This window comes from Equus caballus, chromosome X (genome assembly GCF_041296265.1).
Source record: "Equus caballus isolate H_3958 breed thoroughbred chromosome X, TB-T2T, whole genome shotgun sequence".
Classification (NCBI taxonomy): Eukaryota; Metazoa; Chordata; class Mammalia; order Perissodactyla; family Equidae; genus Equus; species Equus caballus.
In genome coordinates, this window is record NC_091715.1 from 104,415,098 (window position 1) to 104,703,455 (window position 288,358).

At 36.8% G+C, this 288,358-nt stretch overlaps 3 protein-coding genes and 1 pseudogene across 25 annotated transcripts; 2 read left to right on the forward strand and 2 right to left on the reverse strand.

The window, feature by feature from the left end:
• Nucleotides 1–7,185: 7,185 nt before the first annotated feature.
• Nucleotides 7,186–130,915, forward strand: NRK (Nik related kinase). Of its 7 annotated transcripts, none has more exons than XM_070258393.1 (29): nucleotides 7,186–7,712; nucleotides 15,281–15,346; nucleotides 66,862–66,918; nucleotides 68,265–68,336; nucleotides 74,517–74,642; nucleotides 77,738–77,848; nucleotides 79,351–79,441; nucleotides 82,079–82,209; nucleotides 84,043–84,097; nucleotides 88,309–88,387; nucleotides 89,440–89,615; nucleotides 91,208–91,271; nucleotides 91,692–92,859; nucleotides 95,196–95,303; nucleotides 98,338–98,405; nucleotides 100,236–100,330; nucleotides 102,803–102,900; nucleotides 103,926–104,290; nucleotides 105,858–106,194; nucleotides 108,878–109,064; nucleotides 109,540–109,680; nucleotides 111,485–111,628; nucleotides 113,775–113,933; nucleotides 117,112–117,210; nucleotides 118,817–118,962; nucleotides 119,241–119,390; nucleotides 122,207–122,366; nucleotides 125,931–126,070; nucleotides 127,780–130,915. In XM_070258393.1, the coding sequence occupies exons 1-29, from the start codon at nucleotides 7,656–7,658 to the stop codon at nucleotides 127,855–127,857; spliced, it is 4,728 nt and encodes a 1,575-aa protein (XP_070114494.1). In that variant the 5' UTR covers nucleotides 7,186–7,655; the 3' UTR covers nucleotides 127,858–130,915. The 7 variants fall into 7 exon arrangements, with proteins under 7 accessions (XP_070114494.1, XP_070114495.1, XP_070114496.1 ...); XM_070258394.1 differs by having other exon boundaries at nucleotides 122,231–122,366; XM_070258395.1 differs by having other exon boundaries at nucleotides 104,052–104,290.
• Nucleotides 130,916–177,702: 46,787 nt separating this feature from the next.
• LOC100054910 (importin subunit alpha-1 pseudogene) lies at nucleotides 177,703–179,643 on the reverse strand (annotated as a pseudogene).
• Nucleotides 179,644–190,933: 11,290 nt separating this feature from the next.
• SERPINA7 (serpin family A member 7) lies at nucleotides 190,934–196,255 on the reverse strand. Its single transcript, XM_023633762.2, has 5 exons — nucleotides 196,187–196,255; nucleotides 193,972–194,607; nucleotides 192,634–192,907; nucleotides 191,751–191,898; nucleotides 190,934–191,212 (listed from the first exon to the last, which is right to left on the reverse strand). Exons 1-5 carry the CDS (start codon nucleotides 196,236–196,238, stop codon nucleotides 191,009–191,011), a joined length of 1,314 nt encoding a protein of 437 aa, XP_023489530.2. The 5' UTR covers nucleotides 196,239–196,255; the 3' UTR covers nucleotides 190,934–191,008.
• A 49,906-nt stretch (nucleotides 196,256–246,161) lies between these two features.
• On the forward strand, nucleotides 246,162–273,331 carry PWWP3B (PWWP domain containing 3B). Of its 17 annotated transcripts, none has more exons than XM_005614359.4 (7): nucleotides 246,162–246,270; nucleotides 248,903–249,087; nucleotides 252,970–253,104; nucleotides 255,284–255,469; nucleotides 265,674–265,808; nucleotides 268,022–268,096; nucleotides 269,391–273,331. In XM_005614359.4, exon 7 carries the CDS (start codon nucleotides 269,613–269,615, stop codon nucleotides 271,695–271,697), a length of 2,085 nt encoding a protein of 694 aa, XP_005614416.2. In that variant the 5' UTR covers nucleotides 246,162–246,270; nucleotides 248,903–249,087; nucleotides 252,970–253,104; nucleotides 255,284–255,469; nucleotides 265,674–265,808; nucleotides 268,022–268,096; nucleotides 269,391–269,612; the 3' UTR covers nucleotides 271,698–273,331. The 17 variants fall into 17 exon arrangements, with proteins under 17 accessions (XP_005614416.2, XP_070112747.1, XP_070112741.1 ...); XM_070256646.1 differs by having other exon boundaries at nucleotides 265,703–265,808; XM_070256640.1 differs by having other exon boundaries at nucleotides 252,976–253,104.
• The last annotated feature ends 15,027 nt before the right edge of the window (nucleotides 273,332–288,358 follow it).

Sequence of the window (288,358 nt, forward strand, 5' to 3'; positions counted from 1 at the left end):
TAAATCATAGAGAGTTTCACTGTTCCATAGAGTGGCCACTAGCCACGTGTATATATAAATTTAAATTTATCTTAAATAAAATTAAAAATTCAATTCCTAAGTTGTAGTAACCACGTTTCAACTACTCAGCCACATGTTTCTAGTGGCTATCATATTGGACAGTGCAGATACAGAACATTTTCACCACCAAAGAAAGTTCTACTGGACAACACTACTCCAGAGTGTGTATTTGATTATGCTCAGCATAACCTTACATCAATACTGCAAGTTCTCTTCAATTTACTATTGATTCATTAGTCAACTGTTTTGTTCAACTAGTCATGAATATGTCTGCCTGTGCTTTATCTAGCCCATGTTTGTCTATCTTGTCTAAGAGGATATTATAAGATTCTTTGCTGAAATAAAAACACATTGACTATAGTAGTATTCTGGTCTACTTGATAAGCAACTCATTTGATTAGTTATTTATTGCTTTGCAACAATCCATCCCAAAATTTAGTGGCTTAAAACAATAATCTTCTTATCTCTCATCTTTTCTGTGGGTTGGGAATTTGGGGTGGTTTAGATCAGGGTTTGCCAAGAAGTTGCAATCAGATGTTGCCTGTCATCTTAAGGCTTGAATGGGGCTGGAAAATCCATTTCCAAAGTGACTTATCACATGATTGGCAAGATGATATTGGCTGTTGGCCACGGACCTTAGCTCTTCTCCATGTATGTCTCGCCACGTGGCTGCTTCAATGTCCTCCAAGCTTGGCAAATGGCTTCCCCCAGATCAAGCAGTCTGAGAGACCTAGCTAGAAGATTCAATGTCCTTTATGACACTGCTTTATAAGTCTTACATTATCACTTCCTCCGTATTCTATTGGCCACACAGGATCAGTCCTGATTTACTGTGGGAGAAGATCACACAAGGCCATGTCATGAATAAAAAGATGCCTAGTTCATTGGAGGGCACCTTGAAGACTTAAAATGACGCTATTCAAAATAGAATATGAGCTGGCTTGTTATGGCTCATTATTAGCGTATACCTGTTTGCTCCTGGGAAGCATCTCCTAGGAGCCATCTGTATAATAATCTGTAAAAGTTCTGTTAGGATCAACATCAAGTTTACTGGCCCATAGTTTCTGGAATCTTTTTGCTCTGTTTTGAAAACTGGAATTTTGCCTATTTTCGAACATGTGGCACTTTCACTATATTCCAAAGATCACCACAATCATATCTGCAGGGTTTTGTTAATTTTAAGTCTGTCATTTTTCTGAGACTGGAGATTTGCCCCTAAGCACAACAGCTTGGAACTCTATCAATTTTCTCTCCTCTCCAAATTTTGTGTACTGTATCACAATAATTTTTTTGTTAAGCTACTTTCTCTCAGGACATTCTTGATTCTGTGTTTATGTGTGTGTATATGTGTATGTACACGTGTTTTGTTCTCTACAAACCAGAACCATAAATAAGAATCATACTTCTGGGGCTGGCCTGGTGGTGCAGCGGTTAAGTGTGCATGTTCTGCTTTTGCGGCCCAGGGTTAGCTGCTTCAGATCCCGGGTGCGGACATGGCACCACTTAGCAAGTTGTGCTGTGGTAGGCGACCCACATATAAAGTAAAGGAAGATTGGCAGCAGATGTTAGCTCAGGGCTAATCTTCCTCAAAAAAAAAAAAAAAAGAATCATACTTCTTGATCATATATCTATATCTCCTGTAATTTCCAGATCACCAACGAGCTTTTCCTCATAACTCAGAATTAAATCAAGAGTAGTAGCTTTTCTCATTGTTTCTTTTATCTTCTAATGAATTAAATTGTCAGCATGGCAATTCAAGAACTTATCAGATTCTGTTTCTTCTTTTAGAATGCATCTAAGGGAATAATTCTAGAACAAATTATATCTATATGTTTCCCTGGAAAGATATCATTGATACATGTTGTTATGTTGCAAGGTAGTACATATGCTGTGGTCCCATTTTTGTTAAAAAATAAAAGAGAACAAAAGAATAAGGAGAGAGAACTCTGTGTGTGTGTGTGTGTGTGTGTGTGTGTGTGTGTCCATAACGTTTATGATCATGGAGAATGGTATAGAAGGATATACACCAAATTGTTAACAGCTTGGGTGAGGGAGTGGTGGTGATGGTGGTGTATGATTGGATGGAGAAGGTAGAGACTGTTACCTTTTTCCACATTCACCTTTGAATTTTTTTACGTAATATGATGAATCCATATCAATTTTGTAAATTTTTTCTGTTGCAATAAGACATTAAAAATATGCTCTCTGTAATTATTACTTCCTCCCCCAGTGGCAGTGTTGTGACCTACATTTAGGAGAGTAATCCTCATGTAGTTCCTGTCATCAGTCTGTAGTATATTCCCGTAATGATATCACTTCTGTTTCCTCTTTCATTTTTATCCTCAATAAAGAGGATCTCTATCCTGCTTATGTATGTATTCCTTTCTACATAGATGGATAATTTCTTAAAGTTCAGTGCTATTCTTCTTTTCCTTCTTTGAGTTTTCTCTCTTTTCAAAATACACAGTCTCTAGTCGTGGATTGCTAGTTGCAACTCTTATTTTGTTAAGCCTCACAGATGTTATGGAGATTACACACACACACACAAGCACATATTTCAACTTTACTATATTCTCTAGACATTATGCATTCAGGACCAAATCCAAGTATCTTGGATCTGAAGTTTTTATATTTGGGGGAGTATTCATCAAAAAGAAATATAAAATTTTCAATGCAGAATTACTAGGGTCACTCTCTAGTAAAGTGCAAGTGAGGCATCTTGAAGCATAAGCTTCATTCGCATCAAGGTAAATGTGTTCCCATGTGCATTTGCGCTGGGTGAAGAAGGATGGCTAGCCTGAAGTTTCCGGGTTGGGAATTCCTGAACTAGGATGGTATGGCCTCCAAAGAGGGAAAAGACTGATGAAAAAAGGTAGCCCCACGACCAACTTCAGAAATTCATCTGACTTTTGGTTTTATTTTCTCTGTTTTAGTTCTTTTTATAAAACAATTGTCTTTTTTTAGAGTAGCATTTCAGTTTTCAATAGCAGCGAGACCCATGTTCAGCTAGGATCAGATTTCCAGGGCCCCATTTAGAAACAAACATAGCTCAAATCATGTTGAGCTTAAGAGCATTCCATGACAAGTGACAGAAGCTTTGCAAACTATGGTCAGAAGGCACATTTCATGACCTTTAGCCTTCAGAAACATCAGGTGGCTTGTTGCTTTGTCCCCAGAGGAGTGGCACAAAGGAAAAATCAAAAGTGGTGCCACTGAGTGGTGGCAACAGTGTTGGGAACCATTGCAAAGGTTTCTCCATAGAGAAGAAAGAAAACCTTAAGGTTTTTTAGGCCAGTGGTTCCCAAAGGAGGTTTCTCCCTCAACAAGACTTCTTGAGACTCTTTCAGATAGGCTGCCCCAGCCCCTGACAGGTATACTGGGAGATACTGGACATGAGTGTTTGCAATCACAAATGTGTGAAAGTATATTTTCAAGAAGATTGCTATATAACTTTATTTAACTATTCCTACTCAGGACCAGAAATATAGACAGGAAACTTGTCTTAACAGAAGTTTGCAAGATACTAATCTTCATATGTGAGGGGTCAGAGTAGAAGAAACACAATAAACGACAGGTCTTTTTCTGCATTTAAATGCTTAATAAATGTTTAATAGAGCATTTTATGAGATTAATGTTTTAAAAATTGTCTATTAAGATATATATCGCCAATCATAAATGTATAAATGAAAAAGCTGCCTAGAATCTTTTGAATCTATATTTTCCATAACACACATGTGCTCTTGCAGTATAATTTCTCTAGGTTACAGTGATTGGCAATCTATATGAAAAAAATGAATATGCAGTTCTTTGTATACAAAGATGAAAGTACTAATTTTGGAGTTATTTTTCCAGAAAAGCATTACTGACTGGCCAGAAGGGAGAGGTTATTAAGGGCTAAAGAGTGGAGAGATGCACATTGGCCCTCTGGGAGATCAAACCCATACCGTTGGCACCATATCTGCAGTACTCTTACCAACTGAGCTAATGGCTGTTACCTTGCCATTTAGCATCTCAGGTCTGCTAAGCACGATTGCTCACAAACACAGCCTCCTTCAAGTCTTCACTGAATAGGGTTTATTCTCAGCCAAGAAACTCTCTGGAAGGAATAGAAATGGATTTTAATATTTTTTAAGTATTGAAAATTGCTGATTTTTTTTCTTTGGAAGTTTCTTGAGCTTGAAATCCATGATTTTTCCCTGTGAGGTGATCCACTTGGTAATCTTTGCTCAGGCAGGTCACTGGCTACTCTTAAGCTATGTCTGGGTTCCATTTCTTTTTATAAAGCCCTTGTTATTTCTGTTAGGAGGGCTTGAAGGCTGAAGCGGGGAAAGGGGAACTGGATAGCTCAGGGGCCTAGCTAACGTTATCTGATCTCTCTTACCCTGAGGCATTTTTGAATTTGGCTCCTCTTCACACAGTCTCAAAATATGCACCGGCCCTTCAACAGTCATTGACAAGTGGGCTCTGGAGTCAGACTGCCTGAGTTGGAAGTCCGGCTCCTCCAAGTACTAGCTGTGAGGCGTTAGGAAAGTTACTTCATCTCTCTGTGTCTCAATTTCCTTGCCTATGAAATGCAGAAGATTCAAAAACTGAAAGAATTTTTGACGAAATTAAATGAGATAATATATACAAAACTCTTGGTCCAGAACATATAGCAAGAACTCAATAAATTTAAGCTATTAAAAAAATACCAACAATCAAAAGTTACAAAGGCTCAGGGGCTTAAGATAACAGAATAGACTGGCAAAGAGAGGACTGAATAAATATGAGCCATATAGTGCTGGCAGAGAAATTATTTCTGCGTAAAATACAACCTGACAAGTTCCTAGATCCTGGATGGACTAGGGTTATTTTTATGCAGTTTCAGGTCAGGAAAGAAAGAGAGGAAAAAGAACACTTTGGAAGGAAAGAGGGGAAGTAATGGTTGTGGGGTGGGGGAAAAGTCGCGAAAATGGAAAACAAGTGCCCTATTTCAAGGTTTCTCTCAGGGCTGAACCTCATGCTGGTGGGTTATCTATTTGTCTTCTGGTCTGCTAGGCGGGCTGACCTTCCCCAAGCCGGCCACAAAAATCCCCATAATGCCAGCTTACAAGGCAAAGTTTCCATGCCCTTCCACGCCTCCTTTTTCCTTGAAAATAATAACTTCAAAAATGTGTAGCTTCTCTGTCAAGTTCTGGTCAAACACCTAGCCTCCCCTCCCCCCGCTGCCCCCCCACACACGGGGGTCCCAACGGGCAATGTGGCTAATCCCCATGGAGTCATGAAGCCGCTAGCCTCCCACGGAGGCTTGCAACTAGAGAGCCCAGTGATCTAGCCTAGATTCTTTTGCCTGGTCTGGACTTGTCCCCTTAGACAGGCTAAAACAGTCTCTGCCATCGGGGCCACGGGGCATTTCCCCACACCCTACCTTCAGCAAACCGCATTGTCAAAAAAAAGAAAAAAGTCAACTTATGAACACTTCTTCCCTTTAGCAAAGATTCTCTTCAGAGTTCTTTTACATGTTGTAAATGTTGTATTTCTTGACTCCGTGTCTTGATTTTTAAAAAATAGATATGTATATAAAAGTGTAACTTTCTATTAAGTAGCTCATCTGCCCATCTCTAGTTATTAAATGTTGTTTTCAGACTCATATTTAGCAGGATCCAGAAGAGTTTTCCTCATCATCCAGGAATTCTTAAACTGTGTTTTAAAAGGGCAAGATTTTGTGCGGTATTGTCAAGATTTGAATTATTGGAAACTGTAGTTTCTTTACGGTTTACATTATATTTGAATTAACACGAAAATTCGATCCAGAACACCCAGGTTTCTTTTTGGGAGGAGGTAGTAGTTGGTTTTCTCCGCACCCGTTAACAGAGAATTTTCTTTATTTAGCGAGACGGGGTTCCTCAGACAGGCTTTGGCCATTACAGAGCTCACTGAGGCTCCGAGGTTAAGGAATGTAAAGAGGTCAAACTTGGAAGTTGAAACAGACACGAAATAAACAAAATCCACCAATATATAAAGAGATTACAAGAGTAAGAAGCGTGGGTCAGAAATTGTGACCTCCAAGTCGGTGGGAAGAATTATTCGTCTTCGAGGAGGTAAAAATTTCTTAATTAAAAAAGAAAGAAACAGGAAACGAGCCCCCTCCCCCCCCACACACATCGCGTTCGGACCCCAGAGTGCGGGCGCGCTAACGCAGTGTATGAGCTCCAGGGAAAGTAAGCAGCTTCGGGACATTTTCTAAAGTGCTCTTTGCAGCGCGAGAGCTGAGAATGAGGTTAGTTTTACACATCGACTCCCTTACCCATAAACTCTTCAAGAGGCGCCTTACCTCTCGTGGCTAAATCGCGTTTGTCAGATCTTTTAAACCATGTGTCAGAACCCCCGAGCTTTATGGGGAAACGGAGGCGAACAGCCTGGGCGCCTGGAAACGTTTGCAAAGAACCAGCGAATGAATGAAACCTGGCCTGAGCGCTGGAGACTGGGAAGGACGCAGGAACTTTCTCTGTGCATTGCGAACTGCAAACTTAGGACTGGGGTATCTGGGAATTCAGAGACTCATTCAGTCTCTCTTAACTCCCAGCACCTGTGAACAGGTGCGGTTCCGATTGAGCGACCTGGGCCTGGTACCAACTAACCCAAGGATCGAAGAGATGCCGCCGGCTTCCAGGGGACTTCGCAGCGGCCCTGTCCACGCTGCGCTGCCCTCGGCTAGTGGCTTCGAAGGCTGAGCTGTGGTAGCCCTGCGGCGCAGTTGGTGCTCTCTCGTGGCCCTCACAGGGGCTCTCCTAGGTCTGATCCCTACCACAGTGGCAAGTCATTTCCTTACCTAACTTGATGGGTGTTTGCAATAAATGGAGCAATAAAGTCAGAGGAGCAGAAAGAGAAAATAGACAACTAGAAAAGTCACAAGTGTTTCGTGGGGAGATTAGGGTGCGGGTTGTTTGGACTGTGGCAGAGCTGTGGGGCCCAGACTGGGAGCGGCGCGGAGCGGGACCGGTTTTCCGGGGCTGGCAGCTGCCTCGAAAAAGTTTCCTGTGGAACACTCGCCAGCGGGGGCGGGGGCGGCGGGCGCGGCGGTGAACGTGGGAGGGGGCGGGAGCGCGGGGGGAGGCCTTGAGGGGCCGGCTTGCAAACCGTTATAGTCCTTCAGCACCTCCCTTGGCCAGTGGCCCCCCTAGCCCGCCTCCCCGCGGCGCCGCTGCCCACCTGGCGACGTGACGCCGCACCAATCCCCTTCGAGCTGCTCCCGGGGGCACCCCCCCCTCCTTGGACCGCCCCCCTCCCCACCCTGAAAGAGGCGCACCCTGCCGGGGCAGACGCTGCGCTCTCGCCCGCGGAGCACCCCTCTAGCTTCTTGGTCTCTGGGACGGACGCTCAGGCTCTTCTCTTGCTTTAGCCAAACTTGCTTTCCCGCCTCTGAAACTGGCTTCCCTCCACTCCTAGCTCTTTCCCTCCACTTCCCCTCCTCTATCTTCCACGCCACAAACCCCGTCCCCCATTTCTTTCCCTGGCTTTCTCCCTTCTCCTCTCCCCTCTTCAACTTCTTGCCCACTTCCACCTCAGACTCCCTGAGCGTGCCTCAGTCGCCAGCTCCTATTCGGCTCGAAGCCATGGCAGGACCTGGGGGTTGGAGGGACAAGGAGGTCACGGATCTGGGCCACTTGCCGGTGAGTAGAGGACCCCCGTTGCCCCTGAAGTGCTCTCTTCTGCAGGTTCTGAGTACCGAGGGAGGGGAGGAACCTCCGCAAGCTGGCTAGGCCAGGACTTCGACGGGATTGCGGGTGCAGGAGGGGACCCCAGGAACGGGCTTTCAGAAAAGGCACCCCTGGGCACCGGGACATGCCAAACGCACGGAAAGGCAAAGGGCCAAGGATGGGGGAGGGTGGAGAGGGGGGAGAATTGGGTAGCATTGGGATGGAACGGGCCCTAAACAGCGGGACCTTTTCTAAATGTGGCCCGTTTCCTTTAGCTGCGCTCTGCTACCTGTCCTAGCGGGGCTCCAGGAGAGGCCAAAGAGCGCCACGACGCGTGGCTTCCTGAGAGCACTCCTCCCGGTCTCCCTGCCGCCCCGTCGTCGTTTGTTTCTTTTGCCAGCGGAGATGCCCACTTGCGGAGTGACCTTTACTTCTAGGTGACAACGGGCTAGAAAATTAAAGCGTTGGAGTCTCACTTTTCTCACTTTCTAACAGCACTTTGTAAAACCTTATTCTGCCAGCGCACTGTTCCCGATTTAGTAATGCGGGAGTAAAAGAACTCGACGCCAGTTGGGGAAGAAGTAAATTCTGCACCCCCCAATTAAAAGAAAAAAATATTGCGTTCACTACCTAACCAGATTTAGCTTTTCCTCGTGGTTTTCGTTTGTGGATTCTCCTTTTTTTCCGAATGCCCATCTTTCCTCCAGAGTTGTAATTGATTGGTGAGCTATTATCGCCATCGTTATTAGTAGACTTATTATTTTAGTAGTGCCGTTTATTTCATTGGCATCTGGTTTCTGACAGATATTGGATCCCACCCAAATCCGTTTTTCAAGTTCCCTTTTTAGATTGGCATTTCACTCGCACCCTCTCTTGAATGCAAAGGGCCCCTGGACTCTCTGAAGGGGAATAAGCATGCACCACGCTGGAATGATCGCCAGGCAACTGTAGTTCAGGGCAGTGGCCTGCTTGCTTTGGGAAAAGCTAAATATTTACCTTGAGGTTATAGAACCATTCAAAGTCTCATGCCTTAATTTTATACATATTGAGCATTTAAAGGTTGTCTTCTTGATAATGGCAGACACCTGTCCCTCTCAAAATGGAGCATTCCCCAAGCATCACCCACATAATTTTACACTAGAATGGCGTGAAGAAGGTGATGCAAGTAGGTAACATTTTAACAAACTGTTCTCAATCTTTAAAAAAGGAACCTCAATATAAACGTGTTGAGTAACAAATATTAGCATTGTGGTTATTGATGCAGCTTCTTGAAATAAACTCATAGAATTTTTAAAAGTTAAATCTTTTTCCACCCTGCGTGCACCCGGCACACACATGAGATTTCTGGAATATGGAGGCTTCAATTGGTGGTTTCCTTTCTGAACAGAGCTTTCATATTCCAAGTAGATTTGCTCCCAAGTAAAAGTGTAAAACCAGTGAATGAAATGTTACCCTCCTCCAGCATTCTCTGTCTGTAGTGGGAAAAGAGAGAAAAAGCAAACTCGGGCAAATATGTGAAACCACACATGGGCTAACTGAAATAAACTCTTTTCTAAAATTGACTAAAGAGAGGAATGGGAAAGACCTCATAGAAATGATAGGGCAGGGAATTCCAAAACCAAGGAGAAAAAGAAGGAAAGGTTTTATTGCCACAAAAAATGGGGGGAAATGGCCCAGACTAAGTGACCCGGTCATGGCCCTGGGACATAAGAACTTGATGAGAGCAGAGGAGATAAGGGGAAAGGCTGCAATCTTTACATTGCAGTTCAGTGGAATATTAGTTTTCTGGGGGTTGATGGGGGTGTGGAGGGGAGAAAGATGAGATTGGTTTTTAATGTAGGAGTAGGGAGAAGACAAAAAACCTCAGGACATTGATTCTTGGCCTCATTGTACAGACTTCCTGAAAGTCTCACAAAGTCCTCAGCTTTTAATAATTTCTAAATTTCTATTATACAGGAGCCATTTTATCTCATTGTAGAAGTCTTCTCCTTCTGAGCAAATTATGCATAATTCTCCCCTCTTCCCAAACATCCAGGTCTAAATCCTAAGAAATCTGGCAGAAGAGTAGCACCCCTTTTGGAATTTCCTTAATGTCAAATTTTTAGAGATATAAAAAAGTCACTGTTTCTCTGGTCACTGAGGTGTATTTTAGTGATTTGGGATTTCTTTGCACTTGACTTATTTCCTGAGTCTCTGAAAAAGTAAAAGTAAATTAAGAGGTCAAGAGACATCTAAGTTAGCTGTTTGGAAGTTTGCATTTTGACCCAAAGTAGAGATGATAAAGCAAGCAAAGAAACCTACATATCATGGGATCCCTTGAGATAATTGTCCTCAATAGGATATATATGAAGGTCAGAGAGTTGGCACCTGTCAATACCAAGTATGCCAATTTGGCAACAGCCAGATAACAAGGGGAGATTCAAACCCCAGAGTTTCACATTGAGCAAAAAAGAATCTTGCAGATTATAAATATGGGACTAATTTAAGATTGATACGTTATGTCCTTTGTAGGACTGGCCAGCTGAATGACCACCAGCCAAGGACCCTTGAGAGAGGTTAGGCTTGCTGTGCAAATTGGGATTTAAAGAAAGTGGCAGAAGATTATTTAGCGTTTTTTTTTATTAGATAGGTATTATTTTTTAAACCTAAAAGCAAGCAAGTGAAAGCTGGGGAAGCAGGAGGTGAGAGGGAATTATATAACATTTTTTTGCATAATGCCCTAAAGTTAAAGGCATGTAATAAGAGAGCCAGTATAATAACCAGAGAATGATAGGTCAACTACATTTTGTTTGTTAATTAATGGGTGGCTGTTATTCTTCCTGATTTACTATTGAATAAATATTTCCTGTAGGTGGCAAAACAAGAAAGAAAGTACAGAAATTTGTGGTTTGTGCTTCCTTTTTAAAAGAGAATTGCAAAGCTTTATACGTATCTGTGTATGTGTGTGTGTCTGTTTTCACCTCGCCTGCCAGCAATACCTGGGCTCACTGTGCTCTCAATCTCTCTCTGTCTCTGTCTCTCTCTCTATATATGTATATTTTTTTTTCTTTTTTTTTCTTTTTACCTAGTATGCCTATGTCACCCAATCCTTGGGACTGGAAACTATTTCTTCATCTCCAAATCTGGCATGTCTTTCACTATGATAGTCCCCTTTGCATTCTGTGCCCAGTATGGTAATGACATTCCTCACGGCTGTGGCCTTGGTATTTGACACTGCCATGTGTAGTCCTAATCTATATTGGGGTCAGGATTAGACAAGCCTGGAGGACAGTAGTAGCAGAGGTGATCTGAAATAGCACATGATCCAAAAACTATATTTGAATTACATTAGGCTTATATTTAAATATAACTTCCAGCTCTCCTAGTCTTCTACCACCCAGACCAAGCGTGCTTTCCACACTCACTCATGAGGACCTCCCCACTTTGCCAAGTCCCTTAGCTCCCTGTCTTAAAGCAGTTTTATCTTCTAGTCCACAGGGTCGAAACATCCAACATATCCTCCATTGTGTATTCTAGAGCATCACCTCCGCATAACATTGTACTTCAACCTATTTTGTCAGTCTTTCCTGCCCAGTTTCTAGAGCAGCAGGTTTTATGTTAGTGCACAAGAATAATCTGGGGATCTCGGGAACGATCCCCAGAGATTCTGATTTCATAATTCCGTGGCAGGGACAACGAATCTGTATTTCTAACAAGATTCCCTAGATGATTCTCAGGTAGGAAGAGTCTATGCAGTCCACAGTTTGAGAAACACACGGCCAGAGGAAGAAGTTTTCCTTTCTAAATTTTCCACTTGAATTGTGAAACCCATTCCTCCAACTCTCTCGGAAACTCACTCTGGCATTTATCGTGTTATATCCACCATTTTCAGGTTCTCTCTCCATAAACATTTTTCATAAAATTGCTATTTCAAATATTTAAACAAAGGAAGAAACGCTTCTGCCATTCTTTCTATGTACCGTGCACTTTCTTTCCTTTGGCTGTCTGACTACTTGGATGTATTCCCTAGTTCTCCTTCTTTACTACCCTAAATGTGAAATTTATTGCTACTCATATTGCCCATTTATTGGTTCCCCTTTGTTCTTAATTTCTGCTATATTTGGTTCTATTGATCAACCTCTGCTATTGAGTCTCTTCCACGACCAGTAAATACTGCCTTCTAGTGGTTCTTTTTCTTCCTGTTACCCGCCCCCCCCACCCCCTGCCCTTATTAAAATTATCCATCAAGTGTTCATTCTTTCCCCATCTCTTTGACTTCGGAAGAAGAAACAATTCCTCAAAATTCTGGGTTTCAAGGAGCAACCTGGCTGGGACTTTTAAATTACAGGAGATAATTTAGATAGTAGAAAAATATCACAGAAGTATAAAGTATTTGCCCAACATTTTATGGTTCAAAAAATGTTTTAAGGGGCCAGCCCTGTGGCCAAGTGGTTAAGTTTGCGTGCTCCACTTTGGCAGCCCAGGGTTTTGCCGGTTCCAATCCTGGGCACAGACATGACACCGCTCATCAGGCCACATTGAGGTGTCGTCCCACATAGCACAGCCAGAAGGACCTACAACTAGACTATACAACTATGTACTGGGGGGCTTTGGTCTCTGGAGAAGAAGAAGAAAAAAAGAAGATTGGCAACAGATGTTAGCTCAGGTGTCAATCTTAAAAATAGATAAAAATAAATGTTTTAAGACTTAGAATTTTAGTAATTTCTTTTTAGAAAAGCTTTTACAAATTAGGGTTTATTGTTTACTGATCATTTGTTTTTTACCCAAATGGAACACCTAAGCATACCAAACTACCAAACAATCTCCAAATTGATACAGCAGTCATAGATATAAAGACCTTTCCTCCTCTGGTTTTCTTATCTCAGAGTGGCAGGGCAGAGGAGAAGACTAACTAATTATGGTGACCTCTCTAATGTGAACCTTTTAATTTCACAGTGACCAAAAAAAAGGTTCTTTTTCAATTCTTCCTTCCTTGGGAGCCCAGAATAAACTTTCTCTGACTATAATTCAGTGGAAAATCTTATATAAGAAATTGAGTAATATTACCCTAGTAATTAGCATAGTTTCTCTTCTCTTTTTCCCAGTTTGACAATCATTTAGCCTTGAAAGATGTTAGTGTGGAGATGCAGAATGAAAAACGTTGCATAAAACTAATGAAAAAAATACTCTTAGAATAGATGAGTACTAAGTTGAGCTGCCTTTAAAAATGGAAGAACAATTTCTAAAATTTTCTTTTATTAAATGTGAGCATGAGGAGAATTAAGATGTTTTGGTCATTTGTGAGCAGGAAAAATTTTCCAAATAACATTAATATAAATAAAATAAGGCCTCCAATAATTCCAAAGGCACTTTTTTGTCCCCATCCATTTCCTTGATGTCTCTTTTGAGTAATTAGATACCTAAGTTCAAATATGATTAAGGTACTTACGTTACTGAGAGCTAGAAAAAGGATTAAAGAAATTTAAGACTGTCTTTGCTGAAAGAATCAGAAATAAAGTTGTTCAGATAATACAGTCATTCTCTAATATAGAATATCTTTTTCAGTTAAAATGTAGCCTTATAACAAAGAATGGTTTACCAATAGGAATCAGCGAACATATTTGATTCTTTTGACTGATGGCCAAGAGCCTGTTTCTCCAGAATTAATAATGTCTAATATAAATCCCTCAATGATATTCTTCAAAGAAATATACGAAAACGATAAAGTCTTCAAGCTGAACCTTAGCGGCTTCTTTGTTGGATAATTTTTTCCCATGCATTTTTCAAAGAATTGTAACAAAAATGATATGCTTAATATCAAGGCCGCTATAACAATCTATTTTTGCTTCTCTTGAATCCTCAAAATTATCATTTTAAATAACTTTTATATTTTCATTGGGAGAATGTTACTCGAACTATTTCTTATAATGATACTGTGCATATAGTGACATTGATTTTGCTGATTTTAAGAAAATAGGCTGCTGTTTTCTCTAATAATGGTCATATCAATTCAGTGGAAACCTCTAGATTTTAGAATATTGGACTCTGACTTTTTCCTGTAGAATTTTAGAGCTAAGAAATCACCTAACACAGTACCTTCATTTTATATATGTGAAAACTGAGTGCCAGAGGGAGTAAATAACTTACCCAGAGTCATATAGTTAATTAATGGCAGAGATGGGGCTCTAACTCCACTCTCCTGACTCTGTCCAGTTGAATACTTGTTGACTGAAGTAATCCTAGAGCTGTGTCATGTTCCTATGACAGTTTTGCTAGATTATACAAATATCACGCCAGTTTTAATGAGTCTATAATTTCAGTCATATACACTGCATACGCTCAAAACTTTTTCTGTTTCACTCACATTTGTTACAGTGATAAAAATGTTTTCAAACAAGGTTAAACAAAGTTTGTGTAAATAAAATATGCTTTCTGTAAAGAATATGAATTTCCAAGAATTGGCCAACGTTCCTACCGCGTTGTGTATAAACTGACATCTACTCATACCTCATATGAGTTTTGCTAAAAGAGCAAATAAGAAGCTAGACTAAAAGTTCAAATAACGATAAAACTCAATAAACAATTTTTTGTGGTGTACAAGAAAGGAATATTCATATTCTAAGGTAAGGAAACAATGTTTAAGAATGAATATGGAAGCCTTAGGAATCTGTCCACAAACGTTATATTTTGTCTCCTGTGATGCCATATTTAGGCTTAAGACGCAGAAACTACCATCAGTGAATTTGTACCATGAAAAGATATTCAGCGAGTATAAAGATTAACTTAAAAACAAACAAAAACAACTGTCTAGTTTTTTTTTTTATAAACAGTGCTCTTTTAATGCCATGATCTTGCCTTTTCTTTTTGTTTTTTTTCTTCTCCCCAAAGCCCCCCAGTACATAGTTGTATATTCTAGTCATAGGTCCGTCTGGTTGTGCTATGTGGGACACTGCCTCAGCATGGCTTGATGAGCGGTACCATGTTGGCACCTGGGATCAGAACTAATGAAACCCAGGGCCGCCAAAGCAGAGTGTGTGAACTTAACCACTTGGCCACGGGGCCGGCCCCTCACTCTGTTATTCATATTTAGAGGCGATACTCTTTCTTAAAAATTACTATTATATAAATAATCTATCTGGACTTTGTATCCAATACCTACCCATCATTGCTGTATGCTAAACTTTCTACTTGTCTGGTTAACATTCAAAAGATGGATAGTAAAAGAGTATTTCAGTTGCAAGTAAATGAACTTATTTCTATTTTAATAATCTTTCTAATTACATTATGAATATGCCTCAACTAGACATAATTTTATGTATTTTATGGTTTTATGATAATTAATTATACAACTACTTAATGTTCATATCATTGTTTTGTTTTTACAAATGACTACACTCAGTCCAGGGAGATTCTGACATCTCTATTCTTTTGGTAAATGACACTTAGATTCTTCCCATGGAAATTCTAAGGGAACAAAAGAGATTGGAAATACAATTCTGGATAGTTGAATGCTTGCCTATTTTCCCAAGAAGACTGACAATTTTTGTTTTACATTTTTGCAGGATCCAACTGGAATATTCTCACTGGATAAAACCATCGGCCTTGGTACTTATGGCAGAATCTATCTGGTAAGTGGAGTTAGATTATGTATTCATTCCTTATTTTCTAATAACTGCAATGATTGCAAGTCAAAACCCTACACTGCAAATCAAATAATGCGAAAACACATTTTACTTCGAGAGATGAATCAAATTAAGATAACTTAGTGACATCTGTGAGAATTATTATAAAAGGGATGGATTTGAAATCTATAGTGAACTAACCAACAAACATAACATTTAAAAATTATTAGCAGAAAATTAATAAAATCATCAATGGAAAAGGGAACTAATTCAAATAAGATGTACCCAAATAAAAATATCACTTGTTTTATATTATACGTCCATACCTTTCTAGTTACTCACATTAAACTTTTAAACTGAATGTTACAAAAAGGAAAGTTTCCATAACATTCTATATCAAACTGTGCACATGAGTGTGTACATGTGTGTGATAGAGTTTGCCAAATAATATATAAGAAAAACTCTGCATTTATTTCATGATTATTTGTTAAACACAAAATATGTGCCAGGCACTGTTATAGTCTCTGGGGATAAAGCGATGAACTAGCCAGACGGTCCCTGCTCTTACAGGGCTTGTGATCTAAAAATTTGTAAGTGGTTAAATGTGTGTATGTGTGCGGGGTGGGAGAGTTGGGGAGGCATGTGTATAAGTGAGCACACAAATAAGTGTATAATTGCAATTGTAATATACTCTTTGTACAAAAATTCCTAGTGATATAAAAGCACAGAACAGGGGGGCTTAATTTAGACTGAAGGGTCAGCATTGGCCTCCCTGGGGAAGTGACTGGTAAACTGATACTAGGAGGATTAATATGAGGTATCCAAGCAAAGGTGTGGCTGTGGAGAGTGATGCAGATGCATTCTAGGTAGAGGCAGGGGCAGTGTTAAGGGCTGGCTTGGAGATGGCGTGCTTTACTAGCCCTATCACCTTGATCAGGCACCCTACCCCCACTCTCTAATATAGGAAATAGACATTTCCTCAATCTTCTATAAGGTTCTGAACAAATGCAGTGTTCTTTCTCGGGTCTGTCCCTCAGAAACCAGATCACTGTTCCTAAGCCGATACTGTAGACTGACCACAGGTCCTCTACATATGGGTTGTGTAGAGGTGTCTTGATGTAGGTCCAGAGGAAGGGGCTTCTAAGTTCAGACACATGTGCCCTCTGCTTGCCAAGCCTTGCATCTTTAGGGCTGCATCTGCCCAGAGTAGGGGCTTCTTCTTCTTCTTTTTTTTTTTTTTGCAGGGAAAGATTTTCCCTAAGCTAACATCTATTGCCAACCTTTCTCTTTTTTTTTTCCCTCTCCAAAGCCCCAGTGCATGGTTGTATATCTTAGTTATAAGTCCTTCTAGTTCTTCTACATGAGCCACCACCACAGCATGGGAACTGACAGACAGGTAGTGTGGTTCCATGACCAGGAAATGAACCTGGGCCACCAAAGTGATGAGCGCACCCACCTTTAACCACTAGGCCATCAGGGCTGGCTCCAGAAGGGGTTTCTTTTTTAATTCACTAGCCAGGTTGGGATAGGACAGAGATTTAAAATTTGCACAAAAGTGCCTGTAGCATAGAGGTTGAATACTAGAAATAGCATTGTGGAAGGATCCTAAAAGCAGAAAGAACCTTGGTGAGTATAAGGAACAGAAAGTATGCCAATATTCATGACAAAAGTTTTTTTCAAATCATTTAACAGAACCAATATACTATAGACAGTGATGTGATACAGACACAAATGTAGTGTTTATATTACCTCAATTGCAACCCAGACTGAATGATTAGTTAACATTTGTTTTATCTAGGTGAATTTTGCCACCTTATGAATAGATACCCACACCTTATACATAGAAGTTCCTTTTCTTTGTGGCACATTTGCAATCTCCATGGCTCTATACACATTTTAACTCGTGAGGGGTGTGTGTCTGTGTATGTATACTTGTTTTGATTTGAAAGCATAGAGCTCTCTCCACCACCAGATCTTAGTAATAAAAACCTCAGAATCAATTAAGGTAAAAAGCAAAGGTAAGAGTAGATAACACAAAAAGATGGTTTCTAGTCATCAGTCATCAGAACTGTGATGCCATAAAAAGAAGAAAAGTCAAGAAATAAAAAGGTGAGTTGTACACGATAATTCTCTTTTTTTTAAACTAGAGTTTATTGAGATAGTTTATATTCTATAAAATTTGCCCTTTTAAATGTACAATTTTCTGAGTTTGGACAAACACAGTCATGTAACTACCACAGAATCAAGATTTTTCAATGTACCTCTTAAATTACACAGTCTACCTTTAAGTAAAACTCTACTATTTCACTGTCTGGTGTCCCAGCTTGTGTTTTTTGGTTATGGTTGTTATACATTTTGCTTTTACAAAAAAATATGACATAAGCCCACAATATTGTTACTTTGTTCCTTATACTCACTGTTACTACTTTTTATTTAGTTGATCATCTTTTAAAGCAATTAAAAAGAAGAAAAGCATTATATTCATGAGCCATTTCTGGAATCTTCATTACTTTGGATAAATCCACGTTTCTATTTAACATGATACTCCTTAAGCCTGAAGAACTTCCTCTAATGTTTCTTATAGCGTAGGGCTTCTGATAATGAATTCTCTGCCTTTGTTTGTGTGAAAAGTCCTTATTTCTTATTCATTTTTGAAAGATATTTACACTGGATATAGAAATTAGGTTTGACAGGGTTTTTTTCTTTTTTTTTTTTTTTTTTTAGCACTTTAAAGATATCACTCTACTGTCTTCTGGCTTGCATAGTTTCTGGAATCTGCTATCTCTCCTATCTTTGCTCTTTTGTATTTTTCTTCTGGCTGCCTTTAAGATTTTTCTCTTTATATTTATTTTCCAGCCTTTTAAATGTCAAATGTCTAGGGTTTTTGGTTTTTGTTTTTGTTCTGTGTGTGTGTGTGTGTGTGTGTGCACGTGTGTGTTTGGGGAGTATTTATCATCCTTGGGGTTCTCTGAGCTTCTTAGATGTGTGATTTAACATATTTTATTATTTGGGGGAAATTCTTGACCTTTATCTCTGCAAATATTTCTTCTGCCTTCTTCTCATTCTTCTCCTTGTGGGAATCTAATTTCATATGTATTAGACTATTTGATGTTAACCCACAGCTCTTGAATCCTCTGGGTGTTTTTTGTTTGTGTGTGTGTGTGTATGTGTTTATTTGTTTCTATTCTTTCTCTTTGTATTTCAGTTTGGATTGATCTTTTCCCTATTTTTAGTTTCACCTATTCCTTTCCCAGCTATTTTGAGTCTACTGATGACACCACCAAAGGCAGTCTTTACCTCTTTTACTGTTTTCATTTCTAACATTTCTACTTGATTTTTTTTATAGTTAACATCTTTGTTGAAATCTCCATTTGTTCATGCATGTTTTTCATGTTTCACTAAAGCCTTTCGCGTATTCATCATAGTTATGTTAAATTTCCTGTCTCATAGTTTGAATATCTAAATCATCCTTGAAGCTGGTTATATTGATTGCTTTGTCTCTTGAGAGTGGAGGTTTTTTTTCTTGCTTTTTGGTTTCTCAAATTTTTTGTTTGAAGGCCATAGTACATAGAACAGTAGAAATTGAAGTAAATAGCATTTATGCTTAGAAACGGGCACACTTTTCTGTTAAGTTATTAATATCAAAGGTTGAGTCAATCTAATGGGATGAGCCATGTTTGAGTTATGCTGTTGCTATGGTTACCCTCAGTTCACCACCACCAGCTTCAGATTCCTCTCTTACCTTGTGCTTAGTGTGGGGGTTGGTTTGCTGAATGTTTTTTTCTCAATATTTCTGCTCTACCCTCAGCGTTAGACCTTCCCTGTGCATCTGTGTCTCAAAGAGATTCTCCGTGCCTCGCCTAGTGGTATACTGCTATTGCTTCTTACTAAGTACTTGTTAGCCTGGTGGTGTAGGGCAGGGAGGATTTCTCTGGTTTTGTGATTCAACCTCAGTCTTGGCCAGATCCTGTGCCTCTGGGTCATGGGGGTGTGAGTTTCTTAGTTATCCTGCTCCTCTACTAGTGGTAGGACACTTTTAAATGGTTTGGGCCAAGGACTCATTCCTGCCTTTCTCCCAGAAGTAGAGAACTTTATTTTTTTTTGCATTTTCCCAAGCTGCAGTAGGTCTTCATTTGCACCCTGGGGGAACAGGGTTTTCTGCCCTTTCCCTAGGGCTTAGAACTTTTATTCCTTAGGGGGAAAGGAATTGGACATGGTTTCATGCTTTTCCTACTGCAATTGCTTCTCCTCTCCACCAGGTCAGTACCATAAATCTGTGGAGAAATGCCTGTAAGTGTGTATAAATTCCTCTTGTATCTGTGGCTACCGAGGGTACTGTACACTCATGCTAGCCCATACTTTGCCTTTAGCAGTTTATTCAAAATTTAGCTGAATTCCTTATACCAGCTTGTACGGTGACCCTGTCTTCCCCCTGTAGCAGCAGGTGAGCTGGTGCATATCCCATCTCTCCTTGTAGGTGCTTGTCTTTCTTTAGAAGTCAGACTGGTTGGTTGCCTTGAGACTTCTCTCTGGGTTCAAGAAAGGTTAAGATTTTGTAGATTGTTCAGCTTTTTCTCATGGTTAGGGTGAAGATGATGTTCTTTCCAGCTTTCCACATCTTCATTAGGAGCCAGAAGTCCGTGGCAATATTCCTTTTAACCGAATCTTTATGAAGCATTTACCATATTCTAGGTCCTGTACACATTTATAATTCCTAAGGATTTTATATGTACCTATTCAGATTCAGAGATAGAGAACAATTTCTACCATCAGATCTTCAAAGTAGAAACCTCTTTGTTACAGAAGGTTGATGATTACGGATCCTTTATTTTCATTAGACAGCTTTTCCTTTGTCACTCTTTGATGTGACCTCTTTTTTTCTGCCTAAAATTAATTTCTTTCTGTAAAACACTTTGAGATAGTGTCACTGTACATCAATACCTCCTTCATGAAAAACAATCTTGAGTATGTAGTGAAAGCTTTCAAAATGTTCATACCCTTTAAACCAATAATCCCACTTTTGGAAATCTATGATAAACAACAAAAATACAGAAAAAGCATAAACACATTCATTTTACCAGAAAGGTAGTATATTACGGTGAAACGAGGGCCTGCTTTGGAACCAGGCAAATCTGATTCAGTGCCTACTTGGCCATTAATTAGCTATGACCTTGTGCAAGTCACTTAACCTCTGAGTATGATTTTTTTAATTTATAAAATGGAGCTAACAATACCTACCTTGCAAGGTTTTATAAAATTTAGAAATAATGAATATAAAATGCTTGACACATAGTAGATATCTTTTAAAGGTAGCCATTGATATCATTATTAGTGTTGGTGTTATTTGTAAAAAGGCAAATTCAGCAACATCCTAAATAGTAGAAAATAAAATGAAGTTACCTTACACCAAGTCAATGTATCATTGCTCTGAAAAGCAATGTTTATGAAGTTATCTAGCAACATAGAACTATGTTTAAGATGTTAAGTAAAATATTCCATATTATATATACAGTCTGCTTACAACTATGTTAAAACATGCACATGAAAAATGATGACTTAAATGATTAGAATAGTGAGATATGGGGTGTAATTTTCTATTCTATATTTTTTCTATTCTATATTTCCAGTGTTTGTAATGTTATATTATTTAGGTAAAGAACATACATATGTGGCTGTATATATTAAATATATTTTTATATTTATATTAGACAGTACCAAATACTATATAAATACCCTGTACAACAAAATGGAAGCATGATACCATTCAAAATTAATGTCAGAGTGACTCATAGAGTCCTTTGCTTTTTCAGTGCTGCCAACCACATCCCCTGCTGGTGTTTGTTTTGGTTAAAGTCTCTCCAATGTCTTCCAGCTTGTTTCCAAGGCTTCGCTCTCTGGCAGGTTTCCAGCTGTCTGCTGAGGTCTGTGCACGTTGAAATGAAGACTGAGTTGCACACTCCACGTCGTAACCCTTTTCCTTTCCTTCTTTTTCTTCTAATTAGATGCCCATCTTTCTACCCTCTCCCACCTCCTGCCAGTACAAACCTCAATGAAAATTATGGGTTTTATTTTTCTCTCCATTTTTTAGGAGAAAGTACTGGTCTTCCTTTTATTTTCCCCTAGTAGAGTTATAAAACATGATTTTCTCTTCACCTTTAGCTGCTAGTCTCATAGCTTAAAAGTTATCCTTTAAATTGGAGGAATATTTAGATTTTGCCCATGTGAAACCATATTAGCAAAAGAAAATAGGTGGGAACTTGTTTTTAATGGTACTATTAAAAAATAAATAATTTCCCAAAGAGCAATGTACACAGAGAAACTAACAGTTACTTTATGAAATATTAAGAAAAAGACCAAGACCCTTTAGGGTGGCACAGTGGGTGGCAACTTGACTCTCCTGCTAACTGACACTATACATGTAACTTGACTTTTCTGGTCTCATTTCCTCAAGTAGAAAATAAATGTGTTAGACTAGACCAGAGTTTCTTCGGGCTCTTCCATAATACACCTAGCATAGAGCCTGGAACCCAATAGAATGTAAACTATTATTATTCTTACTGTAATCAGCATAATAATTATTATCTTATATTCTCTTCATCACCTTGCAAACTAGAAGTTCATTATTGGCTGTTAGTTGGAGTGGCTCCTCATTTCACCAAATAAAATTATTTTCATCCTGTTTTTCTGTTCTTTCCTCTACTTTGCCACCTGATGGCTAGACCTGATATTTAGCTCAGTACTTACTATGATACTCAATGTAAAGGTAAAAGTGGGTAGCAAGTATACTGGGAATGCAGCATGCTTCATTATATGTTACTGTTATTTAGCACCATTTTGTTAAGCAGAATACTAGTGGGGTAAGACAATGAACTGAATCTCCAGAATGAAGCAGTTCGCCTTCACCTTCACGAAGTCTTGACTGTACACGTAACCTCAATTACCTGTTCCCACATTGCCATTTGCAGGTGGTAAGGGAAGAAAAAGGAGTGGAAAAAGGTTCCATACAACCATTTCAAGCAAAGGAAAAATTCACCTGAAATAGAGTAGACCTCTACAATTGGGTCAAGAGCTTTATTGTCATGTGTATCTGATGCCTAGTTGGAACTCAGTTAATGTTGGTGGAAAGAAGGGACTGCCCCCCGAATCTTATTGTTCTAAAACCTGAAAACATACTCTTGGCATACGGAAGCAGCTGTCCTTGAGAGATATTTGAGCAGTCATCCTTGGTAGTCAGTAGATTGTCATATATATGAAGGTGTGGCATTACAATCACGAGTTACAAATTCCTGGATTGCTTGCACTCTGTAAGTGCACTGTTGAATATGGAAATTTCTTTTCAAAACACTGTTCTGTGCATCACCCTTAATTTTGATTTTTTTAAAATCACGCATTGCTTTTACTTGGACGGGTGAGATTTAGGTTTATTAGTTACATTTTCTGGATTTGAAGTTGGGGCAGGGAATGGGAAGAGAAAGGCAGGAAAGAAATATCCTCAAAGTGGATGACATACAATTTATGATATTTTAAATTAAGTTTCAGAAACATGGTGCTGACATTAGGGTTGCCTAGCCACTAGGCCTGTTGGATAAGGGTTTTGAGTATTTTTCCTTTTGGGCTGAAATTATACTGTTTATTTGCCTACCAAATGTCTAGCACTGTGAATGCTTTCTTTTTAGGTAGAAAAGTTTCCTCACATCCTTGCCATTTTGCAAATATAGCTCAATTAAGTCAGCCAACAAATATTGCTTGAGTGCCCATAAAGTGCATAACACTGTGCATTTCATTATACATCACAAGCCTCAGAAGCAGGAACTGAAGCTGAAGCTGAAGCTGAGTTGAGGCCACAGGCTTACTAGGCTGTTGTGCCTTTCTAGTGTAGTACCATAAGTCCAGAGCACTCTCTTGGTTCCACCTTCTTCCTGTGACATCACCCCCCTGTGATAATGTGTCTCAGAGCTGGGGATTGGTCTTTCTTAACTAACTTTTAGCCTGCTCTAGCACAGGAAAGGTTAAATTTATGCATTAAATACAAACATTTCTTTGAATGTTTAAAATTTCCAAAATAAAAAAATAATATTTATCAAATTCCCACTATGTCCCAAGCACTGTGTTAGGCACTAGGTGCTAGTTAGAAAGATCAGAAAACATTTTTAGGGGAGGTGGCCATTTTTGTTTAGTTTTAGTAGACATAAGGAAGGAAGTTATTTTACCTATGATTGTGACCTCTACATTTGAGGGAGGGAGTAATGGGTATTAGGAAGGAAAGAGAGAGTTAGGGTGAGATTGGGCAAAAGGAGGGAGGAAACAGGGATATCTTTTTTTTCCTGGATACAGAATGTCTAATGAAGCTTCTAACTGAGGCTCCAGGAACGAGTTTTTCCTCAACAAGAGAACCAAGGTTGAATATTTGCAATGGGGGTGAAAAGAACCAACATAGGCTAAATAAATTGAGACTCAGGGGACTAAATTAGTGGAAAGTGCTGAGGCTTACGGGCCTTGGAGAAAATGGAATATTTCAATCTTGCGCATGACGTCTCTCCAACTGTGGAATATAACCCAGGCTCTGAGTTGTAGGCTTGTATTTTTCTTTTTGTGTTATACCAAAATTTACTTCTGCCTCCTGATAAATCTTGAGGGAGGAAGAAGCAGTAGCATGATAGGAATGAAAGGAGAAAGTAAGTCATATGTGGGATTTGTGCTCTTAAGAGGCCACAATTAAAATTTTTAACAGTTACTCTAATCTGTTTAATAATTTCACAGGTATTCATGGAGAGAAATTCAAATTCTATATTTGGTGTATTGGGGTAATGCAAAAATCATAACCTCAGATTTTCAGATACTTAATCCAGTTGATTTTATAAAGTTGTTCAAGGGGAAGAAAAGACAAATTTAGATAAATGGAGAGAAATACACATTTCTACACAAAAGCCAAGACTAATAAACTATAGCATGGTGGCTTTGGTCAATCAGATAAAAATGTCCCAATTATATTTTTTCAATAAAATATAAATATAAATCTCTGTGTGTCGGGGAATAATACAGTTACTTAAAAATAGATATGCAAAATTGCCTAATTAATGCTTAACTTATACACTTAAAGCTCTTTTTTTATTGAGCTCATAATAGTTTACATCATTGTGAAATTTCAGTTGTATGTTATTTCTTGTCTGTCACCACACGAGTGTTAAAGCTGTTTTTAATATATCAGTCTTACGAAAATTTAGGTGGACAAGCTTTTATAAACCACTTTAAAGAGCGGTGAGAGTGAGTGGAAGCAGGGCTAGAAACATTAATGTACTCTTTGTCTAATATATTGAAAATCAAGTTTTGTTTTATTTTGCATATACATATGCATATATATTTATATATACTATATGCGTATGTATATGTACAGGTATGTCCATATATACATATATCTTTGTATATAAGTATATACACAGAATACTTGTATATGTATATATCTACTATATATACTTATATATATATACTATACTATTTATAATATGAATGTTATATATATATATATGTATATATGAATGATTGTGGTCAGATTCTCAGTAAATTCAATGAATGTGGGTGAAGTATCAAGAATTCTTGCTTTCCTTGATCCGTTAGTAGTTGACCACTAAAAAATGGTTGGGTCCTCACCACATTTCATGAAACAGACACTTTGGAAAATAGCGTTTAGGCAGTTCAAACTCTTGAAATAAGAATGAGTCCTAACTGGGTTTTAGGACTTTCCAATATTCTACCATATTTGTGTATCTGTGTCTAAGGTAGTTTTGTGGGTAATGCCAAAATTGGGTTTAGAAATTAATGTGCTACTGTAGCTCTCTAGAGGCATCAAAGGAAAAGTGGAAGCTCTTACACTTTTGTATTGCTGGGGCTACACTGAAGGCAAGCTCTTACGAAGAAGCCTATGAGTAAAGTTATGCTGAAATATCAAAGAATATCAGACTATATAAGCAGTTTTTTAACCTGAAGTTCCCTACTCAGCTACACCCAGGTTATAACAAATTCCTCCTCTACCAGAGCATGAAGAAAGAGAAGAACAGTGAAGTATAAACGATGTGTCATTTCAATTGGAGAAATAATGATATGGAGGTGGTTTATGTGTAATTTGTGTTGGAAAAATAAGAAAGCTCCTTTTAGGTATTTCATTTATAGGTAGAGTCCCTTTATGACTGGGAAAAGGAGGTTGGCTTTTTCTATTCCCTGAGGGAAAAGAAGAGTGATTATATTCTAAGCACTGCCAGTAACATTTTGTATAAATCATTAACTCTGAAGAGAAACAAAACAAAATAAAACAAAAACACCACTATGATCAAAAAGGACAAGTCTAAGAGTCCTCAGGAAAGTACAGGTTTTCTTGACTCTGAAAAAAAGAATTAAAATTAAATAAAATTATTTGGTATACAAATTGGGTGAGAAAAAAAATGGAGAATGAAATGTTAGTCACTTTAGAGATAGTGATCTCAATGTCCTAAAAATGGGTAATATTTACTGAGTGCTTACATTGTGCCTAGCCCTTAATTTGCATTATATCATTTATATATCATGCATTTTATCATTTATATCTCATAAGAGTGTTACGAAGTGGGTACCATTATTACCACCATCCTCTCATTTCATAAATGAGGAAACTGAGGATCCAAGAACTTGGGTTACTGAACATGTTCACAATGCCAGTAAGTTATAAAGTCAGGAGTCAAACCAAATTTGCCTGGCCCCTAGGTCTGTGCTCTTAACTCTACTATATTATATTCAGTTCAACATGTACAAACCAGAGTCAAAAGGCATTCAACTAGATCAGTCAGTTGAAAAAAATGTCTGCCCAAATACAAAAGTTTAGGGGAAACTGGTGAGCAGAGGTCAGTGATGATCCTTTATGATGAGTCCCTCCAGCATATTTGTTTCCTTCATGACAGGCACTACGGCACACTCTAGTCTGAGGGGCTTCTTCTGGGACTTAGCAGAATTTCAGAAGTGCACAGGGACAAGCACATGGGCTTTATAAGACACATGATGCTCATGACTAAATTCCTACTCAGTCTCCTGAAAGCCCTGGGAAAGCAGAGAAGTGCTTGCTGTTACTCCTTTACTTTCTTCTAGTGAGCCTGTTTCCAGGGCCATTTTACCTCAGTGACTGCTCCTACTGGGAGCCCCAGGGAAGAGAGAGGCAACAAAGGATCATTGAAAAGTATTGCCTCTCAAAGATGAAACAGAACCTCAGCGTTTCCTTTGTGGATGATTGGTTTCTGAGTGGCAGGGATTTTAAAAATTAACAAATTAATAAAATAATTTGTGTATTTTCTAATAGAGGCATTTCTAAGAACATGGATGAGAATTATATATTTATATATGTATATGTGTATATAAAATTTAGGGTATCTTTATTTTTTCCCTGCCTAAGAATAGAACTTTTCCCACAGTCTAGGCTGGAATAAGATACATGTAAGGGCTAAGTGGCTATAGCTTAAAAGGTTAGAGGCTGGCAGAAGAAGAGAGTTGAGCAGGTGGATGGTGGCAGGTTTGGCATTGGGATGAGGGGGTGTATACCAGGTTTGCTACTTAAGTAAAATTCTCCTTATATTGTCCCATTATATGGGGATGCAGGTTTAAACAGAACATACAGCTTGAGGCTTTCCTGGTGGTTAACCTCTACAAGCATTTTGCAAGCAGCCAAATTCCTCCCACCTTGTCACAGAATAAAGTGTTGCAATGACAGTAGAAAACCAGCTACAAGGCTTGGAGAGACTGCTGAAGAATTTATTAATGTTTAAAACCAGTTCTCAAATTTCTTCAGGAGTAGGGACCAGGACTTTTTTACTTTGGCTATACCTCCAGAGCACCTAGTAAAGTGCTTTGCACATAGTAGGCACAAGGGCATCAGGGACATATGACAAACGGAAATTTCAATGTAGATGTCTTAGTGTGTTTTCTATTGCCTACACTCATTTTCTCTTTTTATTATCAGTGTTGTCATTCTACAAGTAGCTATTATGAAAAAATTAGATGTATCCAGAAAATCTATCTTAGTCTCCTTTGTAATCTCTTTGGGACTAGCAGAATACCTTATACATATGGGTGCTTAGCACAATTTCTTGTGGGACTGAAAAGATGTGTGCAAAAGTGACCCCTACCAAATGACATATTTTAACAGGGACTCTCTGCAGATATGCTTGATGGGAAGGGTTTACTAATGACACCCTGTTAAACCAATGCTGAAGACAGATTAGCCTTTCAAAATTATACCACCTAAGTTACTTTCTACTCTGACTATAAAAAAAGGTGGCACTGTGTAGAGATAAATATTTCCAAAGGATGGAAATATTAGCCTTACTCTTTTTTTTTTTTATTGCTTTCTGCTGAATGAGTCCTTTAGGAAGCTTGAAAGAGTATATTTTTTCTTGGGGTACCATAGTTTGCTGTAGTGTTGTTGGCATGGCCAAGGGTAAAGATGGTTTCAAGAGAGCCTCATACCTTCAGGAAGATGTCTAGAACATGTGTAAATATTTCCTGAGTTGGAAGATTGGCAGCCGTTAGAAAGAAAAACACATAAATAAGAGCCTGCAAATGTCCTTGCTTCTCTTAGCCTTCTATCCACGCTTGCCAGTTGCTGTAATGGGGTTTTTAACTACTTTAAATTTTAGTGATATTCAAAGAATTAAATGCTCAAAAATGTTAAACTCTAAAAGTTTTAGTAATATGGATTTTGCAGGTCTGACATGTATGACAGTGTAGGACCTGCAAAATCCATATTACTAAACATTTTAGAGTATATATATATATTTACTTATATATAGAGAGAGATGTACATTTATTTATATGTACTTTGACCAACTTTCCTTGATTTGTTGGGTACTTTTCTGGTCCCATGTCCTGGGAAACTTCCATCAGTCCAGGACACCATATATATATGGTCGATTTATGCCTTTTCATACTTGAGCAACATGTTGTACTTACTAAAAGGTAGTTGTATCCTTTCCTCAACTGCACTTAGGGCAGAACTAACAGATGTGAATAGAAAGTGCAAACTAGTTTAAAAGAAGTGGAAAACAGAGTGGTGATATTTGTAGGGAGCACAGTCTGTGTTTATCCCAGCCAGTGCAATGTGAAAATTGGCTGACTGATTTCTTCACCACCACCACCCCTCCAAAAATATACAGACAGAATTAATTGACTGGTTATTTGACAGAAATTGCCAAAATGTTTGTTGGCATCTAGTATACGTAGCCTTACTAAAATGGAAAATGGATGTTTTACATTGCATCCAAAATGCTTTTTAGAAGGGACTTCTCAAGATCTTAATGCTTGGACTTCAAGGGAGGGAAATTAGAGAATCATAGCTCACTGTCAGCCTGCCTCTCTGAGGCCCTTCAGATGGGATGCTCTGGTATGAGGCCAGAACGTTCCAGGTCAACTTCCCCTTTTTCCCTTCACCTTTTTTGGATCTGGCAGCGGCATGAGTGATAGGTGAGTTAGGAGTGGGTTTACAGAAACTAATTAGAATATGATCAATTAATTTATGCAAAATAATTTATTTAAAGAAATAAATAGCAAAGTAACTATTTCCATGATTCCATTGAGGCTGAGTTGTAAAGCCTTCCTCACTCGCTGCAAATCAGGAGTGTTCATATTTTTCTTTAAATAGGCAAAGGATCTGCGTCTGTACAGCAACTGGTAAACATAGTAATGTGCTCTCAACTCCTTTATAAATGCTTATTTCTTTTGACTTCTCTTGGTGCTGTGAATTATCTTGCCATTTACTCGCGTATTATATATCATTATGCACTTGGTAGAGAATTACAATGCAGTTTGAATGAGTTACAGTAACAGGGATTTTGTGCCTGAGGATGTGTCTCAGGTATACATAGAAGCAAAAGCCACTTGAGTCTTTAAGTATGCAACTTGCCCTCTAATTGCATTAAAATCTGCAGAATGAGATGTGGACCCAAGCATCTTCACTTGGCCCCAATCAAACTTTTCATTCTAAAAATGCCATAAGGGCAGAGACTAGATAATGTATGTTGCTCCTTTAATATTCCCTTTAGTAGCACTGTGCTGAATCAAATTTTGTTGTTTAATTCTATATTTTGTGGTTTTCTTTATTCAAATCTTATATTCCAGGGCCCTGATGATCAGGTAGGGGAGTGGGAGAAATGGAGAGAATAAAAGGAGAGAAATAGAGGGGTAAAGGGGTAAGAGAGACCTTAAAACTAGGGTTGCCAGATTTGACAAATAAAGATACAGGATGCCCAGTTAAATTTGAATTCTGATAAAAAACAAATATATATATATATATATATATATATATATATATATATATATATACATGTATTTTAGGGTTAGTGTATCCCAATAGTATATATTTATACTAAAAAAATTATTTGTTTCTTTGAAATTTGAATTAACTGGGCTTGTTCTGTACTTTATCTACGAAGCTTATCCAGAACTGACTTTTACCTGGGTCACAGATTTGCCACTTGCCAACCCTATATTAGGAAATAAGAGGGAGATTATCTCTCCACCTGCTGTGCTATGGTAGAGAATGCCAATTCAGCCTGTCTAAGAAGCTGCCAAAGGGTGGGGAGGAGGTGGTCTTCTGGTCCTAGAACAGCTGCTACTCCTCCCTGCTTCTTCTAGCAAATGTTGTTTGGTGCTGCTTTCAGAGCTCCATAGCAAAGCTGCTTTGCTGTTAACTGTAGGGGCCACTGAGTCCAAGTGAGTAATTCTCTCCCTACTTGAGAGGCTTAGTAGAGGAAAGAAGGAGAGTTCTTTTCTTTGACATGCCAAGGAGAGCATTTAGCCTCCTCAGTCCCCTGGGCTGGAGGAGAGAATCAAGATCACTTTTTTTTCTTATTCCAAAAGTGGAAGGGCTCTGGGCTGCTGACTTGATTAGTCGCTCTCCAGTTTTCTTGTGCCTAATACGGGTCCAAGTACTTAGTGTGATTGTAATCAATATCAATAAGTTACAGTTTTTTGTTTTGTTTTGTTGGATTTTTTTTTTTGGTGAAAGACCTTATGTTCTTCTGTTTTGCAGGCCAGGGTATCACTGGCATCAATCTACAGATTGCTCGCAGAAAAAACATTTGTGTTGTTTAGAGCTCCATTGCATGTGGACCATTTCCTTTGTGACTTGTGAGTTAAGTCACTCATTTTGCCTGTAGTGCTGAGAGGTTTACCTTAAGGAAGGATACGTAGGACTGATTTACAGTGAAAAGTAGAGGCAGACTGCCAGCAGAACTGTTTAAATCCAATCATCATATCATGCTGCTCAGAATTCCCGCAGTATGGCCCGCAGAATGTGCTATCTATTCTCTCTCCTTCGTAAATAATGTTTCCCCATTGATAATCAGTTTCCCCACTGATAATCTGCAAAGGAAGAATGCTTCTGTAGATTTTAAGAAGATTCCAAAAGGGGCAGCAATATACTGGAGGTTGTCAGTTGGTGTGGCGTTGTTAGTTATGCCCTCTCTGGATTTGCTGAGAATCCTAGAAGAGAGAGAAATAGAGCCTGAAACAATATCACTGTCTACCGGTTCTCTCAGGGACTTCATTTGCTGGAACTTCTGCCATCGTCAACTCTTTCCAGTGCTTCAGGAAACAGTAGTTCCTAAATAATAAGTGGGGTAGGCCATGCACTGTAATGTATAGATACACAAGAAATCGGTCTTGAATTCTAGCCAACAACCATTGAAGTTGCCATTAAGTGCTTACTATAAACCAGGCACTATTTTATATACATTATAGGCATTAACTCATTCAATCCTCATAGAAATCTCATGAGGTACCTTTATAAATGTTATTCTCATTTTGTATATGAAGCCGAGACATATAGAAGTTAAATAACTTGCCTAAAGTCATGCTGTAAGTGGTTAAGCCAGGTTTGAAACTAGATCTCTCTGGCCTGCAAAGCCCTCACTTTTAACTATGCCATATAAAACTACAATAGGATTGTTAGGTACAAAAAGGAACACCTTTCTACATGATATAGTTGGCTCAATGAGAACCTGGAGGAACCAAGGAGTGTTCATGATGAGGCTCCAGTGTATACAACTCTCCCAGTTTCAGTAGCATTATTGTTTTCCTTCAGTCAATCTCAGAGAGCCTTTCTGATGAAGACAGAGAGAATAAGAGAATTATCTTTTTAGTCAATTGGTAAAACCAAATTACATGGTACAATTTATGGGGAACATTAGAAGCTACATGGGAAATTAATTAGCCTTTCATAAAGTGCCTGTTCTGAATAGTAAACATTTAAGAAGGATTCAATTAAATTTTCTCACTGACAGCTAGCTTTTGCTTTTATTTTATTATTTTATTGAGTCATATTGGCTTATAACGTTGTGTAAATTTCAGGTGTACATTATTATATTTCAGTTTCTGTATAGACTGCATCGTGTTCACCACCAATAGTCTAGTTTTTATCCATCTCCATAAATATGTGCCCCTTTACCCCTTTTGCACATGTAACAACTAATCTGTTCTCCTTGTCCAGATAAACACATAGCTTTTATTCTTAAAGAATAAATTTTATGTGAAACGTTTCAAAAGCAAAGTGTCTGCACGCAATATAGGTTTTGGAACCATCCAGAACAGAAATAAATTAGACATGCTATCGATATTGTGCTATACAATTTCAAGAGGGAAAGCTCTTCTCTCAAAAACTAGACAGTAGACACATACTATTTAACAAACTAATCCCTTAGATCAGAGCCCTGGCCAGGAAGGTATCAGTTTAGGTTCATGGAATAGCGTCTAAGTAGTCAGATAAAAATTCATGTAGAGACTTATTTTGACCCAAGTTTGAAGTATGCAGCTTCCATCCTTGTATAATCAAGTCCGCCTAGTCCCCTGCCACACCACAGTAGGAGCACGTGTTTTGGTGCTACACAGATCGGAATTTAATTCCGTGGGGTGAGTAACCAGGAGATGGGTCACTTAAAATCTCTAAGCCTCAGTTTCACAAAAATAACTGGGACAATAAAACGTATTATGCAGTGTAGCTGTTATTATCCCCATGAGAGAACAGGCAAAAAGCCTTTCATCAATACTGAAAACATTATAAAAATGTTATTACCACTGAGAGTGGGGGACTTGGTGGAGGAATACCTTTCTTTAATAGAAAGTTTATTTTAATATTCACTACTCAGAAAGCTGAGGCAAATGAAGAAGAATCAAACTCTATGGCAGGACAGAGCTGGATGGAAGCCCTAGAGAGCAAATAATTTACAGATGACAAAACTCAAGCCCTGAGAGGGCAAGTGACTTGCTTAAGGTCAAATAACTAAAGATGTAAAGCCTCACTTTGTTACAGGAACACCAAGTTCGTATCCCTTGCTAGCTCACACTCAATCATTCAAGGCTTCCCAGATGTTAATTAACTACTCTAATTTCCAGGCAGTCATTTCCTAAGTATCCTACTTCTTCCTGGGGAGCTGAAGGTGAAATGTCTCATTTTCCCCTCTCATCCCAGATTATGAATAATCAAAGTGGTGATAATTCAAGTTTATAGTAATAACTATTGTCTTATTATACCAGTGAAACGATAATGTTTTGGAAATCCGAAATGACAATTCAAATGTACCTCCAGACTCTTATGAGTAACAGCTATGAGCAAAGGATATTATTTAATTTACATTAAGGAGGATTATTGGTGTTCATCAAATTGCAAGGAGAAATATGTTTCATAAATCGGGCTTTAGTTACTCCAGAGTCTGAAAAATGAATCTTTAGCTCACGTCGGCCCCACTTCATATCCCTTTCTCTTTACAAGTTTTCTCTTTTTGTATTTTACATCCCCCCTCCTTATTTTTTTTCTTTAGATACTAATAGTTCTAAGGTTGTAAATGACTTGGCCTGCCATGGGTGTCTTTGACTTTTTTGGACAGAATCTGGGAAAATGTAAAAGAAACTTACTAGTTGACTTTCCAGAATCACTTTCTACCTTGCTTATTTCCATATGTTATGTATTATTACATAAAATTTTGAGTAATTTTCCCAGGTATATTAGATGGCAATGAACATTTGAAAGCACTGAAATCAAGTGAAGACTGGGCCTGCCTCACCTTAAAATGTCTCTCTGTATTGTTCCTTATATGGCCCTGTAGCAGGTCAAATAAATGCTGATAATTGATTTGCAAGAGGGGAGAGGGAATGAGAGAGAGAATCAGTGAAAGAATATATACTCATGGATCTCAATGTTGCATTCTTTCCTGAGCAATTCATAATTTGACATGAATTGAGAAACTGTATTTAAGCAACATTGTGAGCAGAGGCAATATCAGGCCTGGACTTGCTGCCTTCTGATGGAGCAGAATGCCCTTATTTCTGTATTTCCATGGTTCTCAAGCAGGAGTGCATATCAAAATCCTCTGGAGGAATCATTTGAAAATGCGAATACTGAAGACCCACTCTGAGAGATTCTGATTGGAATCACTGCTTAGCTGAACTTGAGATTCTATGTGCAAGCTAGAAATCTCAGAGAGGGTTTATTACTTTTTTCAGAAGTGGAAAAAATTAAGCATATGTGCTGGAAGGGCAGAGATTTGAGTCACTATGGTGTGATTTAAAAGAGAGATATCCCAGACTGAAAATATGTCCTACAGACAAACCTGCCACATTCCTTGAAATCCCCATTATTAGAGAGTCATTCCTTTAGACTTATTACCAAAAATCACCTGTTCACGTGCATATCATAAAATAAGTAATGCATTAAACCACTTATTAACACTTTAGCACAGATGAGATTAGTTCACACCTTAATCCCAAGGGAAATGAGGCACAAGACAGGTAAATTATTTTTGATGGCTGTGAGAAAGGGCAGAGGGAGAGTTTTATAACATGGGGAGTGGTTCCCAAGGAAAGCAAGCCAGATTTAGCACCTCTGTAAGGGGAGAGAGCCTTAAGGGCGACATGGGAGGGGGGCAGGGGAGGAAGGCAAAATACACTTTGCCAGAGGTTATCCAATCGCCCTTAATGGAGGGAGCATGCTTCTCTCACTCCTACAGGCTCAAGTCTCTCTGACTTAGACTGACCCTCCGCTGACCCTGGTTCATTTAAATGCAAAAAAAAAAAAAAAAAAAAAAAGGAGAAAAGCTGGAGGGACTTAATTCTACCATTTAGGCTACACAGTGTTAAACAGCTGATTGATTTAGTGTATTCAGTGAAGAGAAAACACACACACATATATTCAAAGCAACTGTTAAGTTTATTTGTCAATTCAGGGAAAACAAACTATGTTAGACCAGTGGAGAAACAACTTTCTCAATCTTTTTGCAAATGCCACTTTCTGTTTGCTCACCTGAACCTCAGCCAGAGTTGTGGGTCCTACTAAGTCCGCTGGCGGATAGGGGAACTGACTCTTGGGTGAAAGAAAAAATATTGTCAGAACCTTTAAATATGCTGAAAATGCAAGCACAGGGATCCAGGCCGAAGGCGGGATAGAGGGGACACGGGAAATGGTCATGTAGATCCCGCAGTTTTAGGTTAACTGAAAAATGGTGAAATGGTGAAAGAAGTTGCAAAAGAACCTTTGGGATGTTGGTAACCATGAATTCTACTACGACTTTTGTTCTCTTTCCAGATATCAGTAAAGCCCATTTGTCCAGATATCCTGAGCAGCATGTAGTTAAAAGACTATTTTCCCTTAAAAAGTATGGTTTTGATTCATCTGCTCTTGGATCATCCAGTTGCTCTTCGGTCAGACGACTTGAGTCTTGGACTTTTTATTAGTTTTCTCTTTTTTATATTTGGCCATGTAAAAGAAGGATTAAAGCACATATCAAATCTAAGCAGCAGGATTTAAACCAAGCCAAACGCATGAACTCTCTTTCTTACACCGCCCCCCACCCCCCGCCAAGTTAACATCTCTTCCCTAAAGCAGGACCAATGTTTTCAATTAAGGAAGCCAGCTGAAGTGGCATGAGTGGGGACCACTTTCTAGAGGGAAGCCCAGAAGCCAAGACTGAAGTCTTGGCAGATAATATAGTGGAATTAAAATCTAGTCAATATGGATTTACTGAAATATGCTCAAACTTCGCCAAACCCCCAAGACCTTAACAGTCTTGGTGGCAAAGGAAGGTAGGATGTAGTGATTTAAAAAAGAGGTTTTTTGAATACCCTATTGCGCCCTCATGAACTTCAAATCTGTCAACCAAGTAATGAAATTCTTTTTTTTCCCCTCTTCTAGCTTACCAGTGTCTTCTTGTAAAGTTCAATGCTGTGTCACAGTTGTCCTTGGAATGACTCTCTAGTCTTTATTTTATGATCTTTTGGAGTGGTTGATTCACAGATTCTACTTTCACATGTTAATACTCTTAGTACAGTGGTTCTCAAAGTTCGGCCTCTAGACCAGCAGCATCAGTTTCACTTAGGAACTTGTTAGAAGTACAAATTCTTGGTTGTCACCCCAGAAGTACTAAATCAGAAACTCAAACTCTGGGGCAAGGAGTACTGATTGTGGGGGGCAGGCAGCCTGTGTTTTAACAGATTAGATAATTCTGATACATGCATCAAGCTGGAGAGCCACTGCCTTAGTACATTGCTTGGTTATATCCCATCTTTGAATGTGCTCTGTTGTCCTTCTATTGCACATACTACATGTTCCCATGTCATGCATATACATTTATATAGACTATCCTCCAGATTAAGTTCTTAGAGAATATAGACTTGAGGAAGGTATTTAAGACTCTCTTCCACAATAAAACTAAACTATAAACTCTGAAAGTATGTCCTTGGGCATTGATAAAAGCAAATCTCCTGACTCCTCTATTCCCATACCACAAATCCCCAAAAGTTTAGAAATACATGCAGCCCTGGTTTTGATTATAGAATTAGTTACTTTTCCTTGCTTTGCATGTGTATCCTGTTAGTGAGTTAGAAACTTCAGCAATTTGTTCCTTACATCTTAATACACAGTCGAGTAGCATTTTGGAGCTGTCTTCACAAAGTTCTTTCTTGGCAAGTTAGTGGTGGCAGCTTAGTGCCATGGTTTGGAGTACTGTAACAGCATTCTGCAGTAAATTTTCCCGTGATGATGGCTCAGAATTCACTAATTGTTTCTGCAGAACTTTCAGATCTGGAAACCTGGGCAAGATTTCTCAGAAAGGGCAGAAGTTGAGGATGGTAATGGAGAGAGCTTTATGATCCCCTCTTCTGGTACGATTTACAGAGTGAGATACTTTGCACATGATTTGAAGACTTTTGTTGTTTTGCTGCCAAACAGATTGGTGTATTCCAGTCAATTTGATCAATCAATTTAATAATAAAGAAAGAAACTTTGTCAAACCAGTCGTTTGACTAAATTAACTCTTGATTAACTATGTGGCTGGTTATTTCATTCAAGACACATAGCCTCAAGACACAGCCGAAGTTTGATATATTCCTAGGAAGAAACTGAGGAAACACCAACATCAGCAAGCTCCATGAATGTAATTTTATATTTGGTCAATGGGCTTCAGATGAAACTTAATCACTTGAGTCACAGGAAGCACCAAACTGTTTTAGTCTAGTACACTTCACCTACGTTTCTTTTAACCTGCACCGAAGTTGACTAAGCCCAGGTTCACTATGGTCTGGTACATAACATAATCAGTGCATATGTCTGATGATAAATGTTCTTCTGCTTTCTCTGAGGTTGAATTTCAGTATTTATAAGAGAATCCAGTTCTATTATCTCTCTCTATTCTTATTTTAAATAAATAAAACCTGGATTGCCTTCGGGAGCTGCATAGTGCATTGCAGAAATCATAAGCTTTAGAGTCCCTCCGACCTGGGTTTTAACCCTAACTCTGCAACTTACTATGTGACCTTAGGCAAATTGGTTAACCTATCTGAGCCTCAGGTTTCCTCATCTGTAAAATTAAGGAGGATAATACTTACTCCACAGGATACAGTGCCTGGTACTTAAGAAGTGCTCAGTAAATGTTAGTTACCTCCTTTCAGGACAAAGGAATCTACACTTGAGAATCTAATCTTAATTGAGAGGCATGAACACTGAGTTGTCCTAGTGACCTAGAGGGAGTATACTGTTTGTCTTCCTGAGAGAATCAGTCAGAAACTGTGCATATGGTAATATATAAGCTGTTGAACACAGGGGAAGAGAAGGGGAAAGGGCCTGAGGTTGGCATTTCTGTGCTCTGATTTAACAACAAGGATAAAAAGAATTTTGATTCAATGGAGGAAACAATACCAAATGGTAAAATAGAATTACAGAATTTTGAGGGAAAAGTAAAAACTAGAATTGGGAAGAGGAGGGGAAATGTATCTTCATAATTGGACTAGTAGGGAATTCAGAAACCATTGTAATATAGTGTATATTGTAATAAGTACTATAAAAGAGCTATGAATGACAATGGGTGTTTGTGAGAGAGACATATTGAAATTATTCTGATTGAGAAGATTGGAGGTAAGAGAGTTCTAGAAGCTTTCTCCTCACACCCTCTGACTCCTCTAGCTGGGAGATAAGTCTGCATTTGCAGGATGCATAATTGACTGTCTCCTCAGGTGACTTTCTCCTGAATGATGATGTTTATCTAGCTTATAAAACAAAAGAATGAAGGAAAATTATTGGCAGTAAGGACCTGTAGATATTCATGCCTCACCTTTTTTTGAGACAATAATATTTTTTAATTGTGCTCTGACTCTGACAGAAACACGATAACATGAAATCCACTTAAACCACTGCAGGGGCTATATTTTTTGTGGAAAATAAAATATGTAATTAAGGTACCAACTCGTGCCTCACTGATTTTTCATGCCTCACTTTTTAATACCACTCTGGTGTACCTAACATTAAGAGAACAACAAATTTAATAAATGATCTAAGGATCATTCGGATGAACAGTCACTCTACAGCTATTAGTCAATCAAAAATACTTATAGTTTTTCTGTGAGCCATTTGATCCATGAAAATAATTTTCACCTAATTTTTACCATTTTTTACAAGTTTTACCTGTATCAACCACACTCAAAAGGAAAATTTGGCGTAGTAACATTTCTGTTGCTTCTACTGATCGATTTCCTATAATCCTTCCTTCTTTAGTTAAAAGAAAATCATTTTGGACAGTTTGTGGAAGCCTTGAATTGATACTTTGTGAAAATACGCCTAAATATGTTATTTAGTTACTTTAATAGTTGCCTACAACAAATTTAACACCAAGAAATTTATGAGAAAGCTCTGCTGAGGAAGTACCTAGGTATCTAACAACTCTCACTAGAATTCTTGTTCTTAGGGGAATTCAAAATTCTGGGACTATGTTTACTCTTCACTTTTGCCACTTGATCTTCAATGCTATGTAAACAGTCTGTAATAAAGTCACACAAATGCCCTGAAATGCCGTGAAAAATCTCATTTTAGTCCATTATGTCATAGGGTTAGTGCTCATTTACATAGGATGCTAAACATCTGGTTGTTTGACAACATTTGAATGTTACAGTATCACATCATTATTGCCAATGTGCATGCCCATTATTTAAGAATCTTCATGGCTGGATCAGCAGTAGAGAACAACATCAATATTTATTACGCTTGTTAGGCCATTCCAATTTCGGTAAAGTAGAAAAGAATAATATACCATGCTAAGTCCTACAGGAACACTGACTATTTAGGGACAGAATTAGGGGCCTCAGGTAAAAGAGATAAAGGGCCTGATTTTTTTAGGTTGAGCAATATCTGAACTTAATTATCCATCTATATTAGGCTGTTACAAGTAGATGCTAAGTCGTATAGGTTTGATCAATAAGTGAGTTGTTAGGGTTGATTTAGAAAATTATTTGACTCAACAAATAGTGAAAGACAGTATTATATAATCATTAAAAACATACAATTTGGATTTTCTGGATTTGTATCCTGGCTCTGTCACTTAAATACCTATGTGATCTTGGCCTTGTGACCTCTCAATTTTCTTATCTGCACAGTGGGTATAACAATACTATGCACTCCATAGGGTAGTAATGAGGATTAACTGAGATTATTTATGTATCAATTCTTAGAACAGAAACTGGTACATAAAAGCCATTTAAAAATTATTTTTATCGTCATTATTAGTTATTTGAGTCTAATGGCTCTTTGCCCTGGAGTAATTGTGAGACAATGCCCAGCATATTGAAGAAATTGAGACTAGTTCATTTTCTTTTTTAAGCAATCGTTTTTATTGCTCTAATATGCTATTAAGAAAATAGTATTGCTCTATAATCTTTGATTAGAATCACACACCTCTTAAAATATGGGCTATCAGTTAAGAAACAAAAGGTTGGTATAGATCCCTGTCCCATGTTACTCTATTTAGCCAGTTACCAAGCAACCAGATGTTAATAATTTATAAATTAAAACTCGCCTTTTTTCAGAGGATCTCGAGGTAATTTATAATGTTAATATGCATTGTTAGGGTCAAGGTGAGAGATCAGAAACCATTTAGGAGAAGAAAAAATATAATTATCCCAATGATCTAAGATAAAATGAATTCAATTGATCTGGATTCCCTGGTATCTGAGGCCAAAAAATAGAAAAAACCAAAACCTTCCAAACTGTAGTGGCATTTATATCAACTTGTAGAGAATTATATTTTTTAAAATAAAAAAATTGTTTTTTTGCAATCATATCTTGATTCGTTATGCCTAACCAAAAGGAGCCATAAGTTACTGGTGGGTTTGTTACAGAAATAGCTTGTAGGACAATGAGGAAAATAACAAAGCCAACTTCAAAAACTATTTGCAGGCATTTGCTGGCAGATGGGCACACATTCAGCAGGTTTTCACAAATCTTCTGTCTATATCAACCTTCAAGATTGCTTCTCTGTAAAATATATGAATAAGCAAAGTTTTCTTTGCCAACTCCCCTCCCTCTTTTGTTGCTCCTTCCTTCCTTCATGCCTTCTTTTCTTTGATTTGGTGGAACCGCTCCCAGGCTCGTACCCTGAGGAACCCTACCTGATGAAGTAAACTGGCCTACGTCTCCTGCTTTTCACTTCTCTACTTAATAAGGCAGCGCATGGACTCGAGCATTTTAGAAAGCTTTTCGGCAAAAGTGGTGCAAAAAGTATTTTTTGGTTACCGTACAGTTAAGCTAAACATTTAGTCAAACAGAGCTTTCCATAAACTGGGAATTCCATTACCAACACTGTCAATATAGTAAGAATAAAGTGCCACCCAAGGAGATATTCTGGGGATAATGAGAATATTCTGCATCTCGATTATGATGGTTACATGGCTGCATGTGTTTGCCAAAACTCATAGAAATATAAACTAAAAACAGGTTAATTTTACCAATGTAAATTATACTTCAATAAACCTGACCCCCCAAAACCGTGTGTCATCTCCATTATTTTTTCTTTTTGGTATTAGAAAGGGAAGGATTCGGAAGATATGTGGATGGATAGATATCCAAAATGCTATGGAGATAAAATTATGTAGTTATAGAAAAGCATTGAGACTGAGACCTCAGAGGCGTAATTTCAGGCTCAGCCACATCACTGGCTACACTTCTCCTCCAAGTGACACCAGTAAGGTTACTTTCCCTTTCTGAAGATTGTTTATGCCTCTATAAACTTAAGGGGTTGGAGTAAAATCTCATTAAGCTAAAGCAATTCTCTGTTGAGGTAACCTGATTTGGGGGGAGGGTGGGAGGAGCAGTTAAGGAGATTTGTTTAAGTGTCAGAAAGTAAATCATCTGTCACAAAAACAGGTGGAATGGATAATGTCATGTGTAATTTGAGAAACATCTGTTCGCCTATAGCAGTGTCTGGGTCAAGATGGAGCCACCTGGGTTGAAGTGATGTATCAGGTTGCTGAAATCAGAATCTAGTTGACCCAAGACATTTTGACCAGTGTAAAAAAAGGCTATTATCAGTTTTATAGTTTTTATGATTGTTTTCACTTTCTCTAATTTCTGGGAATTTTCTTTTTTGAGCTAGTGAGGGAAGAAGAAAAATGAATTAATGAACAGTTATTTTCTGAGTTAGAGGATTATACTCATTCTAAAAGAGTAAAGATTGCCTCTAGTGTGAATAGATATTATTTTATGAATATTTTACTGTCTTGCTTTCCTGTAATAGCTTGCTCAAATAGTTCTCTTTCAATTAGAGAAATGAGAAAAATCTGTATCGTGATTGCATCAGTATAGAATGTGAGAGTAATTCATTGAGCAATATGTGCTATAATAAAAAAATAGGAGTCAAGGCAAACTATGTTTTCTAGTTGAACTTGGTTGTCTTCAATGTATAAAGAGCGTCTATAAATGAAACCTACCAGATAAGATTCTCCAGTGATAAATTAGAGTATTTTTATGTCAATGACTCATCAAATAATTGTATATAGACGGTATCAGCATGATTTTAGTGACTCATAACCCAACGAAGGTGTGGTGAAGATAAAATGTGGCTTAAACCTAGAGAACAGCAGCAACTGAGAAGTCTGCATGTATCTCAGAAACACACTGCAATGTGTTCCTCGAAAGAGTGCATGGAAGCCTCTACAAGGCTTTACAAACTTTTACAAGCCTTCTATTGTAAAATACTTTTGAGAAATATATTACAGATATCCTCAGTGAGAGATAATCACTTTATAGTGTTCACTTCACTGTGACATGCATAAGTAGAATTCTTTGCGCTACTTTATTTGATGTTTCCATAATCATATGTGTAACAGTGAGGGCTGTGAGGGTGCAGAAAACTTCTGAGGGGGCAAATGGGTAGTTGGGGATCCCTTGCCACACAGAAAGCTTGGAAAGAATGATAAAACTGGTTGGTAATTGTTAATAGCCTAGTCCACGATGAACCTCTTGAAGGTGAAGTCCTTGACTTAATTTGTTTTTGAAGCTCAAGCCCAGCGCCTTGCATTGGATGAATTAGTTCTGTTTGGTTTTAGATGTGTTTTTTTTTCAATGTTTACTATGTATCAGGCATTGTGCTACTCCTTTTTATGTACATTATTTCTTTTAATTTCCAAAACATACCTGTGAGAAAGGTATCAGCATTTCTATTTTACAGATGAGGAAACTGAGACTCACAGTGGTCAAGTAACTTGCCTAATAGTTGGTCATGTGTTAGGTAATGGTAAACAGCTGAAATCAAAATACCAAAGTTCTCTTTCTACCATACCAGAGCTTGCTTCACTGTCCAAAGAGATTAACCATATATTAATGTGCCCCTCTAATATATTAGTAATTATTATCAAGCTGTTTCTTTTGTTAAATTATTCTGTTAAGAGGAGAGAAAATTCATACTTAACATTCCCACAATTGTTATTTAACTTATTTTCATTTTAAATAACAGCTTTATTGAGATAAAATTAACAAAACCTTCACCCTTTAAAAGTACATAATTCAGTGGTTTTTAGTATATTCACAAATTGGTGCAACCATGACCACTATTTGATTCCAGAACGTAGTCATCACCCACCAAAGAAACCATGTACCCATTGCCAATCATTGCCCATTCCCTCTCTTCCCAGCCACTGGCAGCCACTAATGTACTGTCTTAGAATGTTTGCATATTCTGTAAATTTCACGTAAATGGAATCATACAATATGTGACCTTTTGTGACTAGCAACTTTCACTTAGCATACTGTTTTCAAGGTTCATCATGTTGTAGTATGAATCAACACATCATTTTTTATTGCCGAATAATATTCCACTGTATGGATATACCACATTTTTTGATCCATTCATCAGTTTTGATGGACATTTGGGTTGTTTCAATTTTTCTGGCTATTATGAATAATGTTGCTATAATTATTCATGTATAAGATTTTTCATGGATGTATGTCCCCAATCCTATTGAGTATACACCTTGAGATGGAATTGCTGGGTCATATGGTAACTGTATGTGACTTTTTCAGAAACTGCAAGACTATTTTCCACAGTGGCTGTACCTTTTTACATTCTCATTAACAGTGTATGAAATTTATGATTTCTTTCCTTCCTTGCCAAAACTCTTTTCCATTTAAAAAAAATTATTATAGCCATCTTTGTGGATATGGTGTAGTATCTCATTGTGGTTTTGATTTGCATTTCCCTAGTGAATAATGGTGTTAAGTATATTCTCATGTATTTATTGATCACTTGTGTGTCTCCTTTGGGTAAATGTCTATTCAAATCCTTTGCTGTTACAAGTCCCCGATCAGATATATGATTTGCAAATATTTTCTCCCATTCTGTGTTTTCTTTTTGTTTAATTTTGATGAAGTCCAATTTATTTATATTTTCTTAGTTGCTCTAAGAAAGCATTACTTAATCCAATGTCACAAAGATTTACTCATATCCTTTCTTCTAAGAGTTCTATAGTTTTAGCACTTAAATTTAGATAACTGATCCATTTCAAGTTACTTCTCGTATATGGTATGAGGGAGGGGTACAACTTCATTCTTTTTTTTTTTTTTGAGGAAGATTAGCCCTGAGCTAACATCTGCTGCTAATCCTCCTCCTTTTTTGCTGAGGAAGATTGGCCCTGAGCCAACATCCATGCCCATGTTCCTCTACCTTATATGCGGACGCCTGCCACAGCGTGGCTTGACAAGTGGTGTGTAGGTCCACACCCAGGATTCAAACTGGTGAGCCCCAGGCTGCCAAAGTGGAATGTGCACACTTAACCACTGTGCCACTGGGCCAGCCCCACAACTTCATTCTTTTGTAGGTTGTCCCAACACCATTTGCTAAAAAGATTTATTCCTTCTCCAGAATTATATTAACACTCATGTCGGCAATCACTTGATCGTAAATATAAATGTAAGAGTATATTTAAATTATTTTCGTCTAATTATCAAAGCTTTTTATGATGCCTGCCACGAATTTGATTTAGATATTTGAGCTGCACACAAAATGAGACAGTGACAAGATATGAACTGTGCTTACTTGCTATAAAACAGTTATTGAAACAATTTTGTCATTAAGGAAGCAAAATTGAGTGTTTTCTAACCTTGAAAATAATTATCCTTGGGTCTTTGTTACAGTAAATCATTCTCTACTATAGTTTAATCTTAACTGTGAAATGGATTACCCAAGAGCTAGTTTTGAATAAAGTAATATATAAATGTCATCATTGACTACCTTCTATTAAATGCAAAAAGAATTTCTTACTGGTTAGCTACTAAAATTACAAAGGAGAAAAGAAAAACCAGACAGATAATTATCCTATACAAATTAAATCTAATCATATGATATTTAAAAAAATAAGAATAAAAGGAAAGTTGTCAAGCATCTTCAAAATGAAGAAGAAATACATTTTCTGGTTCTCTGAACTTCTTTCCTCCTTGTGATTTTCGTTTGGCTGAGATTATCCAGAGATTTGTTTCAAAGAATAGCAATGGGTGACAGGATATTTTGGTACTGTGATATGGATCGTTTGAAGTACAAACAAACTATACAGAGAACAAGTTGATTTTAAAATGGATGTGTTTGTGGCTTTAACTTTCTTAAGTCAACATTTACGATGGAGACAATTAGTGGCAGATGTTAAAACCAGGGTGGAGGGCCTAGTGCTTTTTGTAGTCTTAATGCAGCTCAGCAAGTTGGTTCAATTTGTTTCCAGTGGGCGATACATATGTGTCAGAAAGGCCCTGTGTAATACATAGCAAATTCATACTTTGTACTTTAAATCTTCGAATGGTGAGTGGCTGGTTTGAGAATTAGGATTTTAGTCATTAAAAAGTTAGAAAGTAGCAGGAAAGATTATATTCTATTTATTCTGCAGGATAGGCCTGGGAAAAACAAAACCAATATTGTATAAACAATGGACAAAGAATAATAGTTAAGCTACATGATGGTCTGATATATAATTTTTATGAAACCTTAGCCCAGGCTTTTGTGCTGCATTGATTGCATTTCCTGCAAGGCAAGAAGGAAAATCACTATGAAAACACTAGGGATGATTCTAAGAATACTGAAGTCATAAAACATAAAAAGGTAGTTGTATTATTGAATACTGCTACCATCAGGGAATAGCGAGTTTTGTTCCAACACCTCTTTTTAGACTAGCCGAACTTCAAACTTTCAGGTTAGATGGTTACACACACATACAAATTTGTAAAACTCTATGAAAAGAAAGTAACCCGTTTGCATGTTATCATTCTAATTGTCAAAGAATTCTTGCTGATGCTGACTGAAAATCTTTTCTTCTTGAATTACAGCCTGTTTCCTTTTTATCAGTTTCCTATAGTCATGCAGCATCCATGATCTTCTGTATTTGCGAAGACAATCTTCCAGGTTACTATTGAATCTTCTCTCAGCTTAATAACTCTAATATCTCTAAACTTTCCTAGAAAGATTTGCTTGCTATCACTTCAATCATTTGTTATTCTTTATAAAAGAGTATTCCTCTCTTTAAAAAATAATGCTCAAATTAGCATAAGTAGATTGTCTTCAGGAGAGTCAGCGCTTTTTGTACTTTTTCAGGTGAAAGAAGGAGCCTAACAATCTCAAAATTTGTCTGGGAGCTTTCCATTCCTCACCTTGACATTTCTCTGACTGCTTTTTCTCATCATATGTGGTTATATTTGAAAATTATATGCGCAAAGCTTACGCCAAAGCATTTCTCAAAGGCTTTTGCCTTTGGAGTAAATTTGCTCAATAACCCAGGAGAACAACTTGTTTAACCAAAGAGAATCACTTTTTGCAAGAGGATAATCTTCCAAACTTTCTTTTATCCATGGCCATTCAATGTCATGCATAAGAATATAAAGTTGGAACTCAGATGGAAACTCAAAAGTTGGACTAAAAAGATTTTTTTTCTCTATTGCTATAACTTTATTTAGAATGTATCCTGCAGGGATATGCTGAGCTTAATTTACACGTCTGAAGGGTCAGAGCATAGAATTATAAATCCCTGTATAAAGAATCCCAGTTCTTGGTGCTGCTTAATATCAAAAATCTAAATGGGACACAGACAAAACACAGATATTTAATCTGCAATGCTGTGTAGTACATCTAGTTATCTTGTAAACATAAGGGAGATCTTAAAGCATCTATGGACCACTACCCAGTTATAATTGGCCAATTCTGCAAATTTACTCACCCTATTTGTCAGAAAAATCTCCCCTTATTGTTTGAGCTGGAAGTTTCTAAATTATTTCAAATTAAAAGGAATAAAATATGTACTAGTGGAAAAACCCTGAAACAATCAAATATACTAAGTAGAGGAAGAAATCAGATCTTTATAGAAAATCACCATTTATTTTAACTGGTGGCAAAGATGTGTCAAACTGTCCAAAGTTTAATGAATATATACCTGTTAAGTGAAACACACACATGAACATTTGTATATGATTCTCAATACTTGAATAATCGTATCGATGTAATTTGGTAGTCAAACTTGTAGGGGTAGAAAACCTAGTTTTCATTTGGATTTCTGTAAGGCAAGACTTGGTGAGGTCAGAGTTAATTTGGGAGAATAAAACTAGGTTATTTAGGGTGTCTGAATTTTGCTGAGAGACTAGGAAACTTCACAGATGCCAGGCTAAAAGGTCTAGTAAGATGAATTGCTTTGACAGCACACTTTGCCCACTCTCTAAAGAGGGTAAATCTTTCTCCTTCCCTCCCCTTCCCCTTCCCCTCTTCTTCCCCTTCCTCCTGTTTGTCTTCCTCCTCCCCCTTCCTCTTCCTCCTCCTGCTCCTCCTTCTTCTTTTCTCTTTCTCTCTCGTTCCCCCTTCACTCCCTCACTCCTTCTCTCACTCAATTTGGGCAGGAAGGTAGTCCATAGCTAATCATCCCATCAGACTCCCACTATCACCTAGTCAAAGTGGATGGGTCTACTTCTCTGATCTACATAGCTCCCCTTCAGGATCCTCTTGGGAGATTTTTTCCCCTTCAAGATTTCCTTTGATGTTTATTTTAATCTGTGAATCTACCCTGCCTTTAAATGTTTTTTGCATTCCTTACCAGCTGCTGAAATGTATTATAGGGGATTCATTTCAGCAAGACAATTATAAAATAATTATCACTATCTCTAAGCCCACACGTAGAGTGATAGGTTGGGGAGAATGGGAGGGGAGGTAGTGGAGGGTAGCAGTGTATTCCTTAGAGGGAAGGCTTACTTTTCACAGGTACAGTATGCTCCATAAGGAAGCCTTTGAGCTCACACTCTTTCAGCTACTGCCCCGTAAAAATATAGGAATTTTATGACTTCACATAGTTTACAATGGAATAAAGGTATAATGTATGAAAAGGAAGAGCAACTTCTAAATGTCCTTACTGACAGTAACACTTAACCATAACACCAGTGAAGACCCTTAGAACCAGAGTTCTTTGGTTTTGTGAAATCCCAGGTTTTGTGAAATCCCAGGTGTGGGCTTAGAGAGACAGTGGAATCTTTTTTTTTGTAATTGTTGTGCTGAAGTGGAAACCCTGCCATATGTTTCAGCAACTGTTAAGGGGTACAACAAACATTTAAACCCACACAAGTGTCAATGTCTGCTGAGCTACTATTCATGTAAATATTGTAATCTGGGCTTGAAAGAAATTGGATTTTGTGCATTAATAAATAAAATAGGAATAAAGAAAAAAATTAACCACCTTCCTTTGCTGCCTTTCTTTGCAGGCCTCTAGCTCTATTTCCATATCTGCCAAAGTCTTATTAAGGAAAAAGATATGGGTCATACATCCTTGTAGGCATTGCTATGGCAAAATAATCTTTTCCCTATTTTGTTTTTGCCAACCCAGCCATTAGTTGGTCAATTCAGGGAAAAACTAGTTTAGTCAGTTATTTTGTTTTTGAAGTTTGGCTCAAGGAATCCCGCTTAGCCTGGGGAGTACTTTAGGTGGCATAGCTCTCAGAAAATGTAAGTCAGGCAGTTAAAACAAAACAAAACAAAAGTAAGCAATAAACGTCAGTGGATTTCTTCATGATAGATTTTAATTTGTGCTATGAAGTCCCAAATGAATATTTTTTCTTGGCTTAAATATAACTTTATTAGTGATAAAATTAGCTTATTGCATAATGATGAAATTAAAAATCTACTGGTAAAATACTAAAATATCAGAATTTCTAGGCATATGCACCTAAAAATATACCCTAAAAGTAATTGAAGCTAAATTGATAGAATTACAAGGAAATGTTGATCCATCCACAATCACAATCTAAGACTTTGCACCTGTCTCAGAATTTTACAAATCAAGTTGACAAAAAATTAATAAAAATACAATTAGCAAGCTTGATTTCTCAGAAATATGTAGAATTATGCAAGCAACAATTAGAATAAGCATTCCTCCCCAGCCCAAAAGAGACATTTTGAAAAACTGATTATATGTTTGCCTATAAAGAAAATTTTAAGTACTATAGAATCTGTATCCTACAGAACACACTCTCCAACCAAAATTCAATATGATTTCGAAAGCAACAACAAAATGATAACATAAATCCTCATCTACTTAGAAATTGAATACATGCATATGCAAATAAGTCATAGAGAAATTAATATTTTAAAATATACTCAAAAATATTTATTCAATCAGATGTTTATCCAATTCAATAATACTTTCAATTACATAGGAAAAGAGTGAACATCCCATGCATATCAAATAATAGTAGTAAACCCAATACTTGTTGGTTGATTGGAAAAATGTATAAGTAAATTCACATAATAGACAATTGTAAGGAGATTATTTAGGATAATGATGTTTTTAAGTCCTTTGGCAGCACTAGATATTCTGTCACACACTTCCTAACATAATGCTTTCAGGCATTCAATTAATTTTTGTTGGATTGTATGCAGTAGAAAATAGTGAAACACTATCCCTAAGTATAGTCTTGATGAGTTAATTGAAAATCATTCTTACACGATCATTAAAGTAGAGTCCCTAAGGTTGTCTGTTAGGCAACCTGAATCAATATACTGAAGTTACTTCAATTTAGATTTTGGAGTAATTCAGATTGGCTTTCCTGAACATTCTGCTAAATTAATGAAGCATTCTACAGTTGTTTAATCTTTTTGAAAAGGCAGAGTGACTCAAAGCTCTGTCTTGCAGGTGCTCTCTTGCCCAAGTCAGGTATGGGTCAAGTGTCCTCTCTGGAGTCCATACTCTGATCCTAAGCCAGATGTGGATACGTCGTTTTTGAAAGGTCTGGTGATTAACCAAGCTGAGCTTGCTAAGTGTATAGATAGGTCACCTAAACCTAGTGGCCTAATTCCAGACTAAGAATTAGCCCCCAGTGCCTGACATATATAAGCCTACCATGAAAATAAATCTCATCAAACATATTTCTATTATTTAATAAGTCCCAGCATAGTCAGAGAAACAATGAACGGGTTAAGCTAATATTTAAAAAGCACATTTGTGCCTGCATTTGAATTCACAGAGATTTTTACAGATGAAACTCTTTCTTCCATTATAAATAGAAATTCAAACATAAAAAATTTGATCAGCCTGTTACACCCTCCCTTATATCCTCCGAATAGTAGCAGTTTGCTCCATTGAATTTAATCAAGGATCCATCCTGAAGCTTATGATTATAACAGTAATATGTGGCATTGCAATCAATATGAGACCATATACAACCTACGACGTAACAAAATGTAGCTGTTATGTATGAATTCAAATATATACTTGGAATTTGAAAATAGTCAGATATATAGAATGTCACTGATTTGTGGGAATGCCAGTCTGGATTTGTGAAATGTTTTCAATAGGAAAATCTTAAATATAATTCTAAATATTTCAAGGACGTTGTAACTTCATCTGCATGCTTATTATGAAAATTACCACACTGTCTCCGAAATTATGGCAGTTTGTATACCTTTATTACTATATTAAATGTTCCTTGAAAGTAGAAACTGTAACTAATTTGTATAATGTCTTGCCTGGTATCTGGCACAGGAGTGGGATTTAATAAATACTTCTTTAAATATGGAGGTTGTGTGAAGGAGTGAAAAGAGCACCAGAGTGGGAGGAGAGTCTTGGGCTTAATTGTGGCTGTGCTACTAATTGGGGGGACTAGTAGTGGATAATACGGCAGGGGAAAATGGCAAAACTATTTGAAGGAGGAAAGAAAAAATTCAAACTTATGAAGGCAACGTTGATCTCTACATGCTCCCATGATTCTTTAGATCTCTTTTGTTCCTCTCCTGCCAAGCTGGGAATCGTCATTGCTACACACTCACACTGATCCCCACTAACACTCCTCCCATGTGTGTGTGTGCGTGCGCACAGGCACAGACACAGATTTTATTGAAATAACCAGATATTTGATGCAAATGTGTGTTTTCAGCCTTATTATTTTCAGCCTTATTATTTAGCCTTATTATTGCTGTAGTCTCCCTGTCTTCCATATTACCTTGCTAGATTTGATTTGCCTCAATGACTTTCCTCTTTTGGGTAGCATTAACTAAGATCTCCCTGTACTTGGATTTTATTTTCTCGTGCACTAGCATCATTTTCCTTTTATCATGTTATAGTTCTCAGCTTGACATTCTCTGAGTAGCTATATCCCACTATACTTCCCCCCCGACCACCTCTGTCTGCCACACAACTGTGAGGGATACACTGAGGGGTTTAACTTTGAGCCTTTAGTTGATTTCACACTCTTCAGATTTCCTTTCTGTAGGCTTGATGTAAACAGCCTTTTACTGTCAAATCCAGCACTATAATAGTCAAAATATGCTGAAATTCCTACCATCTAGATAATTCCTTAGAGTTAAAAAGGCCCTCCAAAAAGCAGACAGCTCTAGTTAAAATGCACATGTACTAACTTGGTGAGAAGAGAAATCACTAGACAAGACCTTCCGAGTATATCAGTAAGGGAAGGTTAGCTAATGCTTTGACTTTGAAAAGGTCAAAGCAGGATTCTGAAAGAATGGGGGCAGCAGAGTGGAGTGTTAAGGGAGTAAACATCTGGGGCAAGGCGCATTACCCACAAAGGTCAATTCAAAGTCAATTCAAGAAGAAGTAGCTTTACGTCAACTTAGGGCTTAGAATGAGGACTCGAAAACTTTTTTTCTTTTTGGTGAGGAAGATTGGCACTGAGCTAACATCCGTGCCAATCTTCCTCTATTTTGTATGTGGGACACCTCCACAGCATGGCTTGATGAGCAGTGTGTAGGTCCACACCTGGGATTCAAACCCGTGAATCCTGGGCCACTGAAGTTGAGTGTGAACTTAACCACTATGCCACAAGGTCAGCCCCTCGCAAGCTTTTGAAACTGGCAGGGCCTAGGAGTTACTGGTAAATTACAAAATTGATATTGATGGAAGATGTCTTTTACTTTCTTTGGATCTATGCTTTAAAGCACTGGCTAGACCCTAAGGGCTGTTAGTGTTTCTGGACCTATCTTCAATGGAAGTCATTTTTTTCTCCTCATCTCCTTTCTCAATCTTTATTACTCCCTGCCTCTTCTCTGACTTCCCCATTATACCTTCCTTTGCCATTTCCCCTCCTCTTTGGCTTTGCCTAACTCTCAGTGTCCATCATAATCAAATTTAGGCGCTCCTAAGGTACCTTTGAGAACTACTAATCACTGCTATAGATTGTGGAGACAATTCAGTTTATAAGGCATATAACTTTTTTCTTTAAGCCATCAATATCCTCGCCACCTTAGCTACATGCTAAGGGCTGATGTGTGTGTACCTCTGTGAACAGACCTGCAAGAGCTGAGAATCCTGTTTTGATTGAGAAGATTTTGAGGCACAACTGCTTTGGGTCGAATCCCTCTCCTTACCCATCACCCATCTGTCTCAGTGGTTTTCTTTCAACTATTTGTGCTGTTTGATAGAATTGGAAACACTGCAGCTTACATCTGTCTGAGCAGATGGAATGCATTTTGTATGAGTGTTAACTGATTCATGCATTGCATAAAGAAAGCAATCTGTGTTAAAACATTGTGACATTGCAATGAAGTATTATCTGTTGTGTGCTGAAACCTGTTTGCTTATAGAGGGTTTGCTTCTTTGCCCTTGCCCATGCCCCCACTCACTACCCCATGGTCAAGCCCAGGCAAACCTTAAAGAAAAGAACTATATTATCTATGAAAATGGGAGAAAATAGGAACTGAGAGAAAAAAATCTGAATGCAACAGTGGCTTCTGGCAGCTGAGTTCCCTTTTATTTTATAGTGTATGATCCTTCAGAGGGAAAAACATATATGATTGTGGGGCAGCTTTACACGTGGAGAACCAAACCCTTATCTCTTGCTTGATCATGATTTCACTCTACTTTATAGATAAAGCTGCTTGTAAGTGTTTTCAGAGCATTTGACATAGTATGGGCCCTAGTTCTACAGAGTTCCTATATAGTTTCCTCAACATGAGCATAGTTACAGACTGTGACTTTAAACTTGAATTTATGACCAGAATTGAAGGTTTTATGATGTCACCCATTTGTAGCACAACCCTCAATGGCTGTGCACTTTTGTCCCTTGTAGATGGTGATATGATTGTCACATAGCAGTGCATTGAGGTCTTCCCTTAGTTGCCGACTAGAAGCTATTCATTTATTTCCAGCAAATATTGTCCGTATCCTGCAGCCAAGAACATTGAACTTTACAGTCCATTTTGTGCAATTTGCTGTTTGAATGCTGTAGCCAAATAGAGAGCAGCTCCATTTGCAAATGATGTTACTACATATTTTGACCTATTTTTCCCTGCAGGAGTAACAACAAGGGTAATAAAACTCGGTTGAAGCTGCTGTATAAGCACACATAACTGCCTCAAATTACAGGGCAGTTTCTAAGCTACAAAGCCACTGAAACCACGAAGGCCCTCTTCCGATTCGTTTCACAGGTCTAATAAGCATGACCAACACTGTCCCAAATTTCTGGATGAGGGAAAACATTGTTCTGTTGGATTATGCTGGTGGTTCAGTAGCTTTTTAGCTACAAAATTTCTGTTTCAGTACATATGCTTTAGCTCCATTTAACCAGGGTTTGGGTAATTTGGGGGTTTTCTAAGAAAAAAAAGATGAGGAACTTGGAACTCTTACCATCTCATTCACTCATAGTTGATATAACCACAAGGGGTATAAACAGCAGATTTTGGGTGAAGAAGTTTTGGGAGTAGTAGCCATGGGTTAGGGGAAGTATGGATAAGAGTTAAGTAATGTCACCTGACAAAGCAAACTTGTACCAATTTGCCAAGAGCCGTGGCACTTTGATTACTTTTATAGGCTCATGCCCTCAGACCTTGGTTAGCTCATATCTTCTCCCTTGAAGCTCTCTGAATGAAGAGAGTTGTGAGGAACTTTGAGTGGCTTCGCTGTGGAACCACAAAGATGACTATAGGGTAAAAAGGGGGAATTCACCTATGGACAAATAATGGCCTTTGAGTGCCTGGAGTACTTTGCTGGACAGCAGCATTTCACAGTTTTTGTCAGGAAACCCCAGTGTGTCATGGGACACACTGTACTATGAGCTCCCTCTAACTCGTCTCCCACATAACTTGGCATAAAAATTATCTTTCTGCCACCCATCGTCACGCACACATATACATACACATCTTTGCCCATGCATCTCCTCACCTATTTTGAGCTTCATATGGAGGTTGACTTTATTTAGTTCAACACATATTTGCTGAGTGCTGGTGATGTGTCAGCCATTGTACTAGACTCTAAAGATATAGAGAGAGTAAATTTGCCCTTAGAGAGCTGTCAGTCTAAGTAGTAGAGATAGATAGATAAATAGACTAAGTAAAAGGAACTTATGAGGCCTCAGGAATATAAAGAACCAACTTATATAAACATAAGTTTCATTTATGTTGCTGAAACAACTTGAATGCAAATTTACTCTCATTAATTATTTATAAGGATAAGATACTTCTTCATAGTGACCTAAAACTGACAACCGTGTTATAAATAATATTTATAAAGTCCAGCAACAAGCTCTTTGTTACTAGTTTTGAAGGAGGAACCACTCCATTCCCCCTCTGAATTGCAGTGCTTCCCCTGAAAGTTGTAGCAGCTTGATTATAGAAGCCTTCAATCCTAAGGTGTCAAGGTTAAAATAGTATTTATTCAACTCCAGGCTCCATCTGCTCAAAGCCAGAAATATCTGCTCCTGCTTATTCTGAAATCTCTCCAAAAGGGGAGGATCACACCCAAAAAGAATTTTCCAACTTTGATACACTTGGCTGTATCAAAACCTTTGTGATGATGGGGTGCTCATGCAAATATCAAATCAGAGGCTCTCTTTAGTGCCATTTGGCAGCTAAATGACTTTTGCCCCTTAATAAAATGCATTGAGCAGTTTTTGTGGCCTAGCTCTGCATTAGGCTTTGTGGGACTTATAAAAAAAGTCTTAATAATCTTGTTAATTATCAAACAGCACTTATCAAACATCTACACATCTGTGTATTTCTTTAAACTTTTTAAAGCAAATATAAGGTTAAAGAAGTCTGTAGAATTTCTTTAAGGAGCTCCCCAAACCAGCTGCATTTCTTCCTTTGGCAATCTTTGGAAATAAGTAAACGTTCCTGATGGATAAGGTGTGAGGTGGAGGGTGATTGACATGTTCCCTTATATGTTTCCAACACTACCCACCCACTACTACTACCAGTCTGTGCTAGATTCTGTCCAGTCTTGGCCAAACTTCCAACCTCTGACTGATCTGAATCCAGCTGTCCCTTTGGGGTTGTTGAGCTTGTCGATGGTGATGAAGACTAACAAGGGAAAAAAATGAAAAGACTCCCAAATAAGAACCAAACCATCTTTACTTCTCATCTCAAGCAGTGGTTAAGGAAAGGCCCTGCTTGGAGGCAAAGATATGGACATACTAACCTTTGAAAGTTGTCTCCAACCCCGTGTCTTCGTTTCTCTGCATAGACACAGTGGTGACAAAAGCTACCCTGTGAGCCATGCTGTCTCATCCTTCCACAGGATAGCACAAAGTATTCCTGGATGCTGTTTATGGCTGCACCCTTGGTGGCCTTGAAGCATCACTTGGCTTATTTGCCAAGAGAAAGCTGGCACCCAAACAAATAACCAGAAGAACAAAACTGTGTAAATGAAAAACAATGTTACTGAGTGGACATAAGTGTAGAGAGTGCCTTGTGGCCTTCCACCACCACAAAACCAATTGAAAAGAAAGAAAGAATTCCCTGGGGATTATGTGGTTTAGATTTGCCAACAGAAGGCAAAGCAAATAACTAGAAGGACTATGTAACAACTGCTGAACAGTCGGCAGTCTTTCCACAACAGTTTCCTTAATGGCATGATTAAAAATAAAGTTTTTAGCCTAATCAAAATTACAAGGCCATCAAAGATTGTCTTGTATTCTTTCTGGGGAAAAACGTGGTAATTGACTGCTGCAGAATGATGGATTTTTCCAACACAGCTGTCACAACTGCTATTTTAAATCATTTGTTATGGTTTAAAATGTGTAATCCCCAAGAAATTGATCATTACTGCAATTCAGTGCTGGTTTTTCAGTGCCTTAACCACACTGAGCTTTGCATCAGAGCATTAACTAATAAAAGCCAGTCATAAAGTACTAAACTACTAATGGCTAATTTCTCAATGATGCCTTCTGTCTTCTTTTAAACAAGATTTTATTTAAAAAATTTTTACACTGAAATTTCTGGCACGGCAAAAACAGGTGCACTCTCATGTTCTCTCCTTTTCATCTCTCTTCTCTTTATGGCCGATCGTACTTTTTCCTTTTCTTTTCTTCTTCAGTGGCTGTGCCTTAATACACAGCATTATCTCATAACCTTTGTGCGTGGTGTGTCACTCACTGGGTCCACCCTGCCCTTCAGAATCCATTCAAATGCTGTGTCATCTTTGTGGTCCAATTGACATTCTACCTCTTCCAGGAAGCCTTCTCAGTTATTCTATTCCTCGTTCTCTCAACTAGTATTCATCAGAAAGGTCTTATGTACTAGTACAATGGCTAGTAGCTACGCACTAGAGATACCAAAATTAAATAAATATGTTTCCAGACTTCAAGAACTTTTATGTTCCACCTGATTTTATTGATGGAGTGACTAAATCCTTGATATAACAATGTGCTTAATAACTAGACTTTCTTGCCTTAATGTATTTTTCCATTATAATTGTGTATAATTAATTTACCCATGTATCTTGCTTATCACTGTCAATGTAGTTCTGTATTTACAAAGGATTTGAGAAGACTGGGCCTAACGTAGGGCCATAACCTGTTTCCTGCTCAACCACTACCCCTCTCCCTACTCTCCCTTTCACATCTACATCTATCTCCTAGATTTGCTAGCAGAAATCATAATGAATAACTGGAACAGCCACTTATCTCCATCTTAATATATCCAAAGGCAGAAGACAGACCTATAAAACAAAAGTGGATAACTTGAGATGCTCTATGCCAAAAAGAAGTATAGTGGACTTGTTGGTCAGTTAGAAGTCAGCAAGTCTAAGTCTCAAGGGACCAGGATAAGGACAATTCATAATTTTTTCTGCAATCATTAGGTAACCTATAGTTTGATTCTGGATCCCCAATGTGTAAGTTGACCTGTGTTTATTAATTTTGAGATATTCCCCCAAATTGGGAATAATCTGAAATGTGGTAATTTGACTTTCCAAAAATAATTCTGAGAGATTGATGTCAGCAACATGATGAAGTCAGCTGTTCCCTTTGTCTCACCTGCTCTGAATTACAACTAAAAAACATTCATTGACCAGCAGAGGATAACCACACAGCACAACAGGACTCCTGACAGACCCAGCTATACATCTGAAGGTGGATATACTGGGTCCCCAGGAAGTAGTGGAGATAGGTGAGCACTCCCCTACCCCTGCCCAGCAGGAGCAAGCCAGGTTGAGGGTCCTCTCACAACAGCTGGTGCTACTCTAAGAGGAGGTGGAACAGCACAGAATGTGGGTGAATGCCAGCCCAGCCTACAGAAGTGCACGCCATGCTGTGGTAGCCCCACCAGTGGGATCATGCCCCATTGCAACTGTAAGAAGAGCTGGGGGCAGCCCTGGGTGAAAATGTGAATGCTATCCCAGCCTTCAGGAGCACCCACTTTGCTGACGTGGCCCTGCTAGTGGGAATGCGCCTTGGTGCAACTGTAAGAAGAGGTGGTGGCAGCCTTGTGCATGTGCATGAATGCTTTCCCAGCCTGCAGAAGCACACACTGTGTTGCTGTGGCCCTGCCAGTGGGAACATGCCCTGGTGTGATTGTAAACGGAGGTTGTGGCAGTCCTGTACACACCATGCCATTGTGACCCCAGTGAGTGGCCCCAGCTTGGATCCTGCCAAGAAGCCCTGCCCACCAAGCACAGGGGAACACATGACCATAAGTGGAGGTGAAGGCAGCCTGGCACATGCATGAATGCCATCCCAGCCTGCAAGAGCACTAGCCACACCTGCACAACTTCCAGCAGGTGGGGTGGGATCAGAAACACAGCTTCTGCTTCCCCGCAGCAGTAGCAGGTGGAATCTGCGACCTGATACTGCCACAAATGTGATGGCAAAGGATTCATTCATCAAACACCATGAAAAACTACAGTAACAATTCATAGGAGAAAGAAAATGACAGGTCTCCAGTAATCAACTCTGAAGTCACAGAAATTTACAATCTAAATGACAGAGAATTCAAAATAGCTGTTATAAAGAAACTCAACAAGGTGCAAGAAAACTCAGAAAGACAGTTCAATGAGCTCAGGAATACAGTTAATGAGCAGAAGAAATACTTCAGCAAGGAGATTTAAATTTTTAAAAAAAATCCATACAGAAATTCTGGATATGAAGTACACAATTAAGGAGATAAAAAAATCTAGAATCCTTTAAAAATAGAGCTGACATTATGGAGGACAGAATTGGTGATTTAGAGGAAAGAAATAGAGAAATGTTGCACGTGGAGGAGGAGAGAGAACTAAGATTTTTAAAAAATGAAGGAATTCTTTGAGAAATATCTGACAATTAGGAAAAGCAACATAAGGATTATAGGTATTCCAGAGGGAGAAGAGGGGGAGAAAAGAGCAGAGAGCTTGTTCAAAAAAATAATAGCTGAGAACTTCCCAAACCTGGGGAAGAAATCGAATTTACAAATACATGAAGCTAATAGTACACCTAATTATCCTAATTACATTAATGCAAAAATACCTTCTTCAAGGCATATAATAGTAAAACTGGGAAAAGTCAACAGCAAAGAAAAAATATTAAGGGCAGCAAGGCAGAAGAAAGTAATCTACACAGGAACCCCTATCAGACTTTCAGCAGATTTCTTGGCAGAAACCTTACAGGCTAGGAGAGAGTGGAATGATATATTCAAAATACTGAAAGACAAACACTTTCAGTCAAAAATACTCTATCCAGCAAAACCATCCTTCAGATACCATAGATAAATGAAAGCTTTCCCAGATAAAGAAAAGCTGAGGGAGTTCATCACCACTAGACCTCCCTTACAAGAAATGATAAAGGAAGCCCTCATACCTGAAACAAAAAAGCAAAGGTCTACAAAGCATTGAGCAAGGAGATAAATAGACAGACAAAATCAGAAAACTGCAGCTCTCTATAACAACAGGTTAGCAAACAATTTATAGCATAAAAGATAAAGGGAAGGAAAGCATCAAAAATAACTGTAAATACTTCAATTTAGTCACAATCACAAAACAAAACAGAACAGAATAATTTGTGACAACAATAACAAAGAAGGGAAAGAGGAAATGGATGGAAATTGCTTAGGCTAATGGAGATAGGAGGCTATCAGAAAATGGACTATCTCATCCATGAGATCTTTTATACAAACCTCACAGTAACCACTAGACAAAAATCAGAGTAGAGCCACAATTTGTAAATACCATGTCTATTCAGACAAGGGAAACAAAAGAAAAAATTATCAAATGGGACTACATCAGACTAAAAAGCTTATGCCAGGCAAAGGAAGCCATGAACAAAATGAAAAGACAACCCACTTGGCGGCCAGCCCAGTGGCACAGTGGTGAAGTGCGCACGTTCTGCTTCGGTGGCCTGGGGTTCGCTGGTTCGGATCCTGGGTGCAGACTTGGCACTGCCTGGCAAGCCATGCTGTGGTAGGCGTCCCACATATAGAGTGGAGGAAGATGGGCACGGATGTTAGCTCAGGGCCAGTCTTGCTCAGGAAAAAGAGGAGGATTGACAGATGTTAGCTCAGGGCTAATCTTCCTCGGGAAAAAAAAAAAGACAACCCACAAACTTGGAGAAAATATTTGCAAATCGTATATCTGACCAGGGGTTAATTTCCAAAATATATAAAGAACTCATACAACTCAACCACGAAAAACCAAACATCCTGATCATAAAATGAGCAGAGGATATGAACAGACATTTTCCCAAAGAAAATATACAGATGTCCAACAGGCACATGAAAAGATGTTCAGAATCACTAATTATTAGGGAAATGCAAATCAAAACTATAGTGAGATATCACCTCACACCCTCACACCTCACACTCACAATTATAGCAGGATGGCTATAATTAACAAGACAAGAAATAACAAGTGTTGGAGAGGATGTGGAGAAAAGGGAACCCTCATACACTGCTGGTGGGAATGCAAACCAGTGCAGCCACTATGGAAAATGGTATGGAGATATCTCAAAAAATGAAAGAAAGAAATACCATACAATCCAGCTATCCCACTACTGGGTATTTATCCAAAGAACTTGCAGTCAACAATTCAAAGAGATTTATGCACCCCTATGTTCATCACTGCATTATTCACAATAGCCAAGAGGTGGAAGCAACCCAAATGCCCTTCAACTAATGAATGGATAAAGGAGATGTGGTATGTATACAATGGAATACTACTTGGCCATGAAAAAGACAAAATCATCCCATTGCAACAACATGGATAGATCTTGAGGGTATGATGTTGAGAGAAATTAACCAAACCAGAGAAAGACAAACACAGCATGATTCCACTCATATGTGGAAGATAAACAAACACTTGGATAAAGAGAACAGATTAGAGGTTACCAGAGGGGAAGGGGGTTGGGAGGTGGGCAAAAGGGGTAAAGGGGAACATATGTGTGGTGATGGATAAAAATTAGCCCAGTGGTGGTGAGCACAATGCAGTCTATACAGAAAGTGATAATAACGTATACCTGAAATTACACAATGTTATAAACCATTATGACCTCAATAAAATAATTGGAAAAAATTGAAAAAATTAATTAATTAATTTGAGGAGTTTGGTGTTTGACGAAAGCTAGTACAAGTCCATTTGTAAACTAGAGAGTTCTTTTATGACCGTCTCTTCATTTTGTTGTTACGTATATCAAGGTTTTCCGTCAGTGATTTTTGTTTAAAGCAAGCACATATACCTTTTGACAATGTTTTATATGTGACTGGTATCCTAAATTCAGGGACATGCCATATTTTCTGTTCAAAAGACAGATTCAGAATGCTAATATTCAGCTTGAGGCTATTGAAGAGCAATAACACAGTAATAAACCCTATTTTTCCTTTGGGAAACAGACTAAACAACGCTGCTTATTTGATTATCTAAATTAATTAAGAACGAAAATCCTTGGCAAATTGAAATCAACACATTAAGGAATTTATCTGCTCTCCTGGATAATTACAAATGGTCCTGGAAAAAGAATACACTTTTCATTCTATTTACTATATTTTAGAGTACAACCCTAGAAAATAGTTATGAGAGTTTAAATTAGGATAGTTTTTTAGGACCTTATTTAAGACCTTCCCATGGCTTTATATATTCATTCTCTTTAAACATTTAAACAGTATTTAGACTGTATCTGAGACCTGAACATTCATATTGTTAACTAGTCTTTGCATTTGGTTTACTTCGCTAATTGTTTCAGGTGTATACTTCTTAAAAACTGTAAATTCCTTCAATAAAATTGTGACGGCGCATTTTGTCTTTTCACATCTCTATCTCCCCTTATTTTTTTACTCCCTTTGAATATTCAGAATCCCTTCTCACTCACTTTTACCTTGCTCCCCATTCCAGGCACTTGCTACCTTCATTATGGCTGAGGAGCACCCTCTCCTGGAACTCCTTAGACTTTTGCCCTTTCATTCCTCCACCTTGTGCTTCCATCAAGACTTAACTATTCCATGCCATTCTTGCAGTAATCTACTCTGATCATCTAGCTCATGCTAAAGTGTTAATGACAAATAATAACTCAATGTGTCTTTCTCTTAGCTAACATTTGCATAATCAGGGAGTTTCATTACTTTAATAAAATTGAGGACATAATGATATATGATTTTTTAAAAAATATTTGCACCTGAGCTCACATCTGTTGCCAATCGTATCTTCTTCTTCTTCTTCTTCCCCCCAAAGCCCCCCAGTACATAGTTGTATATTCTAATTGTAGGTCATTCTAGTTGTCGCATGTGGGATGCTGCCTCAGCATGGCCTGATGAGCAGTACCATGTCCGCACCCAGGATCTGAACTGGCGAAACCCTGGGCCACCAAAGTGGAGCACTCATACTTAAGAACTTAGCCACTAGCCAGCCCCGAATGAATCATTTTTATACTTTGTAGCAGGTTTTAGGGTGGAGGTGGATATTTTTTGAGTAGTTGACCTTCTGTTGCCACTAATATCATATCATATTAGCTGGATCTGTTAATAATTAAACTTGAATAAGTTGAATGAGCTTGATGACAAGACAAAGAGTTGCCTGAAGTGAAGGTATAGATTACTTGATTCCAAATGTCAGTAGGCTTGAGCCTAGAGTGAGGAATGGCTAAAAAGCATTGTTAATACATATCATCTTCTGTTACTCAAATAAGAGAGAGCTGTGAACTTATACAAAACATTTAAGCAGTGGTTTCTTTTCTTATGATAGGAAAGAGAGCTAGGAGCATTTTCTTATCCTTGTTCTGTGATGCTTGAGCATTAAAAGGTCATACTTTGCGTGCAAACTCTATTTAAGAGAACATTGTTAATCCAGTGCAGCTAGTGGCTCCTGTATGATATTAGTAGTATTATTGATGGTAGGAAAAACAGACCAAAAAACCCACATTTCTAGTTTAAGGCTTTCCTTGTGATTTTCCCGTGTAAGATTCACGAAGACCAGTGGGAACTGTGAGACTATTAAACACTCAATCTAGAATCCAAAGCCAAACTTCTTTCTTAGCATTCTCTATGTGTGTTTTCAACAAATGGAGCTTTAAAATAATTTGTCATATTGTAATGGAAAAAAGACACATCTTAGAAATTGGATTCGCTGGTCTTGGTTCAACATCTCATTTCGGGAGACAATCTGTTTATGACAACATGGTCTTCAGCTAACATTACAAAAACAGTTTCTATATAGTCAGTGAACCACAAGATGGCACCACTGAACAATTAGTTTATCTCAAGATGACTTCTAGGTTCTCTAGATAAATGCTCAAGAAGAGTGTTATCCCTCTTCAAAACCAATGTCAGTCACTTCTAATGAATAGAATATGAAAGGGAAAAATAGTAACTTTACAGTGAAGAAACATGGTCGACATCACTTTAACAAAGTGATCAAAGGTAACATCACCAATGATCAGTCATGGTGATATGGTGTACCCCTGACATGATGTGATAAGAAGGGCACTTCACCTCTGTGGTTTCTTTCTGTCAGACAAACCCAAAGTGAGGGACATTCTACAGAATACTCCACCAGTACTCTTTAAAAGCATCAAGGTCATGAAAAACAGGAAAGAAGACTAAAGAACTGTCACAGATTGGAAGACCCTGAGGAGACATGACAGCTAAATGAAATGTGGGGTCCTAGTTTGGGTCCTACAAAAAGGACATTAGTGAAAAAATTGGAGAAATCTGAATAAAGGCTATAATGTAGTTAAAAGAATATTGTACCAATGTTAATTTCTTAGGTTTGACGGTTAGGCCATGGTCATATAAGATGTTAACATTAGAACAAGCTGAGTGAAGGATGTAAAGTAATACTCTGTACTATCTGTGAAACTACTCTCTAAGTCTAAAATTATTTCAAAATAAAAATACAGTCAAGATACAGAGGGAACTCTCTGGAATATTAGGTTAACAGGCAGCAATTTTCCATTTGTTTATTATCTGGATATATAAGAATTCTATGGAAGCTTGCATAATGGTTAGGCATATTAATCCAGTACATGGTTCCGAGATCTGAGGTTAATTCCTCTATAGACACAGTGAGCATGTTTTCCAAACCCCACATTAGGATACCTTGTCTGACAAAATAATTTTGTGCAATTTTCAAGTGAGAGAATAAATCACAGATAATGAGAGTAGAACCAAGTTGATTTTCTCTGTTTTGTGGTCATTGGTGGCACCTTTTAAAGACATTCAGTTATCTTACTAATGTGTGTCATGAGTATGATTGCTGTGTACTCCAGACTTTTAAAAATTCTGTGGCTTAGTAACCGCCAATCAAATAAGACAATGCACGGCCAATATCTTTGCTAACATGCCAAATATCTGTGTTGCACAGAATAGTAGTTAGGCCCATAAATAACCTCTTAGAATCAAGGAAGGAAACATTTTAACTCCTTTAGAGTGTGTGTGAGAATCAGTTTCCAACATTGATGTATTTGGGCATACAGATGTGAGAAAAATTTGACCAGAAAGTGTTTATATGAATAATTAGGAAAACAACACTTTCTAAGTCATGATAAGGGCTAAATGAATAAAAATATTAATATATATTTTCTCCCAGAAATGTAAATAAATGTAGGAGTCTCCAACGTATTCACATATCCAGCTTCAACAGAATGAAATTGGACCTCTATCTTACACTACTCACAAAAATTAACTCAAAATGGATTAAAAACTTAACCTGAAAGTATAAAATTCCTAGAAGGGAACATAGAAAAAACTTCTTGACATTGGTCTTGGCAGTGATATTTTGGATATGACACCAAAAGCATAAGCAACAAAAGCAAAAATAAATAAATGGGACTACATCAAATCATAATCTTCTACACGGTAAAAGAAACCATCAGCAAAATCAAAAGGCAACTTATGGAATGGGAGAAAATATTTGCAAGCCATTTATCTGATTAGGGGTTAATATCCAAAATATTAACTATTTTTCTCTGATTAGTCAATAACCTACACGTTTTTCTTTCCTTTAAAAATTCTAGTCTTTGGTAGCAGTCGTGCTCCACCCAAAACTCCTCATCTGATTCTAGACATCTCCTTGTACCTTGAACAGTAGTTTCTGAACCCTATCCCAAGTCCGGTCCATCCCCTTGCTGAATTTCTATCCTTCTAGCTTTGTGTAGTTGTTTCCTGGGGCCGCCTTAACAAATTACCACAAACTGGATGGCTTAAAAGAAAAGAAACTGATTCCCTCACAATTCTGGAAGCTAGAATTCCGAAATCAAGGTTTCTGCAGAGTCATTCTCCCTCTCAAGGCTCTAGGGCAGAAGCCTTTCTTGCCTCTTCTAGCTTTGAGTGATTGCTGGCAATCCTTGTTGTTCCTTGACTTGTAGAAAGATCAGTCCAATCTCTGCCTCTGTCATCACATAGCCTTCTCCCTGGATATCTGTGTCTAAATTTCTCTCTTCTTACCGGGACACTAGTCATTGGTTTTAGGGCCACCGTAATCCACTATGACTTCATCTTATCTTTATTACATTTGCAAATACTCTGTTTCCAAAAAAGGTCACATTCACAGGTACTAGTTGTTAGAACTTCAGCATATCTATTTGAAGGACACAATCCAACACAAACTACCTTAAGTTGACTCAGGCCAGACTCCATAAACTGAAACCAGCAATCCATGCCACCTCCCATCAGTGCTACAACCATCTAACCAGTATAGTTGTTTAATGCTTAATTTTTAAGCAAGAACTGGAGTTAATTCAAGTTGCCAATGTTTCTAGAGTTGCTGTATTTCCTGGAAAGCCTTCTGATCCATTTCTGACTCATGGCCCCATTTACAAAGAGTGGCTTGCTCAATTGGATTGAAGTAACCTTAAATGTGTGGGATTAAATCCCGTCAGTTTTATCAATGGGGAAAAAATGGAGAAGTGTTGACACTTATATGTAGCATGTAACATTGATGGTAATGGTAGAGTGGGCTTCTTTTCCTTTTGAGTTTTTCTGTTGAGTTGGCTTTATTTTGATGAGAAAACTTCTAGGAATCATCTAAATACAGTATTCATTACTTCAAAGTGTATAATTTATAAAAGAGATTTGACAATAGACAAGCAATGTATTTAAGGATCACTTTCCTGAAATCAAGAAATCTCAATCTTTTGCATATTTACTCACCAGATAGGTTACCTGAGATATTAACAACACTATCCAGACACACCTCGCCTCATTTGATCATTCTATAAGCAAAAAAAAATGTTGCTGTCTTTCACATGAGAACTGTGATTAGTGACAGTCCTTTGGTTTGAATGCCCCTATATTCATTTCCTACTGCTGCGGTAACAAATCCAGAAATTAGGTGGCTTAAAACAACAGAAATTTATTCTCTCACAGTTCTCAAGGCTAGAAGTCTACAGGGCCATTCTTCCTCAGAATACCCTAGGGAAGAATTCTTCCCTCTTCTTAGTTTCTAGTGGCTGCCAGCAATCCTTAGCATCCCTCAGCCAGTAGCTGCATCACTCAGATTTCTTCCTGTTTTCACGCGTCCCATCTTCCCTTTGTGTACCTGTGTCTCTGTGTCCAAATCTCCCCTTTCTCTTATAAAGACACCAACTGTTGGCCACCATAATGCAGTATGACTTCATTTAACTTGATTACATCTGCAAAGACCTTATTTTCAAAGAAGGTCACATTCTGAGGTTATGGGTGAACCTGGATTTTGGGGAGTTACTATCTGACCCAGTACAGCCCAAGAATCAAATCTTCTTCCAGAGAACTGTCAGATGAGGCATTCTGTTTTAAGTTGAAGGCTTACATGTATCAATACCAGACTGAAATTTTTCTGTGACTGCAGCTTGAAATATTTTAAAAAGCACCAGCCACAAAATCAGAACTCTGATTCCAAACCTCTAGGTTCATTTTTGAAAATTATAAATCTGTAAGTCATACTTGAATTTAAGATAAGACTAAGTTCTTAGAACTCATAAAATTTTAATAAGAAAGAATCTTTCAGAATTTCTTCCTTTCATAAATATCCTTGGTTCGTATGATTGAGGGTATACTAAATGGTTTAAAGGCCATTGAATTAATTATGTATCAATCTTACCTGTGATCATTATGGAAAAAGTTGTTTAGTGCATGAAGAGGAGTCTAATTGAAAGATATGCCTGCATAGTACCACATAATCAGTTGAAAAAATGTTCGGTAGAACATCTCCTTTATCCCCATCTCCAATCTGAAATATTTACTTTTCATCTGGATACTTTGGTGCCATATAAACCTAGACTAAAGATACTAAGAAAGCAGTGCCTTCAAATGACCAATCATGTCCACTATTTAATTCAAACATAAAAAGCAAAACTACTCCCATAAACTTACTTGATTTTTCAAGTGAGATGCTTGGGGTTTCTTTAAAATGTTCATAATTGAATATTTCTGTTCTCTATGTAATACCTTTTATTTCATCTCTATATAATATTTCATATTTCATAATAGACTACATTGTTTGACCTCATTTAATTTTAATATTTTTTAGTTTGTTTGCCTCTTGATTGCAGGATTATATAGCCAGTATTTGATGTTTATTACTATCTTGTGTTTCAGGGACTCCATGAAAAGACTGGTGCATTTACAGCTGTTAAAGTGATGAATGCTCGTAAGGTAATATTATATCCTGTCCATATTCTACTCCCTTAATGGATCATGGCCTTGGGATAAACAGCTCAAAAAATATTGTATTCGTTTTCTAAAGTCGTTATTGTATATAATCTAATTATGTTAATCTGTACTTATATTTATCATTTACTATTTCCATCCATTAGTATATTATGTTTATTATTCATTTATTATATTTACATATAAAAATGCTTCACTCACAGCAAAAGTTCTACATATTTTGGTATTCTATAAGAAAGAAGAAAATATCTATATTCCTGCCTATTTCTAGTTGATTATGTGTTTCCAGGGATAGCAAAGAGGAGATTTCCTCTAATATTGTGTTAATCCTTCTGTGTTCCATCATATTCTTTTCCCTCTCTGACCATTCCTTTTGAGAATTTAGGTCAGTAGATTGTCAATGACAGGTAGAAGGAAAGAACTTGTCAGAGATGCACATTTTTCATATATTTTCTGACAGAAATATCTGAGCAAGAGAGACAGCTTAATTGGCACTGTCCCTGCTAACATTCATATAATTGTGTCACAGTTCATAATATATTGTCATAGAATTTGCTAAGCACTGATTTCTGTCCTCTTTCTTTAAGCATGAGTGTCTCACTTTCTCAAGATAATACTAGCGTGAACATAGCAAAGTTCAAAAAATTGTCACCACTATACCCTAAAGGAAAGTTCTCAAATATTACATTTGAAAAGCTATACGTGTTCACTGAACTGTTGTCAATGGCATAAACTGTTCTTCTCCAATTTGTGCTGGGAATGAATTGCTGAGACTATTTAAAGAGTTGCAAGGTTTTCTTTTTTTTTTACCAGTAAATGTCAAATGTTGCAAACCAACTTGAGTTTGAAGGGATTTTGAGGTTTAGTGGATTTATTTTGCCCTACAAACCATGGCTTCCAAATAATCAACCTAGTACTTTTTGAGTGATACTCTCTAAAATACTTATTTCCCTGTTTTAACTTGAGAGACTTTGACCCACATTTGGGTCTAGGATCTACATTTTAGATACTCTAACTTTTGAAATATTAAAATATTCAGTCCATAGATAGTTAGTGTCAATCACCTTGTTTTGTAAGGGGAAGTAGCAATTTACTAACATCAGATTGTAATTTTCCTATTAATATGGCAGTTAAATCTGTTACTATGAATTTGGTGCCAAGTTTCTGTATACATAAGAATCTTATTTTTAATTAAAACTATTAGTTAAAATTGAGAGAGTAGTATTTTGTTATTCTTCTATTTAGTGTTTAAAGAGCACAAAGTACTTAAAAATAAATCATTTTTAGAGTGAATCAGTGATTCTAATAACATTTTGTTCTTGGTTTTGCAGACTCCTTTACCTGAAATAGGAAGGCGAGTGAGAGTGAATAAATATCAAAAGTCGGTCGGTTGGAGATATAGTGTGAGTACCCAAAGTCCTCATTACTTCCAGGTAGCCTTTCCTTTAATTTTCAACTTTAAACTAATTCCTTTGTGTTGTATTGTTATCATTAGAAGGCCACCACTAAAATCTTCCTGCCTGGACGTGATAACATATTTGTATTTTTTAACATATTCACATAGATTCAATCATCATATTTGGACACTAGCATCTGACAGAAAGCACTAGAAGAAATGATTCCCTGAACAGCTAAGTGTTGACAGCAGGTTAAGGATTGAGTAAATCCAAAGAGCATAGGGCCTTTGAGTAGCAACAAGAGATGATGGGACCAAGAGCAAATTTTGCCTAAAATTGGCTTTGGAAAGGTCCTTTTTATACCTTTTACATGGTATTCTGGAGTGACTGACTTTTCCCCCATTATGATTCTAAGAAACATTGCCATTGTACATGAGCCAAATCAGGACTATCATTTTTTATTGTAAGAACAATAGTGGACAGAAAACCAGCAGGCTACTCAGCTTAAAAGTCTTCAGACATCTTGTACAGTACTTGAATGCACGAAGGAGCGTGAAGATGCCTTATACTTGAAACCTTTTAACTGCCTTACAAAGCAATCTCTATGACACCAATAATTTGCTGGCTCTAGAACAAGATCTGACAGAAGAAATTCTTTAACAGTAGATGTTGATGACCTAGATGTTGGTGATCTATCAAAGTATTCTGTGGGCCTAAAAGCAAAATTCCTACTCTTATCAATATAATTTATTGATATCTTTTTTTCTTACTTTTTTCCCTCGCAGTCAACTATCTGGTATTCAGATATTTTCAACCTTTTGTGTCTTAATAAATATACTGTCAGGCAGATTAAAAATAACCTTTTCCATTAACACAATCATATTCAGAAAGACTTTCTAGTTATATTAGAAAGGTATTGGTAAACAGCTTCATTATTCGTCTAGTAGGTACTAGACTCCTTTTTTGTTTACAATGTATCTCAGGAGACAAAGCATATCTAAATGAAACAGATAGTACTGATTAATAACATGCCTTGGTAGATGAAGAAGCTGTAAAAGGTAAAGGTATGAAAAATATAATTGTTTGACCAATTCTAGTTTCATCAAACATTTGTCTTAAGAAACCCCTTTAAAGATCTGTCCCAAACCCTCTCTGGTATTCTTTCCGTGGGGAAAAAGATTTTGATTCTAGAATTGGGTGATATTACAAAGGAAGTTTAAGCATCCTTGAGCTGCCTCTTCTTGACAAAAAGCAGGATATTCAGGCCACTCTGGGATCAACTGGCCCTGAGCCAGGAAATGCTATAGCATCATATTACTAGGATATGTGTGAGAGTTTTAAATTACCCACTTGGCCTGATGGATGTAATGTACTTATGTGTTTCTCACAAGCTCAACTTCCTGTTAATTGAGAATGGCAAACACACTAATGCTTTCCAAACATATCTGATTTTGGTTTATTGGTTTTGGGGGAGTTTACATTTATGTGGGAAACCCACTCTTAAAAATGTTTCTGGTTGGGAACTTCACATTCTCTGATTATATTTTTTAGTAAGAAAGGTAAGTGCTAGCTGATCAGCCAGTTAACATCTCTAAATCATCTTGAATCCTTTGGGATAAGATACTTGTGACTTGCATGCACATCTCTTTGAGTTAGGGGTTTATGGAAATAGCAACAATGTGGAAGTTCAGAAACATGAGTTTAAGTCCCAAGTCTACCACTAAATAGCCAAGAAGTACTTGGGAAAGGCGCCTTGTTTCTCTAGGCCTCAGGTTCCTCACAGGCAAAATGGCACCAGAATATTTGGCCTACCACTAAACAGGGTTAAAAGTATGGTCAAATGCAACTACACAGCTGCCTGGAGGCCAGAGGTTCTCCTATTCTTGCTTGGGAACATGAGCTTTCCAACCCAGAAAGAAAAGGAAGCTCCTTGATATTAAATTACCAAACAAGTTAAAGGACTCAGTCTGGCCTCTGCTTTTCTTTAACCTGTTCCTTGTGTTCTTATTCTCACATCATCATCTCATTCCTATTTACTGCACTCTTTATGAGTTTGTATTTCTCTCAGCAAAGCCTGGGTACCCTACTAGGAACTAAAAGTGTCCATGTACATATAGAATTGCTAGTTCCTGAGGTTTATTTCTATGTGATGGGGGATATTGTTACTATTTCAAAGGAGAGTCACATAACAGGGGAAGCATAAAGTTTAAGGGTCCTACATGGCAAGAATGAAAGGCTTCAAGGATCAACTTTTAGCTGTGTAGAAAACGGGTTAAGGAAATTCAAAGAGAACTTACTAACTGAACTTCCTTGGGAGGCTGGGATGAGACCAGAACCTGAACTGCCATGTAATTCTCATGCTACAAGTTGATTGTTTTATTAATTCATGTCTTTATTACACAATGAATACAAAGAGAGAACCTGTCACTGGGGTTTCCAACTAGAGAAATCAGGCTCTATGCCCTTCCCCCAAAGACAAATAGGTGTCTAGATTTATTTGCTAGTAGTTGAATGTTTATGGGTAAATCCACTGGAAAATCCTAGGAAAATGCTAAAGAATTTTTTGCAGCTGCCAGCCATTTCTCTGAGATTTCAAACTTTATTTTACAAGATATACTGTGGATATTTGGGGACTTTACAGAACCTAGTACATTGACTTATTTATTTCATAACTATTTTAAAGCCCAGACACAATATATCTAAATATAAAAAGTAATTGCCCATCTTTTCTACTGGGTCTTAGAGAATAAGCTAGAAGGAAAATGATAACTGACCAGATATATTCAGTTACTGATTCATTTCAGCTAGAAGGTATATTTTCTGCTACCCCTAGGTCATCAAGTCAAGATAATTGAAGGAAATGCTGGGGAGGACTAAAGATAATTAGAGGGTAACTCCTTAATTGCTTTTCATGCCAGTTGGCCCTTTTCTAATTTATTTCCCAAAACAAGTCAAAGGCATCCTTTTTCACCGAATTTCAGAACAGGAGTTTAGCTGTATCTTTAATTAAAAAGTCTTCTTTCCTCTACATATCACAAATATATTTCACTTTGTACAATAACAGTATTCCTGAAAAGGTTATATAAATTGATCTTTTATAGATGCAATAAGAGAGCTTTTTTATTTACAATCAAGTGAAATTTAGAGCTAGCAGGAATTTAAAGGACCCTGGTGGTGAATCCATTTGTCAAGTGCAGGATCAATTCCCAAGTCATTTCACATTACTCTCAACTTCATTATGCACTATCTTGTATTTATCAACAGTTATGTCATTCATGTGTGTGAATCTTATTTCCCTGTATGTAGGTTCCTTTAAGTTAAGACTATAATACCTAATGCATAAACCAATGATATATTCATTGGAAATTCCTCACAATTTAAGCTATCTTTTTGTAAGTTAATATTTTAAGATATTTTTCTCCAGTGCATTGCACCTATGTAGACAAAAAGTGTGATGATTTTCAAATTATTAAGAACTGAAGAGCTTTTTTTTTGATGGTTAGGAAGAGTTACAGAGGGATTTTGGAAACTACTTGGTTGTCATGGTACAAGCAGATATAGCTGAATCTTAGGGAGAGAGAATTGCTTTCCAATTCACTCCACTATAACAAATGTGCTAGAAATAAAGTTTGCTGATGTTTGTAGATTAGAATAAAAAGTAGAGAGAAGTATATAGCTCTGATAACACTCTAATTCAAATGAGAAGTTCAAGTAATGAAATACTGTATGATAATACCTTGCATGTGTAGCATTGTTCATCAAAGGATTTCAGAGAACTTTAAGTATATTAGTTGTTTGATTCCACTAATGTTCCATGGAGATAGGTAGTGGCTGCCATCTTCCATCAGATTTCTGAGGATAAATTGAGCCTTGGGAAGATGAAGTGAATTCCACCTCTTGGTTATCAGTGCTAAAACCCAGGTGTCCTAATTCCCAGTGTAGATGCTCTTTTCTGATGACAGCATACTGTCTTCTGCTAGAAATATCTCTTGAAATTATGTACTTTACCATGGTGATCCCATCCAAAAAGATGGCTTCAATTATTACTATATAAATAATCATCAAAAGCCATATCTCTATCCCTGACCTGTCTCCTGAGTGGCAGCCCCATATTTCCATTCTTTGAAATTCTGTGCATCCATAAAAAGGAAGTGCATTTATGTTTATCGATGCTCTTCAGATAGCAAATAAAACTTGCAAGTGACAGAAGAATGAGAACACTATGAGCTTGCTTATATTAAAAAATAAATACCTAATATATATATACACATATATATAATCTGTTGATCATATCTCTACCAATTTATCTCTGTCATCTTTAGCTACTACATTAGCATAGAAAAATATCTGGAGAAATATATACTCAACTGTTACCATTGATAGGAGGAAATGTTCAGTGAGAATAGACCACTTTCATATTTGACTTCATATACATTTTACACATATGTACCACTGTAGTGATTAGGAAAATAAATGACTTTAAGCATATCTTTTAAAAACATCAGCACAGATTAAACCAGTATCTTAAAAATGCAATGAGTCACAAATTAATCAAGGCAGGGTGGTACAGGCATAAGGATAAACATATAGATCAGGGGAATAGAACTATTTTCATATACCTATGGTCAACTGATTTTTGACAAGGGTGCAAAAACAATTCATGGAGAAAGAATAGTCTTTCCAACAAACACTGCTGAGGCAACTGGATGTCCACATGTAAAAGAATGAAGTTGGACCCCTACTTTATATGAAAATTAACTCAAAATGGATCAAAGACCTAAATGTAAGAGGTAAAAATATAAAATGCTTAGAAGAAAACATTGGGGTAACTTTTCCTGACCTTGGATATGGATCCTTAGATATAACACCAAAAGTACAAATAACAAAACAAAAAATTGATAAATAGGACTTCATCAAAATCAAAAATTTTGTGCCTTGAAGGATACTACTAAGAAAGTGAAAAGACAACCCAGAGAATGGCAGAAAATACTTGCAAATCATATACCTTATAAAGTACTGGTATCTAGAATATGTAAATCTTACAATTCGATAATAAAAAGACAAATAATCAAGGTAAAAAACTGGGGCAAAGATTTTTGATTAGACATTTCTCTGAAGATCATATACAAAGGGCCAATAAACACGTGAAAAGAGTCTTCACATAATCAGTCATGAGGGAATTGCAAATCAAAACCACAATGAGATACCACTTTGTACCCACTAAGATGGTTATAATAAGAAAACAGAAAATAAGTGTTGATGAGCATATGAAGAAATTGGAACCATAATTGCTGTTGGGAATGTAAAACGGTACAGCCACTGTGGAAAACAGTTTGGTATTTTTATCAAAATGTTAAACATAGAGATACCATTTGACCTAACAATTTCACTTCTGGGTATATAGCAGAGAGAAATGAGAATATATACCCACACAAAAACTTGATATGAATGCTCATAGCAGCATTATTCATAATAGCCAAAAGATGGAAATAACTCAAATGTCCATCAATTGATGAAAGGTAAATGGAAAGGAATGTAATACTGATATTGGCTGCAACACGGATGAACCTTAGGAAAAAAGCTAGTCACAAAAGTGCACATACTATATTATTTTCATTTACATAAAATGTCCAGGGTAGAAAAATCTATAGAGATCGAAGATATATTAATGATTGCTTAGAGCTGGAATGTGTGTGTGGCAGAATTTGGGAGTGAAGGCTAAAGAGAATGGGGTTTCCTTTTGGGGTGATAAAAATGTTCTAAAATTGATTGTGGTGACGGTTGCATAACTCTGTAAATATACTAAAAACTATTGAATTTTACACTTTAAATGGGTGAATTGTATGGTATGTAAATTATATGTCAATAAAACTGTTACAAAACGAACAATAATGTAGTGATTCCATTCAATGAAAACTTTATCCGGTGGCCATTGCTGCAAGTCCGGGGATCATACCTTGGGAACCACTAAATTAAAAGATCTTCAATTAACCTTTATTATCTCCTAAATTCCCAGGTAACCAGAGATCTCCATTGTCTCACACTTCTAGTTGTAATTATTATAAATTGCTGTAGGATGTAATAGGTTGCTATGGGATTCTCCTTCTTTGATTTACTATAGTTTGGGGTCCCAGAGTCATTGAATGACATAGCTTAGGAGCTTTACTATCTGTTCTTATTCTACAGGATGAGGAAGAGGATCTCAGGACTGAACTCAACCTTTTGAAGAAGTACTCTTTTCACAAAAACATTGTGTCCTTCTATGGTGCATTTTTCAAGCTGAGCCCCCCTGGCCAGAGGCACCAACTTTGGGTCTGTATTTAATTACCTTCTTATTCCTTAAAACTAAATCTCACTTGAGGACATACACTTTCATAAGCTGAGATGTCACTTCTGTGTACCTACAGGAAAACTTAAGCACTCAACTGCTCAAAACAGTATGATAAAATGTGCTCTGATTCCTGGAGATGAGAGTGATAAAATATGGAAAAATAACTTATGTGCCTGGCAAGGGTCTTGGGGGTATGATGGGGGAGGACTCAAATGAGCACTGAAAATACCTAACGTATTCGTTTTCAAATATAGTTTTTCTGCTTTTAACATTATGTAATTACTACATTTGCTGGTACTTAGAGGTATGGCAAGGAGACCACCTGATGGATAAGTATCAGTTCTAATTAGCTTTTGACATGATCATTTGGGTGCATTTTAAGTGTTTGCTAAGTATATGCACATATGTTTAAACATAAATCTTAGAAACTCTTTTCTAAATGATTAGTTTCCTTATCCTTTTCTTAGTCTTCATGCCTATAATATGACAAATTATAGATTAATGAGATGTAAATTTTAGAGGCTAACTGAAACCCATGATACAGTTACCAGAATTGTTGCTGCCTTCCACTATAGGAGACATAGTCAAATCACAAAAAATGAGTTTTGGTCAACAATATCTTTATTTAAAAAGGAATATTTAGAACATAAACTGAGGTTAGTGTGCAGTTACTACATTTCCATTTCTAGTCCAAGTCAAGAATAGTATTTTTTTCAAAATAATGATTGAGACTTTTCAGGATCTCCAAGTGCCAAGGAAAGATTCTGTTACATTTTATATAATGGATTTTAGGAAGCAAGACAGTGGACACTAGTGGAAGGTTTTCAACAAGGGATTCAATTGAAACAGTGGTCCTCAAACTTTAGCATGCATCAGAATCTCCCGGAGAGCCTGATCAAAAACACAGATTACTGAGCCCCACCCACAGAGTTACTGATTCAATTGGTCTGGAGTCTAGGTCCATGAATTTGCACTTTCTAACAAGTTCATAGATGATGTTGATGCTACTGGTCTGGGTGCCATACTTTGAGAACCACCAAATTTAGAGATCTTCAATTTAACTCTATTTTCTCCCAAATGACTAGTTAACTAAATCTCCTCTTCTCTGACAATTCCAGTTGAGATTTTATTAACTATTGTTGCACAGCTTTAGTGGCTACTGGTTTTTTGTTTATTTTTTCGGTATACAATATTTGTCTTTACTATATTTTTACCTACAAGTTTTTTCCTCTTGACAGTATGGCAGTCTCCTAATTGGATATATTTATTAGTACTAAATTTGTTCAGTCACTCAACATATATTCATTCATCTGTTTTCCAGGCCTTCTGCTTAATGCTGGGGGTACAATGATAAGCTGAATAGATATGGACCTAGCCCATTGGAGCTTACAGTCTATATTCAAAGACCAATATCAATCATATAATCACACAAATGAATGTATAATTACTCAGAAGGGAAATGACATGCTTTCGTATGGGCAAACAACAAAGGAAGCTAAATTAAATTGGGGAATGAGAAACTATTCTTGAGAAGCTTTTCTTTGAACTGAGATCTGAAGGATGAATAGGCACCTCATGCATAAATTATTTGTGGAGGTAAGAGTTTTCGTGGGACCAGTCACACTTCCTTGCCCATGAAGACCAGAATAGGAAGTAAGTAAATGACTAAATAATTACCATTTATAAAGTGTACGTGCCAGGTACTGTGTTTACAAAGAAATGATTGAGAAAATGATTGAGAGTGCCTTACATTCCTTTCACAGTAGAGCTCTTCTGACTCAAGTCATATTAACAAGATTTTCCAGGGTGCATCTTAGGGAATGGTTTTAATTGATGCTTGTCGTGGTTCAAATTGTGCCCTTTTTCTTCCATTACCACAGTGTACATGTTGTGCCCATTCAATATAGTGAACATGAAAATTAACCTTTTGTGGTTTATCTGTATTATTGGTTTTGATAGGCTATTTCTTCTCTTCTTTTTCATGAGGGTGTAGTCAAGTGAAAGACATGCACTAATATCAGTTGTGAACAAATATAAATTAAGGGAGTAATTTTCTGAAAAGGAAATTTTAGTATTCCAAAGGAAATAAGGTAGACTTTTTGAATATTCATGATTTGGGGTTTATCATTTTGCTTCCCTTCATCTATGGCAATAATTAACTACCCTACCGTTAAAAAAAAAGACGTTTTGTTCTTTTGATAAAGCAGTTTGGACATGAACACTAATGCGTGAACCTGTGCTTAATGAAAGTTTGCTAGGTTGATTATAATAGATATATACTCCTTCACATTGGTCACTCCTCTAGTTAGCTAATATATGAAAGGAAATTTATTAGTTGGAGACCTGATTCATTGGTGACAAAAATAAATTTTCTAAGAAATTGACTTTATTAATAAAGCAAAGTCTGAATGAGATACTATCAAATATACTAATCTTCAAATAGACTTTCCTTAGAAGTAAAATTATTTGGAAAAGAAAAGTGCCCCACAGGATTGCAAGTGATGCTTTCCCTTTTGGAGTTGTAGTTTGCCAGTGTCTTGGGGAAAAAATAATCTAGAATTTGAAAATAAAAACAAAACAACAATAAAAAAGCAAATCTAGCCTTAATGGTGAAGTGTAAATTCTTTTGAGATCCTTCATATCCTGCTTCTCCACCTGCAATCAAATTGTTCCTTCGACTGTTTTTTCTGTTCTACTCCAGTGGTCACTCGGGCTTGTCCCCCACACAGGCTTCTTTTTAAAGGCATGTACTCATTCCGTTTTCAACAAACTGTTCTTCCTTCTCAACATATCCAAATACTACCTATCCCCCAAGGCTTAGCTCAAGTCTCACCTCCTGGTTAAATATCCCTGGTGTGGTACCTACCTTCCCTCCCTCCATGGATCTTTGAATTTTTTTCCAACTCTTTCCAGTTCCACTAGCCTTTGGAGTCTTCCATCAGACAATTGAGCCTGTTTTGACAGTGTGTTAATCTCTAAACAGTGCATGTAAATATAAGCCATATGAACTAAAACTCTCCAGATATGTTCAGAGAATTACTTTCTGATTCTTCATACTTTGATGGCTTTCCTGCAGATGGTGATGGAGTTATGTGCAGCAGGCTCAGTCACTGATGTAGTGAGAATGACCAGAAACCAGAGTTTGAAAGAAGATTGGATTGCTTATATCTGCCGAGAAATCCTTCAGGTGAGTCTTCATTTAGTCATTCTCCCCTGGCCTTGAAAAAACCTGAGAGTAATATATACAGTGTACCTTATCCCTGCTGGTATAAGCTGGTTTAAGACTTCTAAACATAACCCCTGGATCGGGACACTGAAAAAGGACCAAAAGGCTTTTGGGAAAGCAAATTTGCAGGTGATGTCCTTAAACTTTAAGATAGTCTGCAAGATGTGTAGCCAAGTCTTTCCAAATCATGACCTTTAATAGCTCTGTCAAGGTCAGACTATTGTGTTCAATAGATCATCAAATAACCACTTGGAATATTTATTATGTTATTATGATTTTTAGAGTTCTTTTTTTTAAAAAAAAGCATAGCACTGTCATTAGAGATTAAGATAAAAGTGAGGCAGTAGTCAGTGTTTTACAGAATGGCCCCAAACCATCCACAACCATTTTACAGACAGATATCCTCTTTGAATAATGCCCTATTTTTAAAACTTTCTTTATTTCGAACATCAAATTTGATGAGCGACAATCTTGTGGATCTACCAAACTCAAATTTTTCTTTGTGTCTTAAGTGCTTAGGGTCACCCAAGAAGGATATTAACAGAACTGAACAGCACCACTGATACAATGTTGGAATGTCCTTCCCATCTTAATTGGATTCACATGTGGTAATAGTGTAACTAGTTAAGAGTTCAAACTCTGGGCTGAGTTTAAATTCTGGTTCATCATGTATTATCTGTGTGCTCTTGAGTCAGTTACTTAGTTTCTCCAAATGTCACTTTCCTCATCTGTAATATAGGGTGATTTTAGCACCCTCCTCAAAGGGTTGCTTTGAGAATTTAATAATTTACTCCATATAAGGCACTTAGCACAGTCCTTGGCAAAGAAAAAAGACTCAATAAATATTAGCTGTTTTTACTGTTACTTCCATTATTAATCCCCAGTTAGTATCTGGAGTAATCTCACTGAAGCCAGGTCACGGGTTAGCCAGGTCACGGGTTAGTTTTAGTGGTGAATGGGCTGGAGCCAGCATGGTAAGCCAATACAAATTGCAAATGCTTTAAAATGAATTTCCATATTCCCCCAAATTCTCAGCCTACAAGGTTGACTAGAAAATATTTTGGAATAAACAAATGGTTGGATGAGGAATAGAGCAAACCAGTGGCTGAGCTATGATATTTAAGATGTCCAGGTTTTTACTCTTATGATTAGTTGGAAATATGGAGGCTAAAAAGGAAGGTAAATGGCCCAATGTATACAAACATTACTTTTTGGTGTTCTTTTTCTTTCATGAGTGTCCTGATTTATTTTCCTTTCCTTATAGCCAAAAATAGTATTTCTGGGAACTGGTTGTAGTAATTCCAGCCTAAAGAAAGAATTTTGTCTGAAAAATGCAAATCTGGGTTATTTTTCTTACCAAAAGTTTTTCCAAAAATACTAAGAAAAGTACCAGAAAAAGAGGAAAAATATATACTGATGTGGCTTTTTAAAAATAATAAATAAATATGTATATATGTATGCAGGGCTTAGCTCATCTTCATGCACACCGTGTAATTCATCGGGACATCAAAGGTCAGAATGTGCTACTGACTCATAATGCTGAAGTGAAACTAGGTAAGTTTATTCTTACAATACTTTAAATGAGACCCAAAATATCTTAATGGAGAAAAATCCCTCAGGATAACTGTGTTTTCTTTCATGTCACTAATAATATCCTCTACTTATTTAGGCTGTGTCTTCCCTGCCTGAAAAACCAGTCAAAATTTGAAAATTTGTTTGGGATGGGAAGTGGAGCAAGAGAAAGATGCACATAACTGCTTCTCTGAAATCATGTAGATAAAAGCAACTTTTCAATTATAGTGAGAAGTTTACATTGGTCACTGCTTTATCCTCTATTAAATACAGCTATTACATTTATTTCAACAATTGAATTGAGTATTTACCATGTGCAGGTTTCTGTTCCATGGAAAGGGATTAAACATGAAGATGATTCTTCCACATCACAGAGCCATATTTTCGAAAGAATATCAAGGAACTTTTAAATCACTTACGGACAAATTGCTTCTCTTGAATTTTCCCTCAAATATTTAAAGAACTGATATCAATAAGAAATGATGCTCCAGTAATATCTAAGTCAAATTCAGAATTGGAAATCAGAAGATCAGAAAGTCCCTCGCTTTCTATTCCAGGGTGCAGAATGGCATAATTTATTTGAAACTAACCATACATATTGTTTCACAGGTACACAGGGAACAATATGTTGCATCCTTTAATGTTTAAAATAATATTGTCAGTTGGTTTTTAAATAATACCATATGAATAATGTCAGTACTATGTAACAGCAGATGACCTCATTGATATAGAACGTAAATTACTGGTATCAAATTCTGTATCAATTTTTAATTATATTTATTCTTGCCTACCATGTCCCTAGCATGACCTTAAGATAGTCCCACTTTTCCTGCTAAACAAATACAACCAGAGTAAAGATTTTTTTTCATTTATTGAGAATGCTTTTCACTGAATATTTGTGGAAGAAGCATGAGGTAATAGTTGTTCTTGAAATAAGTGAAAATTAACTTCAAGAAAGCATCTTTTGTGTCAAAAAGCCATAAAGATAGAAATACAATTTTAAGACACTGTGTTAAAATACATGAAGGACATTTAGATCTCACATTCAAATGTGCAGAATAGTCTGTCACAAGACTACACACTATGTTTACAAATGGCAGCAGCATGCCCATATAGTTGGGTCAAGTTTCTGGTCAACCCTCCTGTCTGCAGCCCAGAGGAGAAATTGTAAGTAACTGAAAAGCCACTGAAAAATCTGTCACAAAGTCCATGCCCTAAAATTCATGTACTTTACTCTGTGGGAGAGACCTTTTAGCAGTGGATTAGAATCTAATCAGGCTTATTTTGCACATAACCCTTATACATTTGGTTTTAGATTTCTCAGATACAAGTATATTTTTACGCAACAAATTATAAGGAGAAGGTTGTAGAAGGCAAACCCAATAGCAGCCAAAAGGAGTGACAGAATGGAAAGAGACTGGGAAATGATTGTACTGCACTTCAATTGATCAATAATCCTTATATTCTGATTCCTAGTCACCAAAGAAAAAGTTAATTTATGCCACTGTTGAGGTCCCTACTTTTATCTTAATTTCAGCTTTTCTTTTTTTTTTTTTTTCTTCCATTCATCACTTCCTTCTACTCTTTTCTCCTTTCATTTTCTTCCCTGAGGGTCATGTGTCAGCTTATGGCCTTCATAGGTGTTATTTTGGCCCTTAAAGTTGGCTCTCAGGGATATCAAGAATGCTCAGCTCTGATTTAACCTATTCTCAAAAAAAAAAAAAATCTACATAATGAGATTGTTCACACCCAATGATGATTTTCTCATATTATGGACATTTTGTTGTTGTTGATCTTGTTAGAGCCTTCTTTAAAGACGGCCCTAAACTTTTAACTTTTTTATTTTTCTTTTCTTCTCTTAAGTTCTTCAAACTACTTTTCAGTCAATGTTGTTCTCCGTCCTCCAGATTCCTGGAAACCATTCTAAATTAGAAAATCTACTTCATTTTTCATCCCTGTCTTATTTTTTCTGGACTAAATAACCCCAGTCTACTTTAGCCTTTTTTCTGTCTGTTTCTGAGGATACCATACTAAATATTTTCATATAATGTATCCCACAGATGAATAGGAGACAGAACTTTTATAGTCTAAGCTAAGATATAGATACCACAGAAAATATTTGCATCTGATTCAAAAGATCTGTAGAAGAAGTTAAACTAAATTCTAGCAGAAAGCTCATTTTTCTTTATCAAAGTGATGGAACCCCCCAACACCATGAGTGAGGCTTCCTAATAAACTACTAATAGGTTTTAGATTTCTTAGATGTTGCTTACAATGCTGGTCTTCCTCCAGTCTGGTGGCAGGTCCAAACACTACATATGTTATCACTTCAGAAGTTCGGGGTATAGTGATGGAACTTTATTTTTAATATTCATGGTAAACATTCAGCCAAACCTACTGTAGATTTATAATACCAGTGCTGAGTTGCTTTCCAATATAAATAGCAGCAAAAGCCTACTTCCCAGTATTCCTGGAGTAGACTTCATGGTAAAGTTTGCTGGGTTGGAATGAAAATCTGTTAACCATTGTGGCTTTTGTATTGGCTTTCCAAGTTAAAGCAATAACTTATTGAGCTTTTTGTTACTGATTAATTATTTTGACATATGGTGAATTTTGCAGTGGATTTTGGAGTGAGTGCCCAGGTGAGCAGAACTAATGGGAGGAGAAATAGCTTCATTGGGACACCGTACTGGATGGCACCTGAGGTGATTGACTGTGATGAAGACCCAAGACGCTCCTATGATTACAGAGTAAGTGTGAAAATTCCGATAGTGGGAATTAAAGTTTGGAAAGTTGTGACTAATGTTTGTTTTTAAATCATAAAATGAAAGAATAAAAAGCAGACTGCTCCTCCTTTCATGTTAAACTCTAATAGGAAATACTAGCTGCTATTCTTATGTGTGGTTTGATTATATGCAGAAAAATAATATTTTCTAAAAATGTAGACAAAGTACACCATTGGGAGTTATCCATATTTGAGGAAGAATGTCTAGTTCATGTTGCTTGCAACTTCTTGGTAAAAATATTATATTATGTGGCTTTATATGGAAATTTAACTTCCAGGAGCAGAGGGCTTTGTAAACTTTAAAATGAGTAAATGTAAAGCCAATTACTAATCCCCACAGTAAGTTAGCTCCAAAAAGAAAAAAATAATTTGATTACTCAGGGTAATGGAGAAAATCTTTGGCATGGTTCACGTCCAAACCACAGAAAATCAATGGAATAGACAAATTAAGTAACAATTCATGCTATTTATTAAAATTTCCACTGAAGCTGCAATTTGGACAATATACATCTATGTACACATTTCAAAAAGCTGATGTGGAAAGAAAACTCTCCATTTGCTATAGACTGGAAAAACCACACTCCCTCTCCACATCATAAGTCATCCAAACAATTCATTGTGGTTTCGTTGTGTGGAACCTAGGACTCAATAGTTGAAGTTGATTAATACAAGTTTCATCTCTTTTCCCTTTCCCTTAAATGCCCTCTCCTTGATCTGCAAGCAGATCTATTGAGAGCTTATTACAATCCAGTGCTATTAGGAGCTGTGAAGACTATAGAAGCATAATATCTTTTAGTGGCTTGCTGAAAAAATAATGTTTTATATCTGTACAATTTTTGCAGTCTTTCGAAGACTTTCACCCATATTAATTATTTGTTTTTAATTTTTAGCCCCATGTAACTGAAAGAAAGCTTAAACTTAGACCATCGCAACAACACTTTGAAGCTAAGAGATCTGTAAACTGGGGTTCTAAGAATTCCATTAACTTGTTTACTAGTTTTCCAACCAGTCAGTGTGCCTCTAGCCTTGTGCCATTTCTACATTCTAAAAAACAAGGTACAGTTAACGGTAGTGAGGATAATTTCCTAGAGCCTCTTAGAATACAATTTCCTAGAATTACAATAATTCTATCCTCAATTTACTATATTCAAGGAACTGCTGGAAGTGCTTTTATTTATAATATTTCATTTAATGCTCATACCAGTCCTATGAGGTGGATACCATTATTATCTCCATTTTACATCGGGTGAAATTGAGGTACAGAGAGTTAAATAATTTGCCTAAGATTGCACAGCTAGTAGGCTTATGTAATAAGACTTCTTTACAGCATGTTCCTTTTGATATTTCAATTAAGGTAACAATGGCAATAGAGTCATGTGCCACATAATGATGTTTTGGTCAGTGATGGACTGCATATACAACGGTGGTCCCATAAGATTAGTACCATATAACTTATGTGTGTAGTAGACTATATCATCTAGGTCTGTGTAAATATACTCTATGATGTTTGCACAACAAAGAAATCGCCTAACGGCATGTTTCTCAAAACGTGTCCCCGTCATTAAGCGATGCGTGACTGTACATCCAAGATGAATTTTCCTTACACTGAACCCCATCCCATATCAACCAGATAACATATTCCTATAATGTCTGTCTATAGTGAAGCTTTATCATAGAAAGTCCATAAAATGACTCTGGCATTGACACTCCCCTCAGCGAAAGATTGTTTTGAAATTCTGATTACTATCAGTTTCCCATTTTTAAGTGACATTATTTTTTATCATCTTTTCCTTTGCAGAGTGATGTGTGGTCCGTGGGAATCACTGCTATTGAAATGGCTGAAGGGGCTCCTCGTGAGTAAAAATGTTTGATATTTGTTAAAATCTAGGGAAATATGCTGTACAAATCTGCCACTTGTAGCAGTCAGCTTGTACTCGCCTCACAGGTGCCACACTATGTGCCAAACTATAAACGGTGGCCTTTTCAATGATCACCAGATGCTCCAGTCAGAATGGCCAGATAGGTCTAGAAAAAAAGTTGGTGCTTTTCTCTCCTCTGATATCTTATTTTAGGTTGATTGAGTGTTGTTTCAATTTAACCTCAGTGGTATTTTGTCCTGACAGTCCTAATCAACCAGAATGTAAAGCATTCTGGTAAATATCGACTGATGGAATATTTAGATTCTAGAATATTTATAGTCACACACTACTACTACTTTAGACTGTGACAGTTGAGAAAATCCTCCAGTGGTTTATTGAAATTGAGCCAATCCTCAACAATATTGGAAAGTAAGCTTTTTTTTCCTTTGGAGTCAGTCTAGCTCACCTTTGGTGACTTCTTTGTTCCTTTTAGCCACTCCAGTGCCCTTTATTGCTCAGAGGGCTCCATTTCCTCTTGTTTCTCCTTCCTCATCATCATTTAAATGACTTGTTCTTTCAGGATACTGCTTTCTGGTAGGAAAGTAAAAATAGAATGTTAACTTAGGTATAAGTGATTGATCACCATCTAATGTATGACCCCATAAGCAGAGCATATTTGCTATCCTTAATACCTAAATCCAAAGATAGAAATGATTAACACATTCCTGGTATTGTTGAATGAGAAGTGAGAAAAATGCTTGGAGTATGTGTGGGGAGGGGAGTCTAATTGGTTTGCTTCCTTCTCTCCAAGCAGATCCTATAGGTTCCCATATTCCCGCATGCTCTGTTTGGCAATGTCCACCCACCAAGCTTTACAAGCTTGGACTATCTTAGCACTATTTTTCAAGGCCAATGGGAGTAATTTCAAGGAGTAGAAATAGTGGTAACATAATTGTTAAGAACTCCTGGTGTCCCTTGGAATATCCCAGAAGAGGCTTGGGTTAAAGCTGGGACAGATGTGGAGATCAGGTTGCTGCTGCATCTCTTCTACCACCCAAAAAACTGCAAAGTACCTATGTTGAGGGAGTAAAAATAAATGATGGAAGAAAATTATATATGCCACATATATAAAATTGAAACAAGACTAGGAAGATGAATCTTATTCCTCATTAACTCCTGATAATTTCCCTTTGTGAAACATGCTTAGATTATGTTAGATTGAGTAGCAGCAGCTGCTGCTTCTCTCTTGCTCTCTCTCTTGTTTTCTTTAAATACAAGATACAGTATTTCATATGCATATTGATGTGTATATTTGGTTAGAATGCACGACTGCATCAAGTAGAATGTTTTTTCTTTTGTTTTTGAGTGTTCCTCGCCATTTCTTTCAAAAAACTACCTTTCTACGTTTTGCAGATTTGTACTTCTTGGTTCACCTTTTTTGTTTCATGTTTTCACTCTAAAATATTAAATCTTGGGAGGAAAAAAGGGGTAGTGAGAAAACTCACAGAAAAAGTGCAGAGAAGGAGTTTTTAACAGAGTACACAAATGGCAAACTTCTTGCAAAAGACAGGTGAGGATGAGGATATTCTTAACTTACAACAATAGAAAATAAAACAATCATGCCTGGGTAAGTAATTGGAATGGTGCAACTTTGGTCATGAGCAACTTGAAACAGCTACACTGCTAAAATATTTGTCTTTAATCAGCCTCCTTTATTGCCTGGAGTATTAATTTTGGATGGAAATGATTGTCATGAATTTAACTGCAAAAATCCTCCAGGTCATGAAAATTATAAGCTCAGAGAGGATAGCCTTCCAAAGTGACAGTTATGTGATAATTGCTTCTGAGGTCCAGATAACAAAATTCCATTCTTTCTTTGGTAAGTCTCTCCCAGAGAAGTAAAAAGAGAGGGAGAATTTCTCACTGGAAGGGTGCTGTAAGGGATCTCACACGAGAGAAGATCTGAACCGTTGCACACCACGAGCTTCTTAAGTCTTTGGGTTCTGGATAAGAATTCAAACTTAATGTGGAGACCTTTACACCAAGGCCAGACTACTCCTAGTAGTTATTCAAACATCAGAATATCATAGGCCGGATAATATTGAATAGGTGTGGTTCTTTGTTTCCCTACTCTATGGCAAAGTGAATTGTTGGCCTGGTGGAGAAGCAGGATAAGGTTGACAGTTTACTCCTACTCTCCCTCCTTGTCAAGGATCTACACCAGCCAATTTACCTTAATCTGAACCATATCCTTCTCTATTTTATCATTCTCTTTGGCCTTGTAGAGATTATTTTTAACATTTTCAGCCATGATTGTTTATAGTCCTTCTTCTATTCCTTGTAGTGTCTCTCCCTTACACCTCCAGCTCGATCTTTACCTGAGTGTCTCGTGACTCAGATTTACCTGTCTCATCAGGAGACCCATTCCTTCAGTACTGAGAAGATTCCTTCAGATCTAAACATATTGTAGGAGTAAACCACATTATTTAAACTAATTCAAACTACCCCCAGTTTAATGTTTCCTACCCATCAAAAGATGTGTTTTCAAAGGAGGTTTGCTATTTCAAAGGAGTGAACTTCTAATGGTGGAAGTTTGGGCAATGTTGGAGATATGGAGTGAAGGGGGATTTCCTAGCATTCTTAAAATTAGACCATATAGGAAACCTCCACAACTGCTGTTTGACATAGCTGTTGTGCCCATCCTATCCTCCATTCCTTTGTGGATTTCTCCTTTCCATTAATGAAAACTTACCTAATCAATGCCCTACCTCTGGACCTCTGAAGATGTTGTTTGTTGACTGAATGATGCTCAGATGTTGTTAGATGACAACCGCTTAATATTGTACAAACTCACAATATGTTTAAAGGACAGAATCTGGTGACTGATTTGACATAATAAAGGAATGAAGTGAGTCAAATATGATCCTGATCTTTTGAGTTTGGGGCTAATTCTGCCCTCAAGTATCAATTTGCACCTTCTATTAATTTATACCCATGTAATTGAAACAAAAGCTTGACCTTTGAACACTTGCCTTTATATCACTCTAATGAAATTACCCTGGGAGTTTTTTCCTACTACTATGAGAGGCCAGTTTGGCATTGTAGTTTTTCTGGAGATGTATCATGGGAGAAGAATGATGGCCCTAAAGAGTCATTAATATCAAATTTTCCTCACATGAATGACACACTTATAGTGTTAGATGAAATTTACACTATGGCTCTCCTTCAGAGATTTTTTGTGCTGCCAGTTTTCTTTAATCAAAACACCAGAGGAAGTAAGTGAAGTGAGACACATATTTAAACCTTTATAGAAAAGCCCAGAATTCCCAAACCAGTGAGGTAATGAATTTATATAGCACATATTGGAATAGGCTTTTCTTTGTATGGTTGTGTGTCTGAAAAAGAGAATGACAGTCCAGTAACTTGGCACAGACTTGAAGCGCCAGATAGTTAAAATCTTTATTATAATATCAGTAGCTAATATTTACTAAGTGTCTACTGTATGCCAGACACTTTTCTATGTAGGTTGCCATTTAATCCTCACAGAAACCCTTTTAAGGGATTCTTGATATATTTTCTGTTTTTCAGATGAAGAAACTGAGGCACAGATAGGTTAAGTAGTTCTCCCAAAGTCGCAAAGAAAAACCTAGCATTTGGACCCAGGTGATCTTACACTAGAGAGTGTGTTCTTAACAATTAATTACACGATATCTACCTCTTTTCCTAGGACTGTGAGCTTTCAAAATAGATTCTTCTCATGTTTTTAGACTACTAAGTCATTCTTTATATATTATTGTGCTTAGCTACTAGTCTGGTTGACTTTTTTAGCCTATAATTACATATTCCAATTTTACGACTGTAGATGCCTACAATACAAAAACTCAGAAGAGGGCTTGTCACCACTTTTAGTTTACTTCTCTAGCTATATATCATCAATCACACATTTCAAAATTTTTATCTAGTATAATTTATTATTGATTTGTCACACCTGGCAGTAGCAAGGCTTTAGGATCTTACATAATAGACCGCTTGCATTAAAATGAGCTTTTCCTTTAACTACATTCTTTTGTATCTATTTATTCTTTAGTGTCTATTCAACATGATATGTGAAAGAACACTGAGAATTCCTTCTGGAATGAAGAGTGTGCTCAGTAGTTACCCTTCTTATTCATTCTAATTCTAAAATTATCTGTTTTGCTTTGCAGCCCTGTGTAATCTTCAGCCCTTGGAAGCCCTCTTCGTTATTTTGCGGGAGTCTGCTCCCAAAGTCAAATCCAGTGGATGGTAAAGATGAATGACTTAATATCCTAAACACATTAATTTGAAACTTTTATGTAGCAAAGTAGTTTTAATTCATTTGGTCAGTCCTGCTTCAATATCCTTATTGGACAATATTTCCTAAAAACCGTTACCTTAAGTGGGGGGTCTAAATGCCTAGTTTTAATTAAGAGCTAGCTAGCTAACTAGAAACAAGTAATGCCCTCCATAGCATATAATGGTTACATTACTGTCCTGGCATTAAAGGCATATTCAGTTGTTTCTCCAGTAATGGACAGACCAATTGAAACCAAGTGTGAAGTTTCTCATTGTGCTAGATCAGCAGTCAATGATTGTGACATACAGCCCAGTTATTTGACCCATTAAACTAAACATCCACATACCTAGAGAAGAGGACTTGTTCACCTAAGGGTGCTACAAGCCAACTAAACTTGGGACCCTTCTGGCTGAAGCTTTTTGATCTAGTACCTGAAGCCCTTGCTTATTGTTAGTATATGTTTCTTGCCCTGGTAGAAATGGTGACTATGATTTGATTGCTGACATTATTCCTATGATTCATTTTAGCCCTTCCCATAGATTCAGGCTTTCTGGCCACATCTGTTTTGATGGGCTATTTAATTAGTTTTGTCCCGGTGCTATTAGCACCCTTTTTTAGATCATTACATCCACATCTCTGTAGCTCACAGTGCATATAGTCAAGTGAAACATTCAGGCTTTAAAGCATGACTGCTGTAGGTTGACCAGTCTGTGCTCATGGTCTACGTATATCCATCCCACTACCTGACTTTTTACCATGTACATACTTCTGAATTCATTGAAGTTTCTACTATTACTTGGGTAAAAAATGCCGTTGACGCTGGCCTCTTCTGAGGTTTGAATGGCATTACTGTGTAATGGATTTTGTCAAGCTATAGAACATTTGCCAATTGAAAAGGCAATTACAGCTAGAGACAACTCTCTCTAAAAATATGACCCTCAGAGTGGCATGTGGGTAGGGGCAGGAGGAGGTGTGGCAGGCATGAGAATGTTCTTTCGTCTCTTTGACTCATTTGTTTTAGGTCCCGCAAGTTCCACAATTTCATGGAAAAGTGCATGATAAAAAATTTCCTATTTCGTCCTACTTCTGCAAACATGCTTCATCACCCATTTGTTTGGAATATAAAAAATGAAGGACATGTTGTTGAGTCATTAAAGAAGCATCTTACTGGTATCATTAAAAAGAGACAGAAAAAAGGTAAAATATATGAACTTTCACTTACTGGAATGAATAGTCAGATGAGAGCAGAATTTATTCATTTATTTTTTTCAGAAAAAATAATATTTGTTTTAAGAATTAGGTTGAAAGTGAAATTCTGAGGCCTTTGATATTTAGTTTTCCCATTAATATGCCATGTGCACTTAATTTATTATCTCTTGTGTGATCATCTACATACATAAGATTATAAATCATTGCCAGTTACAACTGGAAAGTTTTCATATTTACAAAGACCTTGAAAGCCTCAAGAAGAATTTTGTGATGTACCAAATTTATTTTAAGAAAACTCCTAACTGAAGCAATAAAATAAATAAAAAGATAAAATTTATATCCTTACTGTTCTTTTCTGGCTAATATTTTGATTAACTCCAATGAGATAAACAGATTTGTAATTAACCATTTATTGACTGTTAATTTTAAAGTAATGTCTGTGCACATACAAAGTTTGTTTTATGACTAATCTCCAACTGTAAGATGTGATTAAAGGAACTAATTTATACAAGTAAAATTAAGCTTCTATATATTAATGCCAAAAATGGCAGGATGGATTTTCATCAAATCCAGAGAAAATGACTTAGGAAGTTCTAACTTTATAGGTTATATGGCATATTCCACATTTAATTTGGGGCACCGTAGGCACGGTTGAGAGTAGCAATGAAATGGAAAAGGGGGAACCTGAAAAAGATACCAGGCATTCTCAGATTAGCTACAGGACTGATTGCAGTGGAGCTTCTTCCATCTGCGTAACTATGTATATCCTATTTTGGAGTGAGAAGCAGCAGGAATTAATTTATTTAACCATGATGGAGAATTCATTGGACCAATATCGCAGAAGCCAGCCAGCCTCAAATGGGCACAGCAAGACCTCACATCTACTTGAGAATTTGCTAATTTCCAGAGTTGCAAGATTTACAGAATGTTACCTGCGAGAAAAGTCACATTTATATGGAGATTACATGGAAGATGTAAATACAGTTGCCCTAAACACTTTAATATAGAAAACTCTAAAGGAAACTTCTGTTTGTAAGCTTCTATATTTCAGTACAGCACAGCTGACAGGAAAGCTGAACATTTTCAACGTGTTAAGTGCAAAGCCCAGAATTTAAATTTTTACCTTTTAATTGAAAAGACGAAAGATCCTGATCCTTATTTCCAAAGACCTTCATTGAAAGGACCAAACATAGGTGTGGGCCCAAGCCATGAAGTTCCTACGTCTAGACCACACACCTATAAGCCATGTTCACCAACTATCTAGAGTTTCTCTTGTCCCTTTCTCCCTTTGCCTTTCTCAATTCTTTCTCTGTAGAATTGCAGCAATCAGATTGCTAAATTTTCTTTCCTATGCCCAGAGTAATTAGTCTCTATGGATTAGTTTCACCATGCCGCAAAAGTGGGCCTAGGAACTAGGATATTGTCTACATCACTAACCAGGTGTGATTTGAAGGGTTGTCACCTTTTTGTCCTTGTAAATTCACTCGACATCCTGAACGTTAGAGGGTGCAAATTGACTAAGGTGGATTACATGAATCTTGGCTGATTGTTATGTGTTATTTTTTCTCTTTCATAAAAAGGAATACCTCTGATCTTTGAAAGAGAAGAAGCTATTAAGGAACAGTACACCATAAGAAGATTCAGGTGTGTGAAACGAATTACATATACAATTTGATGTTAGCAATTCATGTAAGACAGTTGATTCAATATTGTTGCACTTGACTCAGAAAAACTGAATCCTTTCTGATACAACAAATAACAGGTCTCTATTTTCAAGAGAAATCTGAGTGGAGATGTTGAAGAAAAATTTTTCTTACTACTCAAAGATTCCTTAAGTTCTGAGAATAGAATGATCAAGTAGATTATCAGACCATTAAGGTTGAGTATATTAGTAATACAAAGAATATTTTAGACATTACAGGAATGATTCAAGAAAGATTTACTGAAAATATCTTTATTGCAGAAAATGTTCATAAATAAAATAAATAAAAGCATTTCCCCTGAATAACTTCACTCCACTGACAACTCTAATTGTGTGGCAATCATCTGTATGTTTATTTCTAGAGGACCTTCTTGTACTCATGAGCTTCTGAGACTGCCAACCAGCAGTAGATGCAGACCACTTAGAGTCCTACATGGAGAACCTTCTCAGCCAAGGTGGTTACCTGATCGAGAAGAGCCACAGGTCCAGGCACTTCAGCATCTACAGGGAGCAGCCAGGGTGTTCATGCCACTACAGGCTCAGGACAATGCACCTAGGCCTCTACAGGGGCAAGCCCAGGCACCTCAGCGACTACAAGGGGCAGCTCAGGTGTTCATGCCACTACAGGCTCAGGTTAAGGCTAAAGCGTCTAGGCCCCTACAGGTGCAGATTAAGGCACCTCCACGACTAAGAAGGGCAGCCTGGATGCTCATGCCACTACAGGCTCAGGTTAAGGCACCTAGGCCTCTACAGGTACAGGCACAGGTACCCAATGAACAACAGGCTCAGACCCAGCCCCAGGCATCAGAAGAGCCCCAGGATCTGGACCAGGTACCAGAAGAATTTCAGGGGCAAGGCCAGGTACCTGAACAACAACAAAGGCAGGGCCAGGCTCCTGAACAACAGCAGAGGCAAAACCAGGTACCTGAACAGCAGCTGGAACAGAACCGGGCACCTGAACAGCCAGAGGTACAGGAACAGGCTACTGAGCCCACACAGGCAGAGACTGAGGCAGGGGAACCTGAGGCCTTACGAGTACATGCCCAGGTGTTTCTGCCCTTACTGTCACAGAACCACCACGTGCTGTTGCCACTACATTTGGATACTCAGGTGCTCATTCCAGTAGAGGGGCAAATGGAAGGGTCACCTCAGGCACAGGCCTGGGCACTAGAACCCCTGCAGGCAATTGGCTCAGTTCAAGCACTGATAGAGGGACTATCAAAAGACTTACTTCGAGCACCAAACTCACATAACTCAAAGCCACTTGGTCCACTGCAAACCCTGATGGAAAACCTGTCATCAAACATGTTTTACTCTCAACCAGAACAGGCACGAAAGAAAAAATCAAAGGTTTCTAGTCTAAGGCAGGCACTGGCAAAAAGACTATCACCAAAGAGGTTCCGGGCAAAGTTATCACAGAGAACTGAAGAGTTTGAGCTCTCAGATTTAGAAGCCCGCAGGCAAAGGCGCCAACGCAGATGGGAGGATATCTTTAACCAGCACGAGGAAGAGTTGAGACAAGTTGCAAATGTAAGAGTTTCTGATATTTTTACTGAGTCAAATACGCAAAGAAAATATGCTAGTTCATACTCACGTGTTTTCTCTCTGTGAAACCAAATGAAATAAATATTTCTTGTGTCCCAGAGAAGATTAACTAATTTGTGCTTCAAATAAATTATCCTGAAATTTGCAGATAATTGTGACTAAATTTGAGAAAGAAAAATTGTCTTGAATGATCCAAGTAATTGCTCGAAATCTATAGAGATATAGCTTTAATTATTAGTTTTCTACCTATTGCTCCCTTAACCAGTAAAGGGACATCATATGTACATTTAAAATTACTATTCTGGATCTTTAAAAATTACTTTCTTAGTTCAAAATGTCAATTATAACTCATTAAAAATAAACAGGAAAACAAATTTGGTTTTGTTCCTCTAACTTCTAAGTTAGTTTACTTACTCTTTCTTCCCATAGAATGCTGAAATGTACTAAGTGAATTGCACTGATTTTTGTACTTCAGAATGTTTAAATCAAGGTTAAAATGAGAAGGAAAAACAGTCTCCAAAATATTTTGTATATAGTTACCATACGTATGACATGTCTTACTAATTTTCCACCTATTTTACATAATTAATCAATGAAGTGGGTATATAGAACATGACACAAGTTACAAGTTCGTCCCTGCACTCCTTTGAACTGTGGTATGCAGTATGTTGATCTCTCTGATTGAATAGAGAATAAAACAGTTTTTCAAAATTCTCTACTATAAGTGGATATAATTTGGCTGGAGTTGATGAATTCATTCTGACAAATCTAATCTGACAATGAAGAGTTTGTGAGCTTCATAAATAAGTTAATGAGGTCAACAAAATTAGGAGAGTAGTTGTTTTCTAATACTCCACAGCATCCATTTATATTAAAGAAATCATTGTGAGGATCCTAAATAATCCCTGGTATCACCATCCATTTATCTAATAATAATGAATGTAGTAATTACAAATGAACCTTGTCTGAATGTCTGGATAAGGGAATCTTTTGGTTTGTGTCCATTGAGACAATTGAACAAATGCTATTTCCCTGACATGTTTAACATTAGAAAAGGCAAAAACAACAAGAGAAGAAAGGCTCAAAAGGGTAAATGGATGTCTAGCCCCCCCGAAAAGCTGGAAGATACGAAGAAAAAGAATCCAGGTAGAGAAAGGGAGAGGTATGAGTCTAGAATAGTGATATTTGCCTGAAATTAGGGCATCTAAAATGTTGATGACTATTCTCAATGAGCCCTAGTAAGAATCGGATCTAATGGATTTTGCATTTATGAAAGACTTACGCATCCCACAAGACTCAGTATTAGTAGCATGGCACACACTTATTGTCTTTCAGTATTATAGATATACTTGTGAGAAGCGATTCTAAAATGGAAGAAAAAGTCAATAAATAATAGTAATCAATCCCATGACCCTGACATCTTGTATAGGCGTTCATATCTTTATGTGTGACTCTTAAAGAAAACCTGAACGAGTAGAAAATTATTGATCCTGTAGTCAAAGTCATAGGTCTTTTGAAATACCTGAAAATTTATTAAAGTTTAGAGACATTTGAGAGTGCTTCAACTCACCAGAGGGAAAGGAAACACATTTTCTTTTCTTTCTTGAGGAAGATTAGCCCTGAGCTAGCTACTGCCAATCCTCCTCTTTTTGCTGAGGAAGCCTGGCCCTAAGTTAACATCCATGCCCATCTTCCTCTACTTTTATACGTGGGACGCCTACCACAGCATGGCTTGCCAAGCGGTGCCATGTCCACACCCAGGATCCGACCCAGCGATCCCCAGGCCGCCGAGAAGTGGAACGTGCATGCTTAACCACTGCACCACCAGGCCAGCCCCAGAAAACACATTTTCAATACTCTCTTTGAGTTGAAGAAATAATATTGATTGGCTTAAATAGAAAAACAGGAACTTTTCTAAACTCCTAGGGCTCAATTAGAGCTAAATATTTGCACCACTGTATTAGGGATCTTCCATTCCACAGGAGGACCAAATTTTGTACTTATAACTGCTTACTAAATATGACAGTTTGGGGTTATGAATTAAGCTTTAGGCCAGAGATTCTTAACCTGGGTCTAATAGATGAACTACAGGTGGTCAATGCAGACACGTATGTCTATATACAGTTTTCTACAGAGAATCTGTAGCACTCCTCGGGTTCTGAAAGGGATTCAGAACCAAAAATTATTAGAAACCACTGATTTAAATCAATTTTAATATTTGAAAATTATTCTTTTAAATTGTGCATTAGGATGATAGAGTTGCTCCTATCATTTGCATTTTAACAACAATTGAAATATTTATTTTCCTTTTTCTTTCAAAGGACAAAGAAGATGAATCATCAGACAATGACGAAGTATTTCATTCAGTTCAGGCTGAAGTCCAAATAGAACCATTGCAGCCATACATTCCAGATCCTAAAGGAAACGAGGTAAGTTTCTCAACATGAGTTACTGTGACATTAAGTGCCTAGAACAGTGTTTCTTAAAGTCCTTGGTCTCAGGATTTCTTTACGGTCTTAAACATTGAAGACCTCAAAATCTTTTGTTTATGTGGATTGTGTCATTCGATATTTAATGTATTAGAAATTGAAACCAAAAAAATTAAAATTAAATTTAAATTAATTTAAAAAGTAATAAGACGATTACATGTTAACATAAGAAACAAATTTATCAATTTGTTAATGAAGAATAACTATTTTGCATCTCGCTTAGTGGAAAACGGCTGGGTTCTCATGTCTGCTTCTGCATTCAATTTCTTGCCATATGTTGTTTAGGTTGAAGTATATGAGTGAAAGATGGCTTCTCACATATAGGTAGTTGGAAGGGGAGAATTTTCATAGCTTTTTCAGATAATGGTGGATATTCTTTGATAATGCACCAAAACTAAAGAGGTGGCATCTACAACCATGTCAGTGAAATTTTGTATACTTAGTAATGTTAAAATCCATTGGGCTATTGTGTGCTATGAATAGTTTTTCTCCTGCAAGATTTTGTATCTTCATGAATTGGTTAGTTGGAAAATATTGGTTTACTGTGTATGTAGATCTTTCCAAATATTTATGCATTTCATTATACAACATCAAGAAACAGCATTTGTTAATATCACCATCAATTTCATCATAACAATTATTGAATATTTATAAACTGTGAAGTGCATGGTGACAGATAAGAATTTAAAATTTTAACTTTAAATTTTCACTTGAAAGCTCAATTTTATCATTGCTAACAAATAACGTCAGTTTTCTCCTTAAATTTACAGGCTTATGGCACTGATTTTAAATAAAATGCCTGACAAATAACCAAGTTGAATAATTGAAGTTTGTCTTGTCAGTCATCCTTTTAAGTAACAATATTGCCCATGAGAAATTTGGGTAGTTCAGCTTGTAACACAATCACACATACCTTTTGCCTTGATTCTATCTGTTCTGAGATGTAGTTTATGACAGGGTCCCGGTCATTTAACTTGTGGTTTATTTTCTTACACTGATGGGAATAATCAGGTCAGTCCTGGTGTCCAGGTGGTCTTTTGTTTTCATGACTATATTAATAGCTAGTTAGCACATGATATTGGTGAGGCCCAAGTTGCAGTTTTAATTCCTGTGTGGACACAGTAGTATCATCAAAGCCAGCATTCCTAACAGCTAACCATCTAAAAATTTCCTGGTCCCTAAGGGCAACTAGGTGGATGGGTGAAGAACTCAAAACTTCTTGCCTTACTGATAGTGGATCAGGAGTCTCATTGTTGTTCTTAATCAGCACAACAGCCCCAGATCTCTATATGTCTTCTTTCAAGATGCTTCACAGTAGTCTGCTATGATGTCTTTCATGGTCAATTACCCTTTTTATATATGTTCCTTCTGATACTAACAGTCCTCTGAAGTGAATAACAGGATATTGCTTTATAAATACTAGCCACTGGCAGAAGGAACATAACCTGGATTATATTATTTAATTACAAGAGGCAGTACATCTCCCTCTGTGCTTTATTAAATGATGACTTTTCACTTACTCTCAGATAATAATTGTTACTTTAAGCATGACACTTTAAGCGGGAAATATAATGAGCTGTATCTGATTGGTTTGGGATACATCATTTGCTTTAGTATATGCTATTCTTACTAATCATTCTCTGCTCCCCAATTTTCAGACCAAATACGGTCAATTCATATTAGGCATTAGCCTTTCTTATTTTTGGCCCTTACCTCTTCTGAGTAATTTTGGCCTCTGGTTTACTAGTGTCAATAAACTTTGTGAGATCAGCTTCATGAACCAAGAGGCCTAGACTGGGTCGACATGATGCCACTTACTTGAATCAAAAGTCGAAGAAGTCAGTCAGATGTCCTGCCTACTGCCAAACAGCTGGTTGTATTCGGAAACACTCACTAGCAAAACGTGAATGATTGACAACACTTTTCATTTCTTAACTATCTGTTTTTTGGAGTACAAAGACAACCTTGATAATTTACTACATAGAGAAAAAAATAGTGTAGTAAGGTTAGTATAGTTTCTAGAAACTATAGAGTGATTTGATCAGCATGAAAATGCTACAGTTTTTTAAAAAGTATAACACATTGAATTTCCCTTTCTAAAGAATCTGGTGTGACAGCCTCATTGAATAGTCAGAATGACCTATTTTTGGGGTAGCTAAAAACTATTTTGAGTAGAAACCTAGTGATATAAAACTAAATGAGGCAAGGCCACACTGCATGGCCCTATCTGCTAATGTTAGCAGAAAGGAAATCTGCCCCACTGATGGCAACTGGCTCATTATATACTCTCTTTCTTGAGTATTTTGCTGTATTAGATGAATGAATAATTGATAAAATCCAAATTAATTCATTTAGAATTGAAAAAATATTTGGAGCACTGATTATGACATTATAGTCAAATTGTAAAGTGAAAAGACATACCTTCTAAAAGATGAGACACTTTTGACCGTTTAGAGATTTTAATGATGTGTATGTGTCTGTGTTACAAATTGAAAATCTAGGGTTAACTTTAAAGGGTGAGTGTGTGAGAAGTTTGTACTTAAATTTTGAGTGAGAAGTTTGGACTTGATATAAAAAGTAATATGAAAACATAGAAAGAATATTAAATTAGCAGTTGGAAAACACATTCTGATTATAGATATTCTTTGACTTGATGTAAAATTCTCAGAAAACTCATTTTCCCTCTCTGGGCTACAGATTCCTGAATAATAAAACGAAGGTATTTGATCATATGGTCTCCAGAATCTGATATTATACTAAAATTCAAGGATACCATCAGAAATTATGGTTAAGTAGTTCTAATGTTATACTAGAAGTAATTATGAAAATATGATCTATTTATGAAAATCAGATTTTGTAAGTTGTATTTTTAGGAAAATATCTCTATACGAAGAAAGGCATCTTCCTATAAATTAATAACTCAAAATAACTTATGATCAAGAATTCTACTGAAGTATTGCATTGTTTCTTTAAGGTCCAAGAGAGATCTAATTCTGTGCCTTACAACCAGGCTCGTGCACATCGTGTCAAGTTCTCTTCAAGGTATACAGCTCTGATTTCTTTATTCAAATTATTCACAACTTACTATCACATGGAAAATTAAAGCTTATTTGTTTAACAATAAGTTCTATATGAAGTCAAAACTAAAATATTATTGATAACATCATCATCATCAACAATGTTGGCCCATATTTAAAATCTTAACTGCAATGACCCATTAACTGGATCTTTCACATTTGGACATACTGCAATCTCAGTGTCATTTAGTTTGATACTTAGCTGGTAAAATCCACAATTTAATAGAAGAAACAACAATTGAATTCTTTGACCGCTTTCAATGAGTAATTTACAATAAAAAGATGTGAAATTTCATGTGCATCATGCACTTCAATTACACGTTTCATCATGTAATACATTATGAATATCGTGTACTACGTGATAAAACACACACACAAACCATTCCTAACCTCAGAAGCTAATGCCATAGAATGGGCAAACCGGAAATGACCTATAGAAAAAATCAAATCTAAAACTCAATATTATATCAATGATATTTTATACTAGTCACTGTATTTTTTATTTCTGTAATATTGATGATCTTCAGGAATTTTCAAAGATCATGTTTCAGATTTTAGATGTAGTGTGCAATGTGTTATATTTGAAAGCTAAATTTTAATGTAGGTTTTCTTTGAAAATCATACCCTCTCTAATCCTAACTCATAATGGAGGGAACTTAGGCTATATTTATTTACTCAGTCATTCAGGAAATATTTATTGGGCACTTACTACATTCAAGATACTGGACAGTATGGTAAAATGGCATAGAGTTGATACTATCTAGTATGTATACTCCTACATCATAATTTTTTAAATCTCCAGATATTTATGTTCTTGGATTTAACTGGTGTGTAGAAATCTTGGAAAATTGGAAAGCAAGACTGGGAACTTTCTGTTTCTCTACCTTCAGTGAATGAGTTGTCACGGTCTTTCTGACCACAAAGGGAGTAAACAGTTTGGTTTCGTATATCTGTTTTTGATATCATGGGGTATATGACTTTAATAAAATCCAATATATAAAAAAAATAAATAAATCCAATATATAAAAATCAATATTGCTGTTAAACTGGAATTGGTTGTTCACATTACAAAAGGATTTTTGAATTTATGAATATCAAATGTATTAACTTTAAATATAGTTAAATTTATAAATTAATTTAAATGAAACTTGAGTCTTTCCTGCATTTGGGGGTCATATCTGTTCCAAGTCTAAATCAATAACCAAAGTCCTTCTTATGTAGAAATGCTAAGGCAACTATAAAATTTAGCAGCATTGGTCCAAAGAAACTTTCTAAATAATTCCTGAATTTGAATAATAAAAGTTGAAGTGTTCTATCTATCTGTCTATCCATCTATCTATCTAAATCAGAACAGGACATTAAAAAACACAAATTTCAGGCATTTGAAATCAAGATGATAATGGTAGAATATTTGAAATAACAATAACTTAGCTTTTTTATCATGTCAAAATCCTCACATACACTATAAAGTTATGTTTATTGCTGTTACCCAGAAAATAATATCTGAATATTAGCTTAAAGAAAGTTTATAGGAATTTTTAGAAATAAATATGATGTGTGAAGGAAACATATACTATATGGAAACACTTTTTGTATTTTGGAAATTGTTTCTCTGTTCTAGATAGAATAGCAGGTTTGGGGAAAATGGAAATTGGAAAATATTACTTCAGCTCTACTCCTTTTCATTTTGATATATGCCCGTATACTTAAAACTTTTTGTTGATCTTGATGTTGACTTGTACCTTCCCTTTATGAATGTTCAGATATGGCACATGCTTTTCTGTCTTTTCATTAGTGTTCCTCAGCAGCCTCTTTCGGAACAAGCTCAGAAGCCCATTGATGTCAGACAAAGGAGTTCGCAAAATCCTCAAAATTGCCCAGCAGCATCAGGTGATTCAAACCAAAATTTAAACAGTCAAAACACAAGCTAATGTTTAACAGTTTATATTGCAGAAATCAAGGAAGAATTTCAAAGAGAAATAAATCAAAAGTGTTAAAGAGGCCAAGGAGGATTAAGACCAGGAGGCCACTGGATTTGGCAGTTGGGTGGTTAGTGATGACCTTTGAGAAATGGAAAGTAATTTTTCTGAAGTTTATTCTTCCAGTTGGGTAGTAGTTATGAATGTGTTTAGCAAGGCGGAGGATGTCAACTTTAGTTTCTATACCATGTGTGAAAAATATGGGAAAGGAACTTGGGAGAGGCCTCTCCAATGGGCTAAAATTTATGGACAACCCTTTGAATATTGAAATATTAGGGTAGATGTAAGCGTGTGTTTTATTTATCAGTTTGTTATTTCACCTCCCCAAAGTAAGATATATACAGTATCTCATAAACATCCTTAATGTTACAAATTGATGTTTTTACTCAAAATACATGAAAAATTAATCAAGAGAACCATGAAAATAACTTCACAAATTGTGATATGAATTTAAAACAAGTGATTTATGATGTGCTTTTGAGAGAGCTTAAATGAATTATAGATTTGTGAAATATCACAATAAACAAAGTCAAAAGTTGTACCTTAGATCATAAAATATGGGATTATCTACTTTTATGCAATTCAAGTAAGTTAAGCAAGGACAAAATGCCTCACTGAGCCCACATGTCATCTGTGAAAATATAGCATACAGATTTTATTGAAATGTTAATAATAGAAAGGATATATAGGTGTACTGTATTAAAATAAGATATTCAAAGACCTGAACTTAAAACACCCATTTTTCTTCATAGAAGACTCAGATAATGGCAGAATTCTTTTAAATATTATCTTGTGAGAAATAAGATAAGCCCGCATGAAGAGTAACTTTAGAAATTTTTTTTCCTAGAATCTTTTTGGTTTGACTAGGGCTAATTTTGCAAATACTGGGCAAACAACTGAAAATGTAAGGTTTATTCATGTTGCCTTTTTTGAAATAAGGAAATCCTGGATTAGATCTCAAAGCAGTTATGAACAGTGGTGGCAGGGAGAAGGGGATAGCGTCTGTGTATATAACAGCTAATGTTCTTTTCAGCTCTAAAATTTCCATTATTTTATTGTGTGTGCTACACAGCCCATTTGAAGTTCCCATGAGATTGCATACTTCATCATGCAGGAAATCAGAGTACCTTACTACAAATTTGCCTCAAAATATCAAACACTCACCCAAACTTCTTTTTTATCCTAATAACACACGAAGAGACTTGAGAGAAAATGGTTTCCTGCAGAAAGATAATAAATTTCAAAAGCGCAACAGTGCCAGAAGATGTGGACGCAAATTGTGGGATGTACTCGGTATATTCTCAAAAGATAGCAGTGTTTGAAAGTACATGCTTCTTGGAATTGTAGTTTCTATACATAAGGCTTCAAGTAAAAGAAGGATTGTACTACTTATCTTTAAAATTCAACCATGCAAAAACAATAAACAGAGACCTGAGCATCCCCTTAGTGAAGCTTTTTCTAAGTACACTCACCTAGATCTACTGATTTTTGAGCCTAAATATTCTCAATGGATTTTAAGCACAGGTGGTTTTACTGTACCACTATTTAAATCTTAATATAAAAAATCCAGACAAATTTGCATTTTAAATGGAAATATTTACTCTATAGAATTGAGCTGTGCATTGTGATAACAACTAGCCTCATGTGGCTATTAAAATTAAAGCTAAAATGAAAATGAAATAAAATTTAAAAGTCAATCCCTCAGGGACACTGGCCAAATTTCAAATGCTAGATAGCCACTTGTAGCTAGTGGCTGCTATTTTGGACAGTACAGATACAGAACATTTCTATTACTGCAGGAAGTTTTATTGCACAGCGCCAGTATAGGATTCCCAGCTTTATTAAAAGGGTTAAGTTTTGTCTCTTTTCAGTTGTTCTCTTCTCAACTATATTGAAATACTTGAGGATATATCATTGATGGGAAATGGTGGGATTAAGATTGCAGAGTCAACTCTCTCCTCTTGAGAGTTTTGTCTAATCTGTTATCTTCTAAAACACTGTTGGGCTTTTTTTCTACTGGTTAGTATGGGAGACCAGTGGTACCACCCAGCCCTTCCTATTCTTGATACATTCTTTTTTTTTATAATGGAACTGTCTACCAGTCTTACTGTGTATCTTCTTACACAGAAATATTTAGCAAGTGTACACTTAATATTGAAAACAGAAAAGCCACGTAGGTCCACGGAGAGAACAAATCTTGAGCCTGTCACTACCCCTGAAAACAGAACCTAGGACCCTGACCCCATGAGAATTTATCAAATTATGTTTCCTGAATTGAAAGAGACTTCAAGAAAAATACCAAGGGATTCAACTGGTACACTATAAAAATGAAGGCAGTAGCTGTGATCACCACTGTTACTAATGTCATTTTGACATTCCACAGAATCTTCTTCTGAGGAAGAAATTCCCGTGACCGGGAGGAGGTCCCAGTCATCACCTCCTTATTCTACTATTGATCAGAAGTTGCTGGTTGACATCCATGTAGGTTTTCACCTTAATTATTAACACATTTGTTTCTGTTCATTTCGATTTCCAATTTCTTTTAACTTACTTTTGTCTTCACTTGAAGGGAAGGTTAAAGTGTTTGTTTTTTTAGGTACTTTTTCAAAGATAGATTCCCATTGCTATATGAGTACGCAGGATATGAAATCTAGAGATTGAATTTGAAGTGGAAAAACGTTTAATTGGTCAAAAAATATTTTATTTTCACATTCTTGTTCCAGAACACATTCGAGAAAGGAGTGATCAAAAGCTATTTGTAGAAGTTAATCTCAAACTAAGGAGTAGAGGCTAGATACTCAATTTTTGTCTAATATTGTTCCTTGTCTGATAAGGCAATGCATAAAAAATAAAATATTTAGTGAAAAATGCTGTCTGATTGCATAAATAAAAACAGTCTTCCAATTCTTTTTGCAGCGTGCTTTTAGATCATTTCACTTTGCTTTTGTAATTACCCCTACCCTACCACACACACATCCCTTTCAGGTTGCTCAAAGGTTGCTTATAAGACACATACCATACTTAAAGGTGGATTTATATTAATTTGCTTCTTACAAGTGTTTCAATTACACTAAGACAAACTATGTTGTGTAAAAATAGAGCTTGGAAATTAAAATATCAATTTTAAGTGCTATGTGTTAATCTCAATATCAGAGGATAAAACAAAAGGAAAAAGTGACTGTATCTTCTATAGAGCGTCAAATCATCTATTCTACTTTCCAGTACCAAAACCAAATGTCTACTCCTCAGCAGACAAGTAGGGGTAATAAAAAACAAAGTAAATAAATTTTGCCCTGTGTGATTCGGAAAGGCCATTAATGATCACAGGTTGAGGTTTGGGTTTTGGCATCTCATCTTCACAAAAATGTTGGCTCTATCTAGTGAGTAAATATCATCATTTCAATTGAAAATATATTTTAAAATATTGTCAGCTTGGAAACTTTCCAACCTAGAAGAAGAAAATGAAAGGCTACTAAAGACTACATTAACCTTTCTTGTGCACACAGGTTCCAGATGGATTTAAAGTAGGAAAAATATCACCCCCCGTTTACTTGACAAATGAATGGGTAGGCTATAATGCACTCTCTGAAATCTTCCGGAATGATTGGTTAACTCCTGCACCTGTCATTCAGCCGCCTGAAGAAGATGGTGATTATGTTGAACTCTATGATGCCGGTGCTGATACTGATGGTGATGATGATGATTCTAATGATGCTTATGAAGATACCTATGACCATGAAAATGGTAATGATGACTTGGATAATCAGGTTGATCCGGCTAATGATGTCAGTGAACGCCATGATGATGATGACAATGATGCAGCTGTTGATGACAAAGAAAATAATCATGATGATACCCCTAGTTGGCCAAGGTTAGTTTTCCTGGATTACTTGCACTATCCATGTTGTATAATTTCAGAACTATTTGCATCCTTGGTTTACTTTCAAAATTTATTACCAAGAGGGTAAATGAATTGCACTTTCATGTTGGTAAGTGGTTGATCTTCAATAAGAGATTTTAAATTATTTTACTGCAAAACACTTAATTTTGCATTTTTGTATATTGTATTTTATTACCATTCAAGTATTTATTAGGTTCTTTATAACTGGAATTGTCTGGGTGTTTCTGTTAAAATTAATGCTGCTGATTCATCCTATCCTGTAAAACCACAATGAGTGTGAGAAATGGGGTGATAAATTAAGTAGTGTGCACTTAATAACTGTAAGATGAAACCCTGATACTTGCAAACAAAATCTCTAAATTTGCCCAGAAAATGAATTGCAAACTTGACTCTTACTTGATATTTTTAGGCTGAAAATTACTAGCTTAGCATTATTCTCAGAATTTTGAAAACTGCCGTAACTAAATTCAGTACTCATTCAATTTTATCTTCTTATAGAATAGCTGCCCAAAGTGACAATATTTAGTTAAGTAATGTTTTTGGCATGCCACCAGTTGTTTGCTGTATTTAGTTCCTTGCTCGTGCTCTAGACAGGCAGTATGTTCTTATTTACATTTGTTCATGGTATGTATTTAAACTGCTCTCAAAGAAGATTGGTTAATATAGTATATCTTTAAATTTTTAGAGAAAAATCAACCATGGGAGAATTGTTTGCTTTATAATATTGAAATCCATGGGGGTTTTTTGTTAATTTTCAAATGTGATTTGGGGAATATACATGATGGAAAAGACTATAGATCATTCAACATTTTTTCTTTTTTGCCAACTAAAAAATTCTACCAAGAATTCCATTGTCAAATAAATTAGCTTTTAGAATTATCATAGGTACATGTTTATGTTGTCTCTTATGCGAAAGATCATGGAGACATTTTGTTAAGCTTGGTGTTCTTAGTAACTAGTTAAACAACTATCTCAGCTTAATGAGATCTATATTACTGAACTTACCGGTGGTAGTAGTAGAATAATAAATGGGATTCTGTAGCAAAACAGTCAATACTCGTTATAAAATCAAGGCACATGTCAAAATAAACATGAATTAGACATATTATAAGAAGAATTATTCAAATTCAAATATGTTGTGGTTGAGCCAAAGATATGGACTTGATTATTCATGGGGCTGTGAAGCTGCTAATGCATGAAGCAGTCTATTATTTAAGAAAAAAATACATATTCTTGCTACTAACCTAACACGTGTTACTAATAAAAGATGCAAGTTCTCTTCCATCTGCCATCCAAATGCAGGCAGGGAATTGATGATGGCTGTGATGTTAATTCAATACTTAAAATTGACAGGACATAAGGACATTTTTCCTGTCTATATCATGCCAGTGGTGTTCACATAGAGAAAAAGCATGCCTGGAGATGGTACATATGTATGACACATGTTTAAAACACATCCTAATTCTGTTTCATTTGCTGAATTTCAAATGTGTTTTTGTTGGGTGGCTCTCTTTTATTGACTGGATCTTGTTATCAGGCCAAGTTATGTCAGAGATGGAAGCTGCAAGCAAGATGATAGAGATGGAAGTGATGGAGGAGAAGGAACCTGCAGCAGCTATGGAATCCAGAGAGCCAGTAGAAGCCATGGAGGAAGTGCAGCCAGTTGGTGCAGTGCAGCCACTGGGGACCGTGAAGGACATGGAGCCAATATAGACAGTGGAAGAAGAGGCAAGGAGGGAAGTGGAGGTGAGGGAGCCAGTGGAACCAATGAAGAGAGTGGAGCCCTTGAACTCAATGGAGAAGAAAATTGCTCAGAGACAGATGGTCCAGGATTGGAGAGACCAGCATCCCAGGACTTTGAACATCAACAGGAGGTAATGCACTATTTGAAAAGAATGAGTTCCTCTCCTTGTGATTGTGTTTCTTCATGTGATATGTCACATTTCCAGCCATTCCAAATATATTTTAAACTTCTATCCAAAAGCCTTAAATATTTTTAATTATAGCTGTAGATAGATCTTTACTTCTTCTAATTTGGATGGTTCCTATTTACTTCCAGGGACAAAAGTATCTTCTTTGTTTGTTTACCTTTATTACTCAGATCACATGTTTGGGATAGTGTCTCTTAACACATACATTTTTTTTTTCTGGTAAGTTTTTACTGTGGTAAAATAGACATATAATTTTATATTTTAATCACTTTCAAGTGTACAATTCAGTGGCATAAAGGACATTCACAATTTTGTACACCCATTACCACTATTCATTTCTAGAACTTTTTCAACATCTCAAATAATTAACTCCCCATTATCCTCCCTCCAGCCCCCGGTAACCTCTATTCTACTTTCTGTCTAGATACCTTATATAAGCAGAATCATACAATATTTTTACTCTTTTATCTAACTTGTTTCCCTTAGCATAATATGTTTTAGGGTTTATCCATGTTGTAGTATGTATCAGAATTTCCATAATTTTTAAGGCTGAATAATATTCCATCATATGACTATATCACATTTTGTTTATCCATTCATCTGTTGATGGACATTTGGGTTGTTTTCACCTTTTAGCTATCACGAATAATACTGCTGTGAACATTGATGTACAGGTATCTGTTGGAGTCCCTGTTTTCATTTCTTTGGGCCATATACCTAAGAGTGGAATTGCTAGATTCTATTCTAACTTTTTGAGAAACTGTTAACACATACAGTTTAAACAGAAGTAATGTACTATGTTTAGATGATGATTTTGTCATTCACAAAACATTTACTGACTTTATAAATAGGTTTAAAATACTCAAATAGTTTCGCAGATGCTAGATCAATAGGGATTATCACAGAGAAGATTTCAAGGAGCACCTGGTATTTGAACTAATTCTTGACAGATGAGGAGTATTTGGATATCTGAAAGCACAGATGAGATTCAAGACAGAGGAAATATCATGCTAGTTTACTTTCCCAGCCTATTGTTCTATCACACGAACTAGCTTAGAAGATGTCATGCTCTTTCATGAATTAATGCCCTTGTATAAGCTGTTCCGTCTGTCTCGAAGGCTGCCCCCTCACCTCTTCTCTGCTTGGTGAATTAGTTATCCTTCACCATTCAGCTCATTTATCATCTTTGACTTCCCAAGACAGAATTATACATCCCTTCCTCTGTGCTTGCAAGCATTTTGCCCATAGTTTCATTTTAGTACTTATGACATTGTAATTTAGTTATTTGTTTACTTGTTTTTCTCTCACACTAGATTGTGAACTCTTAAAGGACAGGAACTATGTTTAATTCATCTTTGATTACTTTTCTTTACCCACTCACCCAATCCCAGGGCCCAGTCGAGGTCTTGGTCTATGATAGGCACACAATAATTGTGGGAGAAAGCACTGAAGGAAGGAAACAAAGAAAAAAGAGAAGAAGGAAACTCCTTAGATGATTTTTAATTGGAAAGCAGCATCAATGGGAAAGTATCTATGTCCATTTGTCTATCTATCTATTGGTCTGTCTCTCTATCTACCTACCTACCTACCTACCTACCTACCTAATTATCTTAATCAAAGACATTAAAACAGGATGTCCCACCATAGTTTTCATAGCATCCCTAGGTGTTTCCAGTTATCTCAAGGATGTTTTTTGACATTTACAGAGTGAATGGATCCTCCTTTCATTTTAATTTAAAAAGGACATGTTGCCATATGACACTTTCATGGTTGGAAAGGTCATAACAACAAGTCTTTGACAGGGCTGCACAACTCTCTCAATGCCAAGAATCACTGTTTAGACACAAAGAAATGGTTATCAACAGACAGGCTTACCAAAAACAGACAGTATGTGTTTCTACAGGATATGGTATCCCACATAAATTCTGTCACATTTTGTGGCTTTATCCTTGAGTTTTTTCTCTGTAAGTTAATGGAAGCCAGCTAGATTTTCAGTGAAACATGTTCACACTCTTGTATTTGTGTTGGTTGATTTTCCATCATTAGCTTTGTCGTTTGACAAAGTGGAACACATACTTTCACTGGCGCTTTTTGTTTTTTCAAGTGGCTGTTTGGCATAGCATAGCTGAATGTAAGCTTTGGAATCAAACAGACTTTGGCTTCAAACTCTGGTCCCCCTACTTATCTCTATAAGCTTGAATAAATTATTTAACTTTACCAAGCTTTAGTCTCCTTATAAGTAAAATGGTGATAATTATACTTACTTTTTGGATTGTTATAAGGATTCACAGCAATATGTAAATAAGATGCCTAGCAGATTACCTAGTAGATAGAAAAAGTTCCACAAATATTAGGTCCCCAAATTGTACAGCTAGGAACTTCAAGCTGCTTGAATTTCTCCTCTGACATCAATTGTCTTAACATAGATTAGTTCTCTGTTACGTTCTTCTGGTAAATGTGGATTTTATAAGTGTGCAGAATTATAGATGCTACAAATTTTGCACTCTCTTTTTCAAATGACCCTTAGGCTTTTTGTTATATTTCAAATGACCCCTAGGCAAAATATTATATTTCTCTTGTTGTTAATCTCCTAATAAGTCAAAATCAATTTTCAATCTTCTTTTAGGAGCCAGGCAGTAGAAGTGAGGCCTCAATCGCCGTTGCCTCAGGCGCCGCACCCACAGCACCTGATGGTGAGAATGACAGTATGGACATATCAGAAGCATCAACAGAATCAGGTTTTCCTGTCAGCCACTCATCTCCTTCCGACGGTTCTGGGAGTGCTGCAAATGCTGACTTTGCCTGTGCCATCTGTAAGTGTGTTTAATATAGTCTCCAAATGCTACAGTCTGTTCACATATTAAATAGTGTTTGACCACTGGTTCATGATCTGGAAAGAATCAAGTCATTCTTATATTCAGTTGATGTAAATTCAGATGGATATATGCTTTAAAAACATGTTTTCACTGAATCTTTATGGCACCTAAAATTGAACTACAATTGAGAAATTGAGTCCCTCATCTGGATTTTTTTCTTTTGCAGTCTGATCACAGTAACTTAAAATACTTTTCTATTCAGAAATGTATGTTAGTCATCATGATTTATGCTATCTGATTGTTTAAGAGTTAAAGAAATGAAACTTCCAGTAAAAAATAAAATACAATGAAGGAAAAGGAACTTTTCTAAACTACGTCTCACTTATTGAAATATTCAAGCTCATATGGTTTATACATTAATAATTTTTCTCAATATCTTCCCCTTACTTCTTCACACTATATGCTGGATTAGTGGAAGTACCTGAGAAATCACCTAAGCGACCCTCTGGAGTCAATGTTAACCCACTATATGTCTCTCCTGCATTTAAAAAACCACTAATCCACATGTATGAAAAGGAATTCACTTCTGAGATCTGCTGTGGTTCTTTGTGGGGTGAGTTTGTTTTCTTAAAACTCATTTGTTTTGTTAAAGAATATACTTTTATCTACATAGCAAACTTGCGAGAAATCATAGATGGAAAACATTTGTTTGCTATTACCAAACCATCACCAACCAAATAAAAATGTATATATTTATAGTAGTTAATTTGCTCATTTATTTATTTTTTGCTGATTTATTTTCACTCAGTGCAGTTTGATGTTTGAATTGGCACTCCTTCCCCTTTTTATTCTTTTTCTTTTTAACCTGAATTAACTTGGCTAACATATAAAATTGGATTAGGTTATAATTGCTTGAAAACTTGAGCTTAGTATTTTCAACTTAAGGTGGTGTGCAGCATATAATACCTAATGAGATATTATAAGAAACATTGCTGCTGCCTCGTGTTTTTAAATAATCTTGAGGATTTATAGAGACAGTTCCTTCTGCGTCTTTACTTTGATAGACTTTCTCAATCCCTTGTTCCAGAAGAATTATACCTGCACTGGTAGTGCTGAGATAATATTTTAACTCAAGCCAATCTATATCATAATTGAAACAGAATAAATGAATGCAAGGAGAGTAGAAATCCAAAGTAAATGCCAACCTCCAACTTGCAATTTCATGGATTTTGCTTAATGTTTGATTGAACAGGGGACATAATTTTAAATTAAAAATAGAGCAGTGTAGTAAACATTATAGTTACATAGATTGAACAACTTAGAAAAAAACATGCCATCCTCAAAGTTTTGCTAATATAATGTGTCAGATAACAAGAAAGCAAAGTTTACTTCATTATCATTTCAATCATGCAACTACCCAGAAATGCAGTTAGTGTCGAGTAACTCATCTTTATAACTTGTGGTTTTATATTTTGAAAAGTAAAAGATTACAGTCAAAATTGACTATACTTCCCCCTCCCTCTGTGATTCCCCTGTGGGAATCAGGTACAGTTCCAAAACCTGCTATTGGCCATTACTTAGAGAACTGGTAAAGTACATAGTGGGAAAATGAAGGCCGAGACACTTGTCTTTTCTCCTTATACCCTTGGAGCACAAATATTCTCCAAATAGAAGGAAGACACTGGTACTCTCCCTTACATTACATTGCTGATTTTCTCCTGTGTCTCAGGTTATCAGAGAAAACTCCTACAATGGTTTGAAGTGTATTCTAACTTTAGTTCAATCTTCTCTTTCAGTCCTCTCATTTGGTTTTTAAACGGTGCTTATGCTTGAATGAATAGAGCCAGCAGACAAATAACAGAGTATAGGAATTTAGAGACGTGAAAGTAGGAACTAATTTCATAGGCACTTAGCAATGTAAGTTTTTTTCATATAAACATGAACACAGAATCGCTCATATTAAAAACAACTTACATATAATTATTTTGAAAGTATTAAAACCCTTAGTTATAGTTAGCAATGAGAAATCAACTGAACTGAAGCCTGTGTAGGTGCTAGACATCCTTAATGTTTAATGGTAACTTTTGTTCAAAAGAGTTGATTGGCTTTTATAAAGTTTGGGGCACTACTAAAGGATGCTGAGATATACATGAAGTTCTGTATATAAGACGGCACACCAGACGTCAACTGGTAGACTATTACCAGAGGATATTTCCTATATTTTAATATATTTCAATGAAATTTTTTCTGTTGGTAAGAGTTCATTGTTATACAGAATGAGGTTAGCATTAGCCTAAAATGATGAAACTCACCTTTACATAGATCACTCCACTGGAGTAGGAAAAATGCTCCTGTAAATTCAATTATAAAAATGTAATTTGAGCTAATATAGCACTTTTCTTTTTATATACTAACAGGAGTGAATTTGCTGTTGGGAACCCGATCTAATCTGTATCTGATGGACAGAAGTGGAAAGGCAGACGTTACTAAACTGATAAAGCGAAGACCATTCCGTCAGATTCAAGTTGTAGAGCCGCTCAATTTGCTGATTACCATCTCCGGTTTGTTTCAGAACTAAAATTAGCTGAGTAATTATGCAGATTAATTAGGTTGCAAACTAGGCTAAATACTTTCTCAGGTGAAAGTGTTCACAGGAAAGCATTTTATATATAACCTTTAATTGGGACACCAGACTTTCTTTGCTGTATTTCCTTTGTTTTTTTAGATTTTTTATTTTTCCTTTTTCTCCCCAAAGCCCCCTGGTACATAGTTGTATATTTTAGTCGTGGGTCCTTCTAGTTGTGGCATGTGGGATGCCGCCTCAGCGTGGCCTGATGAGCGGTGCAGTGTCGGCGCCCAGGATCTGAACCGGTGAAACCCTGGGCCGCCAAAGCGGAGCGCGAGAACTTAAACACTCAGTCACGGGGTCGGCCCCTGTATTTCCTTTTATATTTACAATTTAAACTAACTTCTGATTCTCCTTTGGAGTCTGGTTATTGGATTGTAATGCACCTAACCTAGGTCAATGTTAAGAAAAACCATGCCATTTGCATCTTTTCGGGTCTTTTCTGAGTAGCCACCTGCAACTTCACAACTCAAAACCTCACCCATCCATGCACACACAATCACACTAACAGCCACCATATGCCTTTCTTGTGATGTGTTAGAAGCAACAAAGAACAAAGTGGGCAATCATTGGATGCACAGCCTTGTCATAAGGGCCTGCAGATAGGGTTAGTAACAAGAATGGATCCCCTAAGACCTCTACACTGTTCCCACATAGTATTTGAACTTTAGTTTTGGTCAGTCAGAGCCTGAACCTTTGAATATGAGAGAGCAAGTAAATGGATGTTAATAGTGATTGTGCTTACTACACATTACTCGGTATCAGGAAAGCACTAGCATTAAAGCTAACTGTAGGCAAAAGATAACTGACAAAAGGATAGGAAAAGTAAAAAGAAAAGAAAGGTTTGACTACAGAATAAAGTGATGTTAATCAGTCATTTATGTGTGTTTACATACTTCCTATCTATACATAGTAGCCATATTGCACATTAATTGACGATTATATAAATTCCTAAATATGATTAACATTGCTTTAAATTTTTGTTAGAGGAGAAAATCCTCTCTATATATGCTAAAGCTTCATGATATTTTTGATCATGTTTCATGGTCATTCATTTATAATTCCTTGAGGTACACAGAAGGCACATGTAGTTTTTGAAAACATCTAGGTGGCTTAGAGACTGCACATCTGGATAACAGATTTCTTTACTTTTTATCCAACTTTTTCTAACCCAAATATGCCCTTTTAATACATACGTTTCTCTGAAATGTAGATTATTTTTCATCAAATAGTACTGAGAACATCAGTGTGGAAAGATACCTAATAGTTCAGAGCACAAATTTATTTTACCATTTAGGAATAGAATGGCAATAGACATGCATGTGTGAATTCTAACATTGCTTTAAAAATGTCATGTAAAAACACATTTAAGATTAATTACATAAGTAAGAATCCTATTGTTGGGCCTAGAAATCTTATAATCACAAACCCTAAAAATGAATATAAAGTTACTATATATGAAAAGAAATGTGTAATTTTAATGGCCAGTTCTTCCTGAAGGAATTGTAAGAAGTTGATGGGATTTATAATTAGAAAATTAATGTCAAGGGCAAATTGGGTTGAGAAACAACTAATAAATCTGTTCAATTATTTTGTAAGAGTGCAGGAATGAAAGAGCACAAAGACACCCATCCCATTGGCTATGAATGCCTAACAGTCAATAAAGACGTCAGACATCCCACTCATACATACCCACTACCAGAGACAGCTTCTGGGTCTCTGAATCCCAGAAGGGTCATGACTTATATAAAAACCAAGGTACAAATGAACGGATGGCGATTCTGTTGCCAGTGCAGTAGTAAGTCTTAACCTATCCCAAAGAAGTAGTTTAAATTCACTTCAGACAGGCACATAGGTAGCTAGTAGACACTTTGACTATCTCTTAGAAGTGAGAGACTAAGAGAGACTTTGCTATCCTATTTCCAAACGCTAAAGAGAAGACTCTGATGCAGTGTAGGTTTTTAAAAGTTTTTTTACTTTAGTGAAAACATTTGGTTAAAAAGGCAAAATAACTTTATATTTTTGTACTTCTAATATATGAAAAAATAGACTGAAATGAAACAGCTTTTCTTATCTATCAGGCCGTAAGAACAGACTTCGGGTGTATCATTTGACCTGGCTGCGGAACAAGATTTTGAATGATGATCCAGAAAGTAAAAGAAGACAAGAGGAAATGCTAAAGACAGAGGAAGCCTGCAAAGCTATCGATAAGTTGACAGGCTGTGAACACTTCAGTGTCCGTGAGTCCCATTTCATGTTTACTACAGCTATAGAAATTTTTGCTTTCCTTCATTTGGTTAAATATGTTGTTGCAAAAGGCAAAGTAGAGAAAGGAAAGAATTTGCAACTTCATATACAAAAATGAGAGAATTTAATTGAGACATCTTCCTGGTCTTCTTTTTAAATTGGAAAATCTCTTTTAATACTAACCAGGAAACTTTACGATGAGTCAAAAAGAAAATTCTTCTGTGATCTGCTGGCTCTTGCTCCCACTGTTGACATTCATGAGTATAATTTCTAAATATTTCCTGTCTTATTAGAGTGTTTTCATATCCCTTGTCTCTTCACAACCATCCACTGTGAAGTGGAGTAACAAATAGAACATTCTGTTCTATTTCTGAAGCAAATCCCCCTACTCTCAACCTTCATTTTCTTCTTTCCTCTTCACTAATTGTGCCTTCAGGCAGAACTAGTGGCATAAGTAAGAGACAGCTGGAATCACATAATATGAGTTGCAGCAGGGTATTTCCATCCTAACTGACCATTTCTGTTCTGCATATAAAGAAGCTGTCCCAGGATAGGTTTTCATATGTGTGTACATATGTATACATACACCATTAAAGGGAGAAATGGGTACCCAGACAAATTAGGCATTAAACAAATACACTACTTTCTTCTAGTTTTATGTATCACTACTTTCCTCCAAATCATATTCTTTAAATTTGGTAGCCTGAGGTGAAAGATATCCCCAGATGTTAAACCAGGAGTTTATATAGCATAAATGCCTTCTACTAACTTGATAATTTTTTAGTTCAATAAGAGAGAGTTTACAAAGATAGTCACCTTTCAAATTTGTGCTCTTGGTAAGTGGATGGTAAGTCTAGTTGTCCTGGCTGGCCGCATTCCAACCCATCTCAGCTCTTATAACAACCAAAAACATTTGTCCTACTGACAGGTGGAATAGTAGCATCTTCACACAGGAGAACAAGCAACATGTTCATACTTGCATGGTATTTTCATAGCCTTCCAAGATCCACAAAATAATGGGCCAGGACCAATTGCTGCCATGTATTAAAATTATAGGAAGTGTTTGCTTAACAGAGAATTCCCTTGTTTTGGGGGCTTTATTAATCATGCCTCTTTGGCCTACTTGGGAACAGTGCAAAAGAAAAAGAAAGAGTAAACTAGACTCACAGACAGAGAGAAAAAAGCTTTATATATTGGTCTCAGATGAAATCAGGTTAGAGAGGACAGAAACAATGTCTCTGCCAAGAAAGAGGGATTTTAGCACAAAGTATAAATCCATCAGGTGGAACAACATATTCCACAAGAACCAGAAGGTCCAGTTGACAGCAAGCATATACTTTTTTATACATTTTTTCTCTTTTTTAAAAAATCAGCTCTATTGAAATAACTTACATACTATAAAATGCACCCATTTGAAGTATACGATCCAATGATTTTTAGAATGTTTATAGGGTTGTGTAACCATCACCATAATCTAATTTTTATCATCCCACAAAGAAACCCCATAGCCATTAGCAATCATTCCACATTCTATCCCTCTTACATTCACCTTATTCCCCTCACAGTCCTAGGTAACCACTGATCTACTTTCTTTTGCTGTAGATTTGTCTCTTCTGGACAAATCATTTAAATGAAATCATACATTATGTGGTCTTTCCTATCACTTAGCATAATGTTTTCAAGGTTCATCTATGCTGTAGTCTGTACAACATGTATCAAGTACTTCCTTTTTATTGCTGAATAGTATTGCATAGTATATATATATCACCTTTAGTTTATCCAATTTTTTACACATTCCTTTTTTATACAGTTGCACTCTTTCCACTTTTGGCTATTAGGAACAATGCTGCTATGAACATTTCATACACATCTTTGTACATTGGAATGCATGTTTTCTTTTCTCTTGGATGCTACTGCCAGACTGTCAATGTGGTTGCACCATTTTACATTGCCACAAATATGAAGGCTCCATTTTTTCTTCATCCTTGCCAACACTTGTAACTGTCTGTCTTTTGATTCTAGCCATCCATGTGGGTGTAAAGTGGCATCTCATTGTAGTTTCATTTGCATTTCCCTGGTGACTAATGCTGTTGAGCATCTTTTCAAGTGTTTACTGGCCATTTGTATGTCTTCTCTGGATTGTCTTTTTGTTGTTGAATTGTAAGCATTCTTTATATATTCTGGATACTAGGCTCTTATCAGATATATGATTTGCAAGTATTTTCTCCCATTCCATAGCTTGTCTTTTCACCTTTTTGATAGTGTCCTTTGATGTACAGAAATTTTAGTTTTAATGAAACCAAATTTATCTATTTTTTTCTTTTGTTGCTTATGCTCTTGGTGTCAAATATAAGAATTCATTGCCATGAAGATGTATTCTTATATTCCTTTTAAGTGTTTTATAGTTTTAGCTCTTATGTTTAGGTCTTCAATCCATTTTGAGTTCATTTTTCTGTATGGTGTGAGGTAAGGGGTCTAACTTCATTCTTTCATATATAGATTTTCAGTTGTCCCAGTACCATTTGTTGAAGAGACTATTCTTTCCCTATTGAATGGTCTTGGCACCATTTACCGTAGATATATGGGTTTATTTGTAGACTTACAATTCTCCATTCATCTATATGCCTATCCTTATATCAATACTACACTGTTTTGATTACTGTAGCTTATAGTATATTTTGAAATTGGGAAGTGTGAGTCTTCCAACTTTGTTATTCTTTTTCAAGTTTGTTTTGGCTATCTGGGGCCTCTTCTAATCCCACATGAATTTAGGATCACTGTTTCCATTTCTGCATAAAAGGCCATTGGGATTTTAACAGAAATTGCTTTGAATCTCTAGATGACTTTGGATAGTATTGCCCTCTTAACAATGTTTAGTCTACCCATCCATTAACATCTATTTCAGTTGTCTTTAATTTCTTTCAGCAATGTTTTGTAGTTTTCAGTGTACAATTTAGAGTGTTCTTGAAGGCTAATGCATACACTCCATAAAACTATATAGTAATTTTGTTGCCTTTTTTGGGACATCAAATTGTAACCAAATAGCTTTTCTAAAAATGAATGATCTGTGCTGTTACACTGTGGTTATGACATTTTCGATGACAAATGCAAATACTTGCATGTTCTTGTAAACTTTGTGGCATTGTTACTTTTTTGTATTTTATCATGTAGTCCAACATGAAGAAACAACATATATTGCAATTGCTTTGAAATCATCAATTCACCTTTATGCATGGGCACCAAAGTCCTTCGATGAAAGCACTGCTATTAAAGTGAGTGGTCTCCTTTTCCTTTGGATCATATGGTTTTTCTTTTGAGAAATTGTAAACAGAGCAATTGGAATACAGTAGCATAAATATATACCATTCTTCTACAGTTAATGTATTTGAATATATCATGTCAATAATTATTGTTTAACCCTTTTTTAGACAATTCACAGGCACCACAACAAGGGAGAGTGTGAGGGAAATCCCTGACCCCTCCTCTTAGAGGATCTCCCCACCAGCTCCTCACTCCCAATTCCTGTAGTCAACATGAAGACCTTCTCTTTTGGAGCCCAAACACGGGCTTTGGTTGCCACTCCAACGACTTGAAGCTGAGAAAGTCTTTGTTTTCTTTTAGTGGGGCGGGTGGAGAGCAGAGAGTAGGTAAGGAAAGGTGTAGCAATGATAGATGGGGAACCCCACTGAAAAAGGAATGAGGGAAAAGAAAGCTTTTGCTCTAATTACCAAGGCTACAATAGATGGAGGTAAGGAAGAAAGGGTGGGTCTATATTCCTCCCAAACTGGAACTGTAAATGCATTTCTCTCTAGAACTATTGCAAGGAATTGTAGTTAGGCTAATTTGGATTACCAGCATTATTTCCACTTTTCTTATGGTTTGACTGAATGTCTATGGATCAGCCTTTTAAGGTAACCATATAGTGTCCCAGCCAATTAAGTTGCTGATGATTTTTTAAATCACATCTCATTAACTGAGGACTCTGTTTATTTTTTTATAATGCTCCAGAATTCCACATAAATAGGATTATTTTGTGTTTATTCCACCATAGTAATGAGGACTGATTAATGAACTGGCAGCATTATATAGAGTCCAGTAACTCCTAATCTGGGATCTATACCAGAATCATCTGGGACATTAATTAAAAGTTTAGATCTCAGACTCAACCCCAGGCTGAATAAGTAGGTCTGGAGTGGGGCCTAGGAATCTATATTTTTAGCAAATGTTCCAGGTGATTTTGAACTAGTTGGTCCACGGACAAGTTTTTATGAAGCATGGATAAGGACACATCATGATAGACCCGTGCATGTATTCATGAAATACTTTTGTATCTTAGGTCAGGATCTGTTTTCATGGTATATTTTGTAGACCAAAACATCACATGTATACAGTAAAGATGGACTAACTTTTACGACTGCCCTTCACTCTCTATTTGCACCATAAATATGTTCTTTTATAAATAGCACAGACTACTATACAGACAGTCTGGGTCTGCCCTGACACAAATCACATAACTGATCTGATCTCCCTAAATTGGGCCTTGGGTCAGCGGTCAGTATTTGGATATGGGTTTGTTCTTGGGTGTCTGCTGATTGGTCAGAGCTGCCTGGTATGGAGCTGGAAAGCAAAGAAGATAAGTACCAGCAGTCTGTCTAGCCTGATACACAGCTCCTGGTCAAAGTCCTCACTCCAGTTCTTGAATCCCACCTCATGACTACAGTATGGTGAATCCTGTGCTGCTCAGTCTTCTGCTGTGACCTGAACTTGGCAATGACTCCTGTTTGGCTTTTTGTTTCCTTGGACTAGGAACCATAGGTGCCTAGAATACATCCAGTCTATGGTAGGTTAACATGTCTGGCCTTTTTCATTCCCTACCAAGTATGCATTGATCAATCAGCAGACTCCAAAGGAGACTACATGTCCTATGAAGCCTATATACGAATACTGGCAAAAATACAGGCAGCTGATCCAGCGAACCGGTTTAAGAGACCAGATGAGCTCCTTCATTTGCTGAAGCTCAAGGCAAGAAATTTAAAGACAGCAAACAGAGTGCAGGGCTCTTATGATTATTGGAGATTTGGCTTTCGAAGGGAAGCTCAATATTTAGAACCTGAATATAATTATATTCTTGGTATAGTAACAGACCTAAGATAATGTGTAAGACATAGGTCTCTAAATACATTACATAATTTAAAATCAACCTTAGTTTTATAAACCTATTAAGTAAAAGTGGGTGGGATTGTTGCCTTGTCGGAGTGTCATTTTTGGCCTTTTGGCCATATTTGGTTTTATATCTACAGGTATTTCCAACACTTGGTCATAAGCCAGTGACAGTTGACCTGGCTATTGGTTCTGAAAAAAGACTAAAGATTTTCTTCAGCTCAGCAGATGGATATCACATCATTGATGCAGAATCTGAGATTATGTCTGATGTGACCCTGCCAAATAACGTAAGATCCCTAGAAATTATTGTTTACCACAATTTGAGTTATCCCAACTGTCAAAACTCCTAAAGATTTAAAAACATGATTGTCAATATCTATACTGGAACTGAGACCTAATAAGTTAGTACAGAGTGCCAGAAAGCAGTAATAGATAAACAAAAATCACTGATGGTTTCTTAATCCAGACAGCTGAGTCTATTCATAGATAGATTTTGTTTCTCTGGCACAGTGTTTTTTCTTTGTTTTTTAAATGAATAGAGTTGACACTTAAAAATCTAGATTTCTATTGATAAACCAAAAGATCTGACAACATCAAGCCCATATTACTATCTAGCCATTATGAACTGGAAGAGATTTGTGCCTGTCCCCATTTAGATGGAGTATATTCTTTATCCATCCACCTTTATGTATTATAATAACTGGCCCTAGTTGGCATATGAGATTGCAATCCTTGCTTTAGTCTTTCTGCACTCTATAAAGCATTAACAGATTCTTTAAAAATACGACACCAGTATTGAAGCATTATTATGTGTATGCTCCTTCTTTATCCAGATTGTAGTCCTTCAACTGTGATATATAGCAAATTATCATAAAGTGTTCTCTTATAGTATCAATTATAGTTTAGAATGTCTCATAAAAGGATTCAGCATTTCAAAAGCTAGTGCACCTCAACTCTTAACTCTTAAATAATTATAAATAATGAAAACATGGCACAACATCTAAAATATGGATAGTTGTAAAAACACTATTCACATCATTTCTATAAAGAGCTCAAACATAATAGAATTCCTTTCCCACACACATCCCATACAAAATATAATTCTATTGTGTTTTAAATTTGATGGTGGCAATGATGTTTGTCCTATTGAAACTTATATTTAAAAGGAATGGCTGAACCAACAAATCTCTACTTCACCCTTTTTCAATTCCCCAGTTTGTTGACAAGTAAAATTTTAGCAGTTTAGCATTACGCAGAAGTCCAGGAGAAAACTTTTATAGACTTTTTAAAATCACTCCAGTAATGTGTATAGCGCAGCTTTCAGAATTATCTTATACATCTCTTACAAATTACATGGAGCAATTGTCAGATCATTAGTGGAGACATTAAAAAAAATGTTGTGGTCATATTAACAATCTAATCAGCTGATCACTCAGTTGTCACCTATGATTATATAGAAATCACCCTGTTTGTAATGTAGAAAATATTGAACCAAACCCAGCCAAAGTCATTTAGATACAAGTTCAGGTTAATGTTTATATAAATATTCTTCAGTTGAAGTGTCTTCCATAAATTCTTGCATCTTATTTTTATGTCATGTCAGTTAGCCTTTATTTTGAAGCTAATGCTGTATTGAACATTGCAGTATTGGTCCAAGCTTATACTTATTTGAAAAGTCATTCAAGAAGATGTGAACACTGTGTTCCATTTGGCTACTGAGAAAAGAGAATTATTGCCTTTTGAAGCAATCAGTTAATTATTGTGGCAGCAAAAATGAGAGAAGATGAGTTTTCAAAAATCATTTTCTGACCTAATTAGGATACCTTGAGTATATTCAAAAATAGTATTTTTAGCTAAATTCCCTAGTGTCTCGACCCATTAAAACAGAAAGGACTGTAATATAAGGGACAAGAGAGCGTCTTCTGAAACAGAATGTACTAAAAATAATATTTTTCAAGAGTGCTAGATTGCAAAAGCCGTCATGCTACAAGGGAGCCATGTGTGCTAAGGACTATCTGGTTACTTCGGGAATCATCTGAGAAGGAAGAGAATTACCTCTGAGGCTTTCTGGATTTACGGCTGTCCAGCTTTATTCTAAACAGATTTTTTTGAGACAAGCTTCTTTCTTGCAATTTCTTTTTCTCTCTTCATCTCTTTCTGATTCAATTGCTCATGCGAGTGCCCAGGGAACGCATTAAAATTGCTTTTCGTCTCTGGATCCCCATTTTAGTTTTAAGGATTGTTGTTGCTGAGACACGGCCTCAAGCACATGGCCTGAGTACACTGAGTTTGGCAAGTATAGTTTCTGACTTTTTTTTTCCTGTAACTTGCTAATTTGGAGAAATAATAGAGGCATGTAATTGTTCATTTCTCATGGAAATACTATTAATGTGACAATGCAGTTTAAGCAAATTTTGTCACATTGTTTTATACATCATGAAATTTAGAAAATCTTAGATATTTCTTAGTATGTCATATTATGTCACCTAATATATCTCCGAATTTGTGTACTGAAGGTATTTTAAGGTTATATAAGTTGAATAAGAAATTCTACATTTTTTGTGAAGGGAGGATGACTATTAAAGTTCAAGCAGCAAAGAATATTATAAAGCTGCTCCTTGTAAACATTTTAAGCTGAAGCTATTTTTAACTTAATTTTCTATTTCTGACTTGAATGAATTGGCTGATTACCAGTGATTGTGTATTTGTTACTTGGTTTACACATTCATTACTAAAGTATTCATTAATGTGCTGAAATGAATCTGAAATCCAATTCTGTATTAATTATTGTTTCTTTTATCATTATACATAATACTTGATGAAATTTCAATGAATTTCCCTGTCTTGGAAATATATCTCTGCTTTTTGCAAACAAGATTTTCTCCTAAATAAAAGGAGAATATTAAACAGTGACTACTTTATGACATAGGGAAGGCTCTTTTCAAGTATTGGGTAGCATGCTGTTTAATACTGAAACAGAAGTTTCTCTTCCTCTCTGCACTTTGAATCCCTTTTTGGTCTTTATTGCTCAGCCAAACTGCTTCAATTAAAGTAGTAGTGATAAAATGTTGGACATGTAAATCCTTATGAAACGTAATTCCAGACCCTGGAAATCATTATACTGCAGAATATCATCATTTTACCTGATTCCTTGGGAATTGGCATGATGCTCACCTTCAATGCTGAAGCCCTTTCTATGGAAGCAAATGAACAACTCTTCAAGAAGATCCTCGAAGTGTGGAGAGACATACCATCTTCAGTAGGTATGTATAAAAATTTTCCTGTGGCCGATGATGATAGAGAAGTTTCTATCTCCTGAAGTATCACATTTTTCTTAAGGCATATAGTGTTAATTTGGAATACTGCGTGCTTATTCCCTCAGGACGGTGATGTGTGTGTTTGTCGTATGCTTAATGATTTCACGAGGCTACCACAAAGAGACTGATTTTGGCTGTCTTCGTTGTTCATTTGCAATAATCATATAATTAAAATAGGAGAGGAATCCCTTTCCACAATAATCTGTGATTTTATTTTAACTCCTTTTGCTGGCAGATTTTACACAGATGTTGAAAATACTTCATTCCATCATGTTGATTTGGGGGATTTACCTTTATCTTAGGAGACTGCCAAGTAGTCATAAAAGAAGAGCAAACTGTTTCTATTTCATACAGTCAGTAGTGTTCTGTTTAGTGAGTAATATTCTTGTGAGGAATCAAATACAAACTGAATATGTGACATATTCGTTGTCACTAAGATTTCATCATCCTTCACTTACAGAAGAGGTAAATATGACTGACTGGGATGCCTATTAGGTACCGCCCAGATGGAAACATAAAGAAAACTGTCTCTTCATCTTCATCAGGCCAGGACATTTTTTTCTTCCTGACCAGTGCAGAATTGCTTATCTTGGAAATCTGAATAACTTGAGACTCTTGTGTATGTTTCTGAGACTTGATGACTACAGAGATGATTCTAGATAGGGAAGGGAATGCATGTGAACAGTAAACTATTAGAGAGCATAGAGTGATTTGATGGAGGATAAATGTACTTGGAAGGAGGACTTTAATGAAGCAAATAAAGGAGAAAGAGGAGGGAGAGAGAGAGAGAGAGAGAAAGGTAGTTTGTCAGTAGAGATGCCAGAAGCTTCCGAAATCTCTATAAAATGGCTAAATGCGATCCTTGTGGGGCTTTAAGGACCAGTTTGAAAGAACTGCTTTTTAATGGACATTTTTTATTATGGGATGATGACACTTTGCATCGCATCTGCAGAATCCTTTCTTTTTGTGTACATAGTGTTTAGGATTGTCCTGAAAACCTGCTTCAACTTTTTCAAAGAGGTAAGAACTCACAGAGGGTTTCAAACCATTTTAAGTGACAGAAGGTAAATGATTACAATATGATAGATCTGGGGCAAAAGAAACTGAAAATAATGACTCTTGTTCTAACCTTTACAGTGGTACTTTTGTGATCAATATGTTAATCAGAATTTGGAATAGAGAAATTCAGTTCGAATGGGAAAGTGGGAGCAAAACCCCATATTTATGCCACTAGACAGTCATAAGAATCCAAGAGGTCTTAAAAGGTCATCTGATACCACTCTTGTCCTTAGGCAGGACAACTTCTGACCTAAAGCAAAAAGCTATTTTGAGTTGCTAGAGTTCGAAAAATCTCTATGTGTAAAATAAATTATAGCACTATTAGAACATGATATTTTGGTTTATGTATTAAGGGTATTTTGAGAGTATACTAAATACTACACTGATATTAAGAAAATGAATTACTCCCCTTTTCTGTCTGAAAACAAGTGCTTTGTTATTTAAAACTAACCTAGATCCAGATTTCCCCAATCTAAATTTTACATTTCCTTGAGATATAATAAATGTAGATAATAATAAGATCATAATAACTCTGGATTTTCAAACAAATATATAGAGGCTTAACAATCACAGAAACTATCACTTCCCACCAAAAATCATTGGATTCCATCTCATAAGCAAGCTAGCTCAGTAGCTAGGTTAAGTGGGAGCTTAGTGTGTTTCAGAATTAAGGTGGAAATTATGTAATGCCACATGCACAGTGTACTTAGAGCCTGTGTGTTAAGTTTAGAAACTTCACTCTGTATAGTTATTGACAATTCATTTTTAATGAAGTATTCACATAGGCTAAAAAATTCAAATCCAGATGAATTAAATCTATTACTTATTCCCATCACTCAGGCCATGGATTCCCTTTACTTCTCTTAAATCTGGAGTGATTTTAATCCTAGTCTGAAATGAGACTTATAAAGTCTTCTTCCAAGAGAGCCATTTGTCTGAATAAAAATATGATTGTAATTTAATTACAATTTTAATGTCAATTTTAGACATACAAATATTTTTAATTGTAGTGTAAAAGGAAGCAAGAGATAATAAATGCTTGGTAAGTTTTAGTTGAGGGATTCAAAATAGCTCACACTCTGCCTATGAAAAGTCACTTTTATAAAACTTTAATAATTCCTTCATGAGTCCTTTAGTGCATATTTAATGTATATGTGTATATAGGCCAGGTTTAAACAAAGTCATCCTAGAACCTTCGAGAAAGATAAGGAAGTGTTTTAAAACCTATATTGTAGTTATATCAATGCAGAGTTTATTGCCTTTATAATAGAAGAAAATGGAAAGTCTAATGAATTAAATTCTGATTTTAGTTGTGTTAATATGACAATGAAGGTGCCTTGTTTTGGTGTTTTCTAGACTATTTTAGCTTGATTCAAAATCTTGATATTATTTTAATTGCAGGATTGTATTTATTTATGGAAATTTGCTTCCCCATAAAGTACACAAAAAGTATCACTTGAAAGTTAAACATTTAACAATAATACTGCTCCTTGTGTCAGAAAATACGTTACAGCACCAGCTGACTGTATGGCTATTTACATAATTAGGTATTCTTCTTTAAAGCAATTGTCGTAATCTTTGTCACCAAGTAATATAAGACAGTGTCCAAAAGTTAAATTCTTTTTCATTTATTTATTTAATTTTTTTTGAGGAAGGTTAGCCCTGAGCTAACTGCTGCCAATCCTCCTCTTTTTTTCTGAGGAAGACTGGCCCTGAGCTAACATCCATGCCCATCTTCCTCTACTTTATATGTGGGATGCCTGCCACAGCATGGCTTGCCAAGTGGTGCCATGTCCGCACTCAGGATCCAAACTGGCGAACCCCAGGGCGCCAAATTGGAACGTGTGCACTTAACCGCCTTGCCACCAGGCCGACCCCCAAAAGTTAAATTCTTAATAAAAATTTTCTGAGCAAGAGAGAGCCTTAACAGTATCAAATTAGCTTTAGTTATGTTTATAACATGGTAATTCATTGAATTGCATTAGAGTTGCTAAAGTCATTATTTGAGCAAGTCATTTTTTAATGGTTTAAATTTTGAAGAGTTAGATTTCCATGTAGATCGCTTGAGCACAAATACAAACCCTTATGGAATGTTTTACTTCAGCTAGACTGTAAAATATAGAATGGCAGTGGGCCAATTTGACTTTCTACAAATAGGGTAGAATTAACCCTTAGCTTTTTCTGCAGTATTAGAGGATATGAAAACAAAAATTAATTGAGATCTAGTTATTCAGCATTGGTTGCAATGGTGACAGTAGATAGCTGGTTTGAACACCACTGCTGAGCAGCATAATGGCCAAATGACTGACTATAGAAGGAGGAAAAAAAAGAACGTGTTTATTTGAACTGTAATAATGAATCTCTTCATAATCAAATGTTGACTGTGGGTATAATTTTCTATCACTGATAGAAAGATTTTGTGTTTTTCTGATTTTTATATTTTTATCGTAGCTTATGAATGTACACAGCGAACCACAGGATGGGGCCAAAAGGCCATTGAAGTCCGCTCTTTGCAATCAAGTGTTCTGGAAAGTGAACTGAAGCGCAGGTCAATTAAGAAGCTGAGATTTCTGTGTACCCGAGGTGACAAGGTATAGCTTACATCCTCCAGTTAAAGCAGAAATAAAACAAACAATGAAAATTAACTAGGGAAATTTCTATCTTTTTCTGTCTGGCCAAAAACATATTTATACCATATTTCCCAAATTGGCATACTACTGATAAAAAAATTATATTTTGCAGTAGAAGCATTGATTTGGTAAATGATAAAATTTGATTTCAAGAAGAAACCATTTTCAAATAAAGTAAAAATTCTAATTATGTCCTAAGCAAAGCTTAGACGTTACTTTGTTTGGTTAAAATCCATTATTGTCTTTGATGCACAGTTCTTTTCATGTTCATATTAATATGATATTTGGAAACAGAATGCTTGAGTATATCTGCGTTTTGTAGTTTTCTACATAATCCAATAACAGATGAAGGAAAAAGTACATATGTTTGCTGAACACCTAATTATGTGGTAGAATTTGTGCTAAATACTTTAAAAGCTATCACATTTAATCTTCATAAGTGGATATTATTATGTCCATTATACAGGAAAGAAAAATAAAATCAAGATTTGGAAATTATTTGTGTATTTTGAGCAATTTTAACAACCAATTCAGATAGTTTAGATGGAAAAATGCACTGCATAAAATCATTACAGTCCCTAAATATTGTGAGAAATAATAGGGTGAAGAATAATCTTAATAGGACTAGGAAGCACTCACTTTTAGAAGAGATTGCCTAGGATTCAAATTAGTATCAGAACAAACAGGGTGAAGCACTGTGCATCAAGGAAAGCTACTGGTTTGAAGTATAAAGGGATATAATGGCAAGAGCCAATGTTTGAGGTCGGATAGACCTAGGATGCAGTCCTGGCTCTGACACCTAACTAGGTGTAAGAACCCGAAAGTTTGATTAATTGTTCTGAGCCTTAGTTTCTTCATCTCCAAAATGGGAATATTAATAACTGCTTTGGGAAAAATTATGAAATTAGTGATAATGTGTATATAGTAAGCATCTCATAGATTGCCTTGCACATAAAATGTGTTATATCAAGGGTAGCTAGTGTTATCTTATTATTATCATCATCATTATTATGTCACAAACCCTCCAAAGTATATCCATTGTGGATGTCAAAAGCCTTAGTCCTAACAAGAAGGCCTCTGTTTACTATTTATGTGCATGTTCTGTTTTAATTTTCTTTATGGCACAGACCATATTTACACATGTTCCTCTCTAAGCCAATCGGTTTAGCTTGTAATGTCAGTCTATTGATGTCAGTCCATTTCACGAAAATAGAAAATTACAGCAAGCAGAACATTTCAGTGGCCAGTTAAACACCAGCAACAATGGTGAACAACATCCAAATAATTTGACTGTTTCCTTATATTAAAAGAAAGAAGGAAAGTCAACTTGAGTAAAAGTAGATTATTTTAAAAAACAAAGAGGAATTGTTAACCAAAACCAATCAAGAACTTTAGCAGATGAATGCCACCTACAAAAACTTAATTTTATTTAAACCATATGAAGTACAATTATACAGAACATGGTAAAAGGGTATTTTTAATATATAATTTAGACACCATACTAATTTAAATTCTTATTCTTTAATTTGAGGAAATCCTGTTCTAAAAAACAGTATGGCTTAGTATTTTAATTGGCTGATGTAGATAAATTGAAATTATAGTTGTATCTATCAAATGTCAGTTATAATTTATTAAATATTTACTAATGTTGTCTCTCTCTCTCTTTAAAGCTGTTCTTTACCTCTACCCTGCGCAATCGCCACAGCCGGGTTTACTTTATGACCCTTGGAATACTTGAAGAGCTCTAAAGCAACTATGATGTTTAAAAGGTTCCAATGATTTATTACATTTACAAACGACATAAATACGCAATGTTCATCTTTAAATTTCTGAGATTAAATGAGCATTCAGTTTTATTATAAGGGAAAAAATAAATCAGATACTTTACTTTTAATGTAGCACAGAATAGTTTTAATGAGAAATGCAGCTTTATATATAAAATTAACTATAGCAAGCTCTATGTACTCCAATGGTGTACAATGTCTTTTGCACAAACTTTGTAACTTTTGTTACTGTGAATTCAAACATTACTCTTTGGACAGTTCGGACAGTATCTATATTCATATTTTACAACATGGAGTAAAGAAACCTGTAATGAGTTAGATTACAAACAGCTTTAAAAAGAATTGGCCCCGTATGAGGCTTTTCAGAAAAAATAAAAGTAGCAACAAATCATATGTGAATTTGCAAAGTCATATAAAGAACCAAAGGTTAGATTATTAAATGAAAATGATAAGGACTATGCTATAAATCAGAGTAAGGCCGAACAACCTGCATGCCTGGAGAACACTACAGTGATAAGGGGGGAAGGGCCACCCATTTCCTCCTTGCTCCATGACACTTAAGCCCGCAGTCAGAGACCAGTTGTGTTCTTTTCATCCCATGTTAAGCTGGTTTTCTCCCGAAAAGAAGAAAGGAAGAAAGCCTCAGATGCTTGATTTTCCTCAGAACCCCAAAAATGTGCAATAGCTGTTTTTAAAAACCACCAAATAATACACTTGTAAGCCTGAATACAGGACTGAAAACTCCTATACACATGTACTGTAGACTGAATTTTTTTTCCTAATACTTTAAAGTAGGCGTCAAATTCTACCCCCTAAGACAGATGGGTTGATTTCTCAAAATTCTTATCTGGCTAGCAGTGTGACCATCAGAGAGCAGTAAATATTTTCCCAATCCCGTATGAAACTATATAAAAATTTCCCTCCAGTTATTAAACAAAAACTACAAAACATAACAACAAAAAACTTTGGCTGCTAATACTTGTGTTTTTCGTCTTTCTATTTCTGTAAAATCAGAAATTAATTTGAAAGTGATAAGTCCACATGTTAGGGACTTAATGTTATAGGTAAAAAGAAAGAAAAGATTTTGCAAAAATACAACTTTCATCAGATACCCAAATCTACAAAAAGTAGTGAGAATCATACTAGTCCGTCCTCCTAATATGTTAGAGACGCCATAGATAGGTAGTGTTTGGTCACCTATGGTAACTGCTACCTGGTGAAAAGCATAATTTCTGCATATCGATCCTCAATACCATGGTTAGTTCTGGGGCAATAGAGAAGCAACAGAACTACCACAAAGTATACCTCAGTATAATTCCTCTAGTTCTGCTTCTAAAATCTGAAGACAGTGCTAGTGGAATAATAATTTTCAAACTACCTGGTTAACCAAAATACATAAGCAGCTGACTATGTGTGATTTCATGATAGCACATTATTTCTTGGCACCTTGGTGCCGGGAATGACGATTTGGATTTTCCTAACAACTTATAGCAAGAGTGTAGTAGCTCAATAATGAGAATTTAGGAGAACCTAAATCCATGCATTAAAGAAATAAATGTGATTCATATTTCTGTTACTGTGACACAATAATGTGATCCTAAAACTGGCTTATCCTTGAGTGTTTACAACTCGAATGACTTTTTAAATGCAGTAGTTTAAAGAGAAAACAAACTTTTATGTCAAATTATTTCCTTAGACGTAGTTTTCATTATTATAAATTTGTACACCAAAAAGGCCTTGGGGAACTTTGTGCAAGGACCTCATCGCTGAGCAAATGGAGCTTGCTATGTTTGAATTTCAGAAAATTTTCTCATTTAAGTAGCATGTAGAATCAAATCTTTTAAGAATTCATTTTTTCCTTCATAATATTTACTCAAAGTTAAGGTTCAAAAATAAGTTTTATCTTAAAATCATATTTTTAGGACAGTAAGACATTAAACTATTTTAGGAAGTCAACTCCCATTGTGCTCTGTGGCTGTCATTCTAGTAAACATAAACAGTAGTGAGCTACATCTACAGAAATGCCTCAAAGTAAACAAGCAAGAGAGACTGTAAATGTGTAACTGAGCTTTAAAGGATAAGGTATTAATGAAGAAAGGAAACCGGGTACTAATTAAGAAGGGAGATTGAAATGTTGGGTAGCTGAATAGGAAGGACTGAAAATATTTGAAGTTGTTCATAGGTAATAAATACTTCTGATTTTGATGAAAATCTATTTGGAATTTTTACATCCTTTGCTAGCTGAAACAAGAAAAGGACAATTAAATTTCATAGTCAGTGCACAATAATAGGCAGAATAAATTGTACCTACACCTCGCCTTGTAGCAGAAGCACCTGGAAGCTCCAGCTCATCACAGGAGCATGGAGGGGGACTCCTGACAAGCCAATGTCCCTAGCCTGTGATTTGAAGCATGAAAGTTCTGGCAGGTTGTGAGTAGCATTGGGACAGAGTACAGCTTTACTTTAGTGTACTTTAGTTTTTTTGCCAAAGCCCTTGTCCAAAATAAAAGGCATTATTGAAAATATGTGAAAACTAGAATACGATGTGTGAAAAGGGCTGACAAGAAAAGCTTTGAGTGATTAGGTCTGTTGAAGTAAGGTAAGATCATCAGAGGAAACAGTAAGAAAGGATAATCATTAAGATAGTAAAGTAGGCAAAGCAGAAATCACACATGCACACACACATAAACCATTAGAATGCATTAATTTTAATATTTTTAGTGCTATCAGTTTCTAGATAAATTAATCGCTAAGTGTTTTCTGCAGGATTCATTTAACTGAGACAGTATCCATAAAACCAGGAATAATGCCATATGTATTCAATGGGATCTTTTAAGTACTCTTCAATTCTTTTAAAAAAAAGTGCCTATTTAAATCAATTTCCTGTTTAAATCAATTTGTATTCAATCTGTGCTCTAACTTTAAAAATTATTGAAATAATTTTCGAGACTGCTAATTGTTTCGTCAGAAAATCTACAATGAATCATTGTTCAACCTCTAAAAATAAAGATTTTAAAAATTATTGGTTGATGTCATTATTTGAAATATACTTTCTAATACTTCAGAACTAGGACTCATTAAAGGAATATTCATTTCTTTAAAGTATGTAATAATGCGCTGATTGGAAAGTGTTAGGGGTTCTGTCTGTTGTTCCATTAGGAATTCAGGCCAAGGAGGGCTATATTAATCTGAATAAAATCGTTCTGGGTACAGTGGTGGAATTACAAACATTAATTTTCCTCTAAATATGTAGGACTTTACACAGACTCAAAGACTCACATGGATTGGGTAAAACCCAAGAAAGTTTCAATGCTGACTTCCTTCCCATTCCACCCGTGTCCTGAAGGCCAGAGGAGAAGAAAGAGGAGCAACCTTATCCAAAGAGAGGAGTAAAGATTTATAGTTTTTAGCATTCAAGAAAGGGTTTAGTGCATGCTGATGGTGGAAAATGGAAGATGGAGTAATCATGGCAGGTTGCTAGGAAGCTGAGTCCTTCAACTGGGGCCAGAAGAGGAATAGCACTTCTCTCAGCAGATCAGAGAAGCATTAGAAGCATGGTCCCATGAGTATCCTATTGTCCCAAAACATTCTGAAGAGATGTTCATCAAGCTTTCCCCTTAAGGCCAGTGGGACGTGGTCCTAATTTGTCAAATGTGGCCAGGCATTCAGGAGTTAGGTTACCTGGGCATGAAAAACTTGTCTGGGCTTTTAGAAGCTAAATTCAAAGTGATTCATTGCAATAAAATTGACTCATTCAACTTGACATATAGGACCCACAGACTTCAGCTACTTTAAGGGACAGTGTTAGAAGCCAAGGAACAAAAGTATCATCACAGATTAGAATTAGAATGGGCAGGGTGATAACCCAAGGTTGAGAGAGGACGTTGTCCTAGGGACCCTTTACCAAAGCATGAGTACAGGGTAGGTCAAGAGCAGAGGTCACTATTAGTAACTTTATCACTCTCAAAGGGAGCAGTGTGTTTATAGACTCCAATACTGCAAGTCTTTTGATTGAATCTTTTTCCAACACTGTGATTTCCAATATAATAGCACTTTTTTATGTATAGGGCCTTTGGCCCTCACTTAAGGTTCCTAAAGATAATAAAGGCATTGAGTGTGTCTACTCTTTAATTCCAAAAATTGAGTGGAGGCAGCTAATAAGTTAAAGGCCAAACATGTTTCAGAAAATATTGTCACATGTCACATTTTATGTTTTTCACAACCATATCAACTGATTCAAAAAGAACAGTTTCTGAGGGAGTAAAATTGAGTCTATATGGATTTATATTTTCAGAAGCTAGTCCACAGCCTACTTTGTAGGTGAATAGGAAATCAGGTTTGGGATTAACTTTTTCTTATAGCTTTGCCACTCCATCTGTCAAAGTGCCTCATTTGGTGCTTAACATACAGCAAAGGCTCAATAAAAACATGAGTTGAAATGGAGAAATCAGTCTTTTTTGCCTTGATTGTCCTTAGTGCTGTTTTATTTAAACAACTTAGAGTTAAAATTCACAAATCCATTTGTTTCATCAAAGTACTGTCTGTGTTCTGGTGACCAAAAGGTAATGACCTATTTTGGTTAATTTCAAATTATTTTGACCTACAAACCTGAGATGAAGCAAAGGATAGGTAAAAATAAAATTAAAATTAGGGCCAAGCCCAGTGGCCCAGTGGTTAAGCTCAGCACACTCTGCTTTTGTGACCCGGGTTCAGTTCCCAGGTGCAAACCTGCACCACTTGTTTGTCAGTGGCCATGCTGTGGTGGCAGCTCACATACAAAAAGAGGAAGACTAGCAGCGGGTGTTAGCTCAGGGCAAATCTTTCTCAGCAAAAAAACCAAAACAACACAGGGCAGAAGGCTGTGTTAAGTGATGTCTAGGGCCTTTTCCAACAGTGACTCTTTGGGAGTCTCTGAATGTTAAAAAAAAAAAATAGTGTCTTTTTAAGTTTTGTTTATCTTGAAAAGTAGCTGATAAGGGACCTCTATGCCCATTTAGTAATTAGCCAAGGAGCATGAGTAATGACAAAGTTTGTTTAATAACAGCTCAAAAACAAGCCATCCAACTGGCTGTTTTCTACAAACATTTGGCCTGAATGTGATTCTTTTTCACAAGAGTGACTCTATGTTGTGGCATCTTGAGTCATATTTAAGGGTCATAAAATCTTGTCAATATATATTTTGATCGAAAAATTTTAAATTATGTTCCCATAAACAGATACATCAAATTCCAGGCATTTTCTGAAGGTACTTTTTTAGCAGATGAAAGAATGTGTCTGACTTGCAGGTGGACAGGTAGTCATTTAAGTGCATACAAAATGGGACCATCTTTCCAAAAGTCTAAAGGCAAACGTACAACACCAAGAAGTTGAATCTCACAAGTCAAGATAGTCAGAAATGAATATAATGAAGTTCAAAGCAAATTGGACTACAAAAAAAATGAAATCTTATTTCTACAAGTAAAAGAAATATTATATGACAGGCTGAGAAAATAGGCATTTAATCTGGCAATGTAAAGTCTTTATGAATTTTACTCCACAAACCTGAATGTGCAAAAACCAAACCAAACCAGGACCGACCCAGTGGTGCAGCGATTAAGTGTGCACGTTCTGCTTCTCGGCGGCCTGGGGTTCCCCAGTTCAAATCCTAGGTGTGGACATGGCACTGCTTGGCATGCCATGCTGTGGTAGGCGTCCCACATATAAAGTAGAGGAAGATGGGCAAGGATGTTAGCTCAGGGCCAGTCTTCCTCAACAAAAAAAAAAAAAAAAAAGAGGAGGATTGGCAGTAGTTAGCTCAGGGCTAATCTTCCTCAAAAAAAAAAAAAACAAAGAAAAAAAGAGTTATTTGAATTCCAGCTCTTATCCCACAATTCTGAGAAGAAATTTAATTCCAATCATTATTTGGCCTTCCCTCATTTATCCATTAGGGTTGTATGAAGGTGTGAGGGATCAGAAAATTCAGGGGTCTATAGTGTACACTTGTCAACATTGATACTCTCATTGCTCTCTTAGTCTCTTGCGGTGACTCTGAGACTTCTGTGTCATGTGTGGTCATGGAAATCTTTGCCAAAGCAAAGAGCCCAGGTACCTAGGGTCATACCCACTGTGGTATCGCTACCTCCTTGGGTGCTGGGTAGGCAGGGATCCCTGCTGCTTTAGTAATCACAGTTCCTCATGTTTTTTCCTATTCCTGGTGAATCGCTCTCTTTGCTCCAAGCTTTTGTTCTTCTGTTTCCCTCTCGTCCAAAGTAAAATGTAATTACCTCTTCCCCTTCCCTTTATGAGAATGACAACATACTTGTGTCAAAGAGTTTAGGCTTGAAAATTTTAAGCAAGAGATTTTGAGACAATTTTTGCTTTAAGTTCCACTATATAACTTCTGTACCTGCCCAAGAAAAAAGAACCCTCCATACACTTGGAGAGAGGAAATTCAGTGAGAACAAATTAAGACCACAATCAGTTATCCTGTCACCTACATTTAAAAAAATTCAGTTTAATGTAATCAAAGAAATGAAAATTTTTAAAAAATGAGACACTATTATTGCTATGTGAGAGTCCAGGAATTCCCAATCATCTCTCGTTACCCTCTCTTTAATCCTCTCACTATACCATGATCCTTTGCTTTGTACCCTGTTACACCTTGTTGCAGCTTCCAAACAATTGTCCCCACATCATTGCCCCTCCTTTCTCCTTGATAGTCCCCACCTTTGAATCTACCCATTACCCATCCTTGTTGCAGTCATATATAGACCCCCACATCTTTCCTCCTCTTTCTTTAAAAATTTTAGCACTGGCTGACTGTTATTTCCTCCAACACTACTTCTAATTCTCGATGAAGTTAATATCTACTTAGATGTTTCTGTCAATATCCTTTCTCCTGTAATCCATAACTTCCTATCCAAATAAACTTGATCACATTATCTCAGCCACCCACTTCCACAGAAATACACTCTTGACCATATCATTATCTATAACTATACTTCTTTCATAAGCTCAGTTTCATTTGCCCCACTCTCAGACCAACACTTTCATTTTTCCAGCCAACTCCCTCTATCACTGGACTCCAAAAATTCTTTAACCTCATATGGACCCACAATCTATTGATCAGAACACCTTTTTACTGCCCTTCACCCTCATGCGAAGAAGTTCTCAATCCCTTACTTACTTAGCTAAGATTTCATGGTGTATCAACATAATCAATCCTTTGCATGGATCCTTAACTCCACTGCCTTTCTTTAGCTTGGCAACATCACAAATTTCCTTGAATAGGACTCTTTGTCTCCTCCACAGCTGCATCGGTACAGCTGATTGTGGCTATAGAAAGTACACAGGGGCTAGCCCGGTGGTGTAGTGGTTAAGTTTGCCCACTCTGCTTTCGTAGCCCAGGGTTCGCAGGTCCGTATCCAGGGTTCAGACCCAGCACCACTTGTCAAACCACGCTGTGGTGGCATCCCACATAAAATAGAGGAAGATTGGCACAGATGTTAGCTCAGCAACAATCTTCCTCAAGCAAAAAGAGGAAGATTGGCAAGAGATGTTAGCCCAGAGCCAATCTTCCTCACAAAAAAACCTCACACACGCATAACTCTGCTAACTGGTCTCATTTTTAATTTATGACTGAGAGCCACCAGTGGGCTGGCAATGCCACCCAGTAATTTATACTACATTTCTATATTCCACTCACTCTCCCCACTCACAAGTAGGAAGATGAAAAATTCATATTTTCTCTTCTATCCTCAATCCTCTAAAATCTCCCACCTCATGCTCATTCTCACCTAATGACCTACACTCCTACTTCACTGAGAAAGTAAAAACAACCAGTAGTTCCCATCATCTTATCCACCCATGTATCAAATTGATTCTCTGCAATTCTTGTTCCCCAAATTACTTTTATATTAATTCCAATCAGACTTTCATCCCAACCATTCCACAGAAAGAGCTAAAAAGTTCTTGTCAAGGTCATCAATGACCTCTACGTTGTTAAATACAATGCCAATTCTTCCTAGTCCTCTTTTATTTAACATATCAGCAATGTTTGGCAAAATAGATCACTCCCTCCTTCTTGAAACAATTTCTTCTCTTCGCTCCTGGAATACCACTCTCTCCTACATCGCTAGTGCAGTTGAGTGTAGCTGTAGAATAATATACAACTCTGCTAACTGGGCTCAATTTTTCCTGTCTCTTCTGGTTTCTTTTCATCTCTCTGATCTCTAAATGTTATAGTGCCTCAGGGCTAGTTCTGGTACCTTACATCTCTTCTATCTACAATTCCTCCTTAGGTGATAACATCTATTCTCATACATTTTAATGTAGTCTATACACTGACAACACCCAAATAATTATCTCCAGTCTGAATCACTCTTCTGAGCTCCAGAAGCATATAATCTACTGCTTACATGATATATTCGTTTTTTAAAAACAGGTTTATTGATATATAATTTGCACACCATAAAGTTAAAGTGTACAATTCAATGACTTTTAATATATTTACATATTGTGCAAGCATAATCATAAATAAATTTTAGAATATTTCATCACCTCAAAAAGAAACCTCATACTCATTTGTAATCACTCACCATTACTCCTACACCCTTTCTCAATCCTAGGCAACCATTAGTATGCTATCTGTCTCTATAAATTTGCCAATTCTGGACAGTACATATAAAAGGAATTACACAATATGTGGTCTTTTGTGATTAACTCTTTTTGGTTAACAAAATGTTTTTGAGGTTAATCTATGTTGTAGCATGTATCAGTACATTATTCCTTTTATTGCTGAGTAATATTCCATGGTATGGATATACTATGTTTTATTTATCCATTCACCAATTGATAGACATTTGCGTTGTTTCCATTTGGGGCTATTATGAATGAAGCTGCTATGAAAAATCATGTGTACATCTTTGTACCTTTGGGTATGTATCTAGGAGTGGCATTGCTGGAGCATATGGAAAGCCTTTGCTTAATATTTTAGGATTTGCCAAACTGTTTTCTAAAGCTGCTGCACCATTTTACGTTTCCACCAAGAATATATGACGGTTTCGATTTCTCCACATCATGGAAAGCACTTGTTATTGCCCTATCTTTTAATTACCACAGCCATCCTAGTACATGTGAAGAAGTATCTCATTATAGTTTTGATTTGCATTTCCTTAATGACTAGTAGTGTTGAGCATCTTTGCATGTGTTCACTAGCCATTTGTATACCTTCTTTGGAGAAAAATATATTCATATACTTCACCCATTTTTAATTGGGTTATTTGTCTTTGTGTTGTTGTCGAGTTGTAAGAATCCCTTAATGTATTCTGGATCCAAGCCATTTAACAGATATGTGAGTTGCAAACATTTTCTACCATTCCATGGGTAATCTTTTCATTTTATTAGTGGTATCATTTGTACCACAGAAGTGTTTAATTTTAATGACTCCAATTTACATCTTTTTCTTTGGTTACTATGCTTTTGGTGTTATATCCAGAAAATAATTGCCAAATCCAATGTCATGAGGATTTCCCCCTATGTTTTCTTTTGAGACTTTGATAATTTTAGCTCTTACGTTTAGGTCTTTGATCCATTTGAGTTATTTTTTGTGTATGTGTGAGATGATAGGAATTTAATTCATTTTTATTTCTTTACATGTGGATATTCAATCGTTCCAAAACCATTTGTTGAACATACTTTTTCCCAATTGAATCATATTTTCCATGTTGAACTGATCATAGATGTATGTTTCTTTTCTGAACTCTTAATTCCATGTCATTGATCTATCTATTTTTATGCCAGTACCACACTGTTCTAATTACTGTATATTTGTAGTAAGTCTTGAACTTGGGAGTGTGAGTTCTCTAATGTTGTTATTCTTTTTCAAGATTCTTTTGGATCCCTTGCAGTTCAGGATGCATTTTGGGATCACCTTGTCAATTTCTGCAAAAATGGGAGCCAGGAGTTTGACAGGGATTGTGTCAAATGTGTAGCTCAACTTGGGGGGTATTACTACCTTAACAATATTAAGTCTACCAATACATAATACACTTAGGTCTTCTTTAATTTTATTCAATGACGTATTGTAGTTTGGAGTGTACAAGTCTTGCACTTCTTTTGTTACATATATTCCTAAGTATTTCATTCTTTTGATGCCATTGTAAATGAAGTTATTTCCTTAATTTCCTTTTTATATGTTACCTGAAATTCTAGGTTTTTAATTTCTCAGTGAGCAAATCCCAAAGTCCTACACATAAGTTTTTATTGTTACCTAGAACAATATTAATTGCATAACCATTTAACAACTATTGTCTAGGAACCCACTACATAACAGGCATTTAATGCAAAGAATAAAAAGTTAAATATTTCACATCCATAATACCGAGAGAGAGAGAAATATAATCCAAAAGACATTTTAAAAGGTTACAATTATTTGCACTCTCTAATATTCAAAACTGCTAACTGGTAACATTTCAAAAGATGTAGGGGCCGGCCCCGTGGCGGAGTGGTTAAGTTTGCGCACTCCGCCTCGGCAGCCCAGGGTTTCACCAGTTCGAATCCTAAATGCAGACATAGCACCGCTCATCAAGCCAGGCTCAGGCGGCATCCCACATGTCAGAACCAGAAGGACCCACGACTAAAAAGATGCAGACTATGTGCTGGAGGGCTTTGGGGAGAAAAAGAAAAAAATTTAAAAATATTTAAAAATTTTTTAAAAAGATATAAATTTAGCTCAACCCAAATATTTCAAAATAAATTCAGAGAAAACAATAAATATATTTTAAATGTGTGGAGAAGTAAAAGATTCACCAGAAGATAACTAATCATATCTGGCAAAAGGATAACACAAAAATTTATCTTTTATAGTACAAGTTCATCTACTAATTTAATTTTTTGAAGTTTTCATAAATGGTATTATTTTAAATTTTGATTTCCAATTGTTTCTTGCTAGTGTATAGAAATATAATTGAACTTGTTTATTGACTTTGTGGCCTATCACCTTGCTAAATTAACTTGTTAGTTTTAGGAGATTTTTGTAGATTTCTTAATATTTACTATGTACACAATTATTTCTTAATAAAGATAGTTATATTTTTAAAACTTTCTTTTTTATATTGTTGATTGCTAGTGTATGTAAATATAACTGATTTTCATGTGTTTTTCTTATATGTTGCAACTTTGCTGAATTTGTTTATTGGCAGTAATAGTTTCTGTGGAATATTTATGATTTTCTATGTATAAGATCATGCCATCTGTGCAGAGAGATGATTTTACTTCTTACTGTGCAATTTAGATGGCTTTTATTTCCTTTTCTTGCTTAATTGCCTTAACTATAGCTTCCAATATAATAATGAATAGAAGTGGTGATAGTGAACACCCTTCTCTTGTTCTTGGTAATAGTGAACACGTTAAGATGTTAGCTGTGGGTTTTTCATAAATGGTCTTTATCATGTTGAGTATGTTCTCTTCTATTCCTAGTTTGTTGATTGTTTATATCATGAAAGTGTGTAAGATTTTGTCAAGTGCTTTTTTTTGCATCAATTAACTTGTTGATATGGTAGAATACGTTGATTGGTTTTTAAATGTTGAACTAACCTTGGGTGCCTGGAAAAAATTCCCCTTGGTGCTAGCACATAATTCTTTTTATATTCTTTTTATATACTGTTGGATTCAGTTACCAAATATTTTGTTGAGTTGCATTTAAATTGATGAGAAATATTCATTTGTAGTTTTCATTTGGGGATTATGTTTGTCTGGCTTTGGTATCACAATAATATTGACTTCATAAAATTATTTCCCCCTCTTCTATTTTCTGGAAGAGAATTTGCAAAACTGGTGTGAATTCTTCCTCTAATGTTTGGTAGAATTCTCCAACAAAACCATCTGAGCCTAAAGATTTCTTTTGGGGGGGGGATTTGAAATTATGAATTAAAGTTCTTCAATGGTTGTAGGACCATTCAAATAGTTTAATTTGTCATGGCTAAGTTTTAGTAGTTTATTGTTTTTGAGGAGTGTCCAATTCTTGTAACTTTTTCATAGTATTCCCTCATCAATTTAATGGCTGCAAGATCTTTAGTAATATCCCCTGCCTCAATCTTGCTAGTGGTGATTTGTGTCTTGTATCTCCTTATTTGTGTATGTCTGATTAGAGGTTTATCAATTTTATTGATTTTTTGAAAACCGTGTTTTTGTTTTATTGATGTTCCGTATAGTTTTCCAATTTACACTTTCATCAATTCTTGCTCTTATCTTTATTCTCTTCCGGACACTTGCTATGGATTTATTTTGCTCATCTTTTTCTAGTTCCCTGAGGTGGGAACTTAGATTATTGATTTGAGACCATTCCTTCTTTCTAATGTAAACATCTAGTGCTATAGATATGTTAGAGCTTAATTCTGTCATTTTATTATTTTTCTGTTTCCTCTAGTTCTCTTTCTTCTGTTTCTCTCTTCTTGTTTTCCTGTGGGTTGCTTGAATATTATTAGGATTCTGTTTTTTATTTATTTATAATGGTTTTTAGTGTATTGCTTTGCACAATTTTTGGAGTGGTTACACTCGGTATTAAAATACACTTATGTGATTTTTTACAATCCACTGATATCAACATTTGACCACTTGAAGTAAAATGTGAAAACTTAACTTTAGGCCCCTTTACCTTCCCCATTGTAAAATATCTTTGACTTGAGTATCAAATGATGTCATAACCTTTTCAGTTATCATTTATATATGATGATATATAAATCATTTATCATTCCATATAACGATGTGTAAATATCATTGTAATTGACACCACTCATGAAAGAAGGGATAGCCTATTGTATTATCATATTTCTGATCTTTCCTTTTTTTCTTTTCTTTCCTGAGTCTCCAGATTTCTCCTTGTATCATTTCCTTTCCATTTGAAGAATTCCCCTTCACCAATCTTTAAGTGTAGGTCTTCTAGAGACCAATTTTTTTTTCTTTGATCCTAGAACGAATCTATTTCTACTTTCATTCTTGAAGAATATTTTTACAGGATATGGAATCCAAAGTTGACAGTTCTCTTCTTTCAGCGCTTAAAAAATGTGCCACTCCTTTTGGGCTCGATGATGTTAGATGAAAAATCTGCTCTCATTCCACTTGATGCACTTCTATAGGTAATGTTTTGTTTCTCTCTGGCTACTTTCAAAATTTTTCTTTTGTCTTTTGTTTTCAGAACATTAATTATGGCCTGTCTTGGATTTGATATCTTTAGATTTATTATTTTTGAGTTTCATCAGATTCTTGAATTTTTAGGCTTATGTCCTTCACCATATTTGGGACGTTTTCAGTCATTATTTCTTTGTATTCTTTTCCATACCACTCTCTCTCTCCTCTCCTTCTGGGACCCTATTGGTACAAATGTGAGCTCTTCATTATTTTCACACAGGTCTTCGAGACTTTTTAGTTTTTCTTTTTTAGTCCATTTGCTCTCTATTGTTCAGATAGGGTAAATTCTATTGACCTGTACTCAAACTCACTGATACTATCCCTGTCGTCTCCACTCTACCCTTGAGCCGATCCAGAATGCTTTTTTTAATCCTATGATTCTATTTTTTACAGTTATATAATTTCTATTTGACTATTTTTATAACTTTTATCTCTTTTCTGAGATTTTCTGTTTTCATTTATTTCAAGGAAATTTGTAATTGATTGTTGAAACATTTTATGACTGCTTTAAAATCCTTGTTAGATGATTCCAACATTTTTGGTAAGTTTTATGAAACCTAACTAAATACAGATCAATACTTCCAATGAAAATTTGGTATCCAAATTGAGACATACTGTAACTTTAAAATATGCACTGGATTTCAAAGATTAATATAAAAGAAAAAATTAAGATATTCTATTAGTAAATGTTTTATATTGATCACAGATTGCAGTGCTAATATATTGGACAAGTAGGTTTAATAAAAAATGTTATTAAAATTAATTTCACGTACTTGTACTTTTTTAAAATAAAATTTTTATTTTAGAATACTTTTAGATTTACAGAAAACTTGTAAAGTTGGTATGGAGAGGTCCCATATGCCCTACACCCAGTTTCTCCTATTATTAACATCTTAATATTACTATAACATATTTGTCACAATTAATGAGCCAGTATTAATACATTATTATTGACTAAAGTCCGTACTTTATTCAGATTTCCTTAGTTTTTACCTAATGCCCTTTTACTCTTCCAGGATGCCAACAAGGATATGGCATTACACTTAATTACTGTGTCTATTCAGGCTCTCCTTGGCTGTGGCAGTTTCTCACACTTTCCTTGTTTTTGATGACCTTGACAGTTTTTTTTTCCAGCTTTATTGACATATAGCATTGTGTAAGTTTAAGGTGTACAATGTGTTGATTAGATACACTTATGCATTGCAATACAATTACCATCGTAGTGATAGCTGTCACCTCCATCAAGTCACATAATTACCATTTCTTTTTTATGGGGAAAACATTTAAGATTTACTCTCTTGGTGACTTTCAAGTATATAATACATTATTGTTAACTGTAACTGCAATGATATTCATTAGATTTCCAGAATTTATTCATCTTCTAATTGGAATTTCATACTCTTTGACCAAAATATCCACATTTACTTCACCCCCAGCCTCTGGTAACCTCCATTCTACTCTCCGTTTCTACAAGTTCAGCTGTTTTAGATTCCACCTAAAAGTGATATCATATAATATTTGTCTTTCTCTGTCTGACTAATTTCACTTAGCACAATGCCCTCAAGTTCTATGTGTGTTGCTGCAAGTGGCAGGATTTCCTTCTTTCTCATGGCTAAATAATATTTCATTGTGTACATATACCACATCTTCTTTATTCATTCCTCCATCAGTGAACATTTAGGTTGTGTCCACCTCTTGTCTATTGTTAATAATGCTGCAATAAAGATGGGAGTGCAGATGTCTCTTCAATATCCTGATTTCATTTCCTTTGCATATATATCCAGAAGTGACATTGCTGGATCATATGGTTGTTCTATTTTTAATTTTTTGAGGAACCTCCATACTGTTTTCCACAGTGACTGCACCAATTTACATTCTCATGAAGAGTGCACAAGTGTTCTCATTTCTTCCCATACTCAACAACACTTGTTATCTCTTATTTCTTTTTTATGATAGCCATTCTAAAAGGTGTGAGGTGATATCTCATTGCAGCTTTGATTTGCATTTCCCTGATTTAATTAATGGTGTTGAGCATCTTTTCATATACCTCTTGGCCATTTAAATGTCTTTAGAAAAATGTCTATTCAGTTACTCTGCCAATTTTTTAATCAGATTGTTTTTTTTTTTATGTTATTGAGTTATTTGAGTTCCTTACATATTTTGGATATTAACCCCTTATCAGATAGGTGGTTTGCAAATATTTTCTCCCATTCCAGAAGCTGCCTTTTCATTTTCTTGATTATTCCTTTTGCTGTGTAAAAGCTTATTAGTTTGATATAGTCCCACTTATTTGCTTTTAGCTTAATTGCTTGTGCTTTTGGTGTCATATCCAAAATGTCGTGGCCAAGACCACATCAAGGAGCTTTTTCCCTATGTTTTCTTCTAAGACTTTTACAGTTTCAAGTCTTACATTATAGTCTTTAGCCTATTTTGACTTAATTTTTGGGGGCGATGTAAGATAAGGGCCCAAATTTATTTTTCCTCATGTGCTTATCTAGGTGTCCTAGCACCATTTATTGAGGAGAGTATCTTCTCTTTTGAGTGTTCTGGGCTCCCTTGTTAGATATTAGTTAACCGTTTAAGCAGGGTCTTATTTCTGGGCTCTCATTTCTGTTCCATTTTTCTGTGTGTCTGTTTTTATGTCAGTACCATACTGTTTTGATTACGATAGCTTTATAGCATAGTTTGAAATCAGGAAGTGTGATGCCTCCAGTTTTGTACTTCTTTCTCAGGATTGCTTTGGCTATTTGGGGTCTTTTGTGGTTCCATACAAATTTTAGGATAGTTTTTTCTATTTATGTAAAAAATGCCATTGCAAATCTGATAGGGATTGCATTGAATTTGTGTATGTCAAACCACCCTTGCATGCCATGGATAAATTCCACTTGATCATGTTGTATGATCTTTTTAACGTGCTGTTGAATTTGGTTTGCTAGATTGTGTTAAGAATTTTTGTGCCTATGTTCATCAGGGATATTGGTCTGTAGTTTTCTTGCAGTGTCCTTATCTGGCTTTGATATCAGGATAATGCTGGCCTCGTAAAATGAGTTTGGGAGTATTCCTTCCTCTTCATTTGTTGGAAGTTTTTGAGAAAGAGTCACATTAATTCTTCTCTAAATGTTGGTAGAATTCAGTAGTGAAACCATCTGGTCCTGGGCTTTTCTTTGTTGGGAGGTTTTTGATTACAGATTCAATCTCTTTACCTACTATTTGTCTGTTCATATTTTCTATTTATTCGTGATTCAGTCTTGGTAAGTTGTATGGTTCTATGAGTTTATCCATTTCTTCTAGGTTATCCAATGTTTTGGCATATAATTGTCCATAGTAGTCTCTTATGTTCTTATGTATTTCTGTGGAATCAGTTGTAATGTCTCCTTTTGCATTTCTGATTTTATTTATTTGAGTCTTCTCTTATTTTTCTTAGTCTTGCTAAAAGTTTATAAATTTTGTTTATCTTTTCAAGAAAAAACTTCTAGTTTCATTGATATTTTCTATTATTTTTCTTGTCTCTATTTTATTTATTTCTGCTGTGATCTTTGTTATTTCCTTCCTTCTGCTAACTTTGAGCTTAGTTTGTTCCTCTTTTTCTAGTTCCTTGAGGTATAAAATTTGGTTGTTTATTTGAGATCTTTCTTTTTTCTTAACATAGGCATCTGTCACTTTAACCTGGCTCTTAGAACTGCTTTTACAGCATCCCATATGTTTTCGTATGTTGTCTTCCTATTTTCATTTGTTTTGAGACTTTTGAATTTGTCTTTTGATTTCTTCTTTGACCCATTGGTTGTTCAGGATTATGTTGCTTAATTTCCACATATTTGTAAATTTTCCAGTTTCTTGTTTTTGATTACTAGATTCATACAATTGTGGTTGGAAATGGTATAATTTCAGTCTTCCTAAATTTGCTAAGACTTGTTTTGTGCCCTATAATATGATCTACCCTGGAGAATGTTCTGTGCTTTCTTGATAAGAAAGTGTATTCTGCTGTTGTTGGTAGAATGTCCTGTATATGTCTTCCACATCCATTTGTTCTAAAGTATGGTTGAAGACCAATGTTTCCTTGTTGATTTTTTTGTGTGGAGAATCTATTCATTGCTGGAAATGGGGTATTGAAGTTCCCTACTATTATTGTATTTTTGTCTAGTTTTCTCTTCAGTTCTGTTAATGTTTGCTTAATACATTTAGATGCTCTGATGCTGGGTGTGTGTATATTTACAATTGTTATATCTTGTTGAGTTGACTCCTTTATTATATAGTGACCTTTTTCTCTTCTTATCATTTTTGGCTTAAAGTTTATTTTGTCTGATATTGCTGTAGCTACCCCTGCTCTCTTTTGGTTTCCACTTGCAAGGAATATCTTTTTTCCTTCTCTTCATGTTGAGTCTAGGTGTGTCCTTAAAGTTAAAGAGAGTCTCTTGTAGGCAGTATATAATTGGATCTTATTTTTTTTTAATCCATCGAGCCATTCTGTGCCTTTCGGATGGAGAATTCAAGCCATTTAAATTTAGAGTAATTATTGATATATATGGATTTATTAATATCATCCTAGTAACTGATTTCTAGCTGATTTCTAGTTCCCTTGTTCCTTACTTTCACTCTTGCTGCCTTCTTTTCTTTTTTTTTTTTTTTTTGAGGAAGATTAGCACTGAACTAACATTCACTGCCAATCCTCCTCTTTTTGATGAGGAAGAGTGGCCCTGAGCCAACATCTGTTACCAATCTTCCTCTACTTTATATGTGCGACGCCTGCCACAGCATGGCTTGCCAAGCGGTGTGAAGGTTGGCACCTGGGATCCAAATTGGTGAAGCCCGGACCACTAAAGTGGAGCATGTGAACTTAATCACTACACCACCAGACCAGCCCTACTGCCTTCTTTTTTGAATTGGTGATTTTCCATTGTGGTATGGTCTGTTTCCCTTCTCTTTATCTTTTGTGAACTGACTATAGTTTTTTTCTTTGTGATTACCATGAGACTTACATAGAATATCTATAGTAATAGTCTGTTATGCTGGTAACAACTTAACTTCAATCACATACAAAAACTCTACTCTTTTACTCTCCTCTGGTTGTTCCAATGTCAAAATGTACCTCTTTTTATACTGTGTATTCACTAATGGATTATAGTAGCTATAGTTATTGTTGATACTTTTGTCCTTTAACATTTACATTTAGTTAAGCGGTTTACACAGCATTATATTACAGAATTAGAGTTTTCTAAATCTGACTCTATCTTTACCATTATTAGTGTGTTGTATATTTTTACATGTTTTCGTGTTACTAATTAGTGTCCTTTCATTTTGGCTTGAAGAACCCCTTGCAGTATTTCTTATAAGGCATGTCTAGTGGTGATGAATTCCCTCAGCTTTTGTTTGTCTGGAAAAGTCTTTATTTATCCTTCTTTTTTGAAGAATGCCTTTGCCAGATAGAGTATTCTTGATTGGCAATTTTCTTTTCTTTTAGCACTTTCAATATATCATCCCATTTTCTCTTGGCCTATAAGGTTTCTGCTGAGAAATCCACTGATAGCCTAATGGGCGTTCCTTTGTAGGTTACAATCTTTTTCTCACTTGCTTCCTTTAGATTTCTCTCTTTGTCTTTGATTTTTGACAGTGCTATTATAGTGTGCCTTGGAGAAAATCATCTTGGATTAAAATAGTGGGGAGATCTATTAGCTTCATGAATTTTGATGTCCAAATCTCTCCCCAGTATTGGGAAGTTCTCAGGCATTATTTATTCAAATAAACTTTCTGACCCCTTCTCCCTCTCTTTGACTCCTGGAACTCCAATGATTTATATATTGGTTTTTTGATGGTCTACAATAAATCACATAGGCGTTTTTCACTCTTTTTTTCTTTGTTCTCCTCTGAATGCGTTATTTCAAAGTTCCTATCCTCTATCTCACTCATTCTTTTGTTTAATGTATTCTGCTATTCATGTTCTCTATTGTATTTTTCATTTAATTCATTGAATTCTTCAGCTCCAGAATGTCTTTTTTTAATTATTTCTATCTCATTGTTAAATTTCTCATTTGGTTGTGTATTGCTTTCCTGATTTCAATGAATTGTCTTTCTGTGTTTTTTGTAGCTCATAGAATTCGCTTAAAACAGCTATTTTGAATTCTCTATTGGATAAATTGTAGATCTCTGTATCTTTGTGTTTGGTTACTGGAAGATTCTTGTGATCTTTTCCTGATGTCACATTTCCTTGATTTTTTTATGTTCTTTTGAGTTTTTATTCCTTTTTTCACATTTGAAATAATAGTCACCTCCTCCACACCTTTAATTAGTCCTGCTGTAAATTCTGAGGCTCTCTCAGACCTTGTATGCATACTCCTGTTCCCTGGTTCTTGTTTTCTCTTGTGGCAGAATTCTTAATCTTGTATGTCTTCTCTCAATCCTACAACGCAGCAGGCCAGCTGCTGATAGCCTCCTTTTTGTTTTCTTAAAGGTGGCACTACAGCTCAATTTTGTGCTTTCTCCCTTGCCTACAGACCATGTCCTGCTTTTTGCACATATTCCCTAGTCTTCTTCTAAATCTCACTCTCATCACCACAGGGAGCCAGCTGCAGAGTTGGGGGAGGTGTGGGTTTGGTACAAAATATCCTGGGTGTACCCATGGACCATTTGGGGAATCTGCAGGGAAAAATTTTCCCACAGCTTGTGGGCAGGCTTCTTGATGGAGTCCAGAATGCAGTCAGCTAGAACCGTGTCCTGTTAATACCCTTCAGGAATCCTATATGCTGCTCCCCTGATCTGTTCTTTCTCTCCAGTTATGGAGCTCCTGAGTTAATACTCTGGATGCTCTGAGAGAGAAATGAGTCTTTTTGGCAGTGTCCCACACAGCTGGGGAAGCCAGGTGTTCACTCACCCCCTCTCCGTTTCTCCCATGGGAGAAATCACGAGTCAATTTGTTTAGCCCCAAGCTGTGCAGCATCAGCAGAGAGGTGATGCTGGCAAAGTCAAGTTTTTTCTATTACCTATTCCAATGTGTTCAAACTTGTCTTTTTTTTTTTTCCTTCAAGCAAGTGCTTGAATTTCTTCTCTCAAAATCCGGACTTTCACAAAGACTCTCTCATTTGTAGCTGTCTGCTCAAGTGTGGATTCTGCAGGTGACCCTGGACCACAGACAAGTGAACTGGAACAAGTTCATGTTCTTCCGCCATTTTCACAACCAGTACCAAGGTCTGTCTGCCTGTTACTCAATGCACAAGTGGCCAAGACTCCTCCCAGGTCCCTTAATGTTTGGTACTGGATCCCACAACCCCCACAAAGGCAATTTTGTTCATGGATGGATACTGAAGTTCTGTTGTTGAAGGCAGGATGAATACAAGGGAAGTCTTAAGCTGCCATGATGCTGATGTCCAGAAGATTCCAAAATTTGATTCACCTTACTATTGGTATCTGTTGATTATCTTTTCTTATTCAAGTTGTAATTTCCCTGGTTCTTGGTATGATAGATTTATATGGTTTCACACATTTTACTGGTTATGTTAGGAGACTCTTACTTAAATATTTTGTCTGAGCAGGTAACCACCCTGCCTAGGTTTAGCACCCAGGTCCTGGTCTACTTTTGTGATCTGTGGTTAAAATGACAGTTTGTTTATTCTGAGAGGCTTTCCAGTATTATTTTGGTCTGCTTGGTTTATCTGGTACTGCTATATCTGCCGCTGGCACTTGCCAGTGGAGTGGAAAATGTTTCTCTAGGTGGGGACGCCTGATGTCTCTGGGTGGAGGAGGAGAGTCTCAAGCCATGGGGGCAAAGAGGCTTCCCTGGGAGTGAGGTTGTTGTGTTATGCTTTCCTCTGTCTGTGGATGATGGAGACTACTTCCCTGGCTGAACACTTCTTGTAGAAACTAATCTACTAGTGCCCTAGTGTCTCTAGGTGGGGAAGAGGTATCTCATGCCAGTGAAGACAAAGAAGCTTTATAGGCTAGGCTGACTGTTGTGGTGGAACTGCTCTCGCTGGTGCTGCCAGGCTGCTCTAGTGTCTTCCACTGTGGGATTGAACTCTCTGGTCCAGCAAGGAAGGAGAGTGGCTCCTTTGGCCACTTATTCCTCATGAGATTTCTCATAAATCTCCTTTTGTAATGATATTTGGCTTACCTAATGTTATCAGAGGGACTCTCATTAGATCTGAGGGAGGAATGAACCTATCTGGGCTACCTTCTGTTACTCACTTGGAGGTTGGGAAAACTTAACACAAATTGCCACGGTGTTGTTTCTCATCTTTGGAGTCCCAAACCACCTTGCCTTCCTCTTACTACCTTTCAGAGTCCTCCTTTGGTTGCCAAATGCATTATAAATCCAGAGTTTATAGTTGTACCCTGTGGGAAGGAGTAGGGAGAAATGACTCTGCTCTATCTTGTTCCCAAAACTTGTGATGACGTAAATAATGCATCCATACATCCTTCCATTGCCCTGTCTTTCTCTCTGTCTCACTCTACCAACTCTCCAACTCCTGCTTTCTGAGATCATCTCTCAAATAAACTATGTGAACCTAAGTCTTTGTACCAAGTTCTGCTTTCAGCGGAAGTCAAACTAAGACAAATTCAATAGGCAAAGATAGGCTAAAGACATGAACAATATGATCATCAAAAGAAATATGAATAACTTATAAACTTATTAAAATATATTTATCCCACTCATGATGGAAGAAATAGAAATGAAAACAAAGATACAATCTTTATCTGTCAGGTTGGCAAAGATTAAAGATTTTGATATTATGTCATTTGTATGTGCTATTGCTGTAACCTCTTTACAAGGCAATTTGACAATAACTTTTAGCACACACATTCCTTTTCATCCAGCCATTTTACTTCTAGACATATATATTACAGTTGTACTCACACATGTGCACAGGTATATACACAAGGATATTTGTTTCAGGATTGCTTGTAATAAAGCACTGGACAGAGGGTGAAAACATTGAATTTTCATCAATAGATGATTGGTTTAAAAGTATGGAAAGGAGATGTCATCATCATTGCGGCATGAAAGGATGCCTTTGTCTCTCCCTGTCAATATACAGCAAGTGAAACATCCATAACCCGACAAAGCCTACATTGCCTAACACACCAGGATACTGGAGAGATCAACACATCAATACATATGAAGGTGAGTAGATTGGAGCACATAGAGGAGTCTAAATGGGGGAACAGCAAAGGCAGTGCCCAAGACACTGGATCCCCAGCTGCAGCAGCTGATCCAGCTGCTCCAGTCCCAGAGAACCTGGTAGGCAGCAGTGGAGGCATGCAACTCTAGCCAGCCAGCCACAGTGGCACCTGGGGCCACAGGGAGTGGAGTAGCAGCAGAGGTGGAACTTCATGATCTTGGGCCCCCATCCACAGCTCAGAGCCTGGTAGCAGCAATGGAGATGCATACACATCTCTGACATCCTAATCACAATGACGCCTGTGACCACAAGGTAATGGGCAACAGCAGAAGTGGTGCCCCACAAACCTGGCTCCATCCCCACTCTCACCCGTCCCCTGCCATGGTGGTGGAGTTTCTGACACAGGTAATCCAGAATGTGGAAAATACGTCAGCCATCTCTGTAACCCTGGTAGTGAAGCCAGTGACCACAGCAACATCAGCAATAGCAAAGTATCAGAGACCCTCAAAGGAGCAGGTGGCAACAACAACAGCACTGGCAGCACCCAAATAGAGGTGGTGGAGAGTGAAATCTGCAGATCCTCAAATATAACCAGAGGCAGCTCGGGTAAGAGAAACCAGAAGCCAGAACTCTAGCACCACCTACTGAGGAACAAAATAAAGACCCACAATCTCCAAGTGGTAGAAAAGTTTGAATCAAAGCAAACAAAGCTATACTTAAGTAAGAAAATGTGTTTGCAATGACAAATGCACAGGCAGAGGAATAACTCAGCAAGCACCAACAAAGGCCATGGTAGCACAGCATCAAAAAAAGAAAATAACAATTCTCCAGGAACCAAAGATAAAGTCATCGAAGACTGTGAACTAGCTGATAAAGAATTCAAAATAGCTGTCATGAAGAAAGTCAACAGGCTACAAGAAAAATTAGAAAGGCAATTCAAAAAGTTCAGGAATAAAATCAGTGAGCAGAAGGAATACTTAACCAAAGAGATAAAAACTCTTCAAAAAACACAGCAACAACAAATAGAAATTCTGGAGCCGAAAACCTCAATAAATGAGATAAAGAATGCATTAGAAAGCATTGAAAATAGAGTAGACCATATGGAGGAGCGAAGATGCATATAAAAGACGAGTAAGAAGAAGATTTTTTAAAAATGTAGAAATTCTACAAGAATTATCTGATTTCATTAGAACAGGTGACATAAGAATAATAAGTATCCCAGAAGGAGAAGACAGCAGAGAGCTTATTTAAAGAAATAATAGTTAAGAATTTCGCAAACCTGGGGGAGGAATTAGATATAAAAATCCATGAAGCTAAGAGAAAATGGAATTATCTCAACACAAAAGATCTTATCTAAGCACATGATAATAAAACAGTCAAAAGTCAATGACAAAGAAAGAATATTAAAGGCAACCAGGAAAAAAAAAACCCAAGAAGGTACAAGGGAAAGCCCATTAGGCCATTAGCAGATTTCTCAGCAAAAACTGTACAGGCCAGGAGGGAATGGGATGATATATTCAAAATATTGAAAGATAAAAACTGTCAGCCAAGAGTACTCAATCCAGCAAGGTTATCTTTCAGATATAAAGAAGAAATAAAGACTTTCCCAGACAAACAAAAGCTGAGGGAGTTCATCACCACTGGACTTGTCTTAGAAGAAATGTTGAAAGGAGCTCTCCTGCCTAAAATGAAAAGGCAAAGGTCTACAAAGCTTTGAGCAAGGTGATAAATAGACAGAGAGGATCAGAAAATTGCAACTTTATATCAGAATGTTAGTAAACAATTATAACATTAAAGTTAAAAGGAAACGATTAAAAATAACTATAACCATTTCAATTAGGTAAAAAACTCACAATACAAAATGGGATAATGAGTGACAACAAAAACCTAGAAGAGGAAGAGTAAAAGGATCCAACCTGCATAGGCAAATGGAAATAAGATGACATCAGCAGGAAAAGGACTATCTTATCTATGAGACCTTTTATACAAATCTCATGGTAACCACAAAACGAACATTTAGAGCAGAATCACAAAATATAGAAAAAAGGAAACTGAAAATCACATAAGAGAAAACATCAAACTGAAATGGCAGACAGAAACACAGATAAAAAGAAACAGTGGAAATATAGAGCAACCAGAAAACAAAAGATAAAATGGAAGTAGTAAGTCCTCATATATCAATAATCCCACTAAATGTAAATGGATTGAATTCACCAACGAAAGGACACAGAGTGGCTGGATGGATTAAAAAATGACCCAGAAATACACTGTCTCCAGGGTCTCCATCTCAGCTCTAAAAACAAACATAGGCTCAAAGGGAATGGATGGAAGATGATACTCCAAGCAAATGGCAACCAAAAGAAAGTGGACATAGCCATACTTCTATGAGACAAAATAGACTTCAAGCCAAAATGATAACAGGAGACAAAGATGGACATTATATAATGATGAAGGTGGCAATCCATCGAGAAGACATAACATTTATTAATATATATTCACCTAACATAGGAACACCAAAGTTTATATAGCAATTATTAACAGACCTAAAGTGAGAAACTGACAGCAACACAATAACAGTATGGGACTTTAATACCCCACTTATATCAATGGATAGATTATCCAGATGGAAAGTCAGCAAGGAAACAATGGCCTTAAGTGAAAATTTAGGCCAGATGGACTTATTAGATATATATAGAACATTCTATCCAAAAGCAGCAGAGTATACATTCTTCTCAAGTGCACATGGAACATTCTCAAAGATAGACCATATGTTGGTAAACAAAGAAAATTTCAATAAATGTAAGAAGACTGTAATATTATTAAACATCTTTTCTGACCACACTTGTATGAAGCAAGAAACCAAATACAAGAGGAAAGCTGGAAAAGTCACAAATAAGTGAGACTAAACAACATGCTACTGAACAACTATATGATCAATGAAGACATTGAAGACAAAAATCAAAAAGTACCTGGAAACAAATGAAAATGAAAACACAACATATCAAAATCTATGGGATGTAGCAAAGCCGTACTAGAGGGAACTTTATCCCAATACAGTTCTACTCAAAAGATAAGAAAAATCTCAAATGAGCTATCTAACATTACACCTAAAGGAACTACAAAAAAGAGAAAATGAAGCTCAAAATCAGTAGAATGAGGAAAATAATGAAAATCAGAATGGAAATAAATGAAACAGAGACTAAAAAGACAATAAAAATGATCAATGAAACTAAGAGCAGTTTTTTTAAAAGATAACAAAATTGAAAAAAATTAGAATCAATAAGAAAAAAGAGACAAAAGTCAAATAAATAAAATCAGAAATGAAAAAGAAGAAATTACAACAGATACCACAGAAATGCAAAGGATTATAAGAGAATACTATGAAAAGCCTTATGCCAATAAATTGAATAATGTAGAAGAAATGGATACATTTCTAGAATCATACATTCCAAAAATGAATCAAGAAGAAATAGAGAATCTGGAGAGATCAATCACAAGTAAAGAGATTGAAACAGTAAGCAAAAACCTCCCAAAAAACAGAAGTCCAGAACCAGATGGGTTCTCCAGTGAATTCTACCTAACATTCAAATAAGACTTAATACCTATCCTTCTCAAACTCTTCCAAAAAAATTGAAAAGAAAAGGATGCTTCTTAACTCATTTTTGAGGCCAACGTTAACCTGATACCAAAACCAGACAAGGGCAATAGAAAAATGGAAAATTACAGGACAATATTGCTGATGAACAATGATACAAAAATCCACAACAAGATATTAGCAAATTGAATACACCAATACATTAAAAGGATTATACACTACCATCAAGAGGGTTTTATTCCAGAGGTGCAAGGATGGTTCAACATCTGCAAATCACCACATTAACAAAATGAAGAATAAAAAATCACATGATCATCTCAATAGATGCAGAAAAAGCATTTTACAAGAGCCAACATCCATTTATGATAAAAACTCTCAATAAAATGGGTATAGAAGGAAAATATCTCAACATAATAAAGGTCATATATGATAAACTCACAGCTAACGTTATTCTCAATTGTGGAAAACTGAAAGCTGTCTGTCTAAGAACAGGAAGAAGACAAGGATGCCCACTCTCACCATACTAATATACTACCATACTAGTATTTCCAATACTATTGAAGATAGTATTGGAAAACCTAGCCAGAGCAATTAGGTAAGGAAAAGAAATAAAAGGTATCCAAGGAAGGAAAGGAAGAAATAAAACCGTCACTATTTGGAGACAACATGATTTCATCTATAGAAAACCCTAAAGAATTCACCAAAAAACTATTAGAAATAATAAACAAATACAATAAAGCTTCAGGGTACAAAAAACATGCAAAAATCAGTCGCATTTCTGTACACTAACATTGAACTAGCAGAAAGAGAAATCAAGAATACAATCCCATTTACAACAGCAACAACAACAACAACAACATACTTAGAATGAAATTTAACCAAGGATGTGAAAAATCTGTACACTGAAAACTATAAGACTTTGTTTATAGAAATCAAAGAAGATACAAAGAAATGGAAAGATATTTCAAGCTTATGGATTGGAAGAATTAACATAATTAAAATGTCCAAAATTCCCTAAAGCAATCTGCAGATTCAATGCATTCCCTATCAAAATCCAATGACATTTTTCACAGAAATAGAACAAAGAATCTTAAAATTTACATGGAGCAACAAAGGACCCTGAATAGATAAAAGAATTCTGAGAAAAAAGAACAAAGCTGGAGGTATCACACTCCCTAATTTCAAAGTATACTACAAAACTATAGTAGTCAAAACAGCATGGTATGGACAGAAAAACAGACACACAGATCAATGGAACAGAAATGAAAGCCCAGAGATAAACCCAGACATTTACAGACAGCTAATTTTTGACAAAGGAGTCAAGAACATAAAATAGAGAAAGTCTCTTCAATAAATGATATTGGGAAAACTGGACAGCCACATGCAAAAGAATCAAAGTAGACAACTATTTTACACCATACACAAAAATTGACTCAAAGTGGATTAAAGACTTAAATATGAGACCTCAAGTAGAGAACTCCTAGAAGAAAACATAGGCAGTACACTCTCTGACATCAGTCTTAGCAGTATCTTTTTGAATATCATGTCTCCTCAGACAAGGGAAATAAAAGAAAAACCAAACAAATGGAACTACACCAAGCTAAAAAGCTTGTGAACAGCAAAGAAAACCATCAACAAAATATAAAGACAGCACACCAACTGGGAGAAGATATTTGCAAATCATACATCCAATTAGGCATTAATACCTAAAATATGTAAAGAGCTCACACAACACAATAAGAAATAAACCAAACAGCCCAATTGAAAAATGGGCAGAGGGATCTGGCCTGGTAGCCTAGTGGTTAAGTTCAGTGCACTCCGCTTCAGTGGCCTGGGTTCGACTCCCAAGTGCAAACCTACACCACTCATCAGCGTCCATTATGTGGTGGCAGCTAACATAGAAAATAGAGGAAAATTGGCACAGATATTAGCTCAGGGCAAATCTTACTCAGTAAAAAAAAACAAAAAAAGGGTGGAGCATCTGAACAAACATTTTTCCAAAGAAGATATACAGATGACCAACAGGCACATAAAAAGGTGTTCAATATCATTAATCATTAGGAAAATGCAATTCAAGATCACAATGAAATATCACCTCACCCCTATCAGAATGAGTATTACTAAAATGACAAGAAATAACAAGTGTTAGAAAGGATGTGGAGAAAGGAGAACACTCGTACACTGCCAGTGAAAATGTAAATTGGCGTGGCCACTATGGAAAACTATGGAGATTCCTCAAAAAGTTAAAAATAGAACTACTGTATGATCCAGCTATTTTGCTTCCAGGTATTTATCCAAAGAACACAAAAACACTGATTCGAAAAGATATATGCACCCTTATGTTCATTGCAGCATTAATTACAATAGCCAAGATTTGGAAACAACCTAAGTGGTTATGGATCGATGAATGAATAAAGAAGATGTGTCATATATATATAATGGAATACTATGTAGCCACAAAAGTGTGAAATCTCACCATTTACAACAGCATGGATGGAACATGAGGGTATTATCCTAAGCAAAATAAGCCAGATGGAGAAAGACAAATATCATATAATTTCACTTATATGTGTAAGATAAACAAGAAAACAAACGCATAGATACAGAGAACAGATTGGTGCTTATTGGAGGAGAAGGGGCAGGGGGAAGGGTGAAAGGGATAAAGGGGGACATGTGTATGGTGATGGATGGCAACTAGACTTTTGATGGTAAACACGATGTAGTCTATACAGAAGTTGAAATGTAATGATGTACATCTGAAATTTATATACTGTCCTAGAGCAATGTTACCTCAATAATAAAGAATATAAATATTTTTACAAGTATGATAAATCAATACAGCAAAAAATATGCCAATAACAAAACTAGAGCATATGTATGTGGGCCAATACGGAAAAATCTCTCAGATTCATTAGGATGCAAAAATGTACATAGTATAATTATGAATTATGTTATTTCTATTATTTATTATATTACATAACTTTTAACATTAACAGATATCGCCTCTGAGAAAGGAAAAATAGTGTCTGAGTGAGTCAAATATCTATTTTTCACTTTCTGTCATTTTTCACTCTTAGAATTTTTGGTCATGTCTATATATTACTTTTTCAATTTTAAAAAATTCACCAAATAAATAGTAGATGCTGTGTTCCTCAATTTTTATTGAAATTAATCTTCAGTTTAATATTTTGTACTTGTTTCAGAGAGAAAAGTGATTTGTTCTACAGAGCTTGTACAAGGAAAACAAAAGCACCAAAATGTTAAAAGTAAGTATCTACATAGAGGTTGGACTATATTATATTATTTATTCTTCATAATTTTGTGAATTCATTGTAATGTGCATGTATTACTTTATTAATAAAATAATAATAAAGGCCTCCTCCCCTCAAACATCATTTTATTAACTGCCTGGCATGTCTAGGTGTCATCATCACCCTCTTTACTGCAAAGCTCCTTTATCCTATTACTAGCTACTCTTTTTCCCTTGACTCCTCTCCCTTGGTCTAATTGCTGCTTTTGGAGCAGAATCAGGCAATACAGAGAGAAAAGGAGTCCCCTCACCTGGACACTTGGGCTTAGGCCTCTAATGCAATATCTATCAAGGGGGAATATGATTTTTCCCTGAGATTAGATGAAAGTACAACCATTTGATATTTGGATCATAGGTCTGCTGCACTTGATTATTTCAAGCAAGTGTTGTAACAAAATCAGAAGATCGAGATAGCATCAATTTTTCTGCTAGACTCCGGAAGAAACCTGCTCTTAAACTTGTTTTTCCTATGAACCATACCAGCCACTAAGTGGAGCTATAGGCTCAAGTATGAAAAATGTGAGGCATCAGTTCATCTATTTTATGAAAATAGATATAATGATGTTCTCGTAGTTCTCCAAGAATAATGACAAAAAATCAGGCTTATTTTCCTTCTAAAGTTTCACTCCCTTGCTCAAAAGGAGAATTCACAAGCCGGAATGTTGAAAGGCTGGATGAGGTCACTTAGAGGGTCTAAAGATGGGATAAATAGGTGACATTCAGTTTCATTATTCCACTTCATATCAGATTATGTAGAACAATTACAATATTATAGAATGTACAATAATTTCACGATTATAGAATATGGTATTTTTTACTTAAAATTCAAGCTTCCTACATTTATCATTACCATTACACTATGCATCTATGATTACTGAAAGACTCATATAACTTTACACACCAGGAGATTAGAAGGGAAAAATGCCTTAAGTTTACGGCATATTTAATGCAATTTATATTAAATGGTTTACATTCTAAATTTATAACTCTATTATTTAGTTTTTCACTATTTTATTGCTAGAGTAGTGATTCTCAATTAGGGGTAATTTTTTCCCCCCAGGGGATATTTGGCAACGTCTGGACACAATTTTCATTGTCAGAAGTGAATGAGGTGAGTGCTATACTAGCATATGGTACGGAAGAAGTACATTGTACTTTGTCTAATGCATTCCCATTACCTCTCATGATCCTTGATACCACACTACAAAGAAACAGAGAGAGAGAGAGAGAGAGGGAGAGAGAGAAAGAGAGAAAGAAAGAAAGAAAGGGAAAGAAAAAATAGTAAGTGAAATGCCCGAGGCCATCTGAGTTAAATTCAGCTCTTCTGACTTTAAGGCCCTTTCAGAAAGCCACACTATCTCTTTCAAAATTGACACACAATGCTACAACAATTTTGAAACTATTGTTAGAACAGCTTTCATATGGATATTGGGTAAGTTTTTATGTGAATAATCATGTGTACGTATAAATAATAAAATAATAATAGAAACTTATATTTATCAAACTTACTATGTGTCAAATACTGTGCTTAAGAAATTTATATATATTATTGATGAATTATGGTCACCCCAAGAGTTGGTGTTATTTCTGCTTTGCGGATGCAAAATTGAGGTTCAAGGAGGTGAAATAACTTGGCAAGGTCTTAGAGCTTATAAGTGGAAGGATTGAAGTTTAAATCTAAGGTCTCCTAACCCACTTTTGTGTTGTTTTCCATTTTTAATACGCTTTATTTATTTACTTTTGAGGAAGATTATCTGTGAGCCAACTACTGCCAATCCTCCTCTTTTTGCTGAGGAAGACTGGCCCTGAGCTAACATCCGTGTCCATCTTCCTCTACTTTATACATGGGATGCCTACCACAGCATGGCTTTTGCCAAGCGGTGCCATGTCCGCACCTGTGATCTGAACCCACGAACCCTGGGCCACCGAAGCAGAACGTGCACACTTAACCCCTGAGCAACCCAGCTAGCCCCAATAATATGCTTTATTTTTTAAAGCAGTTTTAGGTTCATAGAAAAATTGAGTGGAATCAAGTCCACGTTTTTAATCTATCTCATCTCATACCACCTGTCCCATAAAGGCTACTGCTACACACATGGACGGGCACACACACACACATACCTATAGATGCTAATTATGCTACACATATATGTAACTGAAAGGTAGCTTAATTGAGAAGGATGGTAGCAGAGACTGCTCCTAATATCTATTCTTCTCAAGGCTGACATAGGCCCTTAGATTCAATCATCCAGGTAATAGTAATTTCATCTGGAAATGTACCTGCCTAAAATAAAGAATAAATTTCTAGCCTCCCTATTTAGGACATGTGATTAAGTTCTGGCCAATGAGATGAAAGTAGAAGTGTCATGTGACAGCTTCCAACTACCTTCTTTATAAAAGAGCTGAAGTTTGCACTTTGTGCCTTATTCTCCATCCTTTCCTCTGTCCTGCTGCCTGGAATGCAATTGATGCTTCAGACCTAAGGATGAGGGCCATACTCAACAAGGTGGAGAATGCACTGGGGGAGCTTAATTTTTTTAGGATTTTGTTGATCAGAGCTGCCACATTACCCCTCAAATGTGAAACTCCAGACTTTTTCATGAGAGAAATACATATTTAAAGTATTGAAGCAATTGCAATTTTGAATTTTTTACTCACTGACAGCAGATCCTAGTAACTATCATAAGGATAAAGCATTTTTCAAATGGAGAACTAAAGGTCAGGAATGCAGTTAGGCCTTAGACCTTAATTATTATACCAGAACACTGCTTTCCTAGACAGGGCCACCTAGTCTTCAAGTCTATACTATCTTTTCTCTAATTATATTTCCCTAGATATAGCTGAAGAGATACACAGGGGTTCATTTTTCATTTGATACAGCTGGAAAACAATCTTCCTTAGGTAAAAGCAACCTGACTCCATGAAACTAAATATGCTTTCACTTTGTCATTCAAACACCTTCCTAGACACATCTGACAGATAGGTGGAGGAGATTGAGTCTATGTTGACTAGACGTTGGCAGTGCTATCCTTGACGAAGTCCCTTATTACGTGCAATTCATCTCCTAGGAAAGAATTTGACTTTGTACACTAAAGGTGTACATGTTCTGCGTAGAAACACATCTGACAAACGGTATGGGGAGGGCGTGACAGAAGAGACTGGAGGGCCTTGCAAATGAATCCAACATGGCAGAATGTAGAGTCTAACAACATGAGTTAATCATGTAATAGAGACTGAAGTTACAGAGCACTAAGTATTGGTACGGTATGTGGCATTCTGACAACATTAAGGTGTACTCAGTCCAAAATGATTGAATCCATCTTGATCCCACTCCCAAGAAGCACCTTTGTGTCCTAGGAGAGGAAATAGCTGTGAGCATAAACTTAATGTGTTCTAGCACAAGAGTTCCTTGAGTATTTACTAGTGTATCTTTCTAAATCAGCACAAAGATGTGATAAAAAGACATTTCCTTATAGTTCCAAGAAGCTTAAGCCCAAGAGATGATTATAACAAATGATTATATCAAAAATGCACTGTGATGGTACAAATAATGACTCAGGCAAGCTCTAAGTTGTGTTCTGGAGTACTGAGATTGCATAAATGACCAGTGGAATTTGAACAGACAGGAGATCCATGATGGTTTGTCTGTTGTGTTGTGCTTTATTTGTTTGTTTGTTTGTTTGTTTGGGGGTGGATCAGTAAATTGGTTTCAAATGGTAAATTTGAGATTTCTTTACACATCCAAGAGGAGATGTCACGTAGGCAGTTGAAGAGTTGTATGGATGGTAATACAGCCATGAGATGAGATGAAATCACATAGGAAGTGACTGTAGTCTGAGAAGAGAAATGGTTGAAGAATTGAACCCTGGGGGTCTATAATCTTTAGAGCATCAAAAGAGTAGGAGAAGCAAAAGATAAATCTAAAAAGAAGTGACCGTGATGTAGGTGAAGAACCAAGAATGTCTAGTGTCCTGAAAGTCAAGTGAAAAAGTATTTCTAGGAGGAGAGAGTGAGCAATTATGTCAAATACGAATAAGTCAAGTAAGATAAAGGCTGGGAATTAGCCATTGAATTTAGTAAGATAAAGGTCCTTAGTAACATTGACAAGAGTGTTTTCAGTGAAATTATGAGGATAAAAATCTGATTGGAGCTGATTCAAGAAGGAATGGGAGGAAAGGAATTGGAAACAGTGAATAAATATAGAGAACTCTTTTGAACAATTTGAATGCTGAATAAGTACAGCAGGGTTTGTATATTGGGAGATGGAGAGAAACAGAATGGAGAGATGCCCTTGCTCCCACACCTGCTATATCTACAGCCCGATTTGAGGAACTCGGTCCTAGAGGATGAATTGGACAAGCATACAACTTCCTTGGAAATCTGGAGGAGGAAAATGTACACATTTTGAGGGAGGAGGAGCATGTATGAATTTGACGATTGTTGAAAAACTTGGGAGTCAAGGCTTAAAGATGCCCATATTTCCTTCTCAAACAGATAGCAAACAACTTTTGTGAGAGGCAGAGTGCTTGGCAGCTAATGCTGAGTACAGGAAAAAGTTTAGATCAAGATGCAGACCATATGGGAGACCACTCTTAGGAATTCCCAAGGAGATACTTGTGAGAGGAAAGACCCTAGAAACAGCAGCCTATAGGTAGACCCACCCTGCACTATGTTAGTGTTAGAAGTGATAAATTCATTGCTAACAGGACAAGAAGGATGTAAGTGACACCATGCAGTTCAGATTTGAGCTCTTGGAGGGAAACACCCTTCAGGACTGGATATGCCATCAAGAAATACAGTGATACTTTTATAATCTTCACTTTTTTCAACAAATATTTTTGAACTCATAGTATTGTCTGGCACTGTTATAGGCACTTGGGATACATCAGGAACAAAACAGAAAAGGATTCATGCTGTCATGAAAATTATATTCTAGTAGGGACAGAAAATAATAAATGTAATAAATACGTAAATTATATAGAATGTTAGATTGTGATAAGTTCTATGGGAAGAAAAAAGACACAGAGTAGGATTAAGGTAGACTCAAAACACCAGGAGGAAATAATAGAAGGAGATCCTGTGTATATTCTACCCTGTTTCCTCCAGTGGTAACACCTTGTGATATCTTACAACATCACAAACAGAATAATGACAGTGGTACAGCCAAGATACAGGACAGTTCCGCCAACGCAAAGGTCTCTCCTATTGCTTTTTCATAGTCACACTCTCCTCCATCCTTTCCCTCCCCTCACTTAGGTATCCTTGAGGTGATGGAACTGTTCTGTATCTTGACTGTGTCAATGCTAATATTCTGGTTGTGATGTTGTGCTATAGTTTTGCAAGGTATTACTATTATGAGAAACTTGGTAAAGGTTACATGGAATCTGTCTGTATTATTATAATTGCATGTCAATCTAGAATGACCTGAAGACACACATTGTTTTAAAATCTTTTCATATAGTTTAAGTAGATCCAATTTATTTTACATGTTATACCTCAATAAAGTTTGATTTTTAAAAATAAACTTTATTTTTTATAGTAGTTTTAGATTTACAGAGAAATAGATAAGGTAGTATAAGAGCTTCCGTATATACACATCTGATGGCTCTTATCACTAACATCTTATATTAGTATGATACATTTAATGAAACAATATTGATACATTATTATTAACAAAAGTTCACAGTTTATCCAGATTTCCTTAGCTATTACTCAATGTTCTTTTTCTGTTCCAGAATCCCATGTGGGATATCACATTGTGTTTACTTGCCATGTCTCCTTAGGCTCCCCGTATCTGTGAGTTTCTCAGATTTCCTTGTTTTGGTGACTTAGCTTTCAGGAGTACTGGTCAGGTATTTTTTAGACTGTCTTTCAATTGAGATTTTTCTTAGGCTATTCTCATGATTAGATTGGTATTATGGGCTTTGTGAGGAGGACAACAGAGGTAAAGTGCCATTTTTATCATATCACATCAAAGTTTGATACGGTCAACGTGACATCACTGTTGATGCTTACCTTGATCACCTGAGTAAAGCAATGTTTGCCATGTTAAAATTATTTTCTTTCCTTTTTCCATCCAGTATTCTCTGAAAGGGATTCACTACACTATACTACACTACACTACACTAAAGTACACTACAATAAAGTGTACAGCTCACACTTAAGGAGGGGAACTTATGCTCCACTTTCTTGAGGGTAGAGTATCTACACAGATTATTCAGAATTCTCCTGCATAGGCTGTCTATTCTCCCCCTATGTATTTATTTACTAAGTCATTTATCTATATCAGTATGGACTCATGGTTATTAATTTTATACTTTAAGTTATAATCAATTATTACTTTACTTATTTTCTTGCTCAAATTTTTCCAGCATTGGTCAATGAAAGATCTTTCATTTGACTCCTATGTATCTTTGACCTACCCACAACATTGTGCTTGTTTTGAGCACTTCTTTACTTTCTGGCATTATAAGAGGCTTAAGGCTCATCTTGTATATTTCCCACTCCGTTCCTAGAATCTTCCATTGCTTCAAGAAGCTCTTAAACCATTTTTGGGGAACAGTAACAGAAACCAAGATACGGGCACTAAGTGTGTTCATTGCTACTGAAGCATCATTGCTTCTAGGCCCTCTCAGCCGACAGAGCAAGAAGATATGTGTGTATATACTAACCAGCGTATGTACATATATCTATAAAGATTTCCATATGTAACCATCTGTATCAATACTGAGCTAAACGTGAGTTTGTATTAATCTCTCCAACTCTAGTCCTTTACTACATTGTTCATTCTAGCCTCCTCTCCTTGCTTATCTCTAACCTCTCACTCCGATGGCAATAAACCTGGTTCCTAGCACCCTCTATTCATTTACCTACTTGTTCAATTCCAGTATATAGATATATATAATGGTTTCAGAATTGTTAAACCATTCCACAATGGGAAAAAAACTTTATCACTTAGAGTACAGTGCCAATATGAAGTTCATTTCAGCTTTCATCTTACAGATCTGTCTTTTCCAAAGTTACTTAGGTAAGCATCTTTCCCACTCAACTCTCTAAAGTGAAGTTGTTTCAAACACTTGTAATACCGTTATATTCTCTTTTCACAGTCTGCATTAGTTCACAGGGTCCTCTGGCTTTGTAAGTGATTTAAAAAATTTGTATACATTGATTCACTCTTTGTGCTGTAAGTTTCTATAGATTTTGAAAAATGCAGATTGTCATATATCCAATATCACAGTGTCATACAGGATAGTTTCACTGCCCTAAAATTATCTTATTCTATATCTGTTCAATTCCCCTTCTTCCTGAACCTCTGATAACTACTGACATTTTTACTGTTTCTAGAGTTTTGCCTTTTCCAGAATGTCATGTACCTGGAATCACACACTATGTAGCCTTTTCATACTGGCTTCTTTCACCTAACAATATGCATTTAAAATTCAACCATGTTTTTTCATGGCTTGATAGTTCTTTTTTTTATCACTCATCTATATACCATTGTGTGGCTGTACCACAGTTTATTTATCCATTCACCTATATGAAGGCATCTTGGTTGATTTCAATTTGGGGCAATTACGAATACAACTGCTTTAAATACTTACATGCAAGTTTTTGTGTGAACCTAAGTTTTTAAATTAGGTAAGCAAATATCCAGGAGATCAATTGCTACATCGTATGATAAGACTGTGTTTACCTTTGTAAGAAATTGCCAAAATGTCTTTCAAATTGCCTGTGATAATATGCATTCACAATATAAATGATTGAGAGTTCTTGTTACTTGACAACTTCACCGGCATTTGATAGTGTGACTGTTTTGGATTTTAGCCATTCTAATACGTTTGCACTGATGTCACGTTATTTTAATTTTCAATTCCTTGATGCCATATGATGTTGAGCATCTTTTCACATGCTTATTTGTCGTCTGTATATTTTCTTTGGTGAGGTATCTGTTCAAATCTTTGCCCACTTTTCAGTTGGGTTGTTTGTTTATTGCTGAATTTTAGGTGCTCTTTGTATATTTGGATACAAGTGCTTTATCAGGCATGATTGTGCAAATATTTTCCCCAGGCTGTTACTTGCATTTTCATTCTCTTAACAGTATATTTTGAGGAGCAGAAGTTTTTAAATTATAGAAGTCCAACTCATCAATTTATTTTTACATGGGTTGTGCTTTTGGTTCTGAGTCTAAAAACTCATCATCAAATCCAAGGTCTCCCAGATTTTTCCAATATTTTCTTATAAAAGTCTACGGTTTTGTGATTTATATTTAGGCCTGTGATCCATTTTGAGTCCATTTATGTGAAAGGTGCAAGGTCAGTGTCCAGGTTCATTTTTTTGTATATAGACATCCAATTGTTCCAGTACCATTTGCTGAAAGACAGGCCATGCTCCATACAATTATCTTTGTTCTTTTGTCAAAGGTCAATTGACTATATTTGTGTGGGTCTATTTCTGGCCTCTCTATTCTGTTCCATTGATCCATGTGTCTATTCTCTTGCCAATACCATATTGTCTTGTTTACTGTAGCTTTATAGTAAGTCTTGAAATTGAAAAGTCTGTGTCCTTCAACTTTGTTCCTATTCTTCAGTATTATGTTTGTTATTCCATGTCTTTTACATTTCCAAATAAACTTTCGAATCACTTTGTTGATATTTACAAAATAACTGGTTGAGATTTTGATTGGAATTGCATCTAATCTATAGATCATGTTGGGATGAATTGACATCTTAGTAATATTGAGTCTTCTAATCCATGAACACAGAATATCTCTCCACTTATTTAAATATACTTTTTGGTTTCTTTCATCAGTGTTTTGTAGGTTTCCACATATACAGCCCACACTTTTTTTTAGATTTATACCTAAATATTTAATCCTATTTGGTGCTACTGTAAATGATATTGTTTAAATTTCATTTCAGGTATTTAGGAAAGCAATTGATTTTTTGTACATTAAATTTGAAGTTTGTGACCTTGCCATACCAACATTATTTCCAGTTTTTCTTTGTAAATTCCATGGAATTTTCTACATAGATAATAATGTCCTTTAAAAGAGTATTTTATTTCTTCCTTTCCAATCTATGTACTTCTCATTTCTTTTTCTTGTCTTATTGCACCACTAGGACTTCCAGCATGATGTCGAATACAAGTAGTGAGACAGGACATCATTGTCTTTTTCCTGATATTAGGGCAAAAGGGTGCAGTTTGTCAACATTAAGTATGATGTTAGCTGTAGGTTTTTAGTAGATGTTCTTTATGAAGTTGAGGAAGTTCCTCTCTATTCCTATTTTGCTGAGATTTTTTATCTTGAATTGGTGTTAGATTTTGTCAAAAGTTTTTTCTGCATCAATTGATATAATCATATGATTTTTCTTCTTTAGGCTGTTGATCTGGTGGAGTACATTGATTGATGTTTGATTGTTGAACCAGACGTGCATACCTGTAACAAATCTCACTTAGCAGTGGTGTATAATTCTATTTATATATTGTTAAATTGAATTTGCTAATATTTTGTTGAAGATTTTTGCATCTATATTCGTAATAGATATTGGTCTTTAGTTTTCCTTTCTTGTAGTGCCTTTACCTCATTTTGGTATTAGGGCAACACTGGCCTCATAGAATGAGTTAGGGAGAATTCTCTCTGCTTCTATTTTCTGGAAGAGATTGTGGAGGAATGGGATCATTTCTTCCTTAAATGTTTGGTAGAATCCACCAGGGAAACCATCTGGGCTTGGTGATTTCCTTTTTGAAAAGCTATTAATTATTGTTTCAATCTCTTCAATAGGTATAGGCCTATTCATATATGTATTAATCCTTGTGTGAGCTTTTTTAGTTTGTGTTTTTCAAGGAATTGGCCTATTTCCTCTGAGTTATCAAATTTGTGGGCATAGAGTTCTTGCTAGTATTCCTTTGTTATCTTTAAATGTCCATGGGATCAGTAGTAATGACCTTTTTCATTTCAGATATTGGTTCTTTGTGTCTTCTCTCTTTTTTATGGTTAGCCTAGCTAGACATGTATCAATTTTATACCTCTTTTCTAAGAACCAGCTTTTGGTTTCGAAGATTTTTCTCTATTGTTTCCCTCTTTCTAATTTTTTTCATTTCTGCTCAGGAGTTTATTATTTATTTTCTTCTGCTTGCTGTAGACTTAACTTGCACTTCTTTTTCAGATTCCTAAGGCAGGAGCTTAGATTACTGATATTAGATCTATCTTCTTTTGTAATGTATGCGTTTAATGCTATAAAATTCTCCATACTTACTCCTTCTGTGGTATGCCAAAGTTTTGATAATTTTCATTTTCACTTAGTTAAAAATATTTTAAAATTTCCCTTGAGACTTCTTCTTTGACTCATGTGTTACTTATAAATGTGTTGTTTAATCTCCAAATATTTGGAGATTTCCCAGCTTTCTTTCTGTTATTCATTTCCAGTTTAATTCCATTGTATCCTGAAAATGTGCTTTATACGACTTGTATTCTTTTAAATTTGTTAAGATGTATTTTATGGGCCAGACTACGTTCTACGACAGTGAATACTCTGTGGGAGCTTGAGAATAATCTGTATTCTATAGTCATTGGAAGTAGTTTATTCATGTGAATTCAATCAAATTGACTGTGCTATTCAGGTCTACTATATTCTTACTGATTTTCTGCATGCTTTATCTATCAACGATTGACCGAGTTTTCGAAGTCTAAATATAACGGTGGACTTGTCTATTTCCATTTTCAGTTCTATGAGTTTTTGCCTCACATATTTTTGATGCTTTGTTGTTAAGTGCAGACATAGTAAGGATTGTTATGTCTTCCTGGACAATTGACTCTTTTATCATATGTAATGACCCTCCTAATCCCATATCATTTCCCTTGTTCTGAAGTGTGCTCTGTTGAAATTAATTGCTAGCCTAGTTTTCTTTTCATTAGTGTATATCTTTCTCTGTCTCTTAACTTTTAACCTATCTGAGTCCTTAAAGTGCATTTCTTGTAGGTAATATTTAGTCAAGTCTTGTTCTTTTAATCTACTCTGACCATTTACATATTTTAATTGGTATATTTAAACTCTGCACATTTATAGTAATTATTGAAATAGATTACTATCTACCTTGTTTATAACTATTTTCTACTCATTGCACTTGTTCTTTGTTTCTTTTTTCCCACACTTTTTCGGCCTTTTGATGCTTACTCTTTCTCTTAGTACTGTGCCATTTCTTTTTAGCATGATGTAATTTTTTTTTAATACAAAGACAGGCATGATGTATCAGATAGTAGGATCTGGGATAAATAGGCCTTCAGTGTAAGTTTGTATGTTAATCTGGTTAAGAGTTTGTCTGTGTTTAGTATTTGTGGTATCTGTAGATGTAAGAAGCTTCAAATTCTTCCAGTGTCCTTGTTTTGGTATCTCCTCTTGTCTTTGGGCTTTCCTAAGGTGCAGGAGAACAGAAGAGCTCTATAATCTTATGATTAAATGTTAATGCTTTAGTGGGATTATGTTCTGGACTGTGACCTTTTCAAGCGTTTATAGCTTTCTCCCCCTTAGATAAGACAGACAATCTGGAGGGAGCTAAAGTAGGGAAATGCTCTTCCATCAAGTGGGATAAAGCTCTGGTAAAGTTTCTTCCCCTGGAAACGAGGTCTTGAATTTGATTACTTTTCCCCTCCCGCTGCTGGAGTCAAAATTGAGTCTTTTTTGGCTCTTCACCACGAAAAGTGGATCATGAGAGAGGCAAAATCTTTGAAAGTATAGGACACCTCTAAAACTGTTAACCCCTGAAGTTTCTCACTCTCATGCTATTCCATAGTCAAAATTACCATTTATATGTTCCTATCAGTTTACGGTTCTAGTGGCTTCTGTTCCAGGTAAGAAGAACTTGGCTGCGACTCTCCGGATTCTCTTATCTCTACAGATTTCAGGGTAGCGTTTGCAAATGCAGGTCTCTGATAGGTCCAAAAAAAGTTTAAGAAAAGTTTTTAGTTTGTCCAACTTTCTTCTTTTTGTTAGTATGAGAATAATGACTTCCAAGCTCTTCACATGTCACAGCTCAAACCAGGAGTCAAAGTTGATTTTTTAAAATTTGTTAGATTTTATTTTACTTTTTAATTCACTTCTTTTTTTCTTTCTTTATTTTGATAAAACATACAACATGAAATTTGCCATCTTATGTGTACAGTACACAGTAACTATATGCATATTGTTCTGCAACAGATCTCTAAACATTTTCATCTTACAAAACGGAAACTCTATAGCCATTGAACAACTCTCCTTTTCCCTCTCCTTCCAGCCCCTGGCAGCCACCATTCTACTTTCTGTTTCTAAGAGTTTGGCTGGGTGTATGTGTATGGTAATGGATGGTAATTAGTCTTTGGGAGGTGAACATGATGTAGTCTATGCAGAAATAAAAATATAATGATGTACACCAGAAATTTATGTAAAATTATAAACCAATGTTACCTCAATAAAAGTAAGTAAATACATAAGTAAAGAGTTTGACTACTTTAGGGGCTGGCCTGCTGTCGCAGCGGTTAAGTGCGCACATTCCGCTTCTCAGTGGCTCAGGGTTTGCCGGTCTGGATCCCGGGTGCGGACATGGTACTGCTTGGCACACCATGCTGTGGTAGGCATCCCACATATAAAGTAGAGGAAGACGGGCACGATGTTAGCTCAGAGCCAGGCTTCCTCAGCAAAAAGAGGAGGACTGGCAGTAGTTAGCTCAGGGCTAAACTTCCTTGGAAAAAAAATTAAAAAAAAAAGAGTTTGGCTACTTTAGATACATCATATAACTGGAATCATGCAGTATTTGTGTTTTTGTGACTGACATTTCACTTAGCATAATGGGTTCTGGAGGTTTCAAGAGAGAGAAGAAGCTGTGAAAGAGTCACCTGGGTGGATGGGAGATTTAATAGATTTGAAACAAATAAAAGATATTTGCTACCATTAAAAATATAACTTAAGTGTGTATTCATTAATTTATTATTGCGCATTGTTTTACGCCAGTCATGGTCAGCTTCTTAGGTGCAAGCATGGAAAAAAGTTGGGTTTAATCAAGGGTGCAGTTTCCCAAGTAAATATGCCAAAAGGAAAGAAAGATAAGAGAGTCAAGGGCTTATGCAAAGAAAGTGATTATCATGATTGACCATGGAATTTGAGCTGGATAAAATACCTAGAAATAGAGACTATTATAATAGACTTCTTAAGAAAATGGCTTCATAAAGAAGGATCTATAGCTATAAAAAATGTATAATTGTAAAAGCATTGCATGCTCCTTGTTTTTTAAAAACGAAATGTACAAAATTAAAATTAAAATACCCAACATCTATACCTCCACCTCCAACTACTCAGGGCCAACTGCTCTCAAATGCTTTGTATGTATGACTGCACGTCAAAAATTTAGTTGATTTTCAAATCCTCTCCCTACAGACACAGCTTTTTTGAAGAGTAAAAGGGATGCATTCCTAGAAAGAGAAAGATTCATGGCTAAATAAAGCCAGGCTCCCGCAGAATTAGAAAAATCTGGGAACATATATTAGAATAAGCAATAGGAAAAAATATTCCTCTAATGAAGTCACCTATATTAAAAGCAGAGATTTTTCTCACATAGGCCTGCTCTAGCACCAGGGAAAGAGGCATTTGAACCCTGTCTGGAGCAAAATTCATTGCTGCCAGATGCAAAAAGTGAACTGCTTAATGGGGAGAGTTTAAAGGTCCTCAGTGTTTTCAAAGTAAATACTAGTTAAATAATACTGATGAAATGTTTTAGAACTTTGAGGCAGGCCAGTGAGAATGTTATGAACCATAGGGACTATTCATGTTAAAAATTAACTATAGTGTGTTGGTGATGAAGACCTGATTACAGAAAACAATAGGGAAATAAGTACAGGTAAAGGAGGTATCGATCAACATTGTCTAGAAAAAAAGAATTATTGAACAGGAGGGGCAAGACAGAATGCTTCAGCTAAAGCTCTCAGGAACAGATCAAGGGAAAAACTTCCCTTCACATCACACACACACTTAATTTATTTTAATTAATACAAAGCAAAGCTTGCTGTCTCTGCTTAGTTACACCACAATGTTATATGCAAAAGTCTCAAGGCCAATAGCCAAAAATCACTGAAAATCAATTTGTAATATTCCCCTTTTCCTAGGAGTAGTTCCTGGACCTTTTGATCTAGCCTTTTAAGTGTCCTTCAGTTCTGCAGCTCTACTCATTATTCCAATCAGCACAATAAAATCCCTTGCCTAGGAGCTGCCCTTGCCACAGGGGATTCCTCCTTATAACATGGTAGTGAAAGACGAAAGGGTAGGAATACTTAATTTAAAAAAAATTAGTCAGTTATATAATAGTAAAAGCTAACATTTATTGGGCACCTGCCACACAATAACTCTATTATGTAGGTGCCATTTTTATCATCTTATTTCCAAAAATAATGAAACTGAGGCCCAGAGAGTTTAAGTAAGTGGTGGGTCCAGAATTTAAACTCGTGCTCTGATGCTACTATCCATGTACCTCGTTGGTTTATTACATATGGCCTTTCTACTGAAATTCTTTAAAAGGAAAAATAAGAAACAACTCAGGCAAACTTAAGCAAAAGTGAATTTGTTATCACGATATTAAGAGTTCAGAGAACCAACAGGAAACTGGACACCGGGGCTAGGCGTGACCAAAAGTGGTGGTTAGCATGATTCATCTGATTAGGATACCAATACGTTGTTTGCCTACACCTCAGACACTTTCAGTCTTTTTATATCTAAGGTTAAGATCCAAAATCTAGCTACAGAGCATTAGATTATTCTAACTTAGGTCAGGATGTGCCTCCCTCTTGGTTAGAGCAGAGCAGTGCCACTGATTTAAATAGACTTAATATAAAGGGCAAGAGAAGATCTTTAAAAAGAGATTAGAGTACAATCAGGAAAGGGAAAGTTGATTCTGGGTTGCCAAAAAGCAACACATAACTGTTAGAATCCATGCTTATGGCTGCCAGCATCTACATGTCCTTCTTCCTATATACGTTCTTCTAAAAATTTCCCTGCCTAAAAAGATACAATTATTTCATGTATAACCCTAAACAAATTCTGTCACTTCCCAACATCTCTTCAGTTACTTAATTGAGCTCTAATTCCAGGACGTATGCATAATACTCATACCTCCTCTGATCCTTTGTGACTAGGTTTCAATATTCTTCAACCACCATAATCACAGTTTATCTACGGTTTTGGAAGAAAGAGAATACATATTAATTATAATATATAGGCATAAATCTGTGACAAGGAAGAAAGAACCTATTTGTGAAGACCAAAGCCGTCAGTTCTGTAGCTGGTGTCTTGAGGTCATGTTTAGTATTTATGTCTTCCTTTCTCCACTCTCCATTTAATATCTCCTTTTCTTTTTTACAGCACCATACCTTCGTTGCTCAGTGGTATACTCAAACTTCAATTGTTGGCTTAATTGAGTTCTTGGGTGCCCTGCCTGAGAAGACTTGCATTGATTTGCGTTCCGGTGCCAACCTCCCATTTTAGATAATGACTTCAGATTTTTTCCCTAGTATTATACTCGTTTCATGCTATTTAGACATTAAGTGATTTGCCAAAGTTCCCATAGCCAGTAAGTGGTATAACCAAGGTTGAAACTCAAGTTCCTCTGACTGCAAAACACACTTGAGATGCTAGTCTAGCTCCTTGAAAAAAATAAGAAGAGACTGAGATAAGAGGCAGGAAGTAAGTGTAGCAACGTCAGAAGGAATTGTTTTTGCCATAGGCCCACAATCAGAAAAGAGCGGGACTGTTGGGTGGACAGTAGAGAGATGGAAAGTAGATAAGATAGTTGCCACAACAGGATAGGGGAAGGAGGTGCAGAGTGAGACAAGCCCTTGCAAAATCATACCTTGCAAAGTTAATAATTTGCAAGAAAATAAAACAAATAAGTGAGAGGGGGAGCAAAAATCAACTTAGACCTTGCGGAGGTGTTTCATCTCAGGTTCTGGGAAGTGTGGTATATCAAACAGAAAGAGTAACCCTTGTTTTTCCAGCCTGCAGAAAGGGACCATTGTATTTGAATTGCCGTACTTTCTTTCTTCCCTGCTTTACTGTTCTCCGTAGTACTTATTATCTTAAAAAACCTGGTATATTTCTCTAATTTAGTTTACTGTCTGTCTCTCCATACTTGGAATATAAGCTCCATGAGGACTTTCGTTTTATTTTGTTTTGTTGGAACAGATCCTGGCACATGATAAGCCCTTCATTAACGTCTGTTGAATGAATGACTGAATTAATGCATCATAAGAGGATTTGTGTTTCCCTTTCTGATGGAGATGTTGGGGTTCTAATACCAGGTTTCAACTTTTCAACTGGATTCTTGGAAACTCATGGCTCCTTCTCAAAAACTGATGAAGGGTTCTGACTGCTTTTGTTAACTGCTTTCTATGTACATTGTGAGTGACCTCCTGCTACAGCAGGAAGTAACTTTGGAAAGGTACCAGTACTGCTGGCACTGCTCTTATTATCACTATTTTCCAGGAGAGAAGTAAGGTCCTAGCCAAGAGCAGAGGCTCTAGAGTAAGATGGGCTGGGTGAGAATCCTGGTTTCAACACTAAAAGGTCATGTGCCTTTGGGGAATTTTCCTAAGCCCCTGAGCCTTTATTTCCTCATCTTCAATGTTTCCCTAGCATTATATATATATATATATATATATATATATATATATATATATATATAGTCCTATTACAAGAGGGATAATATTGGTACATTTCTAGATAAGGGTAATGCTGTTTATCAAATAAAACTCAGTGTTTCCATGGCTTAATAGATCAGAAGTTTATTTCACTCTCACCTAATAGTCCAAAGTAGTTTTTCATGATAGATGGGTAGTTTCTTCCACATGGTGATTCAGTGATTCAGCCTCCTCCATTCTTGTGAGTCCTCCATATTCTAGGGCTCTGGAGTTGGCAATATGAGGAAAGAGATTATGTAAAGGCTATATCTGCCTCTTAATCTTCTTGGCTGAACAGTGATACAGATCACTTCTATTCTTTTTACATTGATAAGAACAAGTCACAAGGACTCTTCTAGTTACATGGCAGGCTAGGAAATGTAGTTCCTGGCTAAGCAGCTATTTCTCAACAATAAATTTATCCAATGGAAAGCAAGGAACAGATTTTTGGAGGACAGTTACTTATCTGTTTGCTGCTCTGGCCACAAAATATCTGAGAAGAAGGCCACCTTCCTTCTCACACTTGGAATACACTCATTCCATCCCCAAGGAAGATAAGCCAATGTTCTAATCTGTTACTACATTCAGCTCAAAATCCAGAATCTCTGGGTGATGTGTAGTCCTCTCCATTAGGTCCACATGTGGATCCTTTTGAATTAAAAGTCAAATTATCTGCCTCCACCACATCCCCAATATAAAATGGTAGAATGGGGACAGAATAAGCTAAGTAAAAACTCCCATTAACAAAGTGGCAGAATGAAAGATACACTGCGATTTCTGGTCTAATAGCAATATGGAATCTTACTAATCGGGTGCTCTGAAAATACTCTACCCTGGTAGTGGAAGAGGTTCCCTGATTAGATACTGATTCTTCTCTCTGTGGGAAACTCCCTTGTCCATTTCTCTCCACAGACATATCTCAAGTGGGTTTTGGCGAGATTTCCCTCATGATGGATACATAATTATTCACAGTCCTCTACCTGATGGTATAGATTTGGGGGCCAGGCTATACAGTTGTAAGTTGTTTTAGACTAATTTTGTGGGGGTTTTGCCAGTGCAATTGCCTCAAAACGCCATAAGCTTTCAGGCTATTTGCCTTCAATCAATCTCGTGTGACAGCAACCACATCCAGCATTTTTCCTAGACACAATTAAGTCTGCTTTATTTCTTTGCTTCCTCATTCTCTGCCTCTCTCTTTTCTTAATTGAGACCATCAGAATCTGTTGGTTGGAATGAGAAGGAAACAACCTTAATCTGATCTTTGCTGAAAGACTGAATACATCTGTTTAAATGAGAAATCTTAATAAGCTTTTTTTGTTCAATGACTTTTTCTATGTGAGTTAATTAGACCTTTTTCTATTTGAAGTTAATTTTTGTATATAGTTTGAGATAATGGTCCAACTTCATTCTTTTGCATGTGGATTTCCAGTTGCCATAGCGTCATGCGTTAGACTACAATTTCTCATTGAATGATCTTAGGACCCTTACCAAAAATCAATTCACCATAGATGTATGGGTTTATTTCAAGACTCACAATTCTATTCCATTGATCTATATGTCTTTCAATGCCAGTACTACACTTTTTTGATTACTGTAGCTTGGCTTGTGTTTAGAAATTGAAAAGCGTAAGGTCTACAACTTTGTTCTTCTTTTGCAAGATTGTTTTGCCTATTCAGGGTCACTTGCACTTCCTTACGAGTTTTAGGATCAGCTTTTTCACTTCTGCAAAAAAAAAGAGTGGCTAGAATTTTTATGATGATTTCACTGAATCTGTGGATCAATATGGGGAGTAATGCCATCTTAATATTACGTTTTCTAATCCAAGAACCCAGGATAGCTTTCCATTTATGTCTTCTTTAATTTTTTTCAACAATATTTTGTAGTTTCAGTGTACAAGTCTTGCATTTCCTTGGTTAAATTTATTCCTAAATATTTTAATTTTTATGATGCTATTGTAAATGAAATTTTCTTAATTTCTTTTCAGATTGTTAATTGCTAGTATATAGATTTACACTTGATTTTGTGTGCTTCTTTTGTATCCTACAACATCGCTGAACTCATTTATTAGCTCAAATAGTTTCTTGTGGATTCTTAAGGGTTTTCTTTGTAAAACATAATGTCATCTGCAAATAGAAATAGTTTGCTTTTTCTTTTCCAATGTGCTTGACATTTATTTCTTTTTCTTGCCTAATTCTTTTGGCTAGAACTTACAGTAAAATGTCGAATAGAAGTGTCAGGACTGGTCATACTTGTCTTGTTTCTGATCTTAGGAAAAATGCTGCCAGTTTTTCACCACTAAGTATAGCGTTAGCTTTGGGTTTTAATAAATGTCCATTTATCATGCTGAAGAAATTCCCCTTTATACCTAGCTTGTTGTTTTTATCATGAAAGGGTGTTCAATTTTTCAACCACTTTCTCTTCAACTGTTGAGATGATATCGTGGTTTTTCTTCATCCTATTAATACGTTGTATTACACTGATCAATTTTTGCGTATTGAAACACTGCTACTTTCCTGGGATAAATCTCACATGGACGTCGTGTATAATACCTCTAATATGTTGCCGGCTTCAGTTTACTACTTTTTGTTGAGGATATTTGCAGCTATATTCATAAGAGGTATTGGTATTTTGTTTTCTTTTTTTGTTATGTCTTTGTCTGGCCTTGGTATCAAGGTAATACTGGCCTAATACAATGAGATAGGAAGTGTTCTTCCTTCTATATTTTTGCAAGAGTTTGAGAATAATTGATTTTAATTCTTTTGTAAATATTTGGTAGAATTTACAGTGAAGCCATCTGGCCATAGGCATTTATTTGTTGGAAGTTTTAAAAATTACTAATTCAATCTCTTTACTTGTTAAAGGTCTATTCATATTTTATATTTCTTCTTGAGTTAATTTTCATAGATTTTATCTTTCTAAAAATTTGTCCATTTCATCAAGGTAACCTGAGTATTGGCATACACTAGCTCATGCAATACTCTCTTATAAAATTTTTTGTTTCCCTAAGGTCAGTAATAATGTCTCCACTTTCATTTCTGATTTTAGTAGTTTGGCTATTTCACCTTGGCCAGTCTAGCAACAACATGTCAATACTGTTGATCTTTTCGAAGAACCAACTTTTGGTTTGGTGATCCTCTCTGTTTTGCTATTCTCAATTTTCTTTATCTCTGATCTAATCTTTATAATTTTTTTCCTTCTGCTTGCTTTGCGGTTAGTTTGCTCTTGTTCTTCTAGTTTCTTTAGGTGGAAGCTTAGGTTGTTGAGATATTTCTTCCTCTTTAATCTTGGTATTTGCAGGTATAAATGTCCCTCTAAGTGCTGCTTTTGCGGCATCCCATAAGTTTTGGTATGTCGGTTTTTAAATTTTCATTCATCTCAATGTATTTTCTAATTTCTCTTGTATTTTCTTTTCTTTGACCCACTGATTGTTTAATAGTGTAATGTTTAATTTCCACATATTTGCAAAATTTCCAGATTTCCTTATGATATTGATTCCTATTTTTATTCCCTGGTGGTAAGAGAAGATGTTTTATATATTTCAATCTTTTTAAATTTATTGAGACTTGTTTTCTGGGTTAACACATGGTCTACCCTATAATAAGTTCCATGGCTACGTGAGAAGAATGTGTATTCTGCTGTCCTTGTGTATTGTGCTCTATATATGTCTATTAGGTCTAGTTGCTTTATAATATTATTTAAATCTTCTATTTCCTTGATGGTCTTCTTTCTAGCTGTTTTAATCAGTATTGAATATGGGGTATTTAACTCTCCAACTATTATTGTTGAATTTATTTCTTCCTTAAATTCTATCTGTTTTTGCCTCATATATTTCAGGCTCTGCTGTTAGCTGTATATATGATCATAAATATTGTATTTTCTTGATGAACTGACAATTTATGATTACGTAATATCCTCTTTTTGGAATTTAAGCTTTATTTACAGGACACTGCAAGATATGAAATTCCACGTAGAAATAAGAAACCCATTGAAAGGAGAAGCTTCATACAATATGTACACAGTTTGGAACTGTTCAAGTATAGTTTCGTTGTAAAAAGTACTACAATAACAAACCACATTTAAAAAGAGTTCTTAGTAGAGAAACAGTTAAGACAAACTTATACCAAACACAGCACACAACAAACAACTTTCTGCCTCAGCTGTACAGTCTAAAAGTTAAAGGTCCCCGGAGGGCCATCCTGAACTTGGAATGTATAGCCTTCAGAGGTAGTTTCTGGCACAACATTTTGATCTTCCTCTTCCTCTACAGAGAAATACTTCTCAATCAAGTTTAATGAAGCTTTGTACATAGACTCATTTTCATGGTTTTGTAGAGCTTCAATTTTGTCCAAACCTCCACATTCTTCGATCATTATACTAAGTTTCTCAGTTTCACCTAGTTTCTCAGCAGCCTGAAAGATATTTGAAATGGCATCCAGAATAACCAGAATAATTTTGGTGTCTTTTGCAGTTAAGAGGTTCATCAACGGTTCTATTATGCCACAATGAACAAGGTATACAATCTGTTCAACTGTTCCACCACTTGTATAGTTGGTCACAGCCCATACAGCTTCCTTTTGTGTCTTAAAGTCCGCCTTAGAGAGAACACCAACGAGGAATGGGACTAATCCATGATTCACAACTTGCTGTATCCGGTCCTGGCGGCCAGCTGTGATGTTTGACATTGTCCACGTAGCTTCCTTCTGAATGTTAGTTTTGGGGTTTGTTAGCAGGCTGGGACAGATGGCAAGTGCTCCCGCATCTATTACAACCTGAGTCTGTTCGTCTGTCCCAGTGACAATATTTCCTATGGCTCTTAGTGCAGGAGTCACAATTGGCAATTTAGTAGATCCTAGAAGCTTTACAAGTTGGGGTACCACTCCTGTTTTCACGACCATTTCAATCCGTTCATTTGGACCATCGGTAGGGTAGGAAATGGCCCAACAGGTATCTGCTAATACTTCTGGATCATCATGATGCAGGAGACGAACTAAAGTGGGAAGAATTTGCTCAACAGCATCTAATGGAGGTGCAGGATTCTTGTTGAGACAAAGGTTTGAAAGTGTCCAGGTAAGATTACATAAGTAACCACATGCCAAAGATGACATATCGGGAACTGCAAGAAGAGCCAACAGCGGGTCAACTCCACCATACTTGATCACCAAGTCTCGGAAAACCAAACCATCACCTGCAATATTTCCTAGAGCCCATACGGCTTGTTCACTGATGTGGGCATGGGGAGATGCCAACAGAGAAATGAATGCTGGGATAGCACCTCCCTCTACCACAGCCTTGGTCTGTTCTGATGTCTCGGAAGCGATGTTAGTGAGGGCCCAAGCAGACTCAAACTGAATGGGACTACAATCAGTTCTGCCCAAGAAGGACACAAATTTTGGAATCAAACCAGCCTGGATTATGTTGTCTATGGGGGGCTGTTTTTCTCTAGAAAGCAGTTTCCTAGCAGCTTGAGTAGCTTGGAGCTGGCTTTCCAAATTGTTGCTATTTATGCCTTTGACAGTATCCTCAACAGACCAATTTACAGTGCCCTGGTTGTTGTGGTTTTCCTGTAGCGGAGAAGTAGCATCATCAGGAAAGGAGCTTACATTTCTCCTTTTCAGCATCTGGTCATCTTTCTTAGCTTTCCTCAGCTCCACATTAACTTCTATTTGGCGCCGCCTCATTTCTGTGCTGTCTTTCCCCTTGTTCTTGAATCTGTTAAGGCGGGCAGCTGGGGAATTAGCATTCTCGTTGGAGGACATGGTAATGAGACAAAGAGAGAAAGCTACACAGCCGGCTCAGGATTCCACAGGAGTCGGTGTGGCACGCACACGCTGCGGGTCGGATGCCCTCAAAACGTCCACCACGGCCCAGCCCGAAGATGGTGTGCTACATAATATCCTTTTTCTCTTGTAATAATTTTTATCTTAAAGTGTATTTTGTCTGACAATAATATAACCACACCAGCTCTCTTTTGGTTACTATTTGCATGAAATATCTTTTTCTTCCTTTTACTTTCAAACTATTTGTGTATTTGAATCTAAAGTGAGTCTCTTGCAGAGAGTATAAGGTTTGATCATGATTTTTATCTATTCTGTCCATCTCTGCTTTTTAGTTGAAAATTTTAATCCATTTGTACATAGTGTAATAAGGAAGGATTTCCATCTGAAATTTTGCTATTTATTTTTTATATGTCATATATTTTTTGTTTGTCAATTACTCAATATTTGCCTTCTTTTCTGGTAAACAGATATCTTCTAGTGCATCATTTTAATTACCTGGTCATTTCTTAAACTATATATTTTTTAGTTACTTTATTAGTTGCTGTCCTGAGATTACAATTAACATCTTAATTTATGAATATTGTTTGTATTAATATGAACTTATTTACAGTAGCATAAAAAAATTTTGTTCATAGATAGCTCTTCCCCCATAATGTTATTGTCACCAATTATATCTTTATTTTTATACATTATGTGTACATTAGCATAGATTTGTAATTATTGTTTTATGTCATTGTCATTTAAATTATATACCAAAGCAGAGGACTTACAAACCAAAAATACATTAATATTGAATTTTTAATTTTCCTATCTAGTATCTTTGATGATATTTTTAATTTTTTCCTGTGGATTTGAGTGACTGTCTAATGCCCTTTCATTTAAGTTTGAAGGGCATCCTATAGCAATTCTTGTGGGGCAAGTCTACTAATGACAAACTCCTTCAGGTTTTTTTCCCCATCTGGGAATATCTTAGTTTCTCCTTCAATTTGAGAATAGTTTGATGGATACAGAATTTTTGTTGACAATTTTTTATTTTTCATTATTTTGAATATGTCATCTCATTGTCTGTTGTTCTTCATGGTTTATGATGAAAAATTGGTTGTTAATTTTATTGAGGATCCCTTGTAACTGATGGGTCACTTCTTTGTTGCTGCTTTCAGTAGTTTCTCTTTGTCTTTGTCTTTTGAAAGTCTGATTACAATGTGTCTCAGTATGGATCTCATTAATTTTATCCTACCTGGGGTTTGTGGAGATTCTTAGATTTGTATATTCGTGTCTTTCATCAAATTTGGGGAGTTTTCTGTCATTATTTCTTTTAATATTCTCTCTGGCACTTCCCCCCCCCCCACCCCTTCTGAGGCTTCCACTATGCATATGTTGGTATACTATAGGACTCTAGGCTCTCTTCACTTTTCTTCATTCATTTTTCTTTCTGATTCTCAATTGACCTATCTTCAAGTTTGCAAATTCTTTATTCTGCCTTCTCAAATCTACTATTGAGTCACTCTAGTGAATTTTTCAGTTGCTGGAGTTCTCAGCTCTAGAATTTCTATTTGGTCCCTTCTTATAACTTCTATTTCTTTATTGATATTCTTTTTTTGGTAAGACATCACTTTCTTGGTTTCCTTTCATTCTTATTATGTGGTTTCCTTTAGTTCTTTGAGTATATTTAAAATAGTTATTTTATAGTCTTTGTCTAATAATTCCAATGTCTAGATTCCACAGGTACAGTTTCTATTAACTCCTTTTCGACCCCCGTACATGGCTATACTTTCTTATTTATTTTGATGCCATGTAATTATTTGTTGAAAACTAGGCATTTTGAATGTTATTATAATGTGGAAATTCTGGATATCAGATATTCTCCCATTCCCAGAGTTGTTGTTGCTTATTTCACTTGTTATTTCTTGTTTATTTAGTGACTTTTCTGAACTAATTTTGTAAAGTTTATGTTCTTTTCATGTGTAGCCCATGAAATCTTTGCTCCATTAGCTTAGTGGTCAGCTAGTGAATGGACAGAGATTTCCTTAAATGCCTGAGAGAAAGAAAAAAAATCTCTTTCCAAACAGGCTCTACATGTACATTAGGGCATACCTTCAATACTCAGCATGACTGTTTACAATTCTGCCTTACCTTTTACTTCCTGTTTGCATAGAACCTGAACATCAGCCAGACGTGAGGCCTAGGTTCTTCTCAGCCACTTTCTGAGAATGCGCTCAGCCCTGGACATCTGTGTTGACTTAAAGATTCCTAGGAATATGCCAGATATTTTGAATGCCCTTATTCCTCAAGGTATTTTATTCCCCAGCTTTACTTCCCAAGCTTTTTGGTTAGTTTATCGTTTGCCTCAACTGTTGTCAGTTTTCTCAGGTAGCTATGACTTAGTCATTGGCCTTTAAATGTTTTCAACAAATGCTCCCTGGCTAGGCATCTCAGCAGTAGAGAATTCAGAGTTTGGTGAAATAAAGGCAAACATATTCACCCTGCCCTCCAGGGAGTCACTGGACACATCAAACCAAGCAACCATAATAATGCTTTGAGGGAAAAGTGTCCTTATGCTTCCTCTGGTATTAGTATCTCCACCCAGAATGTAGGCTGTTGTTTTCAATGCCACCATTGAGCTAGGGATCAAGGTATGGGATGGGGGTAATTTAAAATTTCACAAAGTTCTCTCTTCCTACTGAGATTCAGCTATTTTTTTCCTTAATTAAGTATTCTGCTGATTGCTATAAGCCTTTGGCTAGTTTCCAGAGTTTGGAAAACTTGATTCTGACAAGTTTTGCCAATTTAATAGTTATTTTTGTGGAGAAATGGGATTTTAAAGTCCTCTATTCTGCCTTTATCTCTCTGAGGAGACTTATTAAGCCTTTTTGCTTGAAGATGTTTTTCAGCCTGAAGTCTTTCTGTTTAGAGTCCAGTATTAGTTGGCATTTTAAGCCATGCAGGGCCACTACTATCTACTGAATTGTGTTGTTAAAAAATTTATATGTGTGAAACCCTAGCCCCCAACATGACTGTATTTGGAGATAAGTCTTTTAGGATGTCATCAATGTAAAACGAGACCATAAAGGTGGGGTCTTAATCTGATAGAAATAGTAACCTTACAAGAAGAAGAAGAGATCTCTTTTTCTCCTTCTCTCTCTCTCTCTCCATATGCACACACCTAGGAAAGACCATGTCAGGACAGAATGAGAAGGTGGCTGTATGTAAGCTGGGAGGAGAGTATTCACCAGAAACCAACCATGCTGCACCTCAATCTGGGATTTCTAGCCTCCAGAACTATGAGAAAATAAATTTGTGTTGTTTAAGCCACCCAGTCTATATTATTTGGTTATGGCAGACCTAGAAGACTAATACATGTTTTGTTACCAAGGAGTGAGGTGCTGCTGTAGCAAATACCTAAACATGTGGGAGCAGCTTTGGAACTGGGTAATGGATAGAGGCTGGAAGAGTTTTAAGGTACAATCTAAAAATATAGACATTAATGGTGATTCTAGTGAGATCTTAGCTGGAAATAAGGACCATGTTATTGGAAACTGGAAGAAAGGAGATCCCGGTTACAAAGTGGCAAAGAACTTGGCTGAACTGTTTTCTAATGTTTTGTGGAAGGTAGAACTTTCAAGGGACAAAATTGGATACCTATCTGAAGAGATTTCTAAGCAAAGTTTTGAAAGAGTGGCTTAGTTCTCCTTACTGCTTATAGTAAAATGCCAAAGGAGAGAGATAAATTGAAGAAGGAATTGTTAATCAAAAAAGAACTTGAACTTGGAGATTTGGAAAATTGTCAGCCTGCCCCTATTTCAAAAACTGAGAAAGCTGTTGTGGCTAGACTATCACTTGACTAATAGTTTATGTGGTTCTATTAGCAGAAACACTGCCAGTTTAAACTGAAGGATGAAGGTGGGACAAAATGAAGGAAGGCTTCTTGGACTTGACAGAATAACGATAGAGCTATTTGGCTGTGAATATGTGCTCTCCTTCAAGAAGAGGGGAAAATGACCCTGAAAGCAATTCAGAGATCATCAGAGCTACCACTTCAGTTTCAACCGGCCAGATGGCCTTTTCCTGAAACCTTAGGGGCAGGATCCGCTGGAGCCTTGTGGGTGGGAGCCTGACCCAGCAGAGTTGCAGGGGCAGTACCACAGCTTAGAGTCATGGAGGAGATGTTGCCACCCCAGTGGGCCTGAGGGGCAGAGTATTAAACTAGAGGATTATTTTTTAATCTTAAAATCTAATGGAATTTGCCTTGCTAGGTTTTGGACTTGCATGGGACCCATCGTCCCTCTTTTCCTTCTAATTTCTCCCTTTTGGAATGGAAAATGTATCCTATGCCAGCCCCTCCATTGTATTTTGGAAACACGTAAACTATCTAGTTTCACAGTAACAGCTGGAGACAAATTTTGCCTCAGGACGAATTGTACCTTGAGTCTCACCTATATCTGATTTATATGGTATTTAAATGAGACTTTGGACTTTAAATTTTAGGGTCAATGCTAGAATGAGTTAAGATTTTGAGAACTGTTGGGATGGAATGAATGTATTTTGCATGCAAGAATGACATGAATTTTGGGGAGCCAGGGGTAGAATTCTATGGAATGAATTATGTCCCCTCTAAAATTCATATGTTGAAACCCTAACGTCCAATGAGACTGTATTTGGAGATAAGGTGTTTAGAAGGAAATTAAGATAAAATGAGGTCATAATGGCAGAGTCCTAATCTGATAGGATTGGTGGGCTTATAAGAAGAATAAGAAGAAAGAAATCTCTCTATGTGTACAAACTGAGGAAAGATCATGTCAGGACAAAGTAAGAAGGCATCTGTCTCCAAGCCAGGAAGAGAGTACTCACCAGAAACTGACCATTCTGAACCTTGATCTGGGACTTCTAGCCTTCAGAACCATGAGAAAATTAATGTCTGTTGTTTAACCACCCAGTGTCTGTTATTTTGTTATGGCAGCCTGAGCAGACTAAGACTCTCTATAGCCTTCTGTGTTTCATCTCAAACCAGACAATTCTGCAATGTGCATCCCTTTCTTGACACACCTTCCTAAACACAGCAAGTAACAACGAATACACCCTATCAACATTCTATTATCCAATCTCTTCTCCTAGAGCTTCTGGCTTACCAGGTCTTTGGTTTGACTTTCAAGTGATCGTGGATGATAAATGCACCCAATATTTGCCACTGCACTTGGGTCTCCGTGTCTCCAGTTTCCAATTTCAACTTCCTCACTGCACACAACTTGACCACTAAGCCAAAGCCACATGTTTTAGACTTTTATTATGAGTGAATTACACTTCAAAGTAGTACCAATCTCTGTATTCTTTAGTATGTTAGCTGCTGTTACAAATACATCCCAACATTTCTGTGACTTAAAGCAATAAAAGTTCATTTTTCACTCGGGTAACAGTACAATGTGGGTATTCCTGGGCAGAAGGTAACTTTCCTCCACATGGTGACTCAGATAAAACAGATTTTTTTTTCAGTGCTAGCTGCTTGGATCTGAGAGACTTTCTTCAAAAAAGAGAGAGCAGAGAAGGCACACTGGCTCCATAACCTCCATGGTTCAGAAGTGATGTCACTGACCTATCCACTAGGCACAGTAGTCACAGGGTCTTAGGGTCATGATACTCTTAAGGGGCTCATAAAAAAGGTTTCATTTTAGTTTATTTTAAAAACAAAAGATAAAATGAGCATAATAATAATGAACATATAATAGTAAATTAAGGGGCCCCTTCCTCTCTAAAAATATATTTTATGACTGCATTGATATAACGATAAATATAATCCAGGCTTAATTTACTAGAGAACCATATTAGTTTCCTATGACTGCTGTAACAAATTACCACAAACTTGATGGCTTAAAACAACAGAAATTTATTTTCTTACAGTCTAGAGGCCAGAAGTTCAAAATAGTTTTACTGGAACAAAACCAAGATGTCAGCAGTTGTACTCTATCTGTAGGATATAGGGGACAATCTATTTCCTTGCCTTTTCCAGCTTCTAGTGTTGTATTCCCTACATTCCTTGTCACATAACCCCTTCCTCTATCTTCAGATCCAGTACTATAGCATCTTCAAATCTCTCTCTTCTTCGATCATCACATCACCTTCTCCTATGTTCAAATCTCTCTCTGCTTCCCTCTTAAAAGGGATATTTGTGATTGCATTTAGGGCCTGACTGTATAATCCAGGATAAACTTCCCATCTCAAGGTCCATAACTTTCTCACATCTGCGAAGTCTCTTTTGTCATGCAAAATTAATATTCACAGATTCCACAGATTAAGAACTAGATAACTTTGGGGGCCATTATTCAGTCTACCACAAGAACTAACCACATTACCCCATTTAACTGCAAAAGGGTGAGTGGAAAATGTAGCCCCTCACTGGTTACCCCTTTGCCAGAAATAACCCTTCACTATGGAGGTGCTAGCAGGAGAGCTAGTTGACTCTACCACGCTCCTCCATAGGTCTGTCACAAAAATTAATTGAGATAATATGTGTAAAATGCTTAGCATAGTGCCTTGCACATAGTAAACCCTTGATACAGCATATCATCTATTACTATTCTGTTCACTCCCATTGTTCAGTTGCAGTACTCCTCTTTTGCTACCTTTTATCCACTCTCTCCTTTAATGCTTTGCACTTGACTCTTTGGGGTCAAGGGTTAACGTTGGGCAATATTTTCCAAAACAAAATCTTTTCACCCAAATTGGATAGTTTTGCCTCAGAGTGGTATATTACCTTCTCAGACTGTTTAAATAACCCTTCCTGTCAAGGCATTTGGAACCATTTTTTAAGGACAAGACTCCAAAGCATTGTAAGGGACCACACAAAGGCAAGTCAAGTTGACTTTCCAGAATGGGGATCACTTAGCTGATTCATAAACTTAGAGTGAGTTTTCTGCACACCAAGTACCTTTATCCCAAAGGCAGGGAAAGCCTTTGTGTCTTTTTTTTTTTTTTTTTTGAGGACTTTAGTCCTCATAACCCAAGTCATAAGCAGCAACTCCAAAGTTACTTTTACCTTATTGTCTCAGTAGGCCTTGGGTTCTTTACACAAATACCCTTTTAGTGGCTGCTCTGATAGCTCAGTGTCCCTATAGCACATGTACACATTAGTATTGATTGTGAACTATAATGTATACCTCCTCAGATCAGCCTTATTTTCTATCCTTGAAAAGCCTTCACTCTTGTCTAAGGACTTCTCCTTTTAGCCATGAGTCTCAGGCATGGTTTCCACTAAGGTACATCAGAGACTTCCCTAAGCTTGGTTCTCCAGGAAAGAATATTTTTTCACATTCCAGAAGGTACCAGACTGTGTGCATAAATGGCTTTTCTGTACCACCTTCTCTAGGCAGCACAGGTTAACAGATACACCAGCCTTTGAGAAAGGAACCCACACTCTGCTCTCACCCTGCCTTCTCTACCTGTTAGGGCTGAGCCCCAGGTAGAGAGGAAAAAAACTCCGTGAAAGTTTTAGGGACTTTGCCTCAACTCCCAGGAGTCATCATGGAAATCTGAAAGCTTTGTGGATAAACCACACATCTAACATGACTCTACTGCAGAAGAGTAATAATGGCTGAGAAGTGTTGAAATGCATGTGCCTGAGGACAACCTCATAGAGACCCCTGTAGCCCTGTGTAATGTGGGGAGAGAAGTTCTCAGTCCTCATGCCCTGTCAGTGGGGAAGGCAGGGGGGTGGGTATGCCTAAAAGTTGAAGGAGGACCAAGAGATCAAAAAAGATCTTGAGATTGGCATCAAGACAATGCTTTAAGGAGGCCCTGTGAACTGAAGGTTGTGGCAGGACAGGAACCACCTCAACCCGTGCCAGAAGTGATGGACAGCAGCCAGTGTGGAAGGAAAATATCAGCATAAGCCAATGTGGACATATGCTAACCATCTTGGATAAGAAGCCTCTTTCCTGTTATCAGAAAAATACAGGGGCCGGCCTGGTTTCATAGTAGTTAACTTCACATGCTCCGCTTCAGTAGCCTGGGGTTGGCAAGTTCAGATCCTGAGTGCGGACCTACACCCCACTCATCAAGCCATGCTGTGGCAGTGTCCTACATGCAAAATAGAGGAAGATTGGCACAGATGTTAGCTCAGGACCAATCTTCCTCACCAAAAAGTAATAATAATAATACATGACTGAGTGTCCTCCTTTTATGTTAGTTAAATCATTTTGGGAGTTGGGAAAGAGAAAAAAGGTGGGAGAAAGACTTGAATTTAGCCATGTGTTCTACCAAAAGAGAAAGGAAAAGTTTGTAAGTGACTAAACTTGCCTCAAAGTGACCAGGTAAATTTCTGTGCTTTTAAAAGGATAGAGTAGTCAAGAGCAAAGTTTGGTGAAATTATAGGAAGATAAACCACGTTTTTAAACCTCTATAAGCTACTTCAGGGAACAGGCCCCCAAAACTTATTGTATCATTGTATTAGCTAGGGCTTTCCAGCTAATAAAATAAAATCCTATTTTATTTTATTAATCCTATAATGCAGTTAGATATCAAGGTCTTTTCCATCCTGTTTTTCCACCGAGGCAGAGTTTTTAACCTAAAGTCCATAGAACCTTCAGGGAAGTCTAAGGACAAAATTCAGAGGATCTATAAATTGTTTATGAAAAATTTCATCTTTAACTTTGCCATCCTCCAGCCAAAGTTTAGCATTTTGTTCATTTATGAATGTGAGCCACAAACCATGGTAGTGGCAACTGTATCTGTGATTTTTTGTCACATACAAAATCCTCATAATTTCAAAGCAAGTTATCATTGTGGCAAACATCTTGAAATATCACTTATACTTCCTATTACTTTGGAATTAATGTATTTATTATATCTGTTACAATATCTTATTAATTAATATGTTGTGGAAACACATATTACTACGTTATTAATTTTAATTGTATTATTTTTATAATTATATTTTAATGTTACTGATGGCCTTTGTAATCCCAGAAACTTCTTTTTTGGTATTTAAAATACTATTCTAAAAAGAGGCACACACTTACACCAGACTGCCAAAGAGCTCTTCATCTCCTTTGTGGTCAAACTGGATCATAAGTAACTCCACAATCCAGTTCAAAAGAGATAGAAAGAGAGTGAAGAAGGTACCCAACTGTTGTAATGTCCTAGTCCATAAATGTCACACATCACTTACACTCATATGCCATCTATGAGAACCTAGTTTTATGGCTATACCTAACTGTAAGGGAGGCTAGGAAATATAGTATATCAGGGAAGCCCTGTGGCTATAATTCTATCACAATGGAGAAAGGTAAATAGAGTTGGTGAATTTTATATCATCCATGACACTACTCTCTTGTACTCTGTTTCCCAAGAAGTTTTCTGCTTTTTGTTCTAAAAGTTTATCCGTATGTTTTCTTGGTGTAGACAGATTTGTTTCTTTTTTTCCACTCCACCCTTTATAATCTGCATTTCTTTTTCATGTCTAAGACTTCCAGTATAATATTAAATAGAAGCAATAATATAGAGAATTCTTGTCTTGATCCAAATTTAGTAGAAATTCTGCTAAAAATTTTCACTATTAAGTGAGATATTTCCTATAGGTATTTTACAGGTAACCCTTATGAGGTTAAGGAAGTTATCTTCTATTCCTAGTTTGATGGAATGAGCTGATATTTATAAGGTGAATAGTGGCAGTCCTTCACGATCTGGCCACAAAAATAAAGGATTTGAATGAGGTTTAGTCTCTAATGAGACACATGAATTACTTCTGGGACAGTATCACTAATTTCTGACTTCCCCCTAGAGATACTGATATTCCTCCCAGAACAACCCGTGATCCAACTCATTTGGGGAGCTTTAGGAAGGGGCTTGTATGGCATTTACTCTGGCCTCTGGAGGTAAGGCCTGAGCTAGAGAACATAAATCTGCGAACCAGGAGACACATACTGCAACCTTGGTTCTGACACCAGTCAAATGTATGATGTTGATCAATAGGAATAACAACTACTATTTATAGGTTTTTTTTTTTTTTAATCAGATGTCTGGCTCTGTGATGAGCACATTACATATTTTGCAGTATGGAATGTTCACAAAATCCTGATGACATAGATATCATTCATGCTCGCATTTTACAGATGAGGACAATAAGGCCCAAGGTTTAAGTACTTTGTCCAAGATCACAAAACAGTATAAGGAGCAGAGCCAGGCTTGTAATGTAACTTCAGTGAAACCAAACTCCATGTTAGCAATGAACTTTCTGTACCATGAGTCATTTTCCCTCTCTGGGCTTCCAATTTCTTATCCATAAAATCAACGTAAACTATAACAGGAGTAAGCAAATCTCAAATGGGTCTAATAAGAAAGTACTAGAATGTTTGTGGGCTACCTATTTTCTAAGCATATATATTTATTTCAATCTGGAAGAACAATATCTGCAAAAGCATTTATGCATTTTTTTACTATTTCCCTGTCACTGAAGAGTTTCACCTTAGGAAGCACTAGAATTTCAGACACTACATTATTAACACTCACTATGCTATTTATGTGTACTGAATTCTAACACTGGGGCTTTGAATTGCCTGAGATGAAATCTAGTTCATTGGGTGGAGGTGGGTTGGTATGCATAGTCAAAGGGAGGTTGTTGAAGGATCTGGGGATAAGGAGGTATCAAACTTCAATGAGAGTAGAGACAAAATGACGAACCAGGAGGTCTGTACTTGAGCAGATGAGACAAGGGTGCAACATTTGGAAAGTAGTCTGATTAGGATACAGAAAAGGAAGGACTATGAGATATGATATGAATGACTTTCCTTTTCTACTCCTAGCTTATAAATTAGCAATAAGGAAACTTTGGGGGGGGTGGAGGTGGGCTTGTACAGGGAAATTCATCTCTGTCTCTCTTGCTCTTTTGTCCCTTGCTTGTTAGGTCACAAAAGCCACATCCCCAGCAGGAGCTCTCAGTCTGTGACTCGGCCCTGTAGTGGAAGCACCTTTTTTACAACCAACCAGTGGTAGTTCTGGCAAGAACACAGAGAACCATTTTGATGGGATGAGAGAAAGGAGGTTGAGAAGTTCTCATATAATCCACTGCATTTGCATTGTTTTATATTCGTTGATCTTATTATTAGAATAATGGGATATGAGGACCTGACCTGCATTTCAACTATTCTCCAGAGGGCACAAGAGGGGGTATTTCCCTGCCCAGTCAAATTCTTTCGAGCTAACTAACTGGGCATGCGGGGAGGGTGTTCTGACAAAGAGGAATGCACTGACCTGGGGCCTTCCTGTGCTTTGGGCAACAAGTCACTCATTGACCATGTGAATGTTTGGTCACAGGAGTGGCCCCTTTCACACCCAATGCAGTTTGTCTAGGGTCCAATCTCCACCCCTGCACAAAGGAAAGCACGTCCAAGCCCACATCGATTACATCAAGCTATACTATTTATTTATTTCCCATTGCAATAAGCACATGCAATTAGGCAACGGCCTCTTTCCCAACTACACTTCTGTTGGGTCCACAACTTTCCCTAGAAAGAGAATGCTCCTGGTGCTTTTCTCTAAAATCAACAACAGAAAAGATCTATCAAATTGGATGATAGGATGAAAGAAAGTTATCTCAGGCTGATCCAGGAATCTGACTTCAGGGACAGCTACAGCTTCAGTTCCCGTTTCACCAATGTGCAGCACAACCTTGTGGGCAGCCTGTTGGGGGAGAAGAAACATTGCTGATCCTCTGAAAAAAACAGGAAAAGTCTTTGTGATGATTTGGAAGCAGGAAGGGAAAAGGAAAGACAAGGTTACCCTTTTACTGAGCTGTGTTGATGGTGCTTGAATATGAAGACTACTTGGCTAAGTGTAGTAAATGAATCTCTGTTGATTTTAGAACTAGCTGTAAGGGAGCCACCTCTTTCTCCATGGCTTTCTGCCTCTAGAAGTCACTTCTCAAGCTTTCTCCTGCCCTCACCACACCCTCCATAACTGTATCTCATTAGCATCAATTCTGATCATTAAGTTCTTCTACCAGAATCATTTTAGGACATAAGGGTAAGGGATGGAATAACTGTTACAGTATCTTGTTTGAGGGTAATGAGAATGACTCCAGAGTGAATCTGGCCTAGAATGAGTCATTCTGCCTCTCTAAGCTTCACAGTGCTCATTGATAAAATGCGAGAGTTGAATTAACTGACTCTCAATGGCCCTTCTAGCTCATATATTCAAGAACTCTAATCTACCAACTTACAATGGAAAGTTTAAGACCGTTGTCCTTTGTGAGTCTAGAAAAATCAGCATTGTCAGCAAAAGCATCCTGGATGCCCATCTTCAGAAGGAAGGCTCCAAGGTCATATGTGGCAGAAATGGAAAACTTTGGAACAAACAAGTCAATCCACCTGTTGGGTAAGAGGCAAGGAACACATGGCTATCAGTACACCAAGCTCATGATTCCCTCCCTCTCTCTGTCACTACAGTATTATATTGGACTCTGCTCCTCCCCTAGGTATTGACAACCATTGCTATTCAGGTCAACACATGGCAGGGCACCAAAACTTCAGAAGTTATCCCAGAAGGAATGATCTCTGGTTTAGCCAATGTTGGACTGCAGCACTGGAAGTAGGGAGGTGTGACTCACTTATAATCAAAAAATAACATCTCTGGGTGTTGGCCAAGGTTGAGGACCCAGTGGCATTAATGCCAACAGGTAGTACCTGGGGAATCTCAAGGTTTTCCATCTAGCACTCCCAGCCCAGTATGGCTGCTCATCCAACTCTTAACATTAAAATCTAATCCATCCCTCAAGCTCTAGTTGTCCTCTGGGAAGCCATCAATTTAATAACTGGCTGACTTTGGACAGTTCGTTTTATCTTTCTAGGCCTGACTTCCTCATTTGAAAAATGCCTATGATACTATCTCTTTTGCAGGTTTGTTGATGTGTTTAGCAGAAACGAAGTAAATAAAGTGTCTGGTATAGCGGCTGGCACAGAGTATGTTCTCAGCATTCTTTAGCGGTCATCACACAGCTGTTAGGTAGTTTAGGGTGATTCTCCTGCCTCTGAGTTTCTCTGAACTCAGTCTCACCTGTACCGTTATGCCCACCTTCTACTTCTCACATCATCTAAGATGTTTACCCCTTCTGCAGTAACCGGTTCCACTTCTTCAATGTTTTAGATGACATGGCCCCTTCCACCCACTCCATCTGGCCCTCCTTTGGAAGGACAAAGAGTGCAAGAGAATTCTTGCTGTAGTCCATTTGCAGCACTGTGCAGTTCAGCTCCGTATCCACCAGGTAATAGTATTGTTCCATCTGGTGCATCATGGGCACTTGCACCGTTGTGGTCTTGTCCACTGAGAAACTGGAACCCTCTTCTGTCTTGGCTGGATCAAAAGGATTTGCCCACTGGGCTTAAAATACAGAGAAAAGAGACTTGTTTGTTTTAAACCAGTATTAGTGCCAATGAGAGCTTTTCCAACAGTTATCTCATTTAGTAATTAAGGCCATGACAGAGGTAGGTACCTACTGTCAACCATTTTTACAAGTGAGTAGCTGAGGATCAGGGAGAGAAAGTAACTTTACATGGTCTCCCAGCTAGCTGATGGCAGAGCCAGGAGTCACACCCAGGGCTGTTGGACTCTGTGTTCAATAGATGTTCCATCTGTGTTCAAAACCACTATACTTACACTAAACCCATCAGAGCCACAGTTTCCTCTTCCGTAAAAAGGTATAAGCACATCCAACATACAGGGTGAAATGAGACAATGGATCTGTTCTGCCGTTTTATCCGTCTACAAGTATGTGGTTTGTGGCCAAGAATTGTTCACTCCTCCACCAAACATGGCTGACATGTGCTGTAGAACCAGGAGAAATCATTTGGGCACAGCACCTTCAGAAAAGAGTCATATGATTCTTGTTGTTACAAGCACCAGCTTTAGAATCAGACAAACCTGGGCAGGAATACCAGCTCTGAAACTTATTAACTGTTTGTACCTGGGCACTTGTAAGGATTAGATGATACAATGTGTGTAGATCACACACAGCAGCATGGTGCTTGGTACATAGTGGGTAGATAGTACATGATAGAAGTATTTATGTGACATGCCCAAGACTGTACAGCAAGTCAGGGTCACAGTAGGATTTAAACCCAAATCTGTTTACCTGCCAAATGCAAGCTTGTCCCACATCACCAAATCTTTTGGAAACTATGATTCTCTAGCTAGATGTTAGCAGGACGTTCATACCATTGTCACTCACCTCTCTGAAAGTGCCCTCTCCCTAGAAATTTCCTGCGTTCATCTACAGAGCTATGTGTGCCTCTGGGAAGATCCAAAACTACATACAGCTATGTCCAGTGGAGCAGGTCGTATGAGGGACACCTACTGATGCCAGTCAGAAGAGACAATCAGCACCCCCCAGTGCCTCACCAAATTATCAGAACATGGAACTAGAAACAGGCCTATTAGAGCTTTACCTTTAAAGTGAATATAGTTCACCAGAACCATGATGGTGTTTGGTTTGAGGTCTTGGATGAGGCCCACAACTTTCCCTTTGGTTTGCTTCACCACATGACTATTGATCTCCTGCTGGGCTGTAGAAATATTGGAGAAGTCAGTAGAAAAGACTTCAGTCTCATAAAGGCTCTTGACATCATCCAAGAATTTTGCCAGTGGTTTCAGCTGCTTTTCAATGAAGAGGGCATTTCCCATCTGTAATTCTAGCTCCTTCTTTGGAAAGTTCAGTGAACATATCAGGTGCTGGAAACCCTGCTGGATCTCTGCTATTGGGGTGTCTGTGAGGTTGAACCCCAAGCTCTCCAGGATTTGTGTTTGGGTGTTGGAGCAGGCCCCAAGGGAGAGCATGGCCAAAGCTGCAGAAATGCTCACAGGGGAAAAGAAGATGTTCCGATCTGGGGTCTTCACAGTGAACCTCCGGTATAGGTTGAATGCAAAGTCAGCATTGATGGATGACATCTTATAGAGAGTGGCATTTTGTTGGGGAGAATGGCAGGTGGTTTCTCTGCCTTCAGAGCTGTTAGATGGTGCACAATGAAGTCCAAGTACCAGTAGAACCAGATAGAGGAACAGTGGCATTTTGGAAGGAAGGTAATCTATAAGAGATGAAGTGAGAGAACCATTGGGGAATCTCAGCTGCAGGAAAACTCAAAGCCAGAAGCACATAATAATCACCCATCATGATTAGTAAAACAATAGAAGATATTTCATGGTGTGCTCACTAGGGGCTGTGTGGAGGCCTCTCTCCCATAAAAAACTGATGACATCTAATAGGGGCAGGGAGTAGGAGAGTTGGCTCGCTGAGGCCACAGAAGTAATCACATGGATTATCATTCAGATGTAATATCAACATATGAAAACTATGAACAAATTAAACTCTCGGAAATTGAATAACTTTTTATTTGAACTAGAGGCAGCCTTTTGGAGAGGGAGGAGTTTAAATAAAACTAGTACTCTCGCTGCTTACATTATTTTTTGTATATTAGTGTTTTGGATTTTTTTTTAATTTGGCACTTTTCTTAAGATAAAAGCTATAAGAGATGATATGAGAGAATACCTGTAGTGGTTTTTTGGATAAAATAAAAAAGAGAATAATTTTCAAAAGATATTTTTAATTATATTGGAAGGGTGGTGGTTTATAGAGCCATGTACAAGATCATGAGCTGAAATTGATGCATTAACACAATGCACAGAAGCCACAGGAGTGTTTCCAAACAACAGGAAGATGAAAGTATAACTTTTTGCATTTCAGATCTCTCTCACTCTAAGTATCATCTAAAAGAGTAATTTCTAAGTTGCAAGACATCTTAAAACTATTATTCTCACACTCAGTAATGTTATTTTTTAATTATTAGAGCAGAAGCCAGAAAATATGAGGTAAGACGCTCTGTGCCTGCAAGATTACAAGTCAGTGGAGTAAGAGAGTCAGCTGTGGAATCCAACAACCATGGGTGTAAGTGATCAGAAGGAAGTGATCCATGGAATCAGGCAGGACTCCTTATTCAGTCCTCCATTCTCTTCCTGAGTGATCTCATTCACTCCCAGGAACTCAAATGCCACCACACAAAACTATATACTCTGAGATTGCTTTCCTGCATTCCCAGCCATTTGTCCAGTTGCCTACTGGATACATCCACCAGAATGTCCCACATATACCTCAGTTTCAAATTGGAAATATCAAAGTTTTCAAGGTAAACACATCTCCTTAGCCCTCAAGCCTGCTCTTTCATCTTCATTCCACATCGCTATCTACTGAGACTTCCATACCAAAAACCAAGGATTCATCCTAGGGGCTTCTTTTATTCTCATTCCCAACATCTAATGAATCATGATGTTCTATGAGTACTATCTTTTAAAAACCTCTCAAAACTTCTCCTTTCTACTGCCACTGCCTCAGTTCATGACCTGAACTTCTTCACAGCTCCTAGCAGGTCACACTGCCTTCAATCTCTCCCACCCCAACCCCCCTGCTTCTATCCCTCTATCCAATCTCCACATTGTCACCAGAGTCCTCGTTCAGTAAAAGTCACCGAGACTGGTAGGAGGTCAATTATCAGATGACCACACTTAGACCTTGGCCTCTGGTGCTAGGAGTTTGGAGCTCATGGTTATTTGGGATTCTGAATTGCTGATAGAGACGTTCAAAGTTCCCAAAGAGAAAAAAAAAGTACTTACAGCATATGCCCAAGAAGCCACTAGCATCTCTCAGAAAGCAAAATCTTTCCATCTTTATAACGTGCCCTGTATTGCAAAAGTGGAGCACTCTTAGTTACTCATTAACCCCAGCATTAACCCTGGGATGATATTTTCAAAGCTGATGCACAAAAACAAGGCCAAAAGGAACAAGGTGAAAAATGATAAGGATGGAACTTTGAATGGTTGCTTCGGCTGCCAGATAGTTCATCTATAACAAAAAAGAAAGAAGACTGTCAGACTTGGAGGAGTACAGGTTCGTGCTAGGAAATGTATCTTTTCAGCTGGCAGGATGAGGACCATGGGCAAAAGTGCCAAGAGGCTGCAGGATAAAGACTGTTTCCCCCATCAGGGCCAAATAGTGCTGAGATTGGCAGCCTTTTGAGAGAACAGAGCATATAGGCAGAGGTTGGGTGAACCTCTCTAATGGATGTTGTAGAAATTATTTGTTCATTGACTTGCAGGAGATGATGACAAAAGTAGCTTCCAGCTCTAGATTTCTGACACTGCATACATCTATGTCTGCTCAGAGGGAAACCAGTCCTGTCTTCTGGTCACTAAAATCCCTGTGCCACAGAACTTCAAAAGAGGATGCAGAAGGAGCCAAGGAGAGTGGAATCAAAGATTTCACTGTCCAGTATGAACCATGTACTGAACTGTGTGCTGCAAAGAGGCAGTGGGAGCAAAGAGCACTGGGTTCAGACAGGAGACCTGAGTTCAACCTTGCCTCTACCAGTTTCTAGGTCTAGTAGTAGTAATAATAGTACTACTAGTAGTAGTAATAACAGCAACTTCTGCTTATTGGGTATTTATCATGTGCAGGGCAAGATGTGAATCATCTAATTCCAGACACTTACTGCTTCAGAACTACATTAAGGATGTGTGAAGGTTGAGTGAGGGTTGGGGATTGGGTGAATAGCGGCTAGCTTGAGATAGCCTAGACCACAGTCTCTGGTGGGACTTGGAAGCCAAGTTAAATAGTGTAGACATTACCTTGAGGGCATTAGAAAGCCCCTGGGGGAGTTTGACAAGGCAGTGACTGGATATAGGGTGTTTGTGCTGTGACATTGTTTCTTCTTAACCAAACATAGACAGAGCCCCTACTATGTGGAAAGTACCACACTTGACACTGGGGTTTCAGAAATGAATGCTAAATATCAGTCCTGAACCCAAGGGATCTTTCTAACTACCTGACACACACTGCTCAGACTGAAAGGGACAGGGCACATCTCACATATGGGATAGTCATGGGTGCATGTGTCTCGCAGCAAGGCAATGGGAAGCTCAGATCTCCTGACACTGAAGTCAGTCCATGCCCACTCCTGGTATATAACACAGTCTGCTTTCTCAGTTATAGGCAATTCCTGCAGAAGAAACAGGCAGACTATCTAGAAAGAAAACTTCCGAACCTGTGCCCTCTGCTGGCATAATCAGACAATGGCACAGCTTGTTTTCTGCTGCATCTGACTCAGCTGAGCTTTGCTAGCAGCTAGCAACTGCAGAGTCTGTCACCGACATATGAGAAGAGCAGCCCTGCCCCCGCAGATTCCCCTGTTCTGCACTCTGGAGTCCTGTCATGCGCACTTGTCATGTCTTTGCTATGTAGAAACTATGTAATTTTGGGCCAGTTACTTAATATCCTTGAACCTCAGCTTCCTCACGTCTAAAGAGGAATGATAACAACCCTCACATCATGTGGTTATTGGGAGTATCAAGTGAAATTTAGAGATGGTGTCTGGAAGTTCTTACATAGTGCCTGTCATATAGCAGAGATCCAGCAACTGTTAATCCTCTTCCCCTCCATCATGCTTTTCCTCCCCCAATGAAAGTCTTCACAGTTCCTATATATCACCTCCCCTCCATTCCCAACTGCTGTTCAGTTCTGCTTTCTGGAAATGCGTTCTCCCTAAGATTAAATGGATTGATTGACTGTTAATGTGTAAGATGTTTTTTAAAATTTATAATTATAACAATAATTTCAGTCTTGTGTAAAGCTGCTGGAGCTAGCACATTGAATACAGAATCTCTAGGAAGTGTAACCATACCAATAAATTCTATCAGACCTAAAATTATGGCCATCTGTCTCTTGGGATGAACACCATCACAATCCGTTTCCACAAAAACTCCTCAGCATTTTGAATTAGAAATTCCACAGTTCAAAGCTTCATAGTTTCACAGTTATTTTAATGTGAAAACATTGGTTGCCTACATTTGACTTGATATTTGACCCTCCACTCCAGTCTGGGGGTAAATGATGGGGTCTTACTCTAGTTATAGGTATGTAGACACCAATGGGTGTGGGGTGGTGGCATTAGGAAAACTGGCTTCTTCTCACAATTTAAGCTTCACAAGCAAGAAAAATATCGGATATTTAACCAAGAGAAAAACAGCCTCATTGGACAAAGAGAGGAACTGTTTCTGTTGGCAAGGGATGCTCAGTGGGCATTTTGAGCTTGGGGTTCTTTTAATTTCCTCAATTTTCCTATTCTTGAGTTTTCACTCTTTTCAATTCAATGATTAACTTTGAAAAAAGCGACCTGTCAATGCTGGGAAATGAATTAATTCTGTAATTTGGTAATTCACAGGATCAAGTGCTGAGCATAAGATTTGGCTAATTAGCTGCATTAGATAAATTCTATCTGCATGTTGACTGACTTCAGTATATTCCTTGAGCATTTGAGCCAGGAATTTAGGGTTTTGAGCATATCATTCTTTTTCTTAAGCTTTCTAGTGCCATCAGAAGCTTTCACCTCACCCCACAATACTGAATTCCTTAAAACCTTCAGATGTCTCCGTGGCAGCAATGAGGTCCTCCATAGCCATACTTTCAAAAGGCTCTCTATTGCAGAGGACCACTTAATTAGTTGCTTTGTCTTTTCACTTCACGGGATTTGCCATCTCATCTCATACTCCCTTTCTAGAACACAAATTTTGTTTTCAACTGCCTTTACCCCTATTAGACAAGATAATCAACTTCAAAGATCCATAATTTCCTTAAATTTTCTTACATGAAACCTAATTCCTCATATTAATGTCTGTATCAGTCAGAGTTTATGATTCTAAAAGGTAACTACTATTGGGTAACCTTAACAGAAAAGACATTTAGTGGAAGATATAATGCTACACAAAATTAACAGGCATGCCAGAGAATCTTACTCCTTTTGCATGGGAGGAGATGTGGGGACAGAGTTAAGTATCTACTCTGGTTCATGGACATTGGTAAATGGCTTATCTGGCTGTGCATCAGAAGCAACTTGATTGTAAAATAGGTGATAAAAAGATGTAAGGAAGAAATACATGCATAGATATCTGCAAATAGGAACAGAGTGTGAAGGTATTCGTGTCCATAAAAATGCTCACCAAAGAGCAATATCAGCAGAGTAGAAGTTCAACAGTCAGGTTGGTAAGATGATGCGTTCTGTGGATGTCAGTTGGCGTTTTTCCCAAAATGCCCAAGTCTTGGTCTAATGTGTTCATGAAGAAAGCAGCCATGCCAGCTGGGATGGAAGTCATGCATGGGCTCAGAAACAGGCACCTCTATTTAACATGGCTGATCTGCCTACATCTACATCAGATATCAACATAATACGGCACAATATCTCAGGAGGACTAGCAAGGTAGCTAGTTTTAGCTTGATTACATTGGAACACTTCCATCATAGAAAGGGCATTGTTTTGTTCTCACAGGAGTAGACAATGACTGTAAATGAGGCTTTGCCTTTCTTGCGTGCAAACTTTGTGCCAAAAGAATCACCCATGGACTTATAGAATGCCTTATCTACCATCATGGTATTCTATACAGCATTTCTTCTAACCGAATATTCATTTCATGCCAAACTATACGTGGCAATGGGCTGACACTCATGAAATGCACTGGTCTGATCATATTTCCCATCACCTTGAAGCAGCTGGCCTATTAGAGAGTGGAATGGTCTTTTGATGACTCAGTTACAGAGCCAGCTAGATGACAACATCTAGTAGCACAGGACAATGCCCTCTGTGATACGGTATATGCTCTAAATCAGCATCCAAAATATGGTGCTCTTTCTTCCATAGCTTGGATTCATAGGTTGGGGAATCAAGGAGTGAAAGTGTGTGTGGATCCCCTCATTATTCTCCTAGCATGAATCCACTAGCACAATTTTTGCTTCCCATCCCTATAAACTGGTGTTTTCTGGTTCAAATGTCTTACTTCAAATGGATGCTTCTACCATGGGGTGCAACAATGGTTCCACTGAAGTTGTAGTTGAGGTTGCTACCTGTCCACCTTGGGTCACTCATGTCACTGAATCAATAGGAAAAGAAGGGGGTTAGGGTACTGGGTGGGGTGGTAGATCCTGCCTATCAAGAGGAAATTTCATTGCTACACAAAAAGGGGATTTATAATGCAGGAGTTTCCCAGGGATGCCTCTTAGTATTCCCGTGTACTGTGACTAAAGTCAATGGAAAACTACAGCAACCCATACAAACAGGACTGCTAATTGTCCAGACACCCCAGGAATGAAGAATTGGGTCACTCCACCAGGCAAGGAACCTCGACCACCTAGGAGCTTGCTATGGACAAAGGGAATATAGAATGGGTAGTGGAAGAAGATAGTTGAAATCTCCAGTTATGACCACCAGACTGGTTGCAAAACCAAGGACTATAATAGTCAAGAGTATTTCTTCCCTGTTTGATATCAATATACCTGTGTTTATATTAACCATTTTTTCTTCCACCTTCCTTTCCCCCTACTTTTCCTATTTATATAAGATGTGTTAATTATGGTTAATTTTGATATCAGTGTACAAGTTACAGATGTCAAAAGGGACTGAGAGGAAGAATGAACATCACCCAAGATGGATAAAGGGACTTTGTATCTTCTTTTCTGAAGGGTTAGCATGTTTTCAGTTGCACATGGGATAGTTGCACCGTGATAGGCTGAAGCATGGCTTTGCTCTTTTCTTGACTTGGAAGTGTGTATAGATATTGAGTTGATGAGGGCTAGACTGTGAAAGCTCTGTAATGTGTCAACTTACTAAGACAAATTCCATTTTCTAGATTTCTTTATTTTGCATGTTTCCAGTTAGAGCTGGCCACCATAAAAATTGGCCTAAGATCTGGAAAGCAGAAAAAAACAGTAGCCATGTTTCACTCTTGGAAGGATGATGTAGGTGAGGAGCCCTGTTGTGTATCACATGCTTTTTTATGCGTCTACTCGTTTGCCTTGTTGGCAATGGCAGTAGGCAGGCTCACAGCTCCAGGTACCAGGGCTATATTCTCCCAGCTTCTCTAATTTCTGGACCAAGTTCAAGAGGGACTTTGTGGTAAGAGTCCCAGTTCTCATGCAGGTCAGGCATGGCAGCAAAGTTTTAGGCTTGAAGATAGATAAAGTCTGGCATGGGTCTCAGTGAGAGAAAGGAAAGATACAGATTCCATCTTGTTCGCATGATTAGGTTTTTCCTACATTTTCCCTGTTCCTAGTCATTCTTTTTTCCTGACCATGTGTCCTGTGAGTTGAGAATCAACACCAGACTCCAAAGAAACAGCTGAACCAAGACTGTTTTACCAGTTACCACGGTAGTGTAAAGTCAGATGTCTATTATAATTCGCTTCTTCCAGAGAGAAAGAGTCCACGACATTCTAAGTGGACAAGGACATTTTGAAAGGGCAAGTTGAAAACTGTCCTACTCAGCAGTCTGCTACCTATCTTTTCATGTCCACCTTAAGTCCTCCTTCCTCCTTTTTTGAAAAAAGCCCACCCACTGTCACCCATCCTGATTCTTTCAGCTACAAAGTTTGTAGTCAATGTATTACATGTAAAGTAACGTTAGTTATAGCTCTACTTAACATTCAGCCTTTTCTCCTAGCGAGACTTTGAGCCTCTTGTTTCCCAGAACCGTGGTACCTCTTTCTCAGTCACTGATAATGTTTTTGATCAATGGTGGAGGAGGTGTGGTAGAGACAACTTGGTCTGATCCTTTCATATTCCCTCAGTCAGGGCCATTGACTTTCCCTGTGGCTACTTAATTAAACTTCTGTTTTCATGTTGCCCCAAAAGCTGGATAGAAAAGAAGCAATCTTGTCTTAAATGCAGATTAGACATCAGGAAATCTTGGTTGGAGACTTGATTCTGCAACTAATTCGCGTGACCTTTGGCAAGTTAATTAAGTGCTAGGAGCCACTGATTTTCTCTGCGTCTGTTTAGTTACCTTACTACACTCCTTCCAAAGTTTAAACCAATGTTTTTTTTTAACAATGCTATGCTCCCTTTTTGAGGTGGGACTGTAGGCAAAACTAACTACATCGAAATTGGGTTGGAGTGATAAAAGGAGTTTATCAGTTTTACTTTTCTGAAATGTGATATTTCTTAATTCATTTGCTGTTTCTTTTTCTAAAATATTTTTCAGAGTTACAAATCATTTTGCTTCTCAGAATAAATGTGAAAAAGTGTTTGACTCATCCATCAGTTTAAGAATTTTTTATACTTGATTTTTTGGCTTAGTGGATCTGAATGCAACAGAAAATCTTTGTTTACTCAGATCATCCTAGGAAGCCTACCCTCTTAATGACTTTCATGGTTGCCTTTAAATAAGTGTTCTACTTTCTGAATTCATTCTTTAGAGGCTTGATGTGAATTTGGTAGCATTTATTAAACACCTTCCAGTTTCTGTTTTTAACACTTTTTCAACCCTCTGTTCTGACTGAATTCATTTCAACTTTGTAAGTTCTTTTTAAGCAGCTTAAAGAACGTTAGTATGTCAAAATTCTTTTCTCTCTGTCTTCTTGGAGTCTTTGACTACTGCTGAGATCTGAGCTATAAAATTTCTTATGACTCTGTCGCTACTGACATGATCTGTCTGTCCCTAGAGGGCAGATGCGGGGAGGGGAGTCACAGTTACTGTGCTGCAGGGCGGAGCTTCATTGGAACACTACAGTTTTGCGGAAAATGGTGGAATTAAATAGATCTGGCATGGGCCTAAAAGGTAACACAGGACTCTAAATTCTAAAAGATAAGAGAGATTCTGAGCAATCTAGAACCAAACGGCCTTGATCACTCATTGGACCCTGGACATGTCAATCCTTGCCTCTCAAAAAATGAGCTTAGAGCTCGCGAAGACAGAAGCAGCCCTTTGTTGACCATTCAAAGCCCCGCCCCCTGTCACTGGCCCATCTGCTTCTTTCCCGCCCTGTCCACTGTCACCTCAGGCACAGTCTTGGTGGCTCGCTCCTTCAGCCGCCCTCCCGCCCTTCCTGTCAGAGGGCCTCCACAGGCACTCTTGAAGACTGTTGTCCCCTTTGCCGCCATCTTCTCTGTCGCCCCCACTGCCCCCTGCCTGGCAGGCTCTGCTGCCCACAGGCTTCCCTCAGAGGCAGTCGCTTCAGCGGCCACCATTTTCGCCGCTGCGGTCGTTGTGACAACCCGATCCCTGCTCAGGTCCAGGCGCAGCCTGGGTCGTCCTTTCTACCATGTCGGCCACAGAGGGGCGAGATTCGGTCGAAGGCAGCCAGCACAGAGCTGATGGCTGCAAGGACTGCGACCCCGGACTCGTCGGGGTGCCTGTGATTCCTGCAGAAAGAACAGGTCGAGTTGCAAGTGCCGCATCCTTTCTGGTTTCCCAGGTGGTCACAACAGCCCTTCAGGAGGCGAAGGTTAAGCCGCAGGGTGCCCAGTGCACAGTTTAGGAGGACAGAGAAGTCTGGTCATCAGAGCAGGAGGAGGACATGGAGGAGGAACAGGAGGAGCAGGACTACGAAAGCGAGGAGGAGGAAGATGAGGATGAAGGCGCAGAGCACGTCGAGGAGGTACAGGAGGAGGGCGCCAGAGTTGTCCTAGGGGCTCGCGAGGCCCCCATGGTGGGGTTTCCGTTTCTATTCTGGGATCTGGCCCAAACCCTTCTCCACCGCATTCCTAGTGATAACCACGTCTTGGGTCGGCCTCATGCAGGCCGTGTGGTGGTGAGGCGTGCTCCCCAGGAGCCCAAATTAGGGACCCGTGCCTCGGGAGGGTGAACATCTGGCAGAGGGAGTGGAGAGCTTGTAGGCTGAGCAGCTGGCAGGGTACCTCCCCCCAGGTGCCCGAGGAAACTGCAGAGGGGACTGCATGCCAGAAGGCAGAGGAGCCAGAGGAGGCCAAGGTCCCTGACTGATGCACATGTCTTCTATGATGCCAGGGCCTGAGGAACTGAAGGGGACCGAAGCTGGCAAGTGGCAGCAAAGTCCTTAGGACTTGCGGCCCCTGTTGGTGCATCCTGATCAAAGGCAGGCTGTGCCCAGCGCTTGCTTTTAGCCATTAAAGGGAGGGTCAAAGCTCTCAAAATACTTCAGGCCGAACATGCAGCATTAGAAGCCCAATTCTGTAAAGACCTTTACGATCTTGACTAAAGGTATGCTGCCCTCTACCAAGCCCTGTATGATAAGAGTTCTGAGATCTTCAGTGCAATTCATGAGCCCACAGAAGGTATCAGTGGGAGCAGGTGTTCAGGAAGGAGTTTGGGAGGAAATGGGAAAAGAGCCTGAAGGAAAAGGGCAAACAAATGGCATACCTCACTTTTGGTTGACGGCTTTTAAAAATGTGAATATTCGTGGTAGGATGATCCAAGAAAATGGTGAACTTGTACTAGAGCACTTGAAAGATGTAAAAATTAAGTTTTCGAGGGTTGAAGAACCAATGAGCTTCTCTGTAGAATTTGTCTTTAAGTCAAATGAATACTTTTCCAACAAAGTTCTGACGAAAACATGCAGAAGGCGATCAGATCCAGATGATTCTGATCCCTTCTTCTCCAAAGGGCTGGGTACAATCAGCAGCACAGGGTCTGAGATCTACTGGATAGAGGGGGAAAACGCCACTGAGAAAACTAACAAGCTGAGTTTGTTAGAAAACTATCAAGCTGCAGAAATGTGAGGGCCTTGGACGTCTTGTATCAACCACGTCCAGGTAGTCTTTCTTCACCCACTTGTATCCTCCTGATTCTCCAAGGGTAGAGTACTGATTGTCACCACTGACTATAAATTGGGCTATTTTTCCGTAAAGTTCTGGTCCCAAATTCCGTATTATTCTTCACTAATGAAGCGAGTGAATATTAATATGAAAACTGATGATGAGGCCCAGGAACCTGGAGGTGAGGAGGAGAAAGAAGAGAATTAAAATGAAGAACCAGAAGAAAGACCTGAAAAGGATCTGAATTCAGTGCAGTGCAGCCTGGGAGAATGCGGGTTGAGTATCACCTAACCATTCTTGTCACACACATGTTAAATTCTTATGTTTTTCTTGGGAAACTGGATAATAAAATAACTTTAAAATATTATTTTTGTAAACCATGTTGAGTTTTAATAATGTACATATATGCTAGATCGTATAGAATGCAACATGTTCTGAAAAGTACTTCTTTCACAGACACACAGTCTTTGAGCTGTAAATATAAGACTTGTACTGGTAGCTGAGACCATATTTGTTTAGGACACAATTACTAGAACAAGTGGCTAAAGCTACTGGTACATTCTCTAGATGGGGCCTTCATCTTTCGGTGGCCATTTAAATGTGGTCTCTTGTACTAATTAGGACACAATGCCTTTGAGAATGTGACTGCCTAAAAAACTAAAATGTTAAGAATGTCAAGGACCACATTTAATGATTGACAGCTAAGTGTTCATTCAGTTTTAAATCTTTGTATTTCGTGTGATGCTCGAAAGAAAAGAAGAATAATCATAGTAAGATTCTGGTTACCACTGAATTGTTAATTTAACTTACATCTCATCTACCATTTGCCTTTTTTTTTCTTTGTCCTTTTACAGATATGGACACTGAGGATCTGGGAAGTTAAGAGATTATGGTTTATGGAAAAAGCACAGGTTTTTAAATACTTATTTATATCACGATATGGTCTCCCCCCCGCCCCAAAGAAAAACCAGGCGTTTTTGGTGTTTGGCAATTGGGGGATAAGGTTGGTGTGATCAGATGATTAAAGACGTCAAATGATACCTGAACACCCTGAGACCCAGGGGTCTGTGTTATAAGAGCAAAACTGTGTTGTTTTCTCCTATTGAGACAACAGATAAACATAGGATTGACTATTCTTAGATTTAGAAAGTCATTGGTGTATGTTGTGTTCAATTGTTAATCTTTTTATTTCTTCCTACAGTTTGAAGGCATATAGAAAGACACGGATGAAGGAGAAACAATGAATTTGTTCTTCACGGATTTGAGATTTTCTGATTTTCAGTAGTCTGGGAAATTTTATGTTTGTTCCAAAGTTCATCACCAAAAAAGTAACATCCACTGATATCTGACTTTTCTCTCAGTTCTTTCAGATATATCTGAAAACATTTGTTCAGGTTAAAAATAAAAATTTGTTTGAAAAATATGTTGCAGATTTTTCAGATAAATAACCCCGACTCGAATGTATCTTTATATCTTTTTATTTTGGCCCACCTTATCATCATTGAAAGGAATCACTTTCAACCATGTTTTAAGTTTTTTTATTGCATCCTCCAATTAATTAAAATATTAAATTATAAACAATTTCTGTAAAGAGAGGTGGAGGTCTAGCCCAACAGCATTTTATTGAAAGAATCTGATGGATGACTTAGCTTACCTGGAGACCAGATGGTGCTGGGCTGGTACTGGACTGACGTGGATCAGTAACATCAGCATCACCTGAGTACTTGTTAGAAATGCAAATTCTCAGGTCCCACTCCACACCTACTGAATCAGAAACTTGAAGGTGGGCCAGCAATCAGAGTTTTAGAAGTTCTTTAGGTGATTCTGAAGCAAACTAAAGTTTGAGAAACACTGGTTTGAGCTTCAGCTGTGTTATGAGCAGCCTTACTTCACTGACTTGAGACTTTTTCAAGTAAATTGAATAGGACAATAATGGCTGTACTGGGGAAGAGATCAGAATCTTAAGGGGTAGAGACACAGAGAAAGACCTACAGGTGCAAAGATTGGGTGGTAACAGTAGAAAAAAGTGGGTAGGAGAAAATGCTAGTTCCAGAAGTATACAAGCTTTATGATACCAGGTATGTGAAATTTAAAAACAATCACCATAAATCGATTATGGGTAACTATACATGTAGTAAAAGGAATACATAAGAATTATGCATGCATATATAGCATGCAGAAGATCATGCATGAGAGTGATAAACAACTTATTGAGGATAGTGGGTATGTCTCGTGAAGAGAGAGTGAAGACAATTGGGGAGGGTTACATGGTGGGCTTCAACTCTACAAATAGCCAAGAGTCCAGTGTGTGGGGTTAAGGGGATGTGCATATTCAGAATCCATGCCCCCCACCTCGAACCATGCTCCATGTATGTGGGACCCTGAATTTGCTCACCATGTAGCCCTAAGTCCCAAGCTCCAAGAGGCCTGCATGATCCTTTTCAGTGGATCCATGCTTCTGAGGGTTGAGTTCACTGCCAACGTATATACTCCCAGGACTGAGAAGTGACCAAGAGGAGGTGGTTGTAAGCAGGGAACAGAGAACAAGTGAGCTGCATTATCTATCTATCTATCTATCTATCTATCTATCTATCTATCTATATAAAGCCTCATGAGATGAAGAATGGAGCTCAATGTGTATAGAGAAGGGAACATGGAACCTGGGATGAGAACCAGGGGCCTAAAGTGGGAGCTCCATTCTCCCCTCATGGCTGGAATAGAATTTAGAGTAGTCCAAGTATGATGCACAGACAATAAACTGACCCCCAATAATCTCCACCTTCTGGTATTTACACTCTTATACGATCTCCTGCCCTTACATTTGGTGATACCTATTCCCTGGGCAAGGCTGAAGAAAAACCACCAGCCATCCTGCCCCTCTGCCCACCCCTGACCGCATCCACCCTCTCTCCCACTTGTCTCACTTTCTCCACACATATTGTGTGCACTTGTCCTCTTACTCAGGACCACTTCCCCGTGCAGCTAGCCCCCTAGAGGTTACCAGCCATCAGCTTGTTAAGGCACCCCTATGGAGCTCATCTAAGATCATGCAGAACAATCTTTCTTAAAAGATTTTGCTTGTCTGGCAACCTTTCGTTCAGCCGTGTCAATATCTTATTTGATTTCTCTCCTCTCTTATGCATAGATTGAGATGGGTTACAAAACAGTTTCTATTCTTGTAATTGTACTTTTTCATAGAGCAAAAGACCAAGGAAGCTACAAAGAAGCAGGGAACATGTCAGAATGTGCCTCTGTGAATTTAGTAATCCTTAACCTCTTCATTAAAAAGACGGTTATATTGCTAGTTTTGAAAAATAAAATCTTAATGTGGGAATTGTCAGAGTGAGAATAACCTCATATTGGTCCTCTCAGAAAAAGTAAAGTGGTGGGAGGTGTCACAGCTAGCATATCACAGATATCAGGGGAAGGGTATCAACCCAAAAAACTATTTTGAATGCCATGGGCATTCAAAATAAATATAATCAAACTATCACCTATAGGAGCCTAAAAAATGCTCCACACAACATCCTAATTTTCCACAGTCACTGCAGATGCCATTGGATCTGCTGGGCCATATTGACTAAGTGGCAGAGCAGCTTGTATGACAGCCCAGGTGTACTGCAGATCCTTTTCTTGTTCTGGGTCCCACTCAAATCTGGCAGCCCTTTAGGACACTCAGTAAATGGGTAAGATTAGCACTTCCAAATAAGATATGTGATGCCTTCAAAATCCAAAGAAGCCCACTAGGCATTTTGTCTGGTAGTAGAGGGAAGGTGCAGCAACTTGTCCTTCCCCTTGAAGGGATATTTCAGTGTTCTCTAGACCTCTGAACCCCTAGAAAATTCACCAAGGAGGCCAGTCCTTGAATTTTTTGTGAGGTTCATTTCCCACTTTCTGGCATGCACTCATCTTACCAAGGTGTCTAGGGTTGTTGCTACATCCTGCTCATCAGATCCAATCAGCACAATATCATCCATGTAAAGGGACAGTGTAATGTTCTGTGATGTGAAAAGGTGATCAAGCTCCCTGAGGGTTAGATTTTGACATAGTGCTGGAGAGTTAATATAGCCCTAAGGTGGAATAGTGAAGGTAACTTACCGACTCTGCCAGCAAAAGTCAAACTGCTTCATATGGTCTTCACTGCCAAATATAGAGGAAACGAATTTCACACCAGGTGCCAGGGGATATGTTGCTTTTCTCTAGCAAAGAAAGCACATCTTAAATAACATCTAAATTGAATTCGTCATCTGACTGTTTTTACAATAGTCTACTGTTATTCTTGAAAATCCATCTCTCTCTTGCACAGGCAAAATAGGAAGGTTGAATGGGGATGTGATGAGAATCTTCATTCCCTGTGTATTTCAAGTCCGTGACGGTGGTGCTAATCTCTGAAGTTTCCTCCAGGAATGCCATATTGCTTTCGGGTTTGCTATATTGGTAGATAGAGACAGTTTTTGTGTTTTGTACTTGGTCTTCCCTATCATAATAGCCCATATTCTATGAATCAGGAAACAAATGTAGGGATGCTTTCAGTTTCTGAGTACTGTATATCTATTTCACTTATCCCCATTCTGTAATGGCATAACAACAGGGTAGCAGGAGATGTGTCACTCACTTGAGTCAATACTCCACAGTGGCGTTTTGGGTTTCCAGGAATTAGCATTTCCAGAGTCAGTGTCTGGAAACTCCCGAAAAATTTGACTGCTTTCCTCCTTCCTCAATGCACAGTTACCCTAGTAAATGGATGCAAGTCCCTTTAGGGAAGATCCGATGGAGATTTACAATATTTATTTTGGCTGGGTAGCAGAGTCCTTTTTCAAGGAAATCTGGCCTCCCCTTTGTTCACAGGGCACTGGGTCCGTGAAGTGGCTCAAGTATGGGAATTGATGAGGGGCTGTGACTCTTCACTAGAGTGATTCAAATAAGATTTCCATTCTTTAGGTATAGAGCTGTTTAATTTATACAGATGAAGTAGAATTTAATAGGCTTCCCATCTACTTTAGTTCTAGGGACACCACAATCAACTTGTCAACACCAAAGATCACTGTGAGTCAGAAGATTCTTATTACTGCTTAAGCTCTCTTGCCTATTATAGTAACCATACTCATCGTGTCTTTATCAAATACATTTTGCCACTTGGATCCTTCCTAACCAGGAACACAACGTATCCTTTCAATTCAGGAAGCCCAATTTGATAGCAGCAATTCCTACTCTCATTTATGCCGTACAAATATTATACATCACAGAGCCTTCGGTGATGCTGAGGATCTCCTCATGAATGTGTTTCTGACAGCTTTGGTAAAGAGATGTTCCTCTAGACTTTTCTGGAAGTTCTAGTGGGGTGGTGGGAGGAGGACTTAAGTGATAAATCCACTCTATTCTTTCAAACCCTCTGAACCTGTGGATACTTTTGTCTCTAGTGTTCTAAGGAAGTTCTGGCATTTTAACTTCATTTGCTATAGGATATCTTTGGATCCAGTTTTCAGTCAACCAACCAAGCAAATTGTTAGAGTCACTCTCACCACTCAAGCTGACATATTAAATATGGAATCTCTACATAGTGAGACCATATCAATAAATTTGGCCCAATCCAACATTTTTTTTATCCTGATCCAACAACTTTAGTATCTATTTCAACACATGTTCTCCAGGTTTCCATTAATATAAGTGGACAAAATCATATAACTCTTTTGATGTGTATCACACCTCTTCATAGGACACATTTTTTACTTCATGCTTTGAAAGCTACTAGGACTGGAGTCTGGTTATAGGTCTCAAAGCAATGGTGATTATGTGACATGATGGGGGTGTTAGTTAATACTATGGTGGCAATCATTTTCAGTATACAAGTATATAAAATCAACACATTGTATATCTTAACTTCACATAATATTATATGTCAATTATATCTTAATACAGCTGGAAAAAATAAAAATAAAAAGTAAAAGTAATGATACATGGTGTGAGTAGGCCCTGAGGAGGATCAGTAGTCCCTTGCAAGGTGACTACCTCAGGTAAGGCCATTACAAGTCTTTTGTGCTAGGGTAGCCTGATCTTCACAGAAATGAGTGTAAAGGCTGCTGCTATAGCAAAGGTAGATCGGCAGAATTTAGGGTTTCAAGGACTTATGCTTCATCATGATCTTCCCATATGTCCCTGTCTAAATTTTCATTGTTCAATTCCTTCCCTACCAGTGTCTAACTTTAACATAAGAAAATCCGTGAGGTTGGAAAATAAATTTGCATTATACTTCAGTCCCCCACAAGGTTATACTTTAGTTTTGCTTTTCAGAAATCTCAGACTCATGACTACAGGAGATAATGATTGTTTTTTAGAGCAGTCATAGATATGGTTTGGTTTCCTACCTAGAACTTGATCTTGGAATTTAAAGCCCTGAACTCCTTACTTCCCTTCCCAAGTTCTCCAGAACATATAGAAGCAAACAACAAACCCCATTATAATCCTTATCTTCACTAAAGTGTTTGATGGATGCCAATGTTTTTGGCCACCCAAAGTGTTACCATGTATATGCATTGGCTTCCAGGTGTCTACAGATGATAATATAAGACACTGTTTTGCTGCTGTATACCATGAACTATCACTATGCCCTTTATCAATGGAAATACAGTCATTAATATCTTTATATATAATCAGATGAGAGGAACAATTTCCAATAAGAAAAAACTAATTCAGAGAACCTATGTCTAAAGGCTTCCTCTGAAACCACTTCTGATACCAATTCCTGTTCTGGTTATTATTATATGTAATAAATCATCCCAAATATAGTGATATAAAACAAAAATTTTATTATGCTATCAGATTTTGTGGGTCAAGAATTACGAAATGGTGCAGCAGAAAAGACTTATCTCTGCTCCATTACACTGAGGTCTCAGCCAGATAGACTTGAAATCTAGAGGTCATTCATTTGCTGGGGAATAAGATAATATGAAGGCACATTCGCTCACACATATAATGCCTGGATTGGAAGGATTCAAAAGCTGGAATTGCCAATCAGAGCACATGCGTGCACATGAACTCTCTACATAGCTTGGCTTCTTTAGGGCATGTGGATAGACTTATTATGTGACAGCTCAGTAATTCAAAAGCAAGTGTTCCAGGAAGCCATATGGAAGTTGTATGGACTTTTATGGTCTATACTTGGAAATCAAATAGTGTCACCTCCACCAAACTCTATTAGATGAAACATTTCCCCAACCAGCCCAGTGGGAACAAGAAGGGACACAGACCTCACTTCTCTGTGGGGTACAGCAACTTTCTTGAACAGTATGTGGAATGGAAGATGATGTAGTGGATATCTTCGGGAAATACAATCTTCCAATCTGCCCTCTGGCAACAATTACTTGTATTCTTCCAGTATGCAAATTACGCTTATCTCCTCCAAGATGCCCCAAAAGGCTCATATCATTAAGGATTCTGCTCTAGACTAGGATCTCATCTCAATCAGGTCCCAGTGCACATGAAGCTCTTCAGGTATTGTTCTTCAGAGTCACCCCTTTGAGTACCATTCTTCTCAATCTGAAGACCTGGGAGTTAATGAGACAAGAAATTGCTCCCTCCCCTCCAACGTAAAATTTGAGACAGGCACAGGAAAATTACTCTAAACGCTCCCATTCAAAAGGGGAAATAAGAGGCACATAACAGCCACTGAACATGGCAATTCCAAAATCCAACTAGTCATCTCTTACAGTTCCTTGATTAGGGATTAGTCCTACTTGCTGAGATCTGTTCTCTCTGGCACTTGACTTGACATTGTGGGTCTTGCTTCTGCTCTCTGAATCGTCTTTCTTTTTCCCTAAGAAATGGTCTGTGTCTAAAACTGATTAACCTCAGTATTCTACCTCTCAGAAAAGTTTTTGTGCCGCTTTTTATTTTGTATAATCCCTATCCCTTTCAGTTCAAGCTGAGGTAATTTCTTTAAAACCTTTGAGGGCTTCTTTTGTATTAATTTATAATCTGCTCCCTTAAACAAAAACCGCACCTAGAAACTTCTTCTCTCCCTTCGGATTCTGTGAGGCAGCTATGGGATACACCTTTGAGATTCTAAGAAGCTCTGTAATTTAATCTGAGATATAATCTTATGATCCTTAGAAGATGTTTTGTCTGTCTGAAAGTGTCTATAAGCCACTGACTTAGGTCATTCTAAGATCAAGACAAAGGCTCTTACATAGGTTTAAATGAATGTTCATAAATAGATGTGTAAGTGTGTGCTTCACTTAAGGTTGAGAGCAAGTTTAAAAATACGTGAATGTATGTGAGTGAGTGTGTAAGCCTGAGAGGTTAAGAGTGTTAAAGTTTGGGAGCAAGAGTGTAAGATCAAATATGTGAGTATGATAGTGAGAGTGTGAAAGCATGAGAGTATGAGGAAAAGTGAAAAAATATGAATAGAGATTAGTGAAAATAGCCAAAGTTTTCCAAAAGTGATCATCAGGGCTGCAGAATTAAAACCTATGTTGGTATTATAATTACCAATTTTCTCATTTTGTGGATGAACATCGTCCTTGTTGCTACCACAAAGCCTGATTCCTCACATAAAACGTGGAGAAGAGTGGTAAAGAGATCACCCCTGAGAGCTCTGGAGGAGACAGACTTGGGTCCAGTTTGGGCTTCCCCACTTCCTACCTGTGTAACTTTGGGCACATGCCTGAGAGTGAACATTTCCTCACACACTTGCTAATGGCCTAGTAGGCCATTCCAGATAAATTTAAAAAGTGGGATCACATTGCTATTTATTCACTCAGTACTTTATTTCTGAAGATCGCTCTATTTTTATGTAATTTTTCTCACTGCGAGTAGCAAAAACTGTCCTGTTTGGCTACATGTATGATCTTGTCCTAGATGGCTCTTCTTTTGTGGGTCCCAGAGGTATGAGATGGCTTCATCTTGTTTATAGTACCCAGCCCTGAATAGAGAGGTCTTTTCCTTATTAGTTGTCTTATTAGTTAAAAAGTAAAATTAAAATTAAAGTTAATTTTCTTGTCAGTCTCCACAAAAGACAAGAAATAACAAGTGTTGGAGAGGATATGGAGAAAAGGGAACCCTCATACACTGCTGGTAAGAATGCAAACTGGTGCAGCTACTATGGAAACAGTATGGAGATTCCTCAAAAAACAAAGAATAGAACTACCATATGATCCAGGTTTTCCATTTCTGGACATTTATCCAAAGAACGTGACAACAATAATTCAAAAAGCTATATGGACCCCAATGCTCATTGTAGCATTATTCACAATAGCCAAGACTTGGACACAACCTAAATGCCCATCAACGGATGAATGGATAAAGCAGATGTGGTATACGTACACAACGGAATACTACTCAGCTATAAAAGAAGATGAAATCTTGCCATTTGCAGCAACATGGATGGATCTTGAAGGCATTATGCTAAGCAAAATAAGTCAGATGGAGAAAACCAAATATTGTATGATTTCACTCATACGTAGAAGATAAAAAAAATCAGCAACAACAAGCAAACACACAGACACAGAATAAATTGGTAGTTACCAGAGGGGAAGGAGGCAGGGGGCAAAAAGGGTAAAAGGGTACATGTGTATGGTGATGGATGGCAATTAGACTCTGAGTTGAGAACACGATGTAATCTACACAGAAATCAAAATTGAAAATAAATAAATAAAATTAATTTTTTCGTTAATCTCCTCAAATCAATCAAGGTAATATTATAGTTCTGTCTCTCCAAGTGTAATAACCGAAATTTGTATAACAGTGTGCTTACCTAGGTACTCTGACGATCAGGTTGTGAGGTCCTCTGCAAAGCTACTTGCTTTTTTGTTTGCTTGTTTTATCATAGGATGATAAAAAGTTACTGAACTCCAGGCATCATTATCCATTTTCAGGATGTAGGTTTTAGCATTGCCGGAGGAATGCAATTTCCCAAATATGATAGGCTCAGTTTCTCTCCCTGTTGTCACAAGAACATAGGGTCGTTTGTTAAAGTTTACTTCTCTTCTATGGAAGCTTGATCTTTTCTCCACTATCATCATATACGTTTGTCTAGTGATCATCTACACCGTTTGGCCCCAGCATTGCTTCAGCGTTGGTTTGTTTTCTATGAACTTGTGGAGCTCATCCTCATTAAAATACCTCCTCCTTATTAAAGTCCTGATGACTGTTGTAACTGCACAATTTTCACTCTTTATATGAATCTCTGTTTAATAAAATATTTACTCACATATATTACTTAAGTTCTCGTCTTCCACCTGAGTCTTCTCTATCTCTAGGCTCTAACTTTTTCAAATTTGCTTAATTCCCTCATTCATTTCTAGCTTTGGGAGGAATACATGAGCAATGAAGAGTGTTTTAAGGCACTGCTTATGAAGGTTAATCTTGTAACCCATGTTTATGTTGATCTTGTGAACCATCTGTATTTTAGATTTTATGTTTCCTGGGATGAAGTAATTTATGCCTGGAGGTCCAGATATTGACACAGTTATGCACTAAAATTACATGCTGCGTATCAAGATCCAATATCAAGAATCCTTAATGACCCAGTCTTTGCAGATTTTAAAGTGCGTGTTTGCCTGGGGATTGAGACTGAGGGCTTGAGGCCCCTGGGCAAGTGATTCAGACCTGAGGCCTTTAGGGAAGGTCATCAGACATATCTCAGACCTGACTCCATTCTCTCAAATTTTGAGTCTTGGGGTCATTCATGGCAACTGAGTGTTGGAATTGAATTTGGGGCTTTGTGGACTTTGCGACTTTGTGGTTTATTCCACCCTGTGTATCTGTTATGGTAGTCCTTAAAAAGGACTGAAACTTAGATCTGTGTGTCTGTTGGAAAAGACAAACCTGTTAATGTTTCTGTCCTCCATAACCCACTGTTTTAAAAGCTTTTTTTCCTTTGATGCTTTTTTAAAAGAAAATTGCTCTCACCTTTAACATTTTATTTACTAATTCATTTATTAGATTAGGAGGGTTATAAATGGCTAATGTCTAGATTAAGGGTCTACCTCTGAAGATGAATTTGTCTTTTCCAGTTTCCATAGAAACCTAGCAGCAATCAGTACTTTATAATAATATTCTGCTTTCTATGACACGTGGGTTATGCTTGTATATCTTGGAAGCAGAAATATTGAGCAGCGTATTTACAGGCAGGAAAGAAGGAATGCTTCCATCAAAATCAGGGCTTTTGATTACCTTCCATTATTACAAGCTTTTGTGTTTTTTGAGGGGGGAATGTAATTCGCAACAAGGGCAATCTTATCCCTCCTCTTGTGTGCGAGAAGTAGGTTGCTCCTGCCGAGGAGACACTGACCTTCCAATCGTGCCTTATATACCTCTTATTCTGTGATTTAAGATGACATGACACCTGTGGTGGGAGGGTCTTGTGATTTTTGAGTTCTAGAAAGAGAGATTCCCAAACATATTTGAATAACCCCAATCTCTTCTCCCTTTTTCACCTTATTTCTAGTGGTGGTAGCTGCTTCTTGCTGTTACTTCCTCTATGTTATCTCAATGTTTTCTTTCTTTTTTTTGTTGCTCCCTTTCAGGATTCCAACTTTTTAAAACAATTCATATTAAAGTCTATTTAAATAACTGTTGCGTATTATTTTTTTCCTTTGCACTTGATTTTCAGAAATTTCACTGTAATATGTTTAGGTGCGATGTTCTTTGTATTCGCTTCGGTGTTTGTAGCATTTCTTGAATGTGTGTTTTGATGCCTTTCAATATTTTTAGAAATTCCTGGTTATTTTCACTTCCAATACTTCTCTCATCCATTGTGTATCCCCTCTTATTCTAAGACTTCAATTACACATCCCTCAGTCCTTTGCAATAAGGCTGTTTATGTCTGTTAAGGGAGAAGACCTTAATACAGACAGGTGCTTCAAAGCTGAGATTTAATCTTTGGGAGGGCTGATCAATTTCCAGTTAATTTTTAGCCTTAGTACCTAGCCCTTCATAATTCCTTACAGAAATCCTCAGGCATGCATAGGACTTTTTCTTCATATCAGACCCAAAAATCCAGTTTTTGTTTCTCAAGCCCCATGACGCTGCTGGAAGCTCTGCTAAGCTCCAAAACCTCTCAGCTCTGGCTTTCAAAATCAGCAAATGTCTTATGAGGAAACACCATGCCAAATTTTGGTCTCGCCACTTTGCTTTCTTTCTTTTGGGATTCTTGTCTTCTGTAGTTTTGGCCGCCTTGCTAGTTTTCTTATACCTTCAAGCAAGTAATTTTTATCTTTTCTTCTGCTTTCCTGTATGTTTTTCTCAAGAGACTTACTGTGAGAGAAGCTAGCTTGTCATTTTCGAAAACAGGAATCTAGGTAGGCTAATTTTAAATGTCTGTAGAGACTGATGATTTTCCTTTCAAGGCGTTCTGTCTATTAAGTTCCCAACTCAGGTGTTCAAAACGTTTTTTGTTATAGCCATCATAATGAGTTTGAAGTGGTGGCTCATTGTGGTTTTGATTTGCACTTCCCTAATAACTAATGGGGTTGAGCATCCCTTCAAAATTGACCATTTTTACATCTTCTTTGAAGAAATGTCTCTTCAAACTTTGCTCATTTTTTGAGTGTTCTTTTTGTTATGGATTTGTAGGAATTCTTTATATATTCTGGATACTAGACTCTTATTAGATAGAAAATTTACAAATATTTCCTCCTACTCTGTGTTGCCTATTCGCCTTCTTCATAGTGCCTTTGATGCACAGATGTTTTTCATTTTGATGAAGTCCAATTTATCTATTATTTCTTTTGTTGCTTGTGCTTTTGGGGTCATATCTTTTGCTGCTTGTGCTGTTGGGGGTCAAGAGATAAGAATCTATTGCCAAATTCAAGGACATGAAGATTTATCACTATGTTTTTTTCTGAGAGGTTTATAGTTTACCTCCTAGATTTAGGTCATTGATCCATTTTGAGTTAATTTTTGTGTGTGGTATGAGATAAGGGTCCAAGTTCATTCTTTAGTGTGTTACTATTCAGTTTTCCCAGTACTGTTTGTTTAAAAGACTATGCTTTCCCCCATTGAATGGTCTTGGTACCCTTGTCAAAAATCAATTGCGGGGCTGGTCTCGTGGCCGAGTGGTTAAGTTCGCGCGCTCCGCTGCAGGCGGCCCAGTGTTTCGTCGATTCGAATCCTGGGCGCGGACATGGCACTGCTCATCAAATCACACTGAGGCAGCGTCCCACATGCCACCACTAGAAGGACCCACAACTAAAAATATACAACTATGTACCAGGGGGCTTTGGGGAGAAAAAGGAAAAAAATAAAATCTTTAAAAAGAATCAATTGACTCTATAGGTATAGGTTTAATTTGGGACATTATGTAGTTTCAAAATATTTTCATCTACCCAAAAGGAAACTTTGCATCTATCAAGCAGGGGTTCCCAGTTCCCCTGCCTCCCCAGTCCCTTGAAACCACCAATCTGCTTTCTGACTCTGTGGATTACCTGGCCCAGATACTTGATACACATGGAATCATACAACGTGTGACATTTTTCTCTGGTTTATTTTACTTAGCATACTGTTTTCAAGGTTCATCCAAGCACATATCAGTACTTCATTTCTCTTTATAGGTGAATAATATCCCACTTTATGAATATACCAGAATTTTTTAATTTATTCATCAATTGATAGATGTTGGGGTTGTTTCTACCTTTTAGCTATTGAGTATAGTGCTACTATGCACATTTGTGTACAAGTTTTATTTAAACACCTGTTTTTCTTTATTCTCTTTTCTTTTTTTTTTTTTTGAGGAACTACAAAAATGTTTTTCATAGCAGCTGAACCATTTTATATCCCTACTAGCAAGGTACAAATGATCCAATTTTTCAGCCTACTTGCTCACACTCATTTTCTGTTGTTTTTTGCTATAGCTAGTAGGTATGAAGCAGTACCTCATGGTGGTTTTGATTTGCATTTCCCTAATGGCTAATGATGTTGAGCATCTTTTCATGTACTTGCTGGCCATTTGTATATCTTCTTTGAGTGATGTCTCTTCAACTCCTTTGCTGATTTTAAATCAAGGGGTTTTTTGTTGAGTTGTAAGTAGTAGCTATTAGTAAACTCCCTCTGGATATCTGCTTCTGCCCTGGGAGAGTTCTGAGCTGGGCAAAATGAAGATAAACCCTTTGAGCTGGTCCTTCAGGGGAACATAAGACATGTTAAAAATTTTAAAAAACACAATTCTTTGAAAATAAGTTTCATTCCTTCCTTCTAATATTAGAAATCTATACTGATACTGTGGCCTATTGTCAGCAAAGCTACCACTGGTCTGAGCAGTTGAGGATGGGGCCAGGGTAAGTTAAAATGCCACAAAGCTCTATTCCAAAGATTCAGGGTTTTGTTTCTTCTTTATTAAGCATTCATCTGGTTCCTGTAAACATTTGATTAGTTTTCAGAATTCAAATATTAATGATTCTGAAAGTTTTTGCCAGCTTATTTACTGCTTTTGTGGAGGGACAGACTTGGAGTTCCCTACTCTATTGTTTTCACTGATATCACTCTTACTTGGAAATTGTATTTACTGTTGATCTTAATTGGATTGTGAAGATATTGTGTGAGGAGTTTCCAGTTGTGGTATTTCTCAATGTTAACCTTATTATGTATTCTACCATTTTGGACAATCTTTTAAATATTCATGTTAGTGCTAAATTTAGGGATTAGATGTATATGTATACCCAATGGCCCCTGAGTGTACAGGGTTAGTTTAATTAGGACTCCCAGTTCTGCCAAGATGGAGTGACCCTTTGCCTCCCAGAGCCTACCTGTTACAACTAAAAACCCCTGGCATAACACATCAAATGAGCATAGGAAGACTCTGATATGTCTAAAACATCCAAGCTGTTTAGAGACTTTGGAACTTGAGGAAGACGTAGAGTTGAGTTCCCTATCTTTCACTATTGTCTCCCATATATTCAAGAAAGAACACTCCAGAAGAATCCAACCCAGAAACACCAAGAAACATAGACAAAAAAAGCTTCAAGAAAACACTGCTCCTTCTAACTAAGGGACCCACAAAGACTGGTTACCAGCAGAAACACTTCTTGTCAATACTCACCCTGCTACAGCCAAACACCAGTTGAAAATTCTATTCCTGATGGTTTTACCAGGGATGGGTTGGAAGGTGATCCTCGACCACATTCCTCTACCTCACAGAAGCAAGGGGTGGTGTCAGTGAGGCTGAACATGGTGCTGGTATTTCAGCTCCTGCCAAGAAGAATCAGAAGACACTCTGACTCCCCTGCCAGGTGGTGTTGATGGGCTGAGTAGGGAGCTGATCTTTCCTCCCTTTCCTGGAAGAAACAGGTGATGTACAGATTCTCTTGCCTGAGTAGTGGTAGTGAAGGTTAGTGGTGAGCCAAGCATCCATCCCTGCCTGAGAGCAACAAGAGTTAATGAAGTGGTGAGAGGCTGAGGCAGGGCACGACCCTGCTTCAATAATGCCCCCAAACACACCAGTGTTTATGGAGCCCACTGGAGAGCTGAACCTCTGCATCTGTATGGCAGCAATGAAACTGAAGGAAATGAAGTGAAGGAAAGCTATTAGACACTCTGGTTGCCCATGCCCTGTTGCCAGCGGCATCCAGTGGGATGCTGATCCTCTAAACCCACCTGGAATCAGTGAATGCAATATGAGATGAAACTACTTGACTCTGTTTCCCCCACTCTTTCTGTCAGTAGTTCTCAGTGAAAGCTGCATTTTCTCCCATACACTGAGGAAATTCTTAATTTTCAAATGTGTGATAAAATTCACCAGTGAAACCATCTGGTCCTGGCTGTTTCTGTGTTCAGAGGTTGTTGATTACTGATTCAATCTCCTTACTTGTTATTGATCTGTTCATATTTTCTATTTCTTCATAATTCAGTCTTGGTAGGTTGTATGTTCCTAGGAATATATTTGTTTCTTCTAGGTTATCCAAATTATTGGCATACAATTTTTCATAGGAGTTTCTTATGGTCCTTCGTGTTTCTGTGATTATCTGTTGTAATGTTACCTCTTTCAATTATAATTTTATTTATGTGAGTCCTCTCTCTCTTTTTTGGTGAGTCTAGATAAAGGTTTGTAAATTTTGTTTATGTTTTCAAAGAACCAACCTCTAGTTTTGCTAATCTTTATTGTTTTCCTATTCTCTATTTCATTTATTTCTGCTCTAATCTTTTTTATTTCCTTCTTTCTCCTAACTTTGGGCTTAGTCTATTCTTCTCTTTCTAGTTCCTTGAGTTGTATTGTTAGATTGTTTATTTGAGATCTTTCTTTTGTCTTAATGTATGTGTTTATAACTATAAACTTTTCTCAAAGAACTGGTTTTGCTGCATCCCATAAGCTTTGGTATGCTGTGTTTCTGTTTTTGTTTCTCTCAAAATATTTTATTGCCTTTTCCATTTTTCCTTTATCCAATGCTTGTTCAGGAGTGTGTTGCTTAGTTTCCACATATTTGTGAATTTTCTAGATTTCTACCTATTAATAATCTCTACTTTCATGCCATTGTGTTCAAGAAAGATGCTCTATACAATTTCTATCTTCTTGAATTTGTTGCGACTTGTTTTGTAGCCTAACATAACCCTATCCTAGAAAATGTTCCATGTGTGCTTGAAAAGAATGTATACTCTGCTAATGTTGAATGGGATGTTCTGTATATATCTGTTAGGTCCATATTATCTTATTGAGGTCATATTGGCTTGTAACATTGTGCAAATTTCATGTGTACATTATTATACATCAGTTTCTGTATAGACTGCATCCTATTCACTAGGAGTAGTCTAGTTTTTATCCATCACCATACATATGTACCCCTTTACCCTTTTTGACCTCTCCCATCCCCTTCCCCTATGGTAACCACTAATCTTTTCTCCTTATCCAGGTGTTTTTTTATCTTCTACATATGAGTGCAATCTTTCACATATGAGTGTAGGCACCACCCCACTTCTCCATCTCTATCTAAAACCCAGTGGTTGAACTCCACAAATTCCCCCAGTGATCCCATGAGGTCAGATTGGAGTGGGCCTCCTAGGAAATGTCCCACATTGCTTGGAAAGCTGGATGTCCATCTGGGGTTCTCTTTTTTTCCCCACTGGAGAAACCATAAGTCCAGGGTTCCCTGTCAGTCTGACACTGTACTGGTCTCAGGGAGGGGCAATGTGGTCAAAACAAAACTGCTCTTCTGACCCTTCTAATGTGGTCTTTTTTGGCCTTTGTGGTGCACGGGTGTGCCTCAGACCCAATCCTGGGTTTTGGGATTATCACAATGGTGTCTTGTTTATGGATAGTTGTTAGTTTATCTTCTTGTAAGTGGGAATGAAGTCAGAAATGGCTTATGTTGCCATCTTGATAAGGTCACTCTCACAATCCTCTTGGAGTATATGTTAGGTTCATTCAATAGAATACTATGCAACAATAAAAAGAGACAAATTACTAATAAATCTAACATGGATGATTCTAACATATGTTTATTGAAAGAGACCATATAAAAAGGGATATGTGCTGTGTAATTCCATTTATATGAAGCTCAAGATTAGAAAAAATTAATCTATATTGATACAGGTAGGAAAACTTGTTGGCTCATGAGGCATGGCTACTGATTAGAAAAGGTCACAAGAAAAATTTCTATAATGGGGGAAATGTCCTATATCTTCAATTGTGTGGTGGTTATGGGAGTGATTATATATATATATATATATATATATATATATATATATATATATATTATATATATTAATATATCTAGTAAAATGACATTGAGTTGTACTATTAGTATTTGTTTATTTTAATTTATGAAAAGTTTGCCTCAAATGAAAAAAGTGAAACACATGGGGAAAAAAAACAAGTTGAAAAGATAAAACTGCTGATTTTAAAATCAATACATTTCATGGATGCATACAGGTCAAACATTAGCTATAAATATCTTAATTTTTTTCTTTTAAAACAAGTTTAATACTGAGTAGAACTAAAGGTAATATATAAATACATCAATTGTAATGAAATTAAAGTCATTATAATAGTAAATAACTATGAAAGATGCTTTCAAACTTTGAAAGATATTTACTCCAAAATCATTGTAGCAGTGTTCAACATCACCAGAAGTGTGCCTTTTTCTACCTACTTTAAGTCAGGGTATTAAGTTTATTTTTAATGTTAGCAAAAATGATAGGCAAACACTGATTTTTATATCATTTTTTACATGCATATTTGGATATTTAATGAGCATGATCATATCCTTCTATACTTACAACTAAAAAATCTTGAATATTACATAGCAAACAAGCAAAACATCCTCTGGAATTTGGAAAGGAGAAAACAGATTGGCTAGGGACCTTGGGTTTTAAAGAACACAGCAAGTGAGGTTCTTTGATTTCCCTGTTGTCTCCCATATGTTCCAAACAGTGCACTGCAGAAGCCTCCAACTTGAAAACACCAACAGACACAGACAAAAGTAAATAAATAAAAGCTCCAATGAAAACCTGTTCTCCCTGGGCAGATCCTGGATAAGGGTGGCTTAGTAATAGAAAAAATTTTTTGACAATACCCACCCTACTTCAGTGAAACACCAATGACAAACCACACTCCTCTTCCACAACCTCAGTGGGCGAACAAGAAGTGGATTGTCCGTCTTACACACGCAACCCATGAATCAGCTGTACTCTCTAATTTCCCCACCTGGTGGTGTCAGTATGGCTGGCCAGGAAGCTAATCTGTGCCCCAACAGCAGAAGCAGGTGGCACTGTGATTCCTCAGCCAGGTTGAGGGCTAGTGGGCAACTGACTTTCCATCCTCATGCCCTGCAAAAGCAGGCAGTGTTCCAATTCATCTGCCAGCGTACACTAGCAACAAGTAGTGAGCTGAGTCTCCAACCCTATTTGGCATCAACAACATTGAACAAGACAGTGCTAGTCAGAGGTAGTAAGCATTCCTTTCTCTCCCTATCAGTGTCGTCAGAGAGGTTCAGTGGGGAGCTGAACCTCCACACTCACCTAGCAGCAGCAAAAGTGAACAAGGAGGTGCAAAGCAGAGCTAGTTGGCAATCCTGCCTCCTTTCTAGTGTCAGTGGGGCCCAGGGCGGAGCTGAGTTTTCATGTCACTCATCCACAATAAGGAAGTGTGGGTCAGTGCCTCACTTTTGCCTGGGCGATATTGGTGAAGTTGTAATAGAAGCTCAGCACACACACTCACCTGGGCTTTACACTACTCCTCAACAGGGGGAGAGTTTACTAACAATTAAGATTAAACAGAATACAAAGTCTCATAATATGTAAGATGTCCAGGATACAATTGGGAATCATTCAGATCATATCAAGAACCAGAATAACTACAAAATGAATGAAAATAAACATTAAACAGATGCTAACACCAAAGTAAATCAGATGCTGGAATTCTCTGACAAGGATTCAAAGTAGCCATCATAAAAATGCTTGAACAAGCAAGTAAGAATTCTCTTGAAACAAGTGAAAATAAAGAGAATCCCAGTCAACAAACAGAACTTAAATAATATAAGAAAATTGAAATCTTAGAAGTGAAAATGCAATAATTGAAATAAAAATCTCACTGGATGGGCTCAATACTAGGGGCAAGAAGATAAAGGATAGAATCGGTGGGTTTGCAGACAGTTCAATAGCACTTAGCCAATCAGAACAAAAGAGAAACAATAGACTGAAAAGAATGAATAGTCTTAGTAACCTGTGGGACAATAACAAAAGATCCAACATTCATATCACTGGAGTCCCAGAAGGAGAGGAGAGTGAGACTAAAAAGGTATTCAAAGAAATAATAGCTGAAACCTCCCCAAGTTTGGTGAAAGACATAAACTATATATTCAAGATGCTAAAAGAATTCCCACAATGATCAACTCTAATAACTTCATACCGATACATCATAATTAAGCTTTTGAAAACTAAAGAAGGAAAGATATTCGAAGAAGCCAGAGAGAATACAATAATATTGAATTTATCATCTAAAACCAAAGCCAAAATCAAGTGGAAAAACATTTTTCAAGCACTGAAATAAAAGAACAGTCAGCTACAAATTTTATGTCTGGGGGCAATATCCTTTATGAATAAAAGGATAATAAAGATGTTCTTACACAGAGGAAAACTAAAACAGTGTGTTGCTAGGAAGCCTACCCTTAAAGAATGGCTAAAGAAAGTTTTGTAAACAAAAATGAAAGGATATCAGAAGAAGGTTTGAAACCTCAGAAAAAAAATGAAGGGTATCTTAGGGGGTAAAAATAGGGATAAATATAATGTTTCTTTAATACTATATGATGATTGAAGTAAAAATTATTGCTCTATGTGATGTGGTGCTAAATATATGTGGGAGAAATATTTAAGACAATTTTAGTTAAAAAGTGTGTAGGGTAAGGAGATCTAAATGAAAGTAAGGTTTTGTCACTTTAATCAAATTGATGAAATGTCAATTCCTGCAAATCATTGTAAGTTACATATGTGCATGGTAAGACCTAAAGCAGCCACTTATAAAACTATAGAAACCATTATACTCTAAAAGACTATAAAAAAGTTGAAATGAAATCCCCCAAAATATTAAAATAACCCACAGTAAGGTGAGAAAAGAGAAACAGAGAAATAGGAAACAGAGAAAACAAGAAGAAAACAAATTACAACACTGTAGACTGAAACCCTACCATAACAATAATTACTCTGAATCTAAACGGTCTGAATACATCAATGAAAATAAAGAGATAAGCAGATGGGTTTAAAACAAAACAAAACAAAAGACCACGCACAGCAAAAGAAACAATCAAAAAAGGAAAAGACAACCTATGGAATAGGAAAAAATATTTGCAAACATCATGATATATCTGATAAGGTGTTAATATCCAAAATATATAAAGAATTAATACAACTCAAGCAAAACCCAAATAATCCAATTAAAAAATAGACAAAGGACCTGAATAGAATTTTCCAAAAAAGATATACAAATGACCAACAGGTATGTGAAAAGGTGCTCAACATCGCTAATCATTAGGGGAATGCAAATCAAAACCACAATGAGGTATCACTTCATGCTTATTAGAATGGCCATCATTAAAAAAGACAAGAAATAACAAGTGGTGGTGAGGATGTGGAGAAAAGGGAACCCTTGTGCACTGTTGGTGTGATTGTAAATTGGTAACGCCACTATGTAAAACAATATAACGATTCCTCAAAAAACAAAACACAACTACCACATGGATTCAGCAATTCCACTTCTAGGAATATATCTGAAGAAAACAAAAACACTATGTCAAAAAGATATTGGCACCACCATGTTCATAGCAGCAATATTTACAATAGCCAAGAAATAGAAACAACTTAAGTACCCATCAAGGGATGAATGGATAAAGAAGTTTTGGTATCTATATAAAATGGAATATTATTCAGCCATAAAAAGGAAGGAAATCCCAAGGCTGGACCTGTGTCCTAGTGGTTACGTTCAGTTAGCTCTGCTTCAGCCGCCCAAGTTCAGCTCCCGGGTGTGGACCTAGAACACTTGTCAGTGGTGATGCTGTAGTTGTGACCCACATACAAAATAGAGGAAGATTGGCACAGATGATATCTCAGGGCGAATCTTCCTCAAGCAAAGAAAGAACGAAATCCTGCCATTTTCAACAACATGGATGAAAGTTGAGTGCATTGTGCTAAGTGAAATAAGTCGGACAAAGACAAATACTGTATCATCTCACTTATATGTGGAATCTAAAAAAAAACAATTCATAGAAAAAAAGACATCAGATTTGTGGTTACCAGAGGTGGTGGCATGGGATGTGGGGTATTTGGACAAAGGTAGTCAAAATGTACAAACTTCCAGTTATAAGACAAATTAGTACTAGGGATGTAATGTACACATGATGACTACAGTTAACACTGATGGATGGTATATATGAAAGTTGTTGAGAAAGTAGATCCTAAGAGTTCTCATCACAAGGAAAAATTCTTTTTTCTTTTTTTTGTATCTATATAAAGTTATGGATGTTAACTAAACTTAGTGTGGTAATCATTTTACAATACATATAGATCAAATAATTATGTGCATACCTTAAACTTATGCATTGCTGTATGTCAATTATATCTCAATAACACTGGAAAAAAATTTGAACGAGTTGGATTTACTATTCCTTGAAATGGAAAGACTCCCAATATATGCATTATCTGCTTGCTTTGTAAGTGAAAGTATAAAAATAAGGGGGATTATAATATTTTAAAAAACAAACATAAACAAAAAATAAACCATGATCCAACAATATGCTGTCAACAAGAAACTCACTTCAACTACAATGACATAGGTAGGTTGAAAGTAAAGGGATGGAAATAATATACCATCCAATCAATAATCAAAAGAGAGCAGGAGTGGCTACATTAATATTAGATATAGTAAACTTCAGAACAAAGAAAATTAGTAGAGCTAAAGGGGGATATTAGGATATTACATAATGATAAAATGGTGAATCTACCTGGAAAATATAACAATCCTAAGTAAGTCTACACTAAACAACAGACTCTTAAAATTCATGAAGTAAAAACTGATCAAGCTGAAAGTACAATTAGATAAATGTAAAATTATATTTGGAGACTTCAATATCCTACTCACAAGAATTGATAGAAATATTAAACAGAAATCAGTAAGTATATAGGAATAGAACAACACAACATCAATATGGTCTAACATTCATGGAACACTTCACCCCACAACAGCAGAAGATAAATTTTTTTCAAGAGGAACATTTCATGGAACATTCACCATGATAGACCATATCCTGGCCTATAAAACAAAGCTCAACACATTTAAAAGAATTGCAATTATACACAGTATATTCTCTGGCCGTAATGGAATCGAACTAGCAATCAGTAACAGAAAGACAATGGAAAAATCTCCAGACCTTAAGAAATTAAGCAAAAGTACATTTAAATCATCTATGAATCAATTAAGAAGTCTCAAAGGAAACAAACACATAGATCTAAATGAAAATTAAAATACAACATATAAAATATGTGAGCTACAGCTAAAGCAGAGACAAGATGTAAATTTATAGCACTAAAATGCTTTCATTAGAAAAGAGAAAATTTCTCACATCTATAATCTAATTCCCTACATCAAGAAACTAGAAAAAGAGCAAAGTAAACCCAAAACAAGTAGAAGGAAGGAAATAATAAAGATAAGAGCAGGAATCAGTGAAACTGAAAATAGGAAAACGATAGAGAAAATCAATGAAACAAAAGCAAATTCTTTTTAAAAGATCAATAAAATTGATAAACTTCTAGCAAGAATGAGAAAGATAAAAAGAAAGAAACAAATCACCAATATCAGGAACAAAACATGGGATATCACTATAGATCCTTCAGCCATTTAAAGGATTATAAGAGACTACTATGAACAGTTTTATGCTTATAAATTCAACTACTTAAAAGAAATAGACCAAGTTCTCAAAAACCGTAAAATAACAAACTCAATAAAGATGAAATATACACTCAGAATATTCTCATAACTGTTAAATAAATTTTATGAAAACTTAAAAGTATGCACACTCACAAAAATCTCCAGATGATTTCCCCCTGGAGAATTCTATCAAACATTCAAAGAAAAATTAAAACCAATATTATACAATCTTTTCCAGAAAATAGAAAAGGAGAGAATGCTTCCTAATTCATTTTATAAGGCTAGTCTTACCCTGCTATCAAAGCAAGATAAAGACAGTAAAAACAAAAAATACAGAACAATATCTCTCATGAACTTACATGCAAAAATTCTCGACACTATGCTAGCAAACTGAATCCACCCACGTGAAAATAGGTTTATGTAACATTACCAAGTGGAATTCATTTAAATTATGAAAAATTGGTTCAATATTTGAAAATCAATGTAATATACCATATCCACAAGCTAAAGAAGAAAAGTTATATAATCATATCAATTGATGCAGAAAACACATTTGATAGAATCCAATGCTCAGTCATGATAAAAAAAACTTTCAGCAAACTAGGAATGGAAGGGAATTACTTCAATTTGATAAAGGGAATCTACAAAAAACTTACAGCTAACATCATATTTAATGTTGAAAGACAATACTCTCCCTCTGCTATAGACTAAATGTTTATGTCCTCTCTAAATTCATAAGTTGAAATCTAATCCCCAATGTGATCATATTTGGAGGTGGGGCCTTTGGGAGGTGTTTAGGTCATGAGGGTTGAACCATCATGAATGGGATGAGTGCCCTTATAAAAGAAACCCCAGAGAACTCCTCTGCCTTTTTTGTTACATAAGGACGCAGTGAGAAGACAGCCATCTATGAACTAGGAAGCAGGCCTTCGCCAGAGTCTCAATCTACTAGCACCTTGATCTTGGACTTTCTAGCCTCCTGACTATGAGAAATAAATTTCTGTTGTTTATAAGTTGCCCAATTTATGGTATGCTTTTACAGAAGCTTGAACTGACTAAGATACCCTCTAAGATTGGAACGAGGCAAGATTGTTTGCTCTCACCACTCTTACTCAGCATGAAACAAGGAAAAGATATAAAAGGCTTATAGATTGGAAAGGAAGAAACAAAACTGGCTCTCTTTGCAGATGATATGATTATCTATCTATAAATTCCCAATGAATCTACCAGAAAACTTCTGGAACTAATCAGTGAGTTCAGCAATGTTTCAGGATAAAAGATCAATATGCAAAAATCAATCATATTTTTACATACTAACAATAAACGTGTGGAAACACAAATTAACAAATATATATATATATATATCATTTATATTCACTCCAATATAAATGAAATATGTGGGTATACATTTAACAAAACATATGCAGATTCTGTATGCTGAATGTTACAAAATGCTGATGAAAGAAATCAAAGAAGATATAAACATTTGGAAAGATATTCTGTGTTCATGGACTGCAAGTCTCAACACAATAAAGATGTCAATTTTCCCAAAATTCGTCTATAAGTTTAACTGATTTCCCATCAAAATCCCAGCATGTTATTGCAGACATAGAGAAGCTTATTCTAAATTCAGATGGAAAGGCAAAGGAACTAAAGTACCTGAATCACTCTACTGACATTAATACCTAACATACAGTAGTAATATTCAAGCCCGTGTGTTATTGACAATAGGATATACTCATACATCAGTGGAATAGAATGAAGAACCCGTAAATAGGCCCACACAAATATACTCAGCTGAGTGTTGACAAGCAGAAGCAATTCACCAAGAGAAGGATGTTTTTTCAACATATGGAGCAATTGAACATCCTTAGGAAAAGAAGCAAAAATCACCCTAAACCTTACACTTATTCAAAAATTAACTCAAAATGGATCACATACTTTAATATAAAATGTAAAGCTATAAAACTTTTAGAAAAAAAACTTCAGGATCTAGGGCTAGGCAAAGTTGTTAGACTTGAAACGAATAGCACAATCTGTAAAATCAAAAAATGAAAAATGTGCACTTAAAATTTAAAACTTTTGTTCTGATAAAGACACTATTAGGAGGGTGAAAGGAGAAGTTATACACTGGGAGAAAATATTTGAAGACCACGTATCTGATAAGGGATTAATATCTAGAATATGTAAGGGACTCTGAAAACTCAATAGTAACAAAGAAGCCATTCAATTAGAAAACAGGCAGACATTTCACTGAACAAGATTAGAGATGGCAAATAAACATAAGAAAAGATAAGCCACTAGAAAATGTGAATTAACAATATGATATCACCACACACATAAACAGAATGGCTATTTTTTTTAAAGTGATAATATTAAATGCTGGTAAGTATGCAGAGAAACTCTATATGTTGCTGCCGGGAATGTAAAATGATACTGCCTCTCTAGAACAAAATTTGGCAGCTTTTATAATACTCATGTTCAACTACCATATAACATACCAATTGTATGTACTTTTGGGCATTTACCCCAGATAAATGAAAACTCACGTCAACAAAAAAAATCTGTACCTAAGTGTTTATAGCAGCTTTATTCATAGTACCAAAAACTGTTAATAACCCAGATATCTATCCTTCAATGGGCAAATGACGAAACAAATGTGGTATACATCTAGCATGGAATATTACTCAGCAATAAAAGGAAAGAACTATTGATACAAATAATAACTTGCATAAATCTATGAGGCCAGCCCAGTGGCATAGTGGTTAAGTTCACACACTCCACTTCAGCACTTCAGCAGCTTGGGGTTCACTCGTTCAGATCCTGGGCACAGACCTACACATCGCTCATCCAGCCATGTTATGGCACATCCCATGTAGGAGAACTAGAAGTACTTACAACTAGGATATGCAACTATGTACTGGGGCTTTGGAGAGGAAGAAAAAGAGGAAGATTGGCAACAGATGTTATCTCAAGGCCAATCTTCCACACCAAAAAAACCCTTGGATAAATCTATGGAATTACATTGGGTGAAAAAGACCAATCTCAAAACATCACAAGCTGTATGATTCCATTTATGTACATTTTTGAAATGACAACATTATAAAATGGAGAAAAATTTGGTTATTGGCAGTGGTCAGGGATTGGGCCCAGGAGTGAGTTGGGTGTAACTATAAAAAAGCAGCATGAGGGATCCGTGTGGTGATGAAACTTTTCAGTGATCTGACTGTATCCACGTCAATATCCCGATTATAATTTTTGTAAGATGCAACCATTGGGAAAACGGTGTACTGCATACACAGGATCTCTTATAACTGCATGTGAATCTATGACTATATCAAAATAAATAGTTTAATTAGAAAAAATAATTGTGTGGCAACTTACACTTTGGATCAAAATTGAGTAATGGTGACTTGCCCTACCTCTTCTCCTGAAATACCTATAAAACCTGACAAAATATATGAAAAAAATGTTTTTGCAGCATTATCTACCAGATACCAAAAAACACTGATCCCTGAAATATACGAAATAGATTATATGAGCCCTAAGATTACCCCACCTTTCTATTTGGAAAGTTTCCAGGCCTCTACAGAGGGAGAGAGTATCCAAGAGGAATCCAACAATCTCCATGAATTAAGGAAACAGAATCAGGAGTCAAAGCCCAAGCTAGAGTTGAGAGATCAGAGTTTTAGGGAAGAACTAACTGCAAAGAGACAACTCCAGATATCTGTAGATGGTCCTATTTTAGTCTTTAGCTGAGTAATGATCAGCATGTCCTGGTAGGCAATCTCTCCCTGGCAGGAAAAAGAATTACATGAAATGATTAAAGAGATCAATACCCACAGCTCAAACAGGGCAAGGAGTATTTTCTATTCCCACCAGGTAGAGAGGAAGACCTCATAATTCACAGGCATTAGTAAAAATACTAAGAAGATTTTATTTCTGTAGTGGGGCAAAATTAGCCCTAGACTACAGGCTACTTTGATTCCAACTAGTAAAGCTTAAAAATAGGACCTGAAAGAACCAAACTATTTTCAAGAACCATAATCACATTCTAGAATAAAGCATAAGAATATTTACAGAGATATAAGAATTTTGAGCACCTAACAAGGTAAACTTATAAGTGTTTGGCATCCAGTGAAAAATTCCACTCATGCAAAGAAGGAAGAAAATGTGACTCAAATGAGGAGAGAAATAAAATTGACCTTGAAATTTTACTGATGATAGAATTGGTAGACAAGTACATTAAAATAATTTTTATAATTGCATTCTATATGTGTCCCAAACTGGAGATACAATTGAATGTGTTAAGTAGAGCCATGAATGATATAAAAAAAAACAAATCCCACTTCTGTAGATGAACAATATAGCTTCTGAGATGGAAAATACAATGGATGGTATTAACATCAGATTAGACACTACAGAAGAAAAGATTAGTGACCTTGAAGACAGAACAATAGAACTATCCAAAATGAACAAAGAGAGAAAAATGGGGGAAACAGGGGGGTTATGAGACATGAGATAACTTCAAGTGGCACATGGGTGTAATCGGAGTTCTTAAAAGAGAGGGAAGGGAAGAAATTATTTGAAGTCATATTTGAAGTAATGATTGCCTCAAAATTTTCCAAATCTGGTGAAAATAATAAATCTACATATCCAATAAACTCAGAGCATATGAACCATGACAAAAACTACAGCAAGTCATATAATAACCAAATAGCTTAAAACTAGTGATAGAGAACATTTTTAAAATGTGAAAAAGGCATATTATGTACAAAGTAATAAGAAAGTGACGATACCAGATTTCTCATTGAAAACAACGCAAGTTCGATGACAATAGAGCTACATCTTTAAATTAATGAAAGAAAAAAAATTAACCTAGATGTATAACTCAGTGAAGCTATCTTTTAAGAACAAATGTGAAATAAATAGGTTTTCAGATATACAAGGTTGAAAGTGATCATTACCAGTAGAATTCTACTACAAGATATGTTATAGGATGTCCTTAAGGGAGAAGGAATATGATTCCAGGTGGAAATCTGGATCTAAACAAAAAATAAATTGTACCAGAAAAGGTAATTCCATTAGTAAATAAATTTTTCCCATTATTCATGTCTTCAAAATTCACTGTTTAAAAAATATATTTTTGCTGATTAAGATTCATCCTGAGCTCACATCTATCATAATCTTCCTGTATTTTGTATGTGGGTTGCTGCCACAGCATGGCCACCAATGAGTAGTGTAGGTCTGTGCCTGGGAACCAAACCCAGGTCACTGAAGTGGAACGTGCTGAACTTAACCAGTAGACGACAGAGCTGATCCAAAGATATTTTGAGTTTTACAACAAATATAGAAGTAAAATATATGAGAATAACAGCACAAATGTTGAGATTGAAGATATAAAAGTATACTGTGATAAGGTTCTTAATCCATATATGAAATGATATAACTTGAAGATACATCGTGGTATGTTAAAGGTGTATATGTAAAACCTCAAAGCAATCAATAAATAACACAACAAAAGGTAATAGGTAATAAAATTACAAAGGATATAAAATGAAGTCATAAAACATACCCAATTAATTCAAAAGAAGGCAGACAAGAAGAAAAGGCAAAGAACCAATGGGTTGAATAGCAAGATGGTAGATTAAAACCCAATCACATCAATAACCACATCAAATACAAGTGATCTAAACACCCCAGAGCCAGAGACTGAAAGTTCGGATAAAAAAGTAAAACTCAACTATATGCTGCCTATAAGAAATCCACTGTAAATATAAAGACACACCAAAAAAGTAAAGGTGAAAGGATTGAAACAATATACTATGTCTAACACTAATCAAGAGAAAGATGGAATGGCTATAATTGATATCAGACAACATAGATTTTAGATCAATGGTTGATTTCCATCAATCAGAACACTCAATATTGTTAAGGTCTCAATTCTCCTCAAGTTGATTAATAGATTCCCTACAATCCCAACAAGCATCCCAGCAGTCTTTTTTTGTAGAAATTGACAAGCAGATTCTAAAATTCACATGGAAATGCAAAGAAATTTGAATAGCCAAAATAATTTTGATAAAGCACAAAGTTGACAAACGTACTTGTTGACTTATTGTAAAGGCATATTCATCAGGATAGTGAAGTGTTGGTGCAAAGATAGACTAATACAGCAATGGAATAGAAGAAAGAGTCCAAAAGTAGATTACACATACATGGACAATTGATATTTTACAAAGGTTCAAAGGAAATTCAGTGAGGAAAGATTAGTCTTTTCAACAAATGATGCTGGAACAACTGAATATCCACATTTTTAAAAATTGGACTTGGATCTAAAACTCACACTATGTACCAAAATTAACTTAAAATAGATCATAGAACTAAAATATAAAACCTAAAACTATAAAAATTTTAGAAGAAAACTTTTGTGACTTCCAGTTAGGCAAAGATTACTTAGATATGACACCAAAGTACAATCCATATGAGAAAAAATTGATAAATCAGACTTCACCAAAATTTTTAAATTATGCTCTTCAAAAGACACTACTCTAAAAGAATGAAATGACAATTCAGAGGCTATGAGAAAATATCTGATAAGAAGATATCTCATAAAGGACTTCTATCCAAAATTTATAAAGAGCCCTAAAAATTAAATAAGAAAACAAACAATCCAATAAAAATGGGCAAAATATTTGAATTAACGCTTCACTAAGGAAGATTTACAAATGAGAAATAAGAATATGAAGGATGTTCAACATGATTAATAATTAAGGAAGGGCAAATCAAAGGCACTGCACACTTAATAGAGTCATTTTTAAAAACTGTGTATACCAAGGGTTGGTAAAGATGTGGAGAACTAAATTCTCGTATATTGCTGATGGGATAGTAAAGTGGTACAGCCACTTTGGAAGACAGTTTGGCAGTTTCTTAAAATGTTAAGCATATGACTACCATGTGATCTAGGCATTTCAGACCTAAGTATCTACCCAAAAGAAAAGAAAAGCACGTGTCCATTAAGACTTGTACATGAATATTCATAGTAGCATTATTTGTAATAGCCAAAAACTGGAAACAAGCTAAATATCCATCAATAATGAATAAATGGACAAATGAATAAATAAATTGTTGCATATGCTTTCAATGGAATACTAACCAGCAATAAAAATAACAGTAATAAAAAGGAACAGATTGTTGATATATGCAACAAGGATAAATCTCAAAATAATTATTCTGAGTAAAAGAAGCTGATAAAAAAGATTGCTACTGTATAAGTGCATTTATATAAAACTCTAGAGAAAACAAATCTATAGGGACAGGAAGCAGCTCAGTGGTTGACTAGGACTCAGTGGGGAAGGGACTTAACAATGAGATGATGATAAATATGTTCATTACATTGATTGTGGTGATAATTTCACCAGTGTATGCATATGAGAAATCTTATTATTTGTAAAACTTTAAATATGTGTAATTTATTATACGTCAATTATACCTCCATAAAACTGTTTAAAGAAAAGTAGGTTATGGGGCTGGCCCCATGGCTTAGTGGTTAAGTTCAGCCCGCTCTGCTTCAGGGGCCAAGATACGAGGGTTTGGATCCCAGGTGCTGACCTACACCATTCATCAGCCATGCTGTGGCAGCCGTGACGCACATACAAAATAGAGGAAGACTGACACAGACGTTAGCTCAGGGCTAATCTTCTTCCAGCAAAAAAAGAGGAAGATTGGCAACAGATGTTAGTTTGGGGTGCATCTTCCTCAGGAAAAAAAAAGGAAAAGAAAAGTATGTTATGAAACACTAAGTAAAGTGGTCTATGCATTAGAAATTATAATATGTAATTGCAAAAAAGAATGAGTTGGTATGTATAGTGATATGGAAACATGTCATGTTATGTTAAAAAAAAAAGCAAAATGTAGAATGATATGTATCTCATGGCCCCATTCTTAAAGCAGAATACGTGTGTGTGAACAATGTAAAAAATCTGGAAAATATATGCCAATAATTAACAAAATATATCTGAGTAGGCAGGCAGCAGGTGGGAGTGGTAGAGATACAGGACCATATCAGCTTCTATACTATATAATTCTGTACTATTCAAATTTTCTTTAAAAATATGGATTATATTTGCTATCAGATAACATTTTAGGAACATAGAGAATATCTTGTTAAAATTATCTTTTAATGATTAAAAAAATTTTTGATATGAAATTGTTCAAATATATTGTTGAATAAAATAATCCTAGTTTCAAATAGTGTTCACATATATACGTGTGAAAATTTATGAAGGCTAAAACTACAGACATTAACAGTGAGTATCTCTGTTGTGTTATACTGTCTTCCTTATATATGTTCTTGTATTTTTGCATTTTCACATTTTCTGTAAGCATATGAAATTATTTTACAGAAAAATACTGGCAATAAGGAGATTATAATCCTATTGTATCTAGTGCTCTCAGCTCCCTTTCTCATCCTTCTGTATATGAGTGATGGAAACCCATAGACTGCTTTTGTCAGATTCCCTTTCCAGCTTGGTACCTATTAGTTTATGGCAACGGCACTGTTAGATTAGAAGGTTGAAGAAAGATAGAAGCCATTGTTTTTCTTCCCTTCCCTTCCTTTCCCCCTTTTTCCCCTCCTTTCCCTTCCCTTCCCTTGCACACTTCCTGCAACTGCAGCAGCAGCAATGGAGACATGGACTCCTCAGCAGGAGCGTAAACCCTTCAGTGAAAGTGTAGTCTCCTTGGATCCTGCTCAGGCATAAGGGTCCCAACTGTGGTGGTAAGTCCCAGATGCTCTGGCAGCCTAGACAGCTGTGTGCTCCTGGCTTTGGCCCTAACAGTGGCAGTGGGAGTACTAGAAGCCTTGGTAACACAATACTTGTAGGGTCTGATCCCTGTAGCTTCAGGACACTCAAGGGCTTTGGCTCTGATGAGAAAAGTGCCAGGTGACTTTGAGCATGTGATTTTCTGTAACATCAGTGTTGTTCTCTCTCACATACATGAGCACAGACACACATACTTACACCCTAAAATAAATTAACAATAATGAGAATATGTTGGCCTTGGGGTGTTATGGTAGTACTCTTACAGTTCTTTCATTTCAAGTATATTCCATGCATGAAGCCTCCTCTGTATGAACCCCACTTTTTTCTTTTCATTCTCGTATCTCTACTGCATTTTCATTGACAAGATCTCTTCTTTGACATAAGACATCCCTTTGCTGATTGTTCTTCTCTGTCCTGTCCTTATCCAGTATCTTCAAATATTGCCGATTCAAAACAACTTTTCAAGCTTCCTTTGAGTTTTAAGAGCAAAAGACAAGGGCACAAAAAATGAGAGCAATTAGTAATCCTAAAACAAGAATTTGATTAAAAGTACTGCTTTAGTAGCAAACCAGGAATTAAACACAGACCAATACCCCAAGGATTTTTCCAGAGAATAGAGAATCCATGCTAGATTTCTCATCTATATTCACATACATTAATGGACCATGTGTATCCTCAGATACTCTGTGGTTCATTTTGGGCTTCATTTTCCGTTTCTTCTATTCTTGCTATGCCTTCATTAGCATCTTGCTACACACCTAGGTATGTTAGTACTGAACACTTTTTTTTTAATATGAATTTTTTAGAAACCCTTGGCAAGATCCCTCAAGTTACAAAGCTTGTTAAGTCAGTGTTTTTCAGCACTGAACATCTTTAAGATTTTATTTCTTTTTTCCTTTTTCTCCCCACAGCCTCCTGGTACATAGTTGTATATTCTCCGTTGTGGGTCCCTCCAGTTGTGGCATGTGGGACGCCGCCTCAGCGTGGCTTGACAAGCAGTGCCATGTCTGCGCCCAGGATTCGAACCAATGAAACACTGGGCCACCTGCAGCGGAGTGCGCGAACTTAACCACTCGGCCACGGGGCCAGCCCCAGTACTGAACACTTTTAATCACCGTAACTTTGTTTATGTGCCTTCACATATGTTAGTGTTAGTCTTCCCTACTTACACATTTTTTCAGAAGCTTCTTGGAAATTCTCAGATGTTTTCACTTCAAGTGAACTACAATATTTATTGCTTTCATTACTTCTATCAACTCAAGTGGTAGGTATTAAGAGTACTCACTTTTTATACTTATGTACTTAGGAAACTGAGGTACATAGAAGTTAAGGAACTCACTTAAGATCACATGACTAATAAATGGCAGACCTGGGAAATAAATTCATATCTATAAGACTGCCTGCCATATTGAGAATAGCAAATATGGAACCATCCTGGCAGACACCTCTCTGAGAATTTATAAAGACTAAACAGTGGGCCTTGTGAACAGTCTCATATATATATTCTGACCAGAAAATGATGATGACCTCTATTCAAAGCACATACAGGAATACTTCTGGTTCAGCCTGGTCCTTCTTTTAAGGGTCCCCTAGAGAGTAAGATGGCACCATTTTGCTTTAGAGTCCACGAGAAAGACCACAGGGTCTTGCTCTTTGCTTGTTAATCCTGAGAAGAACTGTGTCACACTGCAACTCTGACCTGTGATCTCAGAGCGTGGCAAGAGCTGGTTGTTGTGTTTTTTAATTGCCCATGCACTGTGATAACGTAGTTGTCAGGTCTTCAGCAACCTTACTTACATTTTGTAAAGATCTTACTATAATATCACCCTAAGAGGTCTACCTCATAGTGTCATTAGCCATTGGCAGTGTATAGGTTTTACCATTGACTCAGGAACACAAAATCCCCAAATGTGGCAAACTCAAACTTGTATCCCTGTGGGCCAGGTGTCAGAGGGTTCTCTGTGGGAGTTCATTTCTCCTCACTGGAGACACTTTTTCCCTCACCACCGTGTTCCCTCACATTTGGCCCGAGATTTCTCAGCCCCCTTTGGCCCTGGCAGTGACTCACTGACTAGTTTGCCTTTGTCTGTATCTGAGCACTCAACTCCAATAAGTTCTTTTCTTCTGCTCTTGCTTTCAAGGTGACTGACATTCAGCCCGTATTCATTCCTATGGTCATACTGTTTGTTTATAACCAGTGTTGCATATTGGTCAAAGTCTATACCTTAGGAATTGTTACATGCTCTGTATATCATCTGAGAAAAATTTATTTTAGATAAATTTATCTCTAACGTGCCAAATTTTATTAAGTCACCAGTAAGGGAACCAGCCAGATAACAAAAACATTTAAAAGAGGGTATGTCAGGTCAGAAAAGCTATTGAAATGGAATGCTTACAAATTTGGGAACTGGGAATGCTTACATAAACAAGTAAGTTTTTATAGTAATTAAAGTTTCCTTTCCCAAAGTCTTATACACATAATGTTCTTGCCAGTTGTTACAAAGGAAGCTAATGGCAGCACGGGACATGCTGACTATCAGTCAGAAGATAAAAAAGAATACATTTAAGTAGCAAATGTTCAGAATATATCTGCTTGAGATTGGGATTAAATTTTCATCCCCCAGCAACAGTGCGTAATAGGGACATCTATCAGGAAACCATGAAACTAAGTCAACAGAACTTGGAAGCAGAGCACCAAATAACAAGATGGTGTCAGTGATTTTTCTCAAGCTGAAACAAAGATGCTGAATATATAGTTTGTTCATTTCTTAGTTTGGGGACATTCTTTTTTCTTTGACCATCACTCCTTTTGGTTTTCTCCTCCCCAAAGCAATAATCATTCTTATCTTAACTTAGTTTCATTAATTGTTTTTTACAATTTTTGAATATAGAAAAATTTAGACATAGTCTTACTTTATACACTGTTATTATAATCATGATTATCAGCAAAGTTTTTACTTATATTTATACTATTCCTTTAATTCAGTTTGCAACATTTAGGAAGAATTTCCAGATAAAATTCCAAAGTAAATCAACGTTAATGGTAACAAATTAATTTTGTCTATGAATCTCGGCTTTCAGAGTGTGTTCTTTCTCCACATACCCTGATATTTACATAAGTGCATCAAGAGTGTTACCAAACATACACACACCTCTTTATTGTATAGTTAACAGTTTTCATGGGGAGAAACTACCAAGGCCTGATAACTTTTGTTTGAAGATTATGGAAGGAATCCAAGGCTCTGTTTTAAATGGTCCCTGTTACTTCAGAAATGCCCTTTACCATTTTTATTAACTTATCCAAAGCTAAAGACCAAGGACCAAGAAATTTACCTCCATTTGTTATACCTAATACTGTGCAGCAATCTCACATTTTCAGAAGTCTCCCAAAATTTCCAAAGTTCCTGATCTACCGGGAAAGAGAGATTCTTTACTACCTGTGAGGCAGGGACTCTTTGGGCAGCAGAGCAAATACCAGACAGTTTCCTGAGATGTCTTTTTAGACATTGTTATCAAGTATAATCCTTGTTCCTTGATGGTAGATTTGTCAATTCTGATTAGGTGATTTTACCCTCAAATGTGACATTTCTGGTGTAGTTACAGTTACAAATTTGGTTTGATTTCTGGTGAACTACAGTATTATTTCAATTACTTTTGTCAACTCTAGAAATAGATATTAAGATTACATACATTTTATAGACGAAGAAGTTGAGGCATACAGAAGTTGAGTAACTATCCAAAGAACTTGAAAACACAAAGGCATAAAGATACTTGCACCCCTATGTGCATTGCGGCATTATACACAATAGCCAATACATGGAAGCAACCTAGGTGCCCATCAAGGGACGAATGGATAAAGAAGATGTGGTATTTATACACGATGGAATACTACTCAGCCAGAAGAAATGACGAAATCCGGCCATTTGTGACCTTGAGGGTATTATGCTGAGTGAAACAAGTCAGAGGGAGAAAGTCAAATACCATATGATCTCACTCATAAGTAGAAGATAAAAATGACAAAAAAAACAACACATAGCATTGGAGATTGGACTGGTGGTTACCATTGGGGAAGGGGGGAGGGCAAAAGGGGTGATTAGGCTTACATGTGAGGGGATGCACTATAATTAGTGTTCGGGTGGTGAACATGATGTAATGTACACAGAATTCAAAATATGATGTACATCCGAAAAAAATAAAAATTTAAATAAAAAAAGAAGCTGAGGAACTTATTTACGATTACACAACTAATAAGCAATAAGCAAGAGAGCTGAGAAAGAAATTCATATTTGTCAGACTGTCATATTGAAAATATCAAACATGTAACCATCTTGCCATATGCCTCCCTGGCAATATATAAAGGCTAAACAGTGGGCCTTTTTAACAGCTTCCTATATATCTAGAGTCATCATCTTTAAGTTTGTTATTTGCCTGAAAAGTCATATTTACACTCTGGTTTTCATTAGAATGTCATAAAATAAACATATAAGAAATTTTGTGTTTTTCCAAATTCTGATGGGCTATACTCTATACTGTAATATTCTGAAGAATTTAATCTGTTGCATCCTAAAATTCAATGACATGAGCTACACCATAATATTCTTTCCATGGATTTTTTGGGGATCACTTGAATTTCATATGACTTAAAGTGTGAAATATTACTGATACCTTGTGATTTCGAGAGTTAGAATAAAAAAGGAGGAGGAAGAAAAGAAAAAGGAGAAGAAGAAAGAGAAAAGCTTTGTGGTATAAGACTTTCTGAATAAAGCATATCAAGCACAATACCTAAAACATCCCAATACAAACAATCACAATTAGATTTTTCTCATTTATTTCACTCAGTCCTTCCTCAGTCACATGTAACTAATTCTTGTCCCATTTGTCTTGGGTCGGCAGTCTATGTCTTAAAGTCCTCTCCTTCTGGGCTAATACAGTCCCAGAAATTTTGACTCTCCCGTCCTTTATACAATCCATTACATTGTGGCTCTGAGGCTGACTTTCTTGGACCTTTCTTCCATTATATCCATCATTGACCTATAGCTTGTGACAGGGACCCTTAAGTTCACGGGTGTGTGAGAGAGAGGTAGAAGACTGATAGGCTTGGGTTAATTTATTAGAGTGATTGAATGTATCAGAATAGAAGCATGGATTCCCCTATTGGGTAAAATACATAAATACATGGTTCCAACCATGGCTTTTTCTTAAAGACAGGTAAAATTTGTCAAAAGTAAGTGTAAGAACATTTTATAGATTGTGATTGACAAGTATCTAAGACTTTTAAAACCTTCCCATAAGTGTGGACCACAATCATCACTAATAAGCAAGGAATAATAACCTAGAAATGAAATCTTATACATCAATTTGTAAAATGTTATTGTGCCAGCCCACGCACATGAATAAGAGCACGCGTCTATATATCCTGAACAGGTAGTTACTTTATCAATAATAGTTTTGCTATACAAAATTAACCTGGGAGTTGATTCTCTCTTTTTGAAGTGACAGATTTTTTATAATGTGTGTCTGAAAAAAAAGTAGTTCTTCTAACACTGTGGATCCAATTACAAAATACAGAGCATAGCAAATACACTTAAGTTGATTTTTCTTCCTTCCTTTTATTAGGTGAGGGAATAAAGCTTTTGTATTATCTTCTAGTCATCTGGAAACTGCCAAAGATGATTTGGATGTAAGAGACACCTTGACAGTTTTATTACTCTAAATTTAGGGTTGGATTTGGGGGAAGAAAATAGAACAAGGAGCTATTAGGGGAAACTGGCTGCTCAATTAAAGTTAAAACATAGGGACTGAAGAACAAGCAACAGTTTTATCCTGGGTTACGTCATTAACCAGAGTGACAATACAGCATTTAAGATAAACATAGCATAAAGAAGGACAACAATGTGTAAAAAATTTAGCTCTTCCTGAAAAGAGGAATCTATGAATGTGATAAGGAGTAGTATAAGAGAATACAGGTTAACCATTTTGTATTGAAAATATACATACAGATAAGGCATAGATAGACCTGAATAGAATATGCAAAAAATAAATAATAAGTCCATGTGATCTCATTGTGAGTGTAGATTGTATGTTCTAAGATCATTTTTCATTTTAGTTATTTAATCCTCTTCTTTCTATTAAGTTGCTCTTATTTAAATTAATGTACCATTATATGTATATATTTAAACATATGGACCCAGATACACACAAATAAATACATATTATAGAAAGGTCTAAACTTGAGCTTTAAAGTATAACTAATCTCTCAACATATTATAAGGTGATGCACATTAAATATGGATTTTATCATTTTAATTTGAACTTTGTAAGAAGTAAATACTTTTGTATGTAAGACTAAATAAAAATTATTACATTTATTCTTGGTATGTTTGACGCTCTGTGTTTATGCATTCTGATTTTCTTAAGAATTTTCCAGGTGTCCAAAAAATATTCACTCATTTTCAAGGTCTGAAAGTCAATTAGAGAACTTAGAAATTAAATTTAGGTTGACATTAAAGGAAAACACAATCATTGTTGGCATTAAAATTTTGGCTTTACAGTGAAAACCTGTATATAATATAGTTCAAATGACTAAATGTAGGCCCACATATTTTTAGCATTGACTGAAGTTGGCAAGAACCATCCTTTGGTAAAAGCTTGGCTTACTATAATTCAATTTCTCATTATTATCTTAAACGTTTAACGAGAGTAATGATAGCTTTTCTGAGCAGTGAAATCACTATATAGGCAATCTAGGAAGTTCAAATTAATTAGTCTTTTTATGAGATTATAATCCCAAACCATGCAAACGAAGCATAAGACAAGTGGAAGGATTATCTGGGCTGTGAGTCCCATAAAGCAGAGATCTCTACATATTCTTTTATTATCACTACTGTAAAAATTTGTTGACATCTCCCATAGTTTGTATTTTTATAAAGCACATAATGTACTACAGTACAATTTATCATGAACATTGAAAAATATTATAAATAGAAGCTTATAAAATAAATCAAAATGAAAAACAACTTTTTCAATTTTGAATATTTACTTCCTACACCCCACTGGATGGTCTTATATGTGCTCTGGAGTATACATAACTCTCTGTGGAGATCGTTTCTCTACTACCAATTTAGATATGCCACTCTGCTCCTGGAAGCCCTAAATGTTCTCTGTTAACCTCTACGCTGTTCAACTTTAGGGGATAATGCCAAACATTTCCCAAAATATTAGTTCCAGTTTGCACTCCAGCAGTGTATGGATCTTTTAGTTGCCCCTCATCCTCACCAACACCTGGTATATTCAATAATTTATATTTTGCAATGTTTATTTCTATATTCTGTTTCTTTATAAACTATTTTTAACATGAAAGAAAATTAAAATAACATCAGTAACCAATTAAAGAACAACCCTTAGAGTAGAACATTTTGTTCTGAACAACAAAGCTTCTCAAGGTCTTATGCTTTTAAAGAACAAAGTTTACCAGTTCTCTGTTCTCAATGTTGCTATGTTTCAATGAACAATGTTTCTTAGTATTATGTCCTTGATAAACAGCAGAACTGATCCCACAATTTTGCAGAGATTCTCATGAACAGAATCCAGTTTTTTTAGCATTGCAATATTGAGAAGCTTTGGTTTTTGAAATTACATCAGAGTTCTTGAGAGAATGCACTATTAGAAATCATAACAAACACCACCAGACCAAAATAAATAGGATTTAATCTGGGAAAGATGAAAATGCTTTGTATGTTAAAAAAAAGCCACAGGAGGAGCTGATCAGTATTTTCTCCCACTTCTGTTGGAGTTAAAATTGCCTCCTCAGTAATGTATTTCTATCCATTTTTGCATTATTATACGTTTTGAGTTTCACTAGTGGGTACATAAAAGTTTACAGTGGTCATATCTTGAAAATAATGAACACATTGCAATAAAACAAACAGAATAGCAGATGGAACCAAAATGTCAGCTTTATTAACAGGAGAAAGTGAATTGCAGGATATTGCTCATTTGGAGAGTAAAATGGGACTCTCAAACGGAACTTACAGAATCCCGGATTTAAACAAACTATTCCTCAGCCTAGAGGCCTATGGAGGCTAGAAGAAGCAGAGAGAGCACTACTTGAGCTGTCGTCACAGAGGAGTAAATATCAGGAGCAGGAACGAACGTTGCGAATTGTCCGCTTGTATCCTTTGCCCAGTTCTCCACTCTGTTGTTCATTTCTTTCTTATTGAAATATAAGAACTGGTTTAGGGATATTTTTGTTTATCTAATCATACTTATTGGAAAGCACTTCCAAATTAGTGGTTGATTTTTGACTTTGGCTTATTATGATTTTACTATTGAAACATATATTTTTTCAATTTCAATATATCAGATTTTGTTTGAGGATTTTTCTTTAGAAATGACCTAAGGATGAAAGTATCAGAAGACCTGAGTGAAAAGAAAGACATATTACGTCCCAGGTTCAGATTCAAAATTGTAAAGAATTAATTCTACGTAAAATAAAGCATCAATCCACTATAATTCCAATCGAGGGATTTAGCACGCTTTTTAAGTGGAGCTTGACTAACACGTCTTAAATTTAACACATAAAGTATTAGAGAAGGCCTGAAAAAAAATAAGGAATCTTTTAACTGCATCTTTCCTATATGAAAAAGAAATTTGCTACCTCTTTTTCTTTTCTTTCTCTCTTTTTTTTTTTTTTTGAGAAAATCGCTTACCCCAGGGATTTGAATGGAAATTGAACAGACATATGTTGCCGTTACACTTTAAACTTCTGTAAAAGGAACATTTCTTTCCTTCAATTGTATTTCGGTTTAACTTGGTGATTCTCCTCCTTTCACGTGAGGGAAGGACCTCCTGCTTTCCCCATCACAGGGAGGGGGCGGAGCATCCTCTAAAAGCTTGGAAGCGAGCTGTGCCCGGCCAGTCTTGGGGGAGGAGCCGCAATACACACACACTTCGGAGGCTTCCGCTGAAGAGAAGCAGCTTGGAGGTAATGGCTGTCGTAAAAGCTAGTTATTTTCGGAGGTTTCTGGAGACTTTGAAGTAAAGGTGAGAAAACCAGAGACTGCCGCTTTGGAGCAGTGGGAGAGGAGTGTCGTTTTGTGAGAATCGTTTCTGTGAGGGAATTAATATCTGGATTTTGTATTCCTCCATAGATTTTAAAAGTCCACATTTTAAAAGTGGGGGAGGTGGTGATCAGATTACACCTGCGGAAAAAATACTTCATGAGGTTACAAGAGCTAAAAACTTTTGAACAGGCTATTTCATGTTTCGATCAAAAAGCAGTGGTATCAAAAACAAATGATGAAACAAAACTGGAGAAATTAATGTTTCTTTCTTTGAAAAAAATTGTGATAATTCCAAATGAAAAATGAAGTTAGCTGGGGATATTGGATTTGTATATTACTTTGGTTGTGTTGATTGTATTTCTAACAAATCTAACTGTTTTGGAGGAGTTTGTATAGTAATAACGTGAAGTAATCTATAACTGCAGATTTAAGTACTTCTGAGAATTAGAAGTTTGGTTATTTGTCAAGGGACACTCAGTGTCTTAAAAGAATCGCTTTTTTATGGATGTGCAAAGCACAATCTTTGTCTACATCTCTACCTATCTATCAAAAGAATGATATATTCCCATTTGTAATATGAAAAATATATGAAAGATCTTAAACTAAAAAATAATAGGCATATATTAATATAGTAAATCACAACAAACAGTATATCTAGTAATATAGAATGTCTAAGAAAGAAAGAGGAAATTTTCCACTTCTTTCTTCCACATTTCACTTAACATGTAGTACCTATATCAGCATAAAAAAACTGAGATGAGAATTTTAAAACATGAGGAAAAAACTGCTTTCCCCAAAATGTGTAAACATATATAAACATGTAAAGATGTTCAAATATGTGGGTGAATAAATATAATTTCAAATAGTATATTCTAATATATATATGATGAAGGAAAAAAATCAAAGGGATTAGACTCAATTGTAAGCAGGGAAAAACTCAGGGATTGGAGAACTGATGGCGAGTATTTTTTCCTTTAGATTTTATGTGCCTTTTGATTTTCTTGAAAAGACATATTGGAGCTGAAAGGAACAATCTATTTTGTTATAGACATTTAAATAGATACCAAGCACAGTCCATTGTCTTTAGCTGAAAGTGAATCTTTCTGAGGATCTGAGAAGGCTGGTTATCTGGTTGCTTGTGCTTTTCTGGCAAGGCAAATATTTAGGCTATCATCTGGACTTTGGTTCAAGCAGAGGATATTTATTTGTACTTTTATGTACCCTTGAGAAAGAATTCAAAAATTGTTTAAAATATACTATGGAATAGTCACATAGGATAAGGTATCCATAATGTTGAATACTATGCAGCTATAAAAAGAATAAGCTAATACAGTGAGCTAAATGCAATGATAAGAAAAGATGCCCAAGGAACATTCTAAAAATAAGCAAATTGAAGAATGGCCTGTATCATATTAGTAAAATATATGCAAGGAAAATCTGGAAATATACATGCTACTTTATTAATTGGGGCTATAAGTGTAGTTGGAAAGACAAAACATTTCAACCTTCTATATATCACATTTCTCCATTTTTTAAATCTTACTTGGAAAAGAGTAGGCTTCAGTAATTTTCATTATGAGAAAATGAGATAAAACTTAGAAATAGTGAAAAATCTTATAAAAGTAATTCACAAAAAGGTGATGTAGAAAACATTTATTTATGTAGAAAGATGTTCAGATATATTCTTGGGAAGGATAATGGTCTCATTTCATAAAACATGCACGTTTATAAATATCTGTAGGAAAAACCTAGAAACATATAGAGCAAACCATTATATTTGACCATTATTGTGGGGATTTGCTTTCTTCTTGGGAAAATCAAAAGATAAAGAAAGATACACAATATGCATGAGAGATATTGTAATAACAAAAAAGCATTAAAATGAGGAACTATGATCCTATATTTACCTAGCACAACCACACAACGCTTAAATTGAGAATGAAAAACTCTAGAAGCCTGAGAAGGCTACTTACTGTCTGCATGGCTGTAGTTCCCACCCTTCCCCCTAAGGAGCTGGGTGTCTGCAGTTCTGGTTCTAGTCACAAGGTGGCGCTTGCCAGGTGTCCTAAATTTTCTCCAGGCAACCATTTTTATGAAGTGGACAAAGCAGAGAAATGTATTTTGTGTCAGGAGATTACAAGACAGCATGTAGAGTGTGATTGCAGTTCTGTTGAAAAATTGCATGTGTATAACAGGAAAAAAACTCACACCAGGACTGATGTGAGAATTCAAACAGAAAACAGTAGAGAAAGAAGCTACACAGATTTGGCCTATAGAAGACACAAGGAAATTGTTATCTCCCTTCTTTCCTGTCCCCAAATCATACTTTTAACAAGAGGGACGATTTTAGCACGAACTAAATAACATAACAGTATCACAGAAAGCATTTAGAATAATAACAAAAAAGAAAATAAACTGTGGCATCTACATCACAGATGAGATTTCATTTCTTCCCTGTGTTTCAGAATGACATGCCTGCAAATGTTTTAGTGGGGAAGTTTCTTTACGCCTTTTCCATTTAATTGTTGTGATTCCCTATCCCTTTTCGGACAGCCTACGTTAATATCAGAGATGCGCATGACCTTGAGAATCTGCATGTGATGCCAGTTGAGCCCCAGAAAGGCAGTGTGACCATAGAAGCGTCGAACAGGAAGAAAGCTCTGCTGGACAAGCAGTTGGAGTGAGAATCAAAACAACCAGACACAGGGCCGGACCTTCCACGATCCACGTGACACTGGGTAAGGCTCTTCCCATTGCATGTTAAAAACATGTTGAGAACTTGGGGGATAATTCATTTTGCTTCCTTCTGTGGAGCCATAGCATTTTAAATTAAAAGCCACACTTCCTATTAAAATCATGTTAGATTGAGAATTTGATGTACAATTCATTTTGCTGCTTGTTCTGCAGTCATAAGGTTTTTTAATTAAAAGTCATAGCTTCTGTTTAGTGGTGGTGGGGACCTCACGTATTAAACCATTCTGAAGAAATCACGCAAGAGGCTATTCGTTCAGGTGTCTACCTGAGGTTCCAGCCAATGGCTGACTCTCCAGTCCTTGACAGCTTTGCTAGGTTGTCATCACCACATATTAGATAACATAGTTACAAAGATTTCTTAAGACCTTCTTAAGGTCTTACGACCTTTCTTACATAGATATCTGTATACTCCCTGCATAATATTTTGTAGTAGTTTAACACATTTAAATCTTTGCCAACAACCATCACAAATCTCTGACTCCTAAAGTGGTGCTCTTAATGAGGTTATTGGTGCTGAATCCCACTATCAGTGTCCATGAGATTTTGAGTTGCTTTGGACAGGCAGGGAAGCACTAGCAACTTAGGAAACCTTAAAGCCCAGCATTCCTTCATGATAACCTAGGGGAATCCACAAGACCCAAATTATCCAGGAAGACAAATTATGTCCCTGACACCATCAAAGTCCTCCCACACACATTCCCTTCCTATAGTACAATAGAAATGGTAAAGATAGGATATTGGGTTTGTGTTATCATGATACTTTTTTGTTTTTGTTCACCTCCCCTAAAATGTGTTCCATGTCTCTGAACTCCTCCGTCTGATACTCACGACTTATTCTTCTGATTTGTATCTTGTCTCCATTCTCATTGACCACGTTCTTTCTGCTTAGCAAAGTAAACTTCTTATCTGATCCCCTTTCTTTTTTGCCATGTTTTAATCTAATCCGGTTGTCACCCCTGAAAAGACTTTATTCAAGCTATTTTGTGAAGTTTCAGAAGTTAAGAAGAGGCAACAACAGGCAAGAACCATTTACTAGCCATGATACAGGAGAGTTAAGGGTTCTTCAAAAACACTGCTTTTCTAGAAAACTAGGCAGCTAAAACCAGACCAGTGACCTAAGGATTTTTCCAGCATATTGTGTATCTGTGGATGATTTCTTGTCTATATCCAGATGCACTAATTGAGCATATGCAAATTCAGTTTCTCTCTCATTTAATTAGGACTCCCCCACCCCTTTCCCATCTTTCCTGTCTCATCTATGTACTACTGCACACTTAGGCAAATACTAAACTCTTTTTTATTATTGTACTAGTGAATACGGTTTAATATTTAGACAACGTAGGTTAATATCAGAATGACTCATGTGACTCATGTCGTACATGACTCATGCATCTTTCTTAACTATATTTTCTAGTATGGGGAGATGACAGCTTAGCATAATTGTCAAGGATTTGAAAGTTTACTCTCCACTGAGCTAATAAAGGTCTCAAACTCACGACTATCTCCCTGCCTTTTTGAACACTTCAAAAACATAACTCTGTCGTAATGCATCCGTGACAAATTCTTAAAGGCTAGACATTGGGTTTTGCAAACAGAAATCCCTATCTCCTGACCAAAGAACCTTTGATGTTCTTTATTCAGATTGGTTATGGGAATAATTTTGACCCAGCCTGATCCTTCTGTTATGTGTCTCTGGAAGAATGATGGCTTCGTCTTTCTTTAGAGTCCCCAAGCAGACCATTTCCTTTCTCTTCGTTTGTTAATTATGGGAAGAGCAGTGTCATACCACAGCTCTGTTTCTCTATCCTGAATAGTCAGAGGTGGCAAAAGACAGGAGTCGTGTTTACTCATTCACTGTGGTAATGGATGAAGTTGTGAGCACCTCATCAACTTTACATACGTTTTATAATTTTTGTTTTTAAACCTAGCATAACATTGTCTTAAGAGAACTAATCCTGAGGATGATCCATTTGCAGTGTGTACGCTTTGGCACTTCCTGGGAAACCACACCTCGAAGTGAAAAGCAACAAAAATCTAAATTTAAATTTGAACTTCTTGGATATTTTGTGAACAAAAAAGCTCAATAAAAGAGGATAGAAAAATGATTTTCCCATATTGAATTAGCAATTGCAAATAATAAATGCACAAGAACAGGAGTTGCCAATTGTAAATGAGGATGAAATGAAATAGACGTTTCTCTGTATAACAAATGAGTTTCAGCTCCTGTCCAGGAATAGCTGTATCTGAAAGGGAACGTACTGCCAGGCCCTGCAACACAAAGGAGACATGTCATAACTGCTCTATGGCCAAGTGAATGCTATCGTGCAGATGTGGTCAGTGCAAAAGCATAGTGCAGAAAAATATGTTTTCATTTGTGTGGGAATGTGGGTGCACGTAAAAGGTGGAGAGTTCATAGATAAGTACGGCAGCTCCTAAAGATGGTTGTAGTTCAGCAATGTGTTCACCAGCAGGGTCATGAGATTAAGCAACATTCGCTCTGGGGTTACATTCACCAATTCCCTCACAGTCTGAAGGTGAATGACATCCACCTTGGTTCTACCTAACAGACAGGATTCCAAGACCAGGAGGCAGTGAGTACTGGTAGAGAGAGAACACATCCTTCTGTTTGGGAGTCAGATAGACTTTGGCTTTGATTTTGTCTTGCCCTCTTCTTGGCTTTATGACCTCGCACGTGAGCAAGAGTGCCCATTTTTTCACTCCTTTGCCAACTGTCCATTGTATCATTTCTTTCTTTGTAAGTCAAATTAGGTAGAAAAATTAAATATCATTTCTGTTTATGTTTGCATCACTGATTTTTAGGTAAGCTGAGTATCTTTTATGTATTGGTCAGTTTTAATTTTTATTTTGAACATTTGGATTTTGAGGAGCCCCAGTGAATAACACTTTCCTTTCTCTACTGAACAAATTGAACAAATTGATATCAAATGATTGAAGTTGCAAATGGAAGCCAAAATGTCAGCTTTTGTACAAAGGGAAGGTAGGTTGCAGGGCATTGATTATTGTGAGAGTCAAATCGGCCTTATAACACCAAATCTAACAGCCTAGAGGCTTGCAACTGTACAAAAAGGACAGAGATACCTGTAGTTGCACTACATGAGCTTGCTCACAGGGAAGTAAATATCGGGAGCGGGGAAGAATTATTCCTGCTGAACATTGTGAATTGCCTGTTTATGTCCTTTGCTCATTTGTTTTCACTTTGCTGTTTATCTCTTATTAATTTGTAAGAGTTACTTTAGAGATGTTTTTTAGTTGAAAACATTTTTGTCAAGTTCGTTCTTCCGTTTTCAACTTTGGTTTATTGTGTTTTTATCATAGTCTTTTTTTTTTCAATTTCAGTATATCCAGACGCGTATCTTTTTTCTTTAAGGATTTCAGTTGATGTTTTATGTTTAAAAATGACTTTATTTGAAAAAACTATGAAACGTTCTGAAGGATGAATGAGACAACCTGAGTAAATAGAGACACATATCATGTCCCAGGGCCAGAAGAATTAAAATTTTAGAGATTTAATTCTCCACAAAATACAGTATTAATATGCTGCAATCACAAACAAGGATCTAGCGGGTCTTGTTAATGCACATTTACCAACTGGGTCTTAAAATCTTTTGTAGAAATAATGTGCCAGAAGAAACAAGAAAAATATGTAAGAGATATTTTTAACTGAATCTTAATTATATGATAAAGAGATTTGCTGCTGCTTTTTAGATAATCACCTACCCCTGTGGTTTGAATGGAAATTAAAGAGACACATGTTGCCATTTCTCTTTCAAGTCTTTTAAAAATGGACGTTTTTCCCCTTTAAGTGAATTGGAGTTAACTTGGCTATTCTCCTCCCTCTAATTGAGGGAAAGGCCCCCTGCTTTCCCCATCACAGGGAGAGGGCGGAGCATTCTCTGAGAAGCTTGGATGTGAGCTGTGCCTGGCCAGTCTTGGGGGAGGGGCTGCATTTCATGAGGCTGCAGCTGACAAGAAGCTTCAAGGTAATGGCTGTCTTAAAGCTAGTTATTTTCTGGAAATTTCTTCAGGCGTTCGTGTTACGGTGAAAAAAAAGAGAGATTGCTACCTGGGAGAGGTGGGAATGGAATATGGTTTTGGGAAAATTGCTGTTATTGTGACAGAATCAATCCCCTGAAAATTTAGTTTCTCCCGATATTTTTGAAGTCCAGAGTGTGGGATTGGGCGATCAGATTACAGCTTCTAAATTAAGACTTCAGTGAGGCATGCCGTTCATGTAAATTTTTTACATGGCATTCGGTGTTTCTATCTTTGTTACAGATTTTATTATATTTTGACTTAAACACTTATTGTTGTGCACAAAAAATAATTGATAGAAAAATGTAAACATAAAAAGTGATTGACATATAAAAACACAAATATAAATCTACACGAACATGGATGAGATTCAGGTATGCTGTTGAGTCATAACATTTGTAAAACATAAATGCATTTTCCTTAAGGAAGGAACTAGATTCCCATGTTAACAGTCAGCATCTCTGGAGTGTTCAGATTACTGGAGATTTCAAAATATATCTTTAACTGGTTTCAGCATTTTTAGAGTTGCTTTATTCCATGATCATTTTTTATAATTACAAGAGTAAACTCAAGCTGAAACAGTGTAACCATTTGGTTTCAGACTCGTAAACATTGGTAGACACACACAGACATGCAAACATACCCCCCTTGTCTTTTGCCGATAGTGGAAATTTTCCTGGACCTCATCAAGCTTGTAGCCTGGTTGCTGTGTTGGCTACAGCCCTGCCTGTGTCCTCCTTGCAGCTCATTCTTTCAGACCACAGGTACGACTGTGGTCAGCAAGAACCATTTTTCTATATCTTTTAAGAGTGAGACAGGGAGAGGATTTCATTTATTTCTATTAGCACTTTTAAAAATATTATGTGGCATGGTACATCCATACAATTGAATGTTATATAGCTGACAAATGGAAGTATTAACATGTATCTATTTGAAAAGATATCTGAGAAGTAGTATTAAGTGAAAAATGCAAATTGCAGAATGACTAGCACCATATTATGTCATTTAAAGATAAAGGACTACGTTAATACAATATGTGTAACAAAATGAGAAAAAATATAAGGCTACCTACTAATGGCATTATTTGTGTGGTTGGAGAGACAAGAAAGTCTTTACGATCTCTGTTTAAAAATAATTCTTATTACATATTTAGTCATTTTTTTTAACAATATCAGAAAAAAGTTTGCAATAAAATGTTACAGATTGGGGGGAAATTACATTTGAAGTGATTCATAAAAAATCACATTGAAAATACTTATTGATATGAAAAAACTTTCAAACTATGCACTTGAGCCTGGAAAAAAGCTAGTCTGAAATTATATCATTCATGTATATATGTAAAGAAACATATGGAAAGATATTCAGGGAACAATAATTTTATTTTTCCAGAATTATGCTTTCTTTTTATAAATGTTATCTTTTCAATTTTCAGTAAGCATGCAATTTTTTTATCAGACTGTTGGAAATAAAGACATTAACGTTTAGTTTTTTGTGTAATGCATAAGAAAACTCTAAATTTGAGCATGATATATTCCAAAAGCCTGAGAAAATTGCTGGCTTGGCACGGTGTTGTTCCCACCCTTCTCCCGTAAGGATCTCGTAGTAACAGAGTGCAGTTCTGGTACTGGTCGCAAGATGGCGCTTGCCAGATTTTCCAGATTGTCTCCAGGCAACTATTTTTATGAAGTGAGAAAGCAATGAAACATATTTTGTATTAGCAGACTGTGAGACAGCATGTAGAGTGTGATTGCAGTTCCATTGAAAAAAATTGTACGTGTCTAGAAGAAAAAGCCCCACAGGAGAACTCAAACAGAAAGCATTAAAAAAAGTAGTTGCATAGAATTTGGCCTATAGATGACACAAGGCAATTGTTATTTCCCTGCTCTCCTGTCCCCACCTCACACTTGCCCAGAGAGAGATGATTTCAGCATGAACCAAATAACAGCTATGTCACAGAGAAAATTTCAAATAATAAGAACAAAAATAAAAATAAATGTGACCTCTGCATCACAGATGAGATTTCATCTAGTCCCTATGTTTCAGAATGACATGCCTGCTAATGTTTTGGTAGGGAAATTTCTTATCTTTTCCATTTAATTGATTTGATCCCCTATCTTCTTTGAACAGCCTAAATTAATGTCAGAGATGCACATGACCTTGAGAATCTGCATGTGATGCCACTTGAGCCCCAGAAAGGCAGGGCCATCACAGAAGTGCTGAGCAGGGAGAAAGCTCTGCGGGACAAGCAGTTGGAGTGAGAATCAAGACAACTGGAATACAGGGCCAGACCCTCCACGAGCCACGTGCCATTGGGTAAGGCTCTTCCATTTCATGTTAAAACATGGTTAAGTTGAGAATATGGAGTAGAACTCACTTTGATTCTGACTCATTAGCCATAATATTTTAAATTAAAACCCACAGATTCTAGTGTTAGAAAAGAATTAAATGTGTTAAATTCCTATAAAGAAATTATACAAATGGGTATAACGATGTCTAATTATGGAAGACCTGCAGGTCCCAGCCAACTGCTTGACTCAAGAAATCATTGAAAACTATCCTATTCAGTAGGTAGCCATGACAGCCATTCCAAATATCTGACTTCTAAGCTTATCTTCTTAATGAGGTCATTGTTTTGTTGTCTGAGTCGAGGCCACACAAACCCCAGTATCTGTGTCTGGCTGCCTTGGGTAGATAGGACAGCACTGGCAGCTTTAAAAAGTTAAAAGATTACCCTAGAATAAACGTTGAGAGGCTTCAAAGTATCAAAATATCCAATAACAGGAATGGTGTCCCTGATGTACTCCCAGCAACCCCCCAGTCTCCTACCACACACACTCATTCCTTATATCTGATAGCTATAAGGCCTACATACTGGGGCATTATAGAACGACTTCTCTTTTCTTGAATTTTTAAATATTTTCCCCAACTACAATATGTTTCTTTGGTGCCCCGTCTTTATTCGTCTTTTTGTATGTCTTCTCCATTTTCATTGACCACCTTTCTTCTTTGACATAAGAAATCCCTTTGCTTATTCTCTTTTCTCTTTGCCTTTGCTTTAAGTGAGTATCCTCTAGTATCACCAATTAAGAATTATTTATCCAAGCTTCCTTGCTAGTTTTCAGGAGGATATGTATAAGCACAGAAGGAGAAAACTATTTAGTAGCCGTAAGACATTAGAGACCTTTAAAATCACTGTTTTTGTGGTTAACCAAGAAAACACAGACGAATTACCTAAGGATTGTTCTAGATGATTCAGAGTTCACTGGTTGATTTCTCATCTATGTCCAGATGTACTGATCAATCACATGCACATTCAGATCTTTAATTGTTCACTTTGAACTTCTGTTCTTTTTTCCCCCTTCCTTCTTATGTTCATATCTACTCCTTGCTGCACACTTAGACTGTCACTGAACTCTTAAAAATTATTTTAACCTTGTAATATATTTTGATATCTGGTAGTACCAGTTGCCCCTCAGTAAAGTTAGAACTTGGTCCCAAACCCATGTCTGCATATCTATTTGAGAACTTCTAACACATAACAACCTTATCATAATGCTTGTCTGAGAAACTCTGAAGTTTAGACCTTGGATCTTTTGACAGTCTCTCACATCTCCTCACTGAAGAATTGATAAGTACCTTTATTCAGTGGTGACAGGAATAATTTTGGTTCAGCCTGGATCTTTTCCTATGAGTATCTCAGAGAATGGTGGTGGAGGGGGCTGAGAAAGGGATTCTTTTTTTCTTTATATTCACCAAGGAAGATCCGTAGAAGTCTCTATTTGCTTATTAATCCCAGGGAGAACACTACAGTTTAGTTTCTCTACTTCAATGCTCAGCGTGTAGTGAAACTTTGTTTGCTGTGTGCTGTGATGATGATGTTATGAGGTCCTTATCAACCTTTCTTTTATTTCTTTTAATGTTTCCCATTCCATCATCCTGAATCGATTTCCTAGCAGCTTCATCCATTGGCACTGTGCAGGTTTTAGCATTACCTGGAGAACACAAAAACTCCAAATATGACAGGTTTATCTTCTTGTGACATCTGGGTCACTGGTTGGTATTTTTTTCTTTTTTGCCTCTCTATCATGTTCGTGTACATTAAACCAGGGATTATGGTATCCCTTTGGCCCTGGCAGTGATACTCTATCTGGCTTGCCTTTTTCTTACCTGGAATGTTCACCCTTAGTAAGCTTTCTTTTGCTGTTCTTCATCTTTAGATAGACTGACATTCAGACAGTGAACATTAGTAATAAGATTTTATCTTTGTTTACAGACAGTTTCAGGTATTTGTTTGTGCTTCTGCTTTTGGGGTCATTGATTATTTTGAATATCCATTAAGTGTCTAAGATTCCTTGCTTTACCAATGGTCATGGCCGCCTCGTGGTTTTTGGGAGAGTTCTAACTGAACCCTTTATACTCTTTTATATGGACTGTATACACTAAAAATATCGATATTTGCTTATTCTATAACCACTCTATCTCTTGTATGTTATTTAGCTTCTGCTCTCTCACTGGGAACACATCCTTGACCAGCTCTCTAGCTCCAGATTATAGCACTTTGGCTTCTACTCCTTCCTTTCCTTCTTCTCACATGGTTGAGTGGCATGTAAGAACTTCCATGTAGTTAAAGGCTCTACCAATGAGGACAAATTTCACAACCTATAGGGTGCTGAAGTCCCCCGGGATTTTTGACATTTGTCCTGCATTAACTAACTTTCAATGAAATAGATATTTAATGAAGATATGAATTTATAGAAAGAGTTGTATTACCGAATCAAAAGTCGGGTGTCTTTGGTGCCCCCCCCAACATTTTAAAGTAAATTCAGAAATAGAAGTTGGTAACAATTAATACAAGAGGTTAAAAAAAATTGAATTTCTAATATATTCTTTGTACACTCCAGATGATATTTTTACACATATCTTGTGGTATCCACAACCTTTTTTGGAAACCATACATCTAAAGAACAAATCAGAATTCCTATATGTACCATTATTCTCACACTAAAATACAAACTTCTTATATAGGTCATATTTTGATTTTGGATGCCTTTTTAAGACTCAAGTTTATTGAGGTGTAATTTACATGGAGTTAAATTCACTCTTTTAGGTGTATAGTTAGATGAGTTTTGATAAACATATGCACTTAAGTAATGACCGATAAGGTCAAACTAGAGGATATTTCCATAACTCCTCCTGCCCCATCATAGTCCAATACTCTTCTCTACCCCAATTCCTGACAACCACTGATCTAACTTTGTGCCTATAGTGTTTCATTTTCCAGAATGTCATATATATGGAATCATAAGATATACAGCCTTTTGCCTCTGGCTTCTTTTGCTAGCATAATGTTTCTGATACTTACCCATGTTGTCACATGTATTAGTAGTTTATTCCTTATTATAGCTTAGAGGTATTCTATTATTCTACAATTTGTGTATCCACTCACCAGATGTATAGTTTTTGGTGGTTATGATTAAAGTTGTTATAAGCATTCCAGAACAGGTCTTTGTACATAAGTTTTCATTTCTCTTGGGTAAATACCCGGAAGTGCAATTTCTGGATTACACGGTAAGTGTATGTCTGTTATGTATTAGAAACTGCCAAACTACTTTCTAAAGTAGCTGTGATATTTTATGTTTCCACCACCAGTATATGACTTCTATTAGCTCTGCATCATTGCCAACAGTAGATACTGTCAGGTTTTTTTCTCTATTTCATATTAGCCATTCTTATAAAAGTGTCAATGGTATCTCATTGTAGTTTTACTTGCATATCCTTAATTACTAATAGTGTTGAGCATCTTTTAATCTGTTCATTTGACATTCATATATCTCCTTTGATGAGGGTCTCTTTAAATTGTTTGTTCATTTTTTTATTGGGTTGTTAATCTTATTGAATTGTAAGAATTCTTTATATTATTTGAGATAAAAGCTCTTTATCAGATATGTGTTTCACAAATATGTTTTCCCACTTTGTGGATTTTCATTTCATTTTTCGAAGAGCAGAAGTTTTCAAGTCCAATTTATCAAATTTTTTATGGTCCATGTTTTGTGTGTGTGTGTGTGTGTGTGTGTGAGGAAGATTGGTCCTGAGCTACCATCTGTTGCCAGTCTTCCTCTATTTTGTATGTGCGGTGCCACCACAGTATGGCTTGATGAGTAGTGTGTAGGTCCACGCCCTGGATCTGAACTCACAAGCCCCGGGCTGCTGAAGCAGTGTGTGCAAACTTAACCACTATGCCACCAAGCCAGCCCCCTATGGCCCATGTTTTTTGTGTTCTAATAAATCATTTCCTGAACGAAGGTCTCAAAGATTTTCTACCTTGTTTTCTTCTAGAAGTTTTATAGTATTTACTTTTACATTTATGTCAGTAATTTATTTTAATTTTTGTATTGTTTTTAGCTAAGGGGGTCAAGATGAACATTTTTGCATATGATGTTCAATTCCCCCCCCAGCACTATTTGTTGAAAAGACTATCATTTCTTCATTTAAATACCATTGTCAAAAATCTATTGACCATATTTACTCGTCTATTTGTATTCTATTTATCTATATGCCTATCTTATGCCAATAATACACTGTCCTGATTACTGTAGTCTTGCAGTCAGGTAACATGAGCCTTCCAACTTTGTATTTCCTTCTCGAAATTGGTCTGGCTATTCTAGTTCCTTTGCTTTTTCGTATACATTTTATAGGTATTCTCAATTTCTACAAAAAGCATGGTGGGATTTTTATTCAGAGTACAGTGATTCTATAGATATGTTTGGGGAGAAGTTACATCCTAAAAATAGTCTTTAAGTCAATGAACATGCTATATTTTTCCATTTATTTAGATCTTCTTTAATTTTTCTTATCAGTGTTTTGAAGTCTTCAGCATACAAATCATGCACATTTTTGTTAGTTTTGTTAGATTTGTTCTACCTTAGTATTTCCTGTTTTTTTGATGATATTATAAATGATACTTTTTAAAATTTCAACTTCCAAATTTTATTTTATAGAAATAAACTATTTTATGTTAACCTTGTATCTGGTGATATTGATGAACTTACTTATGAGGTCTAGTAGTTTTTTTCTTGGTAAATTCATTGCAATTTTTTACATTGATCATCATGTTGTCTGCAAATAAAGACAGTTTTATGTCTTCCTTTTTAATCTGTATTCCTTTAATTTATTTTTCAGGCATTATTGTATTGCCTAGGGTCTCCAGTATAATGTTGAGTAGAAGTGATAAGAGCAGATATCCTTACCTTGTTCCTGATTTTAGAGGAAAAACATTGTGTTTTACCATTAAGTATGATTTTAACTTTAGGTTTTTGGTAGATGCCCTTGATCAGGTTTAGGAAGAGCCATTTAATTCCTAGTGTGCTGAACATTTTTATCTCAAATGTTTGCGAAGTTATGTCTGATGCTTTTTCTGCATCAATTGAGATCATCTTTTTTTTTCCTCTTTAGTCTGTTGGTGTGGTGAATTACATTGATTGATTTGTAAATGTATAACCATGCTTGCCTTCCCAGGGAGAATTCCATTTCTATATCTATATCGTTGAATCTGTGTCTTTGTTTATGAGACACATTGATCTGTAGTTTTCTTTACTTGTTTTTTTTCTAGATTTGATATCAGGTTAATGCTGGTATCATAAAATATGTTGAAGATTGTGTCTTCTTTTTCTCACTTCGTTGTCATCTGGTTTTCATGATGTGCACTATTTTGCTTCGAGTGGAGCCTGGAGTGCCAGAGGATTTTTTTCAGTCATCTTTTTCCACCCTAAATTTTCAGCAGTCTCTTCACACCTGTTCCGCTAGAGCGGGGTTGGATAGGGACACTCTCTTCATCCTCTTGCCTATTTTGCAGCAGTAGTCTCCTATTGTTATTAGGTGCTAGACTCATAGTGAGGCAGGGAATGCTTTCTGTTGTCCTGTCCAGCCTCAACATTAGGGAGGCCCTTTGCAACTGGACCTTGAGGGTTGCACTTTCTCAGCATTCTTTCCTCTCAACATGACAGTTGACCTCAGATTTGTATCTGGCGTTGGTTTTTAGTGAGAGATACATTCTTGCCCCTTCCTCATCAGTAGCTTTTTATTCATGTAGGATCTTGGGCCAGAGGGTTTTCTGTTCCTCTTCAGAGGCAGATGGTTTTTGCTTCTACTTCTCCCCCAGCAGCAATTGGATCTCTGCCTTTGTCCAGAGGATGGGAGAGTTTCCTATCTCCTCCTCCCTAGGCAGATAGGTTTTGCTTCTATGCCTCTCCCAGAAGCAATGGATTTTTACCTGGGTCCAGTAGCAGAGTCCTTGCTACATCTCCCCTAGTGGCTTAAGGCTTTGGCTTCCCACAGTAGAAGGGTTTGGATAACTGTGTGGGGCTGCATGTCTCTCTGTCAGCAACAACTGATTGCTTCCTGCATGCCTGAACCACTTGACATGGGTTCTTTTTGGTTTCCTGCTTTGTCCCCAGTCATGTTTGTATGCTTCTGGTTAAGGACTGTGAAAGAGAACTTGGCAGTGAGCATATAAGTGTCTGAAATGCCAGATAATCCAAAGTACTGACATACTAGCCCATTAAGAATTTAAGAATTCATTAAAATTTCAGCTGATTTCTTTTTTCCTGATTGCATGACAGCCACCTCTTTCTCCATGCTTTGCCAAAGATAAAACAGTACCTATGGTCTCTCTTTAAAGGGGCTGGTCATCCTTTGGAATTCGGTTGACCTCAGTTCTCTGATGGGCTCAAGGGATGTTATGGTTTTGTAGATTATCTAAATTTTTATCATTATAAAGTTATGGGTGGCATTTTCTTGTGGCTTTTTATATCCTAAGTGGAATGAAACTGGTGCTTTCTAATAATGTATGGGTGTTATTTTTTTTCCTTTGTTATTAAATATGCTTTAGGAAGAAGCAGATGGTTTCTGAAGCATACTTGTAAAGAATTGATTTTTATATAATGGTTATTAAATTTTTCATTTAAATTTTTATTTTTTAATTATCTATTAAAATTATACTTTAAATTATCATATATAATATGTGACTTTTTATATACACTTCTTTGGATTTTATATATGTGTAGATTTATATAATCACTACCAGTCAGAAAACAAAAGAGTTCCATCACCCCCACAACTTCCTGTACTATCCTTATATAGTCACACCCTCCCCCTACCTATAACCCATGGCAGTCATTGATCATGTCACCATAACCATACTTTTTTCTTTCTGAAAATGTCATATAAAAGGAATAATACAATATTGTGACAGACAGCCTAGGTGACCCGCTCCCTTGTATTATTTCCTCCCCTTAAGTGTGGGCAGAACCTGTGACTTGTTTCTAATCAATAGAATTTGGAAAAAGTGATGGCATGTCACTCACTGCCATAATTACATTATGTTATATAAGACTAATTTATGTTTAATTAGATGCAGAACCAGGTACAGAATTCTCTTTCCAGTGACTCCCCACACATTTCAAATGCATTTATTAATTCACCCATTCATCCAGCACATGTTTCTAGAGCATTTTCCATTTACAATGTGGTAGGTACAGTGCATCTTAGTGATTAGAGTGAGGCCTCTGGAGTCAAAGTACTTGGATTCAAATCCCATGTGCCAAATGCTTCCTAGATATCCTTGTATTAACCTCTCTAATGCCTCATCTACAAAATGGGAATGCTCATAATATCGACCTAACAAAATTTTGTAAGAATCAAGGGAGATGGTATATAAAAGCACTTGTCAGAGTGCCTGGAACATGCTAAGAAGCACTTTTGGCTTCTATCATCTTTGTCATTATTATTAATAATATTACTGTTGTTATACGGAATGAGTAAGTTGTAAGACTCTCTTCCACGAAATAACCATCTGATTATTAAGTGAGATAATATGTCAAGTGCTCAGAACAGTGCTTGGCATATAGGAAACTTTTATAGGTATTAGATACTATTATATGTATAATTATTATCTATCTTCACTACAATAATAGTAGTAGTAGTAACGTTTATTATTATTGGTTATCATTCTCCCTCTCCTTCTACAAAACAGTGAAATATAGATTATCCAAGGAATTAATATTTTCCTTTGCATATTGCTTGGAAAATGGTGAGGCAATGTAGCATTTCCTGATTTAGGTGCAATATAGAAAATAGACAAAATAAATACAAGAAAGTATAGTTTTAACGCAATTACCATACTTTATGTGCATTTGTTTTTTTTCCAAACGTAAAATGAGAAGAATAAGAAATATTACATTATAAAATAGGTAACTGAATAAATCTTCATTTAAATAAAGCCATATTTTCACTGGCCTGATAATCCTCTTTAACTTACCTAGTAATACTTTGAAAGCTTTGAAAAGATTAATTCTAAGAATGATATTATTTCTGTTGGTGATTGTAAGATCAACTATTTTGTTCTACTACTAGAAAGAGACTAGCAAACACAGTGATATAAGTAAGGCAGACGTTTATTGTTTCACTAAGTTAAAGTGATTGAATGAGGTGGTCACATTATTCAGGGCTTCAGGATCTTCAGTCCCTAGTGAGTTGCATCCATTTTCTAAGGCTTTTCTTGGTCCAGAATGGCTGTCTGAATTCCATCATGATCAAATTCTAGGGAGGAAATGAGAAAGAGGGAAAGCGAAAAAAAGCCCAAGCTGTCTGTTTACCTCCTTTAGAGGTACCTTCTCTAGAATATTCACAACTATTTCTGCTTATATTCTTTGAAAAGAAATTCCATCACATGGCCACAGCTCACAGTAAGGGAGTCTGGGAAACGTAGTCTTTTAAGAGTTTATACTGCCACTCTGAATGCAACTGGGGTTCTGCTAATGAGAAAGAATGCAAAGAGTGGATAAGGGGAGACGAACTAGACATTTCTGTCCCAGGCATTATAAATATGATACACAGTTGTAAAAAAAAAAAGCATTAAACAAATAACAGAAGTCTATAAAAGATCTAAAGGGAAAACTTCTGTGGCGAAGAGAGTGCTACGTGTTCATCAAACTCTGTTTCAATTTCTTCCTGGATTACAGGGAGACTGCCTTCCTCAGCCTCTGTGGCAGCTTTAGCTAGTTGACTGTGACTGGCAGTGACGTTTGCCAGACTTGGCCCCTAAAACCTTCCACAGGATTCTCTAACCTCCCTCTTCATAAGATTGCTAGCCAGGTGCAAAAATGCGGTGGAGGATTTCAAGACCAAAGAAGATGGTAGAGACACAGGATGAAGTTTGAGTCCCTTAATGACTACTTGGAACAGAGAACCCATCCCCTTTCTGGCCGCTTGATAACCTACATTGATCTTTGACATCAGCAAAATAAACTTTTGTGGGTGAGCCTCTGAGACTTAGGGGTTGTTTATAGTACATAACATCACATACTCTAATTATTACAGCCCTCAATAATACACCAGCCTAGAGATAATCTTCATTCATTTATTGGTATTTATTGTTCCAATATGAATGCTTATATAAAGGTGGATTTTTAAAATATATATTACATATTATATGATACAGAGGCCAGATAAGGCACTTCATCCTCAAATATCTTCATTCTCAAAATTATCACTAATGGGGCCGACCCCGTGGCCGAGTGGTTAAGTTCACGCACTCTGCTTCGGCAGCCCAGGGTTTCATAGATTTGGATCCTGGGTGCAGACATGGCACCGCTCATCAGGCCATACTGAAGTGGAGTCCCACATAGCACAACCAGAAGGACCTACAACTAGAATATACAACTACATAATGGGGGGCTTTGGGGAGAAAAAGAAGATTGGCAACAGTTGTTAGCTCAGGTGCCAATCTTTAAAAAAAAATTATCACTAATGGTATTTAAAATTGGCTTTCTAAGTTAAATCAAAAATCTGAATTTAAATTTAACACAGGAGAATTTTAATGAACAAAATTTGCAAAATATATTTCAGACATACAAATAAAGACGTAAATTTTTAAAACTTAATTTTCCTCACATGGAATTGTGCCTGAGTGAAAAATACTAGCAAAACAGAAGAAGAAAGAATTGCCAGTTATTGATGAGAGTATGCAAAATGCATACTTTCCTGCCAAACCAGTGATTTTTCAGCCTCTAGTCAGAAATATCCACGTTTACTTTCCTGAAATGTTTAAAAGAAGAACTGAATAAAAAGAGAGACATACCATCTACTAGAAACAGAAAAAGATATTATAAAGAAGCCATTTTCCCTAAAATAATGTACAGTTTTAGTGCAATCCAAATCAAGGTCCTTAATGAGCTATTTTAATGGAGCTTGACCAGCTGAGTTTTAAATTTACCTGCAGAGGTCAGGTGCCAGAGAAGGCAAGGAAAAAATACATAAGGAATAATTTAAACTAGATTTTTATTTTTTAATAAAGTGATTTGCTATCTCTTTTTATCAAGAAATCGCACACCCTAAGAATTTGAAGAGAACTTAAACAGACACTTGTTGCTATTTCACTTTAAAGTTCTTTCAAAAGGAACGTTTCTACCCTTCACACTTCAGTGGTTTAACTAGGGCATTTCTCCCTCCTCTGATTCAGGAAGGGGCCTTCTGTCTTTCCCATCACAGAGAGGGGGTGGAGCATTCTCTGAGAAGCTTGCAAGTGAGCTGTGCCTGGCCGGTCTTGGGGGAGGAGCTGCATTTCACCAGGCTGCAGCTGACAAGAAGCTTCAAGGTAATGGCTGTCTTAAAGCTGGTTATTTTCTAGAGACTTCTCCGGGCCCTAGAGTAAAGATGAGAAAAATAGGGACCGTGGTCTTGGAGTGGTGGGGAGGATGTGTGGTTTTGAGAGAATTGATGGCATTTGAAAAAATTAATCCTTTGGAATTTTTGTATCCCCCAATGCTTTAAAAGTCCACAGTGGGAGAAGGGGTGATCAGGTTACAGCCTCTATATTAAGACTTTGGTGCAGTGTGGCCATTCATGCTAATTTATCGACTTGGCATTCCATGTTTATGTTGCTGAACATTCTGTTACTGTTTAAATTTTTAAGCATTTATTAATTTACCTAGAAAAATGACAGATAAAAATATTTGACAGCATGGGGGAAAATGCTTCTATGAGTTGACACATAGACTATGTATGTATCACCTGTACGTGAGCGTGCAAAGGGGCACAACTATGTAGTTAAGTGAAGACACTTTGACATATATATGCATGTATATATGTGTGATTAGAAAAAATCTGAGAGCAAATAACCCCCCATTAGTCAGCATTTCTAGGTGGTCAGTTTACTATTTTAATATTATTTTTTAGCCTGTTTCAGCATCTTTCATGTAAATTTCCTCATGGTTATTTTTATAATCATGAAAGAAAAATGAAGCTGAAACAACATTACCATTTTGTTTCAAACACATGAACATTCGTAGACACACACAAACATACAAACATACCCTCCTTGTCTTTTGCCGATAGTGAAAATTTTCCTGGACCTCATCAAGCTTGTAGCCTGGTTGCTGTGTTGGCTACAGCCCTGCCTGTGTCCTCCTTGCAGCTCATTCTTTCAGACCACAGGTACGACTGTGGTCAGCAAGAACCATTTTTCTATATCTTTTAAGTTTAAGAATGAGACAGAGAGAGGATTTGGTTTATTTCTATAAGCGGTTTTTAAAATATTTTATGATGGCATGATGTAGCCATACTATGTATCTGGAGAATAGAAACATGAACCTCTGCTTAAGGTGGTTTGAAATGTCTGAGAAATAATATAAAGTGAAAAAAGCAAATTATAGCATAGCATTTATATGATCTCACTTAAAAGTAAATATGTATGTTTGTGAAACATGAGGATGTTACTACAGTACATGCAACCAAATCTGGAATTGATATTTACGTAGTTGGAGAAAAGGCTAGCTTTACTGCTCTCTATTTAAAATATTATTAATATATGCTTATACATTTACTTGTTTTACATCATCAGGGAAAATATTGAGATAAAATGTTGCCAGTGTGGAAAACACCTCATTTAAAGTAATTCATAAAAGGTCATTTGGAAAAAAATTATGTGGAGTGATGTTCCAACTATACTCTTAATTGAGATCTGATGTTGATTTGAAATGATATGCATTCATCTATACATGTAAAAAATCTGGAAAGAAAATATTCATAGTGATTACTTGTATAGACTTGTACTTTGTTTTGCATATATCTTTCTACATCTTTTCAACTTTTAATAAGCTTCTGGATGTTTTTATAACCAGAAACATTGTGGTTGAAGATATTATGATCCCGTTATTATCCTACACAAGAAAACCTTTGAGTTTAGGATAGAAAATTCTAAAAGCCTTGGAAGGCTCCTGGCTGGCTAAATGTAGTTCCCACCCTTCTTGTAGGAAGGATCTCGTAGTGCTTGAGGCCCTGCTTATACCTCCTGGGGAGGCTGCAGTTCTGGTTCTGGTCACAAGATGGAGCTTGCCAGGTTTCCTGAGTTTTCTCCAGGCAATTATTTTTATGAAGTAGCAAACAAAGCAATGAAACACATTTTGTATTAGTGGACAATGAGACAGCATGTAAAGCGTGATTAAAATTCTGTTGAAAAATTATATGTGTAAAGAAGGAAAAATCTGCATGGTGACTGATGTGAAGTTCAAACAAAATCTACAATCTGGCTTATGGTAGATACAAGGCAATTGTTACTCCCCTTCGCTCTTGTCTTCACCTCACGCTTTTCCTGAGAGAGATGATTTCAGCATGAACCAAATAACATAACTGTATCACAGAGAGATAATTTAAAATAATAAGAACAAGAAGGAAAATAAACATGGCATCTACATCACAGATGAGATTTCATTTCATTCCTGTGTTTCAGAACTGCGCACCTACTCAAGTTTTTGTAGGGAAGTTTCTTCTGCCTTTTCCACTTAATTGATTTGATTCCCTTTTGGACAGCCTGTCTCCTTTTGGAGTGAGAATCAAGACAACCGGATCACAGGGCCAGACCCTCCATGATCCACGTGACATTGGGTAAGGCTTTTCTCATTTCACGAAGCATTTTACATTAAAAATTAGAGTATAATTTATTTTCCTTCCTGCTCTGCAGCCATAGCATTTTAAATTTAAAGCCGCTTTTGATATTAAAATCACAGTAAGTTGAAAAATGGAGGCATAATTTATTTTGCTCCTTGTTCTATAGCCATAATGTTTTGTAATGAATGCTTGTAGTTTGGGGGGAAAAAATCTCATGTGTTAGGGCCCAGCACGGTGGCACAGCGGATGAGCTCGCACATTCTGCTTCTGCAGCCCAGGGTCCGCTAGTTCAGATCCCAGGTGCAGACCTATGCACCGCTTGTCAAGCCATGCTGTGGCAGGTGCCCCACATATAAAGTAGAGGAAGATGGGCACAAGTGTTAGCTCAGGGCCAGTCTTTCTCAGCAAAAAAGAGGAGGGTTGGTAGCAGATGTTAGCTCAGGGCTAATCTTCTTAAAAAAAAAAAAAATGTCGTGTTAAACCACTATGAAGAAACCCTGCAAAAGGTTATTCAGATTTCTACCTGAGTGCCTAGCTAGCCATCTGATTCTCAAGAAATCCTTAATAACTATCTTATCCAGTAATTGAACATAGCAGCCATTCTGAATCTCTGCCTTCTAAGCTCATACTTTTAATAAGGTCATTGTGTTGTTGTCTGGGTCCAGGAGATAGATACCCTATTATCTTTGTCTACCTTTGGGTCAACAGGGAAGCATTTATAGCTTAAAAATGATAAAGCTGTGTGTTCAGCTAGCACAGTGCTTCTCAAGGAGTTCTTCTTGGGCAGGTAGCATCAGAATGACTTGAGAACTTAGTGGAAAGACAAAATGTTGGGTCTTATCTAGACCTTCTGAATAAATCTCAGGATAGGGCCCAGAAATCTAGCTTTATCAAGTCCTCCAGATGATTCTGATACACGCTAAGTTTAGAGTCCCACTGCCCTAGCTATAACATTAGGGGCACAAAAGTCCCAAAGTATCTAATAACATGAATAGAGTCCTTAACACACCACTGCAACCTCTCTCACCTCTGCTGGCATGTATACAAATTCACTTCTTAATAATCATGTGCAATAATAAGGGCAAGTTCTTGAATCTGAGGTATTATAAAACCACCTGTCCAATTCTTATCCCCCACCTTACATTATGCTACATTTTTATCCTCCATCTGATGCCCCCCTGAGCATTGTTCTTTCTTTTATCTCTTCTCTATTTGCAATCGCTCACCTTCTACTTTGGCAGAATAATTTTGTTTGCTGATACTTTTCTTCTTTTCCTTTTCCCTATTTCAGTATCTTCCATATTGTCCCATTCAAACAACGTGTTCAAGCATCCTTGGGAAATTGAGCTGGAGGAGAACAGGCCACACAAGGTGTAAACGTTTTTTAGTTCTAAGACTAAAAGAGACTTTGGTAAGAGTATTGTTTTTGGTAGGAACTGCCTTCGCAGTGACAAGAATAGCCAGATACCTCAATCTCTGATAATAACTTCTTGGCATACAAATCTAAATCATAATGGATGCCGAGTATGTCCTGTGCAATTGGAAAGACCAATTATGGCCAGCAAAAGTTCTGTCCAGATCTGAGACTTCATCAAACAGTAAGAGAAAAAAGACATTTTCCCTAGAAGTTCAAATACTCTCCCTAGATGAAAAAATTCAAGTGGAAAGCACAGAAACAAAGATCCTAAATAAATCTAAAATTGAAGCCATTGCCTCCTCACTAGCAGCGCAGTCAGAGGTTGGTGCTCCACCTAGAGAGGAAACGACCTATGAAAGGTCACTAAAAGTGGCACTGGATGTTCTGAATGAGAGAACAAATTTGAGTGAAGCAAGCAGTTCAGATGAAGAAGAGACCACTACACTGTCTGAAAACGTACAAGAAAAGCTTTCCAATTCACCCCCGCGTAAAAAATATCGGAAGCATGAAGGAGACTTACTGAAGCGTCTTGAGGAAAGTGAAAATCCAACCTCTCTGTTAGTATCTTCAGACAATGATGATTCCCTGCAAGAGGATAAATCACATGCACATGCCACCATTGATACTATTCCGAGTGAAATGGAAACAAAGTCATCACAGAACTCCAGCTGGTACCAAACTTTCCCCTCACTTTCAGAAGATGATGATGAAAAGGAGAACAAGAAAAAGATTGACATCTCAACAGTTATGTCTTTGCATTCCACAATCAAAGAGGAGGGTGCATGTGTTAAAGACGAAAAGTTCACTCCAACTTTGCCATCAGATATCTTCACTGTGCCCAAAGAATTGAAAGGGGAGACACAGGTAATCTGCCCAGAGACTATACCTACTTCCTCTGAATGCCCTACCGTCTCAGAGAATATTGAAGATCCTGGAGAGGGTCCCTCGAATCCATGCTCAGATACCAGCCAGAATCAACCTATTGTGGAATCAGAGACAGGTGCTGTGGCATCCCCCGGACCTTGTTCACTGGAATGTCAGGTTTCACTTAGTGCCTCTAATCGTGTCCTGGATTATTCAGTCCTTCTTGTGGATAATGAAAGAAATCTTCAGAGATTGGATTTTGAGGAACTTGGGGAAGAACCTCAAGCTTCTGACAAGTCAGTGCATCTAAATCCTATTGATGCTTCTGTATTTGATGACAGTGAGGAAGATGAAGAGCTTCCACGCTTTGTTTTTCATTATGAGCCACGTTCATTTGAAACGGGAATGATAGTCTGGTTTAAATATCAGAAATATCCATTTTGGCCAGCAGTGGTAAAAAGCATCAGGCGAAAAGAGAAAAAAGCAAGTGTGCTTTTTGTTGAGGCAAACATGAATCCTGAAAAGAGAGGCATTAGAGTGCCTTTTAGAAGATTAAAGAAATTTGATTGTAAAGAGAAACAAGCACTAGTGGATAAAGCCAGGGAGGATTACAGCGAAAGTATTGACTGGTGCATCTCGCTCATTTGTGACTACAGAGTTAGAATAGGTTGTGGTTCTTTTTCAGGCTCTTTCCTTGAGTATTATGCTGCTGACATTAGTTATCCAATTAGGAAAGTACTCAAACAGGATACCTTCAGGAACTTATTTCCAAAGCTACATAATGAAGATTCTGTGGAATCAATGGTTGTGACTTCCCAGACCAAGAAAATGTCCTTCCAGAAAATTCTCCCTGACCGAATGAAGGCTGCTCGGGACCGAGCCAACAAGAACCTAGTGGACTTCATTGTGAATGCCAGGGGAACAGAGAACCATCTTCTAGCAATTTTAAAAGGCACAAAAGGCTCCAGGTGGCTGAAAGCATTTTTGAATGCAAATAGGTTCACGCCCTGTATTGAAACCTACTTTGAGGATGAAGATCAGTTGGATGAGGTGGTGAAATATTTACAAGAAATCTACAAACAAATAGACGAAAGAATGCTGGCTCTGATAAGAGACGATAAAATTAAATTTATCCTAGAAGTGCTTCTGCCAGAAGCAATCATTTGTTCAATTTCTGCTGTTGATGGATTAGATTACGAGGCAGCTGAAGCAAAGTATCTAAAAGGACCATCTCTAGGATACAGAGAAAGAGAATTATTTGATGCAAAAATCATATCGGAAAAGAGACGGAAACCATTAACAAGTGAAGCTCATTGAATCTCCTGAAAGTCCGAACCATAACAGGGAGCTTTCGTAGATACTAGTTTTGAAAAATCGCTGAACGTTTCTGTCTAATACGTATTTTCCAGAAATGTGAGACTTCAGGTAATATGTTCACTTTTTTTTGCAATCTCTAACATCTGTATTACTACATCTTCATTTCCTTTGCTTATGCTTCTTCAAAGTCAATTTTATTAACATATTTCAGCAGTTCTGCTTTCCCGTACATTTGTAGAATGCATAGTTCCTAAATGAGTCTTAAGGGAAAGTACTATTTTGTTTTTTGACATTTTTGTGTCTATGCTGTATAGTTAAATAGAGTGTGCACAATCATTTTAATATTAAAATTGCACTGGTATTAGATATTAAGCAAGATAATTAGAAAAAAGTCTAAAAAATGTCAATTATATATTTTTTGCTTAATTTTTATAAAATATTGGGTTTTCTCTTAAGATAGTTGAATTATTTTTCCTGCCATGCCTATTTATTTTTGGAAAAAATATTTCTGAGACATAGAACCAAAGATAGAGATGCTTTGCTATATATTATAGCTAACTGCAGTTGCTTTTGCAAAAAAAAAACCCTGGAATTCAAAAATAAAGTAAATGGATTGCCTGCATGCAATCTATATGTATGCGAGTAACATCTCAGCATGCAGAAAATAATTTTGGCAGCATTGAACAGGATTGTTCATTCTATGCTCCCCTGAAATTCCACTTATGGGAGTGTCTATTATTCAATAGCTGAATGGTTTCTTAGAACAGACAGACTTTTGGCTGTCTTCATAACTAAGAGTGACTGTATCTTAATATAGCCGTCTGACCACATATGGAAGGCAGCTAGAGTTATTGTATTCAAGGTCTGGCTACTCTAGATATGAGTTCAGGCTGACTGTTTAAGAGTCCATCTTGTTTGATATAAACTGTAGAAAATGCAAGCACTTTGTTTTGAGTCTTGTATCTCCAAATACATAGTTATTTGTTTCAAACCAAGCAATCTTTATCATCTGGCTTATTTGTAAAATAGTTCCAGTTAGTTCCAATAATACAAGTGCCAACTGGTAAGTCATTCCAGGCTACTAGAAAGTATGGATGGACCAGAATCTGTGAATTTGGAAATGGGCCACAGAAAAAGCCTCCATCTAGCCAGATATGACAGTTATCCAAATGTGTTTAAAAATACACAATTAAAACTTAAAGTCTGAAGCAAAAAAATTGTTTATTCTAACTTGAAACAAGACTTTAGTGAGAATAAATGTTAGGAGAGCTACTTTATTTTAAAAACTTGACATAAAAATAAATGATAAATGCTTAACATGAACCTGTCTGCATTTTTACTCTTAAGAGTGAGACAACTATCACTCTCGGGCTTTTGTTATGTGTTCACGTGGCTACATGTTTATGTAAAATTTTCAAAAGTTCAACGTTTTGATTTTTCTTTTGCCTTCGATGTTCACTTCATCATACTTCACACTGTGCAGCTACATAAGTGCTGTTTCTGTAGATTTATGTGTGTGTGTGTGTGTATACACATACATATATATATAATTTGCTCAGAATTTTTGCTTGTTGTAGTTGTCATTTTAATGCTTGTTACATATTATCATTCTAAATAAATATTTGCTTTCATGATTGATTTTGTATTATTTTAAAAGAAAACCTTCCAAATTGTATAAGCATCAGATTCCACAGATCCGTCTCTGGACCCTGCCTGACAAAGACCAAAACTCTTCGCACATAAAGCCTGTACCAATCCATGTAGCTTCCTCATGATCCTGAGGAGTTTTTGACAATGTACCATTACCATACTATATGTGGACTGGGAAAACACACTGTATTAATTCTATAACAGTGTGTCCCTTTGATTCCAATGTATTACCCACCTTCAGTTTTCTCAGTGGAGCCATCTTTACCTCTTGGTTATAATATTTTCTTTACTATGTCATTCATTCATTTATGCATGTATACAATTGTGAGTCAGCAGAACAAGCAATGTGTGGTTTAAAGCTCTGCTCTGAGAACTTGAAATGACAGGTTTAAGGTGACCCAGATGACAGGGTCAGATTTAAGGTGAACCAGATAATAATCTAATTTCTAAAACGACTAGGATGCACTACATCACCATAATAGTGAGAAATATTTATTAACCTCATGGACTAACTGCCCGTATTTGAAAACCAGAGCCTCAAGCTCCCCCATATTTGTGAGTTCCTGGGTGTCTGCTTTGGGGTAAAGGGAGGGCACTTGATTCTTCCTGGGATGTCATTTATATTGTGACTGAAGTGAGGGAGATGTACCTCAAACAAGCATCTATTCTCTTTGAGTGAGTTGGCATTTGAAGTGTGGGAGTGGATGAGTTTGGCTTCTAACTCAATGTGGATTCTGTGATCCCTTTCAGCCAGGGTGGTTGTTGAGGCAGGCTCTACGATTGCCCTAATCTGGATCTCTTAGCTAAATTTGTATGTCTGATTGGGATGCCCAACATGTCATCCACCCTAACCCATGGAATTAAGGAGACGCTCATCTCCTCTAGTCATAAGGCGCACTGCTGAATATCAGGCCCAGATTCTAATTATGAGATTGGCAGAGCTGCATGGAAACTGCATTCACAACATTTGGAGGTCTCTATATCAATATGTATATCCTAATAAGGAAAGAATAGAACTCTGAGACCTCGAGTGCTGATGAGTATGAGAATTTAGAATACCTACTAGCCCCTGAACCCCCATCCTGGCAAAAGCAGCCCCTTAACCCTTGCTATTGGAGAGCAGTCTCCTTGTTCCTAGAGACAGGCCAGTAACCTCATCTAAAGTAGCTACGTCCAAAGACATTGCTTGTCTTATTCAACATCTAGCACTGATATTTTGCATTTCCAAATCATAAGGGTGAAGTATCATCACAGCATATGAAGAAAAATACAGTCTCTGTTTAGGTGGGAAATCCTGAAGGAACTATAGGAACTGGCTAGTATGTAATAGCATGAACTGGGATAATATACGTTGGAATGGATTTTAAGGATGTTGAATTACCAAGGGAAGGGGGCAGAATATAAGTGAATATAGGGGAGCACTTACTGACACAGGAGCACACACCTATGAACTCAGGGTTCAATGAGCTGGAGCTGCCGTAATATGCTGCTCGAGTGTCATCTTTAAGCTTGGACAACAGCCTACAGTAAATAAGATGGAGGCACTGGAACTTCCTCGCAAGAGTATTAAGGAATTGGTGAGGAGGTCAAAGGGATTTAAGGTGTTACAAATGATTTGTTGTGTGACACAAGAGGACCTATCTTTAAACTATTTTCCCTGGGATGGCAGAGAAGACACTACTGTAATAAGGAATGTGTTGGTAAGGGGAACACATATTTTTGAGAAGTGCAGTGTTAGCTCTCCTGTACAAGCCATGATTGGAAGTAGACTATGTTGTAATGGAGACGATAGGATTCCTGAATGGCAGGGCCTAGATGGTGGCACAAAACCTCAGGGGCAAGTTGGGCAACATTATCATAATGGAAAGCGAGGTCAGAGTAGAGTCAGGTTATTTTGATTGACAGAAATCTGTGGCAATGCCTTATAGATAGTATTCCAGGAATAGATGTATGCAGAGTTGACTGTAGTGTTACTTCTTTTGTACAAAAAGAAAACCATGAGACTTGGCAGGCCAAAGTTTCATGTTAGCAGCTGCAGTGGAAAATCGTGGTCCTCCACCAGGTTTTCGGATCTGCACTGCAGGTTACCCTGCTACTCAGGTCACATGACTCAGCATATCTGACAGTGTTTACCGTATCTATGGTGGATAAGGATGCACCATCTAGTCATTCTAAGCCATAACATGGGAGTTGCAACACAAAATCCTGGAGTTCTGAACAAAAGCCATAACTCCTGTGCCAGTAAACTACTTGCCATTTAAAAAAACAGCTCTTTGTATGCTATTGAGGCTTAGTAGATACAGAGTGCCTAACCAAGAGACAGCAAATGACTATATGACATGAGCTGCCCACCATAAGCTGTACATTATAAGATTCACCAAGTGATAGGGTTTGGCAGACTCAAGAGCAGTCCACCCTATGATGGAAATGCTACATTCAGGATCCAGCCCGAGATGGCACAAATAAATCAGCAGATTGCACAAAACCCCAAGCCATTGACCATTCTTGCAATGATGCCCCTCACGAGGTAGGGGGTAATCTATGACTAACTAATGGAAGAGGAAGTTATCAAGCCTGGTGCACAGTTGTGTCAGCTTTAAATATTGATGATAGCTGCAAATGAACTGCTGCCACGCTTCAGCTTCAGTTGAATAATGTTGAGGGGCTGGCCCGGTGGCGCAGCGATTAAGTGCCCACGTTCCAATTTGGCGGCCCAGGGTTTGCTGGTTCGGATCCCGGGTGTGGACATGGCACTGCTTGGAAATCAATGCTGTGGTAGGCATCCACATATAAAGTAGAGGAAGATGGGCACGGATGTTAGCTCAGTGCCAGCCTTCCTCAGCAAAAATAGGAGGATTGGCAGCAGTTAGCTCAGGGCTAATCTTCCTCAAAAAAAAAAAAAACCAATAATGTTGAATGGAAAAGCAACAATATGGCAGAGCTGTGAGCATTCCACCTGGTCCTTCAGTTTGTATGGAGGGAGTAATAGCATGAGGTCGTCTCCTGAACTGTGGAGAATGATTTGGCTTGTATGTCAGGGTCTTAGAAGGAGAAGGATTAGAATTTGAAGATTAGAAAGTTCACATAAGAGGCGTGTGAATGGGACTATGAGAATGAAAACAAAGCTTATGCATCTCTGTGCCTCATAGTAATGGCCGTCCAAGGAATTGACTGTAGAGAAGTTACTTAATAACCAAGTGGATCTGATGACTCATGCTGTGAATGTCAAACAGCTTCTCTCCTGAGTCATCTTAGTTTTGTCACAATGGATCCATGAATTGTCATGGTGGCAAGAGTGGAGCCTAAACTCGGGCTCGACAGCATTGGTTCTCTGTTGCGAAGGGTGATCAAGCTACTGCCATTGCTAAATGTATAACTCCCCAAGAGCAGCATCTGATGCTGGGCCCTCAATTCTGCACCTTCCATCAGGGATATCCAACCTACCTCATTCCGCCTTGAATGCACTGTACCCATTGTATCTTGGAGGTGGCAGTTATTCATCCTCACAAAAATTGATACCAACTTTGGACCCATGGGATCAAGCACCAATTGACTGTGTTGGTGTGCAATTTCATAACACATCCTTGTTTGACTTTTCCTTCTTTGTTTCACCACTCATTTTCCTTACTCTGACTCACTAGAACCACTTGCCATATACGCTACTCACATAGAAACTCTTGTATCACACTCTCTTTTGTGGACACTCAGGCTAAGACAACAAGCAATAATTATGCATGTATTTTATAAAATATAAGTAGGTACCACTATATAAAAAATGTATTAAAAATTTTAAACTTATTCATAAGTGAAAGCTATTAAAAGTTAGTAAGTTTTCCACTTCTGGATAGGATGGAGTCATACATTTCCCCCATTCCTTCTGCCAAAACCAATAACCTGTTTTCACGTTAGGAAACTAGAAAAAGAAGAGCACATTAAATATAAAACAGACAGAAGAAATAAAATGAACAGTAGAACAGAAATTAACAAAATTGAAAACAGTTAAATAATAGACTAAATCAATGAAAACTAAAGCTGGTTCTTTGAAAAGATCAATAAATTTAATAAGACTTTATCCACTGTAACCAAGAAAAAGAGAGAGAAAAGACACAAAAGAACAATATCAGGAATGAAAGAGGGGATATCACTACTGATCCCAGGGACATTAAAAGCATAATAAAATGCTATCAACAGCACTATACACACGAATTAAGTAACTTGATTAAATAGACTAATTCCTTACATAATTTCAAAGGAAAATATTTTACTTTATAATATTTCTTTTGACTGTACTTTTAATATTTTAAAATAGGATTCACATTCTTTTTGTTTTACATGAAAAACACTGGTGTCAGATATTAAACAATAATAATTTTAAAACTTTAATATATATTTTCCAGAAATATAAATTAATTTTTCCTTTTTTTTGCTTCATTGATATAAAATGTGGGATTTCTTTTTAAGATAATTCCTAAATTTCCCCTATTATGCCTATGTGTTTTTGGAAAAAGAGCTTTGAGACATAAAATCAATTTCTTATATATTATCACCAACTTCAATTGCTCTTGCAAGAAAACAATATGCAATTAAAAAACAAATGTAATGCATCATCTGCTTGCAGTCTATATGTATGTGAATAAAATCTCAGCATGCAATAAATCATTTTGGCAGCCTTGAGAAAGATTCTTTACTCTACACTTCCCTGAAATTTCATTTATGGGAGTATCAATTCTTCAATGGCTGAATGGCTTCTTAAAACAGACAGGTTTTTGGCTGTCTTCCTAACTGACAGTGACTGGATCCTCTTAATATAGCCATCTGGCAACATGTGAAAGGCAGCTAGAGTCACTATATTCACAATCTGGCTACTGTAGAGTATGAGTCTAGATTCATTTCTTAAGAGCTCATCTAGTTTAGTATAAACCACAGGAAATGCAAGCACTTTGTTCTGACTCTTGTATCTCCATAACGTAGTCATTTGTCATAAAACAAGCAGGATTTATCATCTGGCTGATTCATAGAGTAGCATCAGTAGCTTCCAATAATATAAATGCTGACTGGTAAATCATTCCAGGCTGCTAGAATGAGTTGATGAACCAGTATCTAGGAATTTGTAAATGGATTACAGAAAAAGTCTCCATTTGGCTAAATATGACACTTATCTGAAAATGGTTAAATATGCACAATTAAAAGTTCAAGTCTGAAGCTAATTGTTTATCTTAACTTGAAACAAGACATTTTTGTGAAAATAAATGTTAGAAAAACTACTTTATTTTAAAAACTTGGTGTTAAAATAAACACTAAAGGCTTAACCTAGAACTGAGTGAATTTTTACCTCTTACGGTAGGTCGACTGCACTTCACGTGTGATGTCATTTATATATGTATTTTTTTCATGGTGATGACTATAGTAGCTGAATTTATGGAAAGAATGAAACTGCTTTACTAATTTACCCCTCACTTATGGAACCTCCTTTAATAAAAATTATATTGCATTTCCTATTAGATGAGTGATCATCCATTTTCCTTTTACAGACATGCCCTGCATAATGATGTTTTGGTCAACAACAGACCACATGTACAACAGTGGTCCCATAAGATTAGTACTATATAATTTAGGCGTGTGGTGGGATATACCACCTAGGTTCATGCAAATACTGTAGAGGAGGAAGAAATTTTCCTCTTCTCTTCTAGTTTCTTCTGAATGATCTAAGAATTACATTGACATGAGACAGATTAACAGGAGAAAAATGAACAAAAGTTTAATAACGTATGCATGGAAGAAACCCAAGAAAACCAAGTAACTTGCCAAAATGGCCAAAGTCTTCACCTTAAATACTATCTTCAGCTAAAGACAAAAGAAATGTTGGGTGTGGGGAGAGTCAGGGACTTCAAAGAGAAGGAAGGCAATTCACATGTAGGTGAAAAGGAGCAAACATTTGGAAAACAAGTGTTTGGCCACACAGAAACAGAAGAACACAGAGCAGAGTCCAACAAACAAATTTTTCTAGCTTCCTCTCTGTCTATCACCTAGTTGATATTATGCTAAAGTGATAACTCCCTTCCTGAGACAGCGTTATTTATCTGAATTATTTTAGGCACTTAAGGGTGAGGTAACAAGAAAAACTTTCGGAGACACGTGTTTCTTAAAAATAATCAGCCTAAATAATCCTCATGTTAAAGAAACACATTTTGGGCTGGCAAATATTGTTCCCCTTCAGTACATTCTACTATGTTTGCACAATGACAAAATCACCTAATGATGCATTTCTCACAACGTGTATCCCCATCATTAAGCAACTCATGACTATACTTAGTAAGTTAATGTTTTAAGAGGAAGACAGATGTTCAAACAAAATAATTGCAAATAAAAATTGTAATATGTTATACACATTTGCAATGTTGATTTCAAAGTGTGATGTAGAAGTTAAAAAATATTTATTGGAGGGGCTGGCCCCGTGGCCGAGTGGTTAAGTTCGCGCGCTCCGCTGCAGGCGGCCCAGTGTTTCGTCGGTTCGAATCCTGGGCGCGGACATGGCACTGCTCGTCAGACCACGCTGAGGCAGCGTCCCACATGCCACAACTAGAGGAACCCACAACGAAGAATACACAACTATGTACCGGGGGGCTTTGGGGAGTAAAAGGAAAAAATAAAAAATCTTTAAAAAAAAAAAAAATTTATTGGAGTGGCATTGCTAAAATTGTGGAGTAGAGAAATCCGAGGATCTTTCAACCCACTGAAGCAACAAATAAGCTCACAAAAACTGTCAGAATCAACTTTTTCAAAACTCTGGAATCTAATCAGTATCATAGAACAGCAAGTGAAATGTCCATTGATGGATTAATGAATAAATGAAATGTAGTATAAACATACTATTATTCATCCTTTAAAAGGAATGAAATCCTATTACATATTGCTGCAAGGATGAACCTTGAGGACAATATGCTAAGTGAAATAAGCCAGTCACCAAAAGACAAATGCTATATGTTTCCACTTCTTTGAAGTACTTAAAATAGTCAAATTCATGGAAATAGAAGTGGAATGGTGATTACCAGTAGCTGGGGGAGGGAGGAAAGGAAAATAGTTGTTTAATTATGTATAGAATTTCAGTTTGGCAGGATAAAAGAGTTTTTGAGGTCTGTTTCACAATAATGTGGATATACTTAACACTACTGAACTATATACTTAAAGATAGTTATAATGGTAAATTTTATGCTATGTGGTTATTTTTTACCATAATTTTAAAAAATGCAACAACTATGGGAGTCTTTAAAGAAGAAAGAAGCTGATAATTTTTGGTAAGAGAGTGTTGGGGTATTTTTACTTACCTATCATCTGCCACTTGCCAGCTCCAGGTGGGCTTGTGGATGATAGCCCACTTTCCTGGTATAGGTCTCTAGTGCCAGAGGAGCAATATGGACCTTGTTTTCAAAGAATTGTGGTTGTGTATTTTGACCTGCCCAGCAGCTCCCTGAGGGATTGTTCAGGGGCCTGCCTTTGTTTTGCCTCTCTCAGAAATTTCTCAAGGTTGGAGTAGCCTCCCTGGAAATATTCATCAAAAGCACTTAAAGGCACATACAAGCTACCATCTGGAGCAAGGAATAGCAGACATGGCAAGAAGCAGTCAAGCTGAAAAGCCTGGCAAGGAAGAATCTGGGGAAGGAGGTACCTGACAGAATAAGGGTTTCAAAATGCTCTTGTTTATACCGGGCACTCCATAAGGACACGTACATGCCTAAGACAAGATGAATACTCATAAAAACATCTGAGAAAGCCCAAGCTTTCACCTCTGCTTGATCTTAAGGTTCAGTACAAGCAGAAAGTGAAACCTAAGGTAGACTTGTTAATGGCATAGTTAAGCGTTGAAGGCCTGCCTCAACTCAGAGCCAATGTACCCAGATCAGGAGAGGTCTTTTTGTTTATTTGTGTTTTGTTCTTTTCTTTCTTTTTTTTTTTTACTTTCTCTTTTTTTATTGACTCCAGGCTTTTAAGGAAATCTCTGTCAAATCATTAGCTGGCCACTATGCTAATGGAACAGAGACTTCAGTGACCACACATGACAAAGAATCTACCCTTAAAAAAACAGAAAAATTAGAAAAAGCACTAAGCAAACAACTACAATATACAACAGCACATGCACACACACATAAAAACCTGAAGAAGGTAACCAAAAGAGAGCTTGAGTGGCTGTATTAATATTATAAGATACAAAGAAAGATATTTTATATTGACCAAAGGGTCACGTAATCAAGAATATATACACAATCATGATGGTGAGAGAAGATCCCTTTGTCTCTCTCCTTTAATCTACAATGTGTAAAACATCCATAATCGAACAAAAACTACATTGCCAAACATACCAGGACGCTGGTGATATCCACATATTGGTACATATGAAGGTGAGTGGACTAGAGCTCATAGAGGATACCAACCAGGGGAACAGCAAAGGCAGTGCCCAGGTTCCTGGACCCTCAGCTGTGGAGGCTGGGCCAGCTATCCCCAGGCCCAGAGAAATGAGTGGACAGCAGTGGTGGCACACATGTGACTTTAGGATCCCAGGCACGGCAGCACCTGTGGCCATTGTGAGTAAAGCAGTAGAAAAGGTGGAGCCATGCAATCCTGGGCCCCTGGCAATGGCTCAAACCCTGGTAGCAACAGTGGAGGTGCACATATGACTCCAACCTTCCAAATGCAGCAGCACCTAAGGCCACAAGGAAATGGACAGCAGTGGAGGCAGAGCTTCATGAACATAGTTGCCTTCCCCGCTCCCCCACAACTATATTGATGGAACTTTTGACCCAGGTGATCCAGATGCAGAGGCATCATCCATCCCTGTAATCTCAGTGGTAAATCCAGTGACCTCAGCAACACCAGTGACCCCTGGAGGTGCAGGTGGCAATGACAAGAGAACCAGCAACACTCCTAATAGAGGCGGTGGAGGGTAGAACATCCAATCCTTAAATATAGTCAGAGGCAGCTCAGGTAAGGGAAACCAAAAACTAGTGCTATAGCACTACCTACTGAAAAACAAAAGAAAACCTTCTAATCTCTAATTGATTGAATAGTTGGAATCAAAACAAAGGTATACCTAAGTAAGAAAAGTGTTTTCCACAATAAATGTGCCAGCAGAAAAATAACTCAGTATGCACCATGAAAAGCCCTAGTAATATGGCATCCCAAAAAGAAAATAACAATTCTCCAGAAACTAAACATAAAGTCATAGAAGATTGTGATCTAACTGATAAAGAATTCAAAATAACTGTCATTAAAAAACTCAACAAGCTACAAGAAAAATCAGAAAGGCAATTCAATGAGCTCAGGAATGAAATCAATGAACAGAAGAAATACTTTACCAAAGAGATTGAAACTCTAAAAAACAACCAAACAGGAATCCTGGAGCTGAAGAAATCAATAAATGAGATGAAGAATGCATTAGAAAGCACTGGAAATAGAGCAGGCCATATAGAACAAAAAAATTAATGAACTTAAAGGTAGAAACTGGGAAATGATAAAGTCAGAAGAGGAGAGAGAACTAAGATTTTTTTTTTGAATATGGCAATTCTGTGAGATTTATCCCACTTCAATAGAAAGGGCAACATAAGGATAATGTGTATCCCAGAAGGAGAAGAGAGAGAGAAGGCAGCAAAGAGCTTATTTAAAGAAATAACATATGAGCACTTCCGAAACCTCGGAAAGGAACTGGATATAAAAATCCATGAAGCTAAAAGAACACCCAATTATGTCAATGCAAAAAGACCTTCTCCAAGACACATAATAATAAAACTAAAAAGTCAATAACAAAGAAAGAATATTAAAGGTAAGCAGAGGTGGGGTGGGGGGATAACCTACAAGGAAACTTCCATTTGGCCATCAGTATATTTCTCAGCAGAAACTCTACAGGACAGGAGAAAATGGAATGATATGTTCAAAATATTGAAAGATAAATACTGTTAGCTAAGAATACTCTATCCAGCAAAGTTATCTTTCAGATATAAGGAGAAATAAAGACTTTCCCGGACAAACAACAGCTGAAGGAGTTTATCACCACTAGACCTTCCTTACAAGAAATTTTGAAAGGAGCTCTCTGACCAAAAATGAAAAGGCAAACGTATATAAAACTTTAAGCAAGGTGATAAATAGACACAAAGAATCAGAAAATTGCAACTCTATATTAGAATAGGTTAGTACACACTTAATTATAACGTAAAGGTTAAAGGGAAAGGAGACATTAAAAATAATTATAACCACTTCAATTTGGTAACAAATTCACAATATAAAAAGGGATAATTGATGACAACAAAAACCTTGACGGGGAAGAAGAAAAAGATGGAACTTGCATAAGCAAATGAAGACAAGGTGCTATCAGACAAAAAGGACTACCTCATCTATGAGAACTTTTAAACCTCATGGTAACCACAAAACAAAAATTCAGAGCAGAGACACAAAATGTAAGAAAAGAGGAAACTGAGAAACACATTGAAGAAAAAAAACAGACTGAAACAGACAGAAATACAAGGAAAACTAAATGATGGAAATATAGAGCAACAAGAAAACAAACAATAAAATGGCAGTATTAGTTCCTCAAACATCAATAATCATCCTAAATGTAAATGGATTGAATTCACCAATCAAAAGACACAGAGTGACTGGATGGATTGAAACACAAGACCTAACAATATACAGTCTCCAGGAAAACAATCTCAGCTCTGAAGATAAACATAGACTCAGAGTGAAGGGATGGAAGATGATACTCCAAGCAAATGGCAACCAAAGGAAAGCAGGTGTACCAATGCTTATACCAGACAAAATAGACTTCAAGTCAAAAAAGATAACAAGACATAAAGATGGACATTATATAATAATAAAGGGGACAATCCGTCAAGAAGACAAAACATTTATTAATATACATGCACCTAACATAGAAACAGCAAACTATATAAAGCAATTATTAACAGATCTAAAGGGAGAAATTGAAAGCAATATAATCATAGTAGGGGACTTTAATACCACACTTACATCAATAAATAGATCATCTAGACAGAAAGTTGACAAGGAAACATTGATGTTAAGTGAAACATTAGACCAGATGGGTTAAATAGATATCTATAGAACATTCCATCCTAAAGCAGCAGAATATACATTCTTCTCAAGTGCACATAGAACATTCTCAAAGATAGACTATATGTTGGGAAACAAAAGTCTCAATAAAGTTAAGATTGAAATCATATCAAGCATCTTTTTTGAACACAATGATATGAAACTAGAAATCAACTACAAGAAGAAAGCAGGAAAATTCACAAATATGTGGAGACTAAACCACATGCTACTGAACAACTGTTAGATAAATGAAGAAATCAAAAGATAAATCAAATAATACCTGAAGAAAAATGAAAATAAAAGCACAACATAAAATCTATGAGGTGAAGCAAAAGCAGTACTAAGAGGGAAATTTATAACAGTACAGGCCTACCTGAAGAAAGAAGAAAAACTCAAATACACAATCTAACATTATACCTAAAGGAACTAAAAAAAGAGAAACAAGTGAAACCCAAACTCAATAGAAGGAAGCAAATAATAAAAATCATACTGTAAATAAGCAAAATAGAAACTAAAACGACAATAGAAAAGATCAATGAAACTAAGAGCTGATTGTTTAAAAAGATAAACAAAATTGATGAACCTTTAGCTAAATACAGTAAAGAAAAACAGAGGAAGCCTCAAATAAATAAAATCAGAAAGAAAAGAGTAGAAATAACAATGGATAACACAGAAATACAAAGGATTATAAGAGAATACTATGAAAAGCTATATGCCAACAAATTAGATAACCTGGAAGAAATGGATAAATACTTAGACTCATATACAGCCTTCCAAAACTGAATCAAGAAGAAACAGAGAACCTGAAAAGACAGATCACTAGTAAGAAGATTTAAAAGTAATCAAAAACCTCACAAAAAACAAAACTCTAGGACCAGATGACTTCTCCAGTGAATTCCACCAAACATTCAAAGAAGATTTAATACCTATCCTTCTCAAATTCTTCCAAAAAATTGAAGAGGAAGGGATGCTTCCTAATTCATTTTGCAAGATCAACATTACGTTGATACAAAAAGCAGACAAGGACAATACATAAAAAAGAAAATTACAGGCCAATATCACTGATTAACATAGATACAAAAATCCTCAACAAAATATTAGCAAACTGAATACAGCAATACATTAAAAGGATCATATACCATGGTAAAGTGGGATTTATTCCAGGGGTGCTAGGATGGTTCAACCTCCACAAATTAATCTACATGATACACCACATTAACAAAAGGAAGGGAAAAATCATATGATTATCTCAATGGATATAGAGAAAGAAATTGACCAGATTGAGCATCCATTTATGATTTTTAAAAATATCAATAAAATGGGTATAGAAGGAAAGCACGTCAACTTAATAAAGGCCATATATCACAAACCAAAAGCTAGCATCATACTCGATGGTGAAAACTAAAACCTATCCCTCTAATAACAAGAACAAGGACACACACTGTTGCCACTCTTATTCAGCATAGTATTGGAAGTCCTTGCCACAGCGATTAGGCAAGAAAAAGAAATAAAAGTTATCCGAACTGGAAAAGAAGACATAATACTGGCACTATTTGTAGGTGCCATGATTTTACCCTGAAGAATCTAATAAAAAGTATTAGAAATAATTAACAAGTGCAGTAATGTTGCAGGATACAAAATTGACATAGAAACATCAGTTGCATTTATATACACTGACAATGAACTAGCAGAAAGATAAATCTAGAAAACAATTTCATTTACAATCATAACAAAAAGAATAAAATACCTAGGAATAAATTTAACCAAGAAGATGAAAGACCTGCACATTAAAAACTATATGACATTATTGAAATAAATCAAAGAAAACTCAAAGAAAGGGAAAGATACCCCCCACACACTCATGATTAAAATAATTATCATAGTTAAAATGTCCATATTCCAATATTCAATGCAATCTCTATCAAAAACCCAAGGAAAATTTTCACAGAAATAGAACAAATGTCTTAAAATTTATGTGTAACCACAAAAGACCCCAAATAGCCAAAGCAGTCCTGAGAAAGAAGAACAAAGCTGGACGTGTCACACTGCCTGATTTCAAAGTGCAGTACAAAGCTATAGTAATCAAAACAGCATGATATTGGCAGAAAAATAGGCACACAGTTCAATGTAACAGAATTGAGGGCCCAGAAATAAACCCACACATATATGGACAGCTAACTTTTGACAAAGGATTGAAGAACATACAATGGAGAAAGGAAAGTCTCTTCAATAAATGGTGTTGGAAAAACTGGACAGTCATATGCAAAAGAATGAAAGTAGACCACTTTCTTATACCACACACAAAAATTAACTCAAAATGGATTAAAGACTTGAATGTAAGACCTCAAATCACAAAGCTCCTAGAAGAAAACATAAGCAGTATGCTCTTTGATATTGTTCTTAGCAATGTCTTTTTAGATATGTTTCCTCAAGCAAGGGAAACAAAAGCAAAAGTAAACAAATGGGATTACATCAAACTAAAAAGATTCTGCACAGCAAATGAAGCCATCAGCAAATGAAAATACCACCCACTGATTGGGAGAAGATATTTACAAATCATGCATCCAAACTATATAAAGAACTCATGCAACTAAGCAATGAAAAGACAAACAACTCTATTAAAAGTGGGCCAAAAATCTGAACAAATACTTTTCCAAAGAAGATATGGATGGCCAACAAGCACATCAAAAGATGTTCAACATCACTAACTATTAGGGAAATGAAAATCAAAACCACAATGAGATATCACTTCACATCTGTCAGAATGGCTATTATTAAAAAGACAAGAACTAGCAAGTGTTGGAAAGGATGTGGAGAAAGGGGACCTCTCATGCACTGCCAGTAAAAATGTAAATTGTTGCAGCCACTCTGGAAAATAGCATGCAGATTCCTCAAAAAAATTAAAAATAGAACGACCATATGATCCAGCAATTTCTTTTCTGAGTATTTATCTGAGTACAAAAACACTAATTCAAAAAGATGTATGCATTCCTGTTTATTGCAGCATTATTTACAATAGCCAAGACATGGAAACAACCTAAATGCACACTGAGGGATGAGTGGATAAAGAAGATGCAGATAGATGTCTATATATAGATATATAACTAGAAATAGAAAAACAAACTAAATGTGAGGCTAGCAGAAGAAAGAAAATAATAAAGCTTAAAACAGAGATATAAGAATAGAGAATAGAAAATCAACAGAAAGAATCAACAAAACCAAAATTGATTCTTTGAAAAGATTGACAAAATTGAGAAACTTCATGTAAACTGAGCAAGAAAAAAATGAGAAGGTAAAAATTACTAAAACCAGAGATGAAAGTTGGTACATTACTACTGAACTTACAGAAATAAGAAGGATCATAAGAGTATCGTGAATGACTCCATCTCAAACAAATTATATAAGTTCTACGAAATGGACAAATTCTTAGAAATTTGCAAAATATCATCACTGATTCAGGAAAAATTATAAAGGATGAATAGCTCTATAATAATTAAGGAGATTGAATCAGTAATCAAAAACTCTCAAGTAAGAAAAGCCCATGGCCAGTCTTCACTGGTGAATTCTACAACATTTAAAGAAGAGTGGACATCTATCCTTCTCATAATCTTTGAAAAAATAGAAGAGGGAATTCTTCCTTACTCATTTTATGAGGCCAACATTAAGCTGTTCCTAAAGCCAGACAAAAACAACATATGAAAACTACAGACTAATATCCTCCATGAATATAGGTGCAAAAATCCTAAACATAATACTAGCAAACTAAATGCAACAGCAAATTAAAAAGATTATATACCCTGACCAAGTTGAATTTATCCCAGGAATTTAAGGGTGGTTCAACATAGAAAAATCAAACAATGTAATATATCATTTTAATAGAATATTAATAATCAACAATCTAGGAGCAGAAAAAAACT

Coding starts and splice junctions, on each gene's coding strand:
- SERPINA7 (XM_023633762.2), bottom strand. CDS start 196,238: ATGGAAAGATTTTGCTTTCTGAGAGATGCTAGTGGCTTCTTGGGCATA. Junction 194,608..196,186: donor TGGCTTCTTGGGCATATGCT/GTAAGTACTTTT, acceptor CATCTCTTATAG/ATTACCTTCCTTCCAAAATG. Junction 191,899..192,633: donor AACCGGTTACTGCAGAAGGG/GTAAACATCTTA, acceptor CTTACCCAACAG/GTGGATTGACTTGTTTGTTC.
- PWWP3B (XM_005614359.4), top strand. CDS start 269,613: ATGGATGCCGAGTATGTCCTGTGCAATTGGAAAGACCAATTATGGCCA.
- NRK (XM_070258393.1), top strand. CDS start 7,656: ATGGCAGGACCTGGGGGTTGGAGGGACAAGGAGGTCACGGATCTGGGC. Junction 109,681..111,484: donor CTGCTGTGGTTCTTTGTGGG/GTGAGTTTGTTT, acceptor ATATACTAACAG/GAGTGAATTTGCTGTTGGGA. Junction 119,391..122,206: donor ATGTGACCCTGCCAAATAAC/GTAAGATCCCTA, acceptor ACGTAATTCCAG/ACCCTGGAAATCATTATACT.